The sequence below is a fragment of the Lepidochelys kempii genome, chromosome 5, assembly GCF_965140265.1.
Source record: "Lepidochelys kempii isolate rLepKem1 chromosome 5, rLepKem1.hap2, whole genome shotgun sequence".
In the NCBI taxonomy this organism is placed as follows: Eukaryota; Metazoa; Chordata; order Testudines; family Cheloniidae; genus Lepidochelys; species Lepidochelys kempii.
The window spans coordinates 51,870,318-52,090,495 of NC_133260.1; the positions used below are offsets into that span (position 1 = coordinate 51,870,318).

General features: G+C 41.9%; 1 protein-coding gene and 1 pseudogene across 2 annotated transcripts; both read left to right on the top strand.

Annotated features, from left to right (window-relative positions):
• The first annotated feature begins 510 nt into the window (after positions 1 to 510).
• Positions 511 to 216,348, top strand: RASGRF2 (Ras protein specific guanine nucleotide releasing factor 2). Of its 2 annotated transcripts, none has more exons than XM_073344381.1 (27): positions 511 to 1,167; positions 52,991 to 53,097; positions 59,393 to 59,540; positions 61,076 to 61,165; positions 62,616 to 62,869; positions 64,847 to 64,926; positions 65,424 to 65,617; positions 67,756 to 67,865; positions 69,939 to 70,057; positions 80,974 to 81,134; positions 94,431 to 94,497; positions 95,326 to 95,462; positions 101,157 to 101,239; positions 102,920 to 103,168; positions 103,443 to 103,834; positions 112,103 to 112,231; positions 113,567 to 113,656; positions 157,640 to 157,746; positions 194,212 to 194,324; positions 204,346 to 204,406; positions 205,129 to 205,232; positions 206,003 to 206,087; positions 206,732 to 206,929; positions 210,353 to 210,432; positions 214,039 to 214,156; positions 214,958 to 215,026; positions 215,783 to 216,348. In XM_073344381.1, exons 1-27 carry the CDS (start codon positions 883 to 885, stop codon positions 215,873 to 215,875), a joined length of 3,723 nt encoding a protein of 1,240 aa, XP_073200482.1. In that variant the 5' UTR covers positions 511 to 882; the 3' UTR covers positions 215,876 to 216,348. The 2 variants fall into 2 exon arrangements, with proteins under 2 accessions (XP_073200482.1, XP_073200481.1); XM_073344380.1 differs by having other exon boundaries at positions 755 to 1,167; positions 112,106 to 112,231.
• On the top strand, positions 31,579 to 33,606 carry LOC140911713 (uncharacterized; annotated as a pseudogene).
• Positions 216,349 to 220,178: the final 3,830 nt, after the last annotated feature.

Genomic DNA, 220,178 nt, shown 5'->3' on the forward strand with positions numbered 1-220,178 from the left:
CACTAAGTATGAGGTAGTTTGCCTGATGGAGTTTAGATACAAATACAGGTAGGGGAGGAAAATGACATACTGCAGCAACCTGCCCATTATTGCTCCTTCTCCCTAGCGCTGTGCAAATCTGTCTCTTTCTCTCCCTCTCTCTCCGGCTTTCCTGTAATTCTCCCCCTCAGCCAGATCGGCTGGATGGAGATAAACCCTCAGAGGAGGCAGACAGGGAGGAGGCAGATCCTCGCACACAGAGGGAGGGATAGAACGCTGCGGCGACGACTTTGCTCTTTAAATTGGGCTCAAAGCCGATTACAGCTGATCTCCCACGTGACGTTTCCCTTTCTGGCTCCCGGCGGAGTTTGCTGGGGGATCCTCGCGGGCGCTGCGCGTCTCTCCCCGCAGCGGGAGCAGCTGGGGCTCCGTGCGCAACTTTTTTGGCCACGGGTAGGCAGGGAGAGGAGCGACCGCGCGTGGGCCTGGCGGCTCGGGATGCTTCGCCCCGTGCCTGAGGGTTAGCGCGGGGCGGTGGCGGCAGCAGCCCCTCAGAGCGGCAGCCCCGGAAGAGCCGCCCAGAGGGAAGTAGCAGCACCAAGCCCGCGAGGACAGCACCAGCTCGACTTTCCCACCCCCAGCCCGCGGTGCAGGCGGGAGAGCAGCGCCGGGACCCTGCCAGCGCGTCCGGCCGGAGGGGCTCAGCGCCGGTCCCGCCGCCTCCGAGAGCAGCCCCTAGCCGGGCGGGCGGAGCGCCGCGGCCGGCAGCGGGCCGTCGGTGCAGGCAGAGCCCATGAGGCACCGTCGCGGCTCGGCGGGGCTGTGAGCGCCCGGCGGCAGTTGCCGGATGCGGGGCAGGGCGGGCGGGCAGTGAGGCGGAGGCCGGCCCGCTGCCCAGGCACCATGCAGAAGAGCGTGCGCTACAACGAGGGGCACGCCCTGTACCTGGCCCTGCTGGCCCGCAAGGAGGGCACCAAGCGCGGCTACCTGAGCAAGAAGACGGCGGAGACCAGCCGCTGGCACGAGAAGTGGTTCGCGCTCTACCAGAACGTGCTCTTCTACTTCGAGAGCGAGCAGAGCGCCCGGCCCGCCGGCATGTACATGCTGGAGGGCTGCAACTGCGAGCGGGCGCCGGCCCCCAAGGGCGCCTCCGCCGGCAGCGCCAAGGACACCGCGCTGGACAAGCAGGTACCGGACCCCCCGCGCTTCTCATAGACACGGGGCTCCTCTCTGGTGGGGTCAGCCCCCCGCCCTCACTATAGGCTCATCCCTCCCGCGGGGTCATCACCCCCCCCCCCCAGCCTCCCTCATGCAGCAGCGGTCCCCCAGCTAGTTCCTTCGGGGCTCTAACATGGACCGGGAGCACCCGCTGCCGTTTCAGTCCGCCTAGGTGTGTGGAGGGGGTCACTAAACGAATCGAAAGTAGCGGTTCAGCTCGAAGTGAAAACGCGTATGCCTTGTAACTACCCTGAGAAGGGCTGCACGCGGTAGGAAAAAACTAGGAGCACAGGAACTGCCACCTCGGGTCCAACCCGTGGGTCCATCCATTCCAGTATCCTCCCTCCGACAGTGGCTGCTTCAAGAGGAAGAGGCAAGAGATCTTGCCTTGTGCCCTAAAGCATGGGGGTTTATCCCTTCCAAACCCTTTTTTAAATGACCCTAATGTAACTCTGGATGTTCTCATTGTCCATATAAACTAGGGCAGAGATATGTCCCCGGTCTTTTAGCTGGCCCATCTTCCCAGTAGTTGCACTTCCATGCTTTATACAAAGTGCCTGAGTATTAAAATGTCATGAACTAATGACTTTCCACTATTGAGCAATTACAGGCCGGGCTCCTCTGGGAGATAACTACATACCCAATAGAGCCAGCCTAAACAGATAAAGAATTCTGGGACAAATGTGTGGCAACAATGTGTATGAGCCTTAAAACTAATCAGATTCCATTTTGGGGCAATGGCAAAACCTGCAGTTCTTTGAGCCATTTTAAACCCTGCTATAGTGAAACCTATTCTAAGAAGCTAGTGGAAGGACCAGGAAAAAGTGGACATAGTCAATTTATACTATGATGTACTTAGGGGGCAATCCCCAGAGGAAGGGGGTTGTGAAGGAGAGTAAATCAGACCAATATTTGTCTAATATTTTTAACGCTGAACAAAATTGTAATGGAAACTAAATCATGAAACTTTAGAGTCCAGTCCTGCATTTCCTTACTCATGCAACAAAACACAGAGACTTCAGTGAGAGTGGAGGACAGCTCATGTATGGTAAGAGTTGCAGGAGCTGGTCCCTAAAGTGGATACTTCTTAAGCCATGGGGTGTTGGGTTTTTGTTTGTGATATTCAACAACATGCCAAAAAAACATACATCTTTCAAAACAATGAATAAGAGGACACTGCATTTATGCTACGTAATAATGGATCAGATATTCTACTCTAGGCCTCCTCTATTTTAGGATAATGCACCTAATGTGAAATTCTGGTGTCCTTTTATTCACTGCTTTGCAGAAGTCTGTGCATTAAACTTGCATGTAGCATGTGCTGATTCATCTGTGCTTCACAGAAGATATCAACAGGTGTCAAACTGGTTTGGAGAAGTTTGGTTACTTCCAAAGAGGAAGGTATCAGGTGAACTCAGGCATTTGTTTTGAAAGAGGAATAAACCTTTCTCAGCTTATGAAAATCTTCTAGTCCATTTACTTTGTTTAGATTGATATATGTGTTAGAGCTAAATTCAGAAAGTATCTCCTCTTTTGCTGCCTTGTCTTAACTTTCCATTTATTAATAGTCCTTTTGGCATTGATATTTTCATGCTTATCTAACTCATCCAACATCTATAGGTAAAAATATACCTAGTTATGCAAATTAACATATGCACATTGGGATGATTAATAGAACTCTTTTGATTGCTTCTTTGATGTATAATCTTGTCAGGGTGAGTAATTGAAGTGTATGGGAATCCCTGGTTCAAATGAACATGTATTTATTCCTTAATGTCAGTCTTCTAGGACTCTCCACCCCAATCTTTTCATGGGTTTACTGTCTTACGTTTCTATAACTAGTGTTTTTAAAGTGCAGTTAGACTAAGAAAACTATGTGAAAACAGCACCTTTTATGTATCTGCTCTTTGGGTGTCTTTAAGTCATGCTTATTTTACTGACAGAAATAAGACACTTTTTTAAAATGCGTTTAGCACAACAAAATTATAGGAGAGCAAGCTGGATTCTATCCGGCTTTAAACATCAACTAAATTGCTAAGTTCTGCCAGAAAATATGTTTATTGAAGATTTGAGAGGGAGAAAGAATACAGTTACAGTTTTCAGATCCTGGTTTGAGTTTGCAAGGCTGGCAGTTAGAAAAATTCTCCTTTAGTCTGAAAAATGAACAAAGCTGATATGGAGTTATTGAAAGTAATAAATATGGAACTCTATAATATCACTTTATTCTCAGTACCTCCTTAAAATCATTTTAATTCTCTTCCAAATGTGATAAGTATCCATACAGACAAAAATGTGTGTGTTTTAGGGTTGCCAACTTTGAAGCTATTCCACGAGATTTTTCTCCCAACATGACATAATGTCATTTTCTTAAAATATCCTATTAAAATCTCCCAGATTGCTTTCAATAGTCAGCGGGAGATTGATGCCGATTCTGGGAGACTCCAGACCAATCCTGGAGGGTTGGCAACCCTAGTGTATTTTCTAAGAACTACAGTTATATTTTTCAGTGTGAAACAAAACAAAAAAGTATTTGAAAACACATTAAACCAGTACAATGCTTCTGTTTTCCTTTTCTTTCTTGAAGCACCTACCTTGATGCACCCATCCTATTAGAAGGGAAAATAATACAACTGAAAAATGAGTTCTCTGTTTTCATAAAATAGGAGTATAAAGTTATTTGTAACAGATGATAATGAAGGTTCAGCATTTACACTTTCACTTCCACCTGTGCAAGGCTAGCTTCACCAGAAGCATTTGTTGCTTCCATGAGCAGATAAAATGTTATTTGGTGATTTAAAAAGAATTATTTCCCAGGCAGAGCCTTGTTCTCCAGAAGGGGGAGAAGAGAAGATTTTAAAAAACATCACCTCCTTCAAGACAAGGGAGCTTACCTTACACACTTAGTTTACCTGGGAAGCTTAGATACTATAATGATAGGTGTTATACAGTATCCTAAATTAGACAGTGTGAGGTGTGGGGACAGTTTTTTAATCCATAATTCATTTATTACAGCTTGCACTTATGCTTTGGTTTGTCTATTTAGATTTTATCTTACTAGGTGATTTAGGGTTAAAGCAGGTGGGTAACTGCAGTAGACAATGAAAGAAAGAAATTGGAGTATGAGATGTCATGACAAAAATAGTGAGACACATCAAAAAAAGTAAAAATTCTGGATTGTTTCAAGCAGGTTGTAGTACAATATATAAATGGGAGCCTTTTTAAAGATACTATTTTGCTACTGAGGAAAATATTTCTATTTAAGTTATTTCACGGGATATTCCACTGAAATAGTTGAAAGTATGTTCAATAGCATGGGAAATATGCATTTGTGGGGCTGCAGCACCTCATGTGGTTTGCAAAACTTGCTGATTAATACATTTATCATTCAGTCAATGAAAGATGAAGTTGTAATGTACATTTGACAAAAGAATTTGTTTTCTATCAGTTCTACCGCTGTGGATTATAGAAGATGCATGCAAAAGAAAAAACATTTGTTTCATTTTTTTAGTTATTTTACATATCCTTTTGATTTAGAAACTGAATTGATAGTCTTGCTTGTAATGTCATGTATCAGATAAGATCTTTGGAGTTAAGTTTTTACATTTCAGCAGGGAAAACATCAGTGTTGGTGAATTTCAGCCAGCAAATATGTTTATGTGCAGATGTGCACACTCCCTGATCCCCATCAAACACAAGCAGATAAAGATTCCACATTTTTAACCACTACTAGTACTGTTAGGCTCTTCCACCAATCTGTCTCAGAGGATTATTACACAAGGACAGTAACTACTGTACAATTTCTAGAGTATACTGAATGCCTTCAGTTTAATGCTCCACTTTTTATAATAATGTATTAGAGACTTGTGGCACTGTTTTAATAATTCTGATATAGTGTATGCAATTTTTATGGCTCTTGCCTAGTGATAGCAGTGGGAGGACTTTTTAAAAATATTTTTCATCCTGTTTCAAAAAGATTTATTTTAAAAGTGTAGTTTCTGATTCAATATTCAAGAAATTATACAATCCATTAATAAATGGACATTCAGTTGTTTTTATAGTTAATGACCTTTTATGGAGTTTTTAATTTTCCCCAATGTATTTTGAACTCAAAACTTTGAATTTTAGAAGAGCTTTTTGATAAATAACTTCTGCACATGAGAGTCATCGCCATCTGTTAAATCCTATTTTAAATTAATTTTAAAACAGGTTTATTTAAAACATGATAATATAGAAATAGCTTAGTTTGTAAGCCACCAATCTGAAAGTGAAAATATTATACACTGAAAAGTTTAAAGTCTGATTCAAATTAAAATGTTTCTTTCCCACCCCTAATAGAACCACGAGCCATAAACCAGAAACAGGTGGAGCTCCTGGCATGCCAAAACTTCACTATGACTGTGGTTTTGAGAGCAAATATCTTTGTGCTTCAGAAGGTCATTAAGGAAAAATTACTTAATATCTGTAAGTGATTAATCTCTTTACAATTAAAATGAAACACAACCATTCTTCAATGCCTCATTAGAGAATAGAACCTGTGGTCCAGTGAACTCATTCAATTTAGAGAAAAAGGGCTTTATGGAAGTATGGATAGTTGAATAAAAGTTATTCTAAATAGTCTATATTGGGCCAATGCCTATATAATTACAGTTTGTTTTATAACTGTATATGGATTAAGCTCAACATTTAAAATGTAGTTTTATATGATTGAAAAAAATAGAGTCTTAGAATATTTTAAGCTTTTAGCTTTACTATATGATTTAAGAAAAGTGGGATGATTCTTGCCTTGTACCTTGTCTGAAATAATCTTCCTCCCACTTAACAAAATTAAATGTAGTACTAAGTCTGTGTCCCCTCAGATTAACAAAATCCAATTATTTGAATTTTTACTGTTGCCTGTAGTTCTATATTTATTTAGTTTTGCTGTGCTTCTATTTATAAAGGGCAGAGAAATTATATGATGTGTGAAACCTCTTTATTTTAAATACAGTTACTGAAATAATGAAAAAGACACATGCCATCAGACCACGCTCACTGAATTTTTTTAAGTAATACAATATAAAATCATACAGTGATTCTGTGTTCAGAAGAGACTATCATAATCAACTGCCTTTTCAGGTATAATATCGTCCATGATTCTTAATTCTTTTTAGCTCATCTTAAGTGATCACTTTCCTTACAATGTATATTTTTTCATGGTCTGTGTGTATATATAAAATCTCCTCACTGTACTTTCCGCTTTATGCATCCGATGAAGTGAGCTGTAGCTCACAAAAGCTTATGCTCAAATAAATTGGTTAGTCTCTAAGGTGCCACAAGTACTCCTTTTCTTTTTGCGAATACAGACTAACATGGCTGCTACTCTGAAATTTGCCAGGATAGTTTCTTGGGATGGTCCAAAGCATAGTCCAGGTAGTGTTGCCCACATACTAGAAATGTCCTGCTTTATTTAAAAAGAGTAGGTTAATTTGGCCTCTGATTGTCAATTGTCCATTGAAATGGCAGTGATTCATTTGTACCAACAAATGTAGAGTGTTAGTGGTGATGTTATTGGAATGAAAATATTCTTGGGATGGAAAATGAAATTTACAATTTATTTTTTCTTTTAATTTATTTGCTTTGCCAAAGGAGGAGTTCTTATTTTAAAAAAAAAACAACCCAAAAATCTCTCACTGATATTAGTTCTATTGTGGCGACTTATGTTCCTCGCAAGCATTAAGGGCCCACTGGGACTTTTTGAGTGAGTAGGGATTCTTACATGAGTAAGGGTTTGCAGGATGAGGTCCTTGATGTATCCCCAGATGTCATGGCAGTGAGTGTCATATAACAGTCTAGACTGTGGGCATTAGTTCACAAAATACATCAATGTAAATTTATACATTGCAAGTAGCAGTCTAAAAATTAATTGCTGACACTGCTGTCCTTTTAATGCAAGTTACATTATGAGAGATTGCCTGTGGCTCTTCATGTAGAATTGAAAAGTGAACTTACAGGATGCCACCTGGCCTTCAGGCAACAGGCAGTATAAAAATAGAAAAATGTAATTTGTGTGATCTCACTATTGATTGAACCAAGCAGAAAAGTGCAGACTCTTCATTTATTTTTAACTGAGACTATATCTGTTTGTTTAGAATTTTGCATATTTTTATATGGTGGGAGAATGACTAGGAAAAGCCACAGCTATATCCACAAGTGTTTAATATACCAGAAATGTTAAATTTTATCTTTAAATGCTCATTTTTCACACTTTAAAATCAGTGCATCTGCTTTATATCATTACAAATCAGGCTACCTGCTAATATACAACACTAGTGGAGCTATGTGTCCCAGAAATGAGTCTAAATAAATTAATTAGTAGAACTCATTAATTTCTCAATTGTTTCCCTTTTCAAAATTAATAGAATTCATATGTGTAATGATAATAAGTGGGGAATCAGAGGATACTGACCCCTGTCATGTGATGGGGATATTAACCTTTAGTAACTCTAATCCATGTCAAGTGACTAGGGCCAGGAATGCACAATCAGTCTGTTAGTGGCAACCCTGATCATGTCACACTCAGAGGAAAACTAAAGTAGAGCAAATGACACTACCTCAATGCCTCAGTCTGGAAAGGAACATAGAGTACTGGAGAAGTTGCTGTACCACTTCCATGTTTTCCTTGAGGCAAGTGGTGTTTCAGCAAAATCAGAGAGGGTGAAATTTTTCACACTGCTGCATGTGGTAGACCCAGGGCCTTTGACTATTTACAATATGTCTGATGGGAACATAAAGAGGAAAGCAAATGACTGGACAATGTCATTCAAAAATATTTTGATCCCACCCAGAATGTCAACTGGCAAAGTCGTATTTGCAGAGCTAGTGAAAACTACTTCTCAAACAAAACTGAGAAATACCAGTCAGTGAAAGAATGAAGATGCATGAAATTAAAACTGAAAACCAAGGCATAAGGATAAACTACAGGTGTCAAGAAGTGGCAGAGATCAGATTATTTGCAATAAATGTAGAGGCAATAACACAACACAATGATGTTTACGACACAAAGTGGTGATAGTGACAGTGTCCTTGAGCTTAAAAAAAACAGAAAAGTTTTATAAAATGAACACAAAACACATTCTGAGATTTCACTCCCTAATTACATCTATTTCTCAAACATAAGGTACAGATTGTTCAAAATAAAAAGCTTACAATTCTCTTAATAAAACACAAGAACACAATAAACAAGTTCCTGGTCTACTAACTAGTTAGACCCTACCAATTTTTTTATTAGCCCTTAAATACTGATGAACTTTTACCAATTTCTTTGCCTTTTCAGCAGCTAGCCAGATAGAAAACTTGGACCAAATCAATCCACATGTGCTGAAATCACTATTGATTGATTTGGAACTTTCTGAACCGTGGTGCAAATCTTTTATTAAACTGAGAAATCTGAATTCAAGAGTTCTTTGAGAATGTGTTAGTATGGATCCCACTGTAGATGCACATGCATCTCCTGTGCATGAGCTTGGAATCTTTAAATAGCTGTGCTTGTCAGGGCCATGCATGTGCCCTGTGCCTCCTTGTGCTCCTATGCAAGAGGATAAAGTTTGGAACAGCTGTGGTCCTCCTCTAATTCCCTGTTACTGCCCATGGGAACAAGATGGAATGTGGACTGTGTCTGACCCAAATTAGCTTTTTTCTAAGGCCTGGTTTACACTACAGAGTTAGGTTGAAAGAAGCCATCTTAAGTTGACCTGTTAATCATAGAATCATAGAATACTAGGGTTGGAAGGGACCTCAGGAGGTCATCTAGTCCAACCCCCTGCTCAAATCAGGACCAATCCCCAACTAAATCATCGCAGCCAGGGCTTTGTCAAGTCTGACCTTAAAAACTTCTAAGGAAGGAGATTCTACCACCTCCCGAGGTAACGCATTCCAGTGTTTCACCACCCTACGAGTGAAAAAGTTTTTCCTAATATCCAACCTAAACCACCTCCTCCGCAACTTGAGACCATTACTCCTTGTTCTGTCATCTGCTACCACTGAGAACAGTCTAGATCCATCCTCTTTGGAACCCTCTTTCAGGTAATTGAAAGCAGCTATCAAATCCCCCCCTCATTCTTCTCTTCTGCAGACTAAATAATCCCAGTTCCCTCAGCCTCTCTTCATAAGTCATGTGTTCCAGTCCCCTAATCATTTTTGTTGCCCTCCGCTGGATGTTTTCCAATTTTTCCACATCCTTCTTGTAGTGTGGGGCCCAAAATTGGACACAGTACTCCAGATGAGGCCTCACCAACGTCGAATAGAGGGGAACGATCATGTCCCTCGATCTGCTGGCAATGCCCCTACTTATGCATCCCAAAATGCCCTTGGCCTTCTTGGCAACAACGGCACACTGTTGACTCATATCCAGCTTCTCGTCCACTGTAACCCCTAGGTCCTTTTCTGCCGAACTGCTGCCTACCATTCGGTCCCTAGTCTGTAGCGGTGCATTGGATTCTTCTGTCCTAAGTGCAGGACTCTGCACTTGTCCTTGTTGAACCTCATCAGATTTCTTTTGGCCCAATCCTCGAATTTTTCTAGGTCCCTCTGTATCCTATCCCTCCCCTCCAGCGTATCTACCTCTCCTCCCAGTTTAGTATCATCTCCAAAGTTGCTGAGGGTGCAATCCACGTCATGCTCCAGATCATTAATGAAGATATTGAACAAAACCGACCCGAGGACCAATCCTTGGGGCACTCCACTTGATACCAGCTGCCAACTAGAATGGAGCCACTGATCACTACCCGTTGAGTCCACCAATCTAGCCAGCTTTCTATCCACCTTATAGTCCATTCATCCAGCTCATACTTCTTTAACTTGCTGGCAAGAATACTGTGGAGACCGTATCAAAAGCTTTACTAAAGTCAAGGAATAACACGTCCACTGCTTTTCCCTCATCCACAGAGTCAGTTATCTCGTCATAGAAGGCAATTAGATTAGTCAGGCATGACTTGCCCTTGATGAATCCATGCTGACTGTTCCTGATCACTTTCCTATAAGTGCTTCAGAATTGATTCCTTGAGGACCTGCTCCACGATTTTTCCAGGGACTGAGGTGAGGCTGACTGGCCTGTAGTTCTCAGGATCCTCCTTCTTCCCTTTTTTAAAGATGGGCACTACATTAGCCTTTTTCCAGTCTTCCGGGACCTCCCCCAATCACCATGAGTTTTCAAAGATAATGGCCAATGGCTCTGCAATCACATCTGCCAACTCCTTTTGCACTCTCGGATGCAGCGCATCCGGCCCTATGGACTTGTGCTCGTCCAGCTTTTCTAAATAGTCCCACTTCTTTCTCCACAGAGGGCTGGTCACCTCCTCCCCATGCTGTGCTGCCCAGTGCAGTAGTCTGGGAGCTGACCTTGTTCGTGAAGACAGAGACAAAAAAAGCATTGAGTACATTAGCTTTTTCCACATCCTCTGTCACTAGGTTGCCTCCGTCATTCAGTAAGGGGCCCACAGTTTCCTTGACTTTCTTGTTGCTAACATACTTGAAGAAACCCTTCTTGTTACTCTTAACATCTCTTGCTAGCTGCAACTCCAGGTGTGATTTGGCCTTCCTGATTTCACTCCTGCATGACTGAGTAATATTTTTATACTCTTCCATGGTCATTTGTCGAGTCTTCCACTTCTGGTAAGCTTCTTTTTTGTGTTTTAAGATCAGCAAGGATTTCACTGTTAAGCCAAGCTGGTCACCTTCCATATTTACTATTCTTTCTACACATCAGGATCGTTTGTCCCTGTAACTTCAATCAGGATTCTTTAAAATACAGCCAGCTCTCCTGGACTCCTTTCCGCCAGATGTTGTTCTCCCAGGGGATCCTGCCCATCAGTTCCCTGAGGTTGTCAAAGTCTGCATTTCTGAAGTCCAGGGTCCATATTCTGCTGCTCTCTTTTCTTCCTTGTGTCAGGATCCTGAACTCGACCATCTCATGGTCACTGTCTCCCAGGTTCCCATCCACTTTTGCTTCCCCTACTAATTCTTCCCGGTTTGTGAGCAGCAGGTCAAGAAGAGCTCTGCCCCTAGTTGGTTCCTCCAGTACTTGCACCAGGAAATTGTCCCCTACACTTTCCAAAAACTTCCTGGATTGTCTGCGCCCTGCTGTATTGCTCTCCCAGCCGATATCAGGGTGATTGAAGTCTCCCATTAGAACCAGGGCCTGCGATCTAGTAACTTCCTTTAGTTGCTGGAAGAAAGCCTCATCCACCTCATCCCCCTGGTCCGGTGGTCTATAGCAGACTCCCACCACGACATCACCCTTGTTGCTCACACTTCTAAACTTAATCCAGACTCTCAGGTTTTTCTGCAGTTTCATACCGGAGCTCTGAGCAGTCCTACTGCTCTCTTACATACAATGCAACCCCCCCCCCTTTTCTGCCCTGCCTGCCCTTCCTGAATAGTTTATATCCATCCGTGACAGTACTCCAGTCATGTGAGTTATCCCACCAAGTCTCTGTTATTTCAATCACATCATAATCCCTTGACTGTGCCAGGACTTCCAGTTCTCCCTGCTTGTTTCCCAGGCTTCATGCATTTGTGTATAGGCTCTTGAGATAACTTGCTGTTTGTCCTGCTTTCTTAGTATGAGGCAGGAGCCCGCCCCTCTCGCGCTCTCCTCCTTGTGCTTCCTCCCAGTATCCCACGTCCCCATTTACCTCAGGGCTTTGGTCTTCTTCCCCTGGTGAACCTAGTTTAAAGCCCTCCTCACTAGGTTAGCCAGCCTGCTTGCGAAGATGCTCTTCCCTCTCTTGGTTAGGTGGAGCCTGTCTCTGCCTACCACTCCTCCTTCTTGGAACACCATCCCATGGTGCAAGAATCCAAAGCCTTCTCTCCGACACCACCTGTGTAGCCATTCGTCGACTTCCACGATTCGACGGACTGTACCCAGGCCTTTTCCTTCCCTGGGGAGGATGGACGAGAACACCACTTGCGGCTCAAACTCCTTTATCCTTCTTCCCAGAGCCATGTAGTGTATGTGTCTACACTACTGGGTTCTTTACGCTGACCTGTGTTGCCTTTAATGTTGACTTCTGTAATCCACCTCTGCAAGAGGCACAGCGCTTAATTCAATTTTCATGGATAGACTGCGAGGTAGTGCAGATGCAGCGTTGTGTAATTCGACTTAATTGGCCTCCAGGTGGTATCTCACAATGCTCATCTGTGACTGCTCTGGAGATCATTCTCACCTCTGCTGCACTGCAGCCAGGTACACAGGAAACAGTCCCTCCCCTGCTAAAGCCCCGGGAATTTTTGATATCCCATTTCCTGTTTGATCAACATTGGGAGCATGCCAGCCTGAGCACAGCTGATCATGGAGACAACATGCCCCAAATGGGCTCCAGCCTGGTCTGCACAGGAGGTGGTGCCTCTCCCTCCTGCGTGCCTGCATGGCACTTGATAGCCTGCTGTGCAGCCGCGCAGCTTAGAGGGAACTTAGCTGATGACCCATATCGTTGTCAATATGGTTCCATGTGATAAATTTCTGTTTTTTTCAGTTTGCTTTGTTACAAAACCTAGGAAATTGCACACAAAGAAGTATGCTAAAGGAACATTATTAAGGTTGCAAAGACAAGCACTCAGAAATTAGGAAATGCCAGAAATGCCTGTGCAACATTAATTTAGCCACCTTATGCATATACATGTGATAGTCTTTATTTATGTAATCACGTACTGTTTTTTCTACAGAACCCCTACTTTACTCTCCACACAATGGACAGTGCTCATTGAATGAGCAGATATTCAAATTTTTGTTTTATACTCATTGTTCAATATGTGGTCTCAGGTCTTATTTAGTGCACATGATTCAAACCCTCCTTGAATATAGAATTATTTAATTTCCTCAGTGTTTTTTATTGTGGTGCTCATCACTGTAGTATGAGTGATTTACAAATATTAATTATTTTCACAACATTCCAGTGAGTGGTATTTTTATTCCCATTTTACAGATGTGGCCTGAGGCATAGAGACACTAATGTCAGAAGTAACAAGAGTGATGTAGTGGTGGGAGTCTGCTATAGACCACCGGACCAGGGGGATGAGGTAGATGAGGCTTTCTTCCGGCAGCTCACGGAAGCTACTAGATCGCATGCCCTGATTCTCATGGGTGACTTTAATTTTCCTGATATCTGCTGGGAGAGCAATACAGCAGTGCATAGACAATCCAGGAAGTTTTTGGAAAGCGTAGGGGACAATTTCCTGGCGCAAGTGCTAGAGGAGCCAACTAGGGGGGGCGCTTTTCTTGACCTGCTGCTCACAAACCGGGTAGAATTAGTGGGGGAAGCAAAAGTGGATGGGAATCTGGGAGGCAGTGACCATGAGTTGGTTGAGTTCAGGATCCTGACGCAGGGAAGAAAGGTAAGCAGCAGGATACGGACCCTGGACTTCAGGAAAGCAAACTTCGACTCCCTCAGGGAACAGATGGCCAAGATCCCCTGGGGGACTAACTTGAAGGGGAAAGGAGTCTAGGAGAGCTGGCTGTATTTCAAGGAATCCCTGTTGAGGTTACAGGGACAAACCATCCCAATGAGTCGAAAGAATAGTAAATATGGCAGGCGACCAGCTTGGCTTAATGGTGAAATCCTAGCGGATCTTAAACATAAAAAAGAAGCTTACAAGAAGTGGAAGGTTGGACATATGACCAGGGAAGAGTATAAAAATATTGCTCGGGCATGTAGGAATCATATCAGGAGGGCCAAATCGCACCTGGAGCTGCAGCTAGCAAGAGATGTTAAGAGTAACAAGAAGGGTTTCTTCAGGTATGTTGGCAACAAGAAGAAAGCCAAGGAAAGTGTGGGCCCCTTACTGAATGAGGGAGGCAACCTAGTGACAGAGGATGTGGAAAAAGCTAATGTACTCAATGCTTTTTTTGCCTCTGTTTTCACTAACAAGGTCAGCTCCCAGACTGCTGCGCTGGGCATCACAAAATGGGGAAGAGATGGCCAGCCCTCTGTGGAGATAGAGGCGGTTAGGGACTATTTAGAAAAGCTGGACGTGCACAAGTCCATGGGGCCGGACGAGTTGCATCCGAGAGTGCTGAAGGAATTGGCGGCTGTGATTGCAGAGCCATTGGCCATTATCTTTGAAAACTCGTGGCGAACCGGGGAAGTCCCGGATGACTGGAAAAAGGCTAATGTAGTGCCAATCTTTAAAAAAGGGAAGAAGGAGGATCCTGGGAACTACAGGCCAGTCAGCCTCACCTCAGTCCCTGGAAAAATCATGGAGCAGGTCCTCAAAGAATCAATCCTGAAGCACTTGCATGAGAGGAAAGTGATCAGGAACAGCCAGCATGGATTCACCAAGGGAAGGTCATGCCTGACTAATCTAATCGCCTTTTATGATGAGATAACTGGTTCTGTGGATGAAGGGAAAGCAGTGGATGTATTGTTTCTTGACTTTAGCAAAGCTTTTGACACGGTCTCCCACAGTATTCTTGTCAGCAAGTTAAGGAAGTATGGGCTGGATGAATGCACTATAAGGTGGGTAGAAAGCTGGCTAGATTGTCGGGCTCAACGGGTAGTGATCAATGGCTCCATGTCTAGTTGGCAGCCGGTATCAAGTGGAGTGCCCCAAGGGTTGGTCCTGGGGCCGGTTTTGTTCAATATCTTCATAAATGATCTGGAGGATGGTGTGGATTGCACTCTCAGCAAATTTGCGGATGATACTAAACTGGGAGGAGTGGTAGATACGCTGGAGGGGAGGGATAGGATACAGAAGGACCTAGACAAATTGGAGGATTGGGCCAAAAGAAATCTGATGAGGTTCAATAAGGATAAGTGCAGGGTCCTGCACTTAGGATGGAAGAATCCAATGCACCGCTACAGACTAGGGACCGAATGGCTAGGCAGCAGTTCTGCGGAAAAGGACCTAGGGGTGACAGTGGACGAGAAGCTGGATATGAGTCAGCAGTGTGCCCTTGTTGCCAAGAAGGCCAATGGCATTTTGGGATGTATAAGTAGGGGCATAGCGAGCAGATCGAGGGACGTGATCGTTCCCCTCTATTCGACATTGGTGAGGCCTCATCTGGAGTACTGTGTCCAGTTTTGGGCCCCACACTACAAGAAGGATGTGGATAAATTGGAGAGAGTCCAGCGAAGGGCAACAAAAATGATTAGGGGTCTAGAACACATGACTTATGAGGAGAGGCTGAGGGAGCTGGGATTGTTTAGCCTGCAGAAGAAAAGAATGAGGGGGGATTTGATAGCTGCTTTCAACTACCTGAAAGGGGGTTCCAAAGAGGATGGCTCTAGACTGTTCTCAATGGTAGCAGATGACAGAACGAGGAGTAATGGTCTCAAGTTGCAGTGGGGGAGGTTTAGATTGGATATTAGGAAAAACTTTTTCACTAAGAGGGTGGTGAAACACTGGAATGCGTTACCTAGGGAGGTGGTAGAATCTCCTTCCTTAGAGGTTTTTAAGGTCAGGCTTGACAAAGCCCTGGCTGGGATGATTTAACTGGGAATTGGTCCTGCTTCGAGCAGGGGGTTGGACTAGATGACCTTCTGGGGTTCCTTCCAACCCTGATATTCTATGATTCTATGATTCTAAGTGTCAACAAATTTTGGGTGCCCAATTTGAGAAGCATAGGGCCTGATTCTTCAGAGAACTTAGCATTTTATAAGTTAAGGCACTATCCTTGGACTTTGGAGACTGGATTTCAGTTCCCTGCTCCATTATAGATTTCCCACATGACCATGGGCAAGTCACTCAGCCTCTCTGTGGCTCAGTTCCTCATCTGCAAAATGGGCATAGTAGTACTTCCCTACCTCACAGGGTATTGTAAGGGTGAGTATATTAAAGACTGTGAAGTGATTTGAGATCTACTGGTGAAAACGTGCTATATAAGAGCTAAGTATTATTTATTTATGTGTAGCATTTTATTTGTTCATATCATAGTTCAGTTACAGTTATGAGTGTTCAGGAAATCGGTATCTCAAATTGGATACCCAGAAAATGAGAAACACACAATTAGTAGCCCCATGTGAAAAGTGTAAGTTGCTAGCTTAGCTTGCCTACTATTGCACAGGGACTCTGCAGCAGAAGCAGAGATAGAATCCTGTTCTCTAGGTTAGTATTCAACTGCTTTAATTGTGAGATGTCATTCACTACCCATCTTCCAAATTCTACCAAAAATATTAGGCAGAGGTCCTACAAACAACAGCCATATTTACTACACAGCCCTGATTCATGCCAAGTGCACTGTATGTGACATGTGTCTTATGGAAAAATAGTATAAAGATTAATATAATGCATATGAATAAAGGAGCTGAATTAAGTTTATAGTCTATATACAAGATAACTTCTTTATACATATAACTTCTGAGTTCTTAACTGTACAACTTTAATATTCTTTTAATATAAAGTTTTCTTTGTAATTAAAGTTTATATTATGGTATAATAATATTGTATGGTATTATAGTACAATACAGTTTAAATCTTTTTGTTTACAATTCAAAGTAGAAAACTCTTGAATATAAAAAGGAAAGAAACATCAGATTTAGAACAAATGTTTGTAAAAAATGAAGCCCTTAGGTACCACAGGTTACAGGTGCTATAAGAATATATTAGCTAGATAGATGCAATTCATTTTGATGCCTATTCCTTATTGTAACTGGTGTGAGCTTACAACTCCTAGGCCTAATTGTTTTTATATTTGTGCTGCCTGCTGCAGATGGAAGTTTCATAAGTGCATTATTTGGTGGCCTGAGGGAAGAACTAGCAAGCTGGTGTCCAGTATTATGGTCCAAGAATGTGAAGCGAGCTAAAAAAGCTCTCTGATAGAGCAATCTCAAAATTGCTACCGATCTATGAAAATATGGATGCATAACATTTACTAATATTAAAGTGCTTTAAAAAGAAATGTTCTTTTCCTAATGCTGTGCTGGACTCTGCAGCTTAGTGGCATATACCTTGGCTGTGTATCAGGAAGCTGAACATAACAAAGGCATGTGTTAGAACGTTTTGTTGATAATTTAAAGGAACAGTTACTGATTTTAAGTGAAATAAATAAAAAATATAATTTTCATATAGTGAAAAGAATTTTCAGTAGTTTATTAACTTCTCACTATTTGTCTTATTAAATGGATGCTCTCAGATTCAACTTCTTAAAAAAATTCTTTAGCAAATATCACTATAGATTGTGTTTGTGTAGTCTGAAGGGGTTTACTTTCATATTTGTGTGCTTGTGTAACTCTAAGTGTATTAACAGCATGGGCCATGCATCATTATTTGAGGAAGGGCGGACAAGTGGTTAAGACCCTAGCTTGCACTGGGGAGACCTGGGTCAAATCCCTGCTGCACAATAGTCTTCCTGTGGGACTTTGGGCAAGTTACTTAGCCTCTCTGTGCTTCAGTTCCTCAGCTGTAAAACAGGAATAATAGCACTCTCTAACCTCAGAAGCATTGTTGTGAGGATAAAGACATTCAAGCTTGTGATGTGCTCAGATACTATGGTGATAGGGGAGCCATATAAGTACCTAAATTAGTTAGAGTAATACAGTGTGGTGTTGGTGTGTGGTGATTGATTAATAATGTGTGCTGTTGTATACACAACTAGCCTAGGGTTGCCAGTTTTGGCTGGATATATTCCTGGAGATTTCATCACATGACGTAACCTTTAATTACAGGTTGATCTTTAATTCCTGGAGACTCCAGGCAAATCCTGGAGGGTTGGCAACCCTAAACTAGCACAGGATACTTCCCTACCTTAAGAAGGGCCTGATCCAAACACAATGAAATACTCTGTTGAAGTTAATGACTTCAATGGGCTTTGGGGCTTATCATGCAAATTCTTTCTACTGGGTCTACTCACTACTCAGAATAGTTCCATTGTCTTCAGCTGGACTACTCAGGTTGCAAGCAGTATGCCTGGTACTAAGTGTCTGTGGGATTGGGCGCTAAATTATATAGGGCAAAGGAAGAGAGAATATTGGTCAAGGGGAGGGAGGGCAAGGGAAAGATGAGATTTATACATAAAATTCTGAGAGCTGTGATGCATACAGCGTGTCAGTCCTCCCCCCCCCACCTTTTTTTAAATGTAAATGTTTCTGTTGTTAAAGCAACTTGGCACAGAAATTAAGTTCAGCTTTGGAAAGCTAACAGGGTTTTAAAGAGGGATTTGAAAGGAGAGAGGGAGGTTTCTTCACATCACATAGATCCAGGGAGGTCCAGACATAGAAGGTGGTTCTTCGAGATATTAGTGGGAGAAAGATACAAGGGACCCGTACATGAAGGCAAGTGGAGCTGGTTGAGAATATTATGAGAGATTGTTACAGGAGTAGTGGTGACTTCCAGTGAAGAACTCTGACTTTCTTGACAGAGAATGAGAAATGCAGTACGGCACATTGGGCACCTGAGAGAGAGATGTTGCTATTCCTTCTCAAAAGAGACCTAGTAGATGGTTAAATTAGATTTAATGTCCTAATGTGTTCTTGTTGCTATTTCTTTCCTGTATTTTTGGAGAATGACTTTACATCATGTATCCCAGGGACCCAACCTCTTTGCAGTTATACCAACAAGTCTTCTAACTGCTGCCTATGCTAACTGATGTTTCTCCTCTTTTCTGAACAATATTTTGTAATAACTGAAGGCTACCAGTATTTGATTTTGGTTTTATTACAGTTATATTACATAGTTTATGTTATATAATTTATTTTACAGACTTACTATAGATTTTTATGTTGCTGTGTCATCTGAGTTATATTTCCCAATATATTGGCTCAATGTACATTGGATAATCTTTTTGTTATGTATATTGTACAGTGTCTAGCACAATAGGGCTCTTATTCATGACTGGGGCCTTAGGGGCTTCTGCGGTTCAAATAATAAAATAATAATTAATATGGCAATTGAGTTGTCATCAAGAGTAAGTTTTGTTAACTCTGCCCCTCACCCCACATTTCCACATCCCCACTGTGGCCAATTCCTGTCACTTCTTCATTTACAGCTTGTCTAAAATGTGATCCTCCTTCTCCATCATGATGGTTGAATCATCATTCCAAACTCTTGTTGTCTCCAGCCTTGACTGCTGTACCCTCTTTCTCTTCTCAGGCCTTTTTGATATTAACTGGCCTTCCTTCAATCTGTCCAAAAACTGATGCCAAAATAAACTTTCTTGTCTGTTGCTTCTTCTTTGTTACACCCACACCTTTTCAGTCACTTTATTGGATCTCCTTTGCGGTATGCTCTAAGTTCAAATTCTTGTCCTTCCTTCTACGTGTCTGACCTCATCTTAGGTGTCTACTCAGTCCATGTCCACCAGTGGCTCCAACCTTGATACTCATCTCAACTAATAATTCTGCGGTGCCTCAGCATCTTCCCTCATGCTGCCTCCATGTTAGAAATGTCTTGTAACAATCAGCTTGTTAAACCTTCACCCCCACCTCATTCAAATTGCTCCTGAAAACACAATTCTATGGCTTTGCCTACAAGAAATGTTAAAACAAATGACTTATCTTCATTGTGTTTGAACCACATAAAGACATCATTCCCAAAATGAGTTACTATGTAAATACATTTGAATCACTCATGTCCTTCCTTACCCGTTCCCCATCCTGTTATACAATATATCCTGCTTTTCTGTCAAATCCATCGTTTGGATTGAACACTTTTTTGAGATCAGGGAATTTCTTCTCTGTGTTCTCTGTGAAAAGACTACTGTGTGGTGAGAGCTAAAATATAGTTAACTGACCCCACTTGATGAGGTTGCTGTAAGCCTAGCAGTACATCAGAATGTTTTAGATACTTTGTACACTGGGACTACAGCAATAACCTTGAGTGCAAGTACACTAAGTATACCAACCACTTGGCCCTATAATATGTAGTACCTGATAACTTCTCAGTCGTTACTGAAAATGAATTAAATACTCTTGTGTAGATCCACCTGCCCAGAGTTTGGTTATATTGTTTATGGTCTCCTGGGGGACATACACCTCTGTTGTCCTCCAGTTTCCTCACACACCTGAAGTTTGCAGGCTCCTTCCCCTGAATCCTGCCGCTGGCAACCTCCCACCCACAACCTGCTTCTTGGCTCAGCTCCCTGCTTCCTACACAGTCTCTTGGTCCTGTGTCTTGGTTCCCTGGTCCTGTTGCTTGCCTGTGAATTCTCCTGCGGAAGCTCTTTGATGTTCCAGGTTACTCCTGGTGGAGAGGAAGAAAGTAGGTACTGGGATACTACAGTGGTAGTGCCATGTAAGAACTTGAAGAGAGACACAGTGAATCTGCTGCTTGACAGATTAATTACAATAATAATACTCAGGTGCTGAGTCAATTATTTTACTTCTAGGATGATTGCAGATGAAGCAAAATGTCTAAATTGAACTATAACAACTTACTTAACAAAGGTCAGACAGGTTCCCAACAATTTCCAAAATAGTTTTGATTATTGTTCTTAATGGAACATTTTTTCCATTGTCTTCAGTGACATGTGAGGTCTTTATTAAGCAAGCATATCAAAAACAACCAGAGCACCATGGTCTGAATTTCTTTGATATCTTGGTGCCCTATGTCAGTAAATCCCTTCAGACATCTGCATTTTTGTATTTTGTTGCAACCTCTTCATTTGGTCATAAAGTTAACTGATGTGTCAGATAAATTTGGCAGTTCTAGCATCTACGTTATCCTCTGGAACTTTCTAGTTGTATAGGCTGGGATTTTGGAAAGGAGGATTACAAGTCCCATTTGATTTTGAACCCATCCCTAACCTTTTTAAAACAACTTTGAATTTTAATAATGTTCTAATGTAAGCAATAACTGATAGACTTTCACTGTGAATTTATACTCACATATAGTGTCCTGGGAACTGCTGTGTACATTGGTTCTTCATTTAGTGTCAGATCTGCACCCCCACTGACTTCTGTGTAACAAAGAGAATTTCACCTTTACTTATATGTATGATGTTTAGAATAGGAGACTGTCTCAAAAACGAAAAGTAGAATTGCTGATACCATAAATACCCAACCCCTTATAAATTTCTTCTCATGTCCTTTTATATTCCATACCTTTGTGACATATCATGCATCTTTTTAAACTTGCTCTATGAAATTCATGTTTTTAATCTGAAGAAAATTCTCACTGGAGAATTGCAATGGGAGATTGAGGGGGGAATTAGTAGAAGTGCACTCAGATTCCTCAGCGATGAGCTTGGTTTAAGAATTTAGACAGAGAAAGAGTGAAATTGTGGCCCCATTAAAGTCAGTGGCAAAACTCAGATTTCAGCCAGAGTGTATAATTTTGAAATAGAGCCTTCGGTCAAAATGATAGCATTACTTGGCTGAAAAAACTGCACGGTGTTTTGGAAGTTTATTTTACTGTTTTACCTTGAGGCAAATTTAGGATGAATAAAAAATAAGTTATTTTAAGTAGCCTGACATGGCTGATTTCTGCTGCTTCCTCCCACCCCCCCAAAAGAAATTTTCCATTGGCTCACAGCATTGGCTATAGTGTAAATTTCATTAGTAGAATACAGAGAACCTAAATAAAATTCAGTTTCAAAATAATTAAGAATTTTATGATAGTAAGAGGAAGAGGGAAAACTGTCCTTTCCAAGATTTCTAGTGGTCTTTATGCAATGCTATCTTTTTCCATAGCAGTTAAGATCTGTGTGATGTGCATTGTTGGGTAGCTTAGAAATGATTTCTACTTTGTGTGTCTGTTTTTGGGTTTGTTTTTTTTTAAAGCAGTTGCCAATGTGATTTGAATTTGAAGTAGATGGAGTTAAAGCTGTTGTTGACTTGGTGAATATAATGTATAACAAGAAGACTGCTGAAGAGAGAACTGCTTAGACAATGAAAATTAATGTGCACAGTTAATGTATACTACATATTTTTATGCTAGTGAGCTATGTTATGCAACAATAATACTCAAGCTTATTTCTGCGGCATTTCTTCTCCCTAGCGTGTATCCATAATTCAACAATTTCTGTTTTGCCTTGTGCTGAACAGTAACAATGTATGTAGAAAACCAGAGATCTGTTAAATCTTGACATCCAGCTCTTTGTAGAGGAAGGAGTGTAAAGCAAGCGTTGAATCTAATTCTAGTTGTATATGTTATTTAGTGAGGTGACAACTAACCCGCACAGCGCCTCCTGCTGTTAGTCTGGGAATTAGCTCTTTTCCAGCATTGGAGTGCCCTCTGCAAGCCAGTCTCACCTGCCGCTGGTCCCGTGTCCCTCCCGGACCCCGGTGCCCTTTACCTTGGGGTGCTGCCCCAGCAGTACCCCACCACGCTCTGGGTCTCCCCTCCCAGGGGAACCCCCAACCCTCTAAACCCATCTTGCCTCAGTGGCTACTGCCAATCATCTAACCCCTGCTCACTGGGGCAGACTGCAGTCTGTAATGGCCACTCATGACAGGCAAGGGGGTAGGACCAGCTGCCTCTGCCTAACCCCAGGCTGCACTTCTGCAACCCTAGAACCTGTGTAGGCCTTCATGAAGGCCTGCAGCCTGGGAGTTTACCAGGCAGGAGTTCCCCAGCTGCCCTTGCCCTTGCCCTTGCCCTTGCCCCTGCCCCTCCCTGGCAGCCAGGCCTTCTCCCTCCAGGGCTAGAGTGAGATTCCTCCAGCTTCTGGCCCACAGCCCTCTTATAAGGGCCAGCTGAGCCCTAACTGAGCTGCCCACACCTGTGGTCAGCCACTCCCTCAGCTGCTTTCACTCCTTTTTCCAGCCGCAGCCCCCTCCAGGGCTGCTTTCAACCCCTTCAGGGCTGGAGTGGGGTGACCACCCCGCTACAGTTATATATAGAGAGGGTGGGCAAAACCATGAATATTCCACTTTAGCCTATTCAGTTTATTTCTTTTAAAATCCTAGAGCGGTGGCCCACTGGTTTTATCTACTACACATACACACACTTCCTTGAGTTTCACCCATTCTTTTAGTCTTTAGGCCTTATTTATAGGGAGATTTGCCTTGGGTACAATCACCAATGTTGAGCAAGTGGTGTAGCTGTACAGAATGCAAAACTGAAGCATAGACAGCCAAAGCCAAGAATTTCGAAATTCCACTATCACATTCCTTTATAACAGTACACTGATTGACATTAAAAATGGAAAGTTCTGTGAAAAGTAGTGGAAATAAATGGCAATCTTACACAATACATACTGTAATTTTGCTAGAGTAGATTTCTTAGGAAGAATGTATTCTGAATCAGTTGGCTTACTGTATGTTTTTTTTAATATTTAATATTTGAAATGGGACCAGAGAACTGACCTGCTTTTCTGTCTATGTGTTTACACTATGGGGTGGTCAGCTAGCAAATTCCAATTAAGTTTCCGCAAGTGTGTGTTTTTTTTTTTAATCAATTCAAGGCTATTTTTAAGTGACCGAGAACAGGAAGGGTATGGATAGGGTGCAGTGCTATGGGAAATTTTGCCAGCTAATGGAAGAAATATTTGAGTGAGTGTGGGAGCTTCCAAAGCAGTCTCAGTGAAGTGCAGACAATTAACACGTTGTGAAATAATTTTTTTTGAGTTTTCACTATATCTTAAAAAAAATTGATGAGTTAACTAAATGCATCTGGGGCAAAATCCTGCAGTCAGCAGCAACTACCAGTGACATTACTGGCCCCTAAAGTTCAAATCTTGCATACAGGCTAAAGCATTTATCACGTGGTACTCATGGTTTAGAAAACTAAAATAGTCTTCATTTTTTAGTTAATATTTTGGGGAAAAACAGGCATTTGATTACTTCAGCTCTGTTTAAAAACACAGAAAATAATTTTTACCAACTGGGAAAATAAGAAAAAAGCAGAATTGATATGAAGCAGCATAACACTACCAAGCTAATAATATGGAAAATAAAGTAAGTTTAAAACTATATAAAAATTGTCAGCAACCTTTCTAATTCCTGTCTTTGGTTTCACAAAATCTCATACTGTGGAGTACTTTAAATGAATATCATGATTTCTTGAAACAGTCAAAATGCTTCAGCTTTTTTAATAAAGGGGGAATTTAGAGGGCCACTGCCGCTACCCCAGGGCCCTTTTAAATTGCCGGCCTGGGGAAGCTGCTGCCTGCTGGTACGGTCAGCTATGTACTGGCTCTTGCCGGTATGCCATACTGGACTGTACCAGCGTACTTTCACGTCTTCCTAAAACAGCTCCTTATTGCCACCTCAACAATGCATGAACCAATTTCATTTACTAGCTCCTTTACGGCAGAGTCAGGTGCTTTCCTGCACAGTAATAGTATTCCCTCTATATTGTATTTGGTGTCCATCAGATACGGAGAGCCACTATTTGATGTCCAGTGATTTTTTTTAAAAAAAGGTGTAATTTGCATGTCCCTAACAGGTGCAAAGTCTTTTAAACATATAGTTAGTTAGTTTGATAGCACTGTAGTAGGAGTACTTCTAGCAAAGCCATTCAGCTGCCAAAGTCTCTGTTTTGCTACTGAACCTGAAGTCAAAAGGTGCAAATAACAGTGAATTAAGTAATTATTTTAAGATTATAATATCCAAAGTATTGTAAAAAAAATAACCAAAATTGCTTTGAAAATTGGTGTTCTAGTCACATACCTACACTCAGATCTGGAAATTAATGTCTAGCGCTTTGCCTGAGACGACACTCTGACAGTTGTGATACATTATACAATTGACAATTAAGATACTCTTAGATGAGGAACACTTTACAATAAATAATAAACCCTCATTATGTCCTTCTGGTTTTCAGTACAATAACAATGATGTTTTTTGTACTGTTAAGGAAGTCACCTGCTGTAAGATAAAATGTGGTTGCTGAGCATCAGGAAATATACCTGTAACAGAGAGACCTATTGTAAGGACTTTCCTAAAGTCTACATTGACTAATATGCCAGAATACTGTTGTCAGTTAAAACAGTAACATTTCTCATGACAGATGAAAAAGTTTCAACTTTCTGCAATAATTCACCCAATCAGCACAAACCAAAGGATCACGCATATTGATTTCATGGCTCAAAGTGCGATAGTTACTGTGAAAAAGGGATTGGAGGAAATATCCAATAGTAGAAAAATTTTATTCATATAACCCTTTTAAAATGATTACAGAAAACTTAAAATTATATTCCCCCCCCTCCTACAAACTGCTATGGAAAAATCTGGCAGAAACTTTTAGAATTATACAGTAATCCAACAGCCAGAATTTTTGTAGACCTTTTCTACCCTTGAGAAAATGGAAATCCTGGTGTAACCTTCAGTGGTTTCAAAATGCTCTAAAATTCATTTGATAGTAAGATTATCTTGAATATTAATATGCCTCAACAGAGATGGGTATACATTTTGGTTAAAATTTGGAGTCATTTGGTCAAGGGGTTTCTCAGTGATAGCCCCTCCAGGTGCTGATTTTAATATTAAAATTCTCCTAAAGACCATGAGATTGGTTTGAAAACTCATGTTCCCACAACAGGGGCTGCAATACACCTTAAGAGAGGCGGAAAGAGGATATCCACTGGGGATGAGTGGGTCAGTTCACACTTCTTAGCGTTATTGTGTCAGGATGTATTCTTCTGCGTGGTGTGTTGTGATTAATCTGAGAACATCCCATTGAGATGAATGGGAGATTCTGTTATTTTAATTATAGATGGGTTTGTGAAGACTTGGAAAACTGCATGGTGAATTGCCTGCTAGCTGCAAAGGTTGTGGATCTCTCAAGACATCTAGATAGACATATGTGCAGTGCTGCAGAGGAGCCAATGGACGTGGTACATGTAGGTACCAATGACATACGGAAAACGGGAGTCAGGCTCTGGAGGCCAAAGGGAAATCATGCCTCACCAATCTATTTGAGTTCTTTGAGGAGGTCAACAAATATGTGGACAAGGGGGATCCAGTGGATATAGTGTACTTGGACTTTCAGAAAGCCTTTGGCAAGGTCCCACACCAAAGGCTCTTACACAAAATAAGCAGTAACGGGTTATAAATCAGTAACTGGTTAAAAGACAGGAAACAAAGGGTAGGAATAAATGGTCGGTTCTCAGAATGGAGAGAGGTAAATAGTGGTGTCCCCCCTAGGATCTGTACTGGGACCAGTGCTGTTCAACGTATTTATAAATGATCTAGAAAAAGAGGTGTACAGTGGGGTGGCAAAGTTTGCAGATGATACCAAATTACTCAAGATAGTTAAGTCCTAAGCGGACTGAAAAGAGTTACAAAGGGATCTCACAAAACTGGGTGACTGAGCAACAAAATGGCAGATGAAATTCATTGTTGATAAATGCAAAAATAATGCACTTTGGAAAAAATAATCCCAACTACACATACAAAATGATGGGGTCTAAGTTGTTACTCCTCCAGAAAGATCTTGGAGTCATTGTGGAGAGTTCTCTGAAAACATCCATTCAATGTGCAGCAGCAGTTAAAAAGTGAACAGAATGTTAGGAACCATTAGAAAAGGTATAGATAATAAGACAGAAAATATCAGAATGCCACTATATAAAACAAGGGTATACCCACATCTCGAATACTGCATGCAGTTCTGGTGACTCTATCTCAAAGAAGATATATTAGAATTGGAAGAAGTACAGATAAGGGGGGGAAAAAAAGGGCGGGGGGGGTATGGAACAACTTCCAGGAGAAAAGAGATGAAAAAGATTGGGACTGTTCATCTTAGAAAAGAGACGGCCAATGGGGAATATGATAGAGGTCTATAAAATCATAAAAGATATGGAGAAAGTGAATAAGGAAGTATTGTTTATCCCTTCACATAACACAAGAACAAGGGGTCATTCAATGAAATTAATAGGCGGCAGGTTTAAAACAAACATAAGGAAGTACTTCTTCACACAATGCACAGTCAATCAACCTTGGGAACTTGTTGCTTGCTATGGAATGTTGTGAAGTCCAAAATTATAACTGGATTAAAAAAAAGGTTAGATAAGTTTATGGAGGATAGGTACATCAATGGCTATTAGCCAGCGTGGTCAGGGAGGCACCCCTATGCTCTGGGTGTTCCTAAACCTCTGACTGCCAGAAGATGGGACTGGACAGTAGGGGATGAATCACTCAATAATTGTCCTGTTCAGTTCATTCCCTTTGAAGCATCTGACACTGACAGCTGTCCATAGACAAGATACTGGGCTAGATGACCCATTGGTCTGACCCTGTATGGCCATTCTTAAGTTCTTAATTGGACACATCTATCATTCTTCTAAGCTTCAAAGGGTTGTGGAGAACCCTGCGCTTATTACACTAGCCCACAACGTGAAGTATGGAGTCTGAGGTAACCTGAACTCTGTGTTAATAGGTTTTGGGACAGCAAATTTCCCTTGTCTTTTTTTTTTACAAAGTAGTGATAGTGAGGTGGATACGACTGGGGAGCACCTGTGAGAGAGATGAGACACTCTCCATGCTCCCTTGCTATCTCCAGTTGGTAGATGTGCTCCTTACAACAGACCATCAGTTACTACCTTTCTTCTTCCCCATAATTCCTTTAGCCCTAGTGGAGGCATGGAGGAGCCGAGAGCAGGGAAGAGGTGGTAGCTGACTGGCAATGAATAGTCCCCAGGAAGCCTCATTTTGCCTCTCCCCATGAGTCCCAATTCTGTGAGACACAATACACCATATAAAATGGCACGTTTACTTAGTCATTCCTCATGTTTGCTTATTATAGGGCAGCCCTGACTGAAATATACTTACAATATATCCCCCAGTTGGTCTTGCCAGCTCCAGGGGGCAGAATTAAGGTTGCAAGGTGGAGTTGATGTATGGCTTATCTCTGTGTTTCCTCATTCTCAGCAGTTTAAATATAAGTGTTCAATGTTTTGGAAGGATACAAGACACTGTCATTGAACCACAACTCTACGTTACCAAAGCTTTTGGACAAGGAATAAATAAAATGAGAGAGAATTTTGATTTTTAAAAATGCTTTATTAATACTTTTCGTATTATAGAGATCCCTGAATTGAAAAGCTTATTCACAATACATTTAACTAATTAGGAGATAGATTTTGGGTATTGACTATTCATTTCTGATTGCTCCCATTATAAAAATTGTTAGATTTGATTAGTATGGCAGAATGACAAATATGTTAGAAACAGAACCTTTAAAACCTATTTTTAGGAGGACAAGAGTCTCAGCTTTTTGTAAAATTTGTAAGAAGTTTCTATCCTGTTATCAGAGGATATATCAGTAATTGTTGAGTCATTTAAAATGAAATTTCATCATGTCCTTAATATATGCGTGATTCTCATGATGGTGAGAAATTATATCTAATTTACAAGATTATTTGAAGTACTCTACAGTGCATAATTCTGAAGTCTTTCATTATTGAATGTATGACAGCTGACATGATCTAAAAGATCTTAATAAATGGTGGAAAGGAAGACACCTCCTACAGTTAAATTTACTGCTGTCTGGTAAAATGTTGAAAACTTGATGCCAGCTAGTCTTTTACTTATGTTAGTATTTAGTAGTAGCTTGAATAATCACACTGCAATAACTTTAGAGGCTTGACAGTACAAAATACTTATTCTGGTGCTTTTATAGTCTGAAAAGAATTCCATTTGCTCAAAAACTGGGCAGTTTCTTGTCAATTTTCTAAAGTAATTGTGAGCTTACCAGTTTTATAATGTTTCTCAGTTTTCAATTCTCCTACCTGATATAAAGTATTACAGGACGTGGCATGTTTCCCAGTGTGAATCCCTGTTTCTGAATGCGATGTTTTTCTCTGTTATGGTATGTATAGAGATTGACTTCATAAATTTTAATACAGGAAAGCTACAGTGAATCTATGTCCCAAACCAGATGGTTGCAGTGAATGTTCTGCAGCTGCAATTATACTTTTGGGGGAAATTATGGGTTCAATGAAAGGTTTGCCTTGTGAATTCATACATCTTAGCTGTTACTCATCAAAGATGAAGAGTTTTGATTATTATTTTTTGTCAGCCATAAATAAATTGGGGCATTTACAGGTAACAGTTATAAAACAGTGAGGTAAAACAATCTGCAAAAACTTCACAAAAAATACGAATCCTTCTAAATCCCTTCTTTTGTTTTTGTGCAACTTATAATACAAATATTGAAAAAGTGTGGGATGCACCACAGAATGTATTTATTATATACACATATGTGTATTTTATATGCATATAAAAGTGTGTTGTGTATATGCATATGTATTGTCACAACCTGACCCAGTCCTCCTCTCTTGATGGTCACCAGTCTGTCGTGATTAGATACAACTTCTGAATCCCATATGCCTATAAGTTCCCTGGGTCTGTGTAGCTCTGGGTCTCTCAGGCATACTCCCAGGTGCAGGCCTCATGTCTGACACCCTTCTTGGGCAGTGGGACTCCATAGTCTGGCCACCTAGACCTGGGAACCAGTGCCTCAGCCCTGGGCACTGGAATAAGGGAGGCCATGCCCCCCACCCAACTTTTTACCAGGCATAGGGGCAAGAGACGGGGGGAGGGGACGGACGTTTTGGGGGGAAGAGGTGGTACAGGAGCAGGGCCTTGGGGGAAGAGGTGTTGGGGGTGGGGACACAGTTCGGGTGTCAGTGGCCCTCCACTGTTAGGAAGCTTCTGCCACCCCTGCCTCAGCCCTCCCAATCGTGAATTGCTTAGATACCTTTCTTCCAGCGTCCACCTGACTGTGGGAGCTTTGGTTTTCTAGTTAAAGCCTTTGGGAATAATATACTAATAAAGCGAAGAACACAGGCTTAGCAAAGGAATTTCTTTCCACTCACATTACTCTTAAAGAAACACAAGAATTACAGATCTATGGAAAACAAAGACTCCTAAAACAGTCAGTCTCAGTCTGACCTCACTACCCCTGTGAGTCTTGGATTTGGTCTGAGTCCTTAGTCCAAGCAGCCCTTCCAGCATTTTTGGTTTGATTGTGTTGCTTCTGATGGTGCAATGGCTTCCCTTGCTGAGATAGCATTCCTTTTTTAAAATGGCGTCTTTCACCTTTCTGCCCATGAACTTCTGCTGGGGATTTCCAGGCTCCAACCCTCTGTTGGCTTCTGGGGTAGAGTGACCAGGTGTCTGGTTTTTGACCGGAACACCTGGTCAAAAAGGGATCCTGGCGGCTCCAGTCAGCACCGGTGACTGGGCCATCGACTGTCCAGTTGGCGGCACTGCGCAGTGGGGCTGGCAGGCTCCCTGCTAGCCTCCATGCCTCACGGCTCCCAGAAGCAGTAGCATGTCCTCCCTTGGCTCCTATCCGTAGGGGCAGCCAGGGGGCTCCACATGCTTCCACCAACCCAAATGCTGCCCCCACAGCTCCCATTGGCCAGGAACCACAGCCTGTGGATGGGGCAGCCTGTGGACGGGGCAGCGTGCAGAACCTCCTGGCCACATTTCCACGTAGGAGTTGGAGGGGAGACATGCTGCTGCTTCCAGGAGCTGCTTGAGGTAAGTGCCGCCCCTGCAGCCTGCACCCCTGACCTCCCCCACCACGCCCAACCCTTTGCCCCAGCCCTGATTCCCCTCCCACCCGCCGAACCCCTCGATCTCAGCCCAGAGCACCCTTCTGCACCCTGAACCCCTCATTTCTGGCCCCACCCTGGAACCCAACCCCCAGCCCAGAGCCCATACCTCCTCCCACACCCCAACCCCTTGCCTCAGCCTGGAGCTCCATCCCATACTCCAAACCCTGCAGCTCCACCCCCCAGCCCAGAGCCCCCTCCTGCCCCCCAAACTCTTCATTCCTGACCCCACCAGAGAGCCTGCACCCCGAGATGGAGCCCTCAGCCCCTTCCGCATCCCAGCCTCCTGAGCCAGCCCGGCGAAAATGAGCTAGTGAGTGAGGGTGTGGAGAGCAAGCGACAGAGGGATTGGGGAATGGAGTGTGTGTGGGGGGGGCTTGGAGAAGGGGCGGGGCATAGGCAGGGCTCAGTTAAGGGGTGGGGCAGGAGGCAGGGCAAGGGTGTTCGGTTTTGTGTGAGTAGAAAGTTGGCAACCCTTTCTGGATAGAGAGTCATTCAAAGTAAATGGTCCTGCACACCCACTGTTTCATTAGGAGAGTCATTCAATGCTGATGACCCTTGATTGCTCTCTCACAGCTTCCCAGACTTTGTCTTGGTCTACACTATGAGTTTAGGTCGAATTTAGCAGTGTTAGATTGATTTAACCCTGCGCCCGTCCACACAACGAAGCCATTTACTTTGACTTAAAGGGCTCTTAAAATTGATTTCTGTACTCCTCCGCTGATGAGGGGATTAGCACTGAAATTGACCTTGGCTGGTCGAATTTGGGTTAGTGTGGTCGCAATTCAACAGTATTTGGCCTCCGGGAGCTATCCCAGAGTGCTCCATTGTGACCGCTCTGAACAGCGCTCTCAACTCAGATGCACTGGCCAGGTAGACAGAAAAAGGCCTGCAAACTTTTGAAGCTCATTTCCTGTTTGGCCAGCATGGCAAGCTGCAGGTGAGTGCAGATCTAATCAGCAGAGGTGACCATGATGGAGTACCAGAATCATAAAAGAGCTCCAGTATGGACCGAAAGGAAGGTACGGGATCTGATCGCTGTATGGGGAGATGAATCCGTGCTACCAGAACTCCGTTCCAAAAGACGAAATGCCCAAACATTTGAAAAAATCTCCAAGGGCATGAAGGACAGAGGCTATAACAGGGACCCGCAGCAGTGCCGTGTGAAACTTAAGAAGCTCAGGCAAGCCTACCAAAAAAACGGAGAGGCAAATGGCCGCTCGGGGTCAGAGCCCCAGACATGCCGCTTCTATGATGAGCTGCATGCCATTCTAGGGGGTACAGCCACCACTACCCCATCCATCAATGGATTATAATGCAACAGGGATGCACATTTTGGGGATGAGAAAGATGATGAGGAAGAGGAGGTTGAAGATAGCGCACAGCAAGCAATCAGAGAAACCATTTTCCCTGAGAGCCAGGAACTGTTTCTCACCCTGGACTTGGAGCCAGTAGCCCCCCGAACCCACCCAAGGCAGGCTCCCAGACCCGCCAGGCGGAGAAGGGACCTCTGGTGAGTGTACCTTTGTAAATATAATACATGGTTTAAAAGCAAGCATGTTTAATGATTAATTTGCAGCCAGTACAGCTACTGGAAAAGTCTGGTAACGTGTCTGGGGATGGAGTGGAAATCCTCCAGGGACATCTCCATAAAGCTCTCCTGGATGTACTCCCAAAGCCTTTGCAAAAGATTTCTGGGGAGGGCAGCCTTATTCCGTCCTCCATGGTAGGACACTTTACCATGCCAGGCCAGTAGCACATAGTCTGGAGTCATTGCATAACAAAGCATGGCAGTGTATGGTCCCAGTGTTTGATGGCATTCAAGCAACATCCGTTCTTTATCTCTCTGTGTTATCCTCAGGAGAGTGATATCATTCATGGTCATCTGGTTGAAATAGGGTAATTTTATTAAGGGGACATTCAGAGGTGGCCGTTCCTGCTGGGCTGTTTGCCTGTGGCTGCACAGAAATCTTCCCCGCTGTTAGCCATGTGGTGGGGGGAGGGGGTAAGTGATCATCCCAGAGAATTGGGTGTGTGTGTGGAGGGGGTGGGGGGGTGGGGGGGTTGGGTTTGTGCTGCACGTTAACCTGAAAACCGCAGCCCCTCCTTTTAAATGGCCAACTCATTTTAAATGGCCAACCCAACAGCTGTTTGGTATGGGAAATGAGGGCACTGCTGTTTGAAACCATTCCCACATGTTATGAAGGTTAAAGAAGCCAAAAGACTGTGGCTTACCATGGCTGCCTGCAAGCCGAATTCTGTTGCTCGCCGGCCCTGCGTGTGTGATCCATCACACCAAACTGGCAGACCCTCAATATAAGAGGCAAAATGCGACCTTGTACCGAATGCACACGTGCTATGTAATGTTAACAGCAAGGTTCACCCTGAAAGAGTCTACCCATTGTTCTCTAAAATGTCTTTTTAACTACTACTCTCCTTTTTTTTTCCTCCCACAGCTGCAAATGTTTCAGTGCTCACACTATCATCTCCTTCCCAGAGGCTAGCAAAGATTAGAAGGTGAAAAAAACGCACTCGCAATGAAATGTTCTCTGAGCTCCTGCAGTCCTCCACACTGAAAAAGCCCAGCAGAATGGGTGGAGGCAGATAATGTTAGAGTCCAGGAAAGCACAATATGAACGCGAGGACAGGTGGCGGGTTGAAGATGATAGCTGGCGACAACTTGCTGACAGAAGACAGGAGTCAATGCTGAGGTTACTGGAGGATCAAACTGGTATGCTCCGGCATATGGTTGAGGTGCAGGAAAGGCAGCATGAGAACAGACCACCGCTACAGCCCCTGTGTAACCAACTGCCCTCCTCCCAAAGTTCCATAGCCTGCTCACCCAGATGCCCAAGAACACGGTGGGGGGCCTCCAGGCACCCAACCACACCACCCCAGAGGACTGCCCAAGCAACAGAAAGCTGGCATTCAATAAGTTTTAAAGTGCAGTGTGGCCTTGTCCTTCCTTCCTTCCCTACCCCTCCTGGGCTACCTTGGCAGTTATCCCCCTATTTGTGTGATGAATTAATAAAGAATGCATGAATTTGAAGCAACAATGACTTTATTGCCTCTGCAAGCGGTGATCGAAGGGGGGAGGGGAGGGTGATTAGCTTACAGGGAAGTAGAGTGAACCAAGGGGCGGGGGTTTTCATCAAGGAGAAACAAACAGAACTTTCACACCATAGCTTGGCCAGTCATGAAACTGGTTTTCAAAGCTTCTCTGATGCACACCGTGCCCTCCTGTACTCTTCTAAGCACTCTGGTGTCTGGCCGTGTGTACTCAGCGGCTAGGCGATTTGCCTCAACCTCCCACCCCACCATAAATGTCCCCCTTACTCTCACAGAGATTGTGGAGTGCATAGCAAACAGTAATAACAATGGGAATATTGGTTTCGCTGAGGTCTAACCCAGTCAGTAAACTGCACCAGCGCGCTTTTAAACATCCAAATGCACATTCTACTACTGTTCTGCACTTGCTCAGCCTGTAGTTGAACAGCTCCTGACTACTGTCCAGGCTGCCTGTGTATGGCTTCATGAGCCATGGGAGCAAGGGGTAGGCTGGGACCCCAAGGATAACTATAGGTATTTCAACACCCCAATGGTTATTTTCTGGTCTGGGAAGAAAGTCCCTTGCTGCAGCTGTTGAAACAGACCAGAGTTCCTGAAGATGCAAGCGTCATGTACCTTTCCCGGCCATCCCATGTTGATGTTGGTGAAACATCCCTTGTGATCCACCAGTGCTTGCAGCACCATTGAAAAGTACCCCTTGCAGTTTATGTACACGCCGGCTTGGTGGTCTAGTGCCAAGATAGGAATATGGGTTCAGTCTATGGCCCCACCACAGTTAGGAAATCCCATTTCAGCAAAGCCATCCACTGTGACCTGCACATTTCCCAGAGTCACTACCCTTGATAGCAGCAGCTCAGTGATTATGTTGGCTACTTAGATCACAGCAGTCCCCACAGTACATTTGCCCACTCCAAACTGATTCCCGACTGACTGGTAGCTGTCTGGCATTGCAAGTTTCCACAGGGCTATCGCCACTCTCTTGTGAACTGTGAGGGCTGTTCTCATTTTGATATTCTGGTGCTTCAGGGCAGGGGAAAGCAAGTTCCAGGAAAGTGCCCTTACGCATGTGAAAGTTTCGCAGCCATTGGGAATCGTCCCACACCTGCAACACTATGCAGTCCCACCAGTCTGTGCTTGTTTCCCGGGCCCAGAATCGGCATTCCACAGCATGAACCTGCCTCATTACCACCATGATGTCCAAATTGCCGGGGACTGTACTTAGAGAGAAGTCTGTGTCCATGTCCTCATCACTCTCCTCACCGTGCTGCTGTCACCTACTCATCTGCTTTTGCAGGTTCTGGTTCTGCATATACTGCTGGATAATGCGTGTGGTGTTTAGGATGTTAGTATATTTCTTCTTTCCTTCATCTTCATAGATGCAAGCATAGGCACCAACTCTGTGGGTACTCTGGGACTGGAGCACCCATGGGGAAAAATTAGTGGGTGCACTGCACCCACCGGCAGCCAAGCTCCCCACTCCTCGCCTTCTCCCCGCCAGTGCGCTGCGCCCCCGCTCCTCCCCCTCCATCCCAGCCCTTCCCGCCCCCCCTCCCCCGCCACCTAACAGGTGTTTGGCAGCACTTAGGACTTTCTGGGAGGGAGGGGGAGGAGTGGGGATGCGGCATGCTCAGGGGAGGAGGCAGAGAAGAGGTAGGGCAGGGATGCAGACTTGGGGGGAATGGGCGGGAAGGGGGCAGGGGTGGGAAAAGGCAGGGTGGGGCAGACACTTTGGGAAGGGGTGGAATGGGGGTGGGGTGAGAGCAGTGCAGGGGCAGGAAGAGGTGGGGCCAGGGGCAGTGGTGGGGTTGAGCGGCCACCAGGCAGAGGGGAAGTCGGTGCCTATGGATGCAAGAGGGGGAACCAGGGAAGGAACTATGACTGAAAAGTAATTCTTCCACTCTACTCTGTGCTGATAAGGTCTCAACTGGAGTATTGTGTCCAGTTCTGGGAACTGTATTTCAGGAAAGATGTGGACAAATTGGCAAAAGTCCAGAGGAGAATAACAAAAATGATTAAAAGTCTAGACAACGTGACCTAGAAGGAAAGATTGAAACAAGTGGGTTTGTTTAGTCTGGAGAAGAGAAGACCGAGGGGGGACTAACAGTTTAAGTACATAAAAGATTGTTACAAGAAGGAGGGTGAAAAATTGCTCTCATTAACCTTTGAAGATAGGACAAGAAGCAATGGGCTTAAATTGCAGCAAGGGAAGTTTACGTTGGACATTAGGAAAAACTTCCTAGAAGTCAGAGTAATTAAGCACTGGAATAAATTGCTTAGGGATGTTGTAGAATCTCAGTCATTGGAGCTTTTTAAGAACAGGTTAGACAGACACCTGTCAGGAATGGTCTAGTTATCACTTAGTCCTGACCCAACTGAAATGAATGGCAAAACCCAAATTGACTGAGATGGGGGCAGGAATCCACTCTTGATATACGTGAAGGCAGTTCTGTCATACATAAAAATTTAATATTTTTAAATTAATTATGAAAAATTGTGGAAGGAATGTTATTTTGTAGTCACCTAAATATATAAGGTGGTCCTCTGGTTTTTGTGTGTAAGTAATGAAGCTCCAGCTAGGATTTTATAATGTAAATGTTCAGAACAAGTATATTATAATGTAAAGATAGGAGTGGCTACTTTACTGTATGTTTCATCTTGGGAATATTATATACATGGGAACACATAAGTTGCTTTACCAGATCGGATCAGACCCAAGGTCCAATTAGTTCAGTATCCTGGTCTTTGTCAGTGGCCACCACCAGATGCTTCAGAGGAAGGTGTAATAAACTCCATACTAGGCAGCTTTGGGATAATCTATCTGCCACGAAAGTCTCATCCCAATCACTAACAGTTAGAAACTGGTTTAAGACCTGAAGTATGAGGTTTTATATCCCTTCCATTAATTGCTATAGCTCTGGCTATTCTTGTTATCTATACAATTATCCAGTCCCTCTTTGAATCTTGCAAAGTTCAGCTGCTTCAGAGGAAGAAACCCTGCAGTATGCAATTATGTGAGAACTTGTGCAAGGGAAATTTTCTGTCTAACTACCATTAGAAGTTGGTTTATGCCCTGAAGCGTGAGGGTTTAGATTCCTTCAAAAGCACTTCTTTTCTTTAAAAAACAACAAAAAACCAAAATCAATCACCCTTTCCTATTATAATTTGGATGTTCTTGTCCAATCTTTCTTTGAGTCCTGCTAAACTCTGCCCCCATAGGGGGACTGTATGTCTCTTCTTGGAAATATTATATACAGTTGTTTAAATGATCCCTTATCTTTCCTCGTTTAAAGCCACGACGACCTCTGGTCTAGAAGTGTAAGTGATACGTCAGTCTTGTTTTGCATCCCCTGACAAATAGTCATCAGTTGAAATGTGGTATGTTTATTTTCCTAATTTTTTTTATAAATAGAAGAGATGTGGCTTGAACATGGGTCTGGAAGCCAGGAGCCATTGAGTTCTAATTCTTGGCTCTGGTACTGACTTTGTGTCACCTCATCCCAGGAACTATTCTATCAGAGTAATCTGAGTTGCACCTCCATACACCAGTTCTAAATTTGGATCTGTGCCCATATCCTTTTGTGTAAAATGAGCATCATAATCCTTACTCCATAGAATTGTTTCAAGTCTAGTTATTGCTTGTAAAGTGCTTTAAAAATGACAAGTGCTGAGTATGCAGGTCTTTAAACTATTAGATGCTAGATAGCCAGAAGACTAACCTTAATGCTTTAGAATTATATGTTTTCTAATGATTGTACAATGCCCAGAGCTCTGACTGGATTCTTTTTATCAATTGATATTACATGTCATAATCCCCAGGAGGTTCAGTTGCAGGAACCTAGTTCCCAATCTTGCCGTTGACTGTGTACGTGTATATCCCTTTCATCCATCAGTTGTGGGAATGGGTCCTAGTGAGTAACCCTATTAGGTTGCTTCCCCACTCACATCAATTTAGACTATAAATAAGGCATATATTTTTAACATTGAGGGTAATTAACCATTGGAACAATTTACCGAAAGATGTGATGGATTCTTCATTTCTTGAAATCTTTATATGAAGACCAGATGTCCTTCTACAAGGTATACTCTAACTCAACCAGAAGTTATTAGCTTGATGCAGGAATGGCGTGGTTTAATTCTATGGCCTCCGTTACGCAAGTGGTCAGACTAGATGATCATATAGGTCTATGAAATATATTAATTTCTCCTTGCAAAAGGATAGGTGCCACAGAGGGCAGAAATCAAAATGAATTGAGGCTAAGCAGCTGCGACTTAATCAAATTTAAGACAAAAAAAAAACAAAGCAGCACCTAAAGGCAGCATATCCTGGTGAAATGCATGATGGGGAATGATCATGATCCTTGCCACAGTGAGAACTAAATATAAAATGTAGGGAAAGGGAAGACTTTTTAGTAAGGAGAGGGGAGGAAGGAGATTGAAGGAGCTGGTTCATTCCTAAGAGATCCTGACACTTTCTCTAAAGTGCTGATCTTACAAATTTATCTGTACTGTACCCCACTGTCTCCTTCATTCTCTTCCATCTATCCATTCCCCTGATTTGCCCTTTTCTTGATCACCTTCATCCACCCTTCACTATGACTCTTTTTACCTCTATTTACCCTTTACTCAGTTCTTTCACTTTCACACATGGAGAAGGCACCACAAGGATCAACAGTAGGCATAGGAATCTTCATTCCCCCTCTCTCTGGTCCCATGGGAGGTGGGAGCCAGGTCATATGCAGGGAAAGTGAAGGCAGAGAGGCTGCAGTTCTGGAAAAGTGCTCCCTCCACCCACCCAAGCAAAAATAGGGCATCGGCAAAAATAGCTCAGTGTTAATGCTCTTCTTATGGTGTTTTTGTTGTTTATATTGCAGTAGTGCCTAGTGGCTCCAACTGAGATTAGGCCCTGATTTGTGCTAAACCCTGTACATACAAACAGTAAGATACAGAACCTGCCCTGAAAGTCTAGCAGGTTGAACAGAAAAAGGCACACAGGATTGTTATCCCTTTTTGCAGGGGCATAGAGACACGGAGTGATTTGGCCAAGGTCAAAATGCTGTGGCAGACCCCAGATATTCTAAATCCCTGCCCAGTGCTTTTACCAGCATCCATCCTTCCTCTTAAGTACAACATACTGGGGACAGCAGCAGCAGAGGAATGGAAGCAGTGTGCCTCCTAGGCAACCAGGTTGCATTTGCCAACACAAAATTCCTATTTGACAGCAACAAGTGCACTTTTGGAGGACCCATACATGAGTGATAATTATTAATAGCAAATCATTATGTAGCTGCATCTGGTATGCTTGATTTGAGGTTGTATTTTTTGTATTTAGTCTTAGTTTCCTTATTCCTTAACGTAATGAGATTTGTCTCTGTTGCAGCAGGTTTTTTTCCTCCTGATAAACTACTGTTAACATTCTTTGCCATGCAAAATAATTGAAAACTAAATAAATAGCATACCCCTCAACAACATTACTGTTATAACTGTATCTAGTATGGTATTTTTTGTATTAGTCAATAGGAGGGGAAGAGAATCAGAGCCTACAGTGACTTCATTATACTTTTCCAGGTTTTGTTCTACATGTGAATTGTGTATTCCACATGAGATACGTGGAATTATATTAATAAATTAATTCCAGATTTTGGTTTTGACTAGAGAGGGCAGTTACCTGCAAACAGGGAAGCTGCATGCTGTCTTATGTGAGCTGCAGGATTAAACTAGGGGTCTGCAGAATCTTACTTTAAATTTATATACTGCATCTGTGTGATACATTCCAGAAGTGTCTAATCAGTTAGGACACAATACTATCATGTAACCAACAACCTGGGGTAGACCCCTTGGCCAACTCCTAGGCATCAGCCAGGAGAGATGGAACCTCCCTAAAATGGGGGAGGGCACTAGCGCCCGAACCAGGGCCCCTTTCTCCCACACCACCCCTTCTCTCCGAGGCCCCACCCCCACACCACCTCTTTCCCCCAGAACCCTGCCCCTGCTCGCTCCTTTCCACTCCCTCACCCTGTCACTCATGCTTATGGCTGGTAAAAAATGGGAGGGCCATGTCCCCCTGGTCTCCCCTGTTCCAGCGCCCCTGGCATCAGCTCATTTCTGAATCCTCTAACCCTCCCCCATGCATGGGGGATAGAGAGGACCAAAGGGGACCTCAGTTTGTAAAGACTTTAGACCTACATGCCTCTTACAGGGACATGGTCCACTAGTTACAATCCCAGGTGTCATTTACCTTTGGCAGATGGGCCTTATAGCCTTTAGTTGCACTGGACACTAGCCACAAGTTGCAACCAGTTAATCTTCTTATAATATCTCTTAGACTTCTAAATGCTAGTCTTCATGATCCCAGCTGTGCCTCCACAATGCTGCAAGGCAAAAAAAAAAAAAAAAAAAAAACAACAAAACCCCCACCTGACTTCTGTTAATTTGATCCAATGGGAAAAATTCATTCCTGGTCCTGGAAAACAGGGCAGACCCTCAGCATCCTGGAAGCAACACTCACTATCTACACTTTAGGGAGGGAAGGTGGAACAGCTGAAGAAGCAAGAGTTTAAATTAGCTCTCATCCTCAACCGTCAACAATCAGCTACCAATCCCTGCCCTACCCCCTGGCCAGTGGGATGCAGTGAGCCTGAGGAGTGGGAGAGGCTCAGCTTTGGTTTATGGTCTACTCCCTCCCTCATCCGCCTGGGAGCAGCACATCCCCTTTTTTAGATCCAACTAGCAACCTGCCCCCATTCTCCCATACTCATGGAGGTGAAGGGGAGTATTTTGTTGGGATGCTCTCCCCACTCTACTTCCCTTCCAGGGACAGTGCATTCTCCCTGTGGTCCGACCAAGGGTCTCTGCCTAGGGTAGGCATTGTTGGAGTATAGAATATATGTAACTATATGCATTTTATGTTTGAGAAATGAGGCAAAATATTGGCAACAGAGTTAGCAGTTGGATATCTCACAATACATCATTGCCTTGAATAGTATGATTCCCTTTTGTCATGGATTTACAGGGTCTGTGCTATACTCTGCTTTTAAACATGGGAGTAACGTCTTTACTGTGCCTGTGCCAAAGTTTCCCCCTTTTTTTCCTAGGCAGGCCACAATGCTTTGATGACTCTGAGACTCCAGCATCCCTGTTTCTCACTGTGACTCTCTGCAGTGAGTCCAACTGAAATCAAACTCCTGAGAGATAGTTTATCTTATTAGGGAGCAATGCAAAAAGGAGAGTATTTGCAGCAAGGATCCCTTTTCAAAATAAGGTAGCATTTATTCGTCAACTGGAGTGCAGCATGAGAAAGTCATTTGCTTAGCATGGAAAAATCAAGCTTGTGTCAAGAGTTCATCTTTGCAGAAGGAGTTGCCCCAACAAGCCAGGCAGTCCTTGAAACCATCTTGGCTTTCAGTTTCTCTGGGTATGTCTAGACTGCAATTAGACACCCATGGCTGGCCTGTGCTTGGGTTATGTGGCTGTTTAATTGCAGTGTAGATGTTCAGGCTTGGGCTGTAGCCTGAGCTCTGGGACCCTCCCATCTTGTAGCTCATATCTGACACTTGACCATGCCTCATTCCTTCTTACGCTCAGGGTGTGTCTACACTTCAAGATAGGGATGCGATTCCCAGCTTGAGGAGACATACCCATGGTAACTCTGATCAATCTAGTGTGGTGTCCCACATCTTGAACCCAGGCCTGGGAGTCCCTAGGCAGCTGCTACTAGGGTTATATCTCCAGCCAAATAACTACCCATGGGAGCTCTGATTGGAGGGTTACTTAGCTCGACTGATTGGTCCAACCATGCTGTTTAAACCAGGAGGAGGACCAGGAAGTTTGTCTGAGCAACATGGTGGTTTCCTGTTGTGGTTGCATTGAGCCTGGCTTGTGGCTGCCTCCCGCATCAAGCCCTGTTCCTGGTTCCTGCTTTACCCCTACCCTTCACTCCTGTTCCCCCTGTGCGCCTGCTCCATGCTTGATCCTTGCCTCTAGTCCCACCCTTATGCCTTGCCTCCTATCCTCAGTTACTAGTTCTGGTTCCAACCCTGACATCTGATGCTGACTCCAGCTTAACCCTTAGCTCTTGCATTTGACCTTGTCTCTGACCCTCAGTTTCGATTGCTGGTTCTGACTGTGGCTTGACCCTGGCTCTGGTAACTGGCAGTTGACTCTGGTTCTGACTTTTGGCTTCATTCCCCAACCTGGATGCCTGCTCCACCCACTAGACCTGACTGTCTAGGTCTTGGCTCCTAACATTTAGTGCACTAAAAATAGAATCATAGAATCATAGAATATCAGGGTTGGAAGGGACCCCAGAAGGTCATCTAGTCCAACCCCCTGCTCAAAGCAGGACCAATTCCCAGTTAAATCATCCCAGCTAGGGCTTTGTCAAGCCTGACCTTAAAAACCTCTAAGGAAGGAGATTCTACCACCTCCCTAGGTAACGCATTCCAGTGTTTCACCACCCTCTTAGTGAAAAAGTTTTTCCTAATATCCAATCTAAACCTCCCCCACTGCAACTTGAGACCATTACTCCTCGTTCTGTCATCTGCTACCATTGAGAACAGTCTAGAGCCATCCTCTTTGGAACCCCCTTTCAGGTAGTTGAAAGCAGCTATCAAATCCCCCCTCATTCTTCTCTTCTGCAGGCTAAACAATCCCAGTTCCCTCAGCCTCTCCTCATAAGTCATGTGTTCCAGTCCCCTAATCATTTTTGTTGCCCTTCGCTGGACTCTCTCCAATTTATCCACATCCTTCTTGAAGTGTGGGGCCCAAAACTGGACACAGTACTCCAGATGAGGCCTCACCAATGTCGAATAGAGGGGAATGATCACGTCCCTCGATCTGCTCGCTATGCCCCTACTTATACATCCCAAAATGCCATTGGCCTTCTTGGCAACAAGGGCACACTGCTGACTCATATCTAGCTTCTCGTCCACTGTCACCCCTAGGTCCTTTTCCGCAGAACTACTGCCTAGCCATTCGGTCCCTAGTCTGTAGCTGTGCATTGGGTTCTTCCGTCCTAAGTGCAGGACCCTGCACTTATCCTTATTGAACCTCATCAGATTCCTTTTGGCCCAATCTTCCAATTGGTCTAGGTCCTTCTGTATCCTATCCCTCCCCTCCAGCGTATCTACCACTCCTCCCAGTTTAGTATCATCCGCAAATTTGCTGAGAGTGCAATCCACACCATCCTCCAGATCATTTATGAAGATATTGAATAAAACCGGCCCCAGGACCGACCCTTGGGGCACTCCACTTGATACCGGCTGCCAACTAGACATGGAGCCATTGATCACTACCCGTTGAGCCCGACAATCTAGCCAGCTTTCTACCCACCTTATAGTGCATTCATCCAGCCCATACTTCCTTAACTTGCTAACAAGAATACTATGAGTATAGCTGTGGCAGTGTGAGTGGCAGGAGGGTCTTGCTGCCTTAAATACCATAGACTTGTACTTTGGGTGACTAATCCCGCCTGCTGCGCACACTTCCATGGCTACTGCCATGGTATTTTTAGCATGTTAGATCAGTCAGAGCTAGCATGGGTATGTCTCCTTGAGATGGGAATCGCACCTCCAGCTCAAAGTGTAGACATACCCTCAGTATACAGCAGTACTTGAAAGCAGGGTAAACTGAGGCACACAGGTAGATCATAAAAATATTGCCAAAAATTCCAAGTTCAATATATCTTTCATTAATATCATTAGGTGCACATTTTTCAAGTCCTACTAAGCAATATTGGGATATAATGAGATTGCACACAAAATCATGGCCCTGTGCAAAAGTGATAATCAGGTCAGCCCTTCTCTTAGTGCTGCTGGATGTTCAACATGGGTTCCTAGTGTTCTGAAGTGTTAAAACATTAACACAGCCAAAAAAGTGAGGAATGATAATATGTTGAACTTACCTTTTAAATCCTGGGGGAATTCTGTGCCACTGCGTGTGTGCAGAATTCATGTCCCCCACAGATTTCTTTGAGTCCCTGCAGAAAAAAGACTTTCTGATGGGGAAGCAAAGGGAAGCCGCAAGAGTGGTTGTGCACCCCACCCCAGCAGTGCGGGCACGTTGTTTCGAGCACCTTGAACAACCATTGGAGAGAGTAATCACCGCAGGCTATGATGCCCTGGCTGGTGGTTCCTACCCTGCGCTGGGCTCATATGCTAGTCCCATCTGGGCTGCGGGTAGTGGAAGAAGGGACTTCACCTTTCCCTGCAAGGAGTAGCTGCGGTCGGGTCAGACCCACCCCTGATAACCTCCCCTGACTGCAAGAAACTCCATACCCCCCACTTCCTGTGCCCCCCATCCACCCAACCTCCATGCATCTGGACACCCCCATACCCAAACTCCCCCACCGAGCCTCACCCCTTGCACCCGGAATCCACCCATCAAGCCTCCCCACACCCAAACCCTCACCCTGCCAAGCCTCATCCCCTGCATCTGGAGCCTCCCTGCACCCATCCCCCGCCCCGAGTCCCATCCCTCTACATCTGGATCCCCACCCTGCAACCAGACCACTCCCTGCTGAGCCCCCTACACTCAAACCCCCACTTCTGTTGCACCTGGAACCCCCGCTGAGCCCTATCCCCCCATCCCCGCTGAGCCCTATCCCCCCACACCCAGGCCCCTCTGCTGAGACTCAACCACCTTCACCTGGACCCCCCGTAGAGCCCCATTGTCCCTGCCCCAGGAACCCCCCCAATGAGCTGCTGTGCATCCAGATCCCCCCACACGTGGACCCCCCTCCCCACTGAGTTACCCACAAATTGCCCCACCCAGAATCCTCTCCCCTGGACCCCCCGTAGAGCCCCATTGTCCCTGCCCCAGGAACCCCCCCAATGAGCTGCTGTGCATCCAGATCCCCCCACACGTGGACCCCCCTCCCCACTGAGTTACCCACAAATTGCCCCACCCAGAATCCTCTCCCCTCACACCTGGCTTCCCCCACACCAAGCCTCTCCACACTTGGATCCTGCCGGGCTGAGCCTGCCTGCCCCACCTGATGCAACTGGTGTGGAGGGGCAGGACCCAGGGGTGTTTCTGGGGTAGGCCCTTGTGCTGTATCAGATTCGGGTGCAGCTTCACCACTAAGTGTGTCCCGGGGGTGGGGGGAGAGGGGCTTTAGGATGATCTCCCACCTTTGTGCAGCCTCTGGCCTGCGCTCCCCACTGCCATGTTGGAGCCTCAACATTTATTTATTGACAAATAAAATTTGCAGAATTTAAAAATACTGTTCAGAATTTTCATTTTTTGGTGCAGAATTCCCTCAGGAGTAACCATTAGTTTTGTTTTCACATTTTATTTTTTCTTAGGATTTTCTCTTAAGATTTTAGCTGCAAACATTAAGTAGTGAACTAACTTCTATGGGGTACCACAGATGGTATTTTGCAGATGGTTAATCTGAAGCATGAAGAGGTTAAAGCCAAATGTTTAAAAAACTAGCTCAAATAAATCATAAACTCGAATCTTTGGACTGATTTTCGGAGCTGTTGAGCATCTAAAATTTCCATTATCTTCAATTTTAATTTTCTGGAAATGCTTATGAAAATTTTTAACTCAGTGATGTGCCCAAGACTGCACAGTAAGTCATTGCCAGAGCAGGTAATAGAACGTGGTCTCGTCTCCCAGGCTTAAATTCTAAACTACAATAGAGTAAGAAGACCAATAACTCTGTACACATCCAGTAAAATGAGATCACAAAAAACCATCTTACATTCTTCTTTTTTGTGTGAGTGTAATCAAGTAGCTATCTCAGTACTCAGAGTAGCAGCCGTGTTAGTCTGTATTCGCAAAAAGAAAAGGAGGACTTGTGGCACCTTAGAGACTAACAAATTTATTTGAGCATAAGCTTTCGTGAGCTACAGCTCACTTCATTGGACGCATACCGATGAAGTGAGCTGTAGCTCACGAAAGCTTATGCTCAAATAAATTTGTTAGTCTCTAAGGTGCCACAAGTACTCCTTTTCTTTTATCTCAGTACTGTCATTTTGATTCTAATTATTTGCAAGTGCAAAGTTGTGTGTGAAAATCTGGTGGCCAGTTTGAGGCCCTTTCAACATCTATTCTGGTTGAATTTTGTGCTGTGCTTGACTAAATTATGGTGTATTTTAAATGTCTTTCAGTACATAATTTTTGTAGAAACGTTAACATATCAATATGTCACTCAAAATGAATTCTTCTGACTCAGATTATTTAGTTTTAAGGCAAAATTTTATTATTAAGCTATTGATGCTCATCTCTGATCAGTCCATGATTCCAGCCTCAATTGTACACTCGTTAAATTTTCAAACAAGCACATTCGTGCTTTTTCCTATGCTACCTCTCACTTTTTGGGGGGTGCTCCAAGTAAACATCCGTGAATCTGTCTCATTGTTCTCTTTCAAATAGCTCCTCAAATCTCTGCTATGCTTACAAAACACTCAACAGTTAGGCTGCTGGTGTACAGAGATCACTCTCTGTGATACTGACCAATATTGTCTCTTTGTTTCCTTGCACTCCCCCATCTGTCATTTAATGTATCTTGTCTTATACTTAGATTGTAAAATACGTGGGGTAGGGATCATCGTTTTATTCTGTGTTTTGAACAGCACCTAGTACACTGGGATCCTGGTCCATGGCTTGATCTCCTAGGCACTACAGTAATACAAGTAGTAATAATTAATAAAAAGGGAGTGTCAAAGGTTGTACCTCCCCTGTAGCACCCCCTTTTGGCCATGTGTGGCTCTGCTGAAGCCTGCCTCAGTTTCCTCTTAAGTCAGGGCCTTTTAAGAGACTACACAGTCCAGATATTTTTAAAAATTGCCCTTCTTGGGTCAAATTTATTAAGCCTTACTTGACATCTTTCAAAATAGAACCCAGATTTACATAGTCTTCATCCCAGTTTCACTGGGCTTAACTCCTCCAACCTGAGGGTCTGTCCTGTCTTTAAAATTCACCTCTTCGGGCTCCATTCCCAAGATGGGTACAGCCCCTCCTCCCTAAGAGTCTGTGTTCCTGCTTTCCTAGCACTTTTTGCCCAGACTTCTCCAGAGGCTTTCCTTGCTGCTGAGTCAGGGCCCTTCAGGAACCTTCTTATTCCTTGCAGTGTCTGGAGGCACCTGCCAGCAATCACCAGCAGCTGTCTCCCTGTTTATAAAGTGCAGCTGCCTTTCTTTATGCCAAGTTGGGCAGCAGATTATTGGGACCCCAGGTGCACTGGACCCCACTCCCTATGAAAGAGGCCAGTCATTCTGTGACAGGGAGTTTGTATGATGGGGAGCCATACAGTTGTCTAGTTTTTGTCATGCAGAATACATAAAAACTTCTCCAGTCTAGCATAACCCTTATTTTTTCATACAACTATTGCAAATCTTGATCTGTGTTCTTCTTCCAGTGAGCGGTAACTACTAGCCTAGCAGTTCTTAAAAAGACACAATTAATGTAATCTTATGGTGTAAACTGCTTTAACGGGAAGCCAGCAGAATCCTAGATTCATCAGTGACAGCTGATTGTTCATGCAGTCATTTTTAATCATCTTCCTAATCCTGTTCCAGTAATTTCTAACCAGGGAGGCCCAGCAGATGTTCTCCACATCCCACAGTTTAGCACAGCTTCTCCAGCTTCCTTTCCAGTTTAAAAAGAAATTGAGACTAGTTGGACTTAGGTACCAGTAGAAGAGATAATATAATAGTTTTATTTAACACTTTCAGAAATAGAGGACGATGATCCTCCAACTTGATCACACTGTTCTTTCCATTGACTTATTTTTTTAATAGTGTGCTGCTAATAAAATGAGTTCTATTTTTTTCCTCTCTTTCCGGATACACTTAAAAAAGCCCTTTTGTGCAAGAGCTGTGTATGTTAAAATCAATGCTTATCATCCTTGTAAATCCATCCATTTGCATACTGAAAGAACAGCTTAAAAAAGGAATGACAATCTTTTGATATATGTACAAAGTACAGAATTTTTATTTAATCTTTAGCCTTCTACAAGTCTTCATTACATACTTCCAGGAGAAACAATAATAAAAATAATCTAACTGACCCAGATGCCTAATCCAAAAAATATAAATGCCTGTCTGTTAGACTAACAGATAAAAATGATGGTAGCTGATATAAATCTGTCCACAAGGTCATAAATATTTACTCTCAGTCACAAACAGCATGTTTACTGAAATGTGATTTTTTTTTATGACTACTGTCTAAATCAAAATGATGTGGAAATTGAACTGCTACTTAGAAGACTTGAGCAATAGTACTATTATTGTTTATATACGAGCAATCACACACACACCATGATGTTGAAAATCCAGGAATGTGTCACAGCTACTATCTTCTTTTCTAACTTGTTTGTAACAAATGCTTTTGATAAATAAGTAACATTTATAAAAATATTTGAAGTCCAAGGATTACTTCAGGATTCTTTTAAAAAATATATTATGGTGCTTTTGCATATACTTGTTGAGAGGTGAACCCTACTTTTAAATATTAGTTTGTGTGGAAAGTATCCACTTATGGTAGGATAGACAACTTGCCATGGTGTTGGAGAGCAATAAATATGCTCACAACTTTTTTAAAAAGCAAGTGAATCTTTAATAACTTCCAAAAATCTTCAGTTTTCTGTGCCAGCCATACCCACCAAGAGCTCGGTCCTGCTCCAGCTGAAGTCAATGGGAATTTAACGTTGACTTCAATAGGAACTGAATCAAACCTCTAGTCTGTCATTTTCTTAGACTAACAAGGCATTTATATCATGCTCATCACCATAGTAACTGAATGCTTCTAAAATCTATGTCATCCAAATCCTAAGACAAAATTTCCCTTGAAATCACTACAAGTTTTGTTTGAGTGAGGGCTGGGTTATCTGACCTTACAAGACAATATAGAGAGTGCTGTGAAATCAACTCTCCTCTCTCCCTCCTACTTCAATTATACCTAGAAAGTAAATTAATACTTCTACAGATCTATATATTTATTCTCATTTTATATTTGAATTTCCATCGTTATGAAACCCAGTAGAAACCAAGAACTTATAAAGACACATAGGTCACATTGATTTAAAAATACATACACATCACCTAGCCTAGTAATTCTGTACAAAATATGAAATAAATAGTCAAATCTCTGTGGTGTTAGTGTAATTGTTTTCTACATTTTAAAGATTATTTTAGCTGCATTGTGTCATAAAAAGGATCTTCTCTAATGCTCTTTTAAGTGGGTCCTTCCACAACTCATTAAATGTTTCTTACCCTACGTGGTACTCACATTTAAGTGGTAAGCATTGTTGAAAGATCATGGTTTTAGAGGATTGTCCTTTAAATGATGTACTGACCCTTTTCAGAGCTTTGGAGTGGTTTATCTCTGAAAATTCAATAGCTATGAGCCTTGACTTTCATTGTGAACTCTATTAAATGTGAATCTTTCTACTTTAGCTTGTTCCTATGATTTTTACTTATCTTTTGCTAATTTCTGTGCCCAAAGTCTTCTATATGAAACATTGTTAATATAGGATTTAGGAACTTAAGTTCAACGAATAATCTAATTCCTAAAGAAATAACTTCCTTTTTATGTATACCTTTCCATGGTCATATGGTATGTAGTCTACCTGAAGTTAATTAAAATGAAATCAAATATCCCAGTATATGCACTAGCATAAAGGCAGATGGATGTAGTAAATATATATACATTCTAATTAATAGGATCTACTTTGTAGTTTACTCATTACTAAAGAAGCAGCACCTACTGATGCATAATAGTTATATAGTAGTACATCTAATTTTGACGATTGTCAATATTTTTCATAAAATTAATCATTTTAATAGGGAAAGTGTCTCATGGACAATCTTTCCCTCCTGTTTGCAATTAGAAATTAGATTTAAATATTGACTTGAGACATTCTTTCTACCCATGATTGTAGATATTGTCTGTATATGTATTTCTGATCTTCTCTTCTTCTTGATACATTCCTAGATCTTTCTGTTTTAAAACAACCATTAACTCTGAAGATATACTTCATATTTTCTTGATGATTTTTGAAATTGCACTTTCCTCAGCGGATTTCTTGTATCGTCACCGCAGCTGAGCTGTGAACTTGACACATAAAGTAAAATGTTCCAGACCGTGTTAGTCTGTGTCAGCAAAAAAAAACAAACAAAAAAAAAACAAACACAAAAAACACAAGGAGTACTTGTGGCATCTTAGAGACTAGCACATTTATGTGGGCATAGGCTTTCGTGGGCTAAAACCCACTCCATCAGATGCATGCATAAAATAAAATGTTTGTTTACAGCACTGCAGGGTTACTATTTGTACCAATGGCTGATGGAGCAACAGGAAGCTGAGTTAGATATCTCACTACTGCTTAGAATGACTTGGAGCTTACAGTTAGACTCCAGATACAGAAGTAGTTATGTTTAGTGGGGAGAGCATTTTGTCTCCTCATACTTTACATTTACCCGAGAAGACTCATTTTATACCAGCTTACTGTTCAGTGCCCTATCCTGAAGTCCTTCACTCACAACTCCCATAAACTTCACTAAGGCCATGTCTACACTACAAAGTTAAGTCAACTTTATGTAAGTCGCCATGGAGCCTCCAATTTAAACAAGTCGATCTTGTGTGTCCACACTACGCTAATTGTGTCGTCGGAGTGCATCCTCACTGGCAGGGCTTGCATCAACGCATGGAGCACTGCACTGTGGGTAGCTATCCCACAGTGCAGATACCCAAGTGGAATTTTGGGTTGGGCTTGCAATGCCTTATGGGACCAAAACATTCGCATGGGTGGTTATGGGGACATAGTGTTAGCCTCCCATGATGCACTTCCCTCCCTCCCTCCCTGAAATCAACGGCAAACAAACCGAGCCTTTTTCAAGTCTTTTTTCATAAGCCTTGGTTACGTGCGTGGACCCCATAGCACGATAAGCGTGGGCCCTGCTCAGCTGTAGCATTACAAACAGCTCGCACCTTATCTTACAGTATTTACACAGCCAATATAGGAGCTGCCACATAGAACAATATGATGCCACGCATGCAGCCCTGCTGGAAGACACAGAGCGGAGCAATTCACAGTTGCTGACGACAGTCATGCATTACCTTGACAAGGTTGAGCGCCGTTTCTGGGCCCGGGAAACAAGCACTGACTGGTGGGACCGCATTGTTATGCAGCTATGGGATGATGAGCATGGCTAAAGAACTTTTGAATGCGTAAGGCCACTTTCCAGGAAGTGTGTATAGAGCTTTCCCCAGCCCTGAAGCACAGCAATACTAAAATGAGGACTGCTCTGACAGTGGAGAAGCGAGTGGTGATAGTTCTGTGGAAGCTTGCAACGCCAGACTGCAACCAGTCAGTGGGACATCAATTTGGAGTGGGTAAATCTACCATGGGATCTGTTGTGATCCAAGTTTGCAGGGCCATTAACAGATTCCTGTTAAGAAGGGTAGAGACTCTGGGCAACATGCAGGACATAGTGGATGGTTTTGCTGCGATGGCGTTCCCTAACTGTGATGGGGCAATAGATGGAATGCATATCCCTATCTTGGCAACAGACCAGCTTGCCAAAGAGTACATAAACAGAAAGGGATACATCTCAATGGTGTTGCAAGCGCTAGTGGATCACAGGGGCCATTTCACTGACATCAACGTGGGATGGTCGGGGAAGGTGCATGATGCACGTTTCTTTAGGAACACAGGTCTGTTCAGAAATCTGCAAGCAGGGACTGTCTTTCCAGACTGCAAAATAATCATTGGTGATGTTGAAATACCAATCGTGATCCTGGGAGACCCAGCCTACTCCTTGCTCCCATGGCTCATGAAGCATACACTGGTAGCCTGGACAGCAGTAAGAACCAGTTCAACTGTAGACTGAGCAAGTGCAGAATGGTGGTGGAATGTGCCTTTGGACGTTTAAAAGGCCGCTGGCATTGTTTGCTTACTAGGTTAGACCTCAGTGAAAGCAATATCCCCATTGTTATTGCTTCCTGCTGTGTGCACCGTAATATCTGTGAAACAAAGGGAGAAAAGTTTCCTCTGGGGTGAGGGAGTGAGGCAGATCACCTGGCAGCCAATTTTGAGCAGCCAGACACCAGGGCAATAAGATGGGCACATCGAGGGGCTCTGCATCTCCGTGAGGCTTTGAAAACCAGTTTCAGCAATGAGCCAGAGTAATGTGACACTTATCTGTGTTGTTCCTTACTGAACTGTCCCCTCCATTGCATTTTCTCCCCTGTAAACTCCACCCCACCAACTACCATGTGTTGAATGAATAAAGAGCCTTTTCCCCTCAATCCATTAAATTTTATTATGCACACAAACACACAGAGACAGCAAAGAAAAGTAAGATAACTTGGGGCAAAAGGGCTGATAACATTGTAGGGGGAGAAACAAGGAAAGCTTGCTTACAGATGCATTGCAATAGCAATCAAAGGGGTGGGAATGGGCGCCTTCTGGTCCTTGTACCCTCCTCTGGCGTTGAGTGCAAGGGATACCGAAAATTCCCTCCCCCCAATTCCCTCCCCCCACCCCATATGACATTTTGGGGAGGAGGATGTAGAACTGGGTGATGATGGCAGCAGGTTCAGCATTGGCTGCAGAGGGACTCTAGTATCCAGTTGCCTTTCTTGAGCCTCAACCAGACACCTCAACATGTCTGATTAGTCCTTCATAATCCTCAGCATCTCTTCATGCATGGCACATTCTAGTTCCCTGCATGGTCTCCTGTCCTCTCTGTCCATGTCCAGGTTCTCGGACAGTGCAATCCTCCATGTGCTAAGCTCTGTCTTGTCACTCTCAGAGGTGCATTAACTCATTGAACATGTCCTCCCAAGTCTTCTTTTTCTGCCTTCAAATCTGGGAAAGTTTCTGTCCCAGTGTGGAGGATGCGCCGACAGACAAGGTTTCAGCTGCAAGGAATGCAAATCACAAACAATTATTTTCAACTGTCACTCATACCCACAGGAGAGGTCTTTTCTAAAGTAGCATTTGAGAAAAATAAAAGAAATTGACCTAAGGTTAAAAAAAAAAAACAACGCAAAGAATGAACTACAAAGATGCCATCCTTAAGTCACCCTGTTGTACACAAGTATTGCAGCTGTTAAAAGAATTATTCTATGATGTCTTCTATTTGAAAGCTTTAGAACAATGAGTTATCATAAGTGTCATGAAAGCTGCTATAAGAATATAGGTTAAACTTCAGCTTTGCATTTTATGGCTTTCATCAGTTGAAACTGAATCCTTAGCAGTGTGTAATGTTTTGGGTTGTATCAAAATTCATAATATTTTATTGTATGTTATGCCTGTGTTTTACTTAGCAGCATTTTTAAAACAACTTTTTTGCCCCTTAAAATTCGCAGTACTTCTTTACTGTTGTCTTTGGCCATGAAGGGCAGAAGCCACTGGAGCTCCGTTGTGAGGAAGAAAGTGATGGAGATGAATGGGTAGAAGCTATCCACCAAGCTAGGTATGAAACCGGCCTCTTAATTTATTCTAAACTCCACTTTTTATTCTTAAGAAGATGGTAGAGATTTTTAATCTAAATCCACTCTCTCTTAAAAAAAAAAAGTAATTTATTTTAGGCAAATGTATACTTACATTCCCTAGGTGAGTTTCACTGGATAGAGTATTACAGATACAAATTGTTAAAGGCACATGTGTTCTGTATCACAAACATCAGTGCTCTAGACAAAATTTGTTTCAGAGAACATGTTTTCTTAGTGCAAAATACTTAGGGATTAATTCATTTTAAACGCAAGAGCTGCTTGGTTAGTAACTTGCAAGTCAGAAATAAGTGTTCTGTAGCCATAGAAATGAGATAGCGAGTGACTCACAAAAATGCCTTCAGATACGAGGGTACAAAAATGCGGAGACTGAACTATATTTATATAATAAATACATTTCAATAAATAAAATGCCAGTCACAAAATTTAAATCCAAAACACTTTCTAGTGTGCAAAAAATGAAAGGGTTGTAGACCGTCACTTGACTGCATTATGACTTTCTACCACCCAGTACCCCTTTCCTCAGAAAGGGCCTGGGTGAGGAAGGTGAGGATTACAGCATAATGTGAAAGTCAGCCAACTCAGGTTTTGCGAATTGAGCTGTAGAAATGAAGGCCCTTTCCTGAAATGCATTTCCTCCAGGCCCGTCCCTCATTTCAGCAATCACAGTTAATCTGAACTGCTATGGTAATATACCGAGAGGGCAGCAGTCTCTGAGTTGCTCAGGATCCAAACCTTGTAAATACATAAATGGAAATGGTGTTGCTCTTGACTAAAAAATGAGCATGAGTTTTCATTTGCAATTATTTGTTGATGTTGTAGAGGGTCCTGGCTCCACTCCAGGCAGGCTTTTTGATGTGTGATATGTATAAAAGGGGTTACAATCCCAGCCTCTCTTTTCCTCACCTCCCACTTGTTGAGGGTATGTGGTTCAGGGGTCCTCTTGAACACTGAGGAGGAACCTAAAGAAATTGAATCAGGGCCTGAGAAGCAGCAACCCAAAGACTGCAAGAGGAACCATTCTTGCAGAGGATGGAGATGGTGCACCAGAACCACTGCACACTATGCAGGGTAGGAGAAAAGGGAGAGTTGTTCTTAGAAGGGGTGATTGTTTTACAGCAACTCAGCACAGCAGTGCTCTGAGTCAGGGGAGCTGATCTGGGTAGAAATGAGGGAACACATGAGAGGGAACAGATAATTTAGGCCTGAGTGGGGTTAAAAAAGGCAGGTTTTCCCCACAGATCTACAATATAAGGGTCAGAAAACCAATATACTGGGTAAGGATTAGTCTGAGACCACCAAACTCATTTTCTCTTGTTTTTTAAATCAGTATTTGAACTCTGGCCTCCAATTGTGGCCTAAAACACAGGTTTTCACTATCAATAGGTTTTACACGGACCCCGTAAAGACAATGTTGCCCCCATCCCCATCTTGATCTAGCCTCTCCTTCCATCAAAATCACATTTATCAGGTGTCTTATCAAATTTCTTTATTTGCTGGAGAACTTTTGATGGATTCAGTAATTTTATTCAGTTCTGTCATTCTGTATCATATTATAAAAGTATAGAATTGCTGCTCTTAAAATGTAAAGCTGCTTTTCCAGGAAGTTACACATTCACTTTTCTTGTATAGGTGTCCAAACCAGAAGAGTAACGCTAGATGAGATGGGTGCAGCTTGTTGTATAAATTCTTTGCCTCCCTGTAATCTGACAGTTCAATACTTTGATATCACTTTCTTTTTAATGAGGATTTTTTGATATATGAGTTATTTAATGATACACCAGCACAGTATTGTAACTGACTCCCGCCCTCCAGCCCCAGGGTGTCACTATGAGCCCTGTGGTACACCAGTCCTAAGTGCCTGGTAGTGTGCTCGGTATACCATACGCTCAGAGGCAAGTCCTGTAGGTGCTTCAAGCTTTAGGCCCTTCAAACTCTAGACCTTGGTGGGTCCCCCATAACACTGAATCTGATGAGTAACACAAGATGCATTACTACGGTTGCCTGGAAAAAACATTACACTTTTAGGATGGCTCTAAGTCACATAAAAGGTTGATAAACACAAGTCCCAGTTCAGCCCCAAGGATGGTTCAGTCCCGGAGTATGAAGGTGGGGCTCCTCTAGTTTAGGGCAGGGATACTCGCTCAAGGCCACCCCTTTCCAGAGACAATCACGTGCTGGCCTGCAAATCCCTTGGCCACGGTCCTGTCCTTTTATGTAGCGCCTGCAGTCTCATTCAGGCCCATTGCCTCACTGTTTGCAGGCCACTCTTGAATGTCCACTAGCTGTAGCTACCACTGGCCCCTTTGCCAACCACCAGTTTCTTCCCAGCCCAGTTCTCAACCCTTCAGTCCCAGCTCCTAAACTGCCTGGCCTCCTGCTCCTGCTTCAACACGTTGACATCACTTTGTTTTTAATGAGGATTTTTGGATATAAAGGTTGTTAATTAATGGCACATCAGCACAGTATAAGTATCAGATAACTTGCTCCCTCCTGCTCCTGCTTGCCTCCAGCTCCCTCCTGAGCCAGGTCCTTTCTGACCTCTGATTTTACTTCTCTTCCCTGTGCTGGAAGTATTGTGGAGCAATCTTTTGGCTGGGAGTAACATAGTTCTTAGTAAACAGCCAGCATAGCTGTATAAATCACCTTACTAAATAAACTGTGAAGAGCTGGCAACTCTAGTACATATTGGGGATGGGAAGGAAGCAGATAGAAATATCAAAAGGCAAACCAAACATGTGAGATCATCTAAAAAAATCCTCATGATTTTTGGAGGTCTGACTCATGCCTTTTGGGGTGGGCAATACCACAGCAGTTTGGAACCAAACCCAGCAGGTTCTTTTTGCTAGAGATTCAGATACATTAGATTTACTTGGAGTTTCATGTTTGCACATGGAATTTCAGAATAAATATTTATTTCAGAATAAATCATGAACCTCCCCCACTCCACCCCTTTTAGTTTCTCTGTCTCTTAACAGAACCTAGGACTCAGCTTTAACTTAGAAGACCTTCTTGGAAAGGAGGATTATTCCAGGGGCCTAAAACTTTTCTTTCCCTGATCACTCAATCAGGGGAAAGGGAGAAAAGCCTGTTCATACTCCACTGTGGGTATGTTTTAGGGGAAACCAATAACTACTCCCCATATCTTTAATTTTGATGGTGAAGGAAATGTTGCCTGGTTTGGAAATTGGTGCCATCATTTCTTACAACCCTAGCTAGTAAATAGGACAAGCATCATAAGTACACTTCAAAAGAACAAACAATTTTCAGTCCTTTTTCACAGGTCTATATAGCGAAGTCCTTGTTCCTTAATGGAGCATGCCTTACAGGGGGATAGTGGAAGTCTAGACTGACATATAGCTCACTGTGGGATGTACATAATTATTCATGCAAGATAAAGTTTTTCTAGGCATTCCTCTAAAGGAAGGAGTGTTAGCAGATGAACAAAATAAAAATAAAATAAATATCACAATTTATAATCCAACTCTGTAATTTATATAGATTGTGACCATAGCAACTGCTAACAGTGTTGCTTTGCTCTGCCATTTAATGTAACTTTGAGCTGAAAACAAACATAATTTTCTTTAATTCTTAATTGAACAAATTCAACAGTAAAACTTTATGAAAGGGAAAAAATAGAAAATAGGGGCTTCTTACTTATCCCTATATATGTTTGAGTTCCCTAAAGCTATTCTTTCCATTGTTCAGGTTAATTCCCATTTTTTTTCTTACATATAACATAAACACAGTTGTCATTAAACATGGGAGGAGAATAAAGGATCGGGGCTTAATTTTCCTCTCACTTACATGAGCTTTTCATCAGTGCTATTCCTTCTGATTCACATAATTGTAAGGGAGAGAGAATTGGGGTCTTAGTTATTGCTTCTATTTCAGACACCTTTAACTGCCACAGATGCTTTTTGACACTTAAGAAGAAGACTGACTACTCTAGAGTCTGCAAAATAAATTCTTGAAAACTGAAAAATAGGTGCACTACTACAGATTATTTTTAATGGCTGTATCTCATTTCAACTATTGTTCATTCCACTAATAATATATAGGATGTTTCCTGATTGATTTCCCCAGGAATACATATATTGTGATATTAATTATTGAAAAAAGCCCAGCGCTGTTTGGATGGGTGGTTATTGTTATACTATTATTATGATGATGATTACAATAATTAAATGATAAAAATAAACACTGTAGAGAAAAGTTTCAACATTTTAAATCCTTTTCATAATCCATTAAGAGAAAAAAATCTTGTTTTATGATGGCTTTGGGAACGCCCTCCAATTAATTTAAATATGAGCTTTTTTCCAGGTCAGCAATTTAATGTAATAGCCATATTCAGTGTTGGAGCCCTCCAGTACATGACTCCATTAATTTTTAATGAATTGACAATAAATACATAAAAAAGAGTAAAGTCAGAGAATATGCATATTTTAAGTTTTTCTTTTTATATCAAGTCCCAAAAACGAAGAAAAAGTATTCATTATTAAATGATTGTTGCAAAATAAGAGAAGTTTAAACATCGGAAGACATTTAGTCAAAATAACTTGGTATTGCCCTTTCTACCCCATACCCTTTGCAGACATAAGAGTGGAAGGAATTCAGTACTCAGCATTTTGAGTGAGAGTTCATAGACAGAAATAAATCACAATCAAGTAGAACAGCACATACTAAAGATTCTCAGTGGTAGCAGATGACAGAACAAGGAGTAATGGCCTCAAGTTGCAGTGGGGGAGGTTTAGGTTGGATATTAGGAAAAACTTTTTCACTAGGAGGGTGGTGAAGCACTGGAAAGTGTTACCTAGGGAGGTGGTGGAATCTCCATCCTTAGAGGTTTTTAAGGCCCGGCTTGATAAAGCCCTGGTTGGGATGATTTAGTTGGGGATTGATCCTGCTTTGAGCGGGGGGTTGGACTGGATGACCTCCTGAGGTCCCTTCCAACCCTGATATTCTATGATTCTATGATTTAGTGCTCCCTCGTGCAAGATTTTCTGCAGTCTGGCTATGATCTGGCAAAAGACTTAAGCAAGTGCTTTACTTTAAGTACCAGTGCTCTCATTGACTTCAGTGGGACTATTCATATATTGAAAGCCAAACACATTAGGATTGTTTCTACCATATGGAACCTATGTTGGCATAGCCATGTAGAGACAGTCTACACCAAGAAAAGGAGGTTTCTGTTGGTGCAGGAGTACCAGGTACCTGAATGAAGTTAGCTACATCAGTGGAAGCATTCTTCTGTTGGCATAGCTAGGTCTGCACTGGGGTTTTTGTAAGCATAGCTATGTTGCTCAGAGGTTTGTTTTTTTCCACACTCTGACTGATGTAGCTAGGCCAATTTAATTCTTAAGTGTAGACCGAACCTAAGTACTTTGCTGGATCAAGGCCAGAGTGCACAGCACCTTGCAGAATCAAGCTTTCCACACATCTCTAGTACCTATTTAAGAGAGGTTGAATCACATGGAAAAAAAAAAGTCACGTGAAGAGATTGTATAGGAAGAACTGATTTGAAAACATGACACCATGAAAATTCATTTTCTTTTTACCCAGAAGATGAGTATGGTACTGCCAGTAAGTGTTCTGGTCATGGCATATGGTCTGGCTTAGAGATACAGTCCCTTGACAGAAAATAATATGGAGCAGGAATAAATTACTAATACAGGAGTTAAAGAAAAACAATAATGGCATAATTTCTGGATTAGTTTTTTAAAAGATTCTATTGCTATCTCAAACTTGTTGAAAAACAAAATATTGAAAACCAAATTATTGGATAACTACAATAAATATGGGAACAAAAACCTCCTTCATGATTAAGGGCATGTTACCAGAGTGATAGGTACAGATGGATAAAAATAGTCCTGGAATTAATGCCAAATACTGAAAGCAGGAGATAATTTTTTTCATTAAATGCTTTGTTTTTAATAAAGTTCCTGGGTTTGTCCTGAATATAAGGAGCTCAGATAAATGACTCTGAGATTACCTCCCTCTCTGATGGGGCAAACAGAAACCTGCAATAATTATGATACATACACCTTGTGTAAAAATACGGAATGTTAAAATATAATTACACATTAGAGATTTGGCTGCATTATGATTAAACTATGAATTATATATTAAGCAAAAGAAACACAATATTGTGAGGCTCTTTTACTCATCACACAAGATAGGTTTAGTCTATCAATACTATATAAAAAGATATGGAAGTCAGCATTTGGCTTATTTACTAATTAATATTTTTCTCCCTAGTTACTCAGACATTCTGATTGAGAGAGAGGTCTTAATGCAGAAGTATATTCATCTAGTTCAAATTGTAGAGACCGAAAAGATTGCAGCCAATCAGCTTCGACATCAACTTGAAGATCAAGACACGGAAATTGAAAGACTAAAATCTGAGGTATTTGCATGCAATCACATTACTAAAGTGTCAATGATTTAGTATAGTTTGATTACTTTGTTATCTCTATTGCATAATGTCCCTATTCTTGCAATCTTTGTGGACCTATAATAGGTCAGTAAGGAAAATACTCAATAGTCCCGTTAAAAACACTAGGTCAGAATTTTCCTTTTAAAGTTAATTACTTAGTGATTATTTAGTTTATTTAGTTGCCTTATTGGCAGAGTATTTTAAAAGACCCATCAGTTTGTGATTTGGATTCTGCTATTCATATTATTTACTGTGTCTTAACAGAATGCAGTTGAAAAGCATTTGTTTGGTCCTCAACACATTTTTCTCTGGCTTAATTTTGTTGTGATTCAGCATTGTAATCTATACCGGTGTAGTCTGTTCGTATAAAATAATGCTTGATTGGATAAGGGATTTTCATAGATTCATAGATTCTAAGGTCAGAAGGGACCATTGTGATCATCTAGTTTAACCTCTTGTATAACACACATCATAGAATTTCCCCAAAATAATTCCTAGTGCATATCTTTTAGAAAAACATTCAATCTTCATTAAAAAATAGAAAAGGAGTACTTGTGGCACCTTAGAGACTAACCAATTTATTTGAGCATGAGCTTTCGTGAGCTACAGCTCACTTCATCAGATGTTTACCGTGGAAACTGCAGCAGACTTTATATACACACAGAAATCATGAAACAATACCTCCTCCCACCCCACTGTCCTGCTGGTAATAGCTTATCTAAAGTGATCAACAGGTGGGCCATTTCCAGCACAAATCCAGGTTTTCTCACCCTCCACCCCCCCACACAAATTCACTCTCCTGCTGGTGCTAGCCCATCCAGGAGAGTGCTAGCACCAGCAGGAGAGTGAATTTGTGTGGGGGGGTGGAGGGTGAGAAAACCTGGATTTGTGCTGGAAATGGCCCACCTGTTGATCACTTTAGATAAGCTATTACCAGCAGGACAGTGGGGTGGGAGGAGGTATTGTTTCATGATTTCTGTGTGTATATAAAGTCTGCTGCAGTTTCCACAGTAAACATCTGATGAAGTGAGCTGTAGCTCACGAAAGCTCATGCTCAAATAAATTGGTTAGTCTCTAAGGTGCCACAAGTACTCCTTTTCTTTTTGCTAATACAGACTAACACGGCTGTTCCTCTGAAACCTGTCATTAAAAAATAGTTAGTGATGGAGAATCCATTGTGGCCAATGGTTAATTACTCTCACCATTAAAAATTTACACCTTATCTCCTGAGGTGGTAGAGTCTGGAAGAAGCACTCAGTCTCTGGAGGAGGAAGCACCTCCTAATGCTATTTATGTTTCCTCTGGCTGGAGCAGGAGCATCACTGTTTGTTTCCAGAGAGCTGTGTCCAGGTCTCCTCACCCAGAAGGATGTTTATAATGCTGTACAGGTGTAAGAGGCCCCCAGAAGATCCTTGAAAGAGAACAAAGTGCTACATATTAGATACTGTAACTGAACATTTCTAAAATCTTGAAGAAAACATTAATGGTATTCTTGTTTTTGTCAGATTGTAGCTCTCAATAAAACTAAGGAACGAATGCGGCCTTATCAAGGCAACCAGGAAGATGAGGATCCAGACATAAAAAAAATTAAAAAGGTAAACTGTCATGTACCCTGCTTGGGGGGAGAAAATGGAGATAAATGTACCTGTGTTGGTTTACTGTACAATTAGTTTTGCTTTCATTGATTGTTTCCTAGTTTGCTATCCTCAAGTGTAAAGCTGCTCATTTCACCCTGTCTGTACCTAAACCAGTTAAGTCACAGCAGCTTTTAACATTTCCGTTGTATGAAAGCAGAATATTTAGTTACATGTTACTTAATAGGGTAATCTTTACTTGCTATGTACATGATCATTTTTGTCATAAACGAGTTACATAGATGTAATATTGTTGTGACTTCAGAGCAGTTAGGAACATTTGGACTCAAGCAATCGGCTATTTCCTTGTTGGTGAAGAAATATGTGACTACTTTATCCACCATTTGTGCAGTTCTTACAGAACATGATTTTGAAGAGGGTTGTTTGGTAGCAAAAATAGAGTTCAGCTTATGTCTCATTACTGCAAATAGTACACTGCTTTTGGAAATTCAGAAAACAGTTTGATATTAGTTTTCAGCTTGATCTTTTTGGTGGTAATATCTTCAGGATGCTGTAGACCAACATTCAAAAGGGCCTCAATTCAGTCTTTATTTGGACCTTGTAAACTTAGCATATGCAACAAGTGCATGAGGAGTTTTTAGTATCATTTCCTGTGCATGCAGGTAACTGTGCTCCAGAAATGTGCCTTTGGGGGTTGCATACGCAAAATTTTACAGACACACACACAAATATAAGTTATATTTTGAAATTTTGACTCGTGCTTACCACACCCATTAATGATACTCCTTTGTGTTATGACTGTGTACTTGGGTTTTCACTCAGCCTTTCTGGGTGTGGTAGTCCAGGAGTCATTCTGGACTAACTGTGAGTTGATGCCACATTGTCTGGGTTTCCCTTGCTACCTGCACGGGCCTTTATAATGAAAGCTAGCCACAACCTTAGGTACAGAGAGACTACTGCTTTTCTACAGTAAGGTCATACAGTTGCTCAGTAAATACACATCTTGATAGTTGTATTAAATTGGGTTTATTTTTAAACTCATTTCTTGAAAGTAACATGTTCCCATATGAGGTTTTAGATTTCCCTTGGAAGAAGGTGTAACTGCATATGGCACCTGAGCTTATGTTAAAGGTACCAGTACATATCTGTGATACTTTTCCAATCTAAATTCTAATAGCAGATTTTACTGAACAACTATAGTATTTGCTCTAATAAATGGATATCTTTAAAATGTACATGCATGGCAATCAGAGAGCAGTAAATCATTAGAGGCCTTGGCAATTAACAAGGGGGTCTGCACAGCATATTCATATATTTTGAAATGAAGATATATGTGATACAAACAGCTCTTGCCATGATGAAAAACTGGCTTAATTTCTTTGTTTGTTGTTAACTTTTTGAACGTGCTTCTCATTACTCTCCTTGTTGTTCTGTATTTGATCAATTTTAGGTTCAGAGCTTTATGCGAGGCTGGTTGTGCAGAAGAAAATGGAAGACAATTGTCCAAGATTATATTTGTTCTCCGCATGCAGAAAGCATGAGAAAGAGAAACCAGATAGTTTTTAACATGGTCGAGGCTGAATCTGAATATGTGCATCATCTTTACGTTCTTGTAAACTGTTTTCTCAGGCCCTTAAGAATGGCTGCAAGTTCAAAGAAACCACCTATTAGTCACGATGATGTTAGTAGCATTTTCCTCAACAGGTAGTTGATTTTTGTCTACTTCATCACATTGTGCTTCAATTTTACAGTAGTAAGGTTGGTGGATAACATTTTGTCCTGACTTTTATCGTATGCAACCTCACTGAAGTAAATCATGTTTCCTGGGGTGTAAGTCGGAGCACGATCTCTCCCCTGTTTTAAATTATACCTGTTTGACCTCTCTGCACACATTCTACTTTTTCCTCTGCTGAAGGAGGAAAGTAGAACTGTCTCTTCATGATGCACTGGGGAAGAAACTTCTCTGTCCTTTCCTTCTTTTTCTCAAGAAAGCAAGACAAAGCTTAACGCATTCACATGGTCCTGGTAGATCCTAGGGATGAGCATGCTGAATTTTGTTCATATTTTCTTTTGTCCTGCCTAAAGAACCGCTTTCTCACTTGCCTGTCTCTCCAGATCAGCTTTCCCTACAAGGAAGAATGATTCTTTGCACCAGGCAGCTTGATACTATAGCACCCAGATACTGTGGTGACAAACAAGTGCATGAAAAATGGGCAGATAGTCAAACTGAATGAGGAGTGGGGGTGGGTGTATGCCTCTTATTATAGATGCAATCTTGGTGGCTTGTAAGGCATTTATTAGAGTGCATGAGAATGGCTGTGATCAGTAAACAGTTTGAAACAGTTGAGGCAGTACTGCATAGTACTCCAACTATTGGTTAGTTAGTAACCTAGCTTTCTGGCTTTGTTAATTCTGAGAACCAAGTGCTGTTCTGGGACCTTTGAAACATGCACAGGCCACGCTACTTGATCTTTCATGCTGATTTCCTTGTTCTGCATGTTTCCTCCCTAATGTCTGCAAGTCAAACAGATAAATTCAGAGGAGGAAATCTTAATTATGAGCAGTTTTGTTTATGTGCCCTGCAAGGTTTCCTTTCAAGACCAAAATGCATTATCACATAAATAGCTCTAGTGAGTTATATTGTCATTGACCTAAGATGGGCAATTTTAAAGCTCACACTGAAGAAAAAAGCAATAAGGTATACTGGCACCATGTAGACTTGAAAAAGTAGACAAAACCTCAATATGGCTTTCTATGTCTTACTGCTGTGTTTAAGTTAACATAATGCATTGTCCAAAATATTCCTTCAGTTGGTACACCTGCTCAATAAAAAGAAAAGGAGTACTTGTGGCACCTTAGAGACTAACCAATTTATTTGAGCATGAGCTTTCGTGAGCTACAGCTCACTTCATCGGATGCATACCGTGGAAACTGCAGCAGATATTATATACACACAGAGATCATGAAACAATACCTGCTCCCACCCCACTGTCCTGCTGGTAATAGCTTATCTAAAGTGATCATCAAGTTGGGCCATTTCCAGCACAAATCCAGGTTTTCTCACCCTCCACCCCCCTACACTTGGGGGTGGAGGGTGAGAAAACCTGGATTTGTGCTGGAAATGGCCCAACTTGATGATCACTTTAGATAAGCTATTACCAGCAGGACAGTGGGGTGGGAGCAGGTATTGTTTCATGATCTCTGTGTGTATATAATATCTGCTGCAGTTTCCACGGTATGCATCCGATGAAGTGAGCTGTAGCTCACGAAAGCTCATGCTCAAATAAATTGGTTAGTCTCTAAGGTGCCACAAGTACTCCTTTTCTTTTTGCGAATACAGACTAACACGGCTGTTACTCTGAAACCTGCTCAATAACGTATGTGGAATTTGTTATTTAATAAACAATTTTAATAAAATAGCTGAACATTTGAAAGACTATATCCCTGTAATCTGCTTTAGGTGTTTTTATAATGACTTAGATTTGTACCTAAAAAAAGTTGAATTTTTAGTTATTAAATACTAAAAAATAGATGCAATATGTTGCTATAGAAATGTTGAGTTCTATAATATTGTGAGTGCACATAGTGCAAAAGTACTAATCGGAAAGGATTTTTTTTTTGTGAACTATTAGTTAGAAAATAAGGTTTGAATTTTTTATTCTTTCAATACTTCTTTTTCAGTGAAACTATAATGTTTCTTCATGAAATATTTCATCAAGGATTAAAAGCAAGAATAGCTAATTGGCCTACTTTAATTTTAGGTAAGTTGTTGTTACTTGTATTCAGACAATGAGATTTTCATGTCACTTTTCACCATTGGGTGACTTTTAAAAAAAAATGAATTGTCCCTTTTATGTACTATACATTTACAGAACTAACTCTATACATATAATTGTATATGATTATTAGGGATTGAGGAAAATTGTGGGTGTCAATTTGTCAGTATTTTTTGTGGGGAATAGCAGGGCTCTTCAGAGGTATGAGGGCTCCTTTTGGAGGTCAGCCTTTGGGAGGAGGTCAGCCTCTGCCCAAAGATTAGTCTTGGCATAGTCCCTGAACTTCCCATTATCATTCTGGTGCTACTATATGGTCAAAATGGTGATGCTTTGTCAGGAGAGGGGACCAAAGTTTGTATGACTCTATGAATATAATGGAAATAGAGCTGATCATAGTAATGCCGCTTCGATAGAGCTGACAGAATTTTTTGTGTAAGAGATGGATAACCAGAAAAACAGTGTTGTCTTGATTTTTTTTCTAGCTGACTTATTTGATATTTTGCTGCCAATGCTGAACATTTATCAAGAATTTGTTCGGAATCATCAGTACAGTCTACAAGTACTGGCAAACTGTAAGCAAAACAGAGATTTTGACAAACTCTTGAAGCAATATGAAGCCAACCCAGCATGTGAGGGGCGAATGCTGGAAACATTCCTTACTTACCCTATGTTTCAGGTAGTCTCTACATTTTTGTGATTGCACATTTATAAAATTCATTTGCATCATTTATTGTTGCAAAAATTAAGATCTGTTGAAGGTAACTAATTGCTTAATTAAAAATACTTGCATGAAAATTAATTTAGTCATTTGTTTATCACATATTATTCTGATATTGTTTGCATGTGGAGTGATAGTTTCAAAATTACACTTATTCCATTGCATTCAGGATCTTGCACATGTGGAAAGAAGAATGTGGGAGGAGGAATTGTGCCTAAATAAATAAATAAATAAAAATGGAGAAGCAGATCCTCTATCTTGATCTGCTCCAACAGCATGAAAAGGTCTGTAGTGAGCCACACACCAGCTCACTAGTGCAAGTTAGAGCAGCCCCAAGGCTGCTGTAATTCGAGCTAGTGCTGGAAGCAGGCAGATAATCAAGGAGGAGCAGTTATTAAATCCCTGACAGGACTTCATGCTTTTCAGTGATCAACTTCTGCTAAGTGTGGTGAAGAATTTATCCCAAACAACTTAAAAAAGTTTATTGTACTTCTGCTAACATGTCTTGATCTGATTGGATGAATTATTTTCATCTGTTTGCAAGGTTCTATAAACCACTAGTCTGGTTGTTTTACAGCAATTACATTTGGCATAATTATTTACTTATCAAAATCCTGAACCTAGTTTATATAGTTTTTCAAAAGAAAGTGTTGCTGATATAAAAATACTGACATTTGTATAATCATGCTAGTTAATAGCCACATCTGCCCAAAGGGTTTACTTGTGTTAGCACCTGTAGCATTCTCATTTGTCTTTGGTGAGCTCTTATTTTTAAATGTTGTAAATTTATTCTGCTGAATTGACGAAAACAGCTGGTGATCCATAAAGGGGATGTTATCTTAATTATTGATTGCTTTATTTGTATATAATATGCAGATTTGCAATCTCTCTGCTTATGAATTTTAGATGTATGGAATGTGAAAGGGAGGCATGCTCCATTGCCTAAGGCCTAAATTTCCAAAAGTGACTAGGGATTTTGGGTACCTCAATTTTTGAAACACTTTAAATTGGTCTGATTTTCAGCTGCCACTCTCCAGCCACCCATCTCTGAAGGCAGTGCTGCTGCCAGCAGCAGTGCAGAAGTTAGGGTGGCATAGTATGGTATTGCCACCCTCCCTTCTGCCAGCAGAGGTGGGTCTGACCCGGCCCCAGGACCGGCCTGTGCTGGGGAAAAGGAAGTCCTATTCCTTCACAGCCTGGTTGGGACTAGCAGCTGGAGCCCGGCACACAATAGGAGCCCCCAGCCAGGGCGCCCCCAGCTCTGCTTCTCCCCAATGCCTGGGAGCTAAAGGGGCTTTGGGCTGGCTGTGTGTGTGTGTGTGTGTGTGTGTGAAAGGGGTGACCACAGTGCCCCCTCAGCCCAACCCCAGCACCTTGGGTGGTTGCTCACATGTAAGGCTGGCCCTGCCCTCCCCCAAAAAGTGAAAATTCCCCCATACCATGCCATCCTCACTTCTGTGCTGCTGGTGGCGATGCGCTCCAGCTGTCCAGCTCTGAAGGCAGCACAGAAGTAAGGGTGGCAATATTGTGACCCCCTCCCCCCCCACAATAGCTGGATTTCCCGGGGAGACCAGATTTCACAGTCTGTGATGCGTTTTTCAGGGTTGTGAATTTGGTAGGGCCCTAAACATGATAAATAGAACTGGTGACCTCAGGTAACCTTAATTTGTTCAAACTGAAAAAATCTACCCAACATAAGAAATCTATACTAGAATATTTTTTGTTTTTGTCAGGCTTGACAAAGCCCTGGCTGGGATGATTTAATTGGGTATGGGTCCTGCTTTTGAGCAGGGGGTTGGACTAGATGACCTCCTGAGGTCCCTTCCAACCCTGATATTCTATGATTCTATGATTCTATATATATAAAGGCACTTGTATTACTGGAAATTAATAAAAAAATAGACAGACTAATTTGTGATTTTTTTGAGGATTTTTCCTATACTCAGCATTCCATCTTGAATTGGTAGAGGACTTTAAGATTCTAACTGAGCAGGGACTTGGATATCGTCAGTGAGTGACTAATCTGGTAGAATTTCAGAGCTCAGTTGGCGTCATTGTTTATCATAAATGCTGATGCTATATTTAATTTGTTTAAGATTCCTAGATATATTATAACTCTTCATGAACTTCTGGCTCACACACCCCATGAACACGTGGAAAGAAAGAGCCTTGAATTTGCTAAATCTAAACTAGAAGAACTTTCAAGGTAAGTTTTGTTCCATATATATACTAAGCTTGAAAGGAAAGCTCTGAAATAAAGAAACAATTAATTATTTTATCCTTTAACATTTTTTTAAATTAAAAATTTGTCTCTTTTTCTGCCAAGGCAAAGCTAAGATTTTTGCTGGTTTTTTGTTTTGTTTTTTTTTTGCCATGAAAATTGCCCAGCCTTAGGTATGAGTGAAGCATTTGTCTTTAACTAAAAAAAAAAAACCACGTGTTTTTTCCATAGTTAACAAAAATAACAATTTCATAATTAATAATAACAGAAGTGATCAGGGTCTTGAAAACTTCTCAGTTCTAAATTTGTGTAAATTTTTATAAATATTAATGATAATATCAATTTTGACATGTTCTTTTATGTGATGGCAGCTAAAAAGGTCCATGTATGCCAAATATTTTAGGTACAGTGCTTGAATATATTTTCAGAATTACTGCTCCCTTGAGATCTTTGCAAAGTGAGTCTCTTCCACTGCAACCTGAAACTTTCATAACTGCCTCTCTGCATAAATCTGGGGGTACATTTTGCCATTTTCTCTTGGGAACACAGCTTTCTGTTACATACATGGCTAAAGTGCACAAAGTCTAAATTATGAATTTTCCTGAATTTCCCCATGTGACAATGCCACTATTTTCCAGTCAAAGCAGCTTTTTAGCTGTTAGAAGAGTTTGTTTTATCATGTGGAAACTGTTGACATTTACTAGGTAGAGAGACCACCCCACTGGTTTCCATGAGTTTTTTCTCCCTACCAAGCCGAACTCCATCTACAGCCTGGCTCCTGAGTTTTTTTCAATTTATATTCTGCCTTAGACTCAGGCATATGCCTTCAGCTCCTCATGGAGCACTCAAATAGCCCTGTCTTGAGGGCATCTGAACAGAAGCAGAGTCCCCTTCCCATTTCAGGATAGGCAGAAGAATCTCTTATGGCTAGGTCTGTGGTAGCAGCAGCAGACTCTGCATCATCCCATGCCTCAGGTGAGGAGTTTGCTCCCACCAGCTACTCACTAGGCAGCCAACATTAGGAGCTCAGGCTGCTTGCACCCCCTCTACTATCAGGGCAGACAGTGCCTATCACAAGAACAAAACACTTGAGACAGATTTAGTCACATCACTTAATGCACTGCTGGAAGGCTCTCAGATACCACAGTGATGAGAATGGTATAAGAACCTATATAGAAGAACTCCCAAGCAGCTTTCTACCAACCCTGTTGTCCTTAGTGCTTCACCTCCTAGATTAGTAAAAGCTCCAATGGGGAAGACATTTTATGCGGATTGGTGTTTGTGGGCTTTGCAGAGGTTTAGAAGTGTTTGGATGTGTTTACAAGAAGTTTGGATGCTCAGAGGGTGGTGATTTGCCAGACTGGAGTAGGGAGGGCATTCTGACTCTGATTCAGGAAAGCATCACTATTCAGCGCAGCACTTAAGCATGTGCCGAAGTGCAGTCATGAATTGGAGTCTCTATGCGTAGGGAAAAGGTATAGGGAGCGGGGTGGGAGAAGGAAACAAATAAGGCATTGGGTCTGGCATGGTTGGAGTAAATAAAGGTGCAAAATGCTCCATGAGAGAAGATCCGAGCTACTAATTGGAGCAGAGATGTGGAAGACCTTGAAGTCATGGCCAAGGTGACCTAAATTGACTAGGTAGAGAGGGCCAATAGGAGGGTGGCCTGATCTGATGAACAGGAAAGATGGTCTTAGTAGCTGTAGAAAGCTCAGGTAGATAGCATTAATGAGACTTGGCCAAGATATGGTCATTCAAGACTTTGGTGAGAGCAGTTTCAGAAGTGGTGAAAGTAGAGTACCTGGACTGGAATTAATCTATGAATGAAGAGAGGAGGTTGAAGCAAAGGTTGTAAAACTTATTTTTCTTGTTAGCAGCTACTTTTATTACTACTTTATGTTGACCAGCAGCTTGTATCAAAAACCAAAGTGTGACAGTTCTTGAGGTGAATTCTTGGGGAAGCTAGCGATTTTTACATTTACTTTGATAGCAATATATATGAATATTGCAAAATACGTTTCAGGGAATTAAAAATCCTCTTTGTACTGTGCCTGACAGGGTGATGCATGATGAAGTGAGTGACACAGAAAATATCCGGAAAAATTTAGCCATAGAAAGAATGATAGTAGAAGGTTGTGATATATTACTAGATACCAGCCAAACTTTTATACGTCAAGGTAAGGCTTTTTCTTAATATGTGTGTGTGTGTATATATAAAATTTTGAAAAGTGTGTATTAAAAACAGCAGAATTAATGTTGGCATCATTGGAAAGATGATACTGCTGGTGCCCAGGGTCACAAGGTTGATGTCCACATACGATAAGTGACAGGTTGCCCCTATGACAAATAGTTTTGGGCTACAGTTGAGCCCCACTTCTGTGCTGTTTTTTTCAGGGGCCATGAAAAACAGCAGCACAATAATAGTAAAGCACCCGTGGGAAAGTAGCATACATACAGACTGGACAATCATCTTCAATGGACCAGAAATTATCTGCAGCTCCACGGAGAACAGGTCTGTCTGGCCAATTGATGTTGCAGTCTCAGATGATGCCAACATTCAGACAAAAACACAAGAGAAGCTAGAAGTACTTGAAGCTTTGTCAAATGGTGGAGAGATTGTGAGGAATGAAAACAGCTGTCTACTGTTCCCATTTTTCATTTGTGCTTCGGGAACAGCTCAAAATGCTATAATTTAATTTCTTGATAACCTGTGCTGCTAGATGGATACTTCACTGACAAATGGCCAAGAACAGATATTACAGTATGACAACATTATATACGTATTTGAGTTTTTGAAGACAAGTATTTTGTTTCACAGAATACTGTTTTGGGCTACAGTAAAAGCTCAGTGTACATCGCAGAAACATTCCTGCAAAAAGAAACTGTGAAGAATGAGCATACTGCATAAGAGTACAGATTCACTTGTATGTAGGAGTTTGCAACATGAGAGAGACACTGCATCCTTTGTATTATTATTTTTGGAAAGAGTTTCCTTTGAGGTTCATGTATAGTAATGATGGACGTAATGGTAAAATTCCACATAATCTTGATGAAAATAAAACTTTAATATGGCACCTTTTATGGAAAATGTTGGCATCAGGTTGGAATTATCAGTGTAGTGGATCTTATATTAATGATAAGCCAACAATATTAAAATAAACTCAAGAAAAAATTGGTAAATGAAACTTATTTTTTGTTAAACCACTAAATATTTGTAAGTGATTATCTCTGAATCATTAGCACCAAGCAAGCAGATCTTTATGCTGACCTAGAGATCTGTAGTGCAGGATTTTGGCTTTTCATATGCATAAGCATCTTTGTAGTCCAAAAAAAGGTGATATTCAGGGAAACTTAAGAATGCAATTTAGGTGCATCCTTTAAAATTAAGACCAGTGGCCTGAGGTGTGGATTCACATTACACATTTTAGAACTAAATTTGACAGCTGTGAAAAGCACATAAGCCCTTTGAATATTGCTCTGTGTGTGTGTGTTTGTGTGTTTAATAAATTCTGGAAGTCTAATGTATTGTGTATGTATAATATGTGGCCTTACCAAGTAAATAGGGATAATAATATCAAGGGATATTAAAGATAAAGATTCTTATTACAACAGTCACTCTGAAATCTATGTAGGTTTTGGAAGGATTTTTCATAATTAAATATGGATGTTTGGCATAATTCTATGCTGTTGGTCCCAGGATATTAGAGACAAGGTGGGTGAGGTAATATCTTTTATTGGACCAATTTCTGTTGATGAGAGAGACCAGCTTCAGGTCTGGCAGAAGAAGAGCTCTGTATAAGCGCCACAGCTTGTCTCTCTTACCAAGAGAAGCTGGTCCAATAAAAGATATTGCCTCACCAAACCTGCCTCTCTAAAAATGCTGTGTATGTAAATTTAGGGAAGTATCTGCAAGAAAAATATTAAACAAAATATATTGGACAAGAAGTTGTATCTTTCATTGTATCTAGTGCCAAAAACCGTTGTGAGACATGAACTTCCTTGACTGACACTAGTCTAAGTATTGTGTGAATTCACCCAGTGAAGTGAGCTGTAGCTCACAAAAGCTTATGCTCAAATAAATTGGTTAGTCTCTAAGGTGCCATAAGTCCTCCTTTTCTTTTTGCGAATACAGACTAACACGGCTGCTACTCTGAAACCTGTATAAACCATGTTATTCTTCAGTATACTTACAATATTTTGGTGTATATATCTGAATTATTTCATCTGTTTCATTAGTAATTGCTTATCTTGTTTTGTTTATATGCCTAGAAATTTGTCAATAAAAAGTAAATATAATAAACCTACCATGAGAAGAAGTCTTACTATATTTACTCATATGGTGTTTTTAATAAGAATTGAATATAACCCATCTTCTTTTTTTAAGTAAGCCAATGAAACCCTTGATTATTTCTGGAGAAGAATAGTTATTCTGAAAACTGTGCATGATGCAAGAGAATTATCTCACCAAAGACTAGGTTCTGATCTCTGATCTGAAAGCTTACATCGTCGCGTATCTTGTAAAATCATCCGCTGTGCATGATATTGTATGGTATCAGAGATCAGAAATTAACTGTGGAAACAAAAACAAAAAAACCCTCCTCATTTCTCTGTATCATTTGGTTTCCTGCTGTCCATGTCACAAAAATAGCCTGTAACAGTTGATGCTAATTGGGTCTTTGTTGGCAGTCTCAGCAGACAGACCAAGGACTGAATGTGTCTGGAGAATGAGCTAGCTTCTCAACCTGTAGAAGTGTTTCCTCTAGATCAATGCTGAATACATTTGCAGAGAAGCAAGAGGGAAACTTGTATTGATTCTGCTGGCACAATACTGTACAGATTCTCTGGCTGTTGGCCACTGCTTCCAGTCTGGCACCTTTCTCTGCAGTCTGTCTCCCATTGTTGCCCTCTGCTTTGGTCTGTGTGGGCCTGCATGGAGACAGTCTTCATGGCACACAGAGGGGAAGAAGCTCCTCCATTCTATGGCTTCCATATACACAGAACCACCAACAGACATAAATGTTGGAGAAACCCTCATTCAAGTCCTTTGTCCCAGGGTGAACATCACCTTTGTAGAATATAATACACAATTTAGTTTACTGAAAGACATTTAAGGACATTCAGACTGGACCTGTGGATAGGTGTGGGAGTCAGGATAACTGGTTCCTGTTCCTGTGTTTGCCTCTGCCACTTCCTTGCTATTGAAACTGTAACTTGCTATAGACTCTAGCACCTAGAGGGTCCCAATATGCATTCTATCAGTGACTTCCACCTACAGGCTACTCCAATGCCCATTAACTGCCATGCTCTTTCCAGGGCTCCCAGACTCCTTGCTTGAGATCCACTCCTCCCAACTGCCCAACTTCCTCTCTTGGCAATACTGTGGCAATTTATTTCTCCAGAGCAGGAGAAAGCAGAATTGCATTTGTAAATCAGGCAACGGCAACAGCATGCAGATTTAAAGCCTCATTTTAAAAAGAAAAATATGTCTACACTATGAAATTAGGTCGATTTTATAGAAGTTTATTTTTAGAAATTGATTTTATACTGTCGATTGTGTATGTCCCCACTTAACGCATTAAGTCGGCGGAGTGCGTCCTCACTACCATGGATAGCATTGACTCACGAAGCGGTGCACTGTGGGAAGCTATCCCATTGGAATTCTGGGTTAAGTTCCCAATGCCTGATGGGGCAAAAACATTGTTGTGGGTGGTTTGGGGTACATGTCATCAGTCTCCCCTCTGTCCCTTCCTCCCTTCTTCCATGAAAGCAACTGTGGACAATCATTTAGCAACTTTTTTCCTGAGTTACCCATGCAGACGCCATAGCATGGCAAGCATGGAGCCCGCTCAGCTCACCACTGCTGTTGCGAGCATTGTAAACACCTCACGCATTATATTGCAGTATGTGCAGAACCTGGCTAAGAGACAGCAGCACGAGGATGATTGTGAGGAGGACATGGACACAGACATTCCTGAAAGCATGGGATGTGGCAATTGGGACATCCTGGTGGCAGTGAGGCTGGTTGATACAGTGGAATGCTGATTCTGGGACGGCAAACAAGCACAGACTGGTGGGACCGCATAATCTTGCAGATCTTCCCAGTGGTTGCGAAACTTTCACATATGTAAGGCCACTTTCCTGGAACTCGGTGAGTTGCTTTCCCGCACCTGGAAGCACAGGAATACCAAGATGAGAGCTTCCCTGACAGTTGAGAAGTGAGTGGCAATAGCCCCATGGAAGCTTGCAACGCCTGACTGCTACTGGTCAGTCAGGAATAAATTTGGAGTGGGCAAATCTACTGTGGGGACTGCTGTGATTCAAGTAGCCAGTGCAATCACTGACGTTCTGCTATCAAGGATAGTGACTCTGGGAAATGTGCAGGTCATAGTGGATGGCTTTGCTGCAATGGGTTTCCCTAATTGTGGTGGGGTGATAGACGGAATGCATATCTCTATCTTGGCACTGGAACACCTTGCCAACCAGTACATAAACTGCAAGGGGTACTTCTCAATGGTGCTGCAAGCACTGGTGGATCACAAGGGACGCTTCATCAACATCAACGTGGGATGGCCGGGAAAGGTGCATGATGCTCGCAGCTTTAGGAACTCCGGGCTGTTTGAACAGCTGCAAAAAGGGACTTACTTCCCAGATTAGAAAATTACTGTTGAGGATGTTGAAATGCCAATAGTTATCCTTGGAGACCCAGCCTACCCTTGCTTCCATGGCTCATGAAGCTATACACAGGCAGCCTGGACAGTAGTAAGGAAAAGTTCAACTATAGGCTGAGCAAGTGCAGAATGTTGGTAGAATGTGCCTTTGGACATTTAAAAGTTCACTGGCGCTGTTTGCTGACTAGGTTAGACCTCAACACAACCAATATTCCCACTGTTATGACTGCTTGCTGTGTGCTCCATAATATAGTAGAGTATATAGAGTAAGGGGGAGACATTTATGGTGGGGTGGGAGGTTGAAGCAAATTGCCTGGCTGCCAATTTTGAACAGCCAGACACCAGGGTGATTAGAAGAGCACAGGTAGGCGTGCTACGTATTAGAGAGGCTTTGAAAACCAGTTTCATGACTGGCCAGGCTACGGTGTGAAAGTTGTGTGTGTTTCTCCTTGATGCAAACCCGCCCCCTTTGTTGATTTTAATTCCCTGTAAGCCAACCACCCTCCCCGCTTCAATCACAGCTGGTAAAGGATATAAAGTCACTATTGTTTTGAAACCATGCATTCTTTCTTTATTAATTAAAAAAAGAGGGAGATAACTGATAAGGTAGCCCAGGTAGGGTAGGGGAGAAGGAGAGAAGGACAAGGGCACATTACTTATTGTAGCCACACTACAAATCAAAACTGTTTGAATGACAGCTTTCTGTTGCTTGGGCCATCCTCTGGAGTAGAGTGGCTGGGTGCCTGGAGCCTTCCCCCGTCGCATTCTTGGGCATCTGGCTGAGGAGGATATGGAACTTAGGGAGGACAGCAGGCAGTTGTATAGTGGATGCAGCAGCAGTCTGTGCACTTGTTGGCTTTCCTGCATCTCCACCAGATGCCTGAGCACGTCCGTTTGCTCCCCCATTAGTCTCAGCATTGCGTCCTGCCTCTTCTCATTATGCTCACTTAATGCTTTCCTGGACTCTGCCACTGAATACCTCCATGCGTTCAGCTGTGTCCTATCAGTATGGGAGGACTACATGAGCTCGGAAACATGTCGTCACGAGTGTGTTTTTTTCGCCTTCTAATCTGCAATAACCTCAGGGATGGAGATGATAGGGGGAGCATAGAAACATTTGCACCTGCAGGGGGATAAAAAGGGAGAGTAAAATTTAAGATGACGCATTTCTGAGAACAAAAGGGAGACCCTTTCACAGTGAATCAACCAATTCACAGCAGACAGCACATGTGGTTTAGGTACAAGGTCGCATTTTGCCTTTTATATTGAGCGCCTGTAATGCCAGACACATAACACATGGCTGGGCAACAGAAATTCGGTTTCCAGGCAGCCATGGTAAGCCAAAAGCATGTGGGTTTGGCTTCTAATGCCTTCATAACATGTGGGAATGTTTTCAAACTGCAGCTTCCTCCTTTCCCATGGCAAGCAATGCTGGTTGGGTTTGCCATTTAAAAGGAGGGGCTGTGGTTTTCAGGTGGATGTGCAGCACACACCTCCCTCCACCCCTCTGCAAGGCTATTTGGGATGATCCTTCACCCGTCCCCCTGCCGCATGGCTATGGGAAGATCCCTTTGAGCCAAGCGCAAACAGCGCAGCGTGAACGGGGTCCTTTTATTGTTCCCTTACAAAAATTCCCTTATTTCAACCAGGTGACCATGAATGATATCACTCTCCTGAGGCTAACACAGAAAGATAAAGACTGAATGTTGCTTGAATGCAATGAAAATCCAGGACCATTCACTGCCATGCTTTGTGCTGCAATGATTCCAGACTACTTGCTACTGGCTTGGCGTGGTAAAGTGTCCTACCATGGAGGATGAAATAAGGCAGCCCTCCCCAGAAACCTTCTGCAAAGGCTCTCAGAGTACCTCAGGAGAGCTTCATGGAGATGTCCCTGGAGGATTCCCGTTCCATCCCCAGACACGTTAACAGTAGTTGTACTAGCCACGGATGCATCCCAAGTCTTCAGGGCAAATCAAACATTAAACACTATTGCTTTTAAACCCTGTACTGTAGTTACAAATATGCACTCGCCATAGGTGCCTTCTCCACCTTCAGGGTAGAGGATCCTGCCTTGGGAGGGTATTGGCTCCAGGGTGATGAAAAGGTCCTGGCTGCCGGGGAGAACCTGGGAAGGTCATGCCTGACTAATCTAATCGCCTTCTATGATGAGATTACTGGTTCTGTGGATGAAGGGAAAGCAGTGGATGTATTGTTTCTTGACTTTAGCAAAGCTTTTGACATGGTCTCCCACAGTATTCTTGTCAGCAAGTTAAAGAAGTACGGGCTGGATGAATGCACTATAAGGTGGGTAGAAAGTTGGCTAGATTGTCGGGCTCAACGGGTAGTGATCAATGGCTCCATGTCTAGTTGGCAGCCGGTGTCAAGTGGAGTGCCCCAGGGGTCGGTCCTGGGGCCGGTTTTGTTCAATATCTTCATAAATGATCTGGAGGATGGTGTGGATTGCACTCTCAGCAAATTTGCGGATGCTACTAAACTGGGAGGAGTGGTAGATACTCTGGAGGGGAGGGATAGGATACAGAAAGACCTAGACAAATTGGAGGATTGGGCCAAAAGAAATCTGATGAGGTTCAATAAGGATAAGTGCAGGGTCCTGCACTTAGGACGGAAGAACCCAATGCACAGCTACAGACTAGGGACCGAATGGGTAGGCAGCAGTTCTGCGGAAAAGGACCTAGGGGTGACAGTGGACGAGAAGCTGGATATGAGTCAGCAGTGTGCCCTTGTTGCCAAGAAGGCCAATGGCATTTTGGGATGTATAAGTAGGGGCATAGCGAGCAGATCGAGGGACGTGATCATTCCCCTCTATTCGACATTGGTGAGGCCTCATCTGGAGTACTGTGTCCAGTTTTGGGCCCCACACTACAAGAAGGATGTGGATAAATTGGAGAGAGTCCAGCGAAGGGCAACAAAAATGATTAGGGGTCTGGAACACATGACTTATGAGGAGAGGCTGAGGGAACGGGGATTGTTTAGTCTGCAGAAGAGAAGAATGAGGGGGGATTTGATAGCTGCTTTCAACTACCTGAGAGGTGGTTCCAGAGAGGATGGTTCTAGGCTATTCTCAGTGGTAGAAGAGGACAGGACAAGGAGTAATGGTCTCAAGTTGCAGTGGGGGAGGTTTAGGTTGGATATTAGGAAAAACTTTTTCACTAGGAGGGTGGTGAAACACTGGAATGTGTTGCCTAGGGAGGTGGTGGAATCTCCTTCCTTAGAAGTTTTTAAGGTCAGGCTTGACAAAGCCCTGGCTGGGATGATTTAATTGGGGATTGGTCCTGCTTTTGAGCAGGGGGTTGGACTAGATGACCTCCTGAGGTCCCTTCCAACCCTGATATTCTATGATTCACCACTTGCCTGCTGCACATTCTCCTCCTCCTCCTCTTCCTCATCCACAAAATCCTTCTCCGTGTTGCATGAGACTCCCCCCTTGCAAGTGTCCACAGACAGTGGTGGGGTAGTGGTAGGGTCCCCCCCTAGAATGGCATGCAGCTGATCATAGAAGCAGCATGTATGGGGCTCTGACCCAGAGTGACCGTTTGCCTCCTTTGTCTTTTGGTAGGCTTGCCTGAGCTCCTTGAGTTTCATGCGGCACTGCTGTGTGTCCCTGTTGTAGCCTCTGTCCATCATGCCCTGTGTGATTTTGGCATATTTATTAGCATTTCTTCTTTTTGATCGGAGTTCTGCCTGCATAGATTCTTCTCCCCTTGGAGCTATGAGATCAAGTGTCCCATTTGGTCTATGCTGGAGCTCGTTTGCGATTCTGGGGGGACTGCATCGTCACCTGTGCTGCTGAGCTCGCCACACTGACCCAAACAGGAAATGAAATTCAAAAGTTCCCGGGGCTTTTCCTGTGTACCTGGCTAGTGCATCAGAGTTGAAAATGCTGTCCAGAGCAGTCACATCGGAGCACTCTGGGATAGCTCCCGGAGGCCAGTAACGTTGATTTGCGTCCGCACTACCCCAAATTCGACCCAACAAGGTCGATTTTAGCACTACTCCCTTTGCTGGGGAGGAGTACAGAAGTTGATTTTAAGAGCCCTTTAGGTTGACGGAATGGGATTGCTTGTGCAGACGCATTCATTATAAAACCGACCTAACGCGGCTAAATTTGATCTAATCCTGTAGTGTAGACCAGGGCTTAGTTTGTCCTGAATTGCAGATATTTTGTTAAAATAATATTTTGGCAATACCAAACCATTTAGTTCAAGTATTTCTGGTTAAAATACCCAGGATTGATCTGAAAATTCTACAGAAGCATGCCACTGTATTAATTTGGGTTAATGAGTGTTCCAAAATTAGCATCACTTGTTACAATAAGGAGCTGTCCCAATATGTGTTTTTGTTTTTTCCCCCCTTAAGAGGAAATCTGTAGTGGGAATGTGTGGCAAACAGATGCTCAGCTCCTGTTGTTAATAGGAATTCACCAAACAGAAAACCCTAAAAGAAATTGGCCTCTTTGCTGGATGGGAACCATAGAGTATGTGCTGGGGAACTGACTCAATATATGATTAATATTAGATTGTTTATTTAATCCAGCAAAGTAAGTTCACACAGTAACTTTTATATTTATATAATAACATTTCATATTTCTGCAGGAACACAACTTGGCATTAACAAATACTCTATCTTCAGCCCATCTTGGCATTATTAAATACTGTACTACTCAAAGAGTTGTACCATATCATCAGCAAAAAATGAGTATTTCTAAACCCCTTTGTGAATATGAATACTTCTTTAATCAAAGTGATAACAGATAACCCTAATGTAGTTGCTTCTGCCCCAGGCAGAATACGGATAAGATGAATACTACTATTAAATCCTAACCTGAATTTTAGGAGCTAAGAAGAACATGTTCTAAGCCCTGGAATAGAAAGTTCCTTCAAAATTTTTTAACTTCAAGCAAATCCTTGCATAGTGTTTTGGAAGGTAATGGTGGAAGGTGTCAGGGAATGAATGTCCAAATTCAACACACAAAGCTGGTCTTCTTAGTAGCTTTTCAGCTGGACAGATAGGCAGTTTTGTTTGCCAGAAAAAAAGGCCACAATTTTTTTGCTCAGAATTCTAGATGAATCTGCAAAACGTTTCATGAAACTAAAAAATGCCACTGCAAAACTTCAGAAAGTTGGACTTTATTCCAGTTTTTTATTGCAATGGTGAGAATTTTGTCATACCCCTCTAGTTTAAACATAAAATAGGCATTAGTGAATACAGTTCTGTCTTTTACCAGTGTGTATTTGACTATGCCTGTTTATAGAAGCTTTTTATATATTATGTCTAAAATTAATGTAAAATGTGTATTTGGGGAAGGTAAGTATTCAGCTACATTTTATGTAAACTGAACATTGCTTTCTCAGTAAGACATTTGTTTTCCATTTATATATTGTTTATTAACTTAACATTTTATACATGAAGAGTGAACAAGATGATTTTCCTTCCAATATAATGTAATGAATTTTAAGCTAATATTCATTAATTAAGTGGATAAACTTTTGAAAGTTCCTTTCAGGAAATGTGTGTAGACTTTGGGTCAGATACTGCTCTCAGATACACATAAGGAGTTGTACATTTGACCCATAAGAAAAAAATTGACCCCATAAAGGTCACAAATGGGTGACACAAATGGTGATGTAAGTTGGGTGTCTTGTGAAAATTGGTCAGAAAACAGGTTAAAGATGGTGTAAGTGGCATAGTAATGTAACTTTTACCAATGTGAAATTTTGTGGTGATCTGATTCAGACGCTGGCATAACAGGATACAGTCTCCATTGAATTCAGTGGCAGTTGTGTCTGCAGACAGTAGGCTTCAGTTTGGCCTGGGAGGGCTGAGAATTGTGTAAAGTAAAGTAAAGGAGAAGAAGCCCATCTTAGTTACACTCCTCTGTCACTTGCTTTTTCAACTGTACCGTATTCCTACCCTCTTCCATCTCCTTGATGTGTAAATTACTCATTTTGCAAAGATACTAAATATCAAAATTAGTGAAAACTGTGCTACGTTGCCACCTAATCTCCATTATCTGACCAAATGACTCATGATATAAAACTTAAACTACCCATGGATTTTTCCAAGAAACCTCCCTGGCAGGAGTTCAAGTATTACCGCAGGTTGGATTTGGCTGCATGTGGCCCTACTGTGAGTAAAGAAATAGGGTTGCAATTATTGTTGGTATAAAGAGGTACAACTTTTCCCTGAATTTGATCTAGGGAGTGAAAACCAATCTAGAGGGTTAAAAAAAATAAAAAATTACTAGTCTCTGTTCTAAGAGCAAGGTATTGCTGCACTCCTGTGGGAGTTAATGACTTGCACAAATGCTTTTTATATATAGTACAGAATAGACTGCCTGTTACATTAACACTTATTAAATAGTTTTATAATTACAGCAAATTCTTCACTTTTGTAATCACCAGGTTCTCTTATTCAAGTCCCTTCAGTTGAGAGGGGGAAACTTAGTAAAGTTCGCCTGGGATCATTGTCTTTGAAAAAAGAAGGAGAAAGACAATGCTTCTTATTTACAAAACACTTTTTAATTTGTACAAGAAGTTCAGGAGGAAAACTGCATCTGCTTAAGGTACAGAATTTACATAACTATCTCATTTACAAGCCAGATGGTTAAAATATAGAAAATTGAGGGCAATAAATATTTTAACTTATCACTGTCTGTGAAATTTCAGTATCTCATGGTATTATGGTTTAAAATGTGAGGATTTTCATTTGCTGCAGTAAACAAAACTGCGATAATGCACATTAATTGACTGAAATACTCTCCCATTGTTATGTAGGTAGAAAATAATAGTGATTCAGTTTGAAGTGTATGTTAGTCTCTCTAAAAGACATTCAATTAAAATTATGAACTGGTCAGTGAAAAATAACAAGGTGACATTTATTGCAGGAAAGGTTTAGACAATTGCATATGCATAGAATATTAATAAACTCAACCCTCTTCACCCTAGAATGAAAAGATGCTAATTATCTGCATGTCCTTCTCTCTGCCACTGTATTCATGTTACATAGCACAGTATGCGTAATGGTGTATATAAAATATAGGAATATAAATTTATATGTTCCCTGCCCTTAGCCTCACCTGGGAAAAACTTTTGAGAACAGAGGCCATGATTACTAGCTTCTAGCTCAAGAGACTCTCCATCTGAAACTGTGACACTGAAAACAAGCATTCCAGGCATTGTAGCTCAGGTGCATCATGAAAGTGTGCTAAAGCTGCAAATAGTCTGGTGCACCTCAGATTTCCAGGCACACACCTAAACTTTCCCCCAATTGATCCCTGGGATAGCTCAGTGGTTTGAGCATTGGCCTGCTAAACCCAGGGTTGTGAGTTCAATCCTTGAGGGGGCCATTTAGGGATCTGGGTCAAAAATTGGGGATTGGTCCTGCTTTGAGCAGGGGGTTGGACTAGATGACCTCCTGAGGTCCCTTCCAACTCTGATATTCTGTGTGATATCACCTAGACCTGTCTCTTCCTAATGTTGATATAAATCTGTGTGATTGTTTCCCAGGGAAATGTAGACCTCCTCCTGCCACACACTGATATTCTTTCCAGATAGGCTAATGTGACTTGGGAGAAAAATTTAATTCCATCCCAAATAAAATCAGGTCATGAGATTCAGCCTGAATGTGTGAGTGAGGGTCACTGACTTCCTAGGGCCTGAAACATAAAAAAAATAAAAATAAAAACATAAGAATGGCCATACTGGGGCAGACCAATGCTCCTTCTACCCGGCATTCTGTTTTCTGACAGTGGCTAATACCAGAGGTTTCAAGTGGAATGAAAAGAATAGGGCAATCATCAAGTAATCCAACTCCTGTTGTCCAGTCCCAGCGTTTGGCTGTCAGAGGGTTAGGGACACTCAGATCACGGGGTTGCATACCTGACCATCTTGGCTAATAGCCACTGATGGACCTATCCTCCATGAACTTATCTAATTCTTTTTTGAACCAGTTATAACTTTTGGCCTTCACAGCATCCCCTGGTTCACAACATCCCCTGGAATTCCACAGGTTGACTGCGTTATGTGAAGAAATACTTCTTTTAAACCTGCTGCCTATTAATTTAATTGGGTGACCTTTGGCTCTTGTGTTATGTGAAGGATATTCCCTGTTCACTTAATCCACCCCATTCATGATTTTATACACCTCTATCATCTCCCTGCTTAGTCGTCTCTTTTTCTTCCTGAACAGTTCGTCTTTTTAATCTCTCCTAATCTGGAAGCTGTTCGATACCCTTCATAATTTTTGTTGCCCTTCTCTGTAATTTTATATAATGGCATTATGATATTTTCTGTCTTATCTCTCCCTTTCCTAGTGATTTCTAACATTGTTAGCTTTTTTGACTGCCGTTGCACATTGAGTGGGTATTTTCAGAGAACTATCCACAATGACTTCAGTTTGTCTTTATTGAGTGGTAACAGCTAATTGAGACCCCATCATTTTGTATGTATAGTTGGGATTATGTTTTCCAATGTGCATTACTTTGCATTTATCAACATTGAATTGCATCTGCCATTTTGTTGCTCAGCCACCCAGTTTTGTGAGATCCCTTTGTAACTCTTTGCAGTCTGTTTTGGACTTAACTATCTTGAGTAGTTTGATATCATCTGCTTTGCCACCTCACTGTACATCCAGATCATTTATGAATTTGTTAAACAGTTCTGATCCCAGTACAGATCCCAGGGGAACACTGCTATTTACCTCTCTCCATTGTGAAAATGGACCATTTATTCTTACCCGTTGTTTCCTACCTTTTAACCAGTTATTGATCCATGAGAGGACCTACCGTCTTATCACATGACTATTAGTTTGCTTAAGAGCCTTTGGTGTGGGACCTTGTCAAAGGTTTTCTGAAAGTACACTGTGTCCACTGGATCACCCTTGTCCACAAGTTTGTTGACCCCCTCAAAGAATTCTAATACATTGGTGAGGCGTGATTTCCCTTTAAGAAAGCTATGTTGACTCTTCCCCAACTTATCATGTTCCTCTAAGAGTCTGATAATTTTCTTATTTACCACAGTTTCAACCAGTCTGCCTGGTGCTGTATTTAGGCTTACTGGGCTGTAATTGCCAGGATTACCTCGGTAACCTTCGTTAAAAAATTGGCATCACATTAGCTATCTGCCAGTCATACAGTACAGAAGCTGATTTAAGTGATAGGTTACATACCAGTTAGTGGCTCTGCAACTTTATATTTGAGTTCCTTCAAAACCCTTGGGTGAATACCATCTGGTACTGGTGACCTATTACTGTTTAGTTTATCATTTTGTTCCAGAACCTCCCCTACTGACACCTTAGTTTGGGACAGTTCCTCAGATTTGTAACCTAAAAGAATGGCTCAGGTGTAGGAATCTCCCTCTCTTCCTCTGCAATGAAGACTGGTGCAAAGAATTCATTTAGCTTCTTTGCAACAGCCTTGTGTTTCTTGAGTGCTCCTTTAGCACCTTGATCATCCAGTGGCCCCACTGATTGTTTGACAGCTTCCCTGTTTTTGGTGTATGTAAAAAAATGCTGCAGTTACTTTTTGTGTCTTTTGCTAGATTGCTCTTCAAATTCTTTTTTGGCCTTCCTAATTATAATTCTACACTTGACTTGCCAGAGTTTATGCTCCTGTTTATCTTCCTCACTAGGATTTGACTTCCAATTTTTAATGGATGTCTTTTTATCTCTAACAGCCTCTTTCACTCAGTTGTTTAGCTGTGGTGGCAATGGCATACATTTAGTTTGAGCCTCTTTTATGGTGTTTTTAAAGTTTCCATGCTACTTACAGCCATTCTTGTGACTCATCCTTTTAATTTCTGTTTAACTAGCTTCCTCATTTTTGAGTATTTTCCCTTTTGGAAATTAAATGATGCTGTGGTGGGTTTCTTTGGTATTCTCCCATACAAGAATGTTAAATTTAATTGTATTATGGTCACTATTACTGAGTGGTTCAGTTATATTCACCTCTTTGACCACATCCTATGTGCCATTTAGGACTAAATCAAGAATTGCCTCTCTCCTTGTGCATTCCAGGACTAACTGCTCCAAGAAGCAGTCATTAATGCTGTCTAAAATTTTATCGCTGCATCCTGTCCTGAGGTGACATATACCCAGTCAATATGAGGATAGCTGAAATCCCCCATTATTATTGGGTTTTCTGTTTTTGTAGTGTGGCAAAGTTCCTCCTCTACCTTGGTGGGTCTTGCGCTTATTGGCAGATTTGTTTGCATTGGAGCTTCACGGCAGCCCTCAGTTTGGCCGTTTTCGTGAACACACAGTCCAGGTCAACTCCTCCTGTGTCTGACTAGGAGTTGAGAGGTTTAGGGGGAACCCGGGCCCGCCCTCTACTCCAGGTTCCAGCCCAGGGCCCTGTGGAATGCAGCTGTCTAGAGTGCCTCCTGGATCAGCTGTGCGACAGCTACAACTCCCTAGGCTACTTCCCCATGGCCTCCTCCCAACACCTTCTTTATCCTCACCATAGGACCTTCCTCCTTGTGTCTGATAATGCTTGTACTCTTCAGTCCTCCAACAGTATGCGTTCTCACTCTCAGCTCCTAGTGCCTCTTGCTCCCAGCTCCTCACACGCACACCACAAACTGAAGTGAGCTCCTTTTTAAACCCAGGTGCCCTGATTAGCCTGCCTTAACTGAGTCTAGCAGCTTCTTGATTGGCTGCAGGTGTTCTAATCAGCCTGTCTGTCTGTCTTAATTGTCTCCAGAAGGTTCCTGTTTGTTCTGGAACCTTCCCTGTTACCTTACCCAGGGAAAAGGGACCTACTTAATCTGGGGCTAATATATCTGCCTTCTATTACTCTCCTGTAGCCATCTGGCCCGACCCTGTCACAGTAGCCTCTCTAATCTCTCTGAGCATTCCACAGTCACCATCCTCATCCTGGTTAGGTGGTTGGTAGTATCTTACTGCTTTACTCTGATTTTTCACACGTGAAATTTCTATCCATAGAAGCTATGGTGCAGTTTGATTCATTTAAGATTTTTACTATATTTGACTCTATCCTTTCTTTCACACATATGCCATTCCCCCATGGGCATGACCTACTCTGTCATTCCTATATATTTTGCATTCTGGTATTACTGTGTTCCTTTGATTGTTATCATTCCAGCAAGTTTCTAGGATGCCTATTATATCAACATCCTCATTTAATACCAGGCACTCAAGTGCACGCATCTTAGCATTTAGACTTCTAGCATAGTGTACAAGTACTTATAAAATTTGTCAATATTTAGTTGTCTGCCTTCATGTGATGTAATAGAATGGGACTCTTTTTTGTTGACTGTTTCTCTTCAGTTCCTACCTGTACTTTATCAAATTCTATCTGTCCTCTTTTCTAAGCTCTATAATATCCCCTTTAATAAATCCTCCCCTGGTGATGTCTCTGTCCAAACCATGTGCTCCTCTGCACCTGTCTGTTTTCCCCAGCCCTTAGTTTAAAAACTCCTCTATGACCTAGTTTACATGCCAGCAAGCTGGTTCCATTTTCGTTTAGGTGGAGCCTATGCTTCCTGCATAGGCCCTTCCTTTCCCAAAACATTCTCCGCTTCCTAGTAATCCCTTCTCTGAACATCACCATTTCAGCCATGCATGGAGACCCTGCAGTTCTTCCTGTCTAACTGGCCCTGCACATGGATCTGGAAGCATTCCAGAGAATGCTACCATGGAGGACCTGGACTTTAATCTCTTATCTAGCAGCCTAAATTTTGGCCTCTGGGACCTCCCTCTCCTACCTTTACCTATGTCAATGGTACCTACATGTACCACAACCACTGGCTCCTCCCAGCACTGCACATAAGTCTGTCTAGATGTCTTAAGAGATCCGCAACTTTTGCACCTGGCAGGCAATTTACCATGCGGTTTTCCCAGTCATCACAAACCCAGCTATCTATATTTCTAATGACTGAATCCCCCATTATTATTACCTGTCCCTTCCTAATAAGTGAGATTCCGTCCCCTGGAGAGGTATTCTCAGAGTGAGAGGATACCATGACATCATCTGGAAAGAAAAGTCCCATATAAGAGATTGTTTCCCCCCAGTCTAGTCTGATGTTCTCCTTCCCCAAGACTTTCATCCTCTTCAACACCACAGAGGCTGCCAGACTGCTCTATGGTGTCCCAGAAAGTCCCATCTATGTTCTTCTCTGTTTCCCTTAGGTCCTCCAGTTCAGCCACTCTAGTCTCAAGAGCCTGTAAATAAATAGCACCTGTCCCTTTTTTAAAGGGTCACTGTAAATTTGATTTTTTTTTTAACTTGATTTAAAAAAATCCATTTTCTGCCCTTCAAAAAAAATGTAGTTGTTTTGCTGGTCCCCTGCTGTGTTTCAATAAGGGTCTTTTATGCAGGCCCAGTAGCAGTAACACCAAGATTAGTGCCTCTACACCCTCCTCTCTCACTGTGGTATGTACATTCCTCTTGTTTCTATATGATTAAGCTTTGCTGCAGCTGTTCCTGATGAACAGTGTGAGAGAGCCTGGGGAAGAGTGTGTATGTGGTTTCTCCCCATCCCAGATCAGTGCATGAAAGGGACCATCAAAAAAAACCTACTGGAACAAATCTTGGTCTGATGCAGAGTGTAAGCAAATGAAAAACAGAGAAATATTTTTCCTCTAATCTTTTTCAGTTACTGTCAATTTAGAGCTACATGCAACAGCAGCAGGTCCAAAAATTTCAGATGGAAATGTGATTTTCCAAATCAACAGTGTCTCTTTTAAACAGGGTGAAAATATCATTCTTCATCCAGTCCCTAGAGAGGGAGCAAGAATGGGCTCTGCTTTTTCTAGCAGACTCTTAAACCTTTATTGGCAAAATAAGAGGAATTTCTTCTTCAGGTGCTTGCTCATATTGATTCCATTCTACGTGTGTGCGTGCCGACGTCTACAGTTGTCAGAGACTTTTGCCTTAGTGGTATCTGTAGGGCTGGCTCTGGCTGCACTCCTGCGTCGGTATATCAGGTGCCGCCTGCCCTACACCCTCTCAGTTCCTTCTTACCGCCTGTGGTGGTAGATTGGAGCGCCTATTTCCCTTGCTTCGCAAGTGGTCAGGGTCCCCCCCACCCCACTCCTTGAACCTTGTGTTCCAGCTGTAAATAGTTTGTTTATAGTAGATTAGTTAGTAAGTAGCTGTTAAGTACTGTGTCAGTTAGGGTCCTGGCAGGGACTTTCACCCAGGTGGGGCATGCCCCAGTCTCTGAGTTTTCAGCCCTTCAACAGACCTATGCCTGTTAATGACCTGCATGGTAGCTGTCTGAAGTGCCTGGGGGAAACCCATGTTAAAGAGAAGTGTCACATCTGTAAGAACTTTCATCCCAGGACACAGAAAGAACATGATATTCACTTAAGGGCCCTCCTTATGGAGGCCGCTCTTCGCCCAGCGTGGGAGCTGGCCCACCCAGACACAACACCCAGCACTTTTGCCTTGGTGCCTAGCACACCCCCGGCATCTGGCTCTTCCCAGCACTGATCCCCTTTGCCAGTGCCCAAGATGAAGAATGAGAAGAGGGACCCAGCACCAAGCAAGTCAGACCACGGGCATTGGGCAAAGGACCCTGCTTGGCCGCCCACACACACCAGAGCAGCAAGGGGGCATGCCCCTGGGGGACCTACTACCCCCTCTAAGGGATCCACCACTGACTCCAGTGAGTGGTAAGGGGACCCAGGCTGATGGTGCAGTCAATGCCCTCTCAGTTCCCTGTGCCCAGAAAGCAACATACTCTCCTGCTGCAGCTGGCACTGCGTGCGGCGATGGACCCGGCGAAGTGTCCCTACGAGGGCAAGCCAGCTGTGAAGGCCTCCCAGAAGGTGAATGAGTGCTGCCGGTCTCTGCAGCCAAGGCAGAATCCTTTGTTGTTGTGTCCTGGGTGCAGGTCGCTAGTTCACCACTACAGGTCGCAGGCACCGCACTCCTGGGCCTCATCCTTCGCGCCGGGCCTCACCCAGAGGGAGGTGCTGGTTGGCACCGGTTGTCTTCGCACTGACAGTCACTGTCTCTGCGAACACAGTCTCTGCTAACACAGTAGCGCGCCCCCTTCTCTGGCACCAGTCAGACCATTCGAGGCACCGGTCAACCATGGTGATGGTTAGCTGCCAGACCCAGACATCGATGGCCCTGCCCTGGTCACCGGAGGAGGATTTCTCCAACACGGAGAGGGATTTTCACCCCTAGCCAAGACAGCACCATTGTGACTGGGCTCTGGAGGGTGCATCCACCGCAGCGATGCTGACCTGGCAGCAGGGCCAGTGGCCAATGCAATGGCCATACTGGAAAGCCTGTGGTGTGCTGATAATGCTGATGCCCCTGTCTCACCAGCCCTTGGTTGCCACATCCGACAAACCCCAATCAGCACCGGCGGCACTGGGTTCATTGCAGGAAGCGCAGGCGGGTGCTGTGGTGAGCAAAAGGTGCCCACCGTGCAGGGGATGATGCCGCAGGCCCTCCCCCAGTGCTTCAGTCGTCCTCCTCTCCAGACGAGGCGGTGGCGGGGCCCTCCTGTGCTAGCCCACTAGATGACTTTAAGGAGCACCAATCCCTGCTCCAATGGGTGGCCGCCAATTTAGCCCTTGAGGTGGAAGAGATGGCAGTGCAATTGGACACGTTGATCAATGTGCTCTCCACATCCACCCTCGCACGTGTTGCACTCCCGGTGCACAAAGAGATCCTGAACATCGTCATAGCCCTCTGGCAAACCCCGTCCTCCATCCCACCCACTTCAAAGAGGGCCAAGAAAAAATATTTTGTCCCCACCAACAGGTTCGAATACTTATATACCCACCTGCCCCCGGGGTCATTGGTCATGTTAGCGGCGAATGAAAAGGACAGGCAGGGGCCTGCCAGTTCCACCCCCAAGAATAAAGAAACCAAGAGACTGGACCTTTTTGGAAGAAAAATTTATTCCACTGTCAGTCTCCAGTTCCAGGTAGTGAACCACCAGGCCCTTTTGGGGTGTTATAATTTTAACCTGTGGGCCATTCAGGCCGCCCCCACCACCAAAGCCTGGGCAGCCTCAGCAGGGATCTATAAGGAGAAGGGACACTGGGTTCAGTCTCCGCCGCCCTTTCTCCTCCTGCTCACCTGCACAATCTGGTTCACCGAAACACCATAGGGGCCAGAAGCGGGCTTTTAGAGGTGTGCTCGAGAGCAACACCCCAGTTGCCTCCCTGGATCTGCCCCATCTTTTCCACACCCATCTCCATCCCTACCGTTCAGCCTGGTCAAGAGTCACCTCGGACTATTGGTGCTAGAAATTGTGTCGCTGGGCTACACCCTTCAGTTTTTGGCCACCCCACCTCCTACTTACCCTCTTCCCCATCCCTCTTCAGGTACCCTTCTCATGAGCAACTCCTCGTTGAGGAGGTAAACAACCTCCTGCAACTGGGAGTGGTGGAGGAGGTCCCTCAGGAAATGCGGCGGAAAGGTTTCTACTCCTGCTATTTCCTGATTCCGAAGGCAAAAGGGGGCCTACGTCCCATTCTGGACCTGCAACGACTCAACAAGTACCTCATTTGAAGTTTCGCATGGTATCCCTGGCCTGCATCAGTCCCTCCCTGGATCTGGGAGACTGGTATGCTGTTCTCAGCTTGCAAGACACTTATTTCCATATCTCTATCTTCCAAGGACGCAGACAGTTCTTCCATTTTATGGTGGGCCAGTGCCATTTCCAGTTCATGGCACTCCCCTTTTTCCTCTCCTCAGCCCCTCAGGTCTTTACAAAATGCATGGCTCCAGCAGCAGCTTATCTGAGGCGTCGGGGGATCCAGGTCAATCCTTATCTCGAAGATTGGCTCATCAGGGGCAGATTGTGGGATCACGTACAGAGCAGCCTCGATCTGGTATGGACCACATGCTGTGACCTGGGCCTGTTAGTGAACGAAAAGGAATTGACTCTCGTACCAGTGCAATGGATAGAGTTTATTGGGGCGGTTCACAATTCCATGTGGGCCAGGGCATTCCTTCTGGAGACCCGTTTCTGAGCCATGTCGGACACAATCTCCTATGTGAGGGGCCACCTGCTCACCACTGCCCGCACTTGCCTAAGGCTGCTAGGCCACATCGCTGCTTGTACTTACATGGTCCGTCATGCCTGGCTCTACCTCCGGATGATGCAGGCGTGGTTGGCGTCGGTCTACATCCCCAAAGGGCATGACCTGGACTAGGTAGTCAAGGTCCTGGACCACATCCAGGTGTCACTGGCATGGACCCCGCATCCAGGTGGCTGGACCCTGCATCAGTGTTGCAGGGAGTCCCCTTCGTGGTCCTATTCCCATCACTGATTCTGGTGTCTGATGCCTCGGACCTAGGGTGGGGAGCCCACCGGGGCGAACTCAGTACACAGGGCTGCTGGTCAGGGGTTGACCACTCCTTCCACATAAATGTCAGGGAGTTCAGAGCAATTTGCCCAGCCTGGCCTGCCAGGCTTTTTGGTCCCAGTTACAAGGCAAAGTGGTTCAAGTCCTGACGGACACCACTGCCATGATGTTTTATATCAACAAGCAGGGCTGAGCCAGGTCATCAGCCCTCTGCCAGGGAGCCCTCAGACTATGGGACTTCTGTGTGCAGCATTCCATTCATCTCATGGAAGCACACCTCCCCGGAACCAGGAACGTATTAGCATATCACCTCAGAGGAACTTACCACAAGTTGTCTCTCCACCCTGATGTGGTCGACCAGATCTTCCAAAAGTGGGGGTCTCCCCAGGTGGACTTGTTCGTGACTTGCCAGAACAGGAAGTGCCAACGGTTCTGCTCGTTTCGGGGGGGTCCACAGGAGCTCCCTGTTGGATGCCTTTCTGCTTTCTTGGTCGGGGGCTCTGATGTATGCTTTCCTGCTGGTGCAGTTGTTTCACAAAGTCCTCATGAAGATCAAGCAGGACATGGACAAGGTCATCCTGATAGCCCCGGCTTGGCCTCACCAACATTGTTTTGGCATGCTCATGGTTTTGTCAGTGATGACCCCGATGCCACTGTCCCACTGGCTGGATCTCCTGTCGCAGAATCAAGGCAGGCTCCTGCACCTGAATCCGGCAGCGCTGCACCTCACAGCTTTGTTGCTCCATGATTAACTACTGAGGAGCAGGAATGTTCAGCCCGAGGCCAACAGGTCCTACTATGGAATAGAAAGCCCTCCACTAGAGTGATCTACCTGGCCAAATGGAAACAATTCATGTGCTGGGCTTTGGCCCAAGACGTTAGGCCTAAGCAGGCTTCGCTGCAGCTGATCCTGGACTACCTTATGCATCTCAAGCTCCAAGGTTTGTCTTTTTCATCAATTAAGATCCATTAGGCTGCCATAACAGCCTTTCACCGTCCGTTCCAGGGGAGATTGGTCTTTGTTCATAGCATGACGGTCCGGTTCTTTAAAGTTTGGAGCAGCTCTACCCTCAAGTCTGGGACTTGATAGGATGAAAGGTCGTCCAGTGTCCACCTAGAGAATTTCTTCTTGGATCATAGCCTGCATCCAGTTCTGCTATGATCGGGCAAAGGTGCCTCCACCGGTGATTGTAACCGCCCACTCAACTAGAGCACAAGTCTCGTCAGCAGCCTTCCTGGCCCATGTGCCAATTTCTGATAGCTGCAGGGCTGCCACCTGGTTGTCCATACGTATGTTCATGGCTCATTATATGCTTACCCAGCAGGTCCGAGATGACGGCTTCAGTAGAGCGGTGTTACAAGCCGCATGTCTGTGAATTCTGAGCCCACCTCCAGAGATGCTGCTTCTGAGTCACCTAGAATGGAATCGACAAGAGCAAGCACTCGAAGAAGAAAAAACGGTCACCTACCTTTTGTAACTGTTGTTCTTCGAGATGTGTTGCTCATGCCCATTCCATTACCCACCCTCCTACCCCTCTGTCGGGATTGCTGGCAAGAAGGAACTGAGTAGGGACTGTGGTGCCTGATATATCGACGGATGAGCACGGCACTCAAGGGGGCACCACAGCTGGCCCTACGGATACTGCTAAGGCAAAAGGCAAAAAACCGTGCACATGGGCACACGCACACCTAGAATGGAATGGACATTAGCAACATATCTTGAAGAACAACAATTATGAAAAGTTGGTAACTGTTTTTATTTAAATCCACATGTTTGTGGGCTTGTTGCCACCCTCTTGGGGTCACCAGAAAGCCAACTAATTGGCCAAGGTGTCAAACCCCTTAGCCCCTAACAGAGAAACAAAGGAGGGATATGAGAGGATGAAAGGTCAGATGCCAAGAAAGCCCCAGCTAACTTCATGGTATCATTCCCCTGGTCACAGCATGCCCAGTATCATTGCAGGCAGGGATTCTCATTTCCTTCTTTTTTTTTTTCCCAATTTTGCAACATAAAAGCTTCAAAAATAGACTCCAACGAGAAACTGCTGAGCTTGAATTAATATGCAAACTAGATACCATTAACTTGGGTTTGAATAGAGACTGGGAGTGGCTGAGTCATTACACATATTGAATCTATTTCCCCATGTTAAGTATCCTTAGACCTTCTTGTCAACTGTCTAAGTCGGCCATCTTGATTATCACTACAAAAGTTTTTTTTCTCCTGCTGATAATAGCTCATCTTAATTAGCCTCTTACAGTTCGTATGGCAACTTCCACCTTCTCTGTATGTATGTATGTATCTATCTATATCTATCTTCTTACTATATGTTCCATTCTATGCATCCGATGAAGTGGGCTGTAGCCCATGAAAGCTTATGCTCAAATAAATTTGTTAGTCTCTAAGGTGCCACAAGTACTCCTGTTCTTTCATTTCCTTCTGGTAGGTATATTAGAACTGCTGCAGTCTGTGTAATGTTCAGTGTGTGTTTGGTATTCTTATAAACTGTTTACATATTTGAATCCAAGAGGCTGAATTCTGAAGTCCCTTTTCAGCCAAAACTCTCAGTGAAAACAAGTTCCTAAATGGTACTCTCTAGTTTGAATTTGTTGGAGTTAGAGACAGTGTCAAATACCTATGTAAACTGATGCTGAACTTTCCTCTCCTTTGTTTAGTAGAGGTGTCAACCAATCCACTTCAGTAGAATTTCCAGGGGGTAATTTACAGAACTGGATTAAAACTAATTTAAAGAAAAATCAATTCTGCTTTCCTGCAGCAGCATACTCTACTGTATTGAACTTCTTAATAAATCTATAATTAAATTGCATGGGACACAATCAAGCTTTTATTGAGTGGGTTGGGTTTAGTCAGAGGCAAAGCATCACGCTTAAATAAGTATGTTCAAATTGGGGGGACAGTTTGCACTGATTTACACACAATGGGGAATCTTTTTCGTGTGGTACTGTGGGGCATAAACTTGAGCAAACTTTAGCTCTGAATGTTTATTCAAACTAATCAGAAAGACATTGGTTAGAAATGTTGCAAGAACAAGATTTCTTAGATTTCGAGTATTTTGTGATTTCATATGGGTCAGAAATAATGAAATCCATCTCTTCTGTATGTACTTTCACTTTCCATCACAGAAGAAACCACAGAGGGAGGAGTCACACAAACAGTACAGTACTGTAGAATGTAAACTAAATTTAGGGGAGCCTCATCAAGAGTCCTCCATTAATCTGATTCAGACTTTTCAGGAGTTTGATTATATCATCCAATTGATCTAACTGTGCTGGGATAAATTAGAGAGAGGGAAAGCAACAGCAATTTCTGTAAAAGTGAATATGTAATTGATTTATTTTAGTGTGGAAAATCCCATTATACATTATATTTTCTTTTCCCCTCCTGTTTCTGACGACGTTCTCTTTTCTTGAAAAACCTGTGTGTCCTAAACTCTCAAATTAAATGGTCTTTCTAAAATTAAATTCTAAGGAATCTTAAAAATAACTTTAATGGGAAGGGTTATTTCCCCTCCCCCAGAGTACTGAAAAATTGTCTTTGTTTCCATAGACAGGGGGTGTTCTCTCTTTAATAGAGTGCACGCTGATTGAGGAGCCAGATGTGAGTGATGATGATTGTAAGTTGCTTTAAGCTGTTTATATAATTAGAGCTCCGAAGCAGCTTTTAAAAAAAAAGTGTTACCCTTTGTTTATTTGTCAGCACAGCAAATGATATGTTTTACCTTTTCATTAAGTCTGAGAAGTAGTGTTAAAACCTGCATGTAAAAACTCTGTTAAAAATGTGTGTTTTGTTCTTGCTGATGATAAGATTTCAAGTAAATAGTTGAACCAGTGTAACAAATTATTTTCTGATTTTTGGGTGGAAATTCACACTTGAGGATCTTAACTGAACAAAATCCTGGCTTGAAAGAAGACAGGGATAATTACGTTTCTCAAAGCTTGGGGGGGAGGTGAAAGAATTGGCTGAGGTTGTGGAAAATTTTGTTCTGGACCCTGTAAATTGTAACTGCCGTCTTGTTCAAATTAAGTAACAAAGTATATTACCGTGCTTTTTTAAATTGTCTATTCACTTTGGTTCCAATCCCACAGATTAGGAACAGGGTGAACTTTGAGTGTAAGAATAGTTCCATAAAGTTCAATGATACTTCTCATGTGCTGAAAGTATAAAACGCATGGAGAAATATTTGTAGGATTAGGGCCTTATTTAGTAATTTGGAAAGTGTAATAATTCACAGCAGCACCCATTCATTAGTATTCATGTATTCATGTTTCCCAAACTTTTCTTGTTCTTGATGAACGTGAAAATGTGGTCACTGCTTTGGAGGGTAGGTTGTTGTTGGGCAGAGGAAGGTTTAAAATACTTTTTAGTGTAAATGTAAATAGTACTTTCTTTGACATATGGCTTTTAAATCACAACTGCTTGTTTTTTCCCCCGGATTGTGAAGTAAAAGGTTCTGGGCAAGTGTTTGGTCACCTTGATTTCAAGATTGTGGTTGAACCTACCGATGCTCCTCCTTATACTGTGGTACTGTTAGCTCCTTCACGACAGGAAAAAGCTGCGTGGACAAGTGATATAAGTCAGGTAACTTACGTTTTTCCTTATTTTTTTTTGGTTTGTTTCTTACCGATAACATCTGTTGCTGTGTGTTTCAACTAATCTCAAGGAGCTTTTGCCTTTTTCCAGGGTTTACTTGTTAGGATGAATACATAAGAAACCAAGTCTTTGCCTATTTTTACAGAGATTTTACACTTTGCTTTGTAAAAATTCATTAGTGTAAGGCAGAAAGGTGTTTTGCAAGACGTGGTTAGGAATGTGGAGTAGGCAGATGAATAACCCATGTAACATAACTGGCATTCATTTTTACTAGTTGTTAATATGTACCTGAGTGGACTTCTCTCTCGATTTAAAAAGAAGAGTCAGCCCTGTTAATTTGTGGTACTGCTAATTGCTATCTGCAATCTAAATGAAAAATCATTTATTTGTGACTTTTGAATCAGGAGGAAAATGTCTCCATTCCATTTCCATCTCATGCTATGTATATGTATCATATTCCATAGAGTAAGAGAATAAGATTAACTTGGTTTTCCCCCCCACATTGATAAGAAAATTAGATGAATGGATATAATACACAAGTAAGAAATATGATAGCTTGCAGGTGATTCACTTTGTTGTGAATGAGTGAAAATGAAAAAGCATTAAAATATTTTAATGGTGTGGACATCATTTAAAAAGATCATTATAATTTTACATCTCGGAAACTTGTTAAACAAAGAATTGCTAGAAACCTTTTAGGGGAAGAGGTTGAATACACAGCAAGAGTTTGCACTATACCATATCTGAACATAGCCATAGGATTTACCTTTGATGATTGCATATAAAAATATGAAATGACAATTTGGACTAGTGCCAGAGTCCTGACTTAGAGCTCTATCAGCCCTCTGTTAATCAGAAGGAATAACTGATTAGCGATCACCGTAAAGGCAAGTTTCAGTCTGGAATTTGATGCTCTCCTATAGTAACATTTCTGGTAAGTGAATCTAATACATTTGAAATTGCTTTTTTTAAAAAAAGAAACCCTCTGCATTTTTTTGGTCTGGATAAACGGTTTTGGAATAAAATAAGTAAGATGGTGGATAAAATTTTGAAAAGCACCTACATGACTTAGGAGCCTAGGTTTCATTGGAAGTCAAGTAGCATTTAAACTTCCAAATGTCTAAGTCATTTACATGCTTTTGAAAATTTTATCCAGAGTTCTTACACTGGATGAATAACGATAAAGTAAAAATATATAGCTATAATATTGACCTTTTTTTTTCAATTTCAAGAGCCAAATGTTTAAAACTATAAATTCAAAGGCCCTTTCAATGGCAGCTTTGTGTAGCAGCAAAAAGACCTCATCTGAAAAATCACATGCATTGCTGGGATTGGTATAATTGCTTTAAAGCAGCAGTGCAGTCTCAGGACCACACATTCATATTTGCCTTTTTGGTTTGGTGTAGTGGAAGAGATAATAAATAAAGAATCCCAGGGAGAATGCCATGGAACTCCCACTAAGTTACAAGTTTTGGATGAAAATTGAATAATAAGAATTGCCAAATCGGATCAGACTAGTAGGGCTTCTTGACAAGTTTCTTGTCCCTGACAGGGCTCAGGACCAGCTGCATAGAAACCCTGTAGTAGACAATTATTGAGTAAGTTGCCCAATAAGTGATTTTTCCTCTTAACCCACTACTACTGCTCTGAAGGAGGGCATAGGGGCCATACGAATGGAAAGGTAAACAATAAGAATCTTATTATTTCAGATGTGTGCATTTAATTAGGTCTGCAAAAATGTGCAGAGCGTGGCACTCAAATGAGCACTTTTTTACTGCGTTGCCATTAGTGCACATGATTAGTCTAGTTGTGTGCATAATCATGGGTATTGCACTTATAAATAAGGTGTGCAAATGCACACACACAACTTTAATTTTAGACCCTGAATTTTACTTTAATGATTGGATGACCTTCAACAAATAAAGGAAATCAAAATGTATTCAGAAAGAAGAGCAAGTATGAGGAAATGAGTTGTTGGCAAATGCCATTGTTATATAGTTATCCACTCTACGGTTGCCATGGACAAGTTACTGAGCAAAAAATTAGCAATAATATAAGTCTTAGGAATCACAGAATCAGGAAGAAAAATTCACTCCTTCCATATTAACTACAGTTCCTGATTCTTTGTATCCTTAAATAACTTTCGCATACAGTATTTGTGGTGAGAACTGTTAGCAATCTTCTTTCACCTTTTACCTCAGCCAGCACTGATCTGAAGCATTGGTGTCTTTCTGTTTTTTCTCAACAGTGTATTTTAAGTCTTGGGTTTTTTTATTATAGCATTGCCCTCTCCTGTCCGTTTTGACAGTCTGGGCGGTGAACCCAGGCTACCAAGACTCTGAACCAGCAACAACTGTAATATTTAAAATCTTGTTTTACCCAGTTTGTCCTATGTGGAAGAAATGAGATCCATTAATTTATTTTCAGCCTGTCTTTTTGTGGAGTTAAAGAGCTTATTTAACTGATGGGTCTTTCCCAACTTCTGTATCCTTGGGAAGAGAAAGAGTTTGAATATAGCTTATTCTTCTCTGCTTTGCCTTTGTGCTGAAGTAAACATTCATAGACTTTTTCCTACATTTTTATGTATCTCAAGAGAATGCCCAAACACATCTTGTAAATTGTTGCTAGAAGGGCAAAGTCAAAGAATATGACAACTGTAACTATACATAACCATCACTGCCAAGCTTTATGTAACAAATGTCCTTCCTATAATAATAATAATAATAATAATAATAATAAATAATAAATTAATAGTAGGATGTGGTAAGTCCACCACAGATAAGGGGTGAAATGAAATGGAGGTTCCCAATTCTAGGAGTAGAAAAACTTAGAAAGTTCTAGTTCTGATTGGACTTGGACTTTGATGAAAATTTGTTGGTGATACTAGAAATTGCAGAAAGCCAAGCCCTGTTGCAACAATGTGGAAATGGCAATTTATGAAAAGATTGACAGTGTGTTTTAATACTATACTGAGCTACCTTATTATCAGTTTTTATTACTTTATGTATCACAGTACAGAACCTACAGCTCTCTGAAATGAAAAGCCTAATTGTGCTTGCCTTGCTTATATGAGTAGTCCCACTGAAGGGAATCAAGTGAGTAAAGCTAGCAGAATTTGACATAAAGGGATGAATTCAGCTATTACCCCAGGATAAATTTGGTTTAACTGAACTGACTGTTGAAACTAGGACAGAATTAGGTCCCAGATTTGTACTGAGTTTTAATACTGTAATGGGAAAAAACATCACTTCTGAATTTGTACATATTCATCTTAGTCTGACAGTGTCATCATTGACTTTTGACTTTAAAGCCATTACAGGAATACAATTATGAAATCTGTGAATGTAAAATAAGAATTGGACGCTAGTGGTTTGTTCAGAATATATTTCAGGATTTTGGTAAAACACTTCACATGAAATCTTGATCCCTTTAAAGTCAATGGAAAGACTCCCAATGACTTTCAGTGCGCTAGGATTTTGCCCTTAGAATTAGTAGCATAACAATTTACTGTATATTTTTGACATGCAAGTGGCATAAGATTATTTGTTTCAGTTTGTTATTCAAGTTCTGTTTGTGTTTTTTCCTTACCTGGTTCCTAGTGATCGTAGGTCGTCTAATAATCACAGAGAAATTAATTTTGTGCAATGTTTTAAGAAACAAATTTTTCTCCTGAAAAATATGCCGTGTTAAAATGTGCTAGTTCTGCTTGCATCTTTGTTAGTTCTGATGAATACTGCCCTTTTCCTACTGAACCTCTTGCCTTACGGTCATATATCCAGGGCCAGCGTTAGGAAAAATGGTGTCCTGGGCGAATTTGTGTTTTGGTGCTGCTGGCCCCTGCTGCCTCCCCAGGCTTCCCCCCATTGCCCCCAGGCCCCACTGCCTCTCTCACCACCATTGCCCCAAGCTCCCGTCTGTGACCTTGCACCCCAAGCCTGCCCTGCTTCTGGCCTCTTGACCATGGCACCCTGGGCAGTCGCCCACGTTGCCCACCCGTAAAGCCAGCACTGCCTACATCACAGCTGTCATCTTTCCAGCTAAGGACTGGAAGTGTCTACCTGTGGAGACTGTCAATACCACTCCTTAATTGGCTAGAGGGGTCATGGATGAATTGGCTGAGGTACTTTCACCCCAGGAGCTAAAAAGGCGGCTGCTGCAACACCTCCAACTCTTGCTAATCTGGACAGGAAAAACACGGTTATTTCCATTAAATATATTACATTTTTGTATTTTTAATAACCCATTTGATAAAACCAGTACTGGAACGTTGACTGGATTATACCCTGTAGTTGGACTTTTCAAATCACAACAAAAAACTAATATACAAATAATGCAGTTTATACATATGTGGATATGGTATTCATAAATTTTAAGGCCGGACAAGGCCATTATTATCATCTAGTCTGACCTCCAGCATAACACAGGCCATTTGTTATAAGATATTTCAAAGCCAGTACTTATATTCATTGTGCTTCCATTCAGTTCAATGTATATTACCATGAAGGAGTAACATATATATACTTATGGCACTAGATGAATAAAATTAGAAAGCATCATAAAAACAGGAGGTCCACATGGAGCTTACAGTTAGTAGGCATTGCGAGCCTAATCCAGTGGGAATATCTCCGTTGACTTCCATGGACATTTCATCAGGCCCTGTAGTTTCTATACCGAAACCTTTTAAAGTCTGTGGTGATGGGTAGACTTTCAGATCTTATAAGGGACAGGCACTAGCTGCAGACCTTAAAGTCTCTTTAACAAATCTCTACAAAGTTTGTCATTTATCTTTGCTTTAAGGGCACCTCAGAAATTATACTCTGTGGGTGAGATTCTGTGCTGCACCTCTTAGAGGGGGAGCCCAGAGGGAAGTGGGGTTTCCTGGCTTTAAGCCACCTTTGTGTCCTCCTGATCCTGGGCTGCATAATTTAGACAGCCCTGGGGTCTAAATTACAGCAGCAGCCTCTCTGGACTACTATTTGGGTTGCAGCAGTGCCCAGAACTTCTGCAGCGCTATGTGCTGCAGCTCCACCCCAGTCATGCCCTTCCTGCCCCCAGCCCCAATCCCAGCACACCCTTTGTGCTAGGACTTGCAAGGGAGTCTTTAGAAGACAGCCATAACAGCTGTCTTTCTTAGTGCCTGCACTGGGGAAATTTGCCCGTGACTGGATCTAGGGTTTTTAGAGCCTATTTACATCATTATGGCCCTCTTACTGAGCATAAAGGGATCAGAGCGGGGCTGAGGATCTTGCCAGGCATGTCTATAAATCTTTCTCATTTCCTTGCAATACACCTAGGTTTATTGATCTTAAAAATATCACAGGGGATGTTGGAGGTGTTTTAATCTTGTTGAATCAAAGCATCCTTCATTTACGGTTTAAAAACAGTTTTAGCTTATCAAACTGTGTTGACCAGTTCATCAGTTTGTGTACATTGGCATAGAGCCATTGACTTTAATGCATCAGTGGTGCAAAGTGAACTTGTCAGGGCAGGCTGAAGAATCTTGTCCATTGTATTTTCTTCTTCATTATTGTTAGCTTTATTTATTTTTTAAAAATCTATTTTAGCTATCTGTTCACACCCTCTGAACACAATGTTTTAGGATTACAGCGATGAAGGAAATGTGAAACTATATTCTTTTTACATTGTTTTCATTTTAATGATTCTTGACTTTCATTTTCACAGTGTATTGACAATATAAGATGCAATGGTTTAATGACCATAGTGTTTGAAGAAAACTCTAAAGTCACTGTGCCACATATGATCAAGTGAGTGCAACACATGTTTTACAGTGGAATAATGTAGGGTTTTTTTATTATTGAAAGCTTAACATGATGGACAGATTGGAACTTTGAAATGTAACCATTTTGTACAGTTTTGTTGCATGGGATTAATCCTACATCCCAAAATATATACCAGTACTATTTAAAAAGCTCATGGTTTGGGGGGGGGGGGGGGACCTGACTCATGATTTTTTCAGATTTGGGGTTGACAGTATGGCCTACTAGTCACAAAAGCTCTGACTTTCAAGTATTTCTGTAGTTGTGTGCATTCTTGTTCCTTCAGATGAATACATGTAAAATTGTTAGTTCTGAAGTATTAACCTACCGGTAATATTTATTCTCTGTGATACTGCTCATGATTTTATTAATTACATTTTAAAAGGTATGCAAAATATAGGCAAGTACAGACAGGTACAATTTATCAAAGTACTTTATCATAGCAGCTACAATTTTCTTTTCCTTGCTGCGTCCATCTTTGAGATGCCATAAATTTAACTGATCGCATCAAGGTAACATAATTAATTAGAAATACACTTCCCCCTCGTCCCCGGTCCCCCAAACTCTCTCTTTTCATCATTTATTTTTTCCTAGAATTGTCACTTTTATTTGTAGGTAGCAATTTTCAGTACTTGATTTCAAAATCATAACATAGGAGTACCTCTGAGTTCCCTTACTCTTTCACATGTATATTATCTACCTTCATCTACTATAAATGTTAAGAAATAGAACAGAATGTCAGTAGTCCTTTGTGACTTTGGTTGCTACTGGGTCATTTCTCCTTCTGGGCCTACATTGTACCAACAGGTCTCTTGGCAGCACCTTATATAAATATTGCTCTCCCATTCTGCACCTTGATGTATCCAAAGAGAGCATGTGATTCTCTCTCTTTGGCACATATCAGGAGGATCAATGTTAGGTCTGATACTTTTTCTTTAATGTCTAGAAATAATGGACTTTTTCTTATTTTGATTTTGTTTCATGATTCTGCAATACAAACATTACTATTACCTATTAAGTGTTGACAGTATGCTCAGCACTTTATGAAAAATAAAGACGTAGTCCCCATCCCAAAGAACTTGCATTCTGAGCAAGCCTGATAGGATAATACCAACATATCTGAGATCAATACCATGTTTCAGAGATTTTGTCTCCTCTCTATTTGACTTTGCAAGTGTACTGATTTTTAAAAGTGTGTTATTGTTTCAGATGTCTGCACTTGATGAATCAAACAATTTCTCTGCCACTTCAGTAAGAGCCTAACAAAGAAAAAATGTGTTTTCCACTTCATGCAGGGAGGAAGTTAGGTGGAATATCTTGACTGTGGGTCCTAAGAGAACCAAAAGTGCTGCAGAAAAGATCAGCCAATGTTTTTAAAGGAAATCTCAGCTTAGTCTACTCCTCTCTCCTGCAAATGAATTCTTTTTGTAAAAACTGAACAAAATACAATTTTGCAAAGTTGACTGTGACAAAAAGGTTTCATGGTGTAAAATGAAATTTAATTTTAAAGCATTTTTTAGCTTACATATTTTCTTGTAATGTTAGAAACCCAGAAAATACAGTATAGTTGAATTGAATCTATGGTGATGGGTGCATTAAAAATTATATATTTACAGGACAGTAAAGAATCTACTCTTTTGAAACTTGTTCTTATAATTTATTATGTAGATCTGATGCTCGTCTTCATAGAGATGATATTGATATCTGCTTCAGCAAAACATTAAATTCCTGCAAAGTGCCCCAAATTCGTTATGCAAGTGTGGAACGCCTCTTGGAGAGATTAACAGACTTGCGCTTTCTTAGTATTGATTTTCTTAATACTTTCCTGCATACTTACCGCATATTTACTACTGCAACAGTTGTACTGGAGAAACTCTCAGATATATACAAAAGGCCTTTCACCTCCATTCCAGTCAGGTAAACTCTGTTTCTTCTTCTGTCATGAGATTATTGTTAGAATGGTCCTTTTCCGCCATGTAAATAATCAGAGGTAGGGGAGGATTGGGGGAATGGAATTTTTTTTTTTTTAAACAATACATGATGTATAAATACATTTTAGTTTTATCCCCTAGCCTTCAGGAGCAAATAATATAAATATGTTGTTCACAAAAAGCACATTTGTGAATGTTTTTCATTAAATCTGTTTGTACTCGCTAACATTAATTTTGCTTTTTGTGTGTCTTACTCATAGGTCTTTGGAATTGTTTTTTGCTACCAGTCAAAACAACAGAGGAGAACACCTGGCTGATGGGAAGTCACCACATCTTTGTCGCAAATTCTCATCTCCTCCCCCACTGTCACTCTCTAGAACTTCCTCACCTGTCAGAACCAGAAAACTCTCATTGACTAATTCACCACTGAACTCAAGAATAGGGGCTTTAGATCTCTCTACTTCGTCTGTTGCCAGCAGTCCTACCTCAAGTTACAGCCCGGCCACATCCCCACCACCCACTGCTAGCAAAGTACCGCTGGACCTCAGCAAGGGCCCCTCCTCCCCTGAACAAAACCCTGGATCCATAGAAGAGAATTTAGAGAATCCTCGCATTGATCTGTGTAACAAGCTAAGAAGAAGCATTAGAAGAGGTATTATATAACTGCAGTATATTGAGTATTATATTGGAAAATATAGCAGTCACCAATATAAACTGAACACTTGGCAGATGACTGCAACCCAGTATCTGGGCTAAAGTAAATGTTTCCCACTGCTTAGTAAAACAGTTCCTTTTTTCAGTAATCCAGTGCTCATATTTTTATTTTTGTTATAGTAGATGTTTTGTTCAAATTCCCAGTGCTCCACTGTTTTTGCATCTGGTGTTACCAGTAGGAATAGCAATGTGGCAGAATGGAACACATCAACAATGGCCCTTCAAAGAACAGGGAGAAGAGTAAATGGGATTGAGGGGAAAGAGTTCAACTATCCTGTGTGCCAAAGGGAACAGAAATTAGTTAATGGAACTTCCCTGGTACCTTCCGGAAATAAATGTGAGATGTGCTCCCTTTGTGATATGACTTGTAAAGTATTCCCCTGAAAAAGAAGGGTTCTGAACAATGTAAAGAACTCATCTGCTTTGACAAGTCTGCATGATAAGGTTAGTTCTGCTCTGAGTGTTTGTGCACATATATTTTCCACTGCAGGCATATGTGCACCTAGTGCACTCAAGTCAGAGACTTTTGCCAGAATTACCACTAGGTGGTGCAGATGCTGGCCCCATATGCAGAGCCAAGGGCATAAAGAGGGGCAGAGCCACCGCCTTCTTCTCAGTTTCTTCTTTTTGCCTGTGGCGGGAGTTGAAGCTTCGCATAGGTCTTGAGCTTCTGGTAGCCAGCTTTAAGAAAGAGTTTCTCTTACTGTATATAGTTATAGTTCACTTTAATGTTAGTTCTAGTATAATTTAAGAGAGATGAGATAGGTAAGGTGATACTCTTTATTGGACCAACTTCTGTTAGAGGAAGAGACAAGCTTTCTATCTACACAGTTCTTTATGTCTGGCAAAAGAAATCAGAGAGTCTGATCTGAGCACAAGTTGAGACAGATAGTTAAGCCTAAGGGGTAACACTTGAGATAGAGTTGGCAATACAGGTTAGATTGTTATGCAAAAGTGGTTTGAAGTAGGCCACTAAATGTTAGCAGACAGGTATATGTTACAGATTGTAATGAGCCATGAAACCAGTGTTACCCCTTATGCTTTACTATCTGTCCCAACTAGTATTTAGCTCAACCACTCATTTCTTTCCCCAGTCCTGAAGAAGTATTCAATGTAGTTCAAAAGCCTGGCTCTTCCACCAACAAAAGTTGGTTCAATAAAAAGTATCACCGCACCTATTTTGTTTCTCTCATATCCTGGGACCAACATGGCTACAGCAAGGCTGCCAACTAGTATAGTTTATGCAGTTAGTTAGCTGTTTCTGGGATTTTTGTCATGCAGAAATCCCCAGAATTTAAACAGTGTACCAGGTGCAGGGTTGTTTTCTTTGTCAGTGGCAGGCACAAAAATTACCTAGTTTGCTTAGGTGAGGGACATGTGAAGGATAAATGTCTTATCTATACCTCATTTCCGATGAGGACAAAGGAAGAGGAATTTCTTAAAAATTCATCTTCTCAGACAGGCAATGTATTCTGGTTCAGAGTCTGAACCTAACCATGAAAGAAAGGAGAGTTCTCCATGAGCAGTGCCCATCCAGCTTCCAAGGCTCCAAAGCTAGATTCAGGTGAGAGATGTCATTCTCTTCCTTTTCTATGGTCTCCTTGAAGTGCTCAAAATCATATGAGACTGATAGACCGCTGAAGTCTCACTATTTGTCCCACCAAAAGGCACTAAAAAGTATCCTAGTGCTGAGTCAAGGTCTTGTTGTAAGCACCATCAATCACCGACACTGCTGACTCTGGTGCTTTCATCTTTATTGGCGAGATCTTCAATCCCGGAACCGTTGGATCCAGTATCAGTTTTGGCAACTGTTCACTCACCTCCACTGTTTGTGCAATCGATGCTGCAGGTGTTTCTCATGACAAAAGATTTGTTGTGTTTTCTGATGGACTCACCTTTGCTACTCCAACTGCAGTCAGAGTTGCCTGAACTATGTGGGTACCACCGACTATGGTGCTGGAAACAGAAACATCCATTAATGGTTGGGGGCCCCATCTGGGTCAACTTCGGGCTCTGGCACTTTGTAAACATTAGGAGGTTTCATTCCACATAAATATAGGGGAGCTTCAGGCAACTCGGAGAGCATGTGAGATGTTCATTTTCAACATCAGCAACCAGGTGGTTCAAGTACTCACCGTTGCCGACAACACTACCACTTTGTTTTATCTGTACAAGGGGATGCAAGACGGAATCAGTTATTCCAAGAAATGATTCATCAGTGGAACTTCTTCATAAAGAACGTCTTGCAAAAGGCATTTCACCTTCCCGGGGGAGGAATGCTATTGCAGATTCACTCAACAGAAACTTTGTAGACCATCATGAGTGGCCAATAAACAAGGACATTCTGCATCAGATCTTTCATCAGTGGGATTATCTAGTAATAGATCTTTTTGCAACTAACTGAACAATAAATGCAGGAAATTCTGCTGCAGAGCAGATAGCAGCCCTTGTCTTTTGTCAGATGCTTTCCTTTTTCCCTGGTCAAGTCTTCTGCTGAATGCATTTCTTGCCATCTCTCTAAATCTGAGGGTGATCAAGAAGCTAAAAAGAGTCAAGGCAATCATCATCCTCATAACGCCAGCCAGGCCAAGGCATTGACTCAGTTCGACCTTCCATAACTCTACCGGTGATTGAGATGACTTATGGCACCCAAACCTACAATCACTTCACCTCACGGCGTGGATGATCTCTGGTTGAGCAGTGAGGAAAAAGTTTGCTTTCAAGATATCCAGGCCATTTTGGTGAGCAGCAGAAAGGACACCAGAGCCACTTATGTAGCACAATGGAGAAATTCTCAATCTGGGCTGAATCTTATCAGTTGTCAACAAACAGTGCAGAAATTAGATTACCTTCTGTATTGAAATCATCTGGTCTCTCCATCAGTTCTGTGAGGGGCCATTTAGCTTCCATCTCTATGATATATCCACCACCAGATGTTTTTCCTGGCTTTTCGCATCCTTTGTATCTAGATTTTTAATGGGACTCTTCCACATGTATCCTCCATTGTCTGATCCAGTGTCGTCATGGGACTTGACTATAGTGTCCTCTTTTTAATGGGTTCCCCCTCTGAACCTTTAGCAACAACTGATATCATTGATAATGATGAAAACAGCATTTTTGGCACAGTTGCTTGTATGAAGAGGGTCTCGCAGCTGACCCTCCTTTCATGATATTTTACAAAGACAAGGGCTCCATTTACCCACACCCTAAGTTCATGCCTAAGGTTGTATCTGCATTCCACATTTGAATCAAGACCATTCATGTTCTGATGTTTTTTCCTTAAACCTCATTCTAGCAAAGCTGAGGAGGTGTTTCATACTTTGAATGTGTGGAGGACTCTGTCCTTTTACCTGGACTGCACAAAATAGTTCAGATCATCTCCCAGACTTTTTGTAGCCTTTGCTGAAAGGATTAAAGGACAACCGATGACAGCTCTGCTGTGACTTTCCCCCTTGGCCAGGGCCCAGGCTTAGGCTAGTGAGGGCCAACCTGTTGCCAGGGTCTCCAGGGCTGGGGTTCATTCTTTAATTATATTTTGTTACTAAATCATTGTTAGGAATTATATTAGATCATCATTGTTCAGTTTTCAATTGAAATCTTTGTAGAGCTCTATTTACGTGATTTATAGGCTGGACATTAATATGGATTACATAGTATGGAAGATTTGTATCATCCCAACATACTCTTAGAATACATAAATATAGTATTTATTATGTACAGTTGGCCAAATTCTTCTCTCTTACACCAGGGTAGCCCCATTGGGATTGCAGAATCTGACACAAAGTGTAGAATGAACTATACACAAAATAGCTGCTGTCCTAGATGGATATATTATTCTTATTATACACTACACATTAAAACAGTAAAGTATGGGTTATTCTTATCTAATGCCAGAAAGTGAGATGTTGCAGAGTGTAGCAGTGTGGCTTCTGATTGCCTGTTGAGCACCCTTTGTGGACAGATGTTGCTGTGCTGCACCCTGCCTATCAGGCTGTCCTGTCTCTTCAGGGGTCCTTCAAAAACTCACAATTCACAAAGCAGTCCAAACAATTCCCAGAAGGGATCCCACTTACTTAGTCCTCAGGTGCCCCAAGCCTAGTTCATTCTTTCCCAGTAGTCCAATACAAAGTCTTTCAAAACAAAACACAAACTCATTCAGTTTTCACCCCAATTTCAGCTGGGCACATCCCCCTCCTTCTTGAGAGTTTGTCTTTCAGTCTCTTGCCCTGCTTCCTGTGCAGGAGCTCTCCCAGGTAAGATGACCAGATATCCCAATTTTATAGGGACAGTCCCAATATTTGGGGCTTTGTCTTATATAGGTGCCTATTACCCCCCACTCCCAATTTTTCACACTTACTGTCTGGTCACCCTACTCCCAGGCCTGCCTCCCTGGAGAGCTTCCCCCTGCATTGTGCACTTTTCCCCTGCTGACTCAGGGCCCTGCAGGAATATTCTTGTTCCCTGCAGTTTATCTGCAGACTTAGCTTCAGTTTCCTCGTCTTGCCACCTTCCCTACTGCTGCACCTTCCTGCTCTTTTTATTCTGGGATCACTTGATTCTACTCAGATGTGTCTCATCTTGTAATCATGGTTGGCTTAGCCCCATGCTCTTCAGCCCATGGGGCAAATCACACCATTACACAGGAATTCCCCAGCCCATAGGTACTGGGAGTGTTATAGAGGCAGCATATTAACGTTTAGAAATGGAGAAAACATCACATAAATACATCATCATTCCGAGAGCCAGAACCAAGCTGGAGAGGACCCTGAAGGATGCCATCTGCTGCCAATACGTGGAAAACCTGAAACAGAAGCTGGACCAGGGCAGACCTTTGAGATTATGTGCAAATGGGATGCCAGCAACCACTTCCTCCCTGGGGGCAGCTTCACCCGATTTGCCAACTGGAGGTTCATCCACCGGGCCCTGCTCAACTGCGTCCCACTGAACGAAGCCATCCGCCACGGGAATCAGGACAAGCAATGCAGGAAGTATGTCAAAGAGACACTACCCCATGTCTTGTGTAGCTGCAAGCCCCATTCCAGAGCCTGTCAACTGCGACACAATGCCATCCAAGATCACCTTGTCAGAGCCATCCTGCCACCTGTGAGGAAGGTAGTCGTGAACTCCTCCATCCCTGGAACCAACAGCCAATTGCAACCAGACATTGTCATCACCAACGAGAACCAGAAGATCATCATGGTGGACATCATGGTGCCCTTCGAAAACAGGACCCTGGCTTTCCACAATGCCCAATCTTGAAAGGTGGAGAAATACACCCCTCTAGCTGACACCCTGAGAACTAGGGGCTATGAGGTCCAAACTCACGTGCTGATCGTCGGAGCCCTGGGTGTATGGGACCACAGAAATAAGCGAGTACTGAGAGAATGTGGAGTCGGTTAATGCTATGCTCAGCTGATGTGGCACCGTCAGATGGTCAAGGGACATCTACATAGAACACATCACCGGACATTGGCAATACCAGGAGGGATGAGGTGGAGTGCCGATGGGAAGTGCAGTTGGGAAAGTAACTCAAATACTTTCCTGATGGACTGTTTTTTCCCCTAAATGGACAACCTATCTTAAATTCTCAATTACTGAGGGACAATCTTCACTCACTGATATATTTTGCTTTCCACCACCAACTCTCTGTATAATGTTTTTCATGAATAATGTACCTGAATGCATCTAATGTACCTAAATATTGAAACTGTATTCTTAAATTTATTCACCTAAATTTGGGTTATTGCTGATTGTGCACTGTATGTATCTTATGACTTTAAAAACAAACTTTGTATTTGTGGATAATCTTAGCACGATACCCAAATGTACAGACACTCTTTTCTCAACCTATGTATTACATCATATTTTTAACATTAGCTTTAATAAAATTTTAAATCTATTACATTGCTGTTTTGCAGTGCTTGTAACACCTATGGATTTGGGAGCCAGACAAATGAAGGACTTGCACTGGGAGATTTTGGAGGAAACTGTATCTAGCAGTCTTCACCAGAAAGAGTGTCATTTTGTCATAGGTCTGTAAAGTGTAAGGAAAGGGAATTAAAAAATCCATCCCTAGGGCTTGGCTACACTTGCGAGTTAGAGCGCATTAAAGGAGCCCCGGGTGCTCTAGCTCACTACGCATCCACTCTGGCAAGGCATGTAGAGTGCTCTGACTCCACGGCTAGAGCGTTCCTGGTACGCCACCTTGGCAAGAAGATTAACACTTGGTGCGCCTTGGCTGAAACGCCTGGGTGTCAGTGTGAATGAGGTGTTGCATTACTGCGCTCTGATCAGCCTCCAGAAATGTCCCATAATCCCCTTAAGTCAAGTGGCCACTCTTGTCATTGTTTTGGAATTGCTGAAGGAATGCGGATATGCCCTTTGAAAGATCCGTTTCTGACAGCCGGCATGCTTATCTGCCCGAGACAAAGCAAACCATTACTGTGGAATGCTGTGTGAGAGAGAGAGGCGGGGGTTGGGGGGAGGGTCTGCTGCTGTCTGAACTTACAAGACAGCATGCTAACATGCTCTCAGTCCCCCCAAAACCCACTCTCTCTCCCCCCACATACACACAACACACTCCCTGTCACACTCCACCCCCCCCTCCATTTGAAAAGCACATTGCAGCCACTTGCATGCTGGGATAGCTACCACAATGCACTGCTCTCTGTGGCCACTGCAAGAGCTGCTAATGTGGCCAAGCCAGTGCACTTGCAGCTGTCAGTGTGGACAGACTGCAGCGCTTTCCCTACTGTACTCTACGAAAGCTGGTTTAACTCAAAGCGCTCTACATCTGCAAGTGTAGCCATGCCCTTAGGGTGGTGACAGTGATAGAAATACAAAGTACTAACCTGTTATTTCCTTAACATAAGTTTTCTGCATAAGAAAGAGACCATTAACAAGTGATAAGTAGTTATCTAGGATCAATTGGTTTCATTACTCATCTTCTCCTAAGATTCCAAAGAGGCAGATTTAATATGAATCCAGTTTGGCTGTACAAATTCAATTTCCAAGTCAATGCTGTTATTTATTTCGTCTTGAGTATGGCCCATTTATCATCTAAAGAGAAATTTTCTCCACGTTCCAAATGCTTTTTCTGCACATCTGCCTACTGGTGTAGACAATTTCATTTTAAAACTTAGAGTACAGTGCTTGTGTTGTAAGAGTTGCAGTTCCAAATCTATTGTAGAATCCAATAGAGAAGCATTATGTGTAGATATTTTTTATTTTTCATGCGGACACATGTCATTCTGCCAGCTTACCATTTGGACATTAATTTACTCAATGGAGTAATGAGCTCTGCAGTGCTGTTCAGTTCTGTATTAGTAGGCAGTTTTGTGATTATATATAATGACTTACTAATGATTTTTTCTCACACTTGATATGTGAATCCTATGATTAAACTATCCATATCATGCTTATGTTCCCCTGGATAGTCTGCTTAAGGATATGCAAAATCATGACAGGGCTATTTTTTAAAATGACACTTTAGCACTTGATGGTTTTCATTTTAAGTTTTTATTTATGGGCCTTGTTACCATTATGTCATTGGTACCTATGAAGTTGCCTGGTATTTTCCGAGTCCTTTACCTCTATCCAGAGGAATATTGTTGCTGAGCCTTCTTAAAGAAGTTGCACTGTCAGCTTACAGAAGGAATATCATAAAGCAAAATATATAAGAGACTAAATTTTAACTTTCATACTTATTAAATGGGGCTTAAATAGGTTTAAATTGTAAATATTGGTATAATGTACTTTTTTTTTTAATGGACCTGATCTTACTATGTTCATTGAAACAAAATATATAATGATTTCACAGAGGGAAGCATCGGGCTCTATGTGTATATTATTATGATTACAGTATATGTTTATATGTTTGATCCATTATAACCTTGTTATTCTCTGTGCTTTTCATAAACTGCGAGTGTGGAGACACAAGCTTCTTCAGTATTTCTTGTAGACCCACATTCCAACCATCTCTCAGAAATGAGCCACTTTATGTACAAACTGTGTGCTTAAAAAGAACCTTTTTGACTGAAAAATTGAAGGAAATGGCTTCATATCTTAAAGCTGTTTCACTGTTGTTTAGATCTCTTGATATTTGAAAATAATGTTTACACATTTAATGGGCTGTAAATTATGGAAATAATGGTGACCACTGTACTAACAGAGTGACCTTTGTACTAACATTCATGGTGTTTTAAAGCAGCAGTTCTAGAATCTGTGTCAGTGGACAGGACAATTCCTGAAAGCACTTCGACTGTCGAGACACCTGAGCTTTCCCCATGTCGATCCCCCTCAACTCCACGACATCTCCGCTACCGTCAGCCAGGAGGTAAGAAACATTGCCTTGGAAGGAGACTAAGTTATGTATTTCCAATTCTTTTTTAATTTCCTGCAAAGATTATTTTCTAAATAATGTGGTTAGTTTGTGTCTCTGCTTATTTCTCAGATGTAAAAAAGCCAGCAAAATATGAATAACAGTATTCTAGTTAATTGGCATATTAATAACAAGAGAATGAAAAGCATACTGGGAGTTAGGAAGTGCTGAAATGATCTGTAATATCTGGAACAGGATGTACCTTAGTTCAGGAATAATATTGACTCAATCCTATTCTTACATGAATTAACAAGACCTTAACAGATTTGCAGGAGCTATTATGGGGGCACATTTTGGGTACCATATGTGATGATTAGATGCACAACTCCCATTATTGTTAATGGGAAACGACTGTGTCTGTTCCTCCATGTGTGACATGGAACATTTACAGATGGTATCAGATTATTCATTCCAGTATTGAGTAAATCACTCAACTGAAGAGAAAAAGCAAGAGGTGGATCTTCTAATAGCTCTCACATGGCTCTTCGAATTACTAACAGAACTACTTGCTGTATCCATAAATATTTAGAATGTTGCCCTTTCTTGAAATCTAGATTGTAAGCCAACTATTTCATGTTTGGGAGAAAAAAAACCCCACAAATATAATCCTCCCCAGTAATCACTAATAATTTATGAAAACATTTCATAGTAATTTTAAGCCAAAACCAAACTTTACTTATTGGCATAGTTTATGGTTGTGTGTCAGAATTTTTGGTTTGAAAACTCTGGAAATGCAAAGCAAAACCATTTGAATGGAAATCAGAGGAGATGTTCTCAAAACTTCTTCCAAAGTGATACCTGTAAGTTTTGCAAAGCTCTGCTAATTTTAGGTCACAACCAGGGGGAAATCTTAAATCTTGTTCAAAATAATATCCATTTTTACTTTGCTTGGGCTGACTATTGAAAATGATGCAATTGAGAAGTAAATTAACCATACCTCTATTACTTTAGCACCATTATTTTTAAGCAGTTGTATCATAACTTTCATTTTTGTTTCGTTAATCTTTTTTCTTCACATTGGCACCATCATGCACTTTGTTAAACAGCATTATTTATTATTGTGATCTGGTGATAAAAATCAAATGACAAATATATTTTAAACATTTTTGCCTCTAATACAGAATCCGTTTTCATTGAGAACATAAAATATGCACGCTTACGTAAAGTATTGTATATTCCCTCTTTACCCTGTGAGCTGGGGGAGTGGAGAATATGAAAATTGATATGCTTTAAAAAAAAAAGTTAAAACCAAATACAAGTTGTTGACCTTTATTTGTCTGTTCCTTACAGTACAGACTGCTGACAACAGCCACTGTTCTGTTTCTCCTGCTTCTGCATTTGCTATTGCTACAGCTGCAGCAGGGCATGGGAGTCCACCAGGTGAGAACAATTTAGTGCAAGAAAAATGTAGATGGGTCTCAACAGGTAAAGCTGTCCTACCATCCCAGTTTTAAATAGTCACTGGTTTGTTCCTTTAATCTCCTGGGTATAATCTGGCTTCCATTCTGAATGGAGATTCTATTGTGATCTATAGATGATCAGGACATACTTAGATATGCTTGACAGTACTGAAGAAGGTGGATGGAACAGGTCTACTTTTCCATCTCTGTAGATCTGTAGCTCTGTAGATTCCTCAAGAAGGACTCTGTGGTCTAGTGATTAGATGAGATATTGCAATTCAGGACTCCTAGGTTCTATTCCTAAATTCACTGTTGTCTTACTCTGTGCCCTTGGGCATATCACTTAACTTCTATGAACTAAATTTTACACTTCATAATGCTAGTGTAAATCAGGAGTAGCTCCACTGAAACCAATTCAGTTACTCTGGATATATGCTGGTGTAACCAAGAGCAAGTTTGTCTCAGTGTTGTGGTTTATCCAGCTGTGTTGTGGTTTATCCAGCTGTTTATCTGCTTCCTTTGCAGAGTGGTGACATATACTGTTTGTAAACCACTTTGAAATCCTGGGCTTAGAAGCAATACTACAAAGCACATTGAAATCAGTGACATTGTTTCCACTGATTGCAGTAAGCTTTTGATCAGGTATTAATGTGTAAAGTTGTGATGGTTTGTTTGATCAGAGTTATTTGTTCAAAGTCCTCACACACTGGAGACAGAACACATTTCAAACTAAGTTAATTTCTGTGATGAACATTGATTGGCATCTCTACATTATCACCTTGTAATCTCCTTTTGTGATTTTGGAAGACCATAATCTGGCTATATTCAGTTTCATGATAATTATGAGCCTGACACTGAGAGATGCTGGACACCAGCAAGTTCTTTGGAAATACAAGTGTTCTCTGCCTCTCAGAACCAGATCCTTCATTTGTGCTGGTCAAGGGAACATACTTTAAAAAAAATTAATCCCAACATGTAGAAAAATTGTTCTTAAAATACAAATATATCACACTAAAAACAATTATAGCTAAAGCTCCCAATACAGCCAATTGACTTGAAACAAATATAGGGTTAGTTTTGGCTCTGCATTATAAAAGCACATAAAGAAAAATATAAGAGAGTAACATGTAAAAGCATACAATAAAATATGGGCATTTCAGATTATTCAGACTCTGTATATTGGAAAGAAGAAAATACATTGCTTGTGTTAATCTAATACTATTTTGTGGTGTTTACTTTGGTTCCTAAAAGAGGACCAGTTGTTGTTTTTTTTTTTTAAAAAAAAGAGGTAATGCAGCAAAACTGACAAGAAAAGAGTGAATCAGGAAATCTGTAGGGAAAGAGCAGGAAATTGAAGGTTTCTGTCAGGAGGTTGTGACAGATTTATGTTACCAACCTGCCTGGGGCGTCAGGTGATCAGGCTGAGGCCATAGGATCGTTAAGGAAGGAGATGACAGAACACACCAAGTGTCTAAGTTTTAAAGCTTTATTGATAAAACAATAAAATAACAGCAGAGAGTGCTTCCTATGTCACTCAGACGAAGGAAGAAAGCGTTAGTGTCCCAAGCCCTAACCCAAGTTCATACTCACACACTCACTACCCGAGGCTGGCCAGGCCTGGGTGTAACATAAGAAGAAGAGGGGGAAGGGTGGATGGGAATTCTGTCCTGTGCGCACAGGTCGTCCAGGGTTTGCTGCCAATCTCCGAATTGCTCCAGATCTCAGGAGGATTTTAAGTCCTGGGCTCCTCTGGGGGTGTTCCATTCCATGACCTCTGTTCCTGGTGCTCTTTGTGCCAGTCCAAACTGGCTTTCTGTGATCTTCTTCACTTTCCCAAAACACAAGGGCTCCAGGGATGCGAAGCTCTGCTCCCCCCCTCGTCATCTTGCCTGTGTTTTCCATGGCTGGCTGTGGCTGTGTGAGAGATAAACTTCTCATCTAGCGCCATGACCTCGGACTGGGGCCAGCATCTTATCATTGGACTGAGCTTGCTAGCTGCAGTGTTGAGTTAGCCCATTCTCTGCTCTCTTTCTCCTTCCCCCTTTGGCCTCTTGCAGCCTGCAAAATAATCTTCCACTCCCCACTCCCACCTTTGACCTTCCCCAAAATGCTTTGCGATGCTTGCAACAGCGTTAGCAACATGCAGTGCTGATCTGCCTTCCCCAGGGGAACCCCTGAGGTTGTGACAAGGTGAGCAAGTACATTAGACTTCCAGCATGGCTACACTTGCGAGTTAAAGTGCATTAAAACAGCCCAGTGCGCTCCACGCATCCACACTGGCAAGGCAAGGAGTGCGCTCTGACTCCGTGGCTAGAGTGCTCCTGCTACTCCAGCTTGGTGAGTGGAATAACATTTGATGAGCCCCTGCTGGAGCTCCACGGTGCCAGTGTGGATGCTCTGGTCTGTTAATGTGCTCTGATCGGCCTCCAGAAGTGTCCCACAATGCCTGTTCTATCCACTCTGGTCATCACTTTGAACTCTACTGCCCTGCCCTCAGGTGACCAACTGTCAGACCTGCTCTTTAAATTCTCTGGGAATTTTGAAAATCCCCTTCCTGTTTGCTCAGCCAGGCATGGAGTGCTCTCAGCGAATCTTTCCAGGTGACCATGCCTCCATACGCCAAGCAATGGCGAGGTGCTGGACCTCATTAGTGTCTGGGGGGAGGAAGCTGTCAAGTCCCAGCTGCACTCCAGCCATAGGAATTATGATACCTTCGGGCAGATATCAAGGGACATGATGGAAAGGGGCCATGACCGGGATGCTCTGCAGTGCAGGGTTAAAGTGAAGGAGCTGTGGAATGCCTACTGAAAAGCCCACGAGGCAAACAGACGCTCTGGTGCTGCCCCTGCGATCTGCCGTTTTTACAAAGAGCTGGACGCGATACTTGGGAGCTACCCCACCTCCACTCTGAGTACCACCATGGACACTTCAGAGCACAGTCCAACAAGGCAGGAGGAGGAGGAGAAGCAAAGTGGGACCAAGGGTGCTGAGGAGGAGGAATACACTCTGGCATCCCTAGATGCATGCAGCCGGGAGCTGTTCTCAAGCCACGAGGAAGGTAGCCAGTTACGGCGGCTGGTGCATGGGAAAGGACAAACACCAGAAGAGGTTCCCGGTAAGCGGCTTTTATTTTAGGAAGTAAGTTATTCGGTGCAGGCTCTTGGGGCAAGGAGGGTTAGGGCTGCATGCATGCCTAGATGCAGAATAGGGCGTTGATGTGCTCTCTCACATCGTGGTAATCGGCCTCAGTGATCTCTTCAAAGTTCTCATCCAATGTGCTTGCGCAGGTTTCATGGGAGAGCCACTGTGGTCCTTGTCCCAGGCAGGCTAACATGTCCGCGCCACTGTGCTGTGAGGGGCGGGGGGACCATTGCTGCACAAAGGCAAGCTGCATATGGGCCAGGGCGGAAGCCGCATTGTGGTAGAAGACCCTCCTTTGCTTCCCAGGTCACCCTCAGCAGCGAGATATCTTCCAGGATGAACTCCTGTGGAAAATATAGGGACAGTGTTCAGTATAGGGGCCCCCTGAAGCTGTTGGCTCTCCCCAAGGCACAGAAACCCAGAGGACAGAACAGCCATGAAAGAATCAGTCCCCCTTGACCCTGTGCTTACTCACCATTTTGGGGCTCCCGTGGGGTATGTGCGCTCACTTTGGGACGGGTAAATTATGCTATTGTGTAGACTATGCTTGCCCTTAAGTACAGGGGAATCATTGCTCTGTCTGGTGTGAACAATGCTGCCTCTGTTCAGTGTTGCATTTTGCCTTTACAGATGCAACCTTGAGATCTCAGCTGTCCACGTTATCACCAGCCGAGAGGCTGCAAAGAATCAGGAAGAGGCCATGTAGAAGCAAAGAGGACATGCTGCATGAAGTCATGCAGCACTCCCTTAATGAAAATTAAAAAGTGCAGGAGTGGCGGGAGAGTGAAAGGAGGGTCCAGAATGCGCATCGCTGACACTAAAGCATAGAGCGGCTGATAAGCATCATGGAGCGCCAAGCGAACTCGATCCAGGCACTCGTAGCCATGCAGGCGGAGCACTACCGCACCTGACCCCCCCCCCCCGCAGCTCTTGTCCCAAAACTCTTTCCCTTGTGCCCCCATGTCACCTCCAACCCAGTTTCCCCTACATCCGGGTTCTTGTCGCCATCAGCTGCCTCCAACACCTGTAGCTTCACCACCCAGCCCTGAAAACTACGACCCTCACCCACTGCACTCAACCCCCATCACCATGCAGTATAGCCAGCCTGAAGTGTTCCTCACCCCACCCCCTTGCCCTTTGTGTTTCCCAAGCAGTTGTGTTTCTTTTCAATAAATGCATTTTCTTTTCATTAAATGGATTTTTTTTGCTTTGAAAACATTCTTTATTATTGCATAACGTAAAAGTTACCTTAGCCCAGGAAAGCAACAGGCACTGCAAGTCAGTGTATCATACGTAGCAAACACAGATTCCTACTAACATTGGAACCACTGTACTTCACTCCCGTGCAGGGCACCAGACATTACTGGTGGCTTTCAGACTCAAATTGCTCCCTCAAGGCATCCCTAATCCTTGCAGCCCCGCACTGGGCCCCTCTAATAGCCCTGCTCTCTGGCTGTTCAAATTCAGCCTCCAGGTGTTGAACCTCTGAGTTCCATGCCTAAGTGAATTGTTCACCCTTCCCTTCACAAATGTTATAGAGGGTACAGCATGAGGATATAACTGTGGGGATGCTGTTATCGTCAGGACAGCTCTCAATCTCGTGTTCTTGCACGGCAGGGTGGGGGTGAGCTCCTCACACAGTCCCATGAAAGTGGCTTTTCTCATCTGAAAGTTCTGCAGCCACTGCTCGTCATCCAGACTTGCATGATGATGTGATCCCACCACTCAGTGCTTGTTTCCCGAGCCCAGAAACGCCGTTCCACGGTGGTCAGCATTTCCATGAATGCCACAAGCAAACTTGTGTCGTATGCGTTACTCGCATCGATATCATCATCATCAGAGTCCTTGCTGTCCCTTTGGATCATAAGGAATAACTTGACTGCCAAACGTGATGTGCTGGCGAGACTCGTCAGCATATTCCTCAGCAGTTCGGGCTCCGTTCCCGCAGACTGAAAAGGAAGACAGAGCGCGCAGTACAAAAAACATTGAAAGATGGTGCCAATTGTGGACGGAAGCAGGGGGATTGCTGGGATGCAAACCGATGCATCACGGGGCATTGGGACAGGACCCAGAATGCCCCGCACCCTTCCCACAAGCCACAACGCCAGAATGGGAAGAGGTGCTCTGTGGGATAGCTGCCCACAATGCACCGCTCCCAATGCCACTGCAAGTGCCGCAAATGTGGACACACCAGTGCACTTGCAGCTGTCAGTGTGGATGACTGCAGCGCTTTCCCTACTGCACTCTACGAAGGCTGGTTTAACTCAAAGTGCTCTACAATTGCAAGTGTAGCCATGCCCCCAGAGTTTGAAAACTTTGAGAGCAAAGTTTAAACCTCTGAGTCACCTTATGTGTAACTTGTATGATTGTTGGCAAAAACATACTGGCAGGAATTAAATAATCACAATAGCATGGTGTGATGGGCTCCCTGGAGTGCAATCTGGAACTGGGGTACTGCTGAGCCCTCTGTCTCACCAAAGTGGGCTCCCTCTCACACTGTGATGCTGTGACAAGCTGCAAACTCGATCAGGTATTTCATGTACACAGCCATCCACAGGCAGGGACACACCCAGATGAGTTACATGAATGCTTCTCCTAGCCATTCATGAACCAACAATGGAGAGGCTCCAGCCAGTTCCCCACAGTTCCCCAGGCCAGGACCTCAGAGCTGTACCATCTTGCCCTGGTCAGAAGCCTGATCAGTGTAAGTTTATTACCCAGTCTGCCCCTCCCTCAATGTGGAGAAGACATGCTCCAGCTCTCATTCCTGAGCAGATTTCCCTTGTACTTCAAGCTAAACCCACTGTTTTAGGTAAAATATAAAACAGATGTATTAACTACAAAAATATAGATCTTAAGTGATTATAAGTAATAAGCGTGCTGATCAAAGTTGGTTACCTAGGAAATAAAAGTAAAATTGCAATCTCAGTTCTATAAACTAGACAGGATTTGAATCAAGCAGTCTCTCACCCTGATGGTACAGTTCCTTAATACAGAAGCTGGGATTCTCCTTTCCAGCCTGGGACCACCTCCCCTGTTCAAAGTCTTTGTTCTCCAGACATGTTTCCAGGTGTTGAGTTGTGAGGGGAGTGAGGACAAATGACGATGTCACTTCCCCTCCTTTATAGGTTCCTCCAGCTTGCTGGAAAGATCTTTTGCTAGGACCTGAGTCTACATGCTATTTCTGAGAGGTCTCCATTGTATACAGTTCCTGGGGTACTCCTTGCGAGTGTGTATTCCACTTAATGGGCCATCATCAGTGTCTGGCTGCCCCGCTGAAAGTCTAGTTGTGGGTGTTTCCAACTTCACAACATCTTGTAGTAACATACACATAGCAAAACTTCATAACTCCACATACAATGATAGCACATACAATTCAACAGGATATTAATGTTCAACAAATCAAGACTTTAAAATGATACCTCACAAGGCATACTTTGTACAAAACATATCACAATTATATGATAGTGGTGAATATGGGGGTGCCAGGGTGTTGCTTTGGAGTACAGAGTGCTTGCCAAATTAATTAATTATTTTAAAAATATATTAAAATAATATGAAGTTTGCAAAGTCAAACACTCAACTTTTCGATGGGAAGAAAATCTAAGGGAAGAAGGAGTTGAGGAGAGCAGGCAGTTCCTCAAGGAGACGACATTAAAGGCACAACTGCAAACTATTCTGATGCAAAAGAAAGATAGAAAGAATAGTAAGAGGCCAATATGGCTCCATCAGGAGTTCTTTAATGACCTGAAAACCAAAAAGGAATCCTACAAAAAATGGAAACATGGTCAAATTGATAAGGAGGAGTACAAAAGAACAGCACAGGTATGTAGGGACAAAATCAGAAAGGCTGAGGCATAAAATGAAATACCTCTGGCAAGGAACATAAAAGGCAATAAGAAGAGGTTCTTTAAATACATTAGTACCAAGAGGAAGATGAAGGAAAGTGCAGGTCCTCTACGTAGCAGGGAAGGAGAGCTGATAACATCAAGGAAGCTGAGGTACCGCACAATGCAGGGTCTGGATTTGATGACTTTTCAACAATACTCTATGAATGAGTCAGGATTGTTTAGTAGGAATGAGGTTGTTGTGTGTAGAATCCCTGCTTCATTTGCTGCTGATGTTGGGAAATGTGAAGTGAAGTGAATGAGAAAAGGGACTGCTGGAAAAGAAAGGACCTTCATGGTTTGCTGTTCAACATGTGCTCTCCCTCCCTTGTGGTCTGCCTCGAGGCTCTTCCTTCTCTACTGCCTTTGGCATCTGAGGGAAGGAGCAGTTGTCCCTTCCTTATCTGTGTCATTAGCATAAGTAGTGTTGGTTTTGTTACCTTTGTTCTCTCTAAAAGTACTCAGGCTAGTATTTTATTTTATTTTATTCCTTTGGTTTAAAAAGAAAAGAGAAAAAGGAAAAGAACTTCTTTCCTTCTCTGTGTGGGAGCATATCCCCCCCCCCCCCGGCATCTAGTAGACTCATGATTATTTTTTTTTCAGTTTAAAAAAAAAAGTAAAGACCATGTTCTTCTGCATATTCCTCCCTGCTATGGGATGACAACCCCCTACCCAGGGGCTTGCCTGGCTCTCTGCTCCAAGCAGTGCCTCTCCTGCCAGGAGTCAGTTCCTGTAATGGCCAGACACTTTCACTGTGCCTGGGAGACTCCCACAGAAGTGCTTTACCTGCCACACCTAAAACTGCAGCCTCACAGGAACCGGGAGCTGAAGTAAAAATTCCTCCCTATAGAGAAAACACTTCAGTCTGCAGGGGATTCCGGTGGGTGTTGACCGTGGATCATCCCCGGAGCCTTCACTTCAAAAGGGGTCGAGTGGTGAAGAGGAGAAGAGAGAGAGGGGGAAAAAGCCACCAGCAGACCCCCCCTGGAAAGGCTCCTCCGAGCAACTGGCCAGCCAGAGGGGTGCTCCCCAGTGCGGCCATGGGTAGGACAATACCAGCAGAGGAACCTCTTGCTGTGAGCTCAGCTGCTGCACCCTTGGGCACTGAAGCTCTGGAAGCTGAAACCTGAGAAGGGGCTTCCTGCTCTGAGCTCTGCCCTGCTCTGAGCTCTGTTCTCCCCACGACAAGGGGCTTCTGTAAGCTCTGTGCTGCTCTGAGTTCTACTCTGGGCAACTACTGCATGGAGAGGAGACAACAGTTACCGTACCATCTCTAAAAGAGCGGCATAGAGAAACCCTTTGGTACCAGATGCAACAAAACTCCCATCTAGGAAGTGTTCTTCACCTTCCCAACCATTGACACCAAGTACAGACACTCCTCTGGGGTTCCGGATGAGCCCATGGGAACACAGGTACTCTGATACTCTGGAGACCTGTGGCCTCAGTACCTAGGGAGAGACCATTACCATACTGTCTCTAAGAAAGTGGCACTAACAAACTTTTTGTACTGGGCAAAACTCTCATTTAGGGAGTGCTCTGCCCAACTATCGGTACCGACAATGTACCACGGACCCTCCTCTGTGGTACCAAATGAACCCATGGTACTGCATGAGCTCTGGTACCCTGGAGACCTGATGATTGAGGAAGAACCACAATCCCCATTACTTGGTACCAGGACCCTGGTATCGAGCACATCCCGGCACCCAGAATCGTTCTTAGCACTGGGCTGTATACTGCCAATACCCCAGTCAGCGGCACCCTTACCCACTGATGAATCTGACACTGGCCAGGAGGAGATCATTCCCTGGCCCCTCAAGGTGGCCCACCACCACACTAAAAGAATCCCCAATTCCATCACGCCAACCGCCCGTGCATGCCTTCCTGCCTCTCCCTCCCAAGGCCATATTTTAACTTCAGGTATGTACACACACAGCGTGACCGTCTCCGGTGTCTCTCAGGGAGAGTCCACCAGATGGTTTGCTACAGTCTGGCACCTGAGCCAAGACAGTAGAACATCTGAGCCAGGACAGGAGAAAGCTTTTTCAGAACAGGAAAGAAGGGGGAAGGGAAGAAAAAAACCACACCTGAAGAGGAAGCTACCTCTTCAGCACATTTCTCCTCATATATCCCAGATGAGACTGTGCTGCCCACCCCTCATCACTAGGTGAAGATTTAAGAACTTTCTGGATCTTACCAAGAGGGTGGCAGATGAGCTGCAGATTCTCTTACAGGAGGTGGCAGATACACATCACAAGTTGGTGGAAATTCTACACACTACCTTTCTCATCTAGAACTGTCCTCCCTATTAATGAGCTGATTCTAGATCCTACCAAAATCATCTGGCATAGCCAGCCTCCATGGCACCAACCAGCAACAGAATGTAAACAAAAACAACCCTACATCTCTACCCAAAGAGGCAGACTTTGTTTTCAACATCCGCAACCCAACTCCATCATAGTGGATGTGGTTAATGCATGAAGCAAGCAACATAATGCCAAGTCAACTCCATAGGATCAGGCTTCGCAAGATGGCGTATTCATCAACATTACTGTTTAGAGTCATAAATTACCAAACTGTCATGGCCAAAACAATTTTTTAATCTTGGGAAACCCACGATGTTTCTGAGACATTACTGGAAACACAAAAAGAACAGATTCAGACCATTCTTAGAGAAGGTCAGTTAATAGCCAGACTGGTCCTAGAGACACCACTGGATGTAGCTGTTACAGGTGCCTGCCCAGTCTCCATGACAGTGGTACTGAGGTGGGTGGTGGAGTTTTTTTCTGTTCGCTACACCTCTCTAGATTGCATAAAGAGCTACAGACTTCTAATTTGAAGGGCTCAACTCTTTGCGGAGAAGACAGATTTTCTCTCCACATCCTGAAGGATTCTCGGACTGCACTACACTCCTTAGGAATCTACACTGTGGAACAGAAGAAAAGATACACCACAGATCACAATCTTCTCAATACTCACCATCTCTGTGCTGTTATGAGCCACAGTGTAAGAGGCCCAGGGCTCAAAAGTGAGAACAGTCTACACCCCAGTCCATGACCTCTCAAATTGCCTCTTATAAGCACTTTGATGAGCTGGTCAGGGGCCTGAACAATGATACCTTACAGCATCAGCTGCCATCTACACTGCTGTAACGCCACTCAGAAGTCACCTTACCTTACTTCACAGCAGTTAGGACCAGCTCTAGAGCAAAGAGATTGATTGCTACCCCTGAACTTACAGGGTGCCTACTTCCATATCTCAATACAACCATCGTACAGGAGATTTCCTATTGCTTACCTTTAGGGCAGGATCATTATAGGTACAGACTGCTCAACACAGGGTAGTCTCCAAGGTTCTCTTCATTGTAGTGGCATACTAACCCCGGTACAGTGACTGGACTTTATCAGCACCAACCTGATGCAGTACAAGCGAGAGTGCTCCTCTCACTACTCACATTCACCACCCTGGGACACGTGTCTCCCTAATATGCTGGGGAGCTCACCTACACAACAACAAGGTTCAGGATAAATGGCCTTCCATATCACTCTTTTGGGGCTAGGGGCTGTCAGGAGTGCCTGTGCACAGACTCTGCCTTTCATCAAAAACAACACACGAAGGTTAAGATGGACTTCATGTGACCTGTATGTTTTGTATAAACTGCCAAGGAGCTGCCAGATCTCCCTCCCTCTGCAAGACAGCATTCAAACTTTGGAATTGATGCACCCATCACAATGTGCTCATCTCAGCTGTCTGTCTACAAGGGATACAGAACGGGATAACCAACAGTCTCAGTTGGAATTTTCTCACGACAATGAGTGTATACTGAATTCACAGGTGCTTCAAGATATAGCCACCCTTTGGGGAAACATTCACTGGCAGTTGCCCTCATCTTCCCAGCGGACAGGGCCCACTTGTATATCTTTTCTCAGTTTCCTACCCTATCCAAGATTCTGTTGAAAATTCAACAAAACAAAGCGAGAGTTATTGTGATTGATGTCTTGACTATGACAAGTCTGGCTCCCTTACCTGACGCAGATGGCAATATGCCCTCCTGTTTCTCTGACGTGAGCCCATTCCTCAACCGCTCTCTCAAAACAATAGGCTGACCCTTCACCCCAACCCATGGGTCCTCCGCCTCCAGGCTTGGATCTTTCTTTGTTCCAAGGCTTAGAAGCAGAATGCTCTGACAAGCTGAAACACATGTTGCAACACAACCACAAGCTGACCACTTCTACAAAATGGAAATGACTCCAAGTTTGTACCATTCCAAACGGACAGACCCAACCTCATCTTTCCTCCCTCTGATTTTGCACTACATTTTAAACTCTCACTCAGCTCCCTTCAGGTACATCTCATGGCGAAAATGGCTTCCCACTTGGAGTTTGCTCAACCACTAATGCGTAGACTCTTTAAGGGCATTGGGACTCTCTTCCCCCATGTGATACCACTCGCTCCAGCCTGGGACTTTAATCTAGTTTTCAGGGCTTCGACTAGACCTCCCTCCGAGCCCAGGGCAACTTGTTCTCTCTTACAGCTGTCCATGATGACAGCATTTCTAATTGCCACCACCTCAGCTAGGCACATAGGAGAAATAGCGGCCCTGATGGCACACCCATCATTCATGCATGGCCTTTGTCTTTAAAAAAAACCTCAACAACTCTAAGGCCATATCCCAAGTTTCTCCCTACTTTTTCTGCACTTTCCATATGAATCAACAGATCCATCTCCCTATTTTTTCCCAAAAACACATTGTGATAACTGGGAAACAATTGTGCATATGCTAGATATTAGAAGGACATTAGCATTCTACTTGGACAGGGCTAAGGACTTCAGGAAATCCCCTAAACTCTTCCTTTCATCCTCAGGAAGATTCAAAAACTCTGTGATATCTCCTCAAAGACTATCCAAATGGGTCTCTAGTTGCATTAATCACTTAGCAAGGGCGCAACTTGCTTCCGTCCATATGATCCATGAGATCACTTCCTACTTCCATCACATTCCATAGGGATACCCCTATCTCCCCAATCTGTAGAGTAATGTTTGGGGCCTCTGTCCATACTTTCGGAGAACATTATGCGATCACTGAAGATCTGGCCGCTGACACCATCTTCAACTCCACAGTACTCTCTGTAGTAAAAGACTCCACTCCGAAGTCCCAGCCTCCAGTGGTGGGTACTGCTCTGGAGTCACCTAAAGTGGAGCACCCATAGGGCACTACTCGAAGAAGAAGAGGAAGTTACTCACCTTGTGCAGTAACGATGGTTCTTTGAGATGTGTGTCCCTATGGGTGCTCCACAACCCGTCCTTCTCCCCTCTACTTCGGAGTTCTCTATAGGGCTCTGTGGTAGAGAAGGAAGTGAGAGGGATTCACCTGTGCAGTGCTAAATGGCCTCGAGGCAGACCACGAGGGAGGGAGAGCACATGCGTGGGCTCAGTGGGACACTGCTATCAAAAATCTCCGATTAGAGGTGCAGGGGCACACAGACACCTAAAGTGGAGCACCCATAGGGACACATCTCAAAGAACCATCGTTACTGCAGAAGGTGAGAAACTTCCTCTTCTTGTTATTAATCCCTAAATGCATGACCTTGCACTTTTCACTATTAAATTTCATCCTATTACTCCAGTTTACAAGGTCATCCAGATCTTCCTGTATGATATCCCTGTCCTTCTCTGTATTGGCAATACCTCCCAGCTTTGTGTCATCCGCAAACTTTATTAGCACATTCCCACTTTTTGTGCCAAGGTCAGTAATAAAAAGATTAAATAAGATTGGTCCCAAAACCAATCCCTGAGGAATTCCACTAGTAACCTCCCTCCAGCCTGACTGTTCACCTTTCAGTATGACCCGTTATAGTCTCCCCTTTAACCAGTTCCTTATCCACCTTTCAGTTTTAATATTGATCCCCATCTTTTCCAATTTAACTAATAATTCCCCACGTAGAACCGTATCAAATGCCTTACTGAAATCAAGGTAAATTAGATCCACTGCAATTCCTTTATCTAAAAAATCTGTTACCTTCTCAAAGAAGGAGATCAGGTTGGTTTGGCACAATCTACTTTTTGTAAAACCATGTTGTATTTTGTCCCAATTACTATTGACATCAATGTCCTTAACTACTTTGTCCTTCAAAATTTTTTCCAAGACCTTGAATACTACAGATCCTGTAGTTACCTGGATCATTTCCCCCCCCTTTCTGAAAAATAGGAACTGTGTTAGCAATTCTTCAGTCATATGGTACAACCCCTGAGTTGACAGATTCATTAAAAATTCTTGCTAATGGGGGCTTGCAATTTCATGTGCCAGTTCCTTTAATATTCTTGGATGAAGATTGTCTGGGCCCCCTGATTTAGTCCCATTAAGCTGTTTGAGTTTGGCTTCTACCTCGGATGTGGTAATATCTACCTCCATATCCTCATTCCCGTCTGTCATCCTGCCATTATCCCTAAGCTCCTCATTAAAGACTGAGGCAAAGTATTTGTTTAGATATTGGGCCATGCCTAGATTATCCTTAACCTCCACTCCATCCTCATTGTCTCGTGGTCCCACTTCTTCTTTCTTGGTTTTCTTCTTAGTTAAATGGCTATAGGACCTTTTACTATTGGTTTTAATTCCCTTTGCAAGGTCCAACTCTACATGGCTTTTGGCCTTTCTCACTTTATCCCTACATGTTCTGACCTCAATAAGGTAGCTTTCCTTGCTGATCCCTCCCATATTCCACTCCTTGTAGGCTTTCTGCTTTTTCTTAATCACCTCTTTGAGATGCTTGCTCATCCAGCTTGGTCTACAACTCCTGCCTATGAATTTTGTGCCCTTTCTTGGGATGCAGGCTTGGGATGCAAAGTTTCTGCAACTTTGACTAGAAGTAATTCCAGGCCTTCTCTGCCTTTAGATCCACAAGTTCTTCAGTCCAATCCACTTCCCTAACTAATGTCCTTAATTTTTTAAAGTTAGCCCTTTTGAAATCAAAAACCCTAGTCACAGATCTATTTTTGTTTATCCTTCCATTTAGTTTGAACTGAATTAGCTCATGATCGCTTGAACCAAGGTTGTCCCCTACAACCATTTCTTCTATGATGTCTTTACTACTCACCAAAACCAAATCTAAAATGGCATCCCCTCTTGTTGGTTCAGCAACTACTTGGTGAAGGAATCGATCAGCTATCGCAGCCAGGAAAATCTGAGCCCTATTATTATTACTAGCACTTGTCCTCCAGTCTATATCTGGGATGTTAAAGTTTCCCATGATCACACAATTCCAATTAGTATTTACTTCATTAAAAATATTAAAGAGGTCTCTATTCATATCCAAATCAGATCCTGGTGGTCTATAGCACACCCCAAGCACTATCCCAGGGGAGGCTCTAGTAGCTTTCTTCCCCAATGTGATTTTTGCCCAGATAGACTCCGTCTTATCCATTCCATCAATTCTTATTTCTTTACAGAGTACCTCATCATTGACATACAATGCTTCTCGACCACCTTTGCCTTTATTTCTGTCTTTCCTAAACAGCACATACCCTTCAGTACGTGTAGTCCAGTCATGACTACTATTCCACCATGTTTCTGTTATCCCTGTAATATCTGGTTTCACTTCCTGCACCAGTAACTCTAGTTCCTCTATTTTGTTACCTAGGCTCTTCATATTGGTGTACAAACATCTTAATTTTTGCTGTTTGGCTTCGCTCACATTCTTTACCTGATTAGGCACAAACATTCTACTGCCAGTATCACCTATTAAACTGGTATTTACACTACCCTTCCTCCTTATGTCCATTCTCCTACCCACGGCTATATCCTTTCTTACTTCGTTTTCTTCCCTCTCAATGTTAAACTCCAGCATGGAGATTATCTGGACATCTCCCAACCATCTCCCCCGAATTCCTAGTTTAAAGCTCTCTTAATCAGTTGTGTCAGCCTCCATCCTAGAATTCTATTTCCCTCCCTACTCAGGTGAAGTCCATCCCAAGAAAATAGTACTCTGTCCATGAATGCCTCCCAGTGGCCATACATCCCAAAGCCCTCCTTATAGCACCACTGCCTTGAGCCATCTGTTGATCATCATAATCTTGTCACACCTTTGTTGTCCTTCTCTAGGAACAGGCAGAATCCCACTGAAGATCACCTGAGCCTCGATTTCCTTAAGCGTCTTCCCCAGCCTGGCATAGTCTCCCTTGATATGTTCCAGCAAGAATCTAGCCGTATCATTTGTTCCCACATGAAGGACAATCAGTGGATTCTTTCCTGCTCCCGTTAGGATCCTCTTCAGCCTCAGGTCCACATCCCATATCTTAGCACCTGGAAGACATCACACTGTTCTGTTCTCTGGATCAGCTCTGGTTACAGGCCTGTCTATTTTTCTCAGTAAGGAGTTCCCAATCATGTAGACCTGCCTTTTCCTGGTGATGGTGCGATTCTCCCGTCTATCCCCGTTCCCTCTGGCTGCAAGTCCTCTCGATTCCTATTCTCTCTTGCAATCGTCTGCAACCCATCCCGTATCCTCCTGGGGCTCATATTTGGTTTTGTTATCTCCATTGACTCTTCCCCTCTTCCTATAGAACTAGCTGCTCTTCTCTTCTTTCTTGCCTTCCCACCTTAGTGACCACCTGCTGTGCCCCTTCTTCATTTTCCAACTCTGAAAACCTGTTCCTGAGCTCTATTTCTCCTTCACTAGCCCATATTTTCCTCTGCCTGGTTCTCTTAGTCACATGCTTCCACTGTCCACTTTCCTCACCCAGCAGTCTCCCCTCAGAGTTCTTTGGTCCTGCTTCCATCTGCAAGTCTGAGCTTTTTCCTTCAGCCTCCTCATGTCTTTGCTTCATCATCCGCTCAAACCCCCTTCTAAACTGAACCAGAGTTTCCATCTGCATCTCCACTCCTCAGCTCTTTTCTTCCATCAGTTTTATCAGGCCGCACTTCATGCAGACAAAACTCTTTTCATGTACCCCCACTCAGGATCATGTACATACTGCAGCTTCCACATCCAGTCATCTTCATTGTGTCTTCCACTGCTTGGGTCACTACCACTGATGCCTCTGTATCTGTCATAGCCTTCCCACCTGTTAATCCAGGAAACACAAACCAAACCACCACCACCCACAGCAAAACAACCCCCCAATGAGCATCACAACACTGACAGAACACCACAGACTCCCTTCACTAGCCTGTCTGTTCCTCTGCCTGGTTCTCCTAGTCTTCCCCCAAAACTCCCCTTGCCAACTCCCACTCAAACTCCCCTGTTTACAGCTCTGTTTGCTGACTCCTATGCCACTGCTTGACTGGCTGGCTACCTTTATAGGACCCCTAATCAGAGAAGCCCCGCCCCCTAGTCAGGGCTCAGCTTCCCTCCCCGCATACTGCCCCTACCAGCCTCTACAAATGCCTTCTCCTCCAACAGAACTCCCATTCAATGAAATTGACACATTTCTTTTTTATCATTCATATTGTACAATAAGTGTTCATGGCACATTAAAGATAAATAAAAATATAGGCCCTGCTATACGTAAGGTGCTCACAATATATGTTAGACATTATCCTTCAAGAGATGCCTATTAAGGTAAGGGAAAGGAGTATGCAGGGATAAGGCTTACAACAATAAATGAGCATGACAGATGTTTAAATGTGAATGCGAGTGGTTTAAAAAAATATTTAATATATTGAAATTTGGGGAAGAGCTGGGAATGAGGACAGGGGTAGAGATCAGTGACTGAGCACTAACCAAAAGGAGTAGCTTTGATGAGGGGTTTAGAGAATGAGAATGAAGTTTCAAGGCATAAGGTTCAGGAAGTTGTTCTAGACATGGGGGAAGCATGAGAAAATCAGAGTCACATATGAGAGAAGGCAGCCATGCATGGCAGTAACAAGGTGAGATAAAGTGGGAGAGTGTGAGGCTGAAGCCATGGAGGATGGAACTGTTCTGGGCCCAGAAAAAGAGAACAAGGAGTTAGTAGGGGAATGGAAGCCAGTGTAGGGTTTCAAGGAGGTGATAACAAGGTTGGAGAAGTTTGTTTGATTGCAGAGGTTTGGGCAGTATATTTAGATAGACTTGAGGTGTGCAATTTAGGTACAGTAACTCCTCACTTAACGTTGTCCTGGTTAACGTTGTTTCCTTATTAGTCACTGACCTATTAGAGAACATACTCCTTTAAAGTCCTGCCATGTTCCCTTATAATGTTGTTTGGCTCCCCCAGCTCCACCTTCCCGGTGCTCCTGCCAGGGACCGGGTCGGGGCACAGGGGCTTGCCCCGCTCTGCCCGCCGGGCTTTCCAGACGGGGAGCAGATCGGGGCGCAGAGGCTTGCCCTGTTACGCCTGCCCGGGGCTTCTGCTGGGGACCGGGGTCAGGGCACGGGGGCTTGCCAGCTCCCTGTCTGGAGCCCTGGGTGGGCAGAATGGGGCAAGCCCCCGTGCCCTCACCCTGCTCCCCGGCTGGAATGTCCAGCAGGCGGAGTGGGGCAAGCCCCTGCGTATCAACCTTGCTATGTCCCAGCCTCAGTCTAGCTTCATAATCATCATTGGTGTTACAGTATTAAATTGTTTAAAATTATTTAAAACTTATACTGTATATGTATATAATGTCTTTTGTCTGGCTGTGATGTTCCTCTCTGGTGTTGTCTGGACTAGTGATCTGCTAGGCCACTCCAATCCTTGACTCTGGGAGCCAGCCTTACCCTGCTCTGCTGTGAGAACCCACACTCCTGGGCTGTTCACACACAGCCTCTGGCAGGTAAGCTGCTCCCAGCTATTTGCAAGCAAATGACACTAGCCAGTATCTCGGGTCCCAGACACAACCCTGGGAACTTCTGTCTTGCCGTGTCCAGTTATGCCCCCTGGACGCTGCAAGCTTATATAAGTTCGTCAATTTAACAAAGAAATTTATATGACCAGTGCGAACCAGGACCAGTGCAAACCAAATGCACTGCTTCAGGTAGACTAAACAAGCAGATTTATTAACTATAATGGTAGATTTAAGTGATTATAAATCAAAGCTTAACAAGTCAGATTTGGTCAAAATGAAATAAAAGCAAAACACATTCTAAGCTGATCTTAACACTTTCAATGTCCTTACAAACTTAGATGCTTCTCACCACAGGCTGGCTTTTCAGTCAGGCTCTCCCCTTTGATCAGCGTTTCAGTTGCTTGGTGGTGATGGTATCTGTAGATGTAGGTGGAAGAGAGAGAGCATGGCAAAATGTCTCTCCCTTTTATCATGTCCTTTCTTTCCTCTTGGCTTTGCCCCCCCCCACATGCCCCCAGAGTCAGGTGAGCATTACCTCATCACAGTCCCAAACTGCCCAAGGGAAGGGGGTGACTCCCTTGCGGGTCTGACAAATTCTTTTGTTGCTGCCTAAGCCAGTGTCCATTGTTCCTGTGAGGCTGGGCTGGGTTTGTCCCATCGATGCCCTGGTAAGATGTGAACTGCCTCCCTGTTCTTATGTAGTTTTTGCATGGGCTTGCATTAAGCCACGAGGATACATTTTCAGCCTCATAACTATATACATGAAATTATAAGCTATAACGTTACTATAACATTACTGTAACAATTACTATAACATCACTACAACAACCATGCTCAGTGCATTATGAGCCTTCTAAAGACACCCAACATGACAAACTTTGCATTGGATACCACACAATCATTTTATAAAGATGAACATGAGGGTATAGGGGGTTCCTCTGAGGTATAGAGCATCACACTGGTGAAAAAAATTTCCCTGGAACCTAACCCCCCCGTTTACATTCATTCTTATGGGGAAATTGGATTCACTTAACATTGTTTAACTTAAAGTTGTATTTTTCAAGAATATAACTGGGACGTTAAGTGAGGAGTTACTGTAGTTGTGAATGCTAGTGAAGAGATTGCAGTATTCAAGATGAGAGATAACAAGGGCATGGACAGAGGTTTTGAAAGTGGGGTGAAAGGAAGGGGAGGATTTGGCACATATTTCAGAGGAAGAACAAGAAGGTATTATCAGCTGGCTGGATGCGGGGTGAAAAGTAGAGAGGAGATAGAGTGAGGGCTTGTCTACACTTAGAATGCTACAGTGGAACATCTGTGCTGCTGCAGCTGCACTGTTGTAACACTTCATTGTAGACACTTCCTATGCCAATGGGAGGATGTCTCCTGTTGGCGTAGGTAATCCACCTCCCTGAGAGGCAGTAGTTAGGTTGATGGAAGAATTCTTTCTTCGACCAAGCGCTGTCTATACAGGGACTTAGGTTGGCTTAACAACGCTGTTCAGGGGTGTGAATTTTTCATATCCCTGATCAATGTAGTTAAACCAACCTAATTTTGAACCAGGCCTAAGACACCAAACTGCAAGGCTGGGTGACTGGAAGGAAGTAAACAGTGATAGACGTATAAGTCCTTTTTTTCTACTTCCTTTTTCTTTTTTCATTTTTAGAAGGCAATGTGGTTTGGAGGAATGAGCACATGGTTGGGGGATCCTAAATTCTAAGTCAGAGGGTCCTAAATTCTAGTCCTGGCTCTGCCACCATGAATAAGTCACTGCACCTTTCTGTCTTTCCCTAGCTGTAAAATGAGAATAATAATATAGGTATTTACTCTTTTAGGATTACAAGAATTAATTAGTTAACATTTATACAGTGCCCCAAGAAGGCAAAGCAGTATACAAATGCTAAGTAGTAGTATTAGTATGTATGAAGTATTATTATCCCAGTGTTAATATGTATTGGGGTTACTGGAATTTATGAATTTTCCTTGTTTTTCAATTTCTGAAGTCTTTTTTTTAGTGTTATTGTTTGTTTTTTTCTCAGCTTTTTATTTTGTGTCATATTTCTCTCATTGCACATTGAACTTGGGATGTTTCTTTGATACAGTAAGAATATCACACAATGATTTTTAAAGAAACAAGAAACATTTGCGTGTGTGTTAGCAGAAGATGAACACTCTGTTGGGCAATATACTTTTTGATGCAGTGAGCATGTAGGTTCTCTATAGGAAACTGGAAGATATTCAAAATACCGTTAAAATCTCTGATAATGTTAATTTGGTTGATACAAATGTAGCCAAATAAAGCAATGTTGTTTTTATAAATAGCGAACAAAAAACGTATACTTCATTTGAGCTGGGCAAACATGCTCTATTGTGAAAGGATTTGTTTTAAACAACATGACAGAGAAAAACAACTAAAATTAATGGTGGCGTCTTTTATCTTTAAACCATTTCAATTGAACATAAGTGTTAAGAGAACGTGTTTTGACAAAACATAAATTTAGGGCCAAAATTGTCCTGTTCCACTATATTTTTTGCATTCTTCTAGATATCCTGGTTTCAGCTGGTTTCAACAGAAATATTAGGAATATTCTGAGAAATGCACTAATTCCTACTTGAAGGAAACCAGGAGAACTAGAAATCATATTAATGCATTGTTTTGAGATTTTGAGCCTTAAGAAGTTTGAATAAATTAAAATAAACTGCATGTAAACTGAGGCCTGGTCTACACTATGGGGGGGGGGATTGATCTAAGATACGTCGACTTCAGCTACACTATTCTCATAGCTGAAGTTGTGTATCTTAGATAGACTTAGAATCACTTACTTCCCATCCTCTTGGCGCAGGATCGACGGCCACTGCTCCCCCGTCGACGCCACTTCTGCCTCTCGCCCTGGTGGAGTTCCGGAGTCGACAGCAGAGCGATTGGGGATTGATTTATCGCGTCTACACTAGCCACGATAAATGGATCCCCAATAGATCGATCACTACCCGCCGATCCAGGTGGCCTGAGATGAATGTATATGCTTATCTCAGCCAAAATGGTTCACATGTGGTTTCTTCATATCCTTGTTAGCTTCATTTTTCCCTGTTCAAAGTCCTCTTCAAAGCCACATAGGCCATTATTTTCAAGAAGCTAAATGCTACAAGGCTGACTTCCTTCCTTCTAGTACTGATACTTACTGTAGAAAATATACCATTATTTCACAAGAACAAGGTGACATATTGTGAGGGCCTTGACAGCATGGGCTACTAACCAGAATACAAGCCATCCAGGGTTCCTGGGTGTATACTAGCCCACAATGAAGTCCATTCCACCATGTATACACTACCTTGCTAGCTAGATTAAAGTTGCATGGGTATCCTATCTGTTCTACAATCATGTGTTCACTTGCAGAGTAGACATTTCCAAAAAGACACCGAATTCTGGGACAGAATCATGAGTTTGTCCTTACACCCTGTCACAAGTTTGTCATAACCTGTATTAAGAAAAGTCCCGAGAAAAATATTCCCTATAAATCTATATTGTAGAAAGAAGCAAAACTCAAAACCTTTTATTTTTACCACTTAGTATTTGTGGTTTGGTAAATGCAATATGAATCTGAATTATCCTTGGTTTTGATTTTGCAAAACGAAAGACCATCAGCTCACCGCTTCTTCATTGCAGAATGTTCTACCTTCCTCTACTTTTCTGCTGCTTACATGAACTAAATGCAAAAGCAGTCATATTATCTTTAGCAGGTATGAAAAATTTTCTTCAGAAGAAGTACAAAAGCTAGTCTGTTAATCAGCTAGCTGAGGCTTGTAGGAGCTAAATGCAGTCAACTCCCTTTGAGATGGAACATGACACTTCAGAATGTACAATGAAAGATCCACCTCATGGCCACTCTGTTACAATGCTGCTGAAAATCTGGGTCTGCCCAGTTTTCATTGTTATCAACACACCTAACAGAGCCTACATGTTCTATATCTTATGGTCCAGTGGTGTCATATGTAGTCTGTAGAAGGGGCCTAATTCCATTTTAAATTATGGCCTTTGGGCCTGGTGTACAAAATTAGGACCATATACTACCATCCAAATTTCCCACTGATAAAGGATGAGGGTAGAATATGGCCCTTACAGAACAGAATATGTGTCTTTGTATAATAACTAAACTTTTAGTTAGTAGAGTTGTTTTTATATCAGAATCACTCAGTGAGATCAAAATCAAACACTTTTAGGACCATCTCTGTTTCTGTCCTTTGTTTATTTGGTCATTTATACGTACAATTTCCTAATCTGTACACATAATTATGGTAATTGCATAATGTTGTCATACCATTGGGCATTATTTGAACATCTGGCTCCTAAAGTGTCAGTATTAATCGTTTAAAATTCACTGTCCCATTGAGATGAGTTGGGGAGGTTCACATCTCTGAGAGCTCCTGTTTCAGGAAGTCTGAAAATGCATCAAGACAACTTAACATGAGTTTTGCCTTGTTCACACTTAGCTCTTTTTGGAACATTTTTTTTTCAGCAATAAAACCTAGAAATTTACTTTTTTTAAAATGAAAGCTTATGTCTGTAGAAATGAAATCTCTCACAGGGTAAATACTTCAGTTGGGTCAGATCCATCCTCTGAGCTGGGTGTTTGACACCACTGTTATAATTAGTCCTGCTTGATTCACATTACAGTTGTTGGAAAACTTTTATTCGTCTAAAAGTACTGATTCACATTTCAGTTAGATTTACATATTGTTCCACTGGGTAGCATTTAGGTCTTTCCATTCAGGTAAATCAAGCACAAACTAATTAAGACTGACCATACAATTAAATGTTTATAATTAGCATAATAAAGTTTAACATAAGGTTTTGGTGAGTGTTATTCAGCCCCTTTCAGATTGTGACTGGCATTATTATTTTATGATCAATGAAACCGTTAGTCATCTCCCTAATTTGATAATATTTTTGTTTTCTTTTGTTTGTTCTGGCACAAGCACTAATTGTAGTAATTGAGTGACATAGCTTGTGCCAAATGGTCCAAAATAGATCCTCTGAACAGAGTAACGTGTGTATATGTAAGTGTGTCTAGAGGGGGCACCTTAGCTTTATATATTGCTGTCAGATGCATTCAACCTGTTAAAATTCAAGTACATCTAGAGATGTACATACAGACTAATGAAGATCCATGTTTTCCAATAGACTACATTGATTTCTCAAAAAGAAAAGGAGTACTTGTGGCACCTTAGAGACTAACAAATTTATTTGAGCATAAGCTTTCGTGAGCTACAGCTCAAATAAATTTGTTAGTCTCTAAGGTGCCACAAGTACTCCTTTTCTTTTTGCGAATACAGACTAACGTGGCTGCTACTTTGAAACCTGTCATTGATTTCTCAGTTGTAGATCCTGTACTGCATCACATTCCATGTTTCCTTTGATCACTTGTAGTATTTCACAAATTCTGAGCATACCTCACTGCAGGCCAATAGGGTAATATTTTCTTTTTCAACTATCTCTGCTGTAGACAGATGAAAAGTACAATTTCCGTATAGGCTGAAGGGACATTGGGGAAGTTTCAGGAAATAAAACATCTCCCTGCCACCAAATGCAACAGGGGCAGTGTGACATTGCGTCATCATGTTGTGTCACACACAGGTCCTTCATCAGTCATTGGGGAAGTTAGTAAGCTGGCTGGTGTAAATTGTGGGCATTACTTTTACATTATTAGAGAAAAGACAGGATTTGCAAACTCTTCTGAATCTTGTGAGGAAATGATTATGCTATATGGTTGGGGCCCTGTATGGGTGGTCTACAGAGGTCAGATGCGTACATGATACATGAAAGTGTTATAGTGAATAAATTAGTGTTTCTTATCATGTCCATGTTTACATAAAAATCTTTGTCTACAGGGACAAAGAGAATCTTTGTTCATATAAGCAAGTGGGGTTTTATTTTTCTAGTATTGTGCAAAAATATTCATAGCCAAACCGAAACCAGAAAATATTGGCCTTTTCCCAGTTAGTCCTTAGTATACTGGCATTGAAACATAAATATTGCTATTATGTCAGAGTAATGACAGAAAGTTTGCATTCAAAAACTGCTTCTCCTGAACTCTTAATAGTCCATTCGGCTTAGCAGAAGACCTGTGTGAAACCTGTATCATTTGTAAGTCCTGGCCTCAAAAAAAGAAAAAACAAAGATCCTGTGTTGTCTATACGTATGCTAGTACTTTCATTGAAGCCAGAGGGATTGCTACTCATGAGTAAAGTGTCACGACTGAGCCCTGTGTCATGGAGACCATTTGTGAGGAGTAGGAAGGCAGTCTTAACCTTAACTTTATTTTGTTCATCGTGTAAGTTCCTTGCTAGGGATTGCCAGTCCAGTTCAGTCAATTAGAACTGTTGTCCTCCCCTGAGCCTTCACACATTTTCAAAATCAAGCTCAGACCAAATACCTTTGGGGGTTCTGAAATATTTAGAAGTGTTATGTATTCTTTGTTGTTGTTTTTATTACTGGTCCTAGCCAGAAACCAACAATGTGAGTGCTAGTAATCTCCTGGAGCATGTTTTCATGAGATTTCCAATCCAATTGTGCAGACTCAGCAGGTGTGGATAGGCATCCAGACCTGAACTCTGAACCTTTTGGAGTTCACTATCTTGATTCACAACTTCCTCGTGGAGCTGGGTGAAAAATATTTATTGAATAATTTGACATCTAACATTGTATAGAAATTATGTGACAAATGATCGGTTACATTATTCACCTAGCTCTGCTGCCAGGTGAGCTTGTGGAATGGGGATGTTGAGGATTGCACATTTATAATTAAAAAAGTCAGGAAATGCAAATGTTAAGATTCCAGTACCAATGACCAGTCAACTGCAGTGCATAGTCTGTGTGTTTTATGATATTATAGAATCCTGGTAATGATGCCACGGTTAAAGTTAGAACTTCCCTTCCATTATAAACTGGATTTTGACATCCCACCCTCAATCTCTTTTCCCCTGAAATGTGCATGTGGTGCCTTTTGCCAAAGGATAATTCTACTGGAAAATCAGGGGAGAAATGAAAATAGAGATAAACATTAATTTGTTTGAATCTCTCTTCTAATTCAGCATCCATGAACATTATTCCTTTCCCCTTGACATTCACCTACTGTGTGATGAATTTGAATAGGCTTCTATTTTTTGTTCCTGAATCAGGAGCTGTGTGAATTTAACAAAACTGTTGCTTAGCAATTCTAGATATCTGAATGAAATGAACCTCCCTGTGCAGCTATTTTAAAGAAGTAACTTTGAATTAAAAATTATTACTATAATTGGAAGAGAAAATTTAAGTTCACCTTTGTAACAAATAACACATACTGCTGTCATACCAGTAGCCCAACTACATATGAATCCTAGTTTGAACTCAAAAACATCACGGTATTATCATAGAATCATAGAATATCAGGGTTGGAAGGGACCCCAGAAGGTCATCTAGTCCAACCCCCTGCTCAAAGCAGGACCAATTCCCAGTTAAATCATCCCAGCCAGGGCTTTGTCAAGCCTGACCTTAAAAACCTCTAAGGAAGGAGATTCTACCACCTCCCTAGGTAACGCATTCCAGTGTTTCACCACCCTCTTAGTGAAAAAGTTTTTCCTAATATCCAATCTAAACCTCCCCCACTGCAACTTGAGACCATTACTCCTCGTTCTGTCATCTGCTACCATTGAGAACAGTCTAGAGCCATCCTCTTTGGAACCCCCTTTCAGGTAGTTGAAAGCAGCTATCAAATCCCCCCTCATTCTTCTCTTCTGCAGGCTAAACAATCCCAGTTCCCTCAGCCTCTCCTCATAACTCATGTGTTCCAGTCCCCTAATCATTTTTGTTGCCCTTCGCTGGACTCTCTCCAATTTATCCACATCCTTCTTGAAGTGTGGGGCCCAAAACTGGACACAGTACTCCAGATGAGGCCTCACCAATGTCGAATAGAGGGGAACGATCACGTCCCTCGATCTGCTCGCTATGCCCCTACTTATACATCCCAAAATGCCATTGGCCTTCTTGGCAACAAGGGCACACTGCTGACTCATATCCAGCTTCTCGTCCACTGTCACCCCTAGGTCCTTTTCCGCAGAACTGCTGCCTACCCATTCGGTCCCTAGTCTGTAGCTGTGCATTGGGTTCTTCCGTCCTAAGTGCAGGACCCTGCACTTATCCTTATTGAACCTCATCAGATTTCTTTTGGCCCAATCCTCCAATTTGTCTAGGTCTTTCTGTATCCTATCCCTCCCCTCCAGCATATCTACCACTCCTCCCAGTTTAGTATCATCCGCAAATTTGCTGAGAGTGCAATCCACACCATCCTCCAGATCATTTATGAAGATATTGAACAAAACCGGCCCCAGGACCGACCCTTGATACCGGCTGCCAACTAGATATGGAGCCATTGATCACTACCCGTTGAGCCCGACAATCTAGCCAGCTTTCTACCCACCTTGTAGTGCATTCATCCAGCCCATACTTCCTTAACTTGCTGACAAGAATACTGTGGGAGACCGTGTCAAAAGCTTTGCTAAAGTCAAGAAACAATACATCCACTGCTTTCCCTTCATCCACAGAACCAGTAATCTCATCATAAAAGGCAATTAGATTAGTCAGGCATGACCTTCCCTTGGTGAATCCATGCTGGCTGTTCCTGATCACTTTCCTCTCATGCAAGTGCTTCAGGATTGATTCTTTGAGGACCTGCTCCATGATTTTTCCAGGGACTGAAGTGAGGCTGACTGGCCTGTAGTTCCCAGGATCCTCCTCCTTCCCTTTTTTAAAGATTGGCACTACATTAGCCTTTTTCCAGTCATCCGGGACTTCCCCGGTTCGCCACGAGTTTTCAAAGATAATGGCCAATGGCTCTGCAATCACAGCCGCCAATTCCTTCAGCACTCTCGGATGCAACTCGTCCGGCCCCATGGACTTGTGCACGTCCAGCTTTTCTAAATAGTCCCTAACCGCCTCTATCTCCACAGAGGGCTGGCCATCTCTTCCCCATTTTGTGATGCCCAGCGCAGCAGTCTGGGAGCTGACCTTGTTAGTGAAAACAGAGGCAAAAAAAGCATATGCAACATGTGCTTATTATGCAACATGTCAAAGTCAGTTTCAGAAATTAGGGGCCCAGTTCTTTTACAACTGAGGAAAATATGCCTGAAAGCTGTTTGGAGCCTAAAGGAGCATTGCATGGAAGGACCTATACTCTCCATGAGTGGCACCTGTGCTTAGAGCAGTTGCAGGTCCTAGCAAGTTGCCATTGCTGTCCTCATGTAGGCACTTGGCTTATCTCAGAAGATGACCTGTATATATAAGGAAAAAGGTAAGTGCTTTCTGGGTCTCTTCAGTGGTTTCCTCGCACTTGGTTCACGCAGAGGTGAGCCATGATGAGCTTTGTGAGGCAGGGAGAAGAGAAGGATTTTCTGTTTCCGACTTGAGATAAAATGTTGCCTATATAATTCATGTTTATTTATATTACCATAGAGCTGCTTGTTTTATGGTCTGATAATAAAAGCTACTGAAAACCTGGACTTTTTTATACAGAGATTTTGCTGACTGATGTGCAGCCAGACAATTTCTTTACTTTGCTTGACAGCCAACCATCCACTCAAAGATGGTCTGCAAATGATATATTTGTCTCTTAGTAATTATCCTCTCCTTTTTTTTTAACCTTTACTCCATTGTTAGTGAAAAATGCTGGAGAATTAGGCAAAATACTTCCTTTAGCTAATGTTGGAAGTGCATTCCCCTAAGGGAAAAGATTGGGCTTTTTCCCCAAAAAACATTTCTTGCAGCCTCCCAGTTGGTCCCTCTCAGCTGCCTGTACTCATAGACTTTGTCTTACCCCTTGTTTTGTAGACAGATGTACTTTATTTTAGTCGACTAAACGTTTATTTTAAATAGTTACAGAAAAGAAGATTCCCCATATACTTGGAGGAATCTGTTAACATTTCTCATACTGTAAGATTGCCGAGGAATGACAGGACAGTGTGGCTTAACAGCATGCTTAGGAACATGCATTTGATAGTAATAACTTAGACAATGACAACTGATTAGTTTAAAAATGAGGAGCTGGAAATCCACTGAAATGCAGGGATACATGAGCAGGAGAAAAATGTTAGATGATCCCCTAGAACTTAGAGAATTAACAGGAGCATATGCAAACACATTTGGCTGGCAGTACAAATTCAAGGAAAGTGTCAAGTGTTTGACATGTTATCACCCTTGTGATTATTCACATAGTGTAGTTCACACATATTTAAAATAGTTGCTGTAGTAAATAAAATGTAGACAAGACGTTGTAATAAATTGCAGATGTGATTGTTTTAATGTTTCCAGTATTTAAACAGTCTTTATTCTTATTCACCAATTATTTCCAATTATTCTCTTATCTAAAACAAAATGTAAGAGGAAAATTCTGTTCTTAGATACATACAGTCATTTTCAGGACTGATATACTACAATCCCTACACACAGAGATTATCAATTTATGTCAATGAGACTTCTGCATCTACAGGGATAGAGGCTCCAGTTCTGTATATCTGAGTCAAGGTCCATTTTGCTGGTCTGAGAAAATATTTTTCCTCAAATATTTGGAAGTAAAAATCTTTCAAAACGCGAACTTGTTAAAGGGCTCTTTAAGAACATATACAGAGAATTCAGTTTATCTTCTAACAATTTCCCAAACACATTAGGGGTCAGATATTTTTTAAATGATGCCATAGTAAGAAAATACAGCCCATGTTACAGTTGAAGTATGAAGAATTAAAATAATATGTAATGTCTGAATTAAGACAATTCAAGCCAAATCCATTTTGCATGGATTTTGGGGTAATCTCAGTAACCAAACTCATTTCCATAATACTACAGATAATTTCAGTCTTGTGAAGAAATAAATAGAAGAGCTTTGTGAAAGATTTCAAGATCATGGAATTCTCAGCAAATTAAATCAAATATGGCCAGGATTGGTGAATCCTTTTTTTCCCCACATAGCACAAAAATTCCTTCCTACTATTTATTGGACCTGTAAAAGACTTATGTCAGTATACGTTTATCTTTAGGGCAGTTTCAGGACCTAAAATCAAGGTGTTCAGCACTTTTGAAATTCAGGACACTTTTATTTTTGTGCCTTTATATGGATTTAAGAAACTAACTTAAGACACCAGGTTTGAAACATTTGGCCTGAGTCTTTATTGAAAAAAGGTATAATGGAATAAATTCCTGATTCAGTATTCTTTTACCACCAGAGAGGAGATATTTTCTTCATCAATAGCTGCAGATTCCAGGAAATTTCCATGGGCTAAAAGCCATGCCAGTTAAATTGGCTGGATCAGGTCCTTAAAATGTTAGCAGAAGTTTAGATATTGGTGGGAAAGGAGGACAGCCCTGGGTCACATTTATAATACAAGTGGTTGGTTGCACCTTAATATCATTCAAACTTGGAAACTAGATAATTACATGTAAAAACACAAATTTAAACATTGTATCTCATTTTCTGTAAACAAATTTGGGTTTGGAAGTGAATGTGTATGTACCCCACAATTAGTATGCAATTTAAGTAATCACATATGAAAATTTGGTCTTAAGTGCTTTTGCCATCTGCTTAGACCAGTGGTAAATTTGCTCCAGGACATGCTGTAGGTTAAAACTCAGATATTTTTTATTCTGGTATGTGTTCCTCTATGTATATTGTGACAGAGCCAGACCAGTGGGGTACAGGAGTCTGGTCGAAGGCAAATATACTGGTCACTGGATGAATAATTTTCTGTTCCCTGAGTGACCAGAGCAGGGGCTGCACTAGAATAATCAAGAACCTGCTAGAACCAATTAAGACAGGCAAGCTAATTAAGACATCTGAAGCCAATTAAGAACATACTAGAATCAATTATTGCAGGCAGACTAATCAGGACACCTGGTTGAAAAAGGACCTCCCATCAGTTCGTGGAGGCTAGCAAGGTGCGAGAAGGTATGCTGCAGGAGGACTGGGGAGTACAAGTATGTTCAGGCTTCAGGAGGAAGATCCTGGTGCAAGGATTAAGAAGGTGCTGGGGGGGAGGCCATCGGGAAGTAGCCCAGGGAGTTGTAGCTGGAGCTGTCATGCAGCTGATACAGGAGATGTAGACAGCTGCTATCCACAGGGCCTTGGGCTGGAACCCGGTATAAAGGGTGGGTCTGGGTTTCCCCCAACTCCCTGATCAGACTCAGGAGGAGTTGATCTGGTCTGTGAGCAACATCAGAAGGGAAGGTCTAATTTGGAAAGGGATCTGGCCTGTCCATGACCCACTAGGTGGGACAACAAAGACTGCAGGAATTGTTCTCCATTTCCCCAACGCTGGCCAGTGATGAGGTTGGCTGAATGAACGGCAGGTTTGAGCCTCTAGTAGAAGAGGCCAAACCGAGGGCTGCCATGAACCTCTGAGTTGAGCAAATCCTCCCAAAAGCACAGGACCCACCAAGGCAGAGGAGGAACTTTGTCACCATATTAAGGAAGTGAGTAATATTACTTACTTTCTCCGAGCCAACATTTTATTACCAATATGTTAAAAATAAAAATACAATTTATATTACAGTTGACCTTTAGTACAAAAATGAGTTTTAGTATCTTCATTGTTTTCTTACTCCCTGAGGTGTATTATATATTTTTAATAAGCTTCAGAAGCATTTTACAGCTGTTAGCACGTTTTCTCATTGTTTAGTAACTTAATAATACACTATTTCCTCAGTACATGGTTCTTTCTGTGATATATGCCTCATGATAAAAAAAGTCTCTTTCAGCCTCTCACGTTGTAACAACCCTCTTTTTAAGATTTTTAAGGGCCATGTTTTCAAATATGGCCTGCTGTATTATAATGATTTGGATCCTAAAGAAATTTTTTCAAGAGTGGTGGCTCTTGTTTTAACCCAGTAACTTCATGGATAGCCATAATTCTCAATATAGTTAAGCATTACAATTAGGGCTTATATTGTAAACATTTTAAAATAGTCTTTGCACTTTTTTTTTCAGTGCATTAAACTCGAAAATGTTTCATTGACAGATCTGATTTTTATACTTGTGGATTTAGTTTTAGGGCTAGATTCACAGAGGAACTTGAGCACCTAACTGCCTCTTTAGGAGCCACTGACATGCCCTGTTCAACTTTTGCCTCACTCTGTAGGCATCTGAATGCCCATAATTGCCCAAGTTTCTGAGGGTGGGCATGTGCAAAGTCACCTAAATCTTGATGGTGCACAGCATGAATGAGCTGCTCAGAGACATCACTCATGCCTGAGCTTAGGTTGGATTCTCAAAATAGGCACTCCCTGCTGGCTCTGAACCAGCACAGGTGCTCTGAGCACATCTAATTGTCTCAAAAGCCCGCAGTTGCAAGCAGGTTGGGCATTTCGGAGACTGGCTGGTGTGTGTATGGTCTAATAGGCCAGGGGTAGGATACTCATGTGAGAGACCTGTGTTCAAGTCCCTGCTCTGCCTGGTTTGGAAGGTGGACTTATGCGTGGGTTCTCCATATGAGTGTCCTGGCCACCAGTCTGTTGGGTATTCTGGGGTGGGTGTCTTTCAGTCTCTCCTGTTGAAGCTCTCCCACATTACATAAATACTTAAATATTCATGGGGGAGGAAATGTGGGAAATTGATTCTGCAATGTGGTGGTTCAGGCACTCACCTGGGATGTGGGAGCAGTAAGTTCAAATCCACGCTCCAATAAATATTTATACAAAGTGGAACAGCTTCAACAGGAGAGATCGAGAGCCCTAGCACAGAATAACCTATAGCCCAGTGGTTAGGGAACCTACCTGCAATGTGGGTGACCTGTCTTCAAGTCCCTGCTACAAATCAGGCAGATCAAGGGTTTTAGAACATGGAAGTGCCCTAACCACTGGGCTATTGGCTATAGCGGGATAGGAGTCTCTGTTTTTTGGTGAGTAAGGGCTGATCTGGCTTAGATGCCCAACTCCAGGACAGAATCCCAAATAGAGATATGCCCCTCCCTCCAGCCTGTCTGTCAGGTGCCTAAGGCCACGATCAATAGGAATTAGGTAGCCAACTTCCTTAGTGGATCTGGGCCCTAGGTCCTGCCCCTTTCTGCATTTCATTCCTAGCTAGCTTCAGTGACTCCCCACACAGCATACTGGCTTCTGTGAATCTCTTTATTGGGTGTCAAACTCTCCCCATACAATGCATGGGGAGCCTGGGTACCTAACTCAGGGCAGTGAATTCCAGTAGGCAGCAAAGTGCCTACGTGTTAGGAAAGGGCGGCTTTAGCATGGGTTCAATTATGCCCACAGAAGTCACTCCACAGCAGTAACTCCTGTCCCACGGGGCTGGGCCTGGCTCCTCACTCCTGGCATTGCAACCTGGAGCATGGGGTCATAGCACCCCCTCAGGTTTGGCGCAGCTGCCCCTCCATTGGCAGTTTACTCAAATACACCCATTGAATTGGGAGGCTACATCTGTCCCTGGAGTTAGATATTGCAATGCCTAAGCTTTCTTTAGCTCTTAGTTTACAACCAGATTGGTTTCAGAATGACCCAGACTGCTTAGCCTTTGCATTATATTCCTTACAGAGTAAGTTTCTAACTACAGAGATTTAAAACAATAGTTTTTCAGAATAGTCATTTAAAGTTTATTGCCTTATAATTTTGAAACATTTTGCAAAAAGTAAATAGAGCTATAGTGACAATTTATGAATTAATACTACTGTTCATCAGCTGGTTTGTGTGAACCTTTTGACTTGATTTGCTAGTAGTTTGTATTTGCTATGGAGGCTTTTGGCAAAAGAGTCAAATGCATACTTGAAATTATTTCTGACACGAGAGGTTAAACATGAAAGTTTCAACAATATGATTCTCATACCAAAAGGATTTCACATAGCCTGAGGACCTATGATAGTAAAATTAAAAGACAGAAAGACATGGAATACTCTTGATTTTTCCTGCTTTTTGACAGCCACTCATCAGAACAACTCTAATGCTGTACCTATCAGCAATTATGTGCTAAACATATAAACAAAAAGGCTGGTGTAATGGATGTTTAAATGTCTCATTCTTAAACTGGTGTAGCCCCAAGCTCAGGGCTAAGAATTAATAATCCCTACTTCCAAGCCTCACAGAGTTTGAATGATTGAACACATTATGATCAGAATACACGTATTTGGCAATTACTGAAGAGGAATGATTCTATTATAGATTAGACATGGTAGTCCATGTTCCCTAAATTAAGTTCTTCATCTTTATATTGTCTTTCTCTCTTAGCTAATAGAAATGGGTCTCTTTTCCACCTCTGGAATACTTCAGCCAGCCATCTTAGAGTACCCTGATATTATAATCAAAGAAATGAAGGAGAAGGAGAAATTCTTAGCAACTCAGATTTGTTACAAGTGGCAATTAGTGGTTGCTCTCTAACAGTCTCCTATGGAAACGTGCTAAGGGCCAATTACTGCTGTAAGATTATATAACAGATAAAAACTTAAATCTTTAACTTGTCAAATGTTGTTTTAAATGTGTGCTGAGGCAAACTATTCATAATTATACTTTTAGAAGTATATTTAGATGAATAGAAGTAAAAACTTCTATCTAGAGTCACAGATTCCAAAGCCAGAAGGGACAACTGTGATCCTCTAGTTTGACCTCATGCATAGCACAGGCCATAGAACTTCCCCCAAAATAATTCCTGCTTGAACTAGATCATATCTTTGAGAAAAACATCTAGTCTTGATTTAAAAATTGCCACAGATGGAGCATCCACCAAGACCCTAGGTAAATTTTTCCAATGGTTAATTACCTTCACTGTTAAATTTTATGCTTTATTTTCTGTCTAAATTTGTCTAGCTTCATTGGCCTTATTATACCTTTCTCTGCTAGATTGTAGAGCCCACTCTCAGTTTCAGGGTAACTGCACCTGTATTCTCCCTCCATGATCTACCAAGGACACCCACTTTGGGCTGCCAGCTCCCAGCCATCACCTCTCTTGGGTGAAGACCCACACCTCACTGCCTGCTGACTAGGTTTTAAGGCTGCACGTTTCCCTGCCTTACACTGCAATATCCGCAGCAAGCCAGACTGTCTAAACATGCCAGTAACAATGCTTTGCATTCTCTCTTAAGGTTATGGCCAGTGTATTGCCTGTGGTTATAAGTTACCACACTGTTTCTTTTAAGCAAGCACATCTATTCTTAAGGATCCTATAATCGAGGAGCAGGATCTATTGTTGGTACAGCAAACCAACTTCTTGTTCTCACCAGTGACTCTACTGTGGCAGGCCCCTCCTCCCCCTTGATGTCTGAAGCCTTTAAGGCATAGCAGGATCCCTTGAGGCATATGTCTGCTACCATGGGCATCCAGGCAGAATTCCTGCAGGAAAATACACATAAGCTGCTGAATATTCTCCAACCATCTGCTACACTCCCACTTAATGAGGCCTTCTTGGAGCTGGGAAAGGCCCCCTGGAGTACTCCAGCTTCATTGCCTCCCATGGTGAAGCATTTGGAGAAGCAATACTTCATATCTATGCAGGAGTTTTAGGGCTTCTATTCCCACCCAGCCTCTTTTGCATTCACTGCAGCAAATGATGGGGCATGGCAGGGAAGATATTAATCCAACCCTAAGGACAACAAGTCCAAGAAGATGGACTTGATGGAGAGGAAGATTTATACCTTTTCTTCCCTGCAGATATGCGTAGCAAACCGAAAGGCATTGCTCTCTAAGTACGATTTTGTTAACTGGACAGCCATGTCTAAGTTTGCCGGCAAGTTGCGAGAAATCTCCAGGGAGGGCTTCAAGACGTTTGTTGCAGTAGGCTGTCTGGTTGCGAAATCTTTGCTGCAGCAGCTCTGGATGTGGCAGATGCCTCAGCCAGAAGTACGGCTTCCACTATAACCATGAGGAGGGCCTTATGGCTGCAGAACTCTGGCCACCTCAACTTTGGCATTTCCTGAACCTTAACTGCTTCATTTTTCACCCTTAAAGTTTTTTAAATCTGTTTCATTTAACACGAAGTGCTAAAGCCTAAAAGATCTCCGTTACTTTGCCCCTGTAAACATCTTTGTATTTGTCACTCTATTGTTTGGCAAATTATATCACATTGTTACTTTTATCACATTTACCAGCTGTAGAAATTTTTGAATATGGCAGTGTCAGGGTCCCTTCCCCACTCTGAACTCTAGGGTACAGATATGGGGACCTGCATGAAGACCCCCTAAGCTTATTCTTACCAGCTTAGGTTAAAAACTTCCCGAAGGTACAAACTTTGCCTTGTCCTTGAACAGTATGCTGCCACCACTAAGCGTTTTAAACAAAGAACAGGGAAAGAGCCCACTTGGAGACATCTTCCCCCAAACCCTACACCCCCTTTCCTGGGGAAGGCTTGATAAGAATCCTCACCAATTGGTACAGATGAACACGGACCCAAACCCTTGGCTCTTAAGAACCATGAAAAATCAATCAGGTTCTTAAAAGAAGAATTTTAATTAAAGAAAAGGTAAAAGAATCACCTCTGTAAAATCAGGATGGTAAATACCTTATAGGGTAATCAGATTCAAAACATAGAGAATCCCTCTAGGCAAAACCTTAAGTTACAAAAAGACACAAACAGGAATATACATTCCCTCCAGCACAGCTTATTTTACAAGCCATTAAACAAAAGGAAATCGAATACATTTTCTAGCTAGGTTACTTCTAACTTTACAGGAATTGTAAGGCTGCATTCCTGATCTGTTCCCGGCAAAAGCATCACACAGACAGACAAACCCTTTGTTTTACACAACCCCCCCCAAGATTTGAAAGAATCTTGTCCCCTTGTTGGCCATTTTGGATCAGGTGCCAGCAGGGTTACCTTAGCTTTACAGGTGAAAGGATTTTGCCTCTGGCCAGGAGGGATTTTATAGCACTGTATACAGAAAGGTGGTCGCTTCTCTTTATATTTGACAGGCAGCAACCCAAAAACTAATTAATCATCTATTAAGCAGCAAAGTTGGTATATTTAGCATTTATATGTAGTGTGTAAATCTTACAAATGAAGATTTGATAGGTTTATTTTCTCTTAAAGTAGTACTTAGAACTAATTTTTCATGGTGTTTTGTAACTTTACTACTGCTGATGGTGCAGGATATGACCCTGTGGAGTAGTGAGTGCCTCCTGTGAGGTGCTGTACACCTGCAACTCCCACTGAAGCCATTGGGGGAACTGGGAGCCTTCAGCACCCATAGTAGATGTTCAGTACATGGTTGACTTGGGCCCATAGCCTAAAGCCATGGGGCTAGATCACTTCCTCCCATAGATAAACACACATGAGGTGACCAGAAAGAAGAAATTAATTTTTGTATTGCCCAGGTAGTATGTATCTAAATACTACCATACGGTGATGGATGCTTTAAAAATGCTGGTGAATAAATTGATGGATCTCAGGAAAATAATAGCTGGTTTTTTTAGAGGTGAGATGGTGTATATAAAAATATTTAAAAGATATGCAGTGTATTGAGAGCACTAACAATTGTTAAGAGTTCAGATTTTGAGTTGACTCTATTCATCCATGTCCTTGTGATGTGTCTGCATTTTATAATAATTATATGATTATATATAATATTATATATATATAATATATATATATATATTAATAATATATGATTATAATAATCATAACGTTTAGCTACCATCCATATATATCAAATCTATAAAATGCAAAAACACTAAGCAAAACACTCCCATGAGATAGGTAAGTATTGTCAATTTTGTTTTACAGTTGGGGGAAATGAGATTAAATTACTTGGCCAGTCACCAGGGGACTGTGGAAAATGCAGAGTGAGCTCCTGAGTACTCCAGTGCAGTCTACTAGCCAAAAAACACACACACCTTAAACTCTGCTGATGCTAGCTGGGGGATCAGCAGCAAGGGCAAGCACCTCTCTGATCTGCAAATCCAGGAGAGGAGAGACCTGCCCACCTCCAGGAAAGATGTCTGCCAGTGAAGGCAAATATAGATATAGGCACCCTCCCAATTAAAACTATAGTAACCTTCTTCCAAACAGCAATGGCTGCTATTGAATCCTCCTTGCAGTTGCTATCAGGCCCAAATTATCAAGGAATTTTAGGAAACTTATAAAAATGAATTTAGAACTTGCCCTCTTGCCACTAGCAGAAGACACCAGTCAGTGGTAAGTGGTCTCTCTGAGTCTTGGGGGAGGGCGGAATTAACACAGTTAAGATTACTTACCTAAATGTTTGTAGATTGAGTGGGATACCTGTCACCATCTTATTTTAAAATGTTTAATAAGATTGTCAAAACCTTAACTTGGGACATTGGCCTGGGCCCCATATAATAAATGATGTTTCATCTCCCCAGTGATGGGGATGGTTTCAGAAACCCAGAACTATTTTACTTCTGTCATGCTCACATCCCAAGCCCCTCACTGGTTCCAGCACATAAGAATAACAAGCTCTTATGTGTGGGAATTGAAAGAATTAATGGTGCTCTTAAGATCCTCATGTTAGCCTACAGAGAAAGAGTACCCTCTGTAGGGGACACCAGGAGAGGATTTTGGCTAATCTTTTACATTTTCAACTCTGACACCATACAAAAGCCCCTATATGGGGTAATTCTAATTTACAGTTTGGCTTCCCTTCGAGAGAATGGATAGAGAGGCATATTATGTGTTTGGTGATGGAGGTATATAGTTGCTTTCTAGGTGCTACATCTCTAACTTCTGGTCACAGAGATACAGCAACATGTATCTGCGGAATCATTTATTGACCTATCACTTGAGCTCAGATGCCCTGGGACTGCCTGACTCCTTTGAAGTAGCTGGTGTAATAGAGAAGCTCCACAAACTCCCCAGACCCATGTCATCCATATACGCTTTTTTGACAAAAAATGACTCTGAATCTTGAAGACCTTACTAAAACTTGGGATAAAGAGAGCAAGTCCTTTAAAGGCCCCACAGTAGTAAACTGTATTACACAAAATCTGCTTCTATAGGTTTATGTTTAATTCAACAAAAATAATTTATTGAGAATGTATTAGGCAGTCTTTGGTGTCCAACATTAAAGCTCTTTCTGTGGATACACATTGGTAAAGATAAGGGTATTCTGCTGCATGAATTTTGGCAATATCTGTAGATTTAACATCTGTTTTAAAGTTGACAATAGAATTAAAATGATTTTGGGTTTTAGCAATCAAACATTGGTCTAGAACTACATTTTAGGACAGTAGTTTTCAACCTTTTTTCATTTGTGGACCCCTAAAAAATTTCAAATGGAGGTGCAGACCCTCTTGGAAATCTGAGACATAGTCTGCAGCCCTGCTGGGGTCTGCAGACCACAGGTTTAAATCACAATTTTAGGATATTTATCTGTACATTTGGGTCTCTTATCTACACAGCATGCATGGGTTCTGAGAGCAGCTGTGGTCATGAAGTGAATGATCTTACAGAGGTGGTAAAGTAAATTAATGCAGAGAAAGAACAATGATATTCTGACCTACAGGCCAAAGAAAGGGTCACCTTCTGCCACAGGGATAAATGACACATTTGAGTACTGTAAGTATTTAGGTAAAGTTACTTAGGGTATGTCCATCAATGGCTATTAGCCAGGATGTGCAGGGACAGTGTCCCTAGCCTTTTTAATTGCCAGAAGCAGGGAATGGGCAACGGGATGAATCACTTGATTACCTGTTCTGTTCATTCCCTCTGGGGCACCTGGCACTGTCAGAAGACAGAATACTGGGCTAGATGGACCTTTGGTCTGACCCAGTATGGTCATTCTTATGTTTTTATGTGTACAATGCAATTAAAAACTGGCAGCTGGCCAGGGCCAGCTGGCTTGGGCTTGGGCTAAGGGGTTGTTTAATTGCAGTGTAGACTGTGGCTCATGCTGCAGTTGAAGCTCTGGGACTCTCACAGGGTCTTAGAGCCCAGGCTCCAAGTCAAGCCTGAACATCTACATTGCAATTAAAGAGCCCCTTAGCCCAAGTCCCACGAGCCTGAGTCGGCTGGCATAGGCCTGCTGTGGATGTTTAATTGCAGTGTAGACATACCCTTAGTTATCAAAGACCATTGGTAAGTTTTTGCACATGACTTGTATACATCAGATTTAGAGTTTGTATCTAAGTTGTGATGTGACTTTAGTATGTGGCTTTATGGCCTGATTTCAAAGGTGCTGATCATCTCACGGCTCCCAGTTACTTTAATGGAGCTGTGGAATATTCAGCATTTCTGAAAATCAGATCACTAGTGTGTCTGCAAGAAAATGATCTCTAAAATCTTGTTTGTCAATCTGCATATTAAATTTTAAGACTGTGGGTAATGCATGGGTGTTTGCAAGAAGAGCAGTAATGTATAAATGGAACATATTCAAAGAAAGAAACCCGGCTGTTCCATTTATTTGCTTTTTAAAACAAAAGGCAGAATTGAGTACATGGAGTTTCAGTTTTTTCTTTGCTAACTTAGGGCACACCAAAGTAGACTACATAACAATACAGTGAAACATCAGATGTGGTCTAAGACGACTTAGATCATGTATCGGGGGTAACAGTGTTAGTCTGTATCCACAAAAACAACAAGGAGTCCGGTGTCACCTTAAAGACGAACAGATTTATTTGGGCATAAGCTTTCATGGGTAAAAAACCACTTCATGCATCTGAAGTTGTGTTTTTTTTTTTACCCACAAAAGCTTATGCCTAAATCTGTTCGTCTTTAAGGTGACACCAGACATTTTGAATTTTTTTTCTAAGGTAGTGGTGTGTGTACATTTCTTGGGTGGTGACTCTTAGATGCTCCTGGAGTATAGCATCGAACTCAGCCATCAGCTCCACAATTTTAAGGAAGTTTCCATTGTTTGGCACATACAGCTGATCTGAAGTGCCACACAGTGCTAGGTTTTGAGTAGCAAGCATTCTCACAATGGCAGTGAGCCTTGTCAGAACATTTTGCCAGTAAAGACACTCTGATGCAATCTTCTCTTGATGCTGATCATCTATGGTGGCCTTTAACCTTAGTCTCATCTCATTCCACCTATGGAATGCTTTCTGGTGATTTGCTGCCTTCTCATGGCATACCAGATTTCTAGCCAGATTTTTCCAGTCCTTTGTTCCTGTGGAACCCAATGTGGCTGGAACAGTAGACTGGAAGAGTTTGCAACAAAAACAGTATGCAGCATTCTGGGTTTTCGAGTACATAAGCCATGGCCTCTTCACTTTGTCACCATTGGGGATTTCATGCCAGTAATGTGTTGGATGGAAACTTCTATTTTCATTGTCTTTGGGAAACATGAAGCTTTTCACTTGCTGTGGCCCATGCAGTACAAGGAAGTCCCTGAGACTACTGGTAAAGTGAGTCCACAGTCCTGGATCATCTAGACTTAAGGAACTAAACTCAGCAGCAGCTGTTTCTTGCGCCTCCACCACACTCTTCTCTGATCTACATTTTTCTTCAGGAATATGCATGGTTACATCCATTTGAGATGGAGATATGGATGCTGCAGTAGCTGCCAGGTCACCTGCACTCTGACTAGCTGGAAGATCAGGCATCTCCTCACCATTCACATCCTCACTGGGGCCGGAAGGCTCACCGTGAACATTTGTGTCTATGTATCTCAGGAGAGTTTCTTCCTGCTTAAATAGAAAAGCTTTCTTTTTCCTGAATGCTGCCTCAGAGGGGCATTTTGTTCTTTCACTCATGACTGCTGTTCTGTGCCAGCTATCGTGGCTCTCAGCACTCAGCTGAAGGGGACAAATAAGCAGGCTGGTAGCAGGGCCTGAGTGAGGGATGATATCGGCATCTTAAGGGCCTAACTGGCTCCTACTACTTCAGTTGACTGCCTGTTCCCCTCAAGTGGGTTCAAGGAAGCAGCAGGAAGCTCCCTGAGAAGCTGGTATTAATCAGTCCAGGCTCCTGGGGGTGCTAGAAAGGTACGTAAGAGGCTCTGCCTCCTCTCTCTCCCTGCAGCTCCTGCTGCTTTGTTATTCCCTCACCTTTTCTGCCTGCCTGTTACGTCTCTTGTGCCCTCCTTCCTCCAGCATAGCACTCAACCATCTCTGTACATCTAGAACAGAGAGAATACATATGCACCAGCAGCAGACACAATTTTCTACTCTCTGGGTCCTAGTGGCGCCCCCCCCCCCCCTCCACAGTCTGGCACCTGAGGCGGCCGCCTCAGTTCACCACGTGGTAAGGCCAGCCCTGAAAGTACAATAGAACCTCAGAGTTATGAACACCAGAGTTATGAACTGACCAGTTCACCACATACTTCATTTGGAACCAGAAGTACACAATCAGGAAGCAGCAGAGACCAAACAAACCAAAAAAACCCCACCCTGCAAATATGGTACAGTACTGTTGAGTGTAAACTACTAAAAAAAAAATAGAGAACAGCATTTTTCTTCTGCATTGTAAAGTTTAAAAGCTGTATTAAGTCAATGTTCAGTTTTAAACTTTTGAAAGAACAACCATAACATTTTGTTCAGAGTTACCATCCTCCAGTCCCAAGGTGCTCATAACTCTGAGGTTCTACTGTACTGCCATGTGTGGATCGGAGGGAATTTTACTCCTAGTCTGTGCAATAAACTAATTACTTTAAAATTTGATGAAAACATTTGTGTGAGGGAGGAGAGAGCAGTGGAGTTTGCACAAGAGGAAAGATCTTTGAAGGTTTTTTCTCTCCCCCCTATTCTTTTGCAGAAAAGTAGAAGTAGTCTCTGTAGGTTTCCTCTTGTTTTCCCTTCCAGCTCCCCTGAAATGGGATTACTATTCCCCTTAGCATTACTTTTGAAATAGTCTCTATAGGTTTAATTTTCATTGTGACTTTTAGTGCTACAATTTATAATATGTAAGCCTAATTGCTTCTTCAAGAGGTTAACTGTGAAAGGAAAAGACATTTAGCAGAGAAATGTTACCTAGGTTACCCTTTGTTGGCTAAAGCCACTGAGATTTTGTTTGCTGTGCTGTTTATGGGCAATTAAAACCCTTGAAAATGTTTTAATATGAAATTTCCTTTGATGTCGCATTTTAAATGCTAGCCACAGTATAATATGCCCCAATACAAAGAACCTGCCTGAAATGCATATCCCCAGTAAAACAAATTTGGGTTTGAAGTCTAATCTTTAGTATAAAATACAGGACCTAGTTGAAAGATCTACAACCTATCCTGAAGGATGACCCATCACTCTCACAGATCTTGGGAGACAGGCCAGTCCTTGCTTACAGACAGCCCCCCAACCTGAAGCAAATACTCACCAGCAACCACACACCACACAACAGAACCACTAACCCAGGAACCTATCCTTGCAACAAAGCCCATTGCCAACTGTGCCCACATATCTATTCAGGGGACACCATCATAGGGCCTAATCACATCAGCCACACTATCAGAGGCTCGTTCACCTGCACATCTACCAATGTGGTATATGCCATCATGTGCCAGCAATGCCCCTCTGCCATGTACATTGGTCAAACTGGACAGTCTCTACGTAAAAGAATAAATGGACACAAATCAGATGTCAAGAATTATAACATTCAAAAACCAGTCAGAGAACACTTCAATCTCTTTGGTCACTCGATTACAGAGCTAAAAGTTGCAATTCTTCAACAAAAAAACTTCAGAAACAGACTCCAACGAGAGACTGCTGAATTGGAATTAATTTGCAACTGGATACGATTAACTTAGGCTTGAATAAAGACTGGGAATGGATGGGTCATTACACAAAGTAAAACTATTTCTCCCATGCTTATTTTCTCTCCCCTCCCTCCCCCCCCCTATTCCTCAGATGTTCTTGTCAACTGCTGGAAATGGCCCACCTTGATTATCCCTACAAAAGGTTCTCTCCCTTGCTCTCCTGCTGGTAATAGCTCACCTTAAGTGATCACTCTGATTACAGTGTGTATGGTAACACCCACTGTTTCATATTCTCTATGTATATAAATCTCCCCACCGTATCTTCCACTGAATGCATCTGATGAAGTGAGCAGTAGCTCATGGAAGCTTATGCTCAAATAAATGTTAGTCTATAAGGTACCACAAGTACTTCTTTTCTTTCTTTTTCAGTGCACTTTTCTAGAAATATAACAAGTTTTGGTTTGCCTTTAAAAGAAAACAAAAGCAGAACAAAACAGTTGGAAGCATTCTCTCAACATACATTCAGTCCTTCTCACAAAGTACACAAGTTTTAATCTGTCCTTTCATTTGTAACAGCATAAGAGGCTTTAGCAGCTGTTTTTATTTAATTAAAAAAAATCTATTCAAAGTGCTAGTTATACAGGAGAAAGCATCAAGCACCAGGACTCTGTTGTGAGGGACATCAAAAGCAGTACAATCAAAGACTGAACGTAACAAACTTAGTTACAATTAGAATGGATAATGTGAACTTCCTAAATATACCTTCAAATCATTGAATACTTTCTAATTCAAGTACTTGAAACATAAAAATGTTCTGTTCATTAGCATACATAGTATATTATAATCAGGGCTACTAAAGAACTGCAGAAAGAAATTGTGGAGGAAATCTAAGGCAGTCATTTTCTAGTATGTTGCTGAAAATTTATATTAAGAAAATAGAGTAGGAAACGGACATCTTCACAACAGCTGTTGGGACATGATACAGTTGACAGACTAACTTGGAAATCAAGGAAGTGAAACTTAATGTGCAAACATATCTCCTCTTACTCCCCTTCCCACTTCCTAATCACACCAATTTTTAAAGAATGCCATGGAGGGCTTTCTTTATTGGCTGATATAGCCTGAACAGTACTGTCATGCTTTTATGAAAGGACATTTCTTCTGCAAACTTTTCTCCTCTACATTTTTGTCATTTTATTCCCCTATTTGTTCCTCACTTCCATTTTCTAAACCATATTCATCGTTCTTCCACAATCTTCCTGTCTGATTTTCTTTGTCCCATGTCATACATGCTCGCTGTCTCCTCCCCACCCACCATTTCTTGTCTTTTTAGGGGATTAAGGCAGACAACCATCTCTCAGCTTATTACTGAAAGCTAAGCACAGTAGGAAACTATTTAGCTATAGTAGGGAGGAATTCGCTCATGTGAATCCTGCAGTATTTCTGTAGCCCAAATGATATTTGACGTATTCTGCATCTGCTCCTTTTCTTTCATTACACAGAAATATCTGTTGTGGTTTCACTTTACCAGCACTATTAATGTATTTTAAGGGTTTGTTTTAGCTACTTGTGCATTTGGTGTCATCATGGTAATTTTTTCCTACAGGATTTAACAACTCTGAACGAATGTGTGACAAAGAGTTCATAATACGCAGAGCAGCCACTAATCGTGTCCTGAATGTCCTGCGTCACTGGGTCTCCAAACATTCTCAGGTATTTTTCAGTTCCACTTTTACAGCTGAATTCTACCATGTACTCTCTTTCTGTGACTTGCAAATGGAAAGGGTCACGATCTTTTCTTCAGCCCAGTCATAGAATTCTTCAATTCTGGCTATAAAACGTTCCTGAGTAGTGCTGCTGTGTAATAATGGTCAAATCTGAAGTCAAACGGCATGAGAAGATAGTGCCATAAAGATAATATAGACATCTAATTTATTGAAATAAATTATTGCATAAATGAAGAATCCTTCATACCATTTTGGAAAGCTGTTCTGATAACTTACCAGTTCAGGTACAAAATTATTCACCTTGTACAATTTTGCAAGGCTGCTTTACTATAATAAAGCATGTTGAAACAGACAAGGGAAAAGCCCTAGAAGAAATCTATATAACAGCTATCTTTACAATAATAATTAAAACTATAAGTTTATTTTAGAAACATAGGCCTTACCATATCCATTATTCCATTTAGTCTGATATCTTGCCTGACAGTGTCTGGTGCTTTACAGCACCTGATGCTTCAGAGGAAGACAGATAAATCCCCATAATACTCTAATCCAGTCATGCAATGTTGTATAAAGTGTGTATTGTTAGTTTCCTGCCCCCCACATCCTGAAGTGTCTCATCTGTTTTATTTACTTCAGACAATGTCTTAATAATGAACAAGGCTGGTTTTATCTTTTAGATAGTCAGTGCTCATATAGTAAACAGTTCTGGTTCAAATACACTTATTGAAGGTACTGAAACTATTTGTTCATGAACATAGTCATGTGTTTGTGTATCGAATAGTTGCAGAGGTGCACCCCGATCCTGCAATATGCACAGACAGATTCCTGCACAACGCAAACTGTGCTAAATGAAAAAACAACCTGATTAACAGAATTTCATACATAGCACCAAAAACAGTGAGGAGTCCTTGTGGCACCTTAGACACTAACAAATTTATTTGGGCATAAAGATGCATGGAGTGAAAAATACAGTAAACAGGTATAAATATACAGCACATGAAAAGATGGGAGTTTCCTTACCAAGTGTGGGGTCAGTGCTAATGAGGCCAATTCAATTAGGGCGGATGTGGCCATTCCCAACAGTCCCTTTTAAATATTCTATGGGCACATGAAACAAATGTTGGAGGGCTTTACAAGATATGCAGCAAAACCCCAGCCATCATTCAATTTAAAAAAAACAAATAGTTAAATGAGAGAGAGAGGGGGGATCTCTATGGAAATGCATGAAGCATTTTTAAAAGTCCCAAATGGCACAGTATAGTCCGTGATTACTATGGACTATTTTGTCTGTATGGATTAAGAACATTTACTCTGCAGTTTATTTTATTGCACAACTGACCACAGCAGTCTCCTCTGTCAAAATCCATTTCTTTTTTTCCCAGGCAAAAGGTTTAATTTAAAGTCTAAGATTGATAGAGAACATATCATTTAAAAACAATGCATAGATGGAAAAGTTGGTGTTGGCGTTAGAAAGAAGGGAGCTGATGGAAGGATTCAGGCAGCCTTGAAGGCAAGGGACTCTGTGGAGCTCCTAGATTTTGGGGGAGGGATAGCACAGTGATTTGAGCATTGGCCTGCTAAACCCAGGGCTGTGAGTTCAATCCTTGAGGGGGCCATTTAGGGATCTGGGGCAAAAATTGGGGATTGGTCCTGCTTCAAGCAGGGGGTTGGACTAGATGACCTCCTTGAAGTCCCTTCCAACCCTAACCTTCTATGATTCTGCAAGGCACTGGGGGAAAAGGGGAAACAGGCCACCCTAAGCTCAGCAGAGTCCTATGCCACCTTTGGTCTGACCTCTCTCTTTCATGCCCTGAAGAACTTGGGATTTTGAACAAAATACACACTGTTATTGACAGTCCTTACTAATCTCCATCCTTCCTCCCCTCATTAAACTGAACAACTCATACTGTGAAACTCCCTTGTAGTAATCACAAGCAATTTGAAGTGAAAAATCTTTTTCCTGACAAACATATGGGGAGTCAGGGGGTTAAAAGAAGGCTTATAATTGGTTGCAACCCCACGTATGGCTGTCTCCATAATCTTTACCTGAAAAGGATACTCTATAATCCCCACTGCTGACCAAGAGTGAATACAATTCTAAACATTCCCTATTAAAATTCTGCTTTATGTACACACTGCCAGCTTTTATTTGTTCCACTAAATATTTATTTCAACTGTTTTAAAGGAAAGTTTTTCAAAATAGCTAAATGTTCACATGCCCTGTCTGATTTCATGTTTTAGCTTCAGATTCAAAGATCCAGAGACTTCTGGGGGCAAAGTTCCACTGTGCTGGCTAGCAAAGTGAGCATAGCATTTGTCAGAGAAAACAAAACAAAAAACCTAACTTGTTTAGAGAGCCACTGCTAGCAGCACCAGGGATGGAGCTGAGTCAATTCAAGCTGTTTTCTGTGCACTCCTTGCATATGCCCCCAACAACATCAGGATGTCACGGAGCTTCAGGGACCTCATGAGAGTATGGAACTCCAAGTTGAGACTGTGTTGCTGTTTGGGTGATAGGTTGTTGGTGGTAGAGGGGGTGGGAAAGTATGGTGACTGAACAGAGGATTAGGTGATGGGCAAGCCCTGTATCAAAGTGACATCAAAACTGGGAACTGTGTATACTAATTGAGCATTGAACTTCATGTTGTCCTGCACCAGCAAGGGTCCATCACTGAACCAGGACCGCATCCAGAGCCTCCCAGACCAGACACTGGGCACCCCAAGAAGAGTGGGAGGGATTATGTAGAAAAAGGGGGCTCATTGTCTGAGCGAATTGAGGGGGTACTTTACGTATTTTAGAAAGAACTAGTCCTAAGTAGAAGGGGTAAAACAAACAACATAAAGATTTAAAAAAAAACAGTCCAGAGACACACTTTTCTGGAGGAGCCGGGGACAAATGTTAAGGGCGTACTGAGTGTTGTGGTTTGATTCAAACAAGGTAAAATGATTCAGAGCCATCAAGTTGTGCACATTATTCGTTTATGTAAACATTACTTTATTATTGTTACCTTTGTCCTCCTTTCCCCATTGCCTCCTATTGTTTGTTACATTCACATGTTGCAATTTGTCTTTAGATTATAAACTCTTCAGGGACAGGGACCATCTCTGCCTATATGTTTGTACAGCACCTAGCACAAAAGGCCTCAGGCAGGATCAGTGCTACTATAATATAAATAAATGGTAACAATAATAATAATTAACAGATGTATCAAATATCAGCATGGAAAATTTCAGCCCAAATAGTTTGGTAAAGTTATAAGCAACTGAAAAAGATCTTAGAATGGGAAATGTTGGGCAACCGCAATTACAGGTGGTGCTATCAGCCCCACCTATCATTCTCTACCACTTTGTGTTTTTATTTGTATATAGGTTTTATCGCATTTTCTGAATTTTATTTGTAAGTAAATATATTCTAATCCTTCAACAGCTCCTTCTCCTTCCCCTGGCCAGCCCTCAAAACAGTGTGCGAGTGTGTGGGGGCGGCAGATAAAATAAAATCTTTCTGTGTATCACAAGCAGTTAGAATTTTTGGAAACAAACTTGATAGTTTGGCCATGCTAGTGGATGCACCAAATTCTCATTGGTTACTTGTTAGACCATTTGAGGTCTAAATGGCCGGGACTATAAGGAATTTTAAGAGTCTATTATTATTACTACTGTGTATCATGGTAGCACCGAGGGGCCCCAGTCCCATGAACAAGGATATAATGGAGTTTCCCTGCCCCAGAGAACCTTAAACTGGTGCTACTAGCTTTTTAGCAAGTAGCACCAATTGGATCCCTACTGTAGACCAGGTTCCAGCAATCTCACCATTATGTTAATTAAAAGCATGGCGGTAAAAATGATGAAAGGTGTCAGAACCTACACTAGCATTCCTACCAGTGTAGCAGAATCAGTGAAATCTTTATCCTACAGTTCAAGAGCATAGACAGTCACTAAGGCACATAGACAGCCTTATGTCTACACAGGGATACAAATCCTGGGGCTGGTCCAGGTCAGCTGACCCGGGCTCATGGAGCTCAGCCTCCAGAGCTGAAATTGCTATGTAGATGTTCAGGCTTGGGATGGAGCCCGAGCTCTAGGATCCTGCAATTTTTAGCTTTGCAGCCCAAGCCCGTGAATCCGAGTCAGCTGATCTGTGCCAGCCGTGGCCATGCCATTGGTCTTTTATCCCTGTGTAGACATACCCTCTGAGCAAAGACTGTCAACCCCTTGAACACTTTCTTTGCTCTTTAACCTAAGCTACATTTGTTTTTTAAAAATAAAACCAACTTCTGAAGTAAGTGTTTAGGCTGACTTTCAGCCTTGAGCCAATATTACACCACAAACTTCATCAACTTAGTAATAAGCCCATAGTAATAAGGGTTTGTCTCATTTAGTTTAACAGCTCTTTAACAAATATATAATCAGAGATTGCTAAAAAGAGACTATTTACCTCACATGCACATTGTTCAAAATCTCTGCCCTTCATTAAAATAGCAAAGATTAATTTTTTTGAGTTAATCATGTGAGTTAACTGATTAATTGACAGCCCTAAAAAAAAAAAGCAATCGTGCTTAATCGCACCGTTAAACAATAGAATACCAATTGAAATGTATTACATTTTTGGATGTTTTTTCTAAATTTTTAAATATATTGATTTCAATTACAACACAGTATGCAACGTGTACAGTGCTAACTTTATATTACCTTTTTATTACAAATATTTGCACTGTAAAAATGGCAAACAAAAGAAATAGTATTTTTCAGTTCACCTCGTAGAAGTACTGTCATGCAATAGCTTTATTGTGTAAGTGCAACTTACAAATGTAGCTTGTTTTGTTTTTGAGTGCAAGTTTGTTTGCATTTACAGGAGATAATGCTGCCCGCTTCTTATTTACAATGTCACCTGAAAGTGAGAACAGACATTTGCATGGCACTTTTGTAGCTGGCACTGCAAGGTATTTACGTGCCAGTTATGTTAAACATTCATATGCCCCTTCATGCTTTGGCCACCATTCCAGAGGACATGTGTCCATGCTGATGATGCTCATTTAAAAAATAATGCATTACTTTCATTTGTGACTGAACTCCTTGGGGGAGAATTGTATGTCTCCTGCTCTGTTTCACCTGCATTCTGCCATATAGTTCATGTTATAGCAGTCTCAGATGATGATGACGACCCAGCACATGTTCTTCATTTTAAGAACACGTTCACTGCAGATTTGTAGGGTGACCAGATATCAGGACTGTCCCTATAAAATCGGGATATCTGGGACTTCTTTTTTATATGGGCTCCTATTACCCTCTACCTCCTGTCCTGATTTTTCACACTTGCTATCTGGTCACCCTACAGATTTGACAAAACACAAAGAAGGTTCCAATGTGAGATTTCTAAAGATAGCTGCATCACTCGACCCAAGGTTTTAGAATCTGAAATGCCTTCCAAAATCTGAGAGGGATGAGGGGTAGAGCAGGCTTTACAAGTCTTATATGAGCAACACTCAGATGTGGAAACTACAGAACCCAAACCACCAAAAAAAGAAAGTCAACCTTTCTTCTGGTGGCATCTGACTCAGATGATGAAAATGAACATGTATCGGTCCACACTGCTTTGGATGGTTATTGAGCAGAACCCGTTATCAGCATGGACGCATGTCCTCTGGAACAGTGGTTGAAGTATGAAGGGACATATGAATCTTTCATGCATCTGGCACATAATATCTTGCAATACCAGCTACAATAATGTCATGCAAACACTTGTTCTCACTTTCAGGTGACATTGTAAACAAGAAGCGGGCAGCATTATCTCCTGCAAATGTAAACAAACTTGTTTGTCTGAGCGATTGGCTGAACAAGAAGTAGGACAGAGTGGATTGATAGGCTCTAAAGATTAGCATTGTTCTGAATGCAGTTATTTTTTGTGCATAATTCTACACTTGTAAGTTCAACTTTCATGGTAAAGATATTGCACTACAGTACTTGTATTAGGTGAATTGAAAAAATACTATTTCTGGTTTTTTACAGGGCAAATATTTGTGATAAAAACAAATATAAAGTGAGCACCATACACTTTGTATTCTGTGCTGTAATTGAAATATATTTTAAAATGTAGAAAATATACAAAATTATTTAAATAAATGATATTCTATTATTAAGAGTGCGATTAATAGCAATTAGTTTTTTTAATCACTTGACAGCCCTGCTTTTTATTAAGAGGTTATGTGCGATGATGTTATGGCTTACTATTCTAAACATCAATATTTATAATGTATTGCATTTTGACTACTCTGAAAAAAAGAAATGACAGTTAATGAGTATACAGATTCAACATATAAAAGAAAAATATATTTAATTAACAAAGCACCCCATTAAAGATGATAGGTAAGTACTAGTATTTCCATTGGATAGATGGAGAAAATACGCCACAAAGGTTAAGTGACTTTCCCAAGGCCATGCATAGAATCAGTGGCAGGGTCATAATTAGAATAAAAAATGGCTCTCAGTCCTTTGCTTATTCCAGTAGAACTTACTGCTTTAAATGCTATTAGGCATTTACCACTACACATACCACCCCTTGTGATCAGTGCTCTTTATAAATTCTACAAACAGACCCAGAATAACACATGAGCTCTTTACTGTAAGGAAGCAATGAAGAAAAAAATCTTGCTCTCCTGTTAAATATTTCTGACATCCCAAATTGTGTCTCTGTGATCTTAAAGAAATAGGAATAGAATATAATGAGGCACTTAAACCAACTCTTTCGGATCCCAGACTTGGAGTCATTCAAGAAAATACAAACTCTTTTTTTTTATAACTATCCCTATTTACAACACATCTGCTTAAACTGATAGCAAGCAACATGTAACTTGGAGGATGTAATTATAATCTGCAAACAGATGGCTAGAAGGACTTGTGTAACTTGATATAGCAATAAATGATGCTGAAATAGGTAAGTTAGTACATTTAAAACTAAAATGGATGTTATGTTTAACGAGGCAGCATCTAGACATGCCAACTAATATCAGAGCAGCCTTGTGCTAGGTACTGTACATACTGTGACAGGGTCGGGCCAACTGGCTACGGGAGAGTAATAGAACGCAGATCTATTAGCCCCAGGTTAAGTAGGTCCCTTTTCCCTGAGTAAGGTAACAGAGAAGGTTCCAGAACAATCAGGAACCTTCTGGAGACAATTAAGTCAGGCTGATTAGAACACCTGTAGCCAATCAAGAAGCTGTTAGACTCAATTAAGGCAGGCTAATCAGGGCACCTGGGTTTAAAAAGGAGCTCACTTCAGTTTGTAGTGTGCATGTAAGGAGCTGGGAGCAAAAGGCACCAGGAGCTGAGAGTGAGAATGCATACTGTTGGAGGACTGAGGAGTACAAGCATTATCAGACACCAGGAAGAAGGTCCTATGGTGAGGCTAAAGAAGGTGTTGGGAGGAGGCCATGGGGAAGTAGCCCAGGGCGTTGTAGCTGTCACACAGCTGTTCCAGGAGGCATTCTAGACAGCTGCATTCCACAGGGCCCTGGGCTGCAACCCAGAGTAGAGGGTGGGCCCGGGTTCCCCCCAAACCTCTCAACTCCTGGTCAGACACAGGAGGAGTTGACCTGGACTGTGGGTTCACGAAAACGGCCAAACTAAGGGCTGCTGTGAAGCTCTAAGGCAAGCAAATCCGCCAATAAGCGCAAGACCCACCAAGGTAGAGGAGGAACTTTGTCACAATACATATAGAAAGAAAGAGTTTGTGTACTGAAGAGCTTACAGGGTAGACAAGTCAGAAAAAGTTTGATTGAAAGGAAGTATTAACTTCTCTCCATCTCAATTCCCCATGTGTAAAATGAAGGTTCGTGTCTGCCCAGTGTATAGTACAATAGGTTCCTGGTTTGAGTCCTTGAGCTCTATTGCAGTACAAATAAATGTTAATAGACTTGCTCAGGGACTCACAGGTAGTCTGTAACAAAGACAGGCATTGAATCCAGATCTCCCGACTTTCAGCCCAGTACTTTAACACCAGCGTCCTTCTTTTTAAAGCTTTAATAGAGAATAGCAGCTACGCAGATAGGATTAAAAATGTCCACGTCAGCTATTTTCCACTGAAATTCTGTCCACAATGTTATCATACATTTCTTTTATACTCCAGTAATCACCAATGAAACTAAATCAAACAGCCCCAACCTCTGGTAGAGAGGATATGGGCAAATGACCACAGAACCAAATGTTTTCATCATGTATACAGTTAAATTTAGTGGAAAAAAATCCATACACATTGATAAAAATCTGTTATATCTGCAGAATTGGAATTAGTTTGCAAACTGGACACCATCAGATTAGGCCTAATTTCCCCAATACTAATTTCCCCTACTGTTACGCATACCTTCTTGTCAACTGCCTGAAATGGGCCACTCTCATGATCACTTCAAAAGTTTTTTCCTCCCTTGACATCCTGCTGTTACTTGATTTGTCTCATTAGACTGACCTCACACTTGGTAAGGCAATTCACATCTTTTCATGTATTTATACCCGCTCCTGTATTTTCCACTCCATGCATCTGATGAAGTGGGTTCTAGCCTACGAAAGCTTATGCCCAAATTAATTTATTAGTCTCTAGAGTGCTACAAGGACTCCTCATTATATTTTGGGTGTTATTCTCTCATTATGCTCTTTGGAACACCAAAGAATTTTTCTTGTTCAGAACATTAACACCAGTCAAAGAAATATAGCACTATATTACGATGCATGAAAGAAATCCCTACACTTGAGATTTAACTGGAAATCACCCATGATATACATGATATGGAACAAATCACAGCTCTAATCAGACATTCGCAAGATCGGTTCAAAGAGAGCTGTATATTAGCTGATACTATATTTACTTTCCAACATATAAGAAGTAGAGGCAAACAATGAAGAATGAGAGTGCAGAAGGAATTGGCGGCTGTGATTGCAGAGCCACTGGCCATTATCTTTGAAAACTCGTGGCGAACCGGGGAAGTCCCGGATGACTGGAAAAAGGCTAATGTAGTGCCAATCTTTAAAAAAGGGAAGAAGGAAGATCCTGGGAACTACAGGCCAGTCAGCCTCACCTCAGTCCCTGGAAAAATCATGGAGCAGGTCCTCAAAGAATCTATCCTGAAGCACTTGCATGAGAGGAAAGTGATCAGGAACAGCCAGCATGGATTCACCAAGGGAAGGTCATGCCTGACTAATCTAATCGCCTTTTATGATGAGATTACTGGTTCTGTGGATGAAGGGAAAGCAGTGGATGTATTGTTTCTTGACTTTAGCAAAGCTTTGACACGGTCTCCCATAGTATTCTTGTCAGCAAGTTAAGGAAGTATGGGCTGGATGAATGCACTATAAGGTGGGTAGAAAGCTGGCTAGATTGTCGGGCTCAACGGGTAGTGATCAATGGCTCCATGTCTAGTTGGCAGCCGGTATCAAGTGGAGTGCCCCAAGGGTCGGTCCTGGGGCCGGTTTTATTCAATATCTTCATAAATGATCTGGAGGATGGTGTGGATTGCACTCTCAGCAAATTTGCGGATGATACTAAACTGGGAGGAGTGGTAGATACGCTGGAGGGGAGGGATAGGATACAGAAGGACCTAGACCAATTGGAAGATTGGGCCAAAAGGAATCTGATGAGGTTCAATAAGGATAAGTGCAGGGTCCTGCACTCAGGACGGAAGAACCCAATGCACAGCTACAGACTAGGGACCGAATGGGTAGGCAGCAGTTCTGCGGAAAAGGACCTAGGGGTGACAGTGGATGAGAAGCTGGATATGAGTCAGCAGTGTGCCCTTGTTGCCAAGAAGGCCAATGGCATTTTAGGATGTATAAGTAGGGGCATAGCGAGCAGATCGAGGGACGTGATCGTTCCCCTCTATTCGACATTGGTGAGGCCTCATCTGGAGTACTGTGTCCAGTTTTGGGCCCCACACTTCAAGAAGGATGTGGATAAATTGGAGAGAGTCCAGCGAAGGGCAACAAAAATGATTAGGGGACTGGAACACATGAGTTATGAGGAGAGGCTGAGGGAGCTGGGATTGTTTAGCCTACAGAAAAGAAGAATGAGGGGGGATTTGATAGCTGCTTTCAACTACCTGAAAGGGGGTTCCAAAGAGGATGGCTCTAGACTGTTCTCAATGGTAGCAGATGACAGAACGAGGAGTAATGGTCTCAAGTTGCAGTGGGGGAGGTTTAGATTGGATATTAGGAAAAACTTTTTCACTAAGAGGGTGGTGAAACACTGGAATGCGTTACCTAGGGAGGTGGTAGAATCTCCTTCCTTAGAGGTTTTTAAGGTCAGGCTTGACAAAGCCCTGGCTGGGATGATTTAACTGGGAATTGGTCCTGCTTTGAGCAGGGGGTTGGACTAGATGACCTTCTGGGGTCCCTTCCAACCCTGATATTCTATGATTCTAAGAACATATAAGTAGTAGAGGCAAAAAAAATCACAGTGCACTGCACTGAAAATAATATGATCTTTTCATCTATATTGATATCCATACAAAATGACTCTCTCCCAATTGTCCACCTACCTACTTCCACCAAGCATAATTTCTGCAACATCTGCTTGTGTGGTTACTCATACATAAAAATGCTTCTACAAACACTTATGGAAATACTGGCATATAAATGTTTAATCAAAAATATACTTTCTTGCATGGATAAAACAATATTGTGCCATAATACACATTTCAAACTATATCAAATCTATGCGAAAATATATTACTCTGAGTACCTATGTATCTCTAAATGCCTTTGAAAACACAAATACTATATTAAAAATAAGAGAGGAAAGTGTAAGAGAGGGAGTCACCAGAGAGAGGAAATTATTTTCAAACTCTGTACAGTGTATTTTCAAAGTGGAAACTATAGCTTGGTGTCCCTGGTCCTTCATTGCCTTTTTTCTCAGGAGTAAAGTTTGATTTGCCATTATTCCAGTGCATTAGAGTCTTTAAAGTGTGAGGTCTTTGGCACAGGATAGGTACTGCACACTGCAGCAACTCAGCTTTGTGTGTTGTTTCCTCACATGATTAGGGGCAGAGGAAAGATACAGACAAAGCAGAAATGACTTACTGATTTGTGCCAAAAAGCAATATGGGATAAGAACTGCTATGGGAAGGCCAGCAAAGAGTTATTGTCTAGCTGAGGGAGCATTATATGTTGGGAACAATGTTGCGCAGCCCTGAAACAGCCATAGCTCAGAGCCTTAATTCGTAATAACAGCACAGCCCATAAGCCAAAGACTGTTTGGGCACCACTGCTTTAGATAGATTCAGTAAAGGCTTATAAGATTGCCAAAGTGACAAAACCATTTAAGCATTAAGACACTGTCAAATCTACAGCTCTTCCAAGAACAACTAAATCAAATGTTAAAGGTGCTTACCTCAGATGCTATGATCACACAGTACACTTGAAACATTATTTTCATTGAAAGGATGGATTTTATTCTCTTAAAGGAGGACCATAAACAAAATGTTCTGACGTTTACCAGTTTAAAGACTCTGCTTTAGTGTGTTTTGATGACTAACTGTAGATTGGACTTTGTCTTTCTACTGCCATGTGCACTCCTCACAGAATACATAACTGCTCCCCTGACAGAGGCTCTGCTCTGAGCATGCTCCTCCCATTGTTGCCCCTTTGAAACACCCATATATACTGCCCTCATGAGTCACCCTCAACACTCCAATAGGTGCTGCTCTCCTGTGAGACACTAATGGGGGGCCTCTTTGCCCAATTTTTCTATCACATTGTTCTCCTCTACTAAAGGAAACAAAAAAAGAGAAAAAAGGGCTCAGGTGGCTCATCTAATCAATTAATGTACTTATGCAGCCCCCATCAGGATAAAATGAGAGAGCCTCCCATGTATTTATCTGGACACTGTGGCAATGAGGACAAACACAGCAATGCTTAAGCAGCAGGCTGCAACTTAATAAATTTAACACAGTGGAGGTGCTACCCACGCTGTCATCCATACTCTCACATACCAGGCATTATAAATGGTTCCAATGCAGAGGTTACAGGGCTCCTACCATATAACCAATAACTCAGGGTAGACTGTCTAAGCCTTAGCTCACTGATATGAGTCCTGTTTCTCCCCCTCCCCAATAAGGGGGTCTCATATCTCTCATCCTTTTAACTACACTGAAAATCAGCTACATGTTGTGATGAACTATCCTCTTTATCAAGTACTACCACTAATTACTAAATTGATTCCTATTTAACTTAACTATGCATCCAGGATGCCATGAGAGAGGCAAATAACTCCAAAGGCTTATGCCAACTTGGCCCCTGAGAAGAAAAAAGTCCTTCCTGGCCTCAAAACAGCTCTGAAGCTACCAATACAGGGTAGGGGGTGGCACTGCTGAACAGAATGAGAGGAATCTTCACAACCCAGACTAGGGTTTAATTTAATACAAGAGGAGGGCAAAGGACCAATCAGTTTCCTCCCCACCAATGAGAGACTCTGGAAGAGAAGTAGCCACTCCTGTATCCCTGCAGCGTATGCTTTCCTCCCCTGTTCAACGGGGGTTGTCCCAGTCACCACTGGCCCCATCAAGTGCCCCATCTGTTGAGATGGGTGGTGTCACTTGAAGGTAGAAATAACAATAACAAGTTCTCTGTTTCTCTCCCCCTCTTGCCTCCTTCCCATTCTGTAGGAGAACTAGCTTGTTTAGGTTATGGATATGTGCATTTATGTGCACATGTATGAACTTTTCTCCCCACGCGCACGGAGAAAGGAAAGGAATTGGGATGAGTCTTCACTAACCTAATCCTACCCTCTTCCCCCTGATAAAGACAAGCAGCAAAAGGGTGGCCTTTCACAGCTGATTTTCACTGTCATCAGAGCAGCTGGGTGGGAACCACCCCAGATAGCCTGATCATTTTCCCTAGAAAGATATATTAAAGGCCTCTGTTTATGACACTTCCCCCTGCATAACATGAACCTCTTTTGCTAGAAGTCTGTGAGCCCCATTTTGAATTAAACCTAAGTAACCTGAAAAATATTTTATTTCATGTGAAATAAGAACAGACAAGAAAATACTTGTATTACACATTTTCTTTTTTTGTGTAGATGGAAGAACACTACTCCAGAAGGAGTGCTCAGTGTTGCAATGTATAAATAGCTCTAACTGAGTGCATAACAATAGCTCTGTCTTTGTGCTGTGAGTGAGGTGCCCGTTAGGTGCTTACTTCTTTATGCATGATCGGCTCCCTAAAATTATAATAATCATAATGATTTCTATTGCTGTAATGCCCAAAATATGTTAGGGGCTGTACAAACCAAAGAGTATGCAGTTCCTTCCCAGAAGCGTTTATAATTTAAATAAACCGTACAGACGGACAAATGTACATGTGAAATGTCTGAGGCGATGTTAGATACACATCTGAGTCATTAACTTTTTTCTCCCTAGCCTTGACCATCCCATCCCTCTTCTCCTTTGCCCAAGTCCTCCTCTGTCCAAGAGCTTTTTCCCATTGTGGCCACCTTCCACCGCATGGTATAGCTTCAGTGTTAGCATAGGAGCCTGGGAAGGAAAAAGGCGGCCATGTTAATGAGGGTGTCAGCAGCTGGGGGACCCTCTCATGGCCTCCCCTGCCATCGCTTGCAGCTCCTGGATGGGGATTGGATGGTCTTTCCTCTACTGGGTTCTGATATGAGTTAGCTTTATAAAGTATCTTGTAAACCACAAAACTAATGTCATGGGTGTTTTAAAGAAGCTTTTTTAAAACTCTGTTATCTAAACACAGACAATATCATTAAATCTAAAATGTGATCTTGTGTGCAGAACTCCTGAAAGCAGAGTCATTGTAAAATAAAAATTATGGTTGTTCAGTGACGATGTGAATTAAAAAAGCAGTTTTGTTATTTTGAAACTGAAGGATTAAATAATGACTAGGAAAGGATTCTTCATTATTTTTTAAAACTTCAGCGATACATCATCAGAACTGCACATTAATTCTCAGTGAAAGTATATTGGATTGCTAACACTATAACTGCTGCCCTTTTTAGAAGGGGGGGAAGCTAACTACTGTCTCCTGTTGATCACAAGACATAGACACAAGTTTGGCAAAAACATCCAGACAAATAATGTGACATCTTATTTTTGACAAACTGAGCAAGAGAATCAAATCTATGTTGGCATTAATTTTTGGGTGAAAGGTAAATTATTTAGGTTTTTAGCTTGTTTAAAAAAAAAGCACTGTATCTTTCTTTTCATTCTCTCTCCCCCACTTCCTCCTCATTTTCCTTGTTTTTGTGGGGAGAGGGATAGCTCAGTGGTTTGAGCATTGGCCCAGGGTTGTGAGTTCAATCCTTGAGGGGGCCATTTAGGGATCTAGGGCAAAAATTGGGGATTGGTCCTGCTTTGAGCAGAGGGTTGGACTAGTTGCCCTCCTGAGGTCCCTTCCAACCCTGATAGTCTATGATTCCCTTCTGTCTGTTCTGAAGCACCTCCTGTAAGTGAACAAAGCTCTTCTGCTAGAATAACAGCAGAATGTTTGTGTCTACACTTTGCTTCCAAACTAAACTGAGAGAAACAGTGTAGGAGTCTACCATTGTAAACAAGTAAAACACAAATACTGTGACAGTTACTTTGGGGTCAAGACTCAAGAACCTTGCTGGCTTACGGGGAAAGGAGAGGGCTTGTGAAAATAAAACTCCCACTGAGGGAGGGAAAATGAAGCAAAGCAAATGAAGTCTATAGATGCTTTTAATAGGCTAATAAACAGTTCTACCGCCTCATTTTCTTTGCTTTATGGTCCTATTTTCTTCTTTCATCTAAACATTATAAGCTATAAATTGGAGTTTTATCTGCCTCTGCTGAAGGGAGTAAGAAGCTGAAACAGTGTCCTTATTGCTGGCAATGTTTGAAAAACTCCCAGCCAGTCAGAAGTGATGTATTGTATTTGCCTATCAGAGCAAGATTTTCCTATATTGAGAAATAGTCACAGAGGCTGAGCTTCCCAAAGGAGCCAAATACAGTTATATTCTCTACTTATATTAAATTCCATTAGGAATTGTGTGCCTATACCCTTAACCTCCTTTGAGGATCGCAACTAGAATGATTTTGCAAATCCCTGCCCTCTGATTAGCTGAAGATGGGTGTCTGCTAATCACATTCAGTTGTGGAATTGCCACAAGCCGTGGGCAGCTGCGCAGGGATTGAATTGGTCTCTGGTTCCTCTCTTGTTCCAGACCTTTACCTGGTGCAAGTTGCTTTCCCCTTTGTAGCTCAGTTCAAGTGAATATTCAGTATAGGGATTTGTATACTATAGTCTTGATGATTATGAAAATCAGACACTTGTGACCAAAGTACAAGGAATTGAATAATTGAGGAAATGGTCACAGTTATGTATCAATAATTATAGTGCATACCTACACTTTGATTTTCTGAGACAATTCTATTTCAGTACAATACATAATAATATTAATATGTATCTTAAACCTGCTGTTAATGTTTAAAGGCCTAATGTATACTATGGCTGACAGAATCTTAGAGACACAAGGTGGTTGAGGTAATATCTTTTATTGGACCAGCTTCTGTTGGTGAGAGAGACAAGCATTCGAGCTACATGGAGCTCTTCCTTAGGACCTTTTGCCAACAACAATGTGAAACTTTGTGGGGTTGCCTGGTTCTCGCCCTCTCTTATAAATAAACATTCCAATTAATTATTGGTCATGTAGTGGGAGAATTCTAAGTATTTGCATAATTACATACTGCGTATAGCATATGTATTTGTATAAAATATTAATGTACTTGATTGAAGCAAAAGATTGCAGAAGTGTAAGGGTTTGATCTCCCATGACCCTTCAGGAAATGTGAGTTACCCTCAGAATGCTAGCCAAGCATACAGTAAGTCAAATTAATTAGAGGTATACTTCACTCACTTCTGCTGGAGTCTGACAGGTCCCGCTTCAGTGGGTTCTTTTTGTATTTCAGTTAAACATTCTAACCCACAGAATTTAGAGGCAGAAATGTCACATTTCTTATCAGTTCTGAAAACTTTAATCTGACAATACCTAGTGGCTAGATTCTTCTTTCAAGGTTTCAGAATACTATAGAATGCCTAGAAATTAAAAAAATTTGTATGATGCGCCATGGGAATTATTTAGTCATTTTATTTACATAGCTTGTACTTTTAAATTAATTATAGTCAATTAGGGAGACAGACTAAAACTAATGTTATAAAAGCAGGACTGGCATTCTCCCCAAAAGATGGTACCTGCTTTGCGCTTGAAACGAGAGGAAAAGCAAAGTGATTCTTGTTTTGTTTGTTTGTTTGTTTAAGTAAGCCTAGGAGAGGTCATAGCTACATTTCCCTCTATGGCTAATTATTGTTTCTGTTACCTCTCCCTTCTCCATCCATAATTGTTTCAGTTTAAGTTAACTTATCAGGATTTGCCCCATCACAGGAATTATGATCAAAATATGCTTTTTAAAATTTTTTTACATTGGAAAATTAAATTTTCTTTTAGTATACCACATCACAAGTGCACCTCCACTCAGTTCTGTTCCATCAGTTAATTGGGCCAAATTCTGCTTTAAGACACCGGTGTAAATTAAAAGTAACTCTAATGATTTCATATAAATTACTTTGGATTTATATTGGTGTTAATGAGAGCAGAATTTGGCCCAACCATATTCATAAATCACATGGCGAAATCTGTCCATTTGAAATTTGCCTCCTTGGCCTGAAAATATGTGTGGATCTCTGCAGACTGCATGATTCTGCTCTTTGATATTTCATGCAACTAACTGACTGTGACCGGGATTTTCTGATTTGTACTTCTCTGAAGCATGACCAGCCATGGTCTCAGCCTCACACTGGTAGCACTAGCTTTTCTAGTGCCTGTGCTATTCTGCTATTTTGAGCTGGCTCCTGCACAGGAGCCCGAGGGAGGGAAGTCTTTATGTGCTCTCTCCACCCCTCTGTGTGCACCCACACAGAGCCAGCCACAGACAGACTGTAGTTTTACCTGCAAATGCTTCTCACTCTGTTCTAATCTGGTATTTTTAATCCTCCACTTTGCTTTCCTTCTTCCTACTCTGTTAAAACTCTTTCTCCATCTCCCTCCCAAATGCTCTCCCTGTTTCTCTGAAATTATGTCTTTCCTTTTACCTTCCTGTGTATCAATCCCTAGCCATCCCCTCTCTCCACTATTATTTCAATATTTCCACCACGGTATCGATCTTTCCCTCGCCGCCAGGGGAGGATTTACCATGAAACACACAGTGACCTGGCATGGGGCCCCCCAACCACAGGGGAGCCTAGGGCTGGGCGCTCGGGCAGCTCAGCACCGTCGCACCCCCTGCGGGGGGGCTGCTCCACGGGAGGGGGACTTCGGGGGTGGAAGCTGTGGGGAACAGGGAGGGACGCTCACCCACAGCCTCAGGGGAGCAGGCGGGAGGTGCGGGTGGCAGGAGTGCTGCAAACATGGGCCGGAGGACTCAGGAGTAGCACAGGGCAGCCGCTTCTCTCCGGCTTCATGGCTGCCCCTGAGTCCTCCAGCCCGTGCTCGCAGGGCCAGATGCAGAAAGGTGGCGGGGCTTTAGGGGCTGCAGCCCACTGCTCCGGGGCCCACTTAGCCCTGGGCCCTGAGCTGCAGCCTCTAAAGCCCCTTGCGTCCTGGCCCTGCCTGGTGGCGGGGAAAGAGACAGTTCCGAGAATCGCGGCCAAGGGGAGCTGTGGGGGGCGGTGCCTGCGGGGCAAGCACAGGGCCGCAGGGAGCCACCTGAACTTCCCGCACCTGCACCCCGCCCGCCAAACGGGAGCTGCCTCAGGTAAGTGCTTTGAGCCCTGAGTCCCCTCCTGCACCCTAACTCTTGGCCAGACCCCCCATCCCCAGCCTGTTCCTGCACCCTAACTCCTTCCCAGACCTTGTACCCCAACCCTGAAGGCCCTCCCACACCCTGCACCCCCCAGCCCCAGGAGGAGAATGGAAGGGGAAAAAAAGGGGGGGGGGACAGGAGATAGAGAATGCCCCCCCCCGTAGGGGGGGAAATGAAGCTGAGCACAGGGCCCACTAACTCTAAATCCGCCACTGCTCACCTTTATTCCCAGCCAACCAGGGCCATCCTTAGGATTTATGGTGCCCTAGGCGGGATTATTAAACTCGTGCCCCTATGCCTGACTTGCTCTTAGCAACACAAACATAAGCTTACAGTATTGGAAAACTTTCCACATGCACTTTGTTAAAAACGGTTAATTAAGCACACTGTAATGCTGGTGGACTAGCACCAAAGAAGTAGCACTATAGAAAAAGTTCTGATTTATTGACAGAATGATGCAGATAATATAATTTTTTAAATTTGTCAATGTTTTATTGGAAATTTCTATGAAGAGGTATTGAAACAAGGATTTGTTTTTAATTAAAAGCGATCTTTCTGGCTTTTTTGGCTGCAAAATCAGTAATAATGTCATTATATGACAAAGACAAAGTGAGTGGTCTTGCTATTCTTGCAATAGAACAAGAGATAAATCGTTCCTGACTCATTATAGAACGGAGATAGTTTTTAATGAGCTTTAGTTTTGAGAAACTTTGTTCTCTTGATGCTACTGTTACAGGAATTGTCAGTAGAATACAAGTGGCAATGTACACATTAGGATATATGTCAACAAGTTTGCTGATATGAACAAACTGTACAATGTCCTTCACCGGTTTTGCATGTGGCAACATTGATGACAATGTACTCAATTCTTCGTACAGTTCAAGTCCATTTATATCAAAACTATCACCATGCTTCAGGAGGCTCTCTAGGTTCTTGCACTTTGTCATTTGCTGCTCTTGTTTTCCTAGTTCGTTGAATTTAGTTATGTCATACAAAAATCCAAACTGTTCATGGTGTATCGTAAGGTATTAAACCTTTCATCAACGGCAGATATTGCTTTATCCATCACAACATTAAAAAACTCAACCTCAGATTTCTTTTCTGGATTGTCTATGGGCTCATCTGCGCCTTCATAGTCCACTTGCCATTTTTTCCTTGAAACTCGTGTCACGTTTGGACATGGAAATTTTGATTCTACACCGAGTGCCTGTGCAAGCTCTCTTGCTGTAATCTGTGCTTCTTTGAATCCATTTTCTCTGTATTTCACTAAAAAGTCTTGTGTGTTGTTTAGTAAGATAAGTGTTGAATCAAGCTGCATCACTGGACTCTGCATTATTTTGCTTACACTTGAGATTTTAACAAGAATGTCATACCAGATTACGACAGATGGTGGAAACTTGAAGCTGGATATTTCAGAGGCCAATGACTGTGCTTCACTTTTAGCTTTTGGATCTCTGGCTTCTTCTGAAATAGCAACTAGTGCTTCGTAAACTTCCTCAGATTGATATCTCAACGTTTTTGCACTTTCTACTCTGCTTTCCCAGCATGTCTTAGATAGAGGTTTAACAGTAATACCATTGAGATGTACTTTGAATATTTCCCATCGAGTGGAAGCTGAAAAGAGCACGTAAATGCGTTGCAGCAAACCAAAAAAAGAAATAGCTTCTACAGAAGACTTGGCCATATCACACAAAATCAGATTAAGGCTGTGGCATGCACACAGAACAAAAAAGGCTCGTGGATTTTCTGCCAGCAATCTAGCTTGCATGCCAGAAATGCATCCTCTCATATTGGCACCGTTATCATAGCCTTGTCCTCTAATGTTCATTACGGACCATCCCATTCATTTTAGTCCATCAAGGAGAGCTTGAAGTCCAAAACCTGTAGTGTCCTTTACATCTAAAAATGTGATAAATGATTCCTTAACTGTAATCTGTGCTGAATCACTAATGTCGACAAATCTCACTACTAACGACATCTGTTCTTGATGACTTATGTCCGGAGTGCAATCTAGAATTATGGCAAAATATTTTGCCAAAGTAACCAATGAAACAATTTTGTCTCTCACTTTATCATTCATTAGCATGATCAGTTCATTTTGAATTCTTGGTCCCAAATAGTGGTCATGTATTTCATTTTCAGTTACTCTTCGGAGATGTTCACTCATCACTGTGTCAAATTTTCCCAGCCATTGTACAAGGCCCAAAAAATTGCCATTTTTGGGCTGGAATAATTTCTCAACACTTTCTCTAAAAGCAAGATTGATTGTTGATAGATATTCAACAATAGATAATAGACGTTCAAGAACACGACACCAATGCTGCTTCTCTGACTCCGGCAGTCTTTGATTTTGGGCATCAAGAGTTTTCTGATTTTTTAACCTTACACTCAGCTCACACGATTTGTGCATACTTTCAATTCGGTGTTGTGCCTTTTCATGTTGCGGTAATATGTGACTAAGATTTTTCCAATCATTAATACCCCCGGTTGCTATCTTAAAATTGCAACTATTGAAAAGCTTGCATGGGAAACAAAATACAGCATCCTTGCATTTAGAGTACGCAAGCCACCATCTGTTGACAATTTCACCATTAGAAAGTCTTTTGTAGTAATTGTTTTCCGTGAATTTCCTACCTCTAATGTCTTTAGGATATTCAAGACCTTTTATTCTTCCAGGGCCTTTCTCAAGTATAATGGCATGGAATTCGTTGTTTAAAGATTGTGGCCATGTGCCAATGTCATCTATATCCCAAGATAGTACAGTTTCAACTGTTGTAATTTCTTGTTTTCTGTCTGCATCTATTTCAAATGATTGTTCTGTGTGTTGTTGCATTTCTTGAGCTTCGTCTGCATAAATATTTTCTTTGGCAGTTACTTGATGATCTTGATCAACATCGTTGTTTTCATGACGTACAAACTTAAGTATAGAACCCTTCTGTGCTTGTACAGCTAATCTTATTTCATCTATCCATTTTCTTTTTTGTGACCCGGAAAGTTGTTTTCGATATGACATAACTTGTAAGGGTGTTTTTTAAAGAAATAACTGTTTAAATGATCAGATTATCAGAAATATTATTTAAAATAACTAATATAGGATAGCTGTCAGCCTGTGACCTTGAGGTAGTGTGAAGACACCTCACAAGGTGCTCCACCCTGACTGAGACACAGTAGGGTTGGAAACCCATGTCATTTTTACAAAGCCACATTTTAGTTTTAAATGTATAGGGGGTATCAGTCTTAATGTTAGTTACAACTCTATATCAACCTTATAATGTAAATAGATCAATGGCATTATCCAGTTTAATAAGCTGGGTTTCCAAACAGTGGCAAAATATAACCCTAGTTTTACTCCTAGGTAAAGCACAAAGTGACCAAAATGAAGTCAGCACAGAATCATCTCATCTAGATCAAGGCAGCACAGAAATGTGACAGGAGTCCTGTTGTGCCTTATTTTTGTTTGGAAAGACGTTAGCAATAGCAGCACGTTTTGGGCACTGCCAGAAATACATGATAAATCACTACCTCTAAAGTTCCATCAAAAACTGACATTTTTCACAGCTCTAGCGTGATCTGCTGCACAGATTCTTCACAAGGAAGTGTCCCTGGCCTTTTTAATGCATATTAACCATGTATTTACTTTATGAAAGTTGGACAAAACATTGTGAAAACTTAAGACATTGGATGCCCAACCCCTGGGCTGGCAAAAGCTATACTGACTAACTGGGGAAAAAAGCAAGAGAATCTTAGTACAACATATGGTCACTCTGTACACTAGTAAGGAGATGAGCATATTACAGTTGTTGGAGGGCTCTATTTAGCGGTAACAGGGCTATAGGAAAGCCAGTCAACATTTTTTGTTTCTCTGATGAAAACTGGCCCACTCCCTGCCCCAAACCAAACTTGTCACAAATAATTGTCAACAACTTAATTTTCTGTTTTTGGCTAGGATATTGGTTTTTAAAAAAAAAAATATTGAAATTGGATTCAGGATTGCTAGCAAGCATTTTTGATAAACAAAGTTGTTAAATGACAATCTAAATGGCAACACAGTACTGCTTTCATGCTTGGCTCACTCACGCCCCAGCCTGCTGGTCCAACAGCTGTAGTAGAGGAGGAGTTAGGTGGAAAACTGCAGTACCCCAAAATCCACCTCTTGGGGGGCAGAGTGACCCAACATCTCTCTCCTTGTTTCTCCCCTCCCCTTTCAGATCTCTCTCCATTTTTTCTTTCCATACTATCTCTCCTCCTCCTCCTTCACCCTCTCACAGATTTCTGTCCTGTTGCCCTCTCCTGTGGTTTCTGTACATAGGATTCTCATTGTAAAGCCTCTTACCTGCCCACAGGGTGAGGTGAAATGAAAGATTTAACACAGTGTATCTTCATACTTATAGCCAGTGTTGGTATTGGCTGAATCAGGAAACATCTGTGGGACCAGTGCAGGGGTGTTATGTGGCAACACTGCTTTGGAGACAGCTGAATGGGGGATCAGTTGGCCTCCTTTCTTCCCTCACTCAAAAATGGGATCCTAACTGCAGGGCTCTTCAGGGCTGTTGACTAGAATTGCCCCTAGGTGTGAACTGAAAGCAGATCCCCAAAAATACCGGGCCCTATCTCCAATGTGTAGCACATCTTTAGGGGCCAGCCTTGCTTGCCAAAACCTTCTGGAGATACTTTCCATTCCTCTGCCTCTTCAAAGCATAATATTATGTAACAAAAAATTAGAATAAAATAAGAGTCTAATTAAATTATTTCAAATGTATTCAGTAAAGGCTGTCCTGGGGGAGTTGTGTTACATTTATCCTGACAACCCATACCACTCCTCCTCCTTTTCGCATGGCAATCACAGGTCCCTGATGCCAACCTACCAACTGACTTCTTTGCAGTTGCCTGAGAATTATTTAGAAAGCTGGCTGGCTCCATTTATGAGCGCTAAAGTGATGTGAGAGTTATTTGTATATAAAGCATTTAGGGTTATGCTGAAGTCAGATAATCTGACTCTGCAAATGGATTCCCTGTAAAGATTCTTCAAGAGTTCTCCATGTCTGGTATCTATGTACTTATCTCCTGTCCACCCTCCTCATCACTGTAGTATCCAAATATGTCCCAGGTCAATTAGATTTCCATACTGATGTCACTAGAGGATTTTGCGGAGTCTTTTGCTCTTCTCTGTCCCCTGTTTATAGGATGCTCTCCTCAGGATATTTAAAAGAAGACTATTTCTACGTGTGTGTGGAGGTTACATAAAAGAGAAATTATTCTAAAGGCCCTCCTACATTCTTGCATGCTTGTCAGAACTGTGTAGATCATTTTCTTTATCTTTGCTATATGATCAGATCTGTGTATTTCTAATGCACACATCACCATAGTATCTAAGCAGTATTTTCCTTGCTTCACACCTTCTGCTCATTCAGTCTCCATCCTCCTAGCCAATGGTTATAAACCCATCAACTACTCTGCTCCTTAATCACAGATGGATTACTTGAGTGACATGAGACATTTTCTCTCCTATCGAGACTAAGGCCTCGTCTACAGTATGCGGTTATTTCGGAATTAGCCGAGTTACTTCTAAATAAAACTGATTCCGTCTGCACGACCAAACCAGATTTTTCGATTTAAAGGGCTCTTTAATCCGATTTCTGTACTCCACGTCGGAAAGTGGAGTAGCTCTAAAATCGAGATTGCAGTTCTGGGTTACAGGTACTGTGGATGCAATTGGATGTTATTGGCCTCCGGGAGCTATCCTAGAATGCTCCCTTGTGACCGCTCTGGACAACACTCTCAACTCTGATGCATTAGCCGTGTAGGCAGTAAAAGCCCCAGGAACTTCTGAATTTCCTCTTTGGTCACCATCAGCACAGGTGACCATCAGCACAGTCCACCATCACAGGCGACCATGCAGAGTCCACCATCACAAGAGACCATGCAGTCCGGATTCGTAGATGAGCTCCAGCATGGTCCGAACGGGAGGTACTGGATCTCATCGCATGTTGGGGAGACGAATATGTTATGGCAGAACTACGTTCCAAAAAAAGAAACACAAATACATAGGCTGAAGTCTCTAGGGCCATGACGGAAAGAGGCTACTCCAGGGACGCAGAGCAGTGTCATACAAAAATCAACGAGCTCAGGCAAGTGTACCAAAATGCCAGGGAGGTGAATGGGCGCTCTGGGTCACAGCCCCATACATGCCGCTTCAACCATGAGCTGCATACAATTATGTGGGGTGACGCCACCACTACCCCACCACTGTCCGTGGACACCTGCAAGGGGAGAGTAGCACAGAGCGAGGAGGATGAGTTTTTGGAGGATGAAGAGGAGGAGGCGGAGGACAGTGCACAGGCGGCAAGTGGGAAATCCGTTTCCCTCCCTAGCCAGGAACTATTCTTAACACTGGAACCAATAACCTCCCCCCACTCCCAAGGCATGCTCCCAGACCATGACCCTGGAGAAGGCACTTCTGGTGAGTGAGAGCTTGATTGGAGCCACGCAGTAGGGGGTGGAGGGAAACCCAGCTGCGCTGAGCTGTTCGCATTTAGTTTAAAGGGCTCATCCCTTCTCAGAGCCTCATTGGAGCAACGCGGTGGGTGCGGGGGATGGAGATGTGTGAAGCGATCATCCCAGAGAGCCTGCAGGCCCTCCTTTTATATGGCAAACCCACCAGGCATTGCTTGCTATGGGAAAGGGGGCCCAGCAGTTTGAAAGCATTGAAATGAATGCAGAAGAACCAGAACCCCGCGTGCCCCTGGGGCTTACCATGGCTGCCTGCAAGCTGAATTCTGTTGCCCAGCCTCATGTGATGGCTTACTCACACCAAAGTGGCAGGCACCTCAGTATAAGAGGCAAAATGCAACCTTTGTACAGAAAGAGCATGTGCTGTGTACTATGAATTGCCTGTTTCACTGAGAAAGAGTGTCCCCTTTGTTCTCTAAAATGTATGTTTTAAAATACTATCCTCCCTTTTTCTCCTTCCACAGCAAGTGCAAATGTTTCAATGCGGCCCCTATTTACTCCATCCCAGAGGCTGGTCTAGATTACAAGGTGGAAAAAACAAACTCGGGATGACATGTTTGCTGAGGTCATGCAGTCCTCTCACACTGATAGGGCGGAGCTGAATGCATGGAGGCAAACAATTGCGGAGTCGCGTAAAGCATTACATGAATACGAAGAGAGGAGGGACGCGTGCGATGAGAGCAGGCAGGATGCTATGGTCAAGCTCATGGGGGAGCAAACTGACATGCTCTGCTGTATGGTGGATCTAATGCGGGAAAGGCAGCAAGACCACAGACTGCCGGTGCAGCCCCTATATAACCGCCCTCCCTCCTCCCCAAGTTCCCATAGCCTCCTCACCCAGACACCCAAGAACAAAGGGCGGGGGGAGACTACAGGGACCCACACAGTCAACCCCAGAGGATTGCACAAGCAGCAGAAAGCTGGCATATCCTAAATTTTGATTTGGTTTCTGGACTTGTCCTTCCCTCCTCCTCCACCCCTCTAACCCAATACCCCCCCTCCATCCCCCATCTAGCTTCTGATTTCTCTCAATGTTTTGTGCAACAAATAATAATGAACGATTTTTAAACAATTGTGACTTTATTTCCTTTCATATATATAGGGGGCGGATAACTTTAAGAGAAACAAACACAACTGGCACACCGTACCCTGGCCAGTCATGAAACTGGCTTTCAAAGCTTCTCTGATGTGCAGCGCGCCCTGCTGCGCTCTTCTAATCGCCCTGTTGTCTGGCTGTGCGAAACTGGCCGCCAGGCGAGTTGCCTCAACCCCCCATCCTGCCATACATGTCTCCCCCTTACTCTCACAGATATTGTGGAGCACACAACAAGCAGCAATTACAATTGGAATATTGGTTGTGCTGAGATCTAACTGAGTCAGTAAACTGCGCCAGTGCGCTTTCAAATGTCCAAAAGCACGTTCTACCACCATTCTGCACTTGCTTAGCCTATAGTTGAACTGCTCCTTACTACTGTCCTGGGTGCCTGTGTACGGCTTCATGAGCCATGGCATTAAGGGGTAGACTGGGTCCCCGAGGATAACTATAGGCATTTCAACATCCCCAACAGTAATTTTCTGGTCTGGGAAATAAGTCCCTTCCTGCAGCTGTTCAAACAGACCAGAGTTCCTGAAGACACGAGCGTCATGCACCTTTCCCGGCTATCCCATGTTGATGTCAATGAAACATCCCTTGTGATCCACCAGTGCTTGCAGCACCATGGAAAAGTACCCCTTGCAATTTATGTACTGGCCACCCCGGTGTTCCGGGGTCAAGATAGGAATATGCGTTCCGTCTATTGCCCCGCCGCAGTTAGGGAACCCCAGCGCATTAAAGCCATCCACTATGACCTGCACATTTCCCAAAGTCACTACCCTTGATAGCAGCTGGTCAATGATTGTGTTGGCTACTTGCAGCACAGCAGCCTCCACAGTAGATTTGCCCACTTCAAATTGTTTCCCGACTGACCGGTAGCTGTCGGGCATTGCAAGCTTCCACAGGGCTATGGCCACTCGCTTCTCAACTGTGAGGGCTGCTCTCATTTTGGTGTCTTTGCACTTCAGGGCAGGGGACAGCAAGTCACAAAGTTCCATGAAAGTGGCCCTACGCATACAAAAGTTTCTCAGCCACTGGAAATCATGCCATACCTGCAACACCATGCGGTCCCACCAGTCTGTGCTTGTTTCCTGGGCCCAGAATCGGTATTCCATGGCATGAACCTGGCCCAACACCACCATGATCTCCCTATCACCACATGCCATGCTTCTAGGAACGTCTGTGTCCATGTCCTCATCACTATCTTAATCACGCTGTTGTTGCTTCCTCACCCAGTTTTGCAGGTATTGCACATACTGCTGGATAATGGGCGAGGTATTTACAATGGTCAAAACTGCAGCAGAGATCTGAGCGGGCTCCATGGCTATGGTGCCTGCATGGGTAATCGTGGAAAAAGGGTGCGAAACATAGGAGAGCAGAGTGGCAGCGGAAGAGGTGCTATTCAGTCCATGATATCCAAAAAAAGGCAGGAAATGGTTGTGTTCTGTAGCTTTCACGGAGGCAGGAACCCAGGACAGACAACATGGAGAAGCTCAGTAGCGCGGCAAGAGTGGGAGAGCAGAGTTGGTGGCAGAAGCTGTGCTGCTCGGTTCACGGTGGCCGAGCAGAGTTGGCGGTGGAAGCGTTCGATGCGGAAGAGAAAGGGTAGGTACTAGAGATTACGTAGGAAGATGAGAGGAAATGTGAGGTGGATTCATAGTAGCAGGAGAGCAGCGGTGCACCATCTGCTGAAAGCAGTATGGCGTCTGCATGCCAAAAAGCCACGAAACGATTGTCTGCCGTAGCTTTCATGAAGGGAGGAGCAACTGACGACACACACCCAGAAACACCTGCGAAAATGTTTTTGCCCCATTATGCAGTGGGAGCTTAACCCAGAATTCCAATGGGCGGTGGGAACTGCGGGGTAGCTACCCACAGTGCACCGCTCCAACATTCAATGCTAGCCTCGGTACTGTGGATGCACTCCGCCAAATTCACGTGCTTTAGTGGGGACACAGAAGACCAAATGTATAAAATCACTTCCGAAAATTCGAATCGAATAATTTCGAAATAATTTCGTACTGTAGATGTACCCTAAGCATACTGCCTACACGGTGCTCCCAACTCCTGCTGGCAGGGGTAGCGATCATAGAATCATAGAACTGGAAGGGACCTCAAGAGGTCAGCTAGTCCAGTCCCCTGCACTCAAGGCAGGACTAAGTATTATATAAACCATCCCTGACAGGTGTTTGTCCAACGTGCTCTTAAAAATCCCCAATGATGGAGATTCCACAACCTTCCTAGGCAATTTATTCCAGTGTTTAACCACTCTGACAGTTAGGAAGTTTTTCCTAATGTTCAACATAAAACCTCCCTTGCTGCAGTTTAAGCCCATTGCTTCTTGTCCTATCCTCAGAGGTTCAGAACAACAATTTTTCTCCCTCCTCCTTTTATGTACTTGAAAACTGTTATCATGTTCCCTCTCAGTCTTCTCTTCTCCAAACTAAACAAACCCAATTTTTTCAATCTTCCCTCATAGGTCATGTTTTCTAGACCTTTAATCATTTTTGTTGCTCTTCTCTGGACTTTCTCCAATTTGTCCACATCTTTCCTGAAATGTGGCACCCAGAACTGGACACAGTACTCCAGCTGAGGTCTAATCAGCGCGGATTAGAACATTAGAATTAATTCTCGTGTCTTGCTTACAATACTCCTGCTAATACATCCCAGAATGATGTTTGCTTTTTTTGCAACAGCGTTACACTGTTGACTCATATTTAGCTTGTGATCCACTATGACCCCCCAGACCCTTTCCACAGTACTCCTTTCTAGGTAGTTATTTCCCATTTTGTATGTGTGCAACTGATTGTTCCTTCCTAAGTGGAGTACTTTGCGTTTGTCCTTATTGAATTTATCCTATTTACTTCAGACCATTTCTCCAGTTTTTCCAGATCATTTTGAATTTTAATCCTATCCTCCAAAGCACTTGCAACCCCTCCCAGTTTGGTATCATCCACAAACTTTATACGTGTACTCTCTATGCTATTATCCAAATCATTGATGAAGATATTGAACAGAACTAGACCTAGAACCGATCCCTGTGGAACCCCACTCATTATGCCCTTCCAGCATGACTGTGAACCACTGATAATACTCTCTGGGAATGGTTTTTCAACCAGTTATGCACCCACCTTATTGTAGTGCCATCAAGGTTGTATTTCCCTAGTTTGTTTATGAGAAGGTCATGCGAGACAGTATCAAAAGCCTTACTAAAGTCAAGATATACCACATCTACTGCTTCCTCCCTATCCACAAGGCTTGTTACAATGTCAAAGAAAGCTATCAGGTTGGTTTGTTGCGATTTGTTCTTGACAAATCCATGCTGACTGTTACTTATCACCTCATTGTCTTCTAGGTATTTGCAAATTGATTTCTTAATTATTTGCTCCATTATCTTTCTGGGTCTGTAATTCCCCGGGTTGTCCTTATTTCCCTTTTTATAGATGGGCACTATATTTGCCCTTTTCCAGTCTTCTGGAATGTTTCCTCTCTTCCATGACTTTTCAAAGATAATCGCTAATGGCTCAGATATCTCTTCAGTCAGCTCCTTGAGTATTATAGGATGCATTTCATCAGGCCCTGGTGATTTGAAGACATCCAACTTGTCTAAGTAATTTTTGACTTGTTCTTTCCCTATTTTAAACTCTGATCCTACCTCATTTTCACTGGCATTCACTATGTTAGACTTCTAATTGCGACCAACCTTCTTGGTGAAAACCGAAACAAAGAAGTCATTAAGCACCTCTGCCATTTCCACATTTTCTGTTATTGTCTTTCCCCATCATTGAGTAACAGGCCTACTTTGTCCTTAGTCTTCCTCTTGCTTCTAATGTATTTGTAGAATGTTTCCTTGTTACCCTTTATGTCCCTAGCTAGTTTGATCTCATTTTGTGCCTTGGTCTTTCTAATTTTGTCCCTATATACTTGTGTAGGGACAAAATTAGAATTGAACTTTGAACTCTGATTCCATATATGACAAAGCACCACTAATAGATTGTCTCTGCCTCCGTTTTTTTTTAATCATACTAGCTTTATTGCTGTGCTCATTCCAGTAAGCGTTTTACCTATGCAACCTGTGCACGTAACGTGACAGCAAAATGGGTATGCTCCTCACTTCACTCTGAAAATACCTAGTCTGTCTCTTGTACATTTGGAAATATTGGTGATCTGTGAACACTGCTTATGACTGGCTAAGAATTGCACATATCCTGTTATTTGTTACCCTGTCTCCTGCACTCCACATCTCTCCCATTTGATTGTCTCATCCAGGTGCATATCTTTTAGATTGTCAGGACAGGAACTGACATTCTCTGTATGTCTGTACAGTGTCCAAGAAAATGAGGCCTCAACTTTCTTGGCTTCTTGGTGCTACTGCAATATAAATTTTAAATAAATAAATAAATAAGGAGATTTTTTTTTTCTATAACTCTCAAATTTGGATCACAAGAAAAATAATTTTGAAATTCTGTTAGTGACTTTGAGTTAGTTAATTTCTGTGCTTACACTACATGAAATTTTTTATTAAAAGCACAAAGATAGATACCTTGGAAAGGTTTGAGTTTCAGAATATACTAGAGCTGTGTGTCTGTCATGAAAGATTAAATCACTGTAAAATTTTAAATTTGCCTTTGGAAAATTCAGAACTTCAATGAGCAATTAAGTTTTAATTAAACAAATTCCTTTTGTGATAATAAAGTAAGTGGCAGTGAAAAGCTTGATTTGGTGTTTTATGACAATATATTCTGATTTCTGACATGTGCAGTGATTTAAGTGAAGTCCATATATCAGCAAATCATCCAAATCAAACGAATCTCCTATCAACAGAAAATAGAAAATACTAGAGAAAATCCATGTTCTGATATACCACATATACATTCATTCTGTTAAAAGGTAATACAGCAAGTAAAAATTTAGAGGATTTGTTGGGAAAAAGCCTTCTAAAATTATAAAATTAGCAATTAGTGATTAATGTCTTCACACTGAATATTATTGGCACTTTTACTATTCACCTCTTCTCAATACATTTTAAATGTATCAAATTATCTATCTAGACCTTATAGTGTGCTCATCACCATAGCACCTGAGTACCTAAATTAGATCTTTTTTTTTTGGTTAACACAAAACTAGCAAAATAGAAATAGACAAACCCTCTGTTTTTGTTTTGAATTTTACTTTGGTTTACTGCTTCAAAATTACAAAGTGTGATCAGTGTGCTGTCACAGGCCAAATACTGAAAAACAAGAACATGGGGAAATGTAAGAAGAAGAAAGAGGAAAGGTAAATCAATATATATGGAAAAGAAGACTACTGAACATAAATTACATCAAATATCTTTAGTACAAAAAAAATGCTTCTTTTCTGAATTACAACAATCTTCCTGCTTCTTAGATTTAAACAATTTCCTTAATTAGACACTAGATAGCTGCAGCTGAGACACCTACATAAATGGCTTGATTCAGCTTGGTTGGTGCAGGCAGAGGCAAATAAAATCCTTGAGCCAGAGAGGGGGAAGGTGGGAGCCAGCGCGTCACAGATCAGGTATATAATTGTTTTTATTTTGTATTTTAGCACAGAGCATGAGTCTAGAGCTATAAAAGTTATACAGCTGCAGGCCTGATCCAGAGACCATGGAACTCAGTGAAACTCTTTCCATTGATTACAATGGGTCTGGTTATAAAGAGTGTCCAGGCCCCAAAGAGTTCACAGATAGGCTTAGACGATTATCTCTGGTAAGGCAAGCGGTATTTGCATTGCCACCTTCCTTTAGGCATTATGCTGGGGATGGCAACTTTAAATTGTGACACAGGAGTTCGGCCAGCAGTTTCTGCTCCAAGGATGACAATGTCATCTCCTGGCTACCCTGACTTCTCCCCAGTCAGTGTCACCCACTTTAGAGGCTGTGCTGGCTGGCTGCAGGCCACCCTAATGAAGGGGCGGGGATTTGTAGTTGCCTTGCCATGCCAGAAACCCCTTTCAGGTGAACTTGCCACTGCTGAGGTCCCTGCAAAACCAAACAGAATCCAGGGTGAAAGCTAGTCCTGAGAGCATGTACATTCATTCTGTACTTCACCATAAATAGATTTTTCCAGCTATCTGAGGAGTGCCATCTTGTGGAAATTTCTATTGATCCATATAAGAGTTGTTTGTTTCTAGGCTATAGGGTAATTGGGTATTTAAACAATAGTTAAACCAGTAAAGTCTATTCCATACTGCACCTGACATACACACATGATGATTTTCCATCCTGATTAACCAATTAAAATAAAATACTAAATCTGTATTTTTTTAAAAAAAGATAATGCTTCTAGATGTAATATAACAAATTTCATGACAGTAGGAATAATTATTTTATAATTAAACTAATTGATTCATTGTGATTTTAAAAATATGTATTTTGGACAGAAAATATTTTAACAACTCTGTCTAGTTGATGCTACATAGCAGGTGAAAATCCTGTCCTTATTGAAGTAAATGGAAAAACTCCCCCATTGACTTCCATAGGTCAGAATTTCACCCAGCATGTTAAAGGAAGGTTGTTAGATCTTGGTCATCCTTTCTGAGTAATGCTGATTCCTTAGGTGGATGACTACCAAAAGTGCTTCACTTTCCCAGCTGCTGTCATAGAATAGCCACCATCAGGTACGGAACAGACAGAACAAACTTGATATGTTGTTAATAATAATTATTACTGGAAGCTTAAACCTTGGCCAAACCTTTTAAGGCTCTTCCTTTGATTAATCTTCCATGGTCTTAAAATAATGTAAAACCCACAAGGTTTTTCCTTAGAGGCCTTTAGAACAAAAATATCAACATTTAGTAGCTATATTCCAATACTTTCATCTTAGCACCTGCTTCCTTGCCACTCCCCATTTGCCTCTGTCTTTCTACTCAAAATAGTCTTAAAAGACATTTCTGAAGACCAAGCCACCAAGAATAGAAAATGTACTTTAAAAAAACAAACAAAATGCACAGCCTGGAGTTTGTGGTCCTTCCCTCTGTGTATCATCTGTGTTTGAACTATATGCTCTTTTAGGGCCCAATCCTGCATCCCCCATTCATTCTAGTAGTCCATACTATCTGGGCAAATAGTGTAGAAAAAGCACTTGGAAACATTAGTTGCTATAAACATTACGAATTAGCATTGACTATGGTCAAAGTAAAAATATGAGAGAACTGTCATAGAAAGGGAGATGCCTGATGTGGTGCAAGTGGGTGACAGGAAGGTGAACATAAGAGCAAAAGGCCTCTCTGAAAAAATGCCATCTATGCCTCTTAACCAGCAGCAGCAAATGAAATGTACAAGAGTTTCAGTAACTTTGCTGCTGTTAGCTGTGCTTCTATTTCTGTTCCCATAGAAACAGGTGGTGAATTGCCACAAACAGGATAAGAGGATTGCAAGTAATACTGCATAATATATATATATATATATATCTACATATATAAATGAAGCTTTTGGGTTTAGTTCCCACTTCCAAATGTTTGCATTTAGCTCAAATGCAAATGTTTGGAAGAGCTCCTCTCCTCCTATGGGCCAAAAGCTACTGTCAAATCCCCTCTTAAAATTCATTTATGTCATGAATCTTTCCCATACTGAATATACACAGAGAGTGTTTCTACTTATTCTTGTGCTTAAACTGTAACGTGCCTGCCTGAGTTAGACTGTAAGCAATCCAGGCAGGAACCCAGTCCTTTCTGTTATTTATTATTTGTATTACTATTGCACCTAATAGCTCTAATCAGGGACCAGGACCCCTTGTGCTAGGGGTTGTACTGGTCCCTGCCCCAAAGAGCTTACAATTTAAATATAAGATATGAGACGACAAATGGTGACAGACAGACAGGGGGGTACAAGGAAACAATGAGACAATCTTGATCAGCATGATATGCTGGTTTCAGAGTAACAGCCGTGTTAGTCTGTATTCGCAAAAAGAAAAGGAGGACTTGTGGCACCTTAGAGACTAACCAATTTATTTGAGCATGAGCTTTCGTGAGCTACAGCTCACTTCATCGGATGCATACCGTGGAAACTGCAGCAGACATTATATACACACAGAGATCATGATATGCTGCAATCTCAGATCACCAGCAGCCTAACCATTGTCAAGTTTTTTGTAGGTATCACAGTAAAGGAGAGTTTTAAGGAGAGGTGTGAAGGAAGATAAGGAGGTAGCTTTGTGGATGTTTATGGGGAATGCCTCCCAAGTGTGAGGGGGCAGCCTGGGAGAAAGCATGAAGGTGCCTGTTTGAAAAGGTAACAACAGGACAATAGACACTGACATGGGCTGATCAGAGGTGGGAGCTGACCTTTCAGTAGTGAATGAGAGATGATTTTTTCAAACCCTAGTACTTTTATTGACTTTTAGACAAAGGGGAAAAAGAAAGAATAACATGCCAGTGTGGAACAGAGGCAACACATACAGAAATTGAGCATAAATCACACATGGCACAAACACGAGTGATTAACTGGTTTAAAAAAGTGGTAGCCGTGTTAGTTTGCATCAGCACAAACAACGAGGAGTCCAGGACTCCTCGTTGTTTTTGGTTTAACAAAGAAACTTGTCTCCAGTATAATGTCAGATCCATATGAAATGTTATTCTACAATGACCCACTAGTGATATTCTAAAGACTTTCAGGGTGTGCTACAATCTTACAGTAATTTTATTTAAATGGGGGAGGGAAAGACATTCCATTGCAGAATAGGCCACAGTCTCTCCACAGATTATTTGGGGACAGGGGTGGGAGGGATCGGAAGCCCAGCAAGTAGAGGGGTACTGAGATGTAATACAGTTCCTGAATGAGGTGTATATTAAAATATGAGGATTTTGGTTCTCTTCTCCAGAGGCTTCAGGGGAACAGAAATGGCTGGCTTTAAGGATCTTAATGTTAATTTTCAATAAGTCTTGAAGCACCAGGAAAGATCCAGAAGACTGGAAGAAAACCAATATTGTGCCAATTTTTTTAAAAAGGGTGCATGGGATGACCCAAGTGATTATAATTCTGTCAGCCTGACATTGATCCCGGGCAAGATAATGGAGTGGCTGTTACAGGATTTGATTAATAACAGATTAAAGGAGGTAATGCAAATCAACATGAGTTTATGGAAAATAGATCCCATCTAAATAGATATCTTTTTTGATGAGATTACAAATTTGGTTGTAAAGTAATAGGGCTGATGTTCTGTAAGACATTTGAAGTGGTCCAACATGACATTTTGATTAAAAAAGTAGAACAATATAAAATGAACATGGCACACATTAAATGGATTAAAAACTGACTAAGTGATTGGTCTCAAAATGTAATTGTAAGCAGGGAATCATCCACTAGTGGGTATGTTTCTAGTGGGGTTCCACAGGGACTGGTTTTTGGCCCTACACTAGTAAATATTTTTATTAATGAGCTGGAAGAAAACATAAAATTATCACTGATAAAGTTTGCAGATGCCACAAAAATTGGAGTGGTAAATAATGAAGAGGACAGATCACTGATCTGGATCACTTAGTAAACTGGGCGCAAGCAAACAATATGTGTTTTAATATGGCTAAATGTAAATGAATGCCCCTAGGAACAAAGAATGTAGGCCATCGTTACAAGGTGGTGGAGTCTATCCTGGGAAGCAGTGACTTCTGAAAAAGATTTCAGGGTCATGATGGATAATCAGCTGAACATGAGGTCCCAATGTGATGCTGTGGCCAGAAGAGCTAATACAATCCTTGGGTGCATAAACAAGGGAATCTTGAGTCAGAGCAGAGAGGTTATTTTTCCTCTGTATTTAGCACTTGTGCTACCGCTACTGCAATACTTGTCCAGTTCTGGTGCCCACAATTCAAGAAGGATGTTGATAAACTGGAGAGGATTCAGGGAAAAGCCACAAGAATGCTTAAAGGATTAGAAAACATGTTTTACAGTGATGGACTCAAAGAGCTCAATCTATTTAGCTTAACAAAGAGGTTAAGGGGTGACTTTATTATAGTCTATGAGTATCTGCACGGGGAACAAATATTTAAGAATGGGTTTTTCAGTCTAGTAGAAAAATATATAACATGATCCAATGGCTGGAAGCTGAAGCTAGACAAATGTGGACTGGAAACAAGGCATACATTTTTGACGGTGAGGGTGGTTAACCATTGGAACATTTTACCAAGAGTCCTGGTGAATTCTCCATCACTGACAACTTTTAAATCAGGATTGGATTTTTGACTAAAAGATATGGTCTAGGAATTATTTTGGGGAAGGTCTATTGCCTGTGTTATACAGGAGGTCAGACACAATGATCACAGTGATCCCTTCTAATCTTGGAATCCATGACTCTATGAATCTTGTCTAGCAAAGCTTTCACAGAATTATGCCTCAGAAGATAAAGGGGCAGTTCCTCAGCTGATGTAAATTATCATAACTCCGTTGATTTAAGTGGAGCTATGACAGTTTGCACTGGCTGAGGATCTGCCCAAAAGTATTTTGCACCACAGATGGAGTTTTGCTGGGAGTAATATGGCTGTCATACTTCTGCCTCTTGTTGATCCCATCTAAGAGATACACAATCTTTCCACCAAAGGAAAATGTCATCTTATGTCATTGACTATTGAGAAGGGTTCAAATAGTTTTTCTTTATCCATTGTCACCACTTTGAAGATAAAACATTTGCGGAATAGTGAATAAATTCCAAATCTGTTTTTTATTCATTTTCAAACTAGCACGAGATCAAGTTCATATGACAATAGTAATACCTAGCTTTTACCATTAAAGATCTCAAAGCACTTCACAAAGTTAAATGTTCTTATTCACATTTTACAGATGGGGAAACTATGTAATAGAGATGTTAAGTGATTTGCCCCATGTCACACAGCAAATAAATGGCAGAGCGGGGGATAGATGACAGATATTCAGTCCCCCAGTCCCATGCCATGTCCACTACAATAACTCCATCCTGTAAATTTTCTTAAATGTAATAAAAAAATAACAGATAATATATTTTGAGTTATTCATTCTAAATCTTTAAAACAAAGAGAATATAATCATTTTATTTCATAGGATTTTGAACTAAACAATGAGATGAAAATGAATGTTCTAAATTTGCTGGAAGAAGTTTTGAGAGATCCAGACCTTCTACCACAAGAAAGAAAAGCCACAGCAAACATACTGAGGTAAAGATGTTTAAATGAATTTAATTTAATTGTAAACCATATTATGAAAAACAAAGAAATCAGTAGCTTGTTATAACACAGTGTCTTTATTTTTGAAAGATCACAAAGTGCTTAACAATTGAAATACAAACCATATACAGGGATAACTTTATATCTACCAGTGAAATGCAGCCACCTCTGGGATGAAATGTGGCAATTGTTTAACAGTGTATAGCAACGTTGCACAGGAATCAAAGAATATTTTAACAAGTAGAAACTGCAAGGAGATTGAGGAGAATTTATGTGTGCATAATGTAATTATCCAATCTGGTGAAAAGTATTGTGTGATTTTTGTTAATGACAACAAGCAGTCCGGACATGAGATTTACAATTCATCCAGAAACGTACACCTCCAGCAGCACATAACAAACACCATGCAGGGCATAGGTTCAGTATTCATTTAAAGAGGAGGGTGCTACCTACTGTAAATCAACACCATTTCTTAAAGTATCTAGATGTTCCTTTGAGATCTTCCATTCAAATGTGAGCAGGTCAACCTGCTTAGCTTGTGAGACTGACAGCCTAATGTGATACGAAAGATTAAATAAAAGAGATATTACTTATACTTTATGGTGTGCTGATAGCCATGACTAAAGTACTTGAGTGGATTATAGGAGTAAATGATTGGTTAACTAATTGCCATAAAATAAAAGGCAAAAGAGTTTCTGCAGAGCTAGAGCTATTTAGGGATAAAATTGAGTGAAATTACAAAGCTAGAATGTATTGTAATGTCAAGGGAAAGACAACTGGCTTTTCATATATATGAATGTGTGTAATTTCAATCAATCAGTGCGGTGGGAATGATATACATTTTATAAGAAAGTGGCTGATAGCTATGTACATTTTGTTAAATTAGTAAGGAAGAATTAAGAGTAGAAAATTGGAGAAAGAAGATATGAAAAACAGAACAATCAAGGACATGCCTCAGGAGCTTCTTAGAGTTCTTGAAAATATACTGCCAGAAAGTCAATAGAGGTACAATAAATATTTGCCTGAATTCTCTGAGAACATAGGACAAATTTCCACGTCAGATATTTATGTGAAAAGGAACAAGTCAGAAAATGAGCGGGAAGTTGACTTAGTGGATAAAAACTGATTGAAGGGCAAAAATAGGATCTTAAATAGGCCTTTTAAGATGAGAATTTGTTACTGCATGTTAGTAAGGCCTCAGTTCATTTTTTCATATAAATAAAAAAAAAACCCCTAGTATAATATATTGTATAAGTAACATGTAGTGTTACTGAAAATAAGAATTGCACAGGTGTTAATTATTCTTGCTTAGATGAAGCTTAAGCAAGAAGGATGTAACCGATTGTAGTACAATAGGTTTTAATAATGCATCTATAAGCAAAGAATACAAAGGATACCAAGATGCTGGGAAAGAGATCTGAAGTTCCTTTGAAATCCTTAAAGATCTCAGCCAAATATAGGCCTGAGGGAGAATAGAATGAAATGCTATTGACAAAGAGATGGGATAAACTTGTACATTGAAGACACAGACATCTATCAAGTTAATACATAAAACATTAGTTGTTCCTTTCAAAAGGTACAATAGCAAAGGCTAAGTTGAAACTGTTTGTGAGTGAATTCCTCCCTTTCCAAAGCTGTTCTATTGCTCCTTTAGATTGCATTTATTTACCTATGTGCCTTTTTATGATGTTCATTAATGCAGTTTCTGTCTGAGCACCTCACATCAATTAATGAATAAAGCTAGTCAAAAAACTTTATTAAACATTTTTAATGAAAAATATTTTTTGTCCATAATGAATGTTTAAGAAAAGTTTTTGTTTTGCTAAACATGTTCCAGTTTTCCAACAACAAAAATTGAAAACCCAAAAATTTTAGTTTTCAAAAACTGAAATATTTTTGGCATTTTTAACAGGAAAAAAGGGGGCAGGAGAGAGAAAAACGGAGAGAAAGGGATAGCAGGACCAAAAACCAAAATATTTTGTGGAATGAAAATTTTATTGAAAAATTCCACAAAAAATTTGAACAAAACAAAAATTCTTCATTTTATTCATTTTTTTGTAGACAATATAGAGCATTTATTGACCATCTCTATTAATTAATTTATCGTCAAAGCAGCCTCCTGAGCTAGGAAAGTATTATCACTCCCATTTTACAAGTGGGGAACCAAAACATAGATTAAATAATTTACATAGGGAGCCTGTCACATACCCAGGAAGAGATTCAGATTTCCTGAGTCCCAGTCCACTGCCATAACTGCAGAGCCAGCATCCCTCTCCTTTCTGGGCCTGTAGTCCACCTTTACCCGGTCCTATCAGACCTTTCAAACAGTCAGCCTGGTCACACCTTTGATGGAAGAGTTTCAAGTAATGTTGATGGTTAAGTATATGTCATTATTCCCTCTGGGAGAATAATGTACTATGACCCAGTGTGACTTCAGAGGATACTGTGTGCTGTGCATTCTTTCAAATGAGGTGTGAAATCAAGGTCCTGAGTAATAGGGGTTATTAAAATCCTGTGTTACTTTTCACAAGGATAGTAGGGGTACTAACGCTACTTGTCCTGGCCAATTCTTACACTGGGTGTTTACATATACCTAATTACATTCCTCCAATAGTTTTAATATAATAAGATGTTCTTAGTTTCCTCTAAAAAACAGTTGTATTGTGTTGCTGTTCTGTGTTATTGAATAATTGCTGAACAGTTCATTCTATAGGTGACTTTATTTCATCTGCAGCTGAAATTATTCCTGTCTACAGCCTAAATATGTGTTTATTATATATGCATAGTACTTTAAGAACTTTAAGGATGCAAACTGTTGCATAAATGTAAGATTATCATGTTCATAATTTAAATGGGTGTTCCATTGCAATCAGTAGAATGTCAGGATGCACGTAAAAGGTGCTGTCACCTAAAATGTAGCAGTCCCATAAGCTCTTGTATTGCACAAGCTTTGTAATGTGTTCAGCTACAAAGGAGATGTGTATTTGCTAGACTTACATGGTGGATTTTGGTAACAGTCAACTGCTTAAGAGAAAGTCGCTCCTCAAGATTTTATATTTCTGAGTAGCCTTAGCAATCCCATGAAACAGAGTATCAGAGCAGTTCTGATTTTACTCAAAAATCATTCAGCAAGGATAAAACATGTCCTACATCTTAACTCAGAGGGATGAAGTCTCCTAATTCACCTGAAGAAAATGGGTTTCTAGTTCTCAGGAGCAGTTTCTAAGACTCAAAAAAAGTACTGTAGTTACATCCAGAGTAGCATTCTATCAAATGCTATGTAGTAACTGAGAAGAGAAAATAAAAGTTGACTATCTAATCAGAGATGTTTCCTTTTCTGAAGACTTGTGTTTGCCTGGCTGTTGTCATCTGCTAATGAAACAAGGATGATCATTCTATCACTCATCCACAAGCCTAGATTTGTAAGTTTCCAGTTTCCAGCCCTAAAGTGTTCACGTGCAAAAGTTCAAGTGCTCTGCTCCTGACTGTAAGATTCTGGGTATGCACTTTTTTTTTGGACCTACTTCTATTCTGCACGGGCAAGAACATGTGAGTTTGAGTATTGTCAGAATAGCACCTGACTCTTGAGAAGTAACCTGTGCAATGAACCAAAGCCCAGAACCCTCTGAAAAGCTCTGACAGGGGGAGTTGCAATGACTTTTCTTTGAGCTTTGAACGTTCCATGTGACGTCATCTACGGAGCTGTGTCCCCACCTTCAGCTGCTACAGTAGCAAGATGGAGCTCCCTCTGGTTCTTCAACTTGTCATCTTGTTGGTTGAATCAGAGTTGGAACTGGTTCCAGGCCTTTCTTCGTAAGCTCGACCTTGGGATGCCCTGAAATCAATAATCAAGAAATCAGTAGTGTCATGTCATGAGGGTTTGGATGGTCTGATAGAGTGAAGAGAGCCTCTGACTGAGTACTGCCACAATTTTCATTTGGATCAAGAAACCAACAGAAGAAAAAGAGGAGATGGCACCATCATTTCCTGGATTCCCATTCTGCCTCTCAGAAATACAGAGGGAAGGGCCAAGTAGGCACCAAAGTTCCAATTGTCTTAGTGCTGACAGATAGATTCAAGTGGTCCCTGTGCTAACAATTACATTATTGCTTGTGCTGTGAAGGAAGGACTAGTGCTGTGTAAGGGTTTCTCTTCCCTGGTGTCTTGAGATCACTGTTCCGCACTGGTGCCATTCCTGATTCCATGCCTCATTCCGGCAGCAGTTCAAGGAGAAGATTCTTTGCACTCCTCCCCCCATCTGAAGGAGTGGTCTTTCTGTTCTTAGTCTCCGAAGACTACAACTCTTGTGGCAGTGACAACTGAGGTTAAGGTTCTTGTAACCAAGATAATTGGTGAGTTTCAGGCTTTAATAGCTGACCGTCCTTAGTTGCATCAGGATAAGGTGGTATTGTGTCCTTATTCTAAATTCATCCCTGTAGTGATCACTGATTTTCATCTGAATCAGACTACTCATTTATGTGTTTTCTACCATTCACTACCAGAGGAGGTTAGGTTACATTTTTGGATGCTTAAGAGGGTACTTAGCTACTACTGTCATAAAACAAAACTATTTCTTTAGTCCCCTTAACTGTTCATAACTTAAAGTGGCAGGATTAGGAAAGAGACAATATTTGCTGAAGTTGATTAAATCTTTTACAGAAAAATACTCTGAGTACTAAAGGTGCCAGAACATGATCAGCTAAGTGTAAAACAGCTGCCAGGGCCTGTTCCATTGCAGAAATATGTAGAGCTTCTACAGGGTAGTCCATCTCTTGGTGTAGCATTACTCTCTTGACCTGGCCTCAGTTTGGGAGAGCAGTTCTGCAATCATTGTCCAGTTCATCTCCTCCCCATATCCATGTTTTTAGAGAGTTGTTACTGCGTGTCATTCTCCCAAATGTAGGGTTCTAACCTGACAATACCTGCAAGAGGAAGAGAAATTACTTGCATGTAAATCATGTTCTTTGAGTATAATAAATTATAAGATTCCCTTCTCCCTACCCTCCACTTCTTCATGTCTACTCTGGGTTCTGAGGAAGTGGAAGGAATTGACAGTGAGGACACCAATGTCTCCTACTAACACCTTCCCTGGAGTGCCCTGGGGCTCAAGAAGTCGTCATTATGGCTCCCATTAAGAGCTTTCCAGAGGGTGCTAGTCTTTGAGCCTATGCACAGGCATGTCCCAGAAGTGTGGCTCTGTACTGACCATCTACCTGAAGGATGTCAGTTAGTGAGTGATTTCTTCTGAAAATTGACCCAGTATTAGTATGTGCATCTGTGTGCCAGCTCACCGTTTTGCACTCATGTATGCCTTTCTTTGAAAATCTGGCCCTAACGGTTCATCTTATTCCTCCAATTTGTAAACTAGGTGGTAAAGAAGGTGTGAGCTGTAGCTCACGAAAGCTTACGCTCAAATAAACTGGTTAGTCTCTAAGGTGCCATTTGTTTTCTTTGTGCGAATACAGACTAACATGGCTGCTACTCTGAAAGGTCTTTATGGTCGCTTCTAAACTGCTCCATGCAAACTCAAGTGATCAAGCAGAATGGCTGGTATTTTTTACATGATGAATTCTTGGTTGAGCAGACTGACAGGATATCTCTGCAGGGCAGAGAAGCGTTTTTTAAAAAGCTATTATTCCTGAAAACCAAACAGGCCCTGCTGAAATATGTTCTGCGGGAACAGGGCTTGAAGTTTGATGTGCCTTAGTTAGTAAACTTGGAATCTGGACAGAACTTCATTGATACTGAGGCATGAACAGATTGCAGATACTGAACCAGGGAGTTGTAAACTATGGGCTGGATCTGTACTACAGTGAACAGTATTAGCTGATAAACAGCCCCATCTGGAAAAAAATCATGGTTTAAAATAACCATTTCCTTCCTCTCATAAATAACAAAAATGTACTGAGAGTTAAAACTTTGACTGGATGACCAGTGCTCTTTCACCATGTGATCTCATCAGACAATAAATCTTAAGGCACCTACCTAACCCTACCCTATTTTAAGTTGTTTTTTTTTAATTTTATTTACAGCTAAGAGAGTGAAAAGTTAGCCAACTTGTGACAACATGCACTTTAAAAGAAAGTTACTTCCAGATGGCTATAACCAGTATTTGAAGTGTATGGGAAAGAAGTTAAGAATTGTTTAAATGTGAGAGACATGTGAGCACTACTAAACTTAGTAGCTTAATCTGGGAAGGAGGAAACTTCCTTTTTCTTCCAACACCTTCCTTTCCTAAAGAGTAATGCCCCATCTAGGTTTAATTTTGTGCTCAGTGTGAGTTGAGATGTCTGTCAGGCATGTCTTGGATGCAGTACCTTTCTCTCTCTTTCTCTCATATCTTTGCTCACCTGAATCTGGGCTTCCTCCTTAGCTGCCAGGAAGCTATCCAGGAGCAGAAATGTATTTCGTCCAACTAGAGGAAACAGGCCCATCATCACCATTCAGCTTTTTAGGTGGGCTCTGTATCTGAGGGCAAAAATTTGTCTTCCATTTAAATTTCCCAGGTAGAAGACTTCAGCTGTGACAAGCAAGGCACAGCCCGTTAGCAGTATTCCTCCTCTTTATGCAAAGTGCACTAATGCCAGGACTGGTTTGTTGAAAGTGATGGTGTGAATATAATGGAAGTTACTGTTGTGCCATCAGGACAAGTAGTCTTAATTAAGCTAATACAGGAAAAGGCACTGTACTGCCAAACAGCTAGGACTGGAGCACAAATTAATAAAAGATGGAGCCTTTTTTGTTAAGAACATGAGGTTGGAAAAAATGCACCAGAATCTCTTAAAAATGAGGGCTTAGAGGAATATTTGTGCAAAATCTTAATTCTACAATGTGAAAGCGCATCAGGAGCGGAAGTGGTTGTGTAAGGCCAAATATTTAGAGCCATTTAATGGCATGATCTCCCCTGAGCATGTTTTGTTGGATCAAACAAATTCTGAGAGGTCTCATCTGTATCCAAAACTCAAAGTAATCCCCCTTCTAAATCATTAAGCACAATACTCTTGCTTTGATAATGAATGGTAATAGTAAACCATAGATGTATAGTGCACATGTCCCTCCCAAGGAGGAGCCCTCACACAGAAGAGAAAATATTCCAGGCAATGCAGAGCTATGGATGTGATCAAATGCAAGTCTTCTGTATCAACAAGCTGAGTATTTTATTCAGGTCTGTGCTGCAAATAAAGGCCTGATCCTTCCAAGGTTAGCAAACACCTTCTGAGACATGATGGGAGTTAAGGATGGTCAGCACTACTCAGCACCATATGGGATCAAACACAAAGTCAGCTGCTTAGCAATGAACAGACCTGTCCATCTACAAGACACCCACACTGGTATTCTCTGAGGAAGGTATTGAGAATTCTCCTGAAGAACAAAATAAGACTTAAGACTTTGGATGGCATACCCATTAGACATGGGAGTGTTTCCTCTTGCTCTGAAGAAAAGGTCATTTTGTGAGGATTGGAGGGGCCCAAAGTGCAGGTTATGACTCGGGAAAGATGCATTCTTGAGTAGTATAACATGTTTTATTTTCTTCATGTATCCACATTCAGTTTTAGCCTAGTCCACCTCCAATTTGGCAAGCTAAAAGGAAACAACAGCCTACCAGAGAAGAACGTAGTGTACTAAGCACCAACACTTCCTCCCCACCCACATAGTACATATTCCAGCTCTTACAATCATATCTAAAATCCCCAAACATTATCATTCTTTTCTTTTAACCCTTTCCCCATCTGGTAAAGGAAAAAGCTGTTCCTATGACACTTCTGATATGGCCACGTGCTGATAGGTTTATTACATTAAGTACCAGTTAAATTCCAAGCTATTTACATTTTAATGGTACATTACATTTGCACTGTAAATTGAGGAGGGGTTGTTATTATTAATTATTTGTATTACAGTAACATGTAGCGCCCACAACCAAGATCGAGATACCATTGACCTTGATGCTGTTCATAGTAAGACAGAGCTCTGGCTCAAAATGCCAGCAACCAAAACAGAAATGACACAGCGTGAGAAGAGAGTGTATTCGAGTTATGCGCCCAGATACTACAGTGATGGGAGTCTTACTCTGAATAATAGCAGCAATAATAAAAATGGAGAGGAGGTCTGGGGGACTCAGATTATTGGCAGTGGGATGTAGTTTTTCACCTTTATGCAATTCTAATTCAGCTAATGGAGTTAGTGATCAAATGTTTTTACCATAAAATCAGTGGTTGATTAACACATGGGCCCATGCCCAGGGGCCCCAGCCAATTTGGGCCCACCTGCAGGAGCGCCAGAATCTGGGTAGAAGTGTGTACATGAGGGGTCACTGGTGCCAGAACTGTGGCTCCGTCCCCTGTTTCTCCTTTTAACCCCTGAGGCCCGGCCCAGGCCAGAAGCTGGAGTTGAGCCATGGTAAGAGCTGTCCAAGGAGCCTGGGTTGCTGTGAGAAGCCCCAGACCCTCCACCTGCCTTGGGCAGAGGCCTGGGGGCCCCGAGAGCAGCCTCCGGCCCATGCCCCCAGCCCATGCCACCCAGGGCAGCTGGAGCATAAAGGGCTCCCCACAGCAGCCCGGGCTCCCTGGGTGGCTCCAGGGCTAGCCTTGGGGTAGGCCACTCAGGTGACTGCCCAGGGGGCTGTGGTCAGGGAAATGCCGTACAGTAGTGCAGAATTGTGTGCTGCCAGCTGGCAGGAGAGTACTGCAAACTCACAGAGGTCATGTGTGTGAGGGCACCCAGATTTCTCCCTGCTTCCTCATGGTATAGGAACAAGGGGTGGGGCAAGTGGTGTTGCACAGATAATGCTCGCTCCCTGCAGTGTTCCTCCTGTGAGTGGGGGAGCGAGGAGCAACACCAAGCACTCCATGCATCCAGGTCACTTTCCCCACGTGGGCTGTGCTGTGAAGCGAGTATCAGAAGCTGCTGCTCACCTGCCCGCCTCTTACGCATCCCAGGTGCAGAAAGTGGACTGCATGCAGGGAGCCCTGTTGTTACCCCCCGCTCCCACCCCCTCAACACTCCTACAGGGGTATTGAGGAACAGCGTTTGCGGGGAGATCAAGCAGCAGTGCCAGCCACTCCGTGGATCCAGGTAAGTTTCCCCACGTGGGCGCAGAAGGGGAGTAGAGGGGTTATGGGGCGCAGGGGGCACAGTGCAGGAGTTAGGGACATGGGGCACAGTGCAGCACAAAGTAAGGGTGTCAGTACACCATATGCCAGGCTACCCTTACCTCTCCACTTCTGCTGGTGGCAACACTGCCTTCAGAGTTGAGCACCCAGCCAGCAGCCGTCACTCTCCGGACACCCAGCCAGGGCTTAATGTGTGCCAGGGATTGCTGGAGCTCAGCCCTGACACCTCTTTCAATACAAATTAGGAGTAAGGGGAGGCAGTGGGCCCTGGGGCGGGGGGAAGCCTAGGGAGCCCAGAGGTGATGTGTGGTGGGGAGTCCATGGGATCCAGGGATAATGGTGAGCTGCCCACAAAAGTTCTTTGTGCCCAGGGCCCTAATAAATCTTAATTTGCCTCTGCATAAAATGTCAGATTGGTGTTTTGTGTAAAACTATTTGTCTAAGCCTAGTCCAGTTCCCAGTGAAGAGCTTTTGCAATTGGCCTCCTCTTTGGCATTCCTCAGCACCAAAGTCAGGGACAAAAAGAACTTGGAAACTGCACAACATGATCAGTACTGCAGGTGGTCCTTCAAGTAAGAGTTCAGACATATTAGTGGGACAACATGGTGGTCACTGTGTTGCTGCCATCCATGTTGTAACTGTTCTTGGGAGAGAGAGGATTAAATTCTCCAGGGATAGCAATTTAGCATTTTCACTCACACTGCTGGCCTGTACATTATTCCACAGCTGTTTTCTGCAACCAAAAATAAAACTGTTAGGTACAGGATTGTTTTAAAATGGGGTTTTCAATTGCAGCTTTTGCATTTATTTTAGATTAATGTGGTCAATGAACTGTGCTAAAATATTCTCATAACCATAGATAATTTTCTTTATATAGGATGTTCTGCCACTTAATTTTTCAGGGCTCTTTCTCAGGATGATCAAGATGATACCCACTTAAAAATAGAGGATATAATTCAAATGGTGAGTTCATCCAAAGATTTATGCATCAGATAATTTAGAAGGTTATGAAATCTGTGTAAATCACTAAAATGTACTCAACTGCAACCTTACTGCCATATTTCTACCAAATTACTGTTCCTTTATATCTGCACTTGAGATCTGCTACATAAATTTTAATGTTTAAAACTGAAGAGAAAATAAGTGTTCAAAACAAAAACAAAGGAGAGCTTGTCAGAGCTTCTAGACTTGCTTATGAATTGGTGATTGCTAACATTCATGGAAACAGATCCTGTGCTGGCTCAAAATGGGGGAGACGTGCATTTATATGAGGCAGTGAAACACCTGAGCAAGAGGCAGCCCTTATGCCTTCTCATCACAGGCTGCCTCAGGTGTGTATCATCTCTCCATGATCAAATGGCTGCTTAGAACCTACTTCTAGCCTTCCGTAAGGAGGCCCATCCTCAACTACAGCCATTATCTGTCCACAACATGTTTTCATTTGCCCCGTAGGTGCACTGGTGCAAACTGAGGCACATAGAAAATGCAGTAGGTGCAGACTCCATAGATTGGACTTCATGCTGTTAGTGTTTTTTCTGCCCTATTCCTTTTCTTCAGTAGTCTAGAAGTTGTGTAGTAATTTGTGGTTTAAAATGCATATAAAGCTAATTAATATCTTGTGTTTTGGAAACAAATTGGTTGTAAACAGAAATCATTGACTGTTCTTGTACTTTTTATTTTTGCAGTCAGAATGTCCAAAACCGGAGTGCTTTGAAACCTTGTCAGCCATGGAGCTTGCAGAGCAAATAACTCTCTTAGATCATATAGTTTTCAGAAGCATACCCTATGAGTAAGTGTTCTCCCAAGGATGATCAAAGTGAATATTCTAAGAGTCTTTCTGACTAGTAGTTTTAGGCACGATACTGATTCATGCTATTGATATCCCTGTAAAAAGGTTTGCATGTATAATTAATGAGTATCCTTAGGCTTGTTTGTTGCTGCTTAGGATCTCTGATAGTCCATTTATGTTATGAAAGACTGAGTTCAAGAACATTAAGAGCAGTAGCATCTCTGTCTCTGTGATTTGCGTGCTGTATGAGCACCATGCAATACATTTCCTATAGAATTATGTATTCCTACTCAGTCTTTCTTTGAGGCTTTAATCTTACATTAATATGTCACTGTTTGCTGCCATTTGAGAGCCCCTGGAGAATTAAGAACAAACCTACAATCTCAGGTTTTGGGCTAGTGAAGGCTGAGCATAGTGGGGAAGTGCACAGTCTCTGGGGAAGTGAATGTCAACTCAGCCCCCTCCATACATCAATCTCATCTTGTCAGCTCCTGGTGCTGTATTTAAGTAATAGTTTCAAATAGGGTCATGCTGTTGAAAATTGGGAATACAGGGAACAGAAAAAACGGAAAGCAAACTTAATGTCCTTAACAATGTTCACAGCTGTACAGTGTTCTAGCAATGGCACAGTGAAATGCTACAATTACAGTGGAAATTATATTAAGTGTCCAGCAGAACTAGATGTATTGAAATCCATTTGGGCTAACCAGGCTTTGTACTGCATTTATAGATGCCTTTTTTTCTTTTTTTTTTTTAACCTTGATTTCCAGAGAATTTCTTGGGCAAGGCTGGATGAAATTGGATAAAAATGAAAGAACTCCATACATTATGAAAACCAGCCAACATTTTAATGATGTAAGTAACCATAAACATGGAGAATGCCTTTTAGGAACTCTTCTGACATCGTATAAGACCTCTGAAATATAAATGTCTGTCTCTACATTGTGATATAATTTCTGATCTAGTAGTGACTGAATGTTACAGCTTCTTTGTGATTAACCTTATAAACCAAGAAAGCATGTAAAGAATTGCTAGTCAGCAGTTCAATAGGAATTTAATGGATTAGAACCTTTTGAACTATGCTGAAATCTCCTACTGCTTACAGAAGAAATTTAAGTTCTCTCTTTAGAGGATGAAACTATAACAATGCCAGTTAACTATCATCTTCTGTTTTATTGCTTGAGTCTCCACCTATACTCTTACCCTTGACCTTTTTTCTTACATGTTACTAAGAGCCATCACCAGTAGCAACATTACTGCTGGCTTTGAGTCATTATTTATGGATTGTTTTGCTGCATTTGTTACCCTCCCCTTAGTTCACTGTTCTTCTCCCCTGTCCTCTGGCAGTGTTTTCAACATACATTTTTCTCAGCCTTACTACTTAAGAGCTACAATCACTGCCACCTCATTTAGTTTTCTCCCCTATTTGTTAAATAATGTTGTTTGCAAGTGCTTATATTTAAATATTTTAGGATTTTTGGCTTTTTTTATTTGGTCAGATGAGTAACCTTGTTGCCTCGCAAATTATGAACTATGCTGATGTTGGTTCCCGTGCTAACTCAATTGAGAAGTGGGTGGCAGTGGCAGATATTTGTCGATGTATGCACAACTACAATGGTGTGTTAGAAATTACATCAGCCTTCAACAGAAGTGCAATCTACAGACTGAAGAAAACCTGGGCTAAAGTTTCTAAACAGGTGAGCAAGACATTTCTACAAATATGGCTGTAGCATTTCATTTGTTGATGCCTTACCTAGATAATAAAGAGGCCCAGATAACTACATTCTAACCAGATATATTTAAAGTTTAAGAATAATCTGATCATTAAGGGCTTCAGGGGACGTTATTATTTCATTTCAAACGTTTGTATAGTTCACTCATTTTCAATTTCTGTTTCATTAATTAAATATCTTCAGGATTAATTGACTTAATTGGAAATTGCATGTGCATATAGCTGAAGGCAAAATATGACCCTAAAATATTGAATTGAAATATTTAACGAAACTAAATGCTGTATTTTTTAGATTGACTTCATTCAGATATGAACATTTAGCTATACATTAATTTGGAATAAGGATAGCATTGTGGTGGGATAAAAAATGCTTTCCAGTAACATAAAATGATTTTTGTTTTTCTTTTGAGTTCTTAGATATAGTCCCAATGTCATGTGCTGTTGTCCTTAGAAAATAGTTTTCTTTAGTTTATTTTTTTTTAAATGATTTAAGGCCCAGATCCTCAGGTATATATAGGGTGACCAGATGTCCCGATTTTATAGGGACAGTCCCGATATTTGGGGCTTTTTCTTATATAGGCATCTATTATCCCCTCCACCCCTGTCCTGATCTTTCACACTTGCTATCTGGTCACCCTAGGTATACAGGCACCTAACTCCAATTGGGAGTTAGACATCTAAATACCTTTTGAGGATCTAGGCCTAATTAATTTTGAAGATACTTTAAGAATTCATGAAAGGTGCTCCTGAAGACTGAAACTGAAGGGATAAGTCTCTCTGTGGTTATGTATACCGTGTGATAAAAGACCTATGGCACAGCCACAGCTGGCCTGTGTCAGCTGACTCAGGTTTGTGGGGCTCGGGCTGCAGGAATATAAAATTGCAGTGTAGATGTCTGGGGTTGGGCTGGAGTCCAGGCCTTGGGACACCTCACCCACCCTTGCCTCATGGCGTCCCACGGAGCCCAGGCTCAAATGTCTACACTGCAATTTTATAGCCCCTTAGCTTGAGCCCTGCCAACCTGAGTAAGCTGACCCAAGCCGGCCGCAGGTCTTTTATTGCAGTGTAAACATACCTTCTTTGCACATTCAGCCTTTGGTCTCTTGGCTGAGACTTCCAACAAGGGTATGTCTGCACTGCAGTATAATCCCAGGGTTCGAACTCAGGCTCAAGCCTAAACCCACTTGCATCTACACACAAATTATGCTAACCCAGAGCTCAGACCCAGAGTCCCAGGACCCCATGAGGTGGAGGGTCCAAGTCTCAATCAAGCTGGGACCCAGGGTTCAAGCCTTACTACTTTGCCTTGTAGTCGCAGCCCACTAGACTCGTGCTCTGAGACTCTGCCAAAAGTATCCCACAATGCCATGACCGACTTTCTTTGTCCTCTGGACAGTCACATTTTCCCACAATACACCATGAACAAAGGGCTACAGTAGCCACATTTTGAGAGAGCGCTAGGAAGTCTGGGATATGGGGCGGGGGGTTGGACTCGGGCCTGCAAAATGCAGTGTAGATGCTAGGTCCCATGTTTGGCTTCAACAGTTCCTAACCTGTGATTACAAATGAGTGTAGATAGGTTAACAAACCCAGGGTCTGCTAACTCAAGTTCTACTAACCCTGAGCTTACATTGCAGTGTAGACATACCCCAAGAAAACCAGTGACATAAGAAAGAAGCTGGCCTGGACAAATAGAGACAATTTCCATGTTTTATGTTCTATACTGAATGAAGTCTAAAATACCATTTTATTTTATTTTTTTACAGCAGAACATTGTTTCTGCATTTTAAAATACTCTGGAAGAAATCAGTTCAACTGTTCTCAATGAGCAATGAATCCTTCTGGAGTAGTGGTCTTCTTCTGCTTTTTCTTTCTTTTTTTTCTTTTTTTTTTTTAAACTAGTGACAGTTTAAACTAGTGCACAAGAGCAACTGACCTAGTGAAGTCAGAAATATGGAACCTTACCATGTTAAAGCAACACTCCTGGGACAAACCTCACGCTGGTAACTCAAGAGAGTGCAAAATGTCCCTGCCTGCACCGTCTGGTCTGATTCAGCTGCGGGAGGGCAGGGATGTACAACTGCATATCCTCTTCTGGGTTTTTCCATCAAGGGAAGGCAGCTTTAATCTCTGCAAAGGGCCCTAAAGCAGCCCCACACTGGAGGCTGTTTAGGGAATATGCTTCCACTATTCACCCTAATTTCGGCCATTCCCCCACTGGGACCATCTTCTTTTCTTTAAAAAGCAAACAAAAAACCCACCCAACCCACTACTTTAATAAAAGCTTAATACTAACAAAATGTTTCCATGGTTTTTTTTTAAACTCTAGTGTTAATTTTTAAAAAATGAATAAACGTTCCCTTGTACCTCTGAAGTGCTGTCAAACTGAACATTGTATGAATGTCATGTTCATGCAGGAGAACAAGAAAGTAAAGTTGGCTGAGACTGCCTAGGGTTTTCTGTTGATTAGAAATTCTGAGTCAAGAGCAAATGTGACCAGCCTCTCCATTTTCCAACCTGTGGCAAGTCTCTAGATAGTGATAAATCGTGAAAAATGAATTCTTAGATAAACTAAGATAAGGTGTTATAAATAATAGGTAATGGAAGTGTCTGAATATAATTTTAACTTGATAGTGTTCTTTTAAAACAATACTAATATCTCAGCTGAATGTGAGTTCAGCTTCTACCAGTGAGTTGGAGGCAAATGTTCTTAGAGTTAAATAACTTTGAAATTTCCTCTCTGTTTTCCCAAAAAATATTTTCCAGCCTCTTTGGGAATCATAATTTGGTGATCACTAATCAATTTATAGTCCAGTTCTGCAAAGATGTATAAACATGCTTAATGTTAAGCTTGTGAGTAGTCCCAAACTTAGTTTACTCCTTTGTTGTGCTTCCTTCTTGTTTTTCCTCTTTTCTGACTTCAGCTTTCTTCTTCACCCATATACTAGCTACTGGCTTGTCCTTCATAGTTCTGAGTGCTTCCTGAGAGGCGCTGAACATCCTCAATTCACACTGATTTCAGTGGAAGTTGGGGACATGCAGCATCTCATAGGGTTGGGCCCCAAATATCCTCTTGTGCAGTGCAACTGAGGTTGTATTGCTGAATATTAGTTTAAGGGTCCTATTCTTTTTGAACTTGCTGGGCAAAAATCATTTGAGTTTGCGGTACATTCCTCAAGCCACTATGGGTAAAATTTTCAAGCCCCCCCTAATTCCCATTTAGTCACTCAGTAGCCTAAATTTATTGAAGTCTATGGGAGTTGGCTCCTAATTTTTTAAGTCCTCTGTTTTCAGATGTGCTATTTTCATAAGTGCTTTTGAAAATTTTACCACAATACCATAGTCAGTTTTCACACAGGGTGACACTTGTAATTTTTTCTTTTTCTAGACAAAAGCTCTCATGGACAAACTTCAGAAGACTGTATCATCAGAGGGAAGATTTAAAAACCTTAGAGAAACACTCAAAAAGTATGTTTTCTTAAATTCACAATATAGTTGTATTTTGTTAAGAATATTGGATAGCACTTATTAAAGATAAGAGTTGGCTTTCAGTTTAGCTTTTATAATGAAAATTATATTGGACAATATTTTTACTGAATAACCTCTGTAAAGCTGGCTTTATTCGATTTGGACACCACTGTTTTGCTGAATATACTGTAATTCGGTGCCTCTTATAGAGTAATATGTTACCTCTGGGGAATTACCAGAGCAAATTAAACTAGTATTTTGTAAGAAATGCTCACTGTTGGGGGGCTTTCCTTATACTGATAAACTTTTTCAATAAGTGTAAGACCCGCTTTATAAATAAAGGTTCTTTTAATCAAAAACATTTTACTCAGTTCTGATAGTGCCTATTTGATATTAATAGTTCCAAAGTTCAACATAACTGGCTCCAAAGAGCTCTCATTCATAGAATCATAGAATATCAGGGTTGGAAGGGACCCCAGAAGGTCATCTAGTCCAACCCCCTGCTCGAAGCAGGACCAATTCCCAGTTAAATCATCCCAGCCAGGGCTTTGTCAAGCCTGACCTTAAAAACCTCTAAGGAAGGAGATTCTACCACCTCCCTAGGCAACGCATTCCAGTGTTTCACCACCCTCATAGTGAAAAAGTTTTTCCTAATATCCAATCTAAACCTCCCCCACTGCAACTTGAGACCATTACTCCTCGTTCTGTCATCTGCTACCATTGAGAACAGTCTAGAGCCATCCTCTTTGGAACCCCCTTTCAGGTAGTTGAAAGCAGCTATCAAATCCCCCCTCATTCTTCTCTTCTGCAGGCTAAACAATCCCAGCTCCCTCAGCCTCTCCTCATAACTCATGTGTTCTAGACCCGTAATCATTTTTGTTGCCCTTCTCTGGACTCTCTCCAATTTATCCACATCCTTCTTGTAGTGTGGGGCCCAAAACTGGACACAGTACTCCAGATGAGGCCTCACCAATGTCGAATAGAGGGGAACGATCACGTCCCTCGATCTGCTCGCTATGCCCCTACTTATACATCCCAAAATGCCATTGGCCTTCTTGGCAACAAGGGCACACTGCTGACTCATATCCAGCTTCTCGTCCACTGTCACCACTAGGTCCTTTTCCGCAGAACTGCTGCCTAGCCATTTGGTCCCTAGTCTGTAGCTGTGCATTGGGTTCTTCCATCCTAAGTGCAGGACCCTGCACTTATCCTTATTGAACCTCATCAGATTTCTTTTGGCCCAATCCTCCAATTTGTCTAGGTCCCTCTGTATCCTATCCCTCCCCTCCAGCGTATCTACCACTCCTCCCAGTTTAGTATCATCCGCAAATTTGCTGAGAGTGCAATCCACACCATCCTCCAGATCATTTATGAAGATATTGAACAAAACCGGCCCCAGGACCGACCCTTGGGGCACTCCACTTGATACCGGCTGCCAACTAGACATGGAGCCATTGATCACTACCCGTTGAGCCCGACAATCTATCCAGCTTTCTACCCACCTTATAGTGCATTCATCCAGCCCATACTTCCTTAACTTGCTGACAAGAATACTGTGGGAGACCGTGTCAAAAGCTTTGCTAAAGTCAAGAAACAATACATCCACTGCTTTCCCTTCATCCATAGAACCAGTAATCTCATTATAAAAGGCGATTAGATTAGTCAGGCATGACCTTCCCTTGTTGAATCCATGCTGGCTGTTCCTGATCACTTTCCTCTCATGCAAGTGCTTCAGGATTGATTCTTTGTGGACCTGCTCCATGATTTTTCCAGGGACTGAAGTGAGGCTGACTGGCCTGTAGTTCCCAGGATCCTCCTCCTTCCCTTTTTTAAAGATTGGCACTACATTAGCCTTTTCCCAGTCATCCGGGACTTCCCCGGTTCGCCACGAGTTTTCAAAGATAATGGCCAATGGCTCTGCAATCACAGCCGCCAATTCCTTCAGCACTCTCGGATGCAACTCGTCCGGCCCCATGGACTTGTGCACGTCCAGCTTTTCTAAATAGTCCCTAACCACCTCTATCTCCACAGAGGGCTGGCCATCTCTTCCCCATTTTGTGATGCCCAGCGCAGCAGTCTGGGAGCTGACCTTGTTAATGAAAACAGAGGCAAAAAAAGCATTGAGTACATTAGCTTTTTCCACATCCTCTGTCACTAGGTTGCCTCCCTCATTCATTAAGGGGCCCACACTTTCCTTGGCTTTCTTCTTGTTGCCAACATACCTGAAGAAATCCTTCTTGTTACTCTTGACATCTCTTGCTAGCTGCAGCTCCAGGTGCGATTTGGCCCTCCTGATATGATTCCTACATGCCTGAGCAATATTTTTATACTCTTCCCTGGTCATATGTCCAACCTTCCACTTCTTGTAAGCTTCTTTTTTATGTTTAAGATCCGCTAGGATTTCACCATTAAGCCAAGCTGGTCGCCTGCCATGTTTACTATTCTTTCGACTCATTGGGATGGTTTGTCCCTGTAACCTCAACAGGGATTCCTTGAAATACAGCCAGCTCTCCTGGACTCCTTTCCCCTTCAAGATTCCAGATTTGTTATCTCCAAGTTCGAGCACACACAACAGCAACTCATTCCAAGAGCTGTATCTGGAAAAGGGATCTCCCAGGCTGATTGACAGTAACTGTGTTGAAACATCTTGAGAGAGCATTCAGGAATTAAACTACTATTTATATAGTGTATATTTAAAAAAACAGACAAGGTTCAGTGTGTAATGCCCATGCTTGGTTTGCAGAAGACTATTGTCAGGGAATCAGACATACTTGTTTTAAAAGAGAAAAAGTTGTTTTTACTTATAACATCTGGCTAACTGGCCCATATATACTTCTAAATTAATCTAGCTAATAATTTTATTGGTAATTATTTATTTTTTTTAACCATGCAGAGTATAATATGATATAATAATCTTGAAGTCAGCAGGAAGTTGGACTAAATGAAAACATAACTAGAAAAGTTCCCCAGCAGAATTGTCCTCTTTGCAGCACAGACTCTCAGAGTGGAAAATTTTAACAAGTCGTCTGTTCCCTAGGAGAATTTCCAAAGTTAGGAAATCTGAGTGTTTTCAACCGCGTAACATCTTAAACGTTTACAAAACAAGCATTGTAAAGATCCTAACATATTACTTAACATGAACTATACAGTATATACAATGTATTGCTGATACTAAAATACTTAACAGTACTTCAGAAGCTTAGGGAAGCCTTGGAGGCATGCATCCCAAAGTATTTTCAGCTGTGCATTGGATTTATTTCTGAGATTTTCTGTCAGCTGGGATTGAAACATGTTTGAGAGCATACTCCAATGCCTTCCCACTTTCTCCATGGTGTTATCATTGTGGCTTTTACTAAATGTTATAATTGTTTCTCTCATAGTTTAAAGTTCGATATTTGACACAACCTGCCAAATTTGTCTCTGGTAGACGTGGGTACAACTCAGTAAAGCCAGAGCATCTGCTCCACTTACAGTAACCTGTTAATTTGACCCAACTTGTAAAAGTATTTTAAGTAATTAAAAAAAAGTAGAAGTTTGTATAATGCATAAAAAGAACAGTCTGTAAATTAAATCCTAGTAAAATATAGTTAATTTCTCATCCTGCAGTTGTAATCCCCCTGCAGTTCCCTATCTTGGAATGTACTTGACAGATCTAGCATTTATTGAAGAAGGAACACCAAACTTCACTGAGGAAGGCCTTGTCAATTTTTCCAAAATGAGAATGGTAATTTTTATTTTCTTACATGTTTCCACTAGAGGATTTTAGGTGCACAAGTTTAATAGTTATTTACTTAGGACTTCTTTGAATTCAAATTGCAAGATTACACAATATATTTGCATAATACAAAATAGAAGCTTGAAAGCAATCTTTTGCATTTGAATCCAGGGACAGTATTCTTTCACCACCTTCTGGCAAGCCAAAGAGTATTGCAATTTAGCTTTCAGTTTGGTCAGCTGAAAATTTCAGGAAGAAAAACAGCTGGTCTAGACTTGCAGGGATTAATAAATGGTTAAAAAAATGTAGCCAACCTGGTACCATAATTCATCAGGCAGCAACACTCAGAAGGGGTCATTTTAGAGTATGTTTAGGACTCTGGCTCCCCAAGGAAGTGAAAAAGCATTTAAAGGTTGATTCTCTCTGCCTTCCAAACTATGTTGTTGTTCGGAGCTCCTCAGAGGCCGGGCTTGGAGAAATATTGACACCAGCTGCTCTGCTGACTGTAGTTTAATGACATGTTTGTGACTGCACGTTGCAGAAGTCACCTGAGGGAAAAAAAGGGAGGGTATCAGAGTAAAGAAAGAAGGGACAAGGTGATCCATCTGAGACAGTTTAATAGTCTGGCTGATTTGGGAAGGTAAAGGCTCCCCCTCAAAGCCACAAGCACAAAGCCCTGGCCCCCAGGACAAGTTGCATCATTTTGCACCAAATTCATTCCTGGCATAGCTTCACTGAAGCCAATATGTTCAAGTTACAGCGCAGACCATAAGTAGAACATTTTCTTATATCAATGTATTCCTTTGATAGATCTCACATATTATCAGGGAGATACGCCAGTTCCAGCAGACCTCCTATCGTATAGAACATCAACAAAAGGTACAGTTCTATGTGGTGCTGATCACAGGCACTATGATGAAGGCTATTCCTACTATCAACAAAAAAAATACACAGATGGGGCCCAAAGCTAAAATTAATATCTTTCCTTTCCCTGCAGTAACAGTGGGAGGCAAACAGTGGAGTTTGTCCTGGTACTTTGGCTTGTGATAAGTTGATAGTGTAACGTTCTCTTCTCAGACTTTGCACATGAAGGCAAATCTTGCTTCCACCTCTGCAACAAGGGTGGCACCCTCCTGGCAGAGGAGTCAGTGCAGTTCTGCTGTGTCAGAGGGGCAGGATTTAGCGTGCCACCAAGTTCCATACCTCTGCGCAGTATGGAACTCTGCTCCACAAAGGATGCCAGCACACAGGAAGTAGGGGATGATGAGGTACAGCTTGACCGTCTGATGCTGCTGCATAGATCTCTGTGGTCTTAAGGGAAGATTCCTCCCCCCTCACTCCCACATTTCCCTAGTTCCCAGAACAGCTACGTGCGTTGGACACTAGACTGAGGATTTGCCCCTTACTGACAGAGAGGTATTTTTAAACAACTTGAATACTTTGTACCAAATATATTTCGCTATTCCACTTCACCAAGAAAACAGAACACGAGAGATGATTCCAACATCTGTCTGAAATGGCCTGAAGCTGGTAACTGGCTGTTATGGGAAAGGGGAGAATAGAGAAATTCAATTAAAACATATACAATCTGTTCAGTTTCAAAATTATACATTGCAATTGTTTTCTGTATTGCAGGTCACTCATTACTTACTCGACAAGACCCTCATCATAGATGAGGATACTCTGTATGAGTTATCCCTAAAGATTGAACCCAGACTCCCTGCCTGAAGAATGAGCTTCGTCCCAGAGTTGACAGAGTTTTAGTGTAATGAACACAATTATGCATGCCATGCCCTACAGACCACAAGGGGACAGATTGAGAAGATTGCAAACTCTCTTTTCCAATAAGGGAGACAGAGCCTCACAGAAATTCCCTCTCAGACAAGGAAAATCAGCTCCTGGAGGTGAAAGACAAAATGCTTCATACTCGAGGGTTAAATGATTGTTATTTTGCAAAGATAATGTTTTGCCAAAGGGACTATGCATCTAATAGAAAACAGAAGCCTTTCATGAGAATAGCTACTCACTGCAGCCATCCTAACAGGGCAGAGAAGGGGACACATTTAAATGTAGGTACCGTATTCTGTTAGATTAGAATAAATGGACAAATGCAGATGGCATTGATCTGGCACAGGTTCCTTATCAAATATGTATCTATTGAGGCATTCATTGGATTAATCCACTTTCATTATCGTGTATTCATTGCAAACAATAGGCGCTTAAGAGTCATTTACTAACCTGCAGTGATAGCAGGATAATATCTAAGAACTTTAGCTACAGCATATGCTGTTCAAAGTAGTTGTTATAAATTAGATGTTTTCATTTATAGAATATTAAGGTTTTAAAATACATTATCAGCCTTTTCTAAGGTGGGAGGTTTTACATGCTACAAATTAACTAACTTAACTTTGTAAATATTGTTTTCACCAATACATGATGAGGAGTTTTACAGCATGGAAAATAATGAATTGTGTTAATAGTTGCAGGCCATGGGAGCATCAGCTGGAATATCTGAGTTTAGGAGCTGTATTCAGGATTGGTTGGCCCAGAGTCATGAACATATCATGAGTGAGATACTTGGTCATTTAGCACATTGTCTCCTGAGAAAGGCACTCTGATTTTCTGTACCTACAGCATCCCTGACAGTTCAGTGACTATAAAGCACCTGCTGCACACACTGGGGGAGGAATGATGGCTGGTTTGGCAATGGATAATGCTCAGCAATGAAGAGAGCAGGATTAACTATTTTATTTTACATGAAATGAATTGTTTAAAAAGCACTATTTTTTTGCTCAGCTGATCAATTCTAAAATCTTTTTTTCTACAGTAAAAGCTGTGCATGTCAGCAAACATGAAATATCATTTTATTTGGGGAAGTTAGCATTTGCAGATGAGTGTCTGCTAGAGAAAATATGCTGTTTGTAACTGTTTTAAAAACCCATGCTACTGTGTGATTCTAGGTAGAATCCATTTCTGAAAATATATGGTTCTTCATACAGTTTCCTGATAGTGACCTATTGTAGCTGCATGGAAGATGAGCTCAAAATGCATGCTATACAGTATATCATAAAACCAAATGCATAGGTATTCGCACTGTTGAATAACTAGGCTGGAGAAGTGTTCTTACTTTTCCAGTGATTATCAGCCAGTTGAAGAAATAGGGCTATATCATTTGTTTACCTTCCTTAAATCTTCTCAGGGAGATAGATGTTTAAAAAAGATTGTGACCTGAGCCTATTTGATCTGACATTTCTTACCACACTCGTGAAGTTTCTGAATGTTAACAATGAAAATGGATCTGCCTGGCTTATGGTTTTTGTCTTTATTTGCACTTTAATTACATTGTTAGCCCAGCCAAGAGCTTCACAATAAATTCCATGTGGTGTAAGCGTAAACACTAGTAGCATTTATAAATGTACCGTAGTAGATGTAAATTCCACTATGTTTCCTGTACCACATCTTTGTAAATAACTGCATGAGTAAATATCAAAGAAATACTGGTAAATTCCTCGTTAAAGAAAAGAAACAGGAAAACGTCCAGAAGTATTTTTAAATAGTTCTGATTAATGAATGCTGTAGAAGTGAACATAGGAAGTGTTAATTATAGGTGCTTTTTATTTTTTCAAAAATTTGCTTGTTCTTTTCAGTAGTGACTGATAAGAAGTTGATTGTATCCTGATGCATGATAAATAAGAAGCATGGGTTATTTGGACCATAAAGCCAACTTACTATGTGCTTTCTGTGTATTCATAATACACAAAGAATTACCATAAGTCATTTGCATAAAATACCTGAAGGTGGCACAGTGGAAAATAGAAGCAGTAAAACTGGTCTTAAAAGCAAGTCCCTAGCTCAACTTTATATTATCTCTGTTCACATAGAACATGTAAACAACTGTAGGTGTCTTAACAGACCGTTGTGGCACAACCTGTTGGCCACTACTTCATCTTCCTGTATACCATTTTGCCATATCTGCTTTGTAGGTCTAGGGAGCCCTCATCAGTCATGCTCTTGAGGTGCAGGCAGAGGTTCTTCTATGCGTCCACCTCGTTATCCTAATTTTAACACACTTTTTACAAACCCTATGTACATCTAGGCTAAGTTTGTCCCTACAAATATTGGCATAAATAATATACCATCAATATATAGCACTTTACAGTTTAAAAATATTCAACAACTAATTAATCCTCCCAACACTGCAAGAGATAAGTGGTTGTCTCCCCATTTTATAGATGGAGAAACTGAGATACAGAGGTTAAGGATGCTGAGCACCCACAACTCCTCTTGAAATCAATAGGTGGTGTGGTTGCTCAGCACCTCTGAAACATCAGATCTGAAGTGATTTGGACAGTTAGTGGGTTAGTGGTAGAGCTGGATTAGAATCTCTGAAGTACTTGGATCCTAGTCCTGTCTTCACATCACCAGAAAATGATGCCGACATATATAAAACATGGGAATAAATTGCCTGGGGAGGTTGTGGATTCTCCATCATTGGAGATTTTTAAGAGCAGGTTAGACAAATACCTGTCAGGGATGGTGTAGATAATACTCAGTCCTACCATGAGTGCAGGGGACTGGAGTAGATGACCTCTCTAGGTCCCTTCCAGTCCTATGATTCTGTGAAATCTAGATGGATTGCTAATGGAATATATTTCTTAAAATACCAAGGGTGACTAAACAAAGAGGTGAACACACATCTTGTTAACCATAATTAGAGAATACATTCTTGTCCCCAGACAAAGCCTGAGTACTGGGTTTTGTGCTGCAGTCCTGCACAGGGGTGTGGGATGGTATCCTTCCCATAAGATGAACCAAATGCATATAGCAGCTGTGAGCCACTCTATTGTTGTTCAGTCTCTGTGATATAGTGATTGCCAGAAGCCTCCAATGTGCTCCCTACATGGGGGTTTTGACAAGTGCATCTACATAATTTACCCAACTTCTCTGTGAATCTTCCCACCTCAGTGCCCTGCTGTGCACAAGGTATGTGGAGTTCCCTTGTGTGGCTTCTCTGTGCTACCCACCCCACATGCTGACTGAAGTGGTGGTTTGTCTGCAGTTTTGGCCTTGCACCACAGGAGAGGAGTAGGGGACATGCTTTGCTCCTGTATTTATCTGCAAGTCTCATGGATCATTCCTGCTCACCTCATTCACCTTCTGACTTCAGTGGTGCTACCTACACAGAGGACAGATTTAGCTCCTCTTTTGCAACTATGGAAAATTTACACCCGTGCCCCCCATAGTTATTCTGGTGAATCAAACATAAAAATTTTATTCTGCTTCAACATGAAATGGCATATTGGGCCATGGACATGTAACCCATTTCTTTAGGAACAGGGATATAAATAGTAACTGTAAAATACCAAATATTTGCTATTGCTATATTATAGAGTCTCCAAATAGTGTAGATGCATTCATCTGGCAGTAGGCTGGAGTACGCCCAGCTGCCCCAGGGGTACACAAGCGGGAGGAGAGAGTCCAGGGGCCTTCCCTACAGCTCCTGGGGCCCTGTACAATGGTTGGATACAATCGCAGCTCCTACACTCCTGCAGGTGCAAGGACTGTTCCTTCCTATCATCCCCAGCATACAAGATACCCCAAAGGGGATGGGCAGGAGGCAGAGCTGACTGGATACACAAGAAATGATATAATTCACCCTCTGAAGGGGCACATTCCCCAGGAAGGTCTGGGGGAGTTCTGGCCTGGCACTCTCTATGCGGGCCAGTGCCTGTAAGTGTGACTGAGCCCAGAATTGAGCACGAAGGAGAAGTAAATAGACCTGTTTAGTTGACAGTCAACATGTATATTAATTATGTAATTTTCCTTCAGCAATTCCAAGAACACAGTAAGTGTGTAAGCTTGTAATGACTGATACTGCTGGGACTGATGAAAATGTTACCCTTATTGAAAAACAAAACAACCCCCCATCCTCTACTTTTTATTTCTATAGTCCTTAAAATCTATAGTTATTTTATAGGTTAAAATGAAACTCTTGCATTGTTTATTTAAAGTATTTATTAACTTTTATTGT

Coding starts and splice junctions, on each gene's coding strand:
- RASGRF2 (XM_073344381.1), top strand. CDS start 883: ATGCAGAAGAGCGTGCGCTACAACGAGGGGCACGCCCTGTACCTGGCC. Junction 103,835..112,102: donor AAGAAGAAGCATTAGAAGAG/GTATTATATAAC, acceptor GGTGTTTTAAAG/CAGCAGTTCTAGAATCTGTG. Junction 210,433..214,038: donor CTTAGAGAAACACTCAAAAA/GTATGTTTTCTT, acceptor CTCATCCTGCAG/TTGTAATCCCCCTGCAGTTC.